General features: G+C 37.2%; 1 protein-coding gene across 1 annotated transcript; it reads left to right on the top strand.

Annotated features, from left to right (window-relative positions):
- The first annotated feature begins 170062 nt into the window (after window positions 1-170062).
- On the top strand, window positions 170063-287347 carry ATP11B (ATPase phospholipid transporting 11B (putative)). The gene is made up of 30 exons (XM_046001867.1): window positions 170063-170347; window positions 197013-197129; window positions 202070-202159; window positions 203762-203842; window positions 208717-208824; window positions 209016-209144; window positions 209785-209888; window positions 213298-213345; window positions 215402-215466; window positions 218445-218526; window positions 224984-225134; window positions 226284-226481; window positions 233338-233580; window positions 234156-234331; window positions 234758-234826; window positions 236157-236230; window positions 236309-236412; window positions 239091-239272; window positions 240415-240618; window positions 245211-245364; window positions 246542-246644; window positions 250656-250801; window positions 251978-252037; window positions 253560-253687; window positions 254746-254884; window positions 267772-267837; window positions 268382-268485; window positions 268692-268857; window positions 282051-282184; window positions 286303-287347. Exons 1-30 carry the CDS (start codon window positions 170321-170323, stop codon window positions 286382-286384), a joined length of 3534 nt encoding a protein of 1177 aa, XP_045857823.1. The 5' UTR covers window positions 170063-170320; the 3' UTR covers window positions 286385-287347.
- Window positions 287348-288358: the final 1011 nt, after the last annotated feature.

Below are 288358 nucleotides of genomic sequence, written 5' to 3'. Positions count from 1 at the left end.
TCCCCAAAGAAGACATCCAGAGGGCCAACAGATATATGAAAAGATGTTCAACATCACCCACATCAGAGAAATGCAAATCAAAACTACAAGGAACTATTACCTCACAGCTATCAAAATGGCTAAAATCAAAAACATAAGAAACAACAAATGTTGGCGAGGATGTGGAGAAAAAGAAACTCTTAGGATCTGTTGGTGGGAATGCAAACTGGTGCAACTACTATGGAAAATATGGAGGGTCCTCAAAAAGTTAAAAATAGAACTACCATATGATCCAGTAATTCCACTACTAGGTATTTATCCAAAGAAAACAAAAACAATTCAAAAAGATATTTACACCCTTATGTTTATTACAGCATTATTTACAATAGCTAAGTTATGAAAGCGGTCCAAGTGTCCATTGATAGAAGAATGGATAAAGAAGAGGTGGTACATATATACATTGGACTATTATTACTCAGCCATAAAAATGAATGAAATTTTGCCATTTGCAACAATATGGAAGGATCTAGAGTATAATGTTAACTGAAATAAGTCAGTCAGAGAAAGACAAATACTATATGACTTCACTTATATGTGGAATTTAAGAAACAAAACATGAACAAAAAAAATAGATAAACCAGAAGAGACTCTTAATTATAGAGAACAAAGTGATGGCTACCATAGGGCAGGTGGGTGGGAGGATTGTTAAAACAGGTGAAGGAGATTAAAAGTAGACCTATCATGATGAACACTGAATAATGTATAGAATTACTGAATCACTAAATCACTGAATCACCCAAAAACTAACATAGCAGTGCATGCTAACTATAGTGGAATTAAAATTTTCTTTTCAGAATAGCAGCAAGTTGAAAAGTACTTAGACCATATGTGGAAAAGATGAATGGGTTTATCTTAAAGTGGCTGCCACAGGAGCAAATGTCTGTTGGAATTCTGTCTGAGGATGGAAACACTAGCAGTTGCCAGTTCTGCACTCTCCTTTTACCTTTCTAGCCCTTGCCCCAACCCTGACCTCTCCTGCAGCCTCACCCTGCTAAAATTGGGGGGTGGACATGCTCTAGCCTGGTACTCCCCAATGACCACACACAACTGATGAATATACACAGACCTGGTACTCCCCAATGACCACACACAACTGATGAGTATACACAGACCACACAGGCAATGCCACTTAAGTACCTAGTTCTGGTGGCCAGAAGTCTTACATTTCTGGGCTGCACAACACAATATCTGAAATAACTGGAGAGACAGTTCTTGGAAGTCTACCAATTCCAGACCACTGTACAGACAGTAGACTGAAGCACACCTCCAGTCTTTCGGTGACCACTCTTTCAAGACTGGGAGAGATAGCTGTTTAGCCTAATACAGAGCAACAGACACAAACAAAATGAGGAAATAGGGGAATATGCTCTAAATGAAAGAACAAGATAAAAATTCCAAGAAAAAAAAATCATTGATGAAAGAGATAAGTAATTTACTTGATACAGAGTTCAAAGTCATGGTCATAAAGATGCTCACTGATCTGGGATGAACACAGTGAGAATTTCAATGAAGAGATAGAAAATATAAGAAAGAACAAAGCAGAAGTCACAGAGCTAAAGAACATAACTGAACTGAAAAATACACTACAAGGTTTCAACAACAGGCTAGATGAAACAGTAGAAAATATTAGTATCCTGGAAAAAAGGGCAATAGATTTGGTTTCTAAATTCAGAAAAATGGTGACCAGGGAAGAAATAAAAGATTCTGGTTTATCAAAGCTCAACTTCTAACCTTGCTTCCACAACTTCTAACCTATTAAAAGCAGAATGAAGAAACAAAGTGTGTCAGCAAAATCTAGAGATTTCTGAACTGTGCTCTTGGAGCAAAGGAGACTCAGATGAGTAAAGCTCCCTAGAATATTCCAAGGAAAAACTTCTAAAAGTAAAATCTCCTTTATCATGCCTCTGAACCTCTACTAAGCATGCATAGTTGCCTGAGCTTACAATGTTCCAGCGTTCTGTGGTATGTTGGAGACTGAGCTAAAGCTCATGGGATTATGATTATGGGATTATGATATACCTTTGGATTCTGGTACAGAATATGGAGGATTCTCTTTTGAGAATCTCTCAAAAGAGGCAGCATATCTCTGGGCAGTCAGAGATTAGGTATGCCGGGCATCAAGGGAAGTCAGCCCACTCCACCCACATTCCCTATGGCTCTAAGAAGGTACATAGTGGTGCCTGGGTGGCTCAGTCAGTTAAATATCTGACTCTTTGTTTCAGCTCAGGTCATGATCTCAGGGTCCTGAGATGAAGGCCATATCAGGTTCCATGCTCAACCCAGAGTCTGCTTGTCCCTCTGCCCCTCCCACCCCACCTGCACCTACCCCCACCACTCTCTCTCTTACACCAAAATAAATAAATAAAATCTTAAAGAAAAAAAAAAAGAAAGTACGTAGAAAGCAACTTTATGATCCCACACTGATCACAGGGAAAAAGACCGAAAAATGAGGAAAAATAGTCAAAAAAAATCAAAGTAAATGTTAGATCTAGACTGAACTTCATACATTAAGCTTCAGTAATTTGAAAAGAAATTATATGACAACTCTGTAATAATACCACAAAACAGAATTTTCAAAAGTATCATGGGAGCAAAAAAGCATCATGGGAATTTTCAAAAGTGTCATATCCTAGGGAGCAAAAACCTGATGAAGAACTCACAAAATATTATTAAACAATACAAGACACCAAGACTGCTTTATGTATAAAAGAACTTAAAAGAACATCTATTAAAAGGTAGATTAATAAAACAACATAATTAAACACAGAGAAGATCAACAGATTAAGAAGCAAAGAACAACTCTGAAGCTTTAATAAATAAATTAAAAACAGCAATTATATGGTAAAATATATCAAATCAATGGTAAAGAAAAAGGGCTTGGGATGATTACATCTAAAGGAAATATATGTGTATATTTATATATATGTGTGTGTGTTTATATATGTATATATATCTTATACTATATAAATATACATATATAATTTTTAAATATAAAAGGAAAAAGATAAGCTATTAAAGGAATTACAAAGAAACTGTTAGATGTGCAGGAGAGATAAAAATCTTTACAACATAATTATTATCAGAGAACCCAACTAAGAGAACAGAAAAAAGTTCAGCAATATATAGGGATACTAACATGAAAGAACTAAATCTGAAGATCAAAAAGAGATATTGTATACCAGGGAAAACTGACACAAAACCAACTATATAAAGACAAATCCTGATTATGTTATTGAACTTTAAGGGTAAAGAAAGAATCCTTATTATATCTAGAGAGAAAAATTAAGTCACCTCTAAGAAGAAAAATACCAACCTATCTTCTGACATCTATGCAACATCATCCAATGACTGAATTCAATTTTTTCTCCTAAAAAGTTGAAGAGAAAAAATATCTGTGATCAAGAATAATATATCCAATCATGTATCCATGATTGGATACATATTATTGGAATAATATATCCATTCAAAGAGAAAGGCAATAGACCAGATATATTCAAATTTCAAAGAACTTAGGAAATAAAATACCTGTGTGAAACCTAAATAAAGAAATCATTAAATAAGATATGATAAGGGCAGTGATGGTGACATTTTAATCTACTTAAATATAGACCAAAGATTTTCCTTGGAGAAAATTTGGCTACTGAATAAAATAATATTCTGTACATTTAACAGAACGTAGTTATTGAGAGGAAAGCTACCAAAAAAATCAGTAAGAACTTAAAAATGCTGAAAAACACTATTACCCTCTTTGACCTAATGACGTTTATAGAATAACCCAAAATTTCAGAATATATACTCTTTTTAAGTACACAGAAAACATTTACCAAAATAACCTCAATATGCTGAAACATAACATGTCTCAATAAATTTCAAAGTTTAGAACCTTACAAGATATATCCTCTAACCATAAAGGAAGTTAGAAACCAATAATAGTAAAATATTTTTTAATTCTTCAATTTACTTTTTCTAGTTTAAATTTTGTTTGTTAACATTCAGTGCAATATTAGTTCCTGGAGTAGAATTTGATAATTCATCATTTACATCATTTACATACAAAATCAATTACATCATTTACATACAAAACCTCATCACAATAAGTACTCTCTTTAATACCCATCACCCAACTAGCCCATACCCCACCCTCCTCCCTCCATCAACCTTCAGTTCGGGGTTAGTATTCAATATCTATAAAGAACTTACTGAACTCAACACCCAAAAAACAATAATCCAGTTGAGAAATGGTCAGAAGACATGAACAGACATTTTTCCAAAGAAGACAAAGATGTTCAATAGACACATGAAAAGATGTTCAACAACAACTCATCATTGGGGAAATACAAACCAAAATCATGATGAGATATCACCTTACACCTGTCAGAATGGCTAAAATTAACAACAGAAGAAGCAACAGGTGTTGGCAAGAATGTGGAGAAAAGGAAGCCCTCTTGCACTGCTGGTGGGAACGCAAACTGATGCTGTCACTCTGGAGAACAGTTTGGAAGTTCCTTAAAAAGTTAAAAAATAGAACTATCCAACAATCCAGCAACTGCACTACTAAGTAACCACCCAAAGAATACAAAAATGCTGATTCAAAGGGGTATATGTACCCCAAAGTATATAGTAGTAAGATGTTTTTAAAAATCACCAAATATTTGGAAATTTAAAAAACACATTTTTCATTGTGTTATGTTAGTCATCATACAGTACATCATTAATTTTAATGTAGTGTTCCATGATTCATTGTTTGCATGTAACACATTGTGCTCCATTCAATCCATGCCCTCTTTAATACTCATCACCAGGCTCACCCATTCCCCCACCCCCCTCCTTTCTAAAACCCTCAGTTTGTTTCCTGGAGACCATAGTCTCTCATCGTTCATCTCCCACTCTGATTTCTCTCCCTTCATTTTTCCCTTCTTCTCCTAATGTCCTCCATGCTATTCCTTATGTTCCACACATAAGTGAAACCATATGATAATTGGCCCTCTCTGTTTGACTTATTTCATAAACAACACATTTCTAAATTATATATAACTTAAAGAAAACCCAGAGAAATTATAAAATATTTTTAACTGAACAATGATTAAATTACAAGATACCAAATTTATGGGATGCAGCTAAAGCAGTGCTTAGATAGAAATTTATAGTGTCAAATAGTTATAACAGAGAAAAAGTTCACAATGATCAAATTTCAATGTTAAGTAGGTAAAAAAATAAATTAATATCAAATTAAGTACAAGGAAGGAAAAATAAAGAGCAAAAATCAATGAAATGGGAAACAAATACTTGAGAAATCTAAAAACCATAAGAAAAAAAGAAAACAACTAAAATTACCAACAGGAATAAAAAAGTTAACAACTGAAAATTGTACAGATGATGGTGAAAAAAACTGGAAAACATATGGCCTTGGGGAAGGGAATTAATTGGTAATAGACATAAGGAAACTTCCTGGAATAATGGAAAGGCTTTGTATATCGATAGAGGTATGGAGTGCATAAGTGTATTCATTTGTCTGTACACTCAATAAATTATATACTTGAGATTAGAGTATATCTCTGTATTTAAATTTTACCCCCTAGAAGTGAATAAACTATATACAAATATTGAACTCTGGTTAATAAATCTGTGTTTTCCAGTGGAATGGATTAACAATTCTAAAATTAATTTTTGTGAGTTTAGGCAAATAAATAATATATTTTAGACTTGAGTGAATGAGGAATATATTGGACATAATGAGAGTCAGACTTCTCCTTGTGGTTAAAGGGAGTTGCAAATACAAAAAAGCAAAAGGAAGCCAAGAATGTATCCTGAGGCATCAGTTGGAACCTCAAACTATCAGTATAAATTCAGAGGAACAATAGATTATGACAGATGAATGGATAGATATAGATAGATAGATGATAGATAGATAAATGATAGATAGATGATAGATGATGATAGATAGATAGATGGTAGATAGATAGATGATAGATAATAGATACAGAGTGAGACAGAGAGAAAGAAAGAGAGATACCGCCTATCTGTAGAGTTGGGAACCTAGGGCGGAGGAATTACAAGATGAGCAGGACCATCTTCTTATGCCAAAAATTAAGGAAATGTTCAAAGAATATGGGGTCATATCATGACCATGATATGAGCCAGTTTCAAGGGATTCCCTCCAGCAAACTCTGGGACAATTAATGCATCAAAATAAGTAACGATGGTAATTGAATACAACAGTTTGAATAAAATAAAAATCCACACTTCCTATTTTGGTTCCCTAGGACTGCCATAAAAAGTTACCACAAACTGGGTGACCTAAAAAAAAACATTCATTTTCTCATAGTTTTGAGATTAGATGTCCAAAATTAAGGTGATTGGCAGGGCTATGCTCCCTCTGAAACCTGTAGGGAAATCCTTCTTTGCTTCTTAGCTCCTTTGTAGGTGGTTTGCCAGCAGTATTTGGCATTCCTTTGCTAATAGAGGCATATCTCTGCTCCTCCACATTCACACAGCATTTTCCCGTGTGCCTTCATACAATCTTTTCTCTGTGTGTGTCGGTGTCCAAATTTTCCCTTTCGGTAAGGACATCAGTCATCTTGAATTCAGGCTCAACCTAATAACCTCAACATAAATTGGTTAAATCTGCAAAAACCTTATTTCCAAATAAGGTCACTTTCCAAAGTACTGGGGGTTAGGACTTGAACATGGCTTAGTGGCGAGGTGAGGGAGAAACAATTCAATCTACAAAAGGGCACACTGCAATGAAAAAATAAGTAAATCGTGGATGAAGTAAAATTCTTCTTTGTAGTAGAAAGCCAACTAATATCGAAGAAATGACAAAAATAGAAAATCATCAATGGATGCTAAAACTAATGGGCAAAATTTTGATGCCACAGGATATTAAATACTGTTAGAATAACTCTGCTTACCATACTCACTAATTAAAAAGGGAGAAATGTTACCTTTACAGAAGAGAAACCTGGTGGATACCACTTTAATCATGTGATCAACATTATTAACAATGTTGGGACTAACAGACATCTTGTGCCTCCTAAAATGATGCTTTGAGTAAGCACATCACCTCAGTGGTATGCTTGCTAAAAACGCATAACCTGAATCAAATCATGAAGAAACAGACAAATCCAAATGGAAGGACATTCTACAATATAACTGCACTAAACTCAAAACTGTCGAGATGAAGAAAAATAGGAGGCTGAAGAATTGCTTCAGATTAAGGAGATTAAAGAGACATGATAACCAAATAATGCATGATCCCAGATTAGATCCTATACTAGGAAAAAGATCTGTAAAAAGCTTACTGGACAAATGTTAATAAAATTTGAATACGAATACAGATACTTTGTGTATCTGTAACTATTAACAGAATAGTTAATAGTATTATAGCCATGTTTAATTTCCTGCTTTCAAAAATTGCACTGTGATTAAGAAAATGTTCTTGTTCTTCAGAAATACATATTTAACTATGTATGAAATGTGGTTTAGAAAAAATAATACACGTGTGTAAATTATAAAGAGAAAAAATGAAGCAAAATATAAAAATTTGGTATATGTATACAGGAATGCCTCCATTGGAATAAGTTTGAAAGTATATTAAAATTAAATAAAATCAGAACAAAAACTAAATTTGAATAGATTTGAAAGAGAGGAAGAAAAGATAAGAGCATTTAAAGGCTTCTTCCTTCATAGCAGGAAATCAGTGATCACTGTAAAAAATGAAACACTTCAGTTTTAAAGTGTAATATTGCTAATGTCTTGATGGTTTTTCAAAATCTTTAACTTTAGCATTTTAAGGGAGTAATATCTCTTGCGATGATAAATTCAAAAATTCTGCATCTCAATATCTAATAAATTAAAATAAAATAAGTGAATTTTTAATAGTTGGTATAGAATGATCTCATTCTTATACAATTACCTGCGTACCTACCTACCCATCTCCCTGCCTATCAACTTTTATGTTAATCTCTATTCATGTATAGAGGGTTAACTGAAGTAGTGTTCACCAAATGTTATACTAGGTTATTTACAAGTAATTTTTTCTTTCTTCATATTTTTTGTGCTACTTGAAATTTTGATAATAAACATGTATTATTTTTATAAAAAATAAAGCACATACTCTAACATATATAATGCCATTTACATTACATTTACATTTTGATTCTCAAAACATAATGATATTAATTTTAATTTGATAAAATATTAACATGCTAAAGTCATTTCCAGTTCTATAAACAAACTAAAAAACCAACACAAAGTATCTGCTCCACATTTCAAAAGTAATGAGTTCAATCATGTTAAGGTTATAATTTTGTTAGTCTGTTAATTTTTTTCCTCTCAATGCAACTAGAAATTAAATCTTTGTCAGTCTTAACAATTAGTGTTCTTATCTTTTTTCTGAAATAAAGATGACATTAGATCAAAATCTTTTCATTTTTCTTCTTTTAAAAAATTCACAGTAATAGCCTAGTCGTGACAAGCATATGATAATATCATCTGCAGAGAAAAATAAAATTCCATGACTTCACAACCATCCCTACCAACTACCCTATTGGGTATATGGCTAAATTAAAAGTCCTCTCACATTTATACTGATGCTTCCTTTATTTGAATTTTCTCCCACAATCCCAGCTTCTCTTAGAACATCCTCTTTATTTCCTATACCCTATTCCTTATTCTCCAAGATTCTCCTCCAAGACTTGGAGTCAGTTTTAAGGTTGAGAAATTAGAGTGCAGAGGAATGATGTCATAGATTATATTTCTTTTATCAATATTCACTGCCCCTCCCATGGGATGATTACATTACTTCGCCTGTTGAACTCATGGATGCCCATGGGACCTGTTCGGGTTGACAAAGTGTATGAAGTGATAGACGTGACTTTCAGGAAGAAAAACAAGTGCATACCTCTGCTACAAAGACCAGCAATATTCAAGATGGAAAAGATAATCACTTCAGCCCAGGTTCCTGAGTGAAGATGTGGAGCATAGCTGCAGACAACTTAAAACAGACATGTGGAATAAGCAAAACACTGTCCTGGGAAACCACTGAGATGTGGAGATTGTTTGCCACTGTATAACCAAATCAATCCTGGCTAATCCACATGGGTATACTCACCTTTAGAGTTGTGGTTTCCTTCTGCATCTATCTAGTACAGCTAATGAGCTCTCACTGGACTCTAAGTTCCTTGGAGGAAGCACCTTATCATAACCAATCTATAACCCCCCCCCCCCCAAAATTAGTGTAAGTTCCAACATAGAAAGACCTGCTGTTCTGGTCATCCAGGAGAAGTCTGCCTATTAACCCAAGAGATAAAATGGATGTGTGCAACCCCAGTGTCACCGTCTGTAAAATGAATATCTCATATCATCAGGGACTCAATCCTACTAGACAAATTGAAGATGTTTGAGCGCTTATTTATTGATTTATTGCTCATGGTCTTTCTTTCTAATGACAAACTATTGTTTCTATGTTCAACTCAAGAAACAATTGAGCATCTGCTATATACCAAGCATTGTGTAAGACACTAGGAATAGAGAGAGAACTATGAATCCTCTTCCAGAAGGACCACGAAGGCTGGTGAGTGAGACAAATAAGTAAAATATGACTTGTCCTGACCAGATCAGAGCTTGAGGAGGCTCCCTTGCTTTCCATAGAGGTTGCAGACACCCTTTAATAAATAACTATATTATAATTAATAAGTAACTGTATTCATAGTCCAAGAAATCCTGGGAACTAGGCAAATCCTGCTAAGAGTCACCTGGGGTGTTCAGTGAACAGCCTTGGCAGTTTTCTTACAGTCACTACATCCAATCAATGGTCATGGTCTTTCCTTTCCCTCTTCAATTACTCTCTCAATCATCCCCTCCTTCTGTCCCATGGTTACTGTCTTATTTCACAACTTCATAATCTTGTATCTTCATCACCTAATCCTTTCATGGCAATTTATATTCTTGGGGGGGTTTTTTAAAGATTTTACTTATTTATTTGAGAGAGAGACTGAGAAAATACAAGCGGCGTGGGTGAGGGAAAAGCAGACTCCACACTGAGCAGGGAGCCTGCTGCAGGGCTCAATCCAAAGACCCTGGGATCATGACCTGAGCCAAAGGCAGATGCTTCACCAATTGAGCCACCAAGGCACCCCTACATTCCTGTTTTGATTCAGTTCCCAAGATTCTGTTTTTAGAGAAGAGGATCCATCCCTGATTTGTCTCTGCATCTCTGACATACCCTATGCCAGATCCTTATGTCCTGTAAACATTCCATAAAGTCTTCTTAAATGAAATATGCACCCTTACAAAATACATTCACCTTTGACAATCAATATTGATTATGAAGCTGATCAAAAGGAATGATTTTCTGTAATCTGAGTCATCTGTAAACTTTACCAACGACCCCATATATGAGAACTGCCACATGTACTACTGGGCCATAAAATTCAGCAAGCAAAAATCATCCAAGCTGCCCCATGAGTCATAATTCAGTTCATCAGAAGGATTGTATATTTTTCTTCTCTAGTTTCTGAATTTCATTCCTGGATACCAAATTACCAGTTCCCTTATGAAGTGATTTCTAGTGTCTTCCCACATGACACTTATTACAACCCCCACTGATCTACCCAATATGACACTACTTTCTGAATCTTTCCCAAAGCCTGATGATGAAATTCACCATGCACCCATATTTTATTTCTGCCATTGTTCGAAGTCTGGTTTGCACTTCCTTATAATAATCACCTGGCCTTTAGTTTTAATTGTTTAATTCTGATTTGTGTCCCTTTAAAATATCCTGGAAAAACACTGCTTAATGATACAGAACATAGGATCTTCAAATCAAATTTAAAGGTGTTTGATCAGAATTGAGATAATAATTATTTCCTTTACTAATTTTTTTATTTATAAGAATAATACATGATGACATGAACATATAATTCCAGAAGTATATCAGATAATAGTAAATGTCTATTTTCACTTCCCCTTTACCCAGTCCTAGTCCTCCCCAGGGATAACCATTGATACCCGTTTAGCATATAGTCTCCCAAACACTGTTCTATGTATTTGTGTATCATAACTTAATTACCTATATATATAGTTACTTTATATAAATGTGGTAACATATGGATTATTAATTCATTCATTCAATGAGTTATATTGACATTCCACCCCAACTACCTGCCATGTACTATTAATAGACACTGAGATACAACAATGAACATAAAAGTATCCCTGGCCTCAAGGAGTAGAGGAGGTTACATTCTACTTAGTATACATAAAGCCAGATAGTGGATTTGGTGAAAAAAAATTATTCTATATAATACAAAAGGACAAACTATAAAGAAAAAAATCAAGGGATGCCTGGGTGGCATAGATGATGATGACAAGCCACAGACTGGAAGAAAATATCTGCAGAACATATTTCCTGTAGAGGACTATTACCCAGGATATATAAAGAGTTCTTACAAATTAATAAAAACACAAATGACTGAATAAAACCAGAGACAAAATGTTAGACCCATCATCAAAGAAGATATATAGATGGCAAATAAGATATATAGATGGCAAATAAGAAATATGTTCAGCATCATTAGTCACTAAAGAAATGCAAATTAAAATGGCAATGAGATATGACTGCACAATCCCTAAGATAATAAAAAGGTGACAGACTGAGTGTTGCAGAGGCTGTTGTTCAATGGGAACTCTCACTGTGGAAATATAAAATGTTACAAGCACTTTGGAAAACTTTGTAAAAGCATAGTGACCCATAATTCTAATAGCCAAGGTATCTGAAAACAAACTAAATATCCATGAACAGGTGAATGGAAAATAAAGTGTGGTATATCCATTCAATGTGATACTATTCAACGATAAATAGGCATGAAGTATTGATACACACAGCAACATAAATGAACCTCAAAATAATAATCCTGAGTAGAATAAGCCAGAGAAAAAAGAAAATTATTTGATTCCATTTAAATAAAAGTCTAGAAAATGGAATAGAAACAAAAGCAGACCAGTTGCCTGGGGACAGTGTAGGGTAGGGATGGGAGAGATAGTGAGGAATTATAGGAGGGCACAAGGAAACCTCTAGAAATAATAGCAATGTTTATTTGCTTGGTTGTGGTGATAGTTTACACACACGCACACACACACACACGTAAAAAGTCATATGTGGAAATTTATTGTATGTCGATTATACTTCAATAAACCTATTAAAAAAAAAAGAGGGTGGGAAAACTGTTCACTCATCAAATGAGCAAAAGTAGGAGCCCAGTAATGAAGACAGTATAAACTTATAAACTTCAAGCAATGTTGGTTGGAGCTTAAATCTCACAGTATCTGTTAATTAAATTGCCACAGTCTAGGGGCACCTGGCTGGCTCAGTCAGTAGAGCATACAACTCTTGATCTCTCCATGTTGGATATAGTGATTACTTAAAAATAAAATCTTTAAAAAATGCATAATCTCTCTTGTTTTAAATTTTATTTATTTATTTATTTAAGAGGGAGAGAGAGTGGTAGGGGGTGGGGTGGGAAGGGCAGAGGGAGAGGAAGAAGCGGACTCCATGCTGAGCAGGGAGCCAGAGAAGGGCTTGATCCCAGGAGCCTGAGATCATGACCTGAGCCAAAGGCAGATGCTTAACTGACTGAGCCACCCAGTCAGTTAAACAATAATTTCACTTGAAAGAACTGAACTTTATAGACATATTTTCATGTGGATAAAAATATAAACAATAATATAATAAATTAATATTAAATGTCCATTAATAGCAGAATGGTTACATAAGTGATCAATTATCAATATTGTGGAATATAATTCCTTTTTAAAACAAGTTTCATATTATTTTACTATAAAAACATATTTTTTAAACTTTATTTTATTTTTTCAGTGTTCCAAGATTCATTGTTTATGCAACACACCCAGCACTCCATACAATACTTGCCCTCCTTAATAATACCCACCACCAGGCTCACCCAAACCCCCACCTACCTCCCCTCCAAAACCCTCAGTTTGTATCTCATCTTTTTTTTAAATATTAATTTATTTATTTTAAAGAGAGAGAGAGAGCATGCACACAAGTGAGAGAAGGGGAAGAGGGAGAGAGAGAATCACAAGCAGACTCTGTGCTGAGTGGGCAGCCTAACATGGGGCCCAATCCCGTGACACTGAGATCATGACCTGGGCCGAAACCAAGAACTGAATGCTCAATTGACTGAGCCACCCTGGTGCCCCTATAAACATCCTTTCATTTTTTTTGTTTTTACAAGCATTGCATAACTGAATTTGTTTTGTCCCCAAGTCGGATTTGTTTAACAGGTGATGTGTATGTGGAATTGAATTTTATTTATTTGACAGATGTAAGTCACTCAGAGAAGCTTATTTTGATTTATCAGGTACATAATAATATGCCTTTCAAAAGAAAAACATGTTCATATACATTTGCTTGACAGGTTGAAGTGCTGCAGAACTAGCACTTTGTTCTTTCAGAGAGATATTTTTTAGATATTATTAGATTTATATATATATATATCTACATGTAGATATATATATATAATTTTTCTGAATGTGTTTCTAGCCTAATCATCCAAGTAAATCCAAAAAAGTTATTCTAGGTTCTCAAATAACTATTACTCACTTTATAAGTTTTCATTAAAGTAAAACATAAATATCACCTACACTTTACATACTTCATCTATAAACCAGTAATTGGAGTATAGATATATGCAAATTATTTACACTCATGTACTCACACCTACTCATAAAAAGCCAAACAATAGACAGGACATGAGAGTGGAATTTCCTTTTTGATTGTGAGGCTTCCATTACCCTTCTTTTCCCATATCAGTCTTTTACACTGCATCCCAAGCAGGGAATCTTGCAAATTTTGCTTTCCTTCATTTATATTACCACCAGATTTTGCATTTTAATGGGCCTTAAGATTTTGAGTTATGGGGCTGTTCTCCACCAGAAAGGGTGGAGGGACTCTTGAAATGAAATGCCTTAAGGAAGTGGTGGTGAACATCCGTGGGATATGACTGCAATGGAAAATGCCCCTTGAGATAGAGAGTCAACCTGCCTTCTTCAGGCTTTGCCAGAATTTAGCTTCAAATTGCTTACCCTGATGCCTTGCTTCCCCAGAATGTGAGAAGCAACTGGCCCTGGGGAATATGGAGCAAGACCTAGCAGTTTAGGCCAGCATCAGGGAGAAAGCAAGACCTTAACAAACCAAAATCATCCATGAAAATGGTGATTGAAGCAGACATCCAGAGCCTCAGAAGCTTAAAGCAAAGATGAAAAGCCAAGAGATTCCAATGGGAAACTGGAGGACAATGCTGTAGTAACCCAGCTTTGTGAGACATCCAAGTTCTCTAAGCCATACACAGCAAGACAGGGCAGAGTGAAAGGTGAGAACACCAGCTCCAAAGATACTGGTGGAGGAAGAGCAGAGATATGAGTGTTACCAGATGCAAGGTGGGACCCTTCTCCAGTCTAGACAAGCATGCTGGACTTTATTCACTCAACAAGCATTTATTGAGCACCTATTATGGACCAGGCATTATTCTAGGCACAAGGGATTCAGTCATCAACAAAACAAAGGCTCTGCCCTCATGGATCCTACTCCCATAAAGTAAACAATCCAAAAATAGTGTTTTTAGAAAGACAAGGAATGACTTTTTCTAGAGAGGGACTAATAAAGGATAATTTGACTGAGCATGACTTTAGATGAAGTCCAGGAAAGGTCTTTCTGAGAGGGTACTTGAGCTGCCACCTAAAGTACGAGGCAGATGCATTCATGTAAAGATATGAGGAAGTGTATTCTAGGCAGAAAGAGCAGTAAGTGCAGGCACTCTGCTGTAGGAATTTGAGGGAACAGAGGAAAGTGTGAAATGATATCAGAGAGTGACAGTGGGTGACATCATGTGGAGCTAGTGGACCATGAGAAGTTTAGGTATTATTCTAAGCACAGTAAACACCACAGGAGTTTTCAAATGGAATTGATACAATCTTGAATTTTGTTTTTGAAGAGCACTCTGCCTGCTCTATTAAGAATAGACTTTGGGGCTAGAACAGAAGCAGGGAGGATTGGTTAGAAGGGTATTACCATAGTTTAGTGGAGAGACGATGGTGGCTTGAAGCTCGAGAAAAGTTAACACGCTGGAAATATGTTTTGAATACAGGAACCTCCAGCACTCACTGACGGTATAAATGTGGAGGTAAGGAAAAAAGAATTGTCAAGGATGAGTCCTAGGTTTTTAGCTTTAGCAACTGGATGCAGCTATTTAACTTAGAGGAAGGAAAGAGAAAGACAATTTTCAGGAAAGAAATCCCAAATTCCTTTCAACCCCTGTTAGGTTAAGGATGTCTTTTATACCCCAAATTTCTGATTAGGCATGTCAATGTAAACCTAGAGCTCAGGAGAAAAGTCAAGACTAGGAGATACTACATGGGGAGACATCAGCGTATACAGGTAGGATTTGAAACCATAGAGCCAAGTGAGAGGAGCACCTACACGGAGGAGGGAAGGAAAGAAAGAAGCAGGAAAAGAAATGAGACTCAGCACTGATCTCTGGTCTCCCCAACTTTTAGGGGCCAGGAAGAGGAGGCAAAGAAACAGCTAGTGAGAGGGGAGGAAAAGGAGGTGATTTTGGTGCTAAGGAAGCTAAGAAGGGACTATAGCAAGGACAGCTAGTCAGGGATCCACAAGAGCTATCTGGGCAGAACATTACCTTGTGGCTTGGGCCCAGTGCAAGAGCTTCCCTAAAGGGAGACCACACACCTGAATATCCTGAATGCGGTTAAGGAGGCAGATGTATGAAGCCCAGGACTTGTCCTTAGAGAAGTGGTTTCTGGGTCTCTCTGGCACTGAGAAGAGTTGGTGGAAAACAAAAATCCAGAGGTTTGCAACACAACATCCAGATAATTCAGTTCTGACAGCAGAACATTAATAGAATTGCTGCATGCGCAAGTTGGGGAGGATTGCTTCCACACATTCAGCCTTTGTTGGCATCAGCTTAGGAAGTTGGCTGGGTCTGAGCCCACATTTCCCCATTAGTGGTAGAGATTGTGGGGGGCGGAGGTACCAACAACAGCTAATCTGACTGACAAAAATCAAGGCAAACAGCAACAAGAGAAATGAGATGGGGGATGACAGAGGAGAACCAGAAGGTCCACATCCTGGCCAAGAGAAACCAAGGGGTTTGTAGGATGTGATGAAGGTAGAACGGTGGGCAGGCACCAGGTGGTGATCGGCAATAAAGGACAGTCTGATATTGGTAACCACCCAGTTGTCTTTACTCAGAGTACTGGGCTGGCCCAAGAAGGGAAAGGAAGCCCTTAGGTCAAACATCAACCCATTGGTCAAATGACAGTGGGGAGGGAAGGTACTACAGTGGCAGAGGTAAAACCAATAGCACGGTGCCAGCCACGTGGCAGGGCTGCAGTTCATGACAGCACATTCATTAGCATTGTTGTTTAACTAGAGCAAGGTCCCACTCTATTTGGGGTAATCACAGATCTTCACACTGACTGGTATCCACATTCGAAGCCTACAAGACAATGGCCTGCCTGGGACTTTGATCCCCAAATCACTCTCTGTAGAGAAAAATCTTTGAAATAGCGTTGCAAAATTTTCAAATTTCCTATTTATGCTGGGTTTTTCTGTGCTAAGAATACACCTGTATAGTACATCCGTGCTCTCTTCAAAAGTCAGGATGCTCTTCTTCTGTGTACACCTTCAACTCTGAGTCCAGCACCTGACAGCGTTGCTAGGGAAGAAGATTAAGTCAAAAAGCACAGGTGAGCCCCTGGGATTATCCTGGATTGCATTCATGCAGGCTCTATTTCCTCCTGTTAATATTGGTAACTGGGAGACGCCTGCTCAATATGCTGTGTTTGTGTTATGAAAGCCCTCTAATGCGCCAAGGAAAGGAACCCAGAACTTGGTTGTGGTGGAATGTAATACAGTTCTTGGTTCCCTTGGTTCGAACCCCAGCTGCACACATTTTTTTTTTATTTGACAGACAGAGATCACAGGTAGGCAGAGAGGCAGGCAGAGAGAGAGGAAGGGAAGCAGGCTCCCCGCTGAACAGAGAGCCCGATGTGGGGCTCGATCCCAGGACCCTGAGATCATGACCTGAGCCGAAGGCAGAGGCTTAACCCACTGAGCCCCCCAGGCGCCCCTGCACACATGTATTTTAAAAGAATATGTAACCAGAGTGAGCCACTGAACTTTCTTTTGCCCAGCCTCAAAAGGCCTCCTCTTTCAAAGACTCACCTTCTCCACTTAATAAAGACAATGTCGATGTTTAATCAAAAAAAGCAGATTCCTGAGTTTCTCCAAGGACTAGCAAAATCTAGTTAATGTTGAGAATCTTTTGGGAAACAAACTTCTTTGTGGTAGATCTTTCAGCCTGATGTGCCACCCTGAATTATATTCCACCATGTGCTCAAGCCTTGAATTTGCTGCAGACCTGGTTTCTCTCCTCTCCTGGTGGCTGTCAAAACTCCAAGGTCATTTAGTTCAACACATCAACCCACTGGTCAAGCCGAGCCAAGCAAGCAATGGCCAAACCCAGGTAAGCTGCATGTTAGGAGGTAGATGCTGATGGACTCAAAGACCAAACGTCTGAACATCCATATTTGCCCAGAAAAATGTCTGTGGATGCCTCACTCACCAGAGAGAAGTGCAAAGGACACGGAAGGAACCAAAGGCTGTGTACAATGGGTAGCTATACTGCACCAACCTAGCAAACGCACATTATCTTTGTAAGGGAGCAATTTCAGAAGGTTTCAAAGCTAGCATTTAGCCTTTTTTCTAAATCCCGCCGATGGTGAGCAGGGTTGCAGGAAATCCTAAAACAGCCACTGTTTCCTTTATATTGGCATTAACAGGCAACATGAAGGGTTTAAGGAAAACTTTGTTGGAAAATTTCCACTTTGAACAGCAAGGGATTAGGTGTCTATTCCAATTTCTCTCTCACTCCCTCCCTTTCTGAGAGGGGAGTTCACTCTTCAGTTGAAAAGCAAACAGCCACAAAAGCATTTCCAGGTACAAAGCCACTGGGTATGTTCCGGCCTTTAGGTAGTCTCACAGGTTTCTGACCACAGCCGGTTTTATGTTCCGAGCATCAATCCACACTCAGGATTGTTACCGTACACCTGTATGTCATTCGGAGGTTCACCCAGCTCAAGCAAATTATATTTTAAAACTGCACTGATAAAAAAAAAAAAAAAGTTCAGGGAAAGGGATTTCCTAGCTCTCAAATAAAAATGTGCAGTGGAGCGCTTACTAAGTAAACAGAAAACATGGGCAGCTGAGAAATCAATTTAGCTGAACAAACAATGTTCCATGTAATGAACTACTAATTATCCTTTTATGCCATGTCAGTCTGAGTGATTACAGAGCTGTGCAGTTTAATTTGACGTTTGAGCATTGCCTTGCTCCATTAGCTTCATATAAAGCTACAACACATTCAAAAAAAGGAGGGGGGGTTCTGTATTTATCTGGAACTAAGTAAGCACCTGTATTAATAATAAGGAAAGCATCTCAGAATCTTTTTAAAACTACGTTCTTAGCGTGAAGATAATAAAGCATTGAGAACCTAAGGGAGAGAGATCAGATCGGATGCCTTGTGGTCAGTAGGTGAAACACCTTGCAACGGGCTCACAGTGACTCCAGCTACCAAAAACGCCACCACCCTCACGCTGCCACCTACCTTGCTCTCCAGCCCCAGGAACAGTGCAGATGCAAGACTGCATGGGGCTGCAGAGTCGGGGCGGGATGAGGGAGGCTCACTTTCAAACTAGACTCATTAAATTGTATAAATTTATATATATATATATAAATTGTATAAATCCTAAAAATCAAAAGTCAAAAAAAGACCCTGTGTTGTAGTGAGACTCTCATTGAGGAGGAACATGCGTTAGAACTTGTGACTTCATCTGCTCTGCATATTGTATCCCATAGAGAGTGAAATGGCTGAGGGAGGAATGGTGAGCGGGACACTTTTTAAAATTCCATCCAATTCAACAAATTCCTATTGAGTTTCTGCCATGCACCTGTGCTAAGTGTTGTGGTAGATGGAGACAGAAAGAACGATACAGTGCATGTCCTTCAAGGATTGGGCAGCCTTTAATACTCAAGCCATCTTCTCTTTCTCCAACTTGCTGAGCAAGAAGAACTGGCCTTTGCAGGGAATGGTTCTCAGCCATGGAATCACCTGGGAACCTAAAAACAAAACAAAACAAAACAAAACCAACAACAATAACAAAAAAAAAAAAAAAAACCCTGATATCTGGATCCCATCCCCAGAGATTTCTAATTTGATTGGTCTCTGATGTGACAGAAGAGTCATGGTTTTTAAATCTCCTCAGGTGAATCTCATGGGAAGCCACTGTTGTAATCCACTGTATTCTAGTTTTTAATCTTCAAATCATGCCATTTACTCAGTCCACAAATACTTATTGAGTATTTGGAGCCACTCACATAGTGGAGGAAAGAGATGCATGGGTGATACAATGGTCTCCAGGAAAGAGAACAATCACCCCCTTTACAGAAAACATCACAGCTAGAATTGGGCAGCACTTCGCAAAGAAGGATCTCAATTAATGCCCACATTGAACTTGAGGTGAGGCATCACTGCCCCTATTTCACAGATGGGAAAATGAGGCCTCAGACTAAGTAGTTCAATCAAGATAAAGCACTCAGGAAGTGACAAACAGATTTAAGAAAATCATGGAATTTTAGAGCCAGATGAGATCTCAGTGGTGATCTAATGCAAACACTTCATTCTTCTGGTGAGTGACCTGAACTCCAGAGAAATTAAGTGATTTGATCAGTCAGTGGTCAAATGGCTTTTAAAACCCTAAGATTAGAACCAGCTTCCTGATTCCCAGTCCAGTGTCTTATCTGTCTGATAGATTAGTACTTCCAAATAGTCAGCTCTGATCACTAGATGGCTACAAGCAGGATACTAGGTGAGGAACAGTGTTCCAAACTCACTTGTGTTAGCCTCACATTAGACTGGTGATTAAAGACACAAATCCACTGCTTGGCACACAGTTTTCAAGCTAGTTAAGAAAAGTAAGTAGAATAATACTGCCAATTAAATCTATGGTAAAGATGCTTTGCCAGAATTTTAAACCCCAAATCCTAGTGGTATAGGTGGGCCTACTCCTTTTCCATGGCCATGTCTAGGGTACTTAGGAGAATATGTTCTTTGTTAGCTAAGGAATATAATAAAAATATGTATTGCTAGCTAAGTCTGCAGTTCTCAGTCCTGGCCACACATTAGAATCACCTACTATACTGTTGAAAAATACCCATACTGAGCCACATCCCCAGAAGTCTAATTTCATTGTTCTGGGTGAATTCTGGACATTGATATTTTTAGTTTAGTTTAGTTTGGTTTAGCTTAAGAATTTATTTATTTACAAGAAAGAGAGAGAGTGAGCGGGGGGGTGGGGATTGAGAAGGAGCAGAGGTAGAGGGACAAGTAGACTCCATACGGAGCGTGGAGCCCAGTTCAGGGCTCATTCACCAACCCTAAGACCATGTCCTGAGCCAAAAGCAAGAGTTCGCCACCCAACCAAATAAGTCAGCCAGGTGTCCCTGGGCATCAGTATTTTTAAAAGCTCCCCAGTGAGTCTGATGTGTTGCAGGGTTACACAACTGACTCCAGGAATAACCCTCAAGTACACTGGACCACCCACAATCCTCAGGTGCTCTTCCTCTTCCTTAGCAGTTGAGAGTGAGGGGAGGTATGGTATCCTCCTCCATGTCTTCTCTCCCTGGGCATCCATCTCTACATTTCCATCTCTCTTGGTTTCCATCTCTCTTGCCTTCTCCATCAATCTCTGATGGTTCCTCTCTAGCCTTCCATAACAAAGCAAGAGAGTTTTGGCCTCATTTTAAAACACAGGGTGTTTGTTTTTTACATCCTGCAAAATACTCCTATTTCTACTCCTCAGAACTGTAAGGTATGAAAACAAGGAAAGACTGAGAAACTGTCCAGACCAGAGGAGATTAACAAAATGTGACAAATAAGTGGAATACAGTATCCTGTATTAGATCCTGGAACAGAAAAAAAAAAGGCATTAATAGAAAAAACTGGCAAAATCCAAACAAAGCCTAGAGTTAATAGTCATGTATCAGTATTGGTATTTATTTTTGACAAATGTGCCATGATACTATAAGATCATAACATTAGGGAAGGCTGAGACCAGTTGAGGGATTTTAAGGGAATCCTCTGTACTATTCTTGCAATTTCACTGTAAATCTAAAACTGTAATAAAATTAAAAGTTTATTAACATAAGATGGGATTGGGAGGGAGACAAACCATAAATGACTCTTAATCTCACAAAACAAACTGGGGGTTGCTGCGGGGAGGTGGGGTTGGGGGAGGGGGAGCGGGCTATGGACATTGGGGAGGGGAAGCGAACCATAAGAGACTATGGACTCTGAAAAACAACCTGAGGGTTTTGAAGGGTCAGGGGTGGGAGGTTGGGGCAACCTGAGGGTTTTGAAGGGTCAGGGGTGGGAGGTTGGGGGAACAGGTGGTGGGTAATGGGGAGGGCACGTTTTGCATGGAGCACTGGGTGTTGTGCAAAAAGAATGAATACTGTTACGCTGAAAAAATAAATAAAATGAGGAAAAAGAAAAAAAAAAATTGATCTCCTGCACAAAAAAAAAAAAAAAAAAGAATGATTTTTATCCTGAGAGTCTGAGATTCTTATCTCATCTAATTTTAATCATGATACCGTTGCCTTCCCCTCTCAAAGCTTTATGTCTTATTAGCAGGGCAAAATTGCCTGTACCTGACAATTTTGTCCTTAACTATGTTGTCTTTAAATATTTCCATAGATCTGGGAGGCAACCTTGAGTTCTCCCCAGATGTTAGAAGTTACCACTAACAACTATGTCAGCGTTGGGTATTAATCATGTGGGAAAGATAGGGAACTGTGACATTAGAACACAACTAATCTCAACTCTAAAGAATATAGCTTGGCTGCCATGTTCTGAGACATGGAGCCACATGGTTCAGCCAGCATTACAAAGTGTTCCCACTGGGTTGGCAGCACCATTTTTACTGTCATGCTCTTACCACACTCACATGCAAATTTTATGATCTTACCGAATGCAATGTGTTCTCTACATAGTACATACGTAGTCTCCAAACACATTAAAAACAGCTGCTGCCCAAATCTGTCTGTTTTCCCAGCCTAGATGCCTAATTCCCAGGCTTGTCTTCCAAGACTGTTCCACTTAAGGAAAAAAAATGAATGAACTATTAGCAAGTGGTATTTTGCTACTACATCTCCAAGATGATCTCCATGAGCACTCACTGAAGCTAAAAGAAGGCTAACTTTTACATAGAGGAAAGGAGTTACATTCACTTACTTAATTCAAAGGGAAATCAGCCCATGGTGAGTGCAGTAGTTTTGTTGCTAAAAATATAAACCCACTTGGTTTGAGACCCACTAGAATTATATTGCCTTCATCCCCCAGGCAAAGAATGTTCTAGATGTAAAATACTCCCATTTCTACTCCTCGGAACTGTTAGGTATGAGAACAAGGAAAGACTGGGAAACTGTCCACTAGACGGTGCCTCTGGGAGGTGAAACAAAAATGGGAAGTTCGGAAGAAAAATTGCTGAAGTGGGGCTTTAAAAAGAGGATCTTTTACCCACATGGGTCTGTTCTTCTCTCCCCAGACCAGTTTAGGATATCTCAGCTTTGACCACCCTGCTAGATAATGTTCTAAATCAGTCCCCTCCATCCAGACTGCTTCTGTTCCATGTGGTCATGGTAGGATTTCTGTTACACTGTGTTCCATTTGAACCTAGAGGCTGGGGGGTTCCATATTTGGCCCACGCTCAAACTTGTCCTAACACTCAGCCTCCCACATCCTTATGCTGCTTCTGTGCCTATCTATTTCTCCACTAGATTATAAACCCCTGTGGAGGAAAGAACCATGTCTTATTCATTTTTATGTCCCTTGCTATGCCTACCACAATGCCTGTCAAAGAGCAAGTGTTTAACAAATGTGGGTGAACTATGTTTTGTAGATCTTTAAGTGAGGAGGCTTCCTTTGGAGGTGGTTTATGGCAGTCAGAGTCCCTGTGGTCACACCATTGAGAGGTTCAGAGCCACTCAGTTAGAACTCAGCTGGAGGACCTACAGTCCTCTTGCCTACCCTGAACAGAGTCAGGGTTGATCCACTGGAGACTGAGGCAGAAACACCTCCAAATTATGTACCATGGTCACAAAGTTTTCCTAATCTTTAAGCCAGAGGGAAGTTGAGGTTGCAAATATACTCCATGGTACAGAATCTATTTGCTAAAAAGTAATATCACCAGTGTGTTTCATAAAGGAGATACATCATCCAAGGTCATGTCCTGAAGGCAAAGCAGAGACAAGCTCTTTGGGCATGATGATATATGGGTGACTTGCGAGTCAGAAACAGAGGTGGCACAGCCCATCCCCAAACGTCTTACTGACAGCAAAGCACAACAAACCCAGAAGGAAGTTGGAGAAACAGCTTCTAACCCAAGTCCAGAAGGGTGGATATTAAAGAAAGCCTTCTCTATTCACTTTACCCATCCCTGGCCCCAGCATGTTTCCATTCTGTACCCTCAGGCTTTTCCAAAGATCCACACCCACGCGGGCTTTCCCACAGAGCCACCCATTCACTCAATTTGTTTTGTTCCATACTTCTTTTGCCTTAAAAACATTGTTTCCTCCCACCAGGGCTCTACCTTGGCCTAAGCATTTAGGTGGCTGGTCATTCATCAGCAATATGCATTTATATTCCTGGATTCTGAAGATGAAAATGTAGAGAGAGTAGAGGACCCTTTGTAACCTCCTGGCCTCAGGTATTTATGAATGCATCATACAGTTCATATCGCCTTGAATAACCTTTTGCTAGCAGATATCCTTTATGTCACTGAGGTAAAATAGTATCAGATTCCTTCTTGACCTTAAATCCTGCAACTTTCCTATTTGCAAGAACTTCCCTTATAGTTCCTATGTGTATATCTATCTTGCTTACTCAATTGATAAGGTCCATTGAGGGAAGACCTGTGTCCCTAATGTTTACTTGATATGTGCTGGGTCCCACAAAAGAGGCAGGAGAGAGAAGAAAAAAATACCAAAGATATTCTGTACTTTTATTCCAAGTTCGTAACTTTGTAGATTTTTCATAAATCCTATATAAGATTTCTATAAAATCATCTTGGCCATTTTGTTAACCAAAATCCAGCAAAGTCTGAGTCATTTTACTCACTTTCATGGCGTAAGTTAAAATCTTCTGTGTGCAGGTATAGATGCGCATGTGTATTCTTCAGCCAAACTGGAAAATAACCTTCTCTTCTAATTTGGTCTATTCTTTCTGGCCTTGCATTAACCAGATTTTTGGTGAGATTATGCGGCACAGCAAACAACCCCCTAAAACTAAAGGATTTCTAGTAACTGATATTTATTTTGCACTAAGAGGTCGGCATGTCTGCGGAAGTTTGCATGATGTCAGCTGGGCTCACCTGGGCCCGGCTGGAGTCAGGCCAGGCCACTTTCAAGTTAGCTTTAGTGTACACTCCTTCCAGAGCCCAGGCTGAAGGAGGAGCAATCTGAGACATGCTCTTCCCAGATAGAGGCCTGGACTCACAAACAGCATATTCCACTGGCTCAAGAAAGTCACAAGGTCAAGCCCAAAATCACTGAGGGTTAGGGAGTATGTTTCATGCAAGCAGTTTGGGAAATGAAATGAGTATCTACTGCCAAGTGATCTAATCTACCACAAGCCTCTACATTTTTATTTTTACTATCCCATTTGGCTGAAATGCCTTTACCATCCACAAACCTATTTTAATCTGGCCCAAGCTTCCAGTCCCAGTTCAAATGCCAACCCATCCATCAAACTTCCCTGGCGTTACTGGACAGATGTTTTCCAAACACCAAACTCTGTGTCCTCCAATAATGTTTATTATATAGAGCAGCACATCGCAGTCATTTGTCTGTGTGTGACACGGCCAATAAAACCTTGAGCACCTTAAAAAAAGCCACTGTGAAAAATCATTTTTTCATTACCAACATCATCCCATGCCTGTGGCATGCTAGATGCTCAGTGTATGTTGCATAAAGAAATGAAAACATGCATCTGTGTGTACATGTGATTCCATGTGTGTGAGTATCTGCATAAAAAGGAAAATACAGGACGCCTGGGTGGCTCAGTGGGTTAAGCCTCTACCTTCGGCTCAGGTCATGATCCCCGGGTCTTGGGATTGAGCCCCGCATCGGGCTCTCTGCTCAGCAGGGAGCCTGCTTCCTCCTCTCTCTGCCTGCCTCTCTGCCTACTTGTGATCTCTCTCTCTCTCTCTCTCTGTCAAATAAATAAAATAAAATAAAATAAAATAAAATAAAATAAAATAAAATAAAAGGAAAATACAACACGATGATTAAGGGCTTCAAGCTCTGGCCTCAGACAGACTTCAGTTCAAATCCTGTGTGCCCTGTGGAAAGGACTTCACCTCTTCATGCCTCAGCTATAAAATGGAGGTGGCAATAATCCATACAAAGAGTTGAGTACGTGATAAGCACTCCGTAAGGGCTGGATACACAACAGTAAAACACTATTTCTCTTATTATATACAATGTGATGAAAATATTTTTAAAATAAGTACATAATGACAGGGACTAAAAGGGAACATATGTTAGAGTAGTAGGATTTTAAGTAAAGCATCCTTCTTTTTTAATTTCCTTCATGGATAATATGGTTTTGTTTATGCAATTAAAAAAAAATTAAACATTTATTTTCCTTGGTGCTTGGCCAACTCTGGGGTGGTGACACCCATATGGACCTACCGCTCCACAGAAATGACTTTTTGAGCAGATGCTACATGCCAGACTCATTAGACCTCTTTTTCAATTCTCACAACAACCCTACAGGGTAAGCAATATTATGCCCATTTTGTAGATGAGAAAGGTAAGTTCCCAAGAGGTTAAATTATTTGTTCAGAGCTCTGTAGTTAATAAAGAGGAAATATATGGGTAACAGATATAAGGCCTAACTCTGAAGCTCAGACTTCCTTTTCCTCTCCATTTTCCTGTGCAGTCACTATTTCACAGGTAATTTATAGTGTGAAGAATAAACCTGAGTCACCCAGAGAAGTCTTGGTTTCTAATACCATCCTACCATAAAAGAAACCGGGCTCCTTGGAGAAATGCTGAGGCTAGGACCAGAACAGAAAATAGGCAAGATGAGCTTTGAGCCCCTGGTAGTGTCAGAAAGTAATAAAGTACTCCAAAAAATTGCAAAAAGAAAATACGTGCACACACAATGATGTGGTATGTGTAAGGGGTACAAGTGCCAACTAAAAGAGCTTCCTATGGCCAAAGCTAGAACAATTTGAGCAGCAAAATAAAGCAACAATGGGTTATAACCCAAAGCATAAAATAAATATTCATGGGTCCATACTGATGTAAATAAACAACTGAATAAAGAAACAAATAAGGGACAATAGACAAATTTCCCATGCAGAAGACTATCAAATAATATGTATGGAAACTCCACCCTGAAGAAGGTAAAACGTAACTTCCCACTCCTTCAGTGCAGATTGCATATGGTAACTTTCTCCCAAAGAGTAGGCTATGAAAAGGGGAGAAAAGAGTAACCTTACAGTGGAGAAACCTAAAACACACCACCGCAGCCAGGTGATCAAGGGCAACATCAATAGTAGTAAGTCATCTTGGTAGTAGGTACCCTTGATACAATGTGATGACAATGATGCCTTACCTCTGTAGGCCTCCTCCCCAAAACACATAACCCTATGTAATCATAAGAAAAACATCAGACATTGCAGTAAAGGGGCATCCTACAAAATGCTTGAGCATTTTTGCTCAAAACTGTGCAGGTCATCACAAACTAAGGAAGTCTGAAAAACTGTCATAGCCAAAGAACCTGGGTAGGCATGGCCAATAAATATAATGGTATCCCAGATGAGTCTTGAGCAAAAAGAAGGTTAGGTAAAAAAAAAAAAAAAGAAAGAAAAGAAAAGAAAAGAAAAGAAATCGGAATAAGAAGTTGAACTTTAGTTAATAATAATGTATTGGGGCGCCTGGGTGGCTCAGTCAGTTGAGTGTCCAACTTAGGATTTTGGCTCAGGTCATGATCTTGGGGTACTGGGTCAGCCCCTGCATTGGACTCCCTATTCAGTGGGGAGTCTGCTTGTCTCTCTCTCCTTCTCCCTCTGCCCCTCCTCCCACCTCGAGCACCCTCTTTCTCTCTCTCTCTCTCTCTCTGAAATAAGTACGTAAATCTTTTTTTTTTTTTAATAGTAATGGGGGCGCCTTGGAGGCTCAGTGGGTTAAGCCTCTGTCTTCGGCTCAGATCATGATCTCAAGGTTCCTGGGATCGAGGCCCGAGTTGGGCAGCAGGGAGCCTACTTCCCCTTCCCTCTCTCTGCCTACTTGTGATCTCTCTCTCTGTCAAATAAATAAATAAAATCTTTAAAAAAAACAGTAATGTATCAATATTGGTTTGTTAGTTGTGGCAAATGTGCCATACTAAGGTAAAATGTTACTAACAGGGAAAACTGGGTGTGAAGTATATGGGAACTTTCTGTACTTCTTCACAACTTTTCTGACTCTAAAATTAAAAGCTTATTTTAAAAAAATACAAGGCCTGGGTATGAAAATATGTTTCAACTCTGGGGTTGCCCCTGGAAAAGCCTGGAATGCTTGCTAAAAAAGGGTTTTCTTGTTTTCTTGATGGTACTTTAAAAAGTACCACCTGACAAATGCTTGCACACCATCACACTGAAAAGGGGCTCACCGAACCAAGTTGATAGTCCTCTGGTGACCCGCAGAGACCAGTTTGCCATAAAGTCATAAAGCAATTCATTCCATGGATATCTGATGACATCCATCAAAGCTCCCACTACTATATTTTTTCATCCTCATAGTACACGTTGTGAATAATTATTTGAGCAATTATCTGTTCAGTGTCTGTCTTCCCCAGTACCTGAGGGGTTCCAAAAAGGAAAGGACTTCTTTCACCATATATTCCCAGAACATAGCAGAGTGGCACCTACTAGGTGCTCAATGATTATTTGCCAAATGCATCAATTTCAGTGCAGTTCAGAGGAACTGTCATCAACACTGCTATCTGTGGTTGACGGTGAATGCAAGCCTTGGCTTTCTGAAGACTGGGAGGCCACTGGGGCAAATGTAGCTTCTCTTTTCATGTTCCCAGTCTCTTGGGTCACTCTTCAAGTCCTCGAATACCATTATTTCTAAGCCTTTCAAACAAGATCAGAGTGAGGAAGTTTACCTGTTGTAATCAAATCTAGTCCTGGAAAACACTAAAGTTTCCTAAAATCCAAAGAAATGATAAGATCCACATATTTTCTTTTGTATGGCCCATCTATTAGCCTAAGAATTGGGCCTCTCCCAGGCATCACAAAGAAAACTTAGACTCCTTAAAGCCACAGGAAATATGTAGCCTGTAGGGGAAAACCATAAGCATAAAACTGATTTCATTAGGAGCACTTGGTATTAAGTCTCTTTGGTACATCAATCTTTATTATTGTTATTTTATTCTATCAGTGCATTCCAGGTCACAGCAAGTTAGTAATTTTGCCGTATCTTTCACTGCCTGGCTTTATGTAAGTGCTGCTAAGAATAAAATTAAGCAGTGGGAGAAAAACATCAGTTTGGTGTCTAAATTTAGAAAACTTGATGAATAAATTCTATTAAATTCATTGTGGGGAAGAGAGATGAGCACATCATCCCTTATTGGAAGGATAAAATAAATAGAAAATAAAAGGTGACTGTCTTTATAATTTAGAACAACAGATTTAAATGTAAAGCCCCCTTTCCAACCTCCTTTATTTACAAATGATCATATTGGTTGATTGTGTACTTTCATTCATATAACCCTTAACTTGAAGTTTTAAAAAGACATAATCCAAGGCAAGAAGCAATGTAGAAAATGGTTATAGGAGTTCTGGACTCAGTATTTATTGAGGAGGGGTAGGACCTTTATGAGATCCTACTGATGTGATATAAATCATCTTCTGAAGATCATGGAAAGCAGGTGCCCCAACACTCTGCACTACAGACATCTGGCAGGCTTTCATCCTCACACTCCACCCTCCCGCTCAACATCTGGCAGCCCCTTCATCCCTGCACCCCACCCCCGTCCCCAACTGCCTCCCAACATCTGCCACACACTTCTCTTAGCCTCAGAAGCAAATCCAGTCAAAAGCTCAAAAGCACAATGTTTCGAGGGTGGTGACCTGGAGTCACATGCTGGGTGGAGGTGGAGCAGGGCTTGTTTTTATTTTTTTTCCTGAACTTTAAATGAATACACAATTCACTTGGAAGTATGCTTTCATGTCTAACTGGTTCTCACTGAGAAGCTCATTTAATATGGAAATCCGTAGTTAACATTAACTTCTTCAGAAGTTTTGTATCACCCTGGGAATTAGAAGATACAATAAAAAATATATGGGGGAGAAAAACAATGTTATGCCGATGACATGCATCTTCTAAGCAAAGAGAATTCATTCTGGCAGGGGAAAAAAATGAACAAAATACCTATGTCTTGTTTGTGAAATATGAATCAAAAAATCAAAGAAAATGTCTTAAATCTAATTTAAAAATGTTTTGAAACCTACTTAAGAAATGACTGCTATTTGAATTCCACAATACCTTAGAAATTCCCTCTTAGTGCCTTCAACACTTTACAGCATTTAACTGGTTTCCAGAGACATCTTATAAGTGGTCTCCTCTGGTTCTGAACTAAGTCCATGGTTAGGACTCCATGAAATACCTCTTATCACCTGGACTAAGTCACCTGACTTAGGTTCCCTACTATCAAGCTTGTATTCTGGGCTATACCTACTCTGGCAGTTGTTTAACTATTTCATGGAATTTCTCTTAGAGCTACACCTGAATGAGCTCACACCCAAACACTGGTTTAAATGTGTATAGAGGATAGAAAATATTTTAAATTATCTTTCAAATTAAGACTATAAATCCTAACTTGATAGTTTGTCAAGAAAGGTATAATACACAGGGCAGATATTACCGTGATGACTAATGTTTTCATCTGTTTGATATTGAAAGTTTTCCAATACATAAAGGCAAAATCACCTTGATAATAGGGGTTTGCTTCTCTCTGAAATTGAAAATGAAAAATATAACATAAAATATAACCTAAGCTCACCTTTCCCAACAGAAGTCCTAGGGATGTGAGACACAATTGGAAGATATGAACGTTGATCAAAACTCATTTCAATCTCCCTTCCTCCCTGTTCCAGCTACTGGGATATCAGACTCTGTTATGTGGTAACTACAAGATCTCTATGTTGCTGGGTCACCACAGGATTTTGATATCAGCAGCTTGAAAGCCCAGTGACTGAGAAAGACCACGTGAGGTAACTCACACACCTGCAAAAGGAAGGCCGTGGGCCAAATGGTGATATGAAAAATGTTTGCCTTGATTGACCTCTTCAGATCCTTTGGCCTTCACACTGACTGGCTGTCGAGACGTTCTCTTATATGACGCTCTGGCACCTGACTCTTCATTCTTCTCCTTGCCCCCCACTCACCCCAGCGGAAGAAATGTCCCTGCCTATGTATGCCCTATTTACCCAGAGTCATCCTTCATCATAAAGCTAACTTTTTAAAAGATAGTGTGGATATATAAAAATAACTAAATCTGTGTGCTCTCCCAGAATGTGTATTTTCTTTTTGATGTGGACCTCCTAAATGCAGCAGTTGGTCATTAGTGGAGAACAGGTGTGTGAACAGTGCTGCATTTACTAAGAGCCTTCAGTTACATTGGCCAGTTTAACCTAATTGTCACGGCAGCCCCCTAAGACTTATGTCACTTACAGATAAAGAAACTGAGGTCCAAACACACTAAATAACTTTTCCATGATCTCTCGACACCAAGAGGTAGAGTTCCTTCTGATTCCAAATCTCATCTCAGCATCTGGAAACCCAAGTCCTTCTCGGGCCCCTGGTGGAGCACAAGGGCCATTCCCTGCTTAACTTGGAAGGCAGCCTCACTCACTCTCAAGTCCTGATGCTTTGCTGCCCAGTTCTCTGGCTCTCTGACTCCGGACGCTCCACAGTGGTGTGTTCTTGTTGTCGCCAACCCATCACTGCTGTTTATTTTGTTTTGCTTCCACAATCTTGGCATCTTTAAAGAATGCCTGAATCCCAAGAGGCCATCCTTGGGTGGATATTTTGGACACCGTTGGTCCCTAAGTAGCAGAGAGGCCTCCAAATGGCACCACAAAGCAAACCTCACACCCACCCAAAATCCAGCCGGCTCTTCACACCCTGGTTGTCATGTGAGAGGGCAACGTCAGCCACAGAAGAGGGGATGTGTTGGTCTCCGGTGCATGAATGGGCAACCTGGCATGGTTGCTTTGGTCACAAATAGTGGTGTGTATGCTGGGTGGAGAGGTGTACTACTGGATTAATCAATGAGCAAAAGGAAAGGTAGTCAAAACACTTTATAAATCAGACAGCGCTAACACCATCTAGGCTCAGCAAGCTGCCTTTGGCTTTCACTGCACATAGTGCTTATGTTTGGGGGAATATTGCCAGACTCGTATACATCTAAATCTGTGTGCTAAGGCACCATCTTCTGATGGGGGTCCTCTGGACTGGAGTCTAGATATTTGTGGCCTAATCCCACCTCTCACAAGCTCTGTGATCCTGGGTAAGTGACTTAACTTCTCCGGGCATCTATCCCTTCATCTTTAAAATGAGGGCACTGAGAACAGGTGTAGGCTGAATAAAAACTGCTATTTTAACACTTGTCAAGAAACACTATGTTATCTTCTGGAAGGACATAACTTTGCACAAAGAGGCAGAATGGTATATGCACCGGAATTAATCAACCTGGCTTTGATTCCTGGTTCTGCCACTTATTAGCTGTGTGTCTTTGAGCACTTACTTAACTCTTCTAAGACTGGGGTTCTTTTAATCTATAGATGGAAATCATAATTATTGGGAAGTCAGATAAACGAATGTGAACTGATGAACAGGGTGCCTGGCATACCGCAAGGGCTCAATAAGTGTTAGTGTTAGTTCACATCACATTTCAATGTGTTTCTCCCCCTTTACTGTCAACAGTCCACAGACTCATGCACATCAAGAATGGAAGTGACTCATTCTGCCTCTTAAGCTTTCCAGTTTCCATGTAAACCTGGAAAGATTGTTCTCCAGTTCATAAATTCAAAAAAGTCTGATTAAAAACTCTCTTTGCCTGATTGTGGAAGCTCATTTGCTGTGATACTACATTCAAGCAGCTATGAGCTGGTTGACTGAGCACCCACTATGTGTCAAACACATCGGAAAGAAGGTAACTGTTTGAAAAAGAGCACTGAAGCAAAACCTGCATAAAGAAATATGCTCCTAATTGCTTTATTTTTGACCCTTTATTTTCTATTATCAGCTCTTAGACACAGCTATTGAAATGAGTCCAGCAAGATAGTGTGCATGCTTTACGTCATTCATTTCCCCAGAACATCTTTATGACCACATACTCTTCACAGGGTGCCATGCAGATGACCGAGGCAGAAGCAGATTGTCTGATGCCCAATGCGCCCAATTGTGCGCACACAAATACCTACCAACTGAAGTAGGAGGAGTTAAATGCCATGAAAGAGCTATAATGTTCCAAAAAATGAAAGATTCCTTCTGCCTGGAAGCAGAGGGAATCAGGTAGAACTTCTTAAAGAGGGTGATCTTTAAAGTGGTCCTTTAGTGGTGAGCAGGTTCCCCGTGCTAAGAGATGGCTGGTAGAGAGGAGAGTCCCTGAGAGCCTCCCAGGAAGAATGACAGGGCTCCACGAAGACTGGGAAAGCCAAATCCAGCGTCCCGTCCGGTGGGCGTGTGAGAGCCAGGAGAGCATGCGCACAAAGACTGGAAGAGGCACTACAGGGCAGGGGAGGCTTCTGTCTCCACTCAGTTTCAGCATTATTTAGTAAACAATGACAACCCACTGAAGATTTGAAAACTGAGGGCACTTTAGGAAGATCCACCTGGCAACAACAACAAAAAGCTTTCTTGCGTTCTTCTAAAACCTAAAACGGATCGTCGAGGGGCCTGTAGCACTCAGATGTGACGTGGAGTGGTAAATCTTACCCCTAGAAGCAACCCTGTTGTTCTGTCACCGACGACTGATCCACAAATACCTCAGGAGGGTTTGGCAAAGATCTGCAGGCGTTCCCGATGAAAGCAACATCCTCTACGTACCATGGTCTATTCCTCTTTTTCCCCTGAGAAAAGCACTACAACCCGTGTCCCTCGAAACAACTTGTTTATTCTCAGTGTTTCTACAAAGTGCTATAGCTATCCCTAATAACGTATTAACTGTTCAAGTGAAAGCTTGTCACCTTTATGTCAAGGTAGCGTTGAAGGTGCAAGGCACATGTCATAAAACTAGATAAACCCACAAAGTCTATCCACCACCACAGCCCCCAAAGTTCTAGCTTCACATTCAACTTGCATTATAAATGAAATGTGGTTGGTGGCCTCCACCTACCTCCTGGGAGCCTTTGTTTGACTTACAAGATCAGGACACAATTTAACACACTCAGTATAAATAGCATTCACGACATAAGAGAATGTCCCAAAGTTAAAATTCAAATGTGCTGAAGCCAGCCCTGGATTTCTCTGGGTCCCCTTCTCTCTCTCTCACGACCCTCTTTTCCTTTTTCTGCTCTGTCATGTCTTCCCCAGAGGACCATGCCAGCTGGAGATGTGAGTGAGCGAATCCCAGATGTCATGGGTGCTCTACACCCAACCAAGGAACAAAATGCATGTTTCAGCCACGATCGTTCTCTGTAGCTAGCAGAGGCTGCTGTTACCTGCTCTGCTCCCCAAACCTCTTCATGCAACTGCAGATTACACAGAGTTGGTTCCACGTAGAGAATTTTCTGGAAGAGGCCCCATTTCAAAGAAGGGTGCTGAACATTTAACAGTGCTTTGCTAACGCTCATTTAAGTTATTACTGTTAATTTAAATAAAGTGGGGCGTAAATACACGGAAGATATTGTGGTAACTACTGCTCACATCATCTGAAAACGTCCTCTCTTCCCAAGCCCTAAAGAGTGACTGTTCATTTTAAATCTGCTTAATTCCTGTTTTAGAGGGCCTTGTGACAGTCTTCCAAAAGTTGGCTGCCAAAACTGTGACTATATTTAGTTGTTTATTACACACCAACTCAAGGTGGTGCGTGCTGGTAGACACGCAGAAAAGCAAAGAAAATTGGAGCTCATTAGCAAGAGAGGCCAGGAAAGCGTTAGGAAAATTCTGAACTGGGAAATATTTGTTAGAGAATTTTGGTTGGGTTATCTCCCAGGACAAAAATAATAGTAATGATAAAATAATTTAAGCTATCAACAAGCATAACACGCAGCATAAACAAGTCAATTTTAAAGTTATAATGGACAATGAGGAGGTGGTAAGTCGAAAAGACAGCCCCCAAACTCCAAGGCAAATGGATGAAATTTTTGATTTCTTGATCCTTTGGTTCGATACAGTTGACACACTTCCCTGGCTCACAGCCTGGAAATGCAAGGGTGGAAAATCATTTTGAATTTTTTTTTCCTATTCGACAGTTACTGAGCCATTTTGGAATCATCATAAATTTCAGTGGGGGTGGAGGGTATCCAAATAAGGGAGAGCTTCTCTAATTTTGTGGCAATGAAACAATGCAGAAATGGGACCAAAACAGTTCTGGATGGCAAGGAGGGCTTCTGCCAACTCTACACCCAAATGAACACACTACCTTTGGGTTCTTCTCAGCACTAACCAATTTTTATTCGATTTGAAGGCCCAACTTAAGCTTAGCCTAGAAACTGCTTCAGCTGCTTATTAGTGGTCTGTGTCCTCATTAACTATCCTGGAAGAGTGGGGAACATAGACATTTAAGGGCTTCTATGCAACTCTACATTCAAAGACACAAGATTTTATTTTATCCTTTGCTTTCATGAAGGCTTGGAAAGGGAAGCAATCCATGTTTTCCTTCATTTCTTGAAAGAGATGTGAAATTAATTGCATGTGGCCCTTAACATCAGTTTAAAAAATAGTTTGAAACTAGCCCATAAAGTCAAGTAACCATAGGTGGTGACAAGTGGCCCCTAATTGTGCTTCAAAGGTTGGTCACTGGCAGTTTATTTATATTTTCTTTCCCAATTCAGTCCCCCACCCCACCCCCTTCACCATTACCCCCAAATAAAGTGTGCTACTTTTGAATTGAGATTTGTGGAAAGGCCTAAATGGAGTAGCATAGATGAGTAAACAGTGTCACCTAGTGGACACAAAAAGAAAAAAAATTGGTGAATTAGCACAAATGAAAATTTGGGCCTGTCAGCTTTGGGCCCCTTTTCTCCTCTCATTCTGGCCCTCCGTTACCACCCAAGTACAAACAAGAAAGTTCCCTCAAGGAGACATCAAAACAACCTCAACCAAATCAAGACCCCCATAGTTTTCCCTCATTAGCTCTCCAGTTCAATCATGAAGTTTCTGCCAACATAAAAATAACAGCTGGCATTTATTGAGTGTTTTCCACGAGCCAGGATTTTGCAGAATCCTTTGCTTGAGTCATCTCACGTAGTCATGCACCTAGCCCAATTATTTGCTAAGGAGTTTGGGTGACTTGTCCAAGGACAGAGCCTGACTGTGAGGGTCCACATAATCTTGCGCTATCCCCTCCTCCCCCACCCACACACACACAACCCAAGGACAAAGAGATTTTAAAGTGATAAATATCTGTAATAACACAACAATTAGATGTATCGTAAGCATTTCCTGTGCCCCATACTATCTAGGGCATTATTCCAATAAAATTATTCACATTATTTCACAAAAATGAACTAACACAGATCCTGCCCTCCAAGAACTTAGAGTCGAAAAGATAAATTTGTAAAGTTAACATCATTTCAACCTACCTTCACAGGTTTATAAAATAAGTATGGCCCTGACTTTAGAAAGGAGGTTTTATGATTCATCCAAGGTCACACAGATGAGAAGTGGCAGCTCTTCAGATGTAAAAGCAAGTTCATCACTCCACCTCATGCTGACTCTTTCCCAAATGCAGCTGCTGGAGATTCCTGGTTTTATGACGGGGGTGGAGGACAGAGCCAGCACAGAGCTGACTCAGGGACTAGTCATCACAGGAATCAAGGATGGAATGTCCTTTCCTGCTACCACTTCCAAACCACTCTTGCCCTGGGAGGAGCGACCATATATCAAACCTCTCACTAGTTTAGATTCAAACAAACTATAACAGAACTCACATAATCTAAAAAAAGGGTATACATGAAAAACCTACAGCTAGCATCATACTTAGTGGTTAGACAGAGGACACTTCCCCCTAAGATCAGTAACACTGCAAAGATATCCTCTCTCATGGCTCCTATGTGAAGTCCTAGCTAATACAAAAAGACCAGAAAAATAAGTAAAAGATATACTGATTAGAAAGAAAAAATTAAACTGCCTTTATTTGCAGATGACATGATTGTTAATGTAGGGAACTCTGAAGAATCTACCAAAAAACTCCTAGAACTGGTAAGTGATGATAGCAAGGTTGTAGGAAATAAAGTCTGTATACAACAGGCATTGCTTTCCCACACGCCGGCAATGAAAAACTTGCACATGAAATTATGAAACAATATCATTTATAATACTACCAAAAAGAGGAAGAACAACAGCAACAATTGAGGCATAAGTCTAACAAAATCCATGTAGGATTTGCATGTGAAAAATTACCTTTTATGGGGAGAGAAAACATTCCTTGTATATAAAAATCGAGGTAGAAATCAGGAATAAAGTATATTTTCTTTTTGTTAGAACTGGGGAATTCTGCCGGAAGTGAGACTCTAGATTTCAGAATCCCAGGTTTAGTAGAGTCCATGAGAGGATGTCTGCTCCCCTCTCCCTTCTGCACTCTTCTGCAGAATAAGGAAACCATAATCATGTGTGACAACCTCAAAAGAGCCCCAACTCACTTAGGAAAGAAAGCTAAGCAAAGCCACTAAGACCGGAAAAAGTAAGGTTTTTCGTAAAAAGCTGTAATACTGCCAGAGAGCAAAAAGAAGCATTTCTGGGGCGCCTGGGTGGCTCAGTGGGTTAAGCCGCTGCCTTCGGCTCAGGTCATGATCTCAGGATCCTGGGATCGAGCCCCGCATCGGGCTCTCTGCTCAGCGGGGAGCCTGCTTCCCTCTCTCTCTCTCTGCCTGCCTATTTACTTGTGATCTCTCTCTGTCAAATAAATAAATAAAATATTTAAAAAAAAAAAAAAAGAAGCATTTCTTCAGGCTCCAAGGACAGGATGTTCTGCCTTTCTTCCAGCAGTTACAACGCCAGATCCAAAATCCTTTAAGGACCTTTTCAAATTAAAGAGATCATTTTAGCTGACTGAATGAAGTCACGAGATGCAGCTAAAGCTTCGCACTTCTATACGGTAAGTGCCACCAAGAGAATTCACCTGCATACATCATGTATCATAAGAACATGGTGGATCTTGACTTGTATGATGCTTACTCTATATTATACTATGCCAGGCACATCCCTCAATGTCTTATACACATTAGCTCAATTAATCCCCACAACAACCCTATGAGGGAAGGGCTATTATTTTCCCCATCTTAGGTAGGTGAATATAAACTAATATTTGTTTTAACATTGCAAAAATTTCTTTCAAAGTTTCCACTTTGGGCTTCTATAGATAGCCAATAACCTATGACATGCGTCAGCTATAATATCTTATAATAATATGATTCCTTCACAACATTCCAAGAAGATAGTTTTTTTGTTTGTTTGTTTGTTGTGAAAAGCAAAGTATACTGGTACTGTGGGGCCCAGTGTGGTGGTAGAGAGGCAGGAAGGATGACTCAGATAAGGGGCATCTCTGTAAACTCGGTGGTGTTCTGGTCAGTGTTTAACAACCAGCTCTCCATTTAAATAAAAGGGGCAGTGAAGGAGAAAAAGGAACAACAAAGAAAGCCCTGATTTGTAGTGTTTGCCAATTTTCGTATATAAATACTCTCACTACTACCGATTACAAGGCTCACGAAGTTCCTGAAAATTTAACAATGGGCTTTCAACCTAGTCAGCTGGAGCTGGCCTGGCACACCACTGCAAAGCCGCATGAAGACAGGGCACATGACTGTTCCGTTCCACCTAGTACCTACTACAACATCTAACAGTTAGTAGGTACTCAAGAAATATTTGTTGAATGAATGAGTTAGTGGATGAATGAAATGCAATCCAGTAAATTAAAAGTAAGTATACTGTCCTGCATTGGCTATAACACCACTGGGACCTTGCTGCTTCGATGACCTCACAGTCTCTATCGCGATTGTGACTTGTCCACAGTCCTATGGAGGCAAGGGGAGTATTTTCTCAACATTGTGCTTTGTTCATCATAATAGGTATGCTGAGAGAGATAAGACTCCTTACCGTGCATTTCCAAAAGCAGTAAAAAGAGACATTAGATTTGGTTTTGACCAATGTAATCAAGCAGAATATACGTATAATTTTTAAATGTTATTATTTAAACTGTTGTAAGAGGGCACCTGGGTGGCTCAGTAGGTTAAGCCTCTGCCTTCTGCTCCAGTCATGATCTCAGTCAGGGTCCTGGGATCGAGTCCCGCATCGGGCATCGGGCTCTCTGCTCGGCAGGGAGCCTGCTTCCTTCTCTCTCTCTGCCTGCCTCTCTGCCTACTTGTGAAGTCTCTCTGTCAAATAAATTCTTTTAAAATAATAATAATAATAAATAAACTGTTGTAAGAAAAACAATAGTCTTATCATATAAATGTGATAGTCTGGAACTCTGAACTTTTGAAAACATTATTGAGATAATTATTTTGATAACAAATTATTCTTAGGAACTCAGTTGTTTCATTAGAACGAAACAAGCAAAGAATCAGCTTTCCACGGCTACTGGATAGTTTCTTCCTGCTCCTGGAAATGATTTTCTTGCAGCACACTTTGGAATGTCAGAAGGGAGCTAAACGTTCACTTATTATTCATAGGTAAATAAACTTATTTCATTTCTTCTAATACCAATTGTGTATACAAATTTCAGAATCTACAGGAGATGGATACAGACATTCTATGATACCATTAAACTTTTTTTTTAAGATTTTCTTTTATTTATTTGAGAGAGAGAGCTCACGCAAGCAAGGAGAAGGAAGAGAAAGAGGGCAGACTCACCACTGAGCAAGGACCCCAGTGCGAGCTCTATCTCACCACCCATGAGATCATGACCTGAGCTGAAACCAAGAGTGGGACGTTTAACTGACTGAGTTACCTTGGTGCCCCGATACTATTAAACTTTTAAATGGTGAATGAAGAGGAGGAGCAGAGCCCTGACATACCCTAAATTGAAACTCACACCTATCTAAAACGTCTAAGCAGATAAGCTGGTGGCTCCCAACCTAAGGTTGTCAGGTATAACATAGGATGTTCAGTTAAATTTGAATTTCAGAAAAATAATGAATCACTATTTATTATAAGTCAGTCCTAAGCTAAAGCCCCCAGTATTGCATGGGACACACTTGTACTAAAAAAAATGATTCATTGCTTATCTGAAATTCAAATTTAGTGGGTCATTTGTATTTTTATTTCTAAAATTTAGCAACCCTGTCCTAAGGACATATTTGTTCGAAATGGTTTAAAAGGGAGCCTGAGAGTTCAAATAGATTCACTATTTAAATGTAAAATAAATAAAGAAAAAATTGACAGACTTATTTTATAATATTGAATGTTGAAAGTCTTTGTAATTCACACAAAATCCAGAAACCATGGAAAAAAAGACTGATAAGATCCATTCCATAAGAACAAAAAACTTTTCTGGGGAAAAAAAATGTAAGCCAACTGAAAAACAAATGACAACTAGGCAATAATATCTGCACCTTGAAACATAGAAAAAGGACTCATCTCTCACATATATGAATAGTACCTACAAATCCACTGAGAGTAAATGAAAGGTCATTTATCCAATTAAAAAGTTCACAAAGATAACAGAGTATTCACAGAAAAGAAAATGGATATGACTCCTTTTTTTTCCATTTTAAGTTTTTATTTAAATTCTAGTTAATTAACAGATAGTATAATATTGGTTTCGGGAGTAGAATTTAGTGATTCTTCACTTACATATAACATCCAGGGCTCATCACAAGTGCCTGCCCTCCTTAATACCCATCACCCACTTAACCCATTCCCCTACCCACTTCCCCTCCTGCAACCCTCAGTTTGTTCTCTATAATGAAGAATCTTTTATGGTTTGCCTCCCTCTCTTTTTCTTTTTTCCTCCCCTATGTTCTGTATGGTTTCTTAAATTCCCACATATGAGTGAAATTATATGGCATTTGTCTTTCTCTAACTTGTTTCTTTTAGCATAGTATACTCTAGCTCCACCCATGTTGTTGTAAATGGCAAGATTTCGTTCTTTTTGATCACTAATATTTTATTGTGTGTATATAGAACATATCTTCTTTATTGATTCCTCCATCAGTGGACATTTGGAGATATGGTTCTTAAATAAGTAGAATAGATACCCAACTTCATTCATGGTAATAAAAATGCAAATTAAAACTAGATGAAGTTGGAGTTTTTCCCTCCACCTAAAAGACTGGCAAAATTTCAGAGGTTTAATAATAATCTATGCTGGCAAGACTGCAAAAAGTTGGCACTTTTCTATGCTGTTGGTAAGAATATAAATTGGTAGAGTTCTCATGGGGGGCTGCCTGGCAATATCAAAGCTCTAAATACGTATCCCATTCTACTTTTAGGAATTTACACTATAGATACACAAATGCAAAATTAATTAAGTACAAGGATATTACCTGCAGATTGTTGTAATGAAAAAAAATTGCCAATAACCTACATGTTCATCAGTAGGGGGCTGATTAAATAAACTATGGTGTGCACACAATGGAATACTATGCAACTGTAAAAAAGGAATTAAGACATGATTGATATATTGATATGGAAAATTTCTAAGTTATACTGGATAAAATTAAAGTGTGTATAGTATTTTGTGATTTGGGGAAAATGAGTCAAAAAAGAGTATACATTTATATTGGTTTCTATTTATGTTAATAATATCTTTGATATGATATTAAGAAATCAATATTAGATAGAGATTGGATAGATAGAGATGGTTGAATGAAGGACTGGTAAGGAAATGAAGCTTTTATGTTTTAGATTTAAAATGTGAATGGAAGACCCTGGGTGGCTCAGTTGGTTAAGCGTCTGACTCTTGGTTTCAAGTCGGGTCCTTATTTCAGGGTTGTGAGATTGAGACTTGCATCAGGCTCCCCATTCAGCATAGAGTCTGCTTGGGCTTTCTCTCCTTTTCCCTTTGCCCCTCCACCTTGTGTTGGTACACATAAATAAATGGATAAATCTTTTTTAAAAAATTAAAATGTGCATGTATTATCAATTCTAAAAATAATTTTTAAGAAAATGTATTATATTATCCCAAAACTGATGTTATCTAAAAATTGGTGAGTTTGATTTCTGGGTTAAGGCTGCAATAATTTTTTAAACCAACCCCCATCCCCTTGATCCTCATCCTTATCCCTCTGAGAATAACTAATGCTCCAAGTATTATTTTTACTCTCAGAAGAAAGATATAGAGATAGCACAGTTCCATGATTTGACTCAAATGTTCTCGGAACACTTACACAATCCTTAACACACCTCATCAAACCTTAACCTAGGTTATCAACAACAATAAAAGTAAGTAATTGCTCAGCACTGGCTTTCAGCAAGACATTGTTCTCACTTCTTTCCTTTGGAAAATCTATCAGCCCTTGCACTGACAGGCTTACAAGGAAAGCATTGAGTATAAATTTAAAAGGTAAAAGTTGCCACGAACAGTATAGACAAGAGTGTTGAAATCTAGAAGAAAAGTAATCACCATACTTTACATAGAAGGAAGACTCCAATCTGTGCCTTGAAGGATACAAACTCTAAGAAAAGGAGTCCAAAGGCATTTCAAACAATAGAACATGATGAGCAAGGACACAGAAGTGAGAAAAGATATACCATATTCAGACCAATGATCAAAGTGGATGTCTTCCACAAGTATATAAAAGGGATGGATGGTAGGGGGAAAAAAATACTGGAAAAGTAGGTTAAAACCTGTAGCAGAGACTGCTGGCTGTCTGTACCAAAAATGCATTCTCCCCCTCTTTTTTTTTTTAACAGAATACGGATTTTTGCCTAGGTACAGTAACACATGGAATAAAAGGCCACATTTCCCTAGTTTCCCTGGCAACTAGATATGGCCAGGTGACCAGATCCTGGAAGCATTCTATGCGATTCTGGAGAACCCCTTAAAAGAGAAGCTCCCAAAATATAAACACACAAACAAACCCAACATCTACAAAGAAGGGTTGGGTACAGAACAAAACAAGGAAAGATGAAGAGCAGACTGGCTTTCTTTACCCAGCTCAAAATACCACCTGTGAGCCTTGCAAAAAACAGGACTTCAATCAGAACACACACACAAAAAGTTATTTTCATGTGGATTTTGTGAAATATTGGAGCATAGAGTGCTTTTTTTCTTTTTTTAAATCATAACTGAGTAACAAAAGGAAAGAGGAGCTTTCTCCTAATTACTACATGAGCCACTGTGGATCCAGGGGAGTGAAATTTAAGCATCATGCTATTTTGGCATTTTATAGATTTTCAGCCTTGGAATGTACTAGAAAAACAATCACTCTCATGAAGACTGGCAGAAAATAATGCTTATTATATATTATATATATTATATATATATTATATATTATTATATATTATTATAAATGCTTATTGTCAGAAATGAAAGCTACTATTAAGAAAGACTGTGTCATTCAAAATTTAATTGTTAATGTTTCTCCTTTCAAACTCTATTGTTATAAGATGATCACTCTAGGAAAAGGGAAATTGGAAAACAAAAGGAACATAGAAGGATAAAAAAAATAATTAATGGAAAGACTACATATTACTGCACCTGGAAATGAGGGAGAGCTTTATTACAAAGTACTCTAGACTGGGTCATATACTACTCTGCAAGTATTGACATTTTGCATACAAGTATGAATATCCTGCCAAAGTAATACTCCTGCATTCAAAACTTTCTTGTATTTTATGTGGACTTTTTTTTCAAACTTAAACTATTTTGTATTTCAAAAGGCTCTTTCTAGCATTCTGTTCAATTGAGTTAAAATACTCACCACTTCAGACTTCCTCTAAAGGAGTTCAATATGTGAAACACAGAATATTTGATTTTTCACTATTAACATTGACCTTAAACTGTACCACTACTGTAAGAGAACGAGAGGAAGCAGAATTCCTAAAGTTGATTTTTTATAAGGTCCAATTGAATTGGACCCGATTAAACATGAAATCTCCTTTAATTATTCTAACCCTAACATTTTCCACATTCAAAACTGAACCTTTGACTAACCAAAGAAACTTACATATTTTTTGTGCTTTTCTAGCATCCAGGCATATTTAGCCAATCCATCTATTAGTGATTCTTGGAAAATCTTTTAGGTCATATCTAGATAGGTAAAGAACTGGAGGTGTTTTCTTCACTTCCTATGGATAAATCCACTACACCTGGTAATTGGCTTTGCCTGGAGGTAGCACACCACATTTAATATGTGGTCTGCCCTATCAGACAGTCATTTAGACCATTTACTCCTTCATTTATTCAATAGCCATTTACTGAGCACTTACTATGCACACAGTCTTATGTTGGGTGCTTAGGTACCTATATAAATAATATAAACATGGTTCTCCCCTTCTCTGAGCTTAAAGTCTAGTAAAGAAAAGATGCTAATAGCTAATCTTTAGAGAGTACTTGCTCTATGGCAACTACTATGCTATGTATTTATGCAGTTTTTCTTATTTAATTTTCACAATGATGCCAAGAAGTAAGAACCATTCTTTGCACAGGAACTTGAGGGATAAGATTTTCAACAGTCAAAGAATAGGGAGAATCGACGTGACTAGGGGAAGAAATAGCATGAGCAAGGACAAAAACGTAACAACGCTGGCAAATTTGTGTGACCATATTATCAGGTTCAAGAGGGCTGAAAAGCTGAAAAGTTTATTTGGATCCTTAACTCCCAGGCTAAGGGGCTTTGGAAATTTATTCCAATAAAATAGGCCTAGACAGTGTGCGAAATTTTGTCTTGCTTTTATTAGGGTCCCTCAAAATTGTGGACTCGTGTAAGAATAAGACAAAAGTCCCAGAGCAGAATTCAGCTTGAGAAAAACTAAGTTGGGTCTCCCAGATATCTTGACGATGAACACACCAAGTTACAACGCCATTTGAGAAGCAATTGCTAAGAGCTAAGCATTGAGCCAAGCACTAGAAATGTGAAAATAAACAAGTGACAATTTGTGTGTACAAACTGGTATTGCAGCAGGAAACAGGACTGTTCTATGAACTATTAACAGTCTAGTGATGTCAGTATTTGGGCCTGCATGGAGCCCTGTGAGAGCCTCTGACCTGCTATATTGGAGCCCAGAATCAGACCCCCAGAGGATATGCCTCTAAGACCTGAAGCACAACTGGAATTTAGCCCAAGTAAAATAGGGGAAAGTAAAGAAGGAAGAGCATGAGCAAAGACGTGGGGGTATGATGAAGCATACCTCAGAAAAGTGAGAGAAACTAGCGTGGCTCAATTGTGAAGGAGGAACAGTTGGTTTCATTCCATTACTACACTGTGTGTTTCTTTCCCTTCCTCTGTGAAGCATGTGTCTCTCCCCTAGTGGTCTTGGGAATTGAATAGAGAAGTACAAGGTGTGAAGTGGAAGTAGGGAGGAAGAGCCAAAGGCAAGAGGAAGTGCCTGAGGAGAGAAAAATGGAGAGGAAAGAAGGGACACAGAGTCATGGTGGCAGAAGGGAAAGACGTGAGATAACTGCAGATGTTCTGAAACCACAGGGCGCCACTGAAGATGAAAATACTCCGAGAACAGCAAAGCTTGACAGCTTATTTGAGAGAATCCTTAAAATAAGAATCAGAAGGGAGAAAATAGTCATTGAGCATCTACAATGTGTACTAGGCATTTTCACACATGGTATCTGACTTCATCCTCACAACAGGCCTACTAGACATATACCACTGTGTCACTTAGGAGAAAACAAAAGCTTTGCGAGACTAAATGAGTGTCGCCTCCTCCCTTCACATGGTTGGTGACTAATGGACCTGAACTTCACACCTACTACCTTCTTGAAAATATCTGTTATTTAAGACAACAAGAGAGCATGGGCGCTGAAAGGGGAGACACCAAACAACCTGCATTTTTCTTGTCATTTTGTTCAAGACTTTCTTTGAATTTGAGAAAGGAGTCATCTGCATTCTAACATCCTAAGATAAAGCCCTGGGAAATCATACGTTACTCACATTTGTAAATATCTTTCATTTACTCCTGGTGGTAGATATTATCTATAATCAGTGATCATGGGAAGCAAGAATCAAAGAGATATAAGAACTCCGACATGAACCTCAAGTTCAGATTTACCAATAGTTTCCCAATGATTTGTTTACTCACACACACACGCACACACACACACACACACACACACACAGAGGCCTTGGAGGGGAAAAGAGGCATAGGCACAAATGCTAAAAAATATAGAACTGAGTTAACCATTATTTTATTTAATCTTCCTAGAAGGTACATGGCCCAAAATGGCAGAAGGAAAGAGAAGATATCAGAGCAGTAGATGCTCACTAAGTATATAATTATCTTATTCCATTTCTTCTCTTCATGGATACCCATTCTTAACTATTCTGTGTATGTCCTTCAAGACTTTTCTCTATGCCTCTCTCCACAAATAGGAATACATAGATACAAGTATTACACAATAAAAAATACATATAAAGTGTGTATGTGTGTATTATACACAGATATATTTGCATATATACACACATAAAACTTAAAGAATGTGATCATCCTATGCAAATTATTCAGACCCTCGCATATTAAATATAAAAATAAATCCTGATTTCCCTGATTCCTTTTACTTGATGAATAGTATTCTTTTGTGTGGACATAATTTATTTGCTGATTTCCTTGTTAGCGGATTCACAATTTGTTTTTTACAATTGCAAACAATGTGACATTAAGCATCTTTGTAATTATATTCACACACACACATATTTCTGTCAGTTAGATTTCTGGAGCTGAAATTGCTATATCAAAATGTTTATAATTTTTGAAATTTTGATTTCAAGTAGCCAAGTAGCCTCTGGAAAAAAACAGACTTTTTACTCCTTCAGCCAGGATTTATGAGACCTAAAATTTTGGTAAAACCACCACTGTACATGTGGAATCTCATATTGTGACAAAAATCATTTGTTTCATAGCTAGTCTTATAAAAGGGCTACTTTTTTCAGAATTATTTGGGGCTCCATCGTAACTAAATGGAAAGTTGAGAATTTTGGAAATAGGCTACCTGAGAATTCCATCAGAAGTCAGTACAGGAAGCAGAAATAGAGGCCAGGCTGGGGTCACTACACAGGCCCCCAAGACAGGCAAAACCCAAAGGTCCACAAATGGGAGCAAGATCAGAAGCGGCAATTCTAGGGGCAGCCATAAGGCCAGGCCACCAGTTTAAACTGGTTGCCTGATCCAGGGAGGAAATGGCAGGTGAGGTTCCTAAAAGTCCACACCAGTTTATTATCATTCCCTCAACAAGCATTTATTGAGCAACTACTACTACGTGTCTAGCACGGTACTCAGCTTTAAAAATATAAAAATAAATAGAATGTTTCTCCCTGACATTAGAGTTGGTCACAACCTTGTGAGAAGCCCTCTGCCTTGTCTTGCCAAACTTCTACATACTCCCCAGTTCCAGCTTTTGTTTGGACCCCCACCCCACCCCCAGCTTCCTTTCTTCTCCCCACAGTTTGCAACGCCTTACAGTCCTGGTGCACCAACGGATGATGGCCTGGATGGGAGGGGAGAATCATTTCAGCCCATCCCTGGTCTCCAGCCCGGACAATAGAAAGCCGTCCACCTCTGTCTCTTCCCCACCCACTCACTCACCTATATTTTCTGTTCATTTACTATGTTGAACATTGAAAATCTACCTGCTGCCGTGAGTGGCTTAGGACAGCCAATTTGGGATTGCCATTCACGCTCAGAGAACTGAAGAGAGTAGGTTCTGTTTGTATCCATGGAGATAGGGCTCAGGGGGTGGTTCACCTACCACGTGAAACAGGTAACCTAAAGCTGTCTCTGGGAGGACCTCACAAGGTGACACCTCAGGCTTGTCAGAACACCTCCTTGCACCATCATGTGGCCAATTTACCAAAGAAGGGGAAATCGTGTTTTCTTAGATCATTACACTGAACTTGCAGAATGACTAATCTATCCACTTTAAAGTCATCACTTGTATTCTAAAGCAACCTCAGTCTTTGCTCAAGATCAGAATTCAAGGCAGGCTAGGCTCTCAGTCCAGAGTTAGAGTGGTTGGTGTCCCCTGCCCCTCTCATCCCCTAAGGTGCTTCAGAAAGAGTACAGAGTCCAGAATTACAAAGTCTGGATTATCTTCCTTGCTCTGTTGCTAAACATGTGGTTTTAGAGCCTCCGCATCTTCATATCTAAAATGGTGAGGAGAGAGACACCTCCTGGACCTCAGAGAACTGCCATGAAAACCAAGTAAGACAATGCATGGGAAAGCGCTTATAATAGCAAAGTGCAGTAGTTCTATGTTGCTGCTGCTGCTGCTGCTGGTAATGATGACAGTGATAATGGGCAGCATGACTAAAATCCATCAACTGGGTAAGGCGGGTCAGCATACTCTATGATTTTTGTCAGCATAAGTGCCTTAACTCTCAACTTTAAAGCTTATTTCACTTACTGTCCTAAGCACCAACTTTAATCTTAGTAACCAAAGAGTAACCCAAGAAAGAGTGTATGATTCTCTTGGGTTCAGAGAGCGACGTTCTGAGGAGCCAGCAACTAGGAATAATGAGGTCATGGGGTTCAGTGTAGGTATCCATTGGATATGCAAAAATAAAATTATGAAATGTACAAGTGGGAGAATCCTGAGGCCACATGGCTTACCTCATCTTTGTGCTACATGATTTCCAGCCTCAGGGAGTAGCAAGAAGAGAATCAACTACACACTCTGACCAGTAATTTGTCTGTGTGGGTGCAAGAGTTTATGTGAAAGCCCCCTTTATTGGGTTTATAGGGTTGACCAAGCAAGACTCTAAAAACACGGCCCTCCTTCATGGAACTCTCTCATTAAAGACCTCCCCTGTCCTTTTTTTTTTTTTTTTTTTGTAAAAGCTAAATTCCTTCTGTTTCAATCCTGTGATTTCCACAGTGGGCCCTAAAAAACCTGCAAATAAAGTCCTGGGACCTTCTTAAGCTAAGATATTTAGAATTGGTTTGCTTTCCAAAGCCCAATGGGGGGATAGAAAGGGTGTGCAGGAGACAGGATTTTGAGGGGATAGAACACAGATACAATTCCCTTGTATAAAATTGTTGCATAATGGAACTTTATGCAAGACCAGAAATTATATAAGACATAAAAGCAATGATTCCAAATCAAAGCACTTTGTCAAAGTAATTAAAATAGTTGTTTAATACACACACGCACGGGCACATGCGCACGCACACACACACAGTGTTTTCTAAAGCGTGATATTTTCTGCCTGAGTCTTTTCTTCTCACTTGGCAGCCCTGTTGTGTACATGATCTCTACAGGAATGCAGAAAAACCACCTGAGGGAGAAAATTACTAATCACTAAAAATTACTAATCACTCTCTTACACTAAACAAATCCCACCGGGAGGTTTTGAGTTACACATCGGGATATGGGTTTTTTGTTTTTGGGGTTTTGTTTTGTTTTTTTCCTCTCAGGTTAATGATATAAAGGCATACAAAATAAAAAAAAGGAAGCATGTCACATCTTAATATGCATTAGCAGGGATATTTTTACATGATAGCATCTAGGTCTCCGTCCAAAATAAAGGCAAAGTAGACTGAAAGTCTCTAATGCCCACCACTGGGTCTCTCAGAAAGAAAAGAGGTCAGAGCGAGAATCACGCTTCCCACAGCGTTGAATGCAGGGCCTATCATCCCCCGGCAGTGGCCCCTATCACTTACGCTAAATTCAACGACCTTATTTTCACATGATATTCAATTCACAGGCTCATCGGGTGCCCGTCATATATTATTTCATTAACTAGACTAGTGTGTTATTTATGGCTGTCCCGGCCAATTTATATCGTATCTTCATACTGTTTATCTCATACTTGTTTATCTTTTACTGTTTCTTTAGTCCATTGTAAATAGCCTAGGCCCCGTGTACCTACTTAGCTGATCAGAAGTTGAGAGTATCCAATTCAATGGTCATATTACAAATGAGAGAAATTAGTAAAAGCGGTAGAACTCAGAGGTGTTTTTTTTTTCCAGTGTCCCTTGGGTTCTTTTTTCTTCTTTATTATTATTGTGTTGGCTGATTATACAACACAAATGACATTCACTATTAAAAAAAAAGTTTAGGCAAGTAAAAAGTGTATAAAGTACAAAGTGAAAGTCTTTTTCTAATAACCTCCTTTTCCAAAGACTACGATAGACAAAAATATTCTTCATGTATATAAATATAAATATAGGGATAAATATAAACATATCCATCCAAATGGAATAATATTAAACATATAGTTCTATAATTTACTTTCCAGTTAGCAATATATTCTAGACAGCTTTCCATTTCAGCAGAGTCATGTCCTCCTTTTGAACAGAGTATTTATTCTATTTGGGGTATGTTATTCATTTAATAATTTCCTATTAGTGGGCATGTATCTTATTTCCCATTTTTCAGTCTCATTAAGGAAGCTGAGATGAACAAGCCTATAAATATATCTTTATATACTTTTCTTATTTTCTCTTGAGAATAATGTTCTAGAAGAAGTGTCATTTCATCAAAATGCACGATCATTTTAAATTCTGAAATATATTGACAATATACTTGGCAGGAAAGTTGATTCAACATATCCACATTCTCACATACACTACATGCCATCAATATTTTTTGGCTTTACCGAGCTGATAGATAATGTCAAATATAACATCATTATTCTTTCAGAGGCATTTCTTTGTTAGTGAAACAGAGTATCTTCAAATGACGATTTCATTCATATTGTAAAGAAATCTAATTTTTTAAGCTTAAAATTCTTCACATGGTATTTTACAGATTGAAAGTACCCCTTTTTTACTGGCTACTATTCATTTATCACAACATTGTTCCCATTTTGTAAATGAAGAAGGTGACACCGAAAAAAATCTTGATAAATGGCCAAGAGAGAAAATAGCTCATGAGCCTCCTAATGCTAATGCTATTTCTGAAAGAAAAAAAAAATATATGGGTGGGACGTGCTCTATGCTCTGGACAGGAAGTGGAAAACAGAAATATTAAATGACTCACATTTATCTCCATTCTAACCCATCCATAAAACGTCCAACTGCATATACATACCGAAAAACCACCGAGCTCACAAGCATTTGAGCTTATGTTCTAGAACTCCAAAATCTAGATCCCTCATTTTGCCTGCTGCACCAGCACCTGAACTGCTAGTAACTGTATGCCGTATGCAGTTCTTCTTTAGTGCATGGTGTAAATCTGGGGACATATTATATTCACCGTTGAGAAAAAAGAAGTGATTCAACCCCGGTGAAAAGCCAGCTACATTTAGGGGCAATCTCCCTCTGAACTGTGGTTCTCACAGCACGTGGCATTAACTGGATGGAACCTCTCAATCTTGAATGTGCTATCATGATGTCAAGGAAGAGGAACTACCTGAGAAAGAAAGTGTAGAAAAAAATGTGCATCTGGTCCGGGCGGGGGAGGGGGTGTTGGTCCGCGTGTGCGTGCGCACGCTACAACTCTACTTCTCTGTGACACTGGCTTTCTAATTACACTTTGGTACTCAGAATAATTAAGCAACATCTGCTAAATAGCCAGGCAAAGGTATTTCCTTCCCCCAATCCCAGCCCCCACCTCGACATACACTGGCTTTGTCTTTTTCCCCTTTTTATTTGGAGGCTTGTTGAGGCCTCCCAGTCACCACCTGTGTGGCAAAACCAGCCTTCCCTCAAGAGCAGCGGCTCTGCAACAGTGCACAGGTGTGTCCTGCAGCAGTCTTGGCATTCTTGTTTTTCACTTAAGCAGAAAGAAAACAAAAAGGCAGAAGATTAAGTTATACCCCCGTAGTACAAGGATAAGAGAGAGAACATAGGAGAAGCCAGCCAGAGAAGCTCGAACCATATTTAGATAAACGGTACCAGAGGGTTCCTAGTGATGTAACTGGGATCAAAATAAACTTAATAAACAACTACAGAGACACAGAAATACGACTTTTATGTGAAAGCACCAATTTTAGTTGTTATAGAAATGGCAAGTCTATGGTAAATATGATCACATCATTGGAGAGGAAGAATAGAACTGACAAATGCTAAGTATACCTACTAAGTGCCATATAGTATTTATGCCAAGACTTTCAGTGTTTTTCTTGGAAGGTTGGCCTTTACTCTAAGACACAAAGCACATAAATCTATAAAAAGAAGGCTCTCAGTTTCTTCCCCTGCCCCTCACTGGTTCACTGGCAGTTCCTGATACATCAGATCTGCGATCTTTCGAGGCAAAAACATTTCTCTAATCAGGGCTCGCTCCCATTCTGTCTCTTTCTCTCATATACACACACATGTTGTACTAATAAATATGAAAATGTTCTGTTCTTACGAGGACACTACACAAACCCAAGAATCACTGGGTCCTGTTGAACTAACGTGTAAAGCCAAGGAGATAGTAACTACAATATTATGTTGTATTGAAAGAAGGCAAATTAAAATCCTTAAAGAGGGCAGGGTTTTTTCAGCAGAAGAAGCAGGCTGGTTTGCTTGCTTGCTTTCTAAGGAGCTGACTCCCATGTTGCAGTGAGATTTCCACAACCTTGGGCAATCGAAATACTAGCTCCTAGCTACGGAGCATTACTCATTCTGTGGGTTAAGTTTTCTCAGGCATTGGCATGCCAAGACATCAGGAAATCACAGAGAAAAGGCCAGAGCAATTAATTTTTTTTATGTCTACAAGGAGAAAAAAATATTTTAAGTAAACAGCCTCATCCAGCATGAATAATTAATAATAATATTTTAGACAGGCTTCCCACCCAAGGAAAACTCATGCTTCATTCTGTTTCTGGGTTTTTATCCCTGAATATGGAAATGATGACAGCAAAACTGACATAAAGCCATTTCTGGTAGAAATTTACTCTCGGTACCTGAATGTTTGCTGGCTGCTTCATACAGGCTAGCAGAGTGTAGGTGGCTTCAGCTGTATTGCTACTGACAAATGGCATGAACACAGTCCTCCTCAGTCCTAGAGTTCCTGCTGAATCATGATGGGCCACAGCACCGAGCAGAATTGAGGGAAAGGCAGGGGCATTGTGGTTAGGAGCACAGACTTTCACCCCACTTGTGTTCAAATCCCAGCTTAATAACACTTTGACCTTGGACAAATTATTGAATCTAAGTTACTATCTCTTCATCCGTAAAATGAGAGGAGGTATAGAACCGTTGCCATGAGTTTGCTGCAATAATCAAATGGATGATGCCCATGACCCTGTTAGTTACACAGTCCTGAAACCGGTGCTTGATAAATGGCAGCAGAGGGCCCTGCTTTCCAGAGTCATCTTCCGGGAGATAACCCATGACTACCCAGGGTTTCCCAGCTGGTTAGCCAGGGACTATGAGTCAGTTAAGTCCAAGGAGGCCTTGCCAGGTGGCGCCTCTGTCACCTACCAACTGTGCCATCACCAGGCCCAACTGATGTGGAGAAACAAGTCAGTCTCCCATGCAGCCTAGCCCCACCTAACTCTACGAGCCCCACCTTTACTTTACCGCAGCCCTGCCCTGCCCTCCCCAGCTGCCAAGTCTCAGTGGGAGGCCCTTAAACAGCGAGCCCTCGTCTAACAGGATAGTGAGGATAGTGATCCAGAACCAAAACCTTGACCCACAAACAAAGGTTGAAAACTGCTGCCATCATCAGTAAAAGGCAGAGGCTTTAAAACTAAGAGAAAGGGGCACCTGGGTGGTGCCCCGTCAGTCGGTTAAGTGTCCAGCTCTTGATTTTTGGCTCAATTCATGATCCCAGGGGCATGGGCTCGAGCTCTGCATGGGTTCCATGCTCAGTGGGGAGTCTGCTTGAGTTTCTCTCCCTCTCCCTCTGACCCCCCCCCTCAAATAAATAAAGTCTTCAAAAGTAGGAGAAAGGGAAGTGAACACAAATAAACAGTCTCCAGCCAGCTCTTGCCAAGCAGCGATGTAAGAGGTTTGCCAGGGTTTTGTCAGCAACAGCAAGCCCGACAAACAAAAACAAAATCAAGCTTCCACACAAAGGTGGAATGGAGTAAAGACAAGTCCGGGTGCCCAGGCCACTAGCTGTAGGGTTCCTGAGACACAGTGGTGGTGGCTGAGAAAATGAAAAGCTGCAAAGGGAGACTGAGTGTGCATGAGTCTAGGCACACAGAAAGACTTGAGCATGCCATATTTGTGCCTATTCTGTCCCATCGGGTGCACACAGGATTCGGGGCTCAGTGCTGGGCCCATACAAGAGAAGGGGCAGACATGGAGATGTGTCCAGAAGATGGCAAACAGGCTAGTGGTGAGTCTCAACTCCATGTGGGAAGAGGAAGAGAGAAAAGATTGTGAGGTGTTTGTCCTGGAAAAGAAATGTCTCAGATGTGATATGTCAGCTTCCTTGGAGTGTTGAAGTTTTCCTACCTAGACCAACTTTGATTATGTGGCTCCAAAGACAGAGCTAGGCCTGGCATGTGGAACTTACGAGCAGGCAAGTTTCCGCATAGCATAGGAAAGGTAGGTCCCGCTGTCAACCAGACCTGTAGTGGGAGACCAAGAGATGCTGGCAGTTTGTTAAGGGGATGCTGGCAATAGTATGGACAGGATTCCTGCTTTGGGCGAGGGGGAGAGTCTGAAAGAGATAACCTCTGACCCCTGAGGATCCTTTCCACTCTGACACAGGAAAGACGGGCAGCATAGCCAGACCCACTTAACTTCAGAATTAATTCCAATCTATGTTTCCTCCCCTCCCCCTTTTTCTAAAAAAATACATGGGACATAATTATTTCCTAACTCTCAGATTCAATAACATTAGAAACTGATTAGTAACTCACTGAAAACAGTGGATTCTCTCTCTCTCTCATGGGTTGGAAACAAGGATAATAAAGAAGTAAAATAAAAACACATTTTTAAAAGGGAAAGATTGAAAAGATTCAACTACATACATTTTTTAGTATTCATATAAGAAAACTGAAAAGCAAATACATTGGAAAATGATAATGTTTAAACATAAGACAAAAAGATAATGTCTTAAAAAAAAACATAGTGTCAACATATGTAAAGTTCATCTAAAGCAATATGGAGACAATCGTAGCAATAGGAAAGAATGCAAAGGGCATGAATAGAAAATATTAAAAATAATATGTATATTATTTCTATATGTATAAAAACCAATAAACATATGGAAAAATGTTCCGACTCACAAGAAATGACAGTTAAAACAACAAATAGTATGTTGCACCTGTAATACTGGTTTCTACTTTTTTTTTTAAATCAACTATCCATACAGATGTGGATCTCCATTTTTTTATGGGGCAGACACAATGAATTTCATACCGAGGGTATTTGCTTCAGAGGGTAGGAGCACTGCGACCCCCCTTTCCTTTCTTTCTTTAGACAGAAACATTTCTTGCCAATGGGGAAGTTCAATCATAGCATGGTTACTCATTTGACTTGAGTACAGTGGGCAGACCCTCTTCTAGTTCTTAGCTCTAGCATTAAAAAATTTTTGCACAGAGATTTCTTTCAAGGGCTTCATGAGTCTTACATGTTTTATTTGCTGAAATGTAAAACGTATCATTCTGAGAAAAAACGCAGACAGATCTTCGTGAGACCACATAAGAGTCACAGCTTACTATATCCAGCAAGAGAGAGGTAGATATTATTAAATGTGTGGTAAGAGACAGGGTCCTTTGGGCCCGTGACAGGAAATCTAGCCAATGATCTTCAGAAACACAATTCCAAGTAGCTAATTTCTCTCCTATATTGCTCACAATATAAAAGTTTTTAAAAAGGTACACACATTTGAAATTCCTTTTTGATGTTTATGAAGAGTTTTGTTTAGGAAAATTCCTAAGGACTAACTAAAAAGTTATTTCTGATTATCTTGAAACTCAACGTGATGTTTCAATTTCCTTGTCCTTTGTGAATGGAATACAAAGAAAAAACACTGATGAGGGAGGCATGGAAAGAAGAAGGGGAACAGTCTCATCTGAAGGAGGTATAACTGGAAAAGGAGGACTGAGACAATGGTCAGGAAGGCAGGTGCGATAAGCAGGAAAAAAGGAAAGAAAGAAAAATTGTTCGAAAGGGAAACATCTTGTGGATGTTCGTCTCCTTGCAGACAGGAAACAATCTACTTTTTTTTTAAATTCTTCTTCCCAAAGGCCTTGGTTATTGAATCTTGTTGAATTCTGAGAAGACTGAAGTTGTTCTTGTTTTCTTTACAAAAGTTTAATTGGTTTATTTTTACAAAGTGTGTTAGTTGTAGAAAATTTAAAGAACGCACTGGAAGCAAAAGGAGTAAAATCAAATTCACTTTCATCTCCCTCTCACAGGTAACACTATTAGGCTGAGGTATAAATTTTTCTGTCTTTTTTCTAGAGTTTCTGTTTACAAAATGAGGAGAGCTAAAACCAGTGAGCAATATCTAGATGTTGGGCAATACTTTCCAGAGAAATTTTTTAAAGAAAATAAAAGCTATTTGACATTTTCTAGATTTTTTCAATGGCATGAAAGTTTCAACTCCTGTTTCTTAAAAAAAAAAAAAAAAGAAAGAAAGAAAAAGAAAAAAGAAAAGTTAATCCTGATTTTGTCAAGATTCTCTTCTATGAGACAATAAGTAGCCGAAAAGACAAAAGGAAGAAAAATCACTTGCCCAAAGTCACAGAACTGGCAAGTGGCAGAGGCAGGCAGTATTCTCCAGCAGCCTTGCTCTTAAGGATTACTCCTGCGCACCCTCTCCATGGGCATTAAGTGTCCACAGACGACCTATACGTGGCATCAGTATGAAACAAACCTGTGTGAGGAATGTGCCTCCACCAGTATTCTGCTACAGGAGACAAAACTTCACAGCAAGTCCCTTAGCTAAAGAGTTCAGTTATTCATCAACAGGTGTGTCTCAGTGGCAATGAAGTAATAATGACTCCTTCTGGTATTTCTCTAATGTGGTGTCATTTACAAAGAATTTCCCTATGTTGTCTGACGATCATGGCTAGCACAACAACTCTGTGAAGCAGAAAGACAAGATTTTCTGAGAATCAGACTTTGAGGAGGGAAGAGACTGCCAGGGGCATTAGCAGGGAAACCCAGTTTCAAACCTTGGGGTAATTGGTCCTAAGGAGGTTCACACCACCTGCCATGGCCTTGGGTTCGAATCTCGGCTTAGTAAATGAGAAGATACTTAATTTGTTAATCATATCACCTCTCTGCTTCAGTTCCTTCACCTCAAAAATAGGAATAATGCTGTCTATAATACAGAGTAGTCATGAAGATTCAATGAGTAGCAGGAAACAAAGTTCCCTCAACAAATTCTGTCTCCCTTCTCTTGCCAACCACATGTATGTGACAATAAACATGTATATATCACATTCATTTTCTAAACTAAATCATGATCTAGATGTTGTTATATAAAGGGATAAATGTGATAGCATGAATATTCAACATCTCCCCTTCCCCTCCCCACCATCATTCCACAAATCCCAATTTTCTTTTCTTTTTTAAGATTTAATCATTTATTTCAGAGAAAGAGAGAGTGCATAAGGGCAGGGAGGGGGAGAGGGAGAGAGAGAATCTTCAAGCAAACTCCACGCTGAGTGCAGAGCCAAACATGGGGCTTGATCTCATGACCCTGAGGTCATGACTTGAGCAGGAATCAAGAATCAGATGCTCAACTATCTGATCCACCCAGGTGCCCCTGTTTGGGATTTTCTTAAAGTACATCTCTTAAAGCAAAACCTTGGGGAAATGTGCAGGTGGGAGGGTGGAGGGCATGGATTCCCCACCACATTTCTGAAGGTGACAAAGTCAGTGTGACTGGCTCAAACGCCCATGACCAGAAACAGCCAGGGAAAAAAGGACTCACTCCAGGATCCCTTCCAAGAGGCAGCACCATATCCTTGCCTTCCTCAAGCCCAGCATGAGGACCACTGGATGACACTCTTTCTCCCTAGGTCCCAGGGACTCCACTGTCCTTAGAAGCATGAAAGTCTGCACATCAGGGTAAGATGCTCCAGCAGGGCATTTCAACCTCAAAAGACAAGCATCCCAATGCTGCCACAAGCCCTTGGGCTTCGTGCTGGCAGCAGCAGCTGCTAGAAGTATGTTCTGTGTTCCCCTGCAGAAGCAACCAGCAGAGAGTGCTGCGAATTGGGAAAACTCACCGTCACCTTAAAAAACATATAAGAAAAAAAACATATGCCATCCTTTTTGTGTGAAATAAATTCAGAAGCTGAACCATCTGAAGAAGAAAATGAGTCTGCATGGAAGCCTGCAGCAGGAGGAGGATGGAGAGGAAAGGCCTAATTTCAAAAATAACCACGTTTCATTTCTTTTCTTTTAAACACCGCCTGCTCAAGCAAGAATACGCAGGCTCCAACAGCACCCCCTCCTTGGTTCTTCCTAGGGCCTCAAAGTCCAGGGAGGAAGAAGTGGTGTAGTTGGCTCCGCCTCCGTGTCTCTGCGGTGGCTGATTGCACTGACGGCGATTACCACGTGCAGCCTCATTCAGACCAGAGGGGAGGCACAGCCAATGAGAAGAACCCTACTGACTAGAAGGTGAGCAGGCAGGATGCCAAACAACAGAAGCCTTTTCAGAGGTAATCAGTAAGAAGTCGTGGTAGCCTTGGCTGCAGAGGATGTGGTGTTCGTTGGGCAATGCTTAGAGTAAGCACAAGAAACAGTCCCCCTTTGGTTACAGATAAAGTCTGCATTATCTTAGATGGTGGCCCAAGAATGGATGGGCTCCCTCATCAGGGCCCCAACTAAAGCTCAGTTTCACCCTACTTTGAAGGAAGAGGAGGAGAATGTCACTTACAAAAAGATCTGGAAGGTTTGCAGGGGGCTATCACATTCTATCATCTAGGATCCCACACCTCATAGCCTCTTCTATGGCACTGCACTTTATTATCTTTTTAAAGATTTATTTATTTATTTATTTACTTGACAGAGAGGGAGAGCACAAGCAGGGGGAGCAATAGGCAGAGAGAGAAGCAGACTCCCTCCTGAGCAGGGAGCTGATTCAGGGCTCAGTCCCAGGACCCCGGAATCATCACCTGAACCAAAGGCAGACGCTTAACCAACTGAGCCACCAAGGTGCCCCAGCATTGTGGTTAATCCCAACCTTTCCAGGAAGTTTTCGTGGATCCCCCGGGGCAGAACTAGTGTTTCTTCTAGGTCTCTCAGAGTAAGCTGTTTCACTTCACTAGTGATGCTTCACCGTGCTGTATTTTAAGTATCTTTTGATGTGCCTCTCACCCCTCCCTAGCTCTAACTTCCGTAAGGTCAAGAACTATCTTGTTCACTCTTGTATCCCTACATCACACCATGGCCATTCAATACTTACTGGTTGAAAGCTGAAATTTGAAGATGAAGGAAGATGTTACACCTACCAACCAGGTAGGTGCACTCAGTAGTTCCTATCCATAGTCCATACCCATTTATCGCTTTCCCCAGAATGCTTCACGTCATTCACATGGAAGGAAAATGTTAGTATAGGAGTTTGGTTATGAGCTATAATTAGTAAAACATGAGTTTTGGTGTCAGAACAGGTCTGATTTTGATTTCTGGTGCTACCAACACACACTATCTACATATTTGGATGATTTTTTGCAAGTTCTCTTAACTATTTTCATTTTCTTTAAAGGCAGTATAATGAAACTTACAGAACCAATAAGAATAGCAAATGAAATCATCATGTCATAGGCAATATATGAAATGTCAGCCCATGCATTGCTCACCAGTCGGCTTTCCACTCCTACAGTTTTCTACCCCACTTTTCAAATGAGGCCCCGGCCTCTACTCTACCCCAGCCTCTCCTGCAGCCTCCCATTTCCCACTGTCTAGGGCACACAAAATAAGTTAATTCTTGGTTTTATTTTCCCAAAGTCCCAGCTCCTAATAGGCAATAGATTTGGGAAGACTACAGTGTGAGTGGGTCCCTCTTCCAGTTCTTCTACTTCTGCCTCCAAGCCCTTCAGAAATAAGAGCCGTCAGCTAGCTGGGAGAAGTGAAGAGAACAGTTAGGTGCTGATTTAAAGGCCAACATCCTGCACCCTTAGGTCAAGTACCAGTAAGGAGAGGCACTGCTAGAGGGGAGACATGATGGAACATTTCTCATTGGAGGATCCCTGAAGATGGGACTTGAATCCCACTTGCTCTAAGAAAGGCTACTGGTAGCCCTATAAGGGCTCTCAAGGCTGAATGAGGAGACCCTGCAGGAAGGCTACAGCATGTACACTCCCTCAGGCGAGCTATTGAAAATACAGTTATTTCTCAGGAGATTGCCAGTGTAGAGAAGGACATGCCCAAAGACCAAATCAACCAGCTCTATCTCGTGGAAGATGGCACAATATCTCAACGGATCAGGATCAAGAAAGATATGCCAACCATACCTCCATATCTCTGGTAGCATATTTACTACTCGCTGTTGTCCTGAGAATAAATATCAGGATGAAGGAGAAGAAGAAGAGGGAAAGTCCAGATTTCTGTGGGTTTAAATATGAAATGACTAATGCAATCACTCAAGGGACTGTATTAATATAAATGTAACTGCAGTAAGATTTTTACAGCAGAAAAATAATGAAAACTCAAGATTTAAGCTCACTTATAGAAAAATAAAGAAATCTATATTCTTGGATTTTTGTGGGCCTTGAAACTCAAACTCACAGCAAATACAAAGGTCCTAAAATGGGGCCTACTACATAGGATGTTCTGAAGAAATTAGGTTCCCCAGTCTAGGTTACTTTAATCTTTATGCTAATAGTTCTCTCTCTTTAAGGTCTGTGACATTTGCAGCCCTTAAGGAACCAGTTGGTTTTACTTTGAGACTGCAAACAAATAAATGAGCAATCATTATAATACCCAACAACTATGAAAGGAGAGCACTGTCCTTCCAGGAGGTGATGCTGTAATTGATCAAACAAGATAATGTTTATCATTACCAATGGCCATTGCCCTGGTGGTGAAGGCAGAAAGGCAATATAAACCCATAGCCTGCTTATTTCAATGACTCTCAACACTTCCACAACTCTTCTTCTCGTCCCTGCTGCCATCCCTCACCTGATCCTGCCTAGTCTTCTTTCTTCTGCTCTTGCCTCCTACAGTCCACTCTGCACGGAGTGACCCTTTCAAGCAAAAATAGGGTTCTGTTACTCTGCATAAAACACTCCAAAGAAGCTTAATTCCCACCACCCTTCTTTCCCTAAGGGTGAGCTAGATTCCAAAGAATAAAGTAGGAGGTTTTTGTTTCAGGGGGGAGAGTTTTAGTCCCATTCCTCTGTGAAAAGAGGGATTTTTTTTTTTATTTTGATGAATGCGGCAACCCCAATAGTTAGCAGTTCTTGGCACATAGTGAGGGTTTCATCTGCTGCAGTGCTTCCCTCAGCCCATGTCCCTTCATGTGGCACTGGTACACTTCAACAGAAAAGTGGATATTGCTTTCTGGGCCCAAAAGATACCAATGATGGACACGTCTGATGTAAATGAAACAACATCTCCTGCCTTGGACGAATTATAAGAAGTTATTATAATTAGCTCATTGTTAAATTAATCAGCAAGCATTCGCGACCTCAGGAGTAAAGTTTTTCACAAATGATTTTGGCACCGCTGATAAGCCCATGGGCAATGGACAATATTTAACTAACAGCAAATGTTAAAGAAAATTAGTTATTTGGTTAAGAAGCTGGTAAAAATGTTTTTTTATGAATCTCTAGTTTATCTTTATGTATTTATTTATTTGAGGGGGGTGCAGGGAGAGAGTTGGGGGGAAGGGCAAAGGGAGAGAGAGAATCTTGAGCAGGCTCCATGGCCCAGTCTGGAGCCCAATGCCAGGCTCGATCTTGTAGCCCTGAGATCGTGACCTGAGTGGAAATCAAGACACAGATGCTTAACCAACTGAGCCACCCAGGCACCTCAAGAAGCTGGTAAAGTGTATTAATGGTGCTTATCTTTTAAGGTTATTGGCAAGCAGATTTCTACTGCAATTGTTTTTATAATAAAATACTGTCTACATACTTCAAACTATGGCCCATACATGATGGAACCTTCTAGAATGATGGAAATGTTCCATATCTTGACTGGGGTGGTGTTTACCTAGGTGAATATATTTATCAAATTTCATTGAGTATTATATCTGAGACCTGTAGTTAACTGTATATAAACTTTTCCTCAATTTTTTTAAAGTATGGCCCTATATTGGTTATAATCCCATTACATACAACCCCTGTTAAGAAAATGCAATCTGGGGTGCCTAGGTAGCTCAGTCGGTTAAGTGTCTGCCTTCAGCTCAGGTCATGATCCCAGGGTCCTGGGATCGAGTCCCACATCAGGCTCCCTGCTCTGCAGGGAGTCTGCCTCTCCCTCTCCATTTACCCCTCCCCCTGCTTGTGCTCTCTCACTTTCTCTCGCTCTCTTTCTCAAATAAATAAAGTATTTTTTAAAAAATTTTTTTAAAGAAAATGCTATTTGAAAGAGAAATGTTCATAGATAACTCTGTCAATGATGATATACATGTCATAAGGACAAATTTTTGAATTTTATTTTTTGTTTGGAAGTTTCTAACTGAAAAGCACTGTACCAATATTTCTCATTATGATCATCATCATCTACATCATCATGCTGTTGTTTTTTTAAATTTAAATACAAATCATCTCGAAACTACGTTTGTTCCCCTCCTGCACAAAAAGGCAAAACAACAGATAGCAAAAACTATCTCCCCAATCTAATATTATCTCAGCATCACAATCTTTTTTTTGTAATTTTTTATTTTTTATTAATATGTAAGTATTATTAGCCCCAGGGGTATAAGTCTGTGAATTGCCAGGTTGACACACTTCACAGCACTCACCATAGCACATACCCTCCCCAATATCCATAACCCAACCACCCTCTTCCTACCCCCCTTCCCCCAGAAACCCTCAGTTTGTTTTGTGAGATTGAGAGTCTCTTATGGTTTGTCTCCCTCCTGATCCCATCTGGTTTCATTTTTCCCTTCCCTATCCCCCAAACTCCCCATGTTGCCTCTCAAATTCTTCATATCAGGGAGATCATATGACAATTATCTTTCTCTGATTGACCTATTTCGCTCAGCATAATACCCTCTAGTTCCATCCATGTCATTGCAAAATTTCATTTCTTTTGATGATTGCATAGTATTCCATTGTAGATATATACTCATCTTCTTTATCCATTCATCTGTTGATGGACATTTAGGTCTTTCCATAATTTGGCTATTGTGGACATTGCTGCTCTAAACATTCGGGTGCACGTGCCCCTTCAGGTCACTACATTTGTATCTTTAGGGTAAATACCCAGTAGTGCGATTGCTATATCATAGGGTAGCTCTATTTTCAACTTTTTCAGGAACTTCCATACTGTTTTCCAGAGTGGCTGCACCAGCTTGCATTCCCACCAACAGTGTAGGAGGCTTCCCCTTTCTCTGTATCCTCGCCAGCATCTGTCGTTTCCTGACTTGTGAATTTTAGCCATTCTGACTGTTGTGAGGTGCTATCTCATTGTGGTTTTGATTTGTATTTCTCTGATGCCCAGTGATGCTGAACACTTTTTCATGTGCCTTTTGGCCATCTGGATGTCTTTGCAGAAATGTTGTTCATGTCCTCTGACCATTTCTTGGTAGGATTATTTGTTCTTTGGGTGTTGAGTTTGATAAGTTCTTTATAGATTTTGGATACTAGCCCTTTATCTGATACGTCATTTGCGAACATCTTCTCCCATTCCGTCAGCTCTCTTTTGGTTTTGTTGACTGTTTGCTTTGCTGTGCTAAACTTTTGATCTTGTGAAGTCCCAATAGTTCATTTTTGCCCTTGCTTCCCTTGCCTTTGGTGATGTTTCTAGGAAGAAGTTGCTGTGGCTGAGGTCGAAGAGGTTTCAGCAGCACCATCTTAAACTGAGGCAAAATTTATTTGAATACTTCCAGTTGCAGAGAGAATTTGCATGGAGAACAGGTAAATACCTTAATTGAAATTAAGCCAGATGAAACTACTTTTCCTTAAAAGGAGAAATAAAGACACCTGCAGGCAATTAGCACAATCATTAACACAAAAGGGAAACTCAGTAATAAGCCAGGACCACAAAGCATTCAACTCCTCTAAGACTGATACTGTGCATCTAGAATTCCAGCAGAAAATTAGCTTTTAAAATTATTCCAAGGCAATAAATTTATATGTCTATATCTAAGTTGTCAGATCATAACCTGTAAGAAACTGACATTAAACTTCCTCAAAAAGGGTACTTACATAAAAGTAGAATAAATATTTGCAAACTTCCACCTTCAAGTCCAAAAGATGAACTGATAAACTACCAAATGCAATATAAAAACATTTTTCATTACATTTTTGTCTAAGAAGTCCCCTTTGTGTAGAGACTGGGAGTATGAAGCTGACATCCCCCCTCACCAATGTTTGTTTTGGCCATCAACTTTCAAAAACCTTCCTAATGCATTTCACAACACTTACCACCATCTGAAATTGCATCATTTTTGTTTGTTGGTTGACCTGTTTGGGGGCAGTCTCCTCCATGGCCAGGTGAGCTCCGTGAGAGTGGGACTTGGATTCTCCTGTGGTCATGTGCCCCAACACTGGGAAGAGCAGCCAGGCATATCATAGGCACTGAAACCACTCAATTCAGCCACCCTAATGGTGAGTACATGCCCTGGGGGAAAATGACCATGAGTAACACTGACAGAACTCTATTACAGGCCCCAAGCAGCTGGGCCTGGGATTACTCCAAAGAGAATACATGGAACTGGTTGCAATGGCCAGATAGCAGGCAATATAGTGGCAAGAGGGCTAGAAGTGTAGGAGGGAGTGATGGGGGTCCAGACAATGAAGAGGATGTCGTAGGAAGCAGAGTCCCTTATTGGCTGAGGACTAAGGAATATGATGCTTCGCAGTTCTGGAGTGGGAGCCTGGTCAGAGCACACAAAAGCCTGGCTTGTAGGCCAATGATGTCAGCAGCACAGAGGGGTCGTGAGGCACGACCTGGAGGAGAGCAGTGGTAATGACACAAAGGCACTATGGGACACAGAGGACTGATTCACAGGCAAGGCCAGAGAACATGTAGATTATACAGAAAAGTTAGAGAAAAGAAGGAAAAAAATACCTATAATCCATCTATAATGCACAGTCACCATTACTGTAGGTATTTTATTCCCAGTCTTTGTTTTAGTTCATATACTACACAGACACACATGACATCTCAGGGAAGCAGTATCGCTCCTTCTCATGAGCCCATGCCCCACTCACACATATGTTCCCCAGACATGGTCTTCAGCATCCCACCTCAGCCTATCTTCACTCTGTTCTTTCTTTCTGAAATGTCCTATCCTTGTCCCATTTCCTCATGACCCATTCCACATACCTGTCAAAGGCCAGCTCAAATGTTGTATGGGTATAAGTTAAATTATGTCTTGTGTTCTTTTAGATGCTTATGTTCTCAAAGATGCTTCTCTTTGAGGGTGAGAATCAGCTGTATCCTCAGAAAGTGAGGTGTAACAGAGAGTACTGGGCTTTGAAGTCTGAAACATCTGGGTTCAAACCAGCAAAAATCACACTGAGAAAATATCAGGTGCACTATCCATTCAGTTTCCTTCCTGGCATTAACTTATATTTCAAAGAGATTGTCATATTTAATTGGTGGTAAGTTCAAGTTCTTCAAAGGTGGGAGGTGGGTTTCTGTGACAGCTGCTTTTGGTTACCATCTAGTAGACTATATACAGCAGCTGATTCTGGTACCATTGTAAATTCAACATCTTCTATACAACCGTCCTCATACCCTGTGCGAGGTTGCTGGGAAAAGTCACCAGGACACAGTTGGGAATCTGGTTTAGCTGATTCAAATAATGCTCCGTTCAAAGGCAATGAAAGATGAGGACAACTTCCAATGGTCATCATCTACCTGAAAGGCCCCAGGAGTTGTCCTCCAGCTTCTTGGTGTATATACACTTGGTATATATGCCAAAGGAGTCAGGCATACTTTTGTTCTCAGATGATGTTCTGAAGCTCCCAAAGCTAGAAAACATGTCTCAGGTCTTGGCTTCAGCAAGCATCCTGAAGGTCTATAAAATATATCGGTTACTGACTCACTGCAGGGCCCTGAGGACACTGCAGGAATAGTGGGAGAGACCAGAGGGAGCACAGGCAAATGCCATAATTGTTCCAAACTCAGATATTCGAAAAGTTCAGTTCTTATTTGGTGATAATTTCCTCTATGGCAAGGTGGGTCTGTAGAGATAAATCAAGGTGGGTCCTCTAAGAACTCCCCGTGGCAGTTTTATGTCATTGTCATTTATACAAGATAGAAAAAATGTGAGGATCTAGACCAGTGAAAGTCATGTCACACATTAAGACCCTGGATGATCCATGAGGAAGACTTGTCATGATGACAATGACAGCAATAGCTAATATTTTTAGGGTCTCCATGTTCCAGGCACTGCTCTATCCTCTGTAGTACCTAATGTTATTGCTGCCATTTTATAGATGTAGAAACTGAAGCATGGAAGTAAAGTGACTTGCACAAGCACACACAATGAGTAAACACTGAAGGAAGGACTTGAATCTATTCAGTCTGAATCCAGAACCTCCCTCCAAACTAGGCTAGACAAAGATGGGAGCAGGGCCTGGGAAGTATAGGGAGATGAAAGCAATCTCAGTGAGAACATCCCCTACCTCACAGGGTTCAGTCAATTTAGAAGAGTTGGTCAGAGATTAAAATAATGGAAGAAGGACTCATTCCAGGCAAGGCAAGGCAGATACAAAGAGCCAGGTCCAGGTAAGTACAGAACAGGGCAGAATCTACAGTACAAAATTAACAATAAATAACAAGTTTAATAAGGAAAAGTTTCCAAAGGCAGAGTCCAGGTAGAATCCAAGAGCTGATACAAGAACCCAAATTGTTGATAGAGTGACTTTGGCTGAGCCCATGGGCAGGGAAGCCCAGGTAAGGGCATTCAGTCTATTTGGACAAGTATTTATAAACTCCAATTCATCCTCACACTATTTCTGATAAAACTAGTATTGTCTTTTCCTATAAAAGGTAGATAAAGTAATTTATGTATGCCCATTCAATGACAGATTAAGAGTTTCCTTTTTGCTTGGGGGTTATAAATATTTTGAATATGTGTATGCATCCTACATCCTACGTGTTTTTTGTATATTAAATAGTTAACTGTATCTATGGGTAATATACACACAGTGTCTAGGAAATATATACATACACATCCATAGGTTTAAATATTTAACTGATGAAAATACAAGAAGAGAGAAAGACAAAGAGACTGACAGCCACAAGGACAGAAAAAGCATTAGAGATTGAGAAAGAGAGAGACATAGATCTAGAGTTCTATGCAGGAAGAAACCAGTCTTGTTTGTTTTTTGAGAGGGCTGGTGCACTTTGGAATCGTAACGCTATGTCACAGGAACAATGTCCACATGTCTGGATTATGTTTGGGTTATCTGTAGCCTCCGATCTTAGTGCAACAGGATTTGCCAGTGGACCATGTCCACGGGGACAAAGACGTAAAAAGGATATGCATTCCTTAACACACACCGTCACACAGTGACCTCCAGGGTCTGAGGGCCACTTCTGTCTGTGGCGTGTCCATCTCCTGTCATTAGGCCTCCATGCCTTCAACCATGAAGAGTTTACTAACAAGGAGAAGGAAAAGAAGCCTGACACCTCCAGCAATTTAGTAAAATCCCCCTTTACAGGCATGTTTTCTTTAGTATTTCTGTTTTCCATCTTTATTACCCAAGGCTACACTTGACAACAGGTGAGGTGGGGCTACCATGGTCATAGTCATTATGCTTCAGGATGTTATTGTTTGTTGATGGGTATGGAGTACTGGTTACTATCTTCCTTTGCTATATGCAATGCATTTGAGCAAAGGGTCCTAACTGCTAGCTGATATCCCCATTGAGTGTCAGAGTACAAGGGTATGCATGCTGCTCTTTAGCGTGGGTCACTTGAAATGATAAATGTTGGAGGATGTTAGAATAGATTTTCCTGAAATTTTATCTTTCATTTGTATAAGTAAATGTCATCTAATGCTTAGCAAAAGTATGCAACTGAAATGAATAAGAATCTTGGGTTTCAAACAGAAATGACCAATGCAGATAACTCATGTCAGTGGATAAAGTTGCTAGAGTTCTTCCATTTTACTTTCTTTTAGAAGTCTAAAGCATGGCAAATAGTGCCTATATTCCAATATATAAGTGACTAGTCAAAGAAAGACCCATGAATTTTCATTTTAATAATTTTAAGGAAATTAATTCATGAGGAAATTAGTTTAAAAGACAAATGTGTTGATTTCTACAAGCTATCCAAAATCACAAAAAATCTATCACTTTTTAATTCGTGAGGATATGCAAAAGTAATCTGATGAAAAGTATTTATCCTTCATCCCTGCAGATATTTCTCTCTGCCCTGATTTTCTCCTCCCATTTATCTTTTCTAACTCATCAAGGTAATAATTATTCATATAGAGAGAGGATCTGTGACCCCAAGCTGTCTTCTGAGAAATCCCACAGGAATACATAGTGGCACTGAATGCTTTTACTTATTAAAGCTATTTCTTTAATCCAGGAGCAATCTATTTATTCTTTCATTCATTCAGAAAATGTTTGACTAACTATTATGTGCCAGGCATTGTATGTACTGAGAATACAATGAGAAGTAATTTAAACAGGTTTCCTACCTTCATGAAGCATGCAATCTGCTGATAGAGGAGGCACTAATCAAAAAATCACACAAATAAATATGGAGTCACAATTATGGTAAGTGTTATGAGTAAGAATTATGCAACCCAATGAAAGCTTAGAGTCAACAGATTTGTCCTAGAGATATTAAAGAATACTTCTTTAGGGAAACGATAATTGCTATCAGTATAAATAAAGCATGAGGTACAGTCAGGTTAAAAATGAAAGGAGTGGGGGAAAGGGAACTGTACATGGAAAGACCCTGTGGCAATAGGAAATATGATGCATTTCAAAAATTAAAAGTAAACCAGGAACTGCATTAATCACAAGGGAAATGCAAATCACACCCACAATGAGATAGTACTTCATAACTATTAATACAGCTTTTTTTTAAAGATTTTATTTATTTATTTGACAGATCAGAAGTAGGCAGAGAGGCAGGCAGAGAGAGAGGGGGGAAGCAGTCTCCCCGCTGAGCAGAGAGCCCGATGCAGGGCTTGATCCCAGGACCGTGAGATCATGACCTGAGCCAAAGGCAGAGGCTTTAACCCACTGAGTCACCCAGGTGCCCCTACAGCTTTAATTTTAAAAAGATGGACAATAGCAATTTAGCAAAGATGTGAATAATCTAGGACCTCCATACATTGTTGGTGGGAATGTAAAATAGTAAAGCCACTTTGAATACAATTTGGAAGATCCTCAAAAATTAAACATCAAGTTACCCATGACCAAGCAATTCTACACTTAGATATATGCCCAAAAGAATATGTTCACACCAATTTTGTACAAATTATTCATGGGAGCATTATTCCTAATAGCCCAAAAGTGGGAACAATCCAACTGTCCACTAGCTGATGAACGGTTAAACAAAATGTGCTATACCCATGCAATTTGGCAATAAAAAGGAATAAAGTACTAATACATGCTACAACATGCATAAACCCTGAAAACAGTATGCCAAGTTAAAGAAAACCAGACACAAAAGACCACATTCCATTTACATGATTTCACTTACATAAAACGTCCAGAATTGGCAAATCCATAGAGGAAGAATATAGATTAGTAGTTGCCAGGCACTGGGGGATCAGGAAATGGACAGTGACCACTAATGGATTTCTTTTAGGGGTGATGAAAATAGTCTGGAATTAAGATAGTGGTGATTGTTGCGCAACCTTGAAAATATACTCAAATGACTAAACTGTACACTTTAAAAGAGTGAATTGTATGGTATAACATACCAAAAAGAGTGAATGATATCTCAATTTTTTTGTAAGGTAAGTCAGAACCAGAGAAGCAAAGAGGGTTACAAGAAGTATAATGCAAAATGAGGCTGAAACAAGAGACAGGAGCCTGATCTACAGTCTTTTTGACTTGAGAATTTGGTCCTTATTCTAAGAGTAATATCGGGCTGTATTGTGGATAATGGATTAGAGAGGGCAAGAGTGGATGCTACAAGCCTAGATCAGCTTTTGTAGGATCCCAAGTGTGAAAAGTTGGTAACATGGACCAAAGAGGGAGAAATGGAGATAGAGAGAAGTGGATGACTTTAGGGTTCTTGGGAAGGAACATCTATACAACTCAATCAGTGTGACATAGTGTAGTGTCAAAAATGACTCTAGTTTTCTGAGTTGCGTAACAGAATGTATTGCAATGCCATTTGCTGGAGAAAAAAAAAAGGAATAGAGCAAGAAAACAGGACAAAGGCAGGAAGACAGTAATCTTGATTTAACATGAGTTGGACATCCAAGTAGAGATGTCAAATAAACTGGTGGATATACAGGGCTGATCCCCAGAGAAGAGGTTTAAATTGGAGCTAGACTTCTGTGAGATATCTCCATGAAACTCATTAAAGCTATGAGCACAGTGAGAGAAAAGAATAAGGAATGAAGAGGCGCCTGGGTGGCTCAGTGGGTTAAAGCCTCTGCTTTCAGCTCAGGTCATGATCCCAGGGTCCTGGAATCGAGCCCCACATTGGGTTCTTTGCTCAGCAGGGAGCCTGCTGCCCTCTCTCTCTCTGCCTGCCTCTCTGCCTACTTATGGTCTCTGTCTGTCAAATAAATAAATAAAATCTAAAATTTTAAAAAAAGAGTAAGGAATGAAAAGAGGAGAAAGTCTAAGGCCAAAACTTGAGAAAATCTAATATCCATTGACCAAGCAGAAGACAATGAGCCAGCAAAGGGGTCAGAAAAACTGCTCCGTAAGATATGAGGAAAACCAAGAGTTTGAGGTCATAAAAGTAAAGGAAGAAATTGTATCAAGAAAGATGAGGTAGTGTTCTCCATATATAAATCTTGTTTTATGAAAAATATGTCCTGTGGGGGAAAAAAAATGAGTTTATAGTCAAATCCACTGGGAAATACTGGATTAAATAAAGTTAATAATTGTCTTTACTGTAGGATTCCTCAGATTTTCTTAGCCTGCTAATGTATCTTGTGGATTTCCTATGGTATACAACATATCTCAAACTTATTTGGCCATATAACAATTTCTTGGGGTGCAACAACTATCACTATGGTTTGAGACACTATTTGGGGAACACTGCAGGAGAGAATGTGTAGGTGAAACTCAAATGTCAGCCCATCCTCCTTGAAGTAAACATCATCCTCCTCCACAGAAGACCATTTGTCCTTTTGCTTTACCTTTCTTTGCCCTTCATAACACCAACAGACAAGCTATTCAGATACATCAAACTTAACTGAATGGTTGAGATAACTAGAAGTAATAAAACAGAGGGTGATGGAGTGGGCATAAGGTTGATTGATGGACATAAAATTTTATATGAGTTTTCTCACATTCAGGGGTAGACCATTCAAGAAAACACTTTATTATGAAAGGAGGACTCTCATAGTCACAAGCATCCTAGCTCCTAACCCTGTTCCCCCGTACTTACAACCTTTCCTCTCTCATAGAGCATCTCTGTAATGTGAACTTCCTCCCATCCTTAGCAAGTCCTTCCTTCCATACTTTTTACCTTCTAGAGAGGATCTCACCTCAAGTATCTTTCCTCCTTCCCCCAGCAATACCATTCCCAGAACCAGAGGTTTTCAATCTAGAGAAGAACATTCCCAGGACTCAAGGAAGGAGACTGGGTAACACTGGACACATCTGACCCTAAAAAAACATGGTGTTAAAGTTATATCTGCACTCCCACCCCAACTCCACACTGTTTTTTAGGGCCAGATGTGTTCAGTGCTACCCAGTCTGTTTCCTCCAGTGAGTTGGGATGGGGGTACAGATGTAGCTTTAAGGCCCAAAATCACAACACAGTTCAGAATGGGCCTAAGCATTCCAAGTAGTTCTCTTTTGAGATCACATATCCAATCTGTTCATTAGCTAGCTGTTGGAACACACACACTTCCCAAGGACAAACATTAATCCTCAGAAGCAGTATAAATAACCTTAAAGGTTATTTAAGGAGAAAAGCATATCTTCCTAACTTCCTCCACATCTTTGAATATCAACCACATCACAATGCAATTGGTAGTTCACATTTTTATGAAGAATACTTCTTTTTAGTTAGTTTCTTTTGCTCTTTGCATCCCAGCCTATTTTAAATTGTGTTCCCTCAGGTCTGCCAAGAACAATAAATAGTCCCATTGTTGAGCCATACATCTTTTGATAATTACCAAAAGACTCAGCTCATAAGGGACCCATCACATTTTTCTTACAATGGAACAGAGGGTTTGTTTGCTTCTGCTAAGAAAATATAGCTTGGTTCTTCACATTCTTAGAAAAGCATTTAGAACAAGTACTTGCAATAAAAACTTCAACTTAAAGTTTATCAAAGACAACTAAATTCACACATATAACTTTTATGCATCATTGAGTTTCCTCATAAAATTTCTCTGAAACTCTAGGATTTCCTAAGAAGTAGCAATGGGTTTCATGTGCCATTTTCAAGAACTTTAAATGTCTAAAGGAAACCACATACTTGGTCACCACAAGGGAGTCTAAGATAACTCTAACAAATTGGTTTAGTTTGGGGGAAAATGATAGCAATTCAGTGATGAATATCCATTGTTTCACATTCATCACAATAGTTAACTGGTAGCTACAATTGTCTTTGCTTACTAAAATAGACACACTCATAATTAATAAAAACAATTGGATAGGGAAGAAATCTTTCAAAATTTGCAGATCATGGGGAAGGTGGGTAATGGGTCTTTACTACTAACAATGTTAAGAACCACTACTTCAAAGATTTCACTTCAGTCTTATGTCCCCTGAAACAATGCATTAAATGAAACAGCTGTTTCCTGTTTAGCAGTCATATAAGGAGGCAGTCTTCTGCTGATAAATTTGTGTTTTGTTTTCTGTGTTTGTGTTTACATTTGAAAACATGTCTTCCCTTGCATCTACAAGGTTATAATTATTAGGTGTTCCAATTAAACCAAGTAAAAACTCATCTATTGTTGCATGATTTTGAAAACATGCTATCTCTTTTGATAACTATGATATTATTAATCAGCTAATTATCATCATTGGAAAAAATATGTGTCCGACTAGTTTTGAAAACACCTTCTGAAAACCAAGCACTTTAAACTCTTAGTATGTGTATGTTATCTGGAGATAAGATGCATTTGTATGTGTAATTGCTCAGCTCCAAGCAACGGGAAAAATAAGTATAGGACCCCACAGATCGTGTTGCCTCTTGACTTCTGATGTTTTTGTGACATTCCCTCCAAGCTCAGCACAAGGTATTTGTCTGTCAGCAATGGTCAACTAAATGATTCGCTGACACAGCTCTTCACTCTATGGGTCACTGGCAGAACAGACAGGTTCAAATAGACAAGATGTTGGCTCTAGCTCTTCCTGAATGCCTTTCCTACTTCATTAAGCTTTAAGCATAGGTGTTTATTTAAGTATAGGAAAATAACACACATTGGCACTCAAAGATATAAACTCACTCCTAAATGCAATAGATCTATCTATGTAGGAATAATTAACAAACTGATTCTAAAGATAGGGTTTTTTTCAACCGTTTTATTTTGAATGACATTTTACCCATACAACCATATAATTATGACACAGCAGTAAGACCCAAATGTGGTCATACTATCTGTCTTCCCTCCCTAAATCACACCCATGCGTGCAGGTGGTATCAACCACAATTCATCGAAACAAATTCTGACCAACAGAATATATTTGGCATTTTCTCAAAATATCTTACAAGACAAAATATCTTACAAGACAAATATTTCTCCAGGAATGACTGAGGAAAACCAACAAGTAAAAAAAAAGAGCAAAGGAAGCACAACTTGAAATAAGAAGGGACACTGCAAAGGCTAATATTAAGCTAAAATCCTTATTAAATGTAAGAGACAGTCTTCCTTCCATGGACGGTCTCTTAAATACAAGACCACCTCTGAGTGCTGAGGTTTTGGAGACTCCACCTCTCTGATTTATCACTTCATCCCTAGTACCTGGAACCCAGTGGGTGCTCATAAATATTTGTTGACAAGTAAGTAGAGCTTGAAAGAATCTTAGAAAATCTCTACACAAATATTTCATTTCATTCAGAGGGAAACTGAAAGCCAGAGGAGAAAAACAATTTCCCAAAGTCACAATTTTCTGGCAATCTAACCACAGTACCTCCACAACATCTTGCTGGTGTGTCTTGGGAGAAGGCCTGATTCTCCACCCTTTTTTTTTTAATTTTTTTTTATTCGTTTATTTGTTTATTTACAGCATAACAGTGTTCATTGTTTTGGCATCACACCCAGTGCTCCATGCAGTACGTGCCCTCCCTATTACCCACCACCTGGTTCCTCAACCTCCCACCCCCCCACCCCCGCCCCTTCAAAACCCTCTGGTTGTTTTTCAGAGTCCATAGTCTCTCATGGTTCATCTCCCCTTCCAGTTTCCCTCAACTCCCTCTCCTCTCCATCTCCCCATGTCCTCCATGTTATTTGTTATGCTCCACAAATAAGTGAGACCATATGATACTTGACTCTCTCTGCTTGACTTATTTCGCTCAGCATAATTTCTTCCAGTCCCGTCCATGTTGCTACAAAAGTTGGGTATTCATCCTTTCTGATGGAGGCATAATACTCCATCGTGTATATGGACCACATCTTCCTTATCCATTCAGCCGTTGAAGGGCATCTTGGTTCTTTCCACAGTTTGGCGACCGTAGCCATTGCTGCAATAAACATTGGGGTACAGATGGCCCTTCTTTTCACTACATCTGTATCTTTGGGGTAAATACCCAGCAGTGCAATTGCAGGGTCATAGGGAAGCTCTATTCTTAATTTCTTGAGGAATCTCCACACTGTTCTCCAAAGTGGCTGCACTAACTTGCATTCCCACCAACAGTGGAAGAGGGTTCCCCTTTCTCCACATCCTCTCCAACACACGTTGTTTCCTGTCTTGCTAATTTTGGCCATTCTAACTGGTGTCAGGTGGTATCTCAATGTTGTTTTAATTTGAATCTCCCTGATGGCTAGTGATGATGAACATTTTTTCATGTGTCTGATAGCCATTTGTATGTCTTCGTTGGAGAAGTGTCTGTTCATATCTTCTGCCCATTTTTTGATATGATTATCTGTTTTGTGTGTGTTGAGTTTGAGAAGTTCTTTATAGATCCTGGATATCAACCTTTTGTCTGTACTGTCATTTGCAAATATCTTCTCCCATTCCGTGGGTTGCCTTTTTGTTTTGTTGACTGTTTCCTTTGCTGTGCAGAAACTTTTGATCTTGATGAAGTCCCAAAAGTTCCTTTTTGCTTTTGTTTCCTTGGCCTTTGGAGACATATCTTGAAAGAAGTTGCTGTGGCTGATATCGAAGAGGTTACTACTTATGTTCTCCTCTAGGATTCTGATAGATTCCTGTCTCACGTTGAGGTCTTTTATCCATTTCGAGTTTATCTTTGTGTACGGTGTAAGAGAATGGTCGAGTTTCGTTCTTCTACATATCGCTGTCCAGTTTTCCCAGCACCATTTATTGAAGAGACTGTCTTTTTTCCATTGAATATTTTTTCCTGTTTTGTCGAAGATTATTTCACCATAGAGTTGAGGGTCCATACCTGGGCTATCCACTCTATTCCACTGGTCTATGTGTCTGTTTTTATGCCAGTACCATGCTGTCTTGGTGATCACAGCTTTGTAGTAAAGCTTGAAATCGGGGTAACGTGATGCCGCCAGTTTTGTTTTTGTTTTTCAACATTTCCTTAGCAATTCGGGGTCTCTTCTGATTCCATACAAATTTTAGGATTATTTGCTCCAGCTCTTTGAAAAATACTGGTGGAATTTTGATCGGAATGGCATTAAAAGTATAGATTGCTCTAGGCAGTATAGACATTTTAACAATGTTTATTCTTCCAATCCAAGAGCATGGAACAGTCTTCCATCTTTTTGTGTCTTCTTCAATTTCTTTCATGAGTGTTCTGTAGTTCCTCGAGCACAGGTCCTTTACCTCTTTGGTCAGGTTTATTCCCAGGTATCTTATGGTTCTTGGTGCTATAGTAAATGGAATCGATTCTCTAATATCCCTTTCTGTATTTTCATTGTTAGTGTATAAGAAAGCCACTGATTTCTGTACATTGACTTTGTATCCTGCCACGTTACTGAATTGCTGTATGAGTTCTAGTAGTTTGGGGGTGGAGTCTTTGGGGTTTTCCATATAAAGCTGATTCTCCACCCTTAACGGAAGGTCTTTATTCCAGGATTCTAACTCCTATGGAAGTTAAAAGAATTAACTTTTAAGAAGTTAAATGTGAGTACCCCTAATCTGAGCCACACTTTAATCTTATTCTACATTCCTGTGGCACCAGAATAGCTTCTCAGAGAGATTCCTCTGTACTCAGATTGCCCCAATTTATGCTCCTCTTGAAGTGATAATATTTGCTGATAAAAGTTGAGGGATGGGCTCAGGGTGATCCTGCCAATCCAAAGAAAGGAAAATGGTGTGAACATGAAGGAATTTTAAAAGCCATTTTGGTGAAATAGAAAGTATAATTGAAAGCCAAGGATATATTTAGACAGAAAAGATCCTATCCCAGTGCTTAGTTTCCATGGTGTTGAAATGTAAGCTAAAATCCTTACTATATAAAGAGAGGCATTTCCTTTCTTGTTTTGAATATGCTTGAGTGGTAATGGTGGCAGATTTTGTCATCAGACAGAACAGAAGAATATTACCATTTTTACAGTGTTTTATAGTGGAATGATACCATTTTACAAAACCAAAATTGAATGTTAGAGACATAAACTGATGTATAAATTCTATAGACTGTAGAAAGGGATTTGATAACCAGCTACCCTGTTGGACCAAAATAGACATGTCCACAAATCTGTGGGGCTGGACTTCACATTTTAGGACAATGCAAGTCAAACCCAAAGGCAGAATGTTCTTCCTCCCATCATTATAAAGAACCCAGCTGCATGTAGCCCTAGATGAGCAATATTCAGGCCGAGTGGAACACACATCCTGAACTCCAGGCCCTTACAGTCAAAGACAACTCTAACACAACTAAACCAAGTGAAACAATTAGATACACATAAGCCAAAAAATTTAACACACATGCCCCCTCAAATTCCATTTACACACAGAGTAAGTATATTTCATAAGGAAGTGGTGGAAAATGAAGGAAAGTCATTGTTTTATTTACACAGACAACATGAAGCCTGAAAGACCCTGTGACTTGTTGCTGGTATATTCAGTATAATACCGTGACAAGTCCTGGGCATTCCAGGAGCCCCTAACTAGGATGATTTCATGAGTAGTATAAACAGGAAACCACAACCTAGGAGACCTTTCAAGGATGAGATTGAGATGATCTGACAGGTTACTAGATAAATTTGCTGTAGAGGCCTGAGGGTATGAGGCTATGGAGAAGCAAGGGGAGAAAAAAACAGAGGACACCATACATGGAAAGGACTAGCCTCCAATGTGAAGAGATTAGTCCTGACCTACAGAGAACATCTACCAGATTCCCAGTTTGCCAGGAGATGCATTTGAGGATTTAAGGATATTTCTTACTTTGGTAGGCTTCATCCACACAAAGGTTATAGGAGTTTGGAGGTAAGAACAATAATTTCTCATTTTAGTTGCATTCACACATATTGGAGGAAAATGGAAAATAAGAAACTTTGTCATCTGACTAGACCTCCTGAGAACCTAGGAAAATTAAACCACCAGGTTCACGGAGTTATAAGTTCCAAACTGGAAGGCCACTTCAGCTCTAAGGAAGCTCTAACAATCAAATTATTTTTTCTTTTTTTTTAAGTTTTTATTTAAATTCCAGTTAAAAAACAGTAATATTAGTTTCAATTTAGTGATTCAACACTTATGTACAACACCCAACACTCATCACAGGAGTTCTTTAACCACCTGTTTAGTTACAGAGTTGTAATAAATACATCTCTAAAGAAATTTTCACTTTCTCCAATAATGTTTGCAAAATACCCACCACAAAGACACTTGCCATCCCCAAAGTGGCCAATATTCATGTTTACAGGCTCTGTAAATGCATGTTTAGTTCATGAGACTTTCCATGATTTCTCCATACTATTGCAGTGGAGAGTATCACATGTCTCCCTCCCCAACTCCCATCCCTACCCCCAGTCACTCTGTGGCTATAGAGTCCATGGTACTTTCTCCACGCAGCCTGTAATCCCACCACTAACAACCCAAGGGCCCTGATAAGGCTCATAGTCTCTAAGCTAATAATTTATTAGCTAAATTTATAAGCTAAAATAAATTTTCTATTTATCTAAGCTATTTTTCCTTAAGTATAATAATACACTATTATAAATATGAAAACTTGATTTTAATGAAAAATTTTCAATGGTTGAGTATCTTCCCTCCCCTTAGTTTACTGCTAGTGAAAGAATACATTTCCATTAAAAGCTATCTGGATATCTTAAGGGTACTCTAAGCAAAGGAAAGATGAGTTCAGAAACTAGTAAATAGGACAAAAGTGAATTTTTTAAATAAATTCAGAGATAAAACTAGTATAGGACACTTAAGGTTCTAGATGGTAAACTATTCTTTTCCAGACCCAAATTTGTTTTTTTCTAGGACCAAATTTTACAAAGAGAAGTCTCAACTATGCATCTTTTCTTCACTGGTGCCTAGTTATTTCATGGCATTCTGTGCACAGGTATATACCTAGAAAGTGCAAATTAGCATACCATAAGAATAAATAACAGTTTTGTTATTCTTGTTGTGGAAACCGCAGTCCACAGAAGTAGAAATAAAAGGGGCGCCTGGGTGGCACAGTCCATTAAGCTAATCTGCCTTCCGCTCAGGTCACGATCCCAGGGTCCTGGATGTACCCTCCATTCCCCACTCTCTGTTCAGTGAGGAGCCTGCTTCTCCCTCTCCCTCTGCCTGGGGTTCTGCCTACTTGTGTGTATCCTCATGTTCTCTTTCTCTCTTTGTCAAATAAATAAAATCTTTAAAAAAAGAAAAAAGGTGAGGGGAAGTACAAAGTATTTGACTCCATATTTATTTTTTTAAAGATTTTATTTATTTATTTGACAGAAAGAGAAACAGCGAGAGAAGGAACATAAGCAGGGGGTGTGGGAGAGGGTGAAGCAGGCCTCCCACCAAGCACAGAGCCCCATGCTGGGCTCCATGCAGGGCTCCGTGCAGGGATCTATCCCAGGGTCCTGGGATCATGACCTGAGTGGAAGGCAGTTGCTTAAGGACTGAGACATCCAGGCATCCCGACTCCATATTAAATTTTAAAAGATCATGGAAATTGTCTCTGTACAGGAACAGAATAGATGTGAATAATTTGGTACTAGTCCACATTCCACTTGAATAATTCACTCAGAGTTTTTGCCTTGACCCTCTCACTTGACTTAATACACATTGTGACTTTCAATTTCAAGAAAAACAGATTAACATGAAGATTAGCCTAAATACTGGAGTAATGTTCAATATAAATTAAAATATAAAATTATAAAATATAAGACTACCCACTGAATAGTTTACTTTCTTTTTGAGTTTGCCATTCTTGATTTCCTAGTTAATTAACTGGTTGCCAATACAAAGAAAATGTTCCTGTCCTCTTAATTAAATTGAATATTGAAAAACCTCTTGAATTAGACCTGTGGCTCTCAAACTTGACTGAGCAGCAGAATAAGCTGGCAGATTTATTAAAACATAGATTTCTGGGCCCTGCCACTTCTATTTTCTGATTGAAGAGGTCTAGGGTAGGACCAAGAATTTGTATTTCTAACAATTCTCAGTTGATGTTGATGCTACTGGTCCAGGAATGACACTTTGAAAGCCACTGGATTAGAGGACATTATTGCTCACTATTGGCTTTAACAGTTAAAAGAAATTCCACCTCTCAGACTACCAGGATCTATGTTTTACAGTGAATATTTCAATAACATTGTTATTGGCATCTTTAGCAACAGGTTGGTAGACCAGATTTAAACAAATGATAATCTGTGTGGGGACTAGTCCTTCCAGCAGAATAAATAAAGAATCTAAGAGAAACCAACAGGATCAGGTCAACACTATAACTTAAGCTCTTAGAGAATCTCACAGTCAGAGATAAGATTTGAACTATACCTAAATCTTCATACCTGGAATACCTACTGTCGAGATACAGATTGGATGAATACCAATGCCAAGCCAGATTTTTACAAAAATTTCACTAGAATGAACAAAGGTAGCTTCTCCATTCATTGTAGGTGCTTATGCTGTGATGTGAGATGAAAATAGAAAATTCTGAATTACAAAAACACCTAGACTACATTGCCTGGGGAACTTTTCAAAAATTCCACTGTCCAGGCCCCATCCAGACCTTAAATAAAATCCCTATGGATGGAGCCTGAATATTAATATTTTTTTAAATCTCCCAGGAGATTCTAATTGCCAGAGGAATGGGAAAGAATAACACTGGATAGAATAACAATATGGCATGCATAGGACAGTATAAGGAACCAAATCGGGCAAATAGAAGCACAAGAAAGATAGAAGTAAACCCAAATATATAAGTAATTAAAAAATGAAAACATCAAAGACCAAACTTACCGATTTTAAAAATAAAAAACAGACATTGACACATTGGACAAAAATACAAGATCCAGATATATGTTGTTTAAGGAGACACACTAAAAACAAAGTAGAAATCAATTGTCCCGGGGCGCCTGGGTGGCTCAGTGGGTTAAAGCCTCTGCCTTCGGCTCAGGTCATGATCCCAGGATTCTGGGATCGAGCCCCGCATCGGGCTCTCTGCTCTTCGGACAGCCTGCTTCCTCCTCTCTCTCTCTCTCTGCCTGCCTCTCTGCCTACTTGTGGTCTCTGTCTGACAAATAAATAAATAAAATCTTTAAAAAAAAAAAAAAAGAAATCAATTGTCCCTGGAAAACAGAAATCTGGATTTGCTATCATTAACGAAAACAGAATTTGACAAGCATAATTAGAGATCAGAGGTTGCTAAGTAATGATAAAATGCTCAAATATTCAGAATAATATAATAATTTAAAAATTATATGTACCCAATAAAATAACCTCAAAATATATAGAACAAACATTAATAGAACTGCAAGGAGAAATTAGCACACCCACCGAAAATGCAGAAGTACAACTGACCCTTGAACAATACAGGTTTGAACTAAACAGGTCCCTATATATGCAGATTTTTTTATAGTGCAATCCTATAAGTGTATTTTCCATATGACTTTCTTTTTTTTCTTTTTTTTTTTAAAGATTTTATTTATTTATTTGACAGACAGAGATCACAAGTAGGCAGAGGCAGGCAGAGACAGAGAGAGGAGGAAGCAGGCTCCCTGCTGAGCAGAGAGCCCGATGAGGGGCTTGATCCCACGACCCTGGGATCATGATCTAAGCCGAAGGCAGAGGCTTTAACCCACTGAGCCACCCAGGCACCCCTCCGTATGGCTTTCTTAATAACATTTTCTTTTGTCTCCTTTCTTCTCTTCTTTTCTTTCTGTATTATAAGAATACAGTATGTAATACATATATAAAATATGTGTTAATCAACTGTTTATGTCATTGGTAAGGCTTTCAGCCAGCAGCAGGCTCTTAGTAGTTATATTTGAGGTAAGTCAAGTTACACATGGATTTTTGACTGTGCAGGGTACCCTTGACTTTCACATTGTTCAAGGGTCAACTGTAACTGCCAGTTATAGAGATTCTTGTTTTAAAAACTTCCCTGTACAAAAATGGTCAATGCAATTAGTTATTCTGGAGAGGACAAACACACTGGCTCGTTAGTAAGTCAGTAAAGTGGTACACATTTTTCCAAAATGGATACAGAATGCCAAACATATCCAAAATTGGAATGAAAATTTAAAATATAAATAACCTACTCCATCTTGTATACAAAGACCTTGTATGAAAGGTAATTTTCAACAGCAGTTTAGATTACTGAGCTGGGATGCTGCCTTACCTCCCTAACTGTATTCTCCATGTCTCTCACTCTCCATCTGACTATCATTCAGAGTTTCAGATAGTGAGTACCGTTTTCCTTCATAACACTTTTTATCATTGTGCTTATAATTCGTAGTATTCATAACACTTTATAATTGTATGTTGATTTCTGTACTCCTTACTTTTTTTTTTAAAGAATTTATTTATTTATTTGCCAGAGAGAGAGAGAGCATAGGCAGGCAGAGTGGCAGCAGAGGCAGAGGGAGAAGCAGGCTCCCTGCTGAGCAAGGAGCCCAATGTGGGACTCGATCCCAGGACGCTGGGATCATGACCTGAGCTGAAGGCAGCCGCTTAACCAACTGAGCCACCCAGGCGTCCCTGTACTCCTTGCTTTATGGTCTCTCTCTCTCCCATAAACTATAAGCTCCATGAAGACCAGGACCAAGTCTGGTTGTTGTTTTTTAATGCCACATGCCTAGCACTGAACAGAGTGTCTGGTACATGGAAGGCATCCAGTAAATGTTTCTCAATGGATACATTCATAGCAGCCAGAGTAACTGAGAGACAAAGTTCAGACCCTGCTAGCTAACTAAAAGTTTACACTGCACCAGAAAACAATCAACTCAAACAAGTTTTGTATTAAAACCATGAAATAAAATGACTATACCATCAATTCAGTAATAGAAAAGGAAAAAAATTGCCTTTTTAAAAAATTCCCTGCCAGATCAAAATACACTTTTGAAACACATTAGAATGAAAACAGTGAGACATCTTCAACTGGTATAACAGGCAAAAGTTCTGCAGAGGAAAGAGACCATGTATTTTAGCAAAGCGATCATCCACTCTTTGACTCAAACTTAGTCCTTCAAAAGGAACAGGTCTCAGTGAGTAGGCAAATCTATTTATAAGCTTTGTTGTGGCAACCAATCATAGTAACACCACTGATGCAGTAAGGCGATTCTATATGCTATAACATACTACTGGAAAGATTTTAAATTTTTCTTCTTTCTTCTGGAGAAAGCGTTTATTTTTTATTTTTCTTAAAGTACAGAGGATAAAAAAGAAAGGAAAAGAAAGTCAAGACAGCCTTGCACAAGATGTGGTCAACTGTGTTACATGAAGACAAAAAGTTTGCATCCATTCAAACTTGGGAATTTTTGGAAAGAATGGAACAGTTCCATAACTATTTTCTTGGTTGGGAAAAGTCTTCCTAACTGGTTATATTATATAGAAAAAGATAGTTATGGGGCGCTTGGGTGGCTAAGTTAGTTGGGCACCTGACCCGTAATCTTGGCTTGGATCTTCATCTCGTGGTTGTGGGTTCAAGCCCCACATTAGTCTTCATGCTGGGCATGGAGCCTATTTTTTAAAAAATTAAAAATAAATAAACAAATACATACATGCATACATACAAAAGGAGAAGATCATTATTCTTCCATTCACAAACAAAAAGGGATCACATTGGTATATGTTAAGTAATGATTAAATAATGATTGCATATAAGAAAGGCTAAATAATAGGTAAGCATAAAATTATAAGGGAGAAGAAATCTCAAGTATTTTTCTTCAATTTCTCTGCTGGGAGCTATTTATAAAAATAATGTTTCAGTGTGTAATATACAAAATAACACTCTGGATATCTCTATAATGGTCTTATAATTCTGGTTCATATACTACAATAAGATACAAAATGTCAAAAATGGCAATAGCATTTATTGACTATATGAATTTCTTGAAACAACTTCTATCCTCATTTTCACTTCCATTTATATATGTTTATTTGTTCAATGTTAGGATGGCCAGTGATGTGGGGGGCAAAGAATTGATGAGAGGAGCAAAAAGCAGGACAGAATTTATTCACACTTCAAGGCAGGAGAGAGGCCAGACATCTAGAGAAATGTCAGTCACAAGTTTCTGTCACGCTGGGCCTTTTAAGGAGTTTTATAGAAAGTGAGAGTCAAAAATTAATGATCTACTATATGGTAGCTACCTGAACATAATAAAAAATAAAAAATAAATAAAAAGAAAATTCCAGGAAGAGAAAAAATAAATAAAATAAAGGATGCGAGAGGGTTGCAGCAGCACCCATGGCAGGGGGGTATGGGGAGGGGGTCAACTCTTAGCCAGGTAAAGCAGGAGCTGTCAGATTTCTCAAGGGGCTCTGCTCCAGGCTCGTGCAGGATGTGGGTTGTGGTCAGGTGAGAGAAGAATATGTTTTGTAGTTGGGGCCTACTCTCTGAGAATGGAGTGCACCATGACCTAGAAAAACAAAGAGTTGGAGCCAAATGCAGACACGTATGAGTTTTGTCTGTAAATGAAGTTGGGTGGAGGGCTGTGAATAGATTCCTTTCAAATTTGTGTTCAAAATTTGTGTTCAAACTGAATTTTGTTCAAAACTGTGTTCAAAACTGAAGTTGTCAACTACCCTCCAAAACCAGCTATGTGGAATTTCTATGTCGAGGTTCATTCTTGAAATGTAGAAACATAAGGACCATTTTCTATTTGTCCTAGTCGTGTGTGTGTGTGTGTGTGTGTGTGCAATGAATCCTGTTACTAATGCTAAATAATACTTTATCTAAAATGTACCCATACAATGTACTCAGTAATTCCTTTCTGTTAGAGGAAAATCAGAAATAAAGGCAACAACATGGACAAGGATATTTTTAGCAACATTATACATAACAGCAAAAATTCATAGAAAACCTCTGGCCCATATATATCCATCAATAGCAAGTGGGTAAAGAGATCATTATATCTGTGAAAGGAAGAGCTTTTGTTTTTGCAAACATTGTTTAATATGTGAAAATGCTTAAGTATATTGATTGAAAAGATATAAAATGTAACTTTTACATTTCCACATTTTACAAATATTCTATGATATGTATATTTTTTAATAAAAGGGGAAAGCAAGTTATTAGGAAGGAAGGGAATGAGAAAGAGAGGGAAGGTAAGAAGAGGAAATAAAGGAGGGAGAATATCTTGGACTGATTTCGTCCTCTCTGTTCTCACTAGGATCTCTGACGTTCAGTAGCTAGTCGTGGAACCTCTGCATTGATGCATGGCTCTGGCATCTCTTCCTCCCCCCCACCACCTACTGCTGCCAGATTGCTCTTCCTCTGATCAAGAACCACATGAGTCCAAATTTCTCTGCCAAGAGAAGAATGAAATTCATGCTCTCATATTCTGCCAGTGAAAATATATATTGACACAGTTTTCAGTAATTTAACAAAATATATCAATAACAATAAAATATTCATATATGTTTTGCCAAGATATGTCCCTTGTAATCATTCTTCCTACAGAGAAAAAATATCAGAGTATTTTTTATTTTTTTTAAATAGTTTTATTTGACAGACAGAGATCACAAGTAGGCAGAGAGGCAGGCAGAGAGAGAGGTGGAAGCAGGCTCCCCGCTGAGCAGAGAGCCCGATGCAGGGCTCAATTCCAGGACCCCAGGATCATGACCTGAGCTGAAGGCAGAGGCTTTAACCCACTGAGCCACCCAGGCGCCCCTTAGAGTATTTTTTAAAGATGTATTTATTTTTAGAAAGAGAGAGGAAGAGCGGGGTTGGGGGGGTGGGCAGAGGGAAAGAATCTTTCAAGCAGACTCCCTGCTAAGCGGGGAGATGCTACCTGACTTGATCCCATGACCCATGAGATCATGACCTGAGCCAAAACCAAGAGTTAGACACTCAGCTGACCGAGCCACCCAGATTCCTTAGAGTACTTTTTAAGTCATCTCATGGTACTATTATGTATTAGAAGAGAAGAGAATACCACAACCTACAAGTCTAACAATAATAGACTGATTAACTTAAAAGATCACAAAATGTGGCATTATTTGGCCATCAGAAATCATGCTTGAAAAAGAAAATATGTAATGGCATGCAAAAATGCAGATATTAAGAGAGAGTTACAAAAGTGTATATGTAGCATTATATGTTTTAATTGTAACATTTTTAAAAGACCTGCTTTATTTGACAGAAAGAGAGAGAGCAGAGGCAGAGGAAGAAGTAGGCTCCCCACCGAGCAGTGAGCCCAATATGGGACTTGATCCCAGGACTCTGGGATCATGACCTGAGCTGAAGGCAGATGCTTAACCAAGTGAGCCACCCAGGCGTCCCTATATGTTTTAATTATAAAGGAAATTTTGCATAGGGAAAAAATTAGAAGGGAGCATTGCAAGGTAGTTATCTCTGGGAGATAGAATCATAAGGGATATTGTTACTTTCTCTGTTTTGTGTATGTCATTTTTCTCTTTGAAGAAGTATATCCACCTAGACAACCTTGCCTTTTATAACCCACACCTTCAGTCAGATGTTCCCTCTGTTGCCTCTCCAAAATACCACGATTTTTCCCTCCTCCACACCTTTGCTGATGCTGATCCTCCTACTTAGAATTCTCATCTCCTTTTCCTCCAAGAATGGGTCTCAATCTCTCCATCTCTATAAAGACTTCCCCAACTGTGTTGATCTCTAGCCATCACATCTTTCTGGGGTCAGTCCTCAGTCAGTGGCATTGTATGCCGCTTATCAAGGGCGTGAATTATCTCCTTTAATCCTCAAACCTCCCCAGGAGACTTACATTATTATATCCACTTTGGTGATGAGGATACTGTGTGATCCAGAGCGATTATACAATGCGTACAAAAGCACTGTTTCATTACCCTTTAATTATTTCCTGTCTCTACATGCTTTGTCTCTTCATCAAGATTATAAGCACTCTGTGTTCAAGGATCTCATTTTATGCAATAGTACCTTACTTATCTGGTATCCAGGAATTAGTTTTTGCCATAATTGCATTTTCCAAATAATTGTTTGCTTCAATTATCAAACAGTATTTTGTGTTAACTGCGTTTAGTTATTTTAACAATTCCCTGCCTTTTAAATTGAGTATTAGGAGCATAATTAACTTTTTCTCTGATATGTATTGTTAGTCTGAATATCAGGTATAATACAGGACTGTAACATAGTCATATTCTCAGAGAATATTGGTGAATAGAAGAATATGCCCTTGAACCAAATGCCAACCAAAGAATCTTAGTGTGTCTTATACTAAGTATTACCAGTGAGACTCACGTATCTAATTTCTTTTCTCTCTTCCTCCATATTAAAATGAACAGGTGAGCTCATTTTAACAAGTATGAGTATCATATCTATGCATTTCCAGCTGTATCTGTTGATGACAGGAACTGAATACTGAAACATTACCATTGGACTAACAGTAGTCAAAACTGTAATGAAAAATGAGTATTTTAAAGAATGGGTCAGATAACAAAAATATGTCCTATTTAAAGAACCCTTATATAGGGTTTACTTTTTTTTTAAGATTTTATTGATTTATTTGACAGAGAGAGACACAGTGAGAGAGGGAACACAAGCAGGGTGAGTAAGAGAAGAAGAAACAGGCTTCCTGCTGAGCAGGGAGCCCAATGCAGGGCTTGATCCCAGGACCCTGGGATCATGACCTGACCGAAGGCAGGTGCTTAAGGACTGAGCCACCCAAGCGCCCCAAAATTTATACTGAAAACTTTATGTTAAATAGTCAGGAACGGATGAATAGACAGATTACAAATGATAGATAGATAGATAGATAATGCGTTGTATTTTATATCCACTCAGACACATACACTACAAAATTTAACTGCTCCTAAAAGTCTATTCACATTCGTTTGTTGTAAGATAAAACTCTCTGAGTTTTCCAAACTTTTTTATGATAATAGTTACATAAAACCCTTCAGAAATATTTTATTTAATAGTTTGAAATATTCAGATTCTAGATCTTTCCCCCAGGAAATCATGATTCTGTTGATCTGGTTTGGGACCTGAGAGTCTACTCTTTTTAAAAAGCATTCTGGATAATTCCAAGCTCTCTCTCAAGAATTGGTGTTTGCTGGTAATCTGGTGTCTGGGTTCTCACCTATCGACAAATGTCTTTTTTTTTCTTCATGAAGGAGAATATCTTGGCTGGGTATAGGACACTTTCCCTTCATTAGACAAATGGAGAGAGCTTATAAGAGCCTATTCTAGTGATAACAATAGTATACAAATCCTCTCTCACCATGGAGCTCATATTCTAGTGGGAGAAAAGATAGAATAAACAAACGCGTAGTAAAGCAGATAATGATGAGAGCTAGGTAGAAAATAAGCAGAGTAAGGAAGACAGAAAATGATGCAGAGGCTTCTATTTTATTAAAATACAAGAATTAGAGAAGACTTCCTCAATGAAACAATAACTGAACAAAGACCTAGAGGAAGAGGAGACATATGAGAGTCCAGTGGAGCAAATCCCAGGCCAACTGCAAGGAGGCCATTTTGACTGGGGAGGTGTAGGCAAGGGGCAAAGGTCAGCGATGAGCGAGGGAAGAAAGGAGAGGGCTTCAGAAATGGAACAGTAACGAAGTTGAGCACAGAAGTGATGCAATCTGACCAATCTTTTAAAAAGGATCCTTTTGGCCATTGGGTGGAGAACAGACTCTATGGTAAACTGTTGGCAATAATCCAGGTGAGAGACCTGGATGGCTTAATCCAGGTGTTTAGAACAAAGATTCACAGGTTTGTTTCTTTTTTTCTCTCATATGAATTAGATTACAATAATTTTATCTCTGCCTTCTGTAAATGTTATATTCCACTGTCTTTTCGAGTTCATATTTCAAAGGTAAAGAACAAGGCCAGTGGGAGTGTGTTTACTTTTTTATATAAATTGTTCTGTTTGGAAGTTCTTAGGATTTTCCTGTTTATCCCTGAACTAAGATTTCCAATGAAGCAGGCCAAAGACATATTAAGTGGTGTACCAAAGGATAAAGTTGCATTGTCAAATCAAGGTCAGAACAACACAAAATTGGAGACAAGAAAACTGTTGGAAACCCTGGGCCCTGGCATATAGGCAAATGAGTTAAGGGCAGAAAGTGGAGCTTTCAAAGAAAGCATTCCTAGAACCTTCTTTACCTGGCTGCAGGGTAATGACCCTTCCCTCACTGGCCTCAAACCAATTAGCCTTATATTCCAGTGGCCAAGCTGAGCTTACTTCCTTCCATTCCCATGCTTTTACTATTGCTTTCCTTCGCCTCCAGAAAACACATGATCAGAATTAAATTTGGAAATATTTCATTGGCCACATATGTTGCCAACATTTAATTTCTGTATGTCTACTTTCATCTCTATTCATAAGCGTCTGTTCTAGATACTTACTTAGTACTTAGATAGATCTAAGTATCTATTCACACATATCTGTGGCCTTAAAAGAACTGGGATATTTATTCAAATGTATAAGTAGAAATTCTGCTTTATTTAGATGCATTTCTTGATTTTTTTTAATTTCGTATTTGGCTAAAAGCTGAGTTCATATCTATAAAAAGCTAGTCTCATTTTGGATGTAGGCAGGGAAGAGCCTTGAAGAAAGTATTTATGCCTTGGGCTATTTGGTGGGAGGAGTGGAGCGGATAAGCAGGGAAGCCTGATTGAATACAGGGTGAGACAAGGCTCCTCCATCTACTGTGCACGGTGAGGTAGAACATTGGTTTTAGGGTGTCAAGAAATGAGCAGGCACCTAATGGGAGATCATTGCAGGAAAACAAATAATCATATTTGATAATGATTCACAGAAAAAGAAAAAGAAAATTGCAATAAAGACAAATAACTTGTGAATTTATTCTGTGTATCTTTCCCTCCTCCGTTTCCTCAGCTATTGAGATCTGTCTAGCTCCCACTCCTTCCCTGTCACCCACAATCACAGTTTCTCTCTCATTCGTTCTATGAACATCGTCATCTGCTATTTCTGTGTTTTCAGTTGAAGAAACAGTCAGTGCATGTAACATGCAGCCTAGAAGATGCGTGTGCAATTGTGGATGGAGCTAACTGACCAAGAGACACCAGGAGGGACACGAAGACCTAGAAATCTAAGTGGGCAGGATGCCCAGGCAGTGGACAGAAGACGAAGATGAACAAAATCCAAAGAGCCACCTGGAGAACAGATGGGAACCGGAGACCAGAATACTCTTCCCAAATCAAATGGAAAACAGGAAGGCTGCCCAAAGATTTGGGAGGCAGGGAGAGGAAACAGTGCAGAGGAAATCGTGACCAATGGGCTCCTTTCCTAGAGAATGTATCTAAAGCAAGTTCAGGCACTGCGGGGGGCGGGGGGGGGGGGTGCTGTTCCCAATAAATGGTTATAGCATGCTCAGCCAGTTCGTGAGAAATCTCAAAGAAGCCACGATTTTCAAACTTAAAATAACCCTTTTCCTTCAATGGGTATATTTGTTTTTAAGAAATCAAGTATAATTTTTTCTTGGTTTTTCATGGTAAAAGGGTATCCCAGGGGATATCTTCTGGTGCTGCATTGCCACTTTGTGTGGAACTTTCTTTCCCTCACTTCATTCTTCATTAGGTTGGAATTGGGATAAAAGAGCAGAATGGGTCATAAGGTCCTGTCCAACTAATTAGAGAGTTTCTTCCTTTATCTAAATGTGCCTTGTTAAAGTATATCAGTGTCAGGCAGGTTAATTGGAACTTTAATACATAATTGATGTTAATTTATGGCCCTTTTTGTTCCAGGATGCTACTGCAGACCTTAAAGTCAGGATACAGTTTTCTTGTTATTAATTATATACAGAAAGCCAATATCCCTTTTGAGAAGAGACCCATGTCATCTGTAGCTTATTAAAGATACAGCGTGTCAGCCATAGGTCACCTTTACTGCAAAGTCCTCTCTGAATTCCATATTACTCCATAATAACACCATGCACTAATCATAGGAAGTGAAAATTAAAGTTTTATGCTAAGGCTCATGCATACTATATGCTAAACAATCTAACATACAATGTTAAAATGTATTCTACTTCCAGGGAATCACTGTATTCCACAGGGCCATGGAATCCAGGTTTCATTTTGGAAATCAGTGCACCATCACCATCTTGGAAGCAGAAATGTCTCCAAAAATAAAAAGGTGCTAATATTGCCATGACTGAGGCTGCCACAAATAAAGAATGCCAAATGAGGTCTATGAAATTTTGATTTTCTTGCAGAGTTTCCATTTCAATTCTAATTCTTTTTTCAGAAAAGAGGAGGAGAAATCGTGTGTCTTAAATGTAATAAAAAGCTCTGAGTTCTACATGTCTTCCTCTGTGAAAACTAATGCTGACTTAAGAATTTGGTAGACAAAAGTACAGCATTATGCAAGAACTATCAACCACATAAGCCCACATGTTGTCCAAAGGGCCTTAACCAAAATTTCAAGGCAGAAATTGAGGGCAGGAGTACATCCAATGTATAGACGTACTTGATGAATAGAGTCCTAATTTGTTGATGGTTAAAAGATGCTGCATTTCCCAGCTTTGCCCAGTGGCTATACCATTTTCAAAGAGGAAAGACTGGATGGCTTTATATAAATGTGATGTACTGGGGTTTTTTTCTGATATGTCAACATGTTTTGTTCAACTTATTCCCACCATGTGATCAGATATGACATAATGTGATAAACAGAAGTGGAGTCTCACAATGGAACATTACACAACATGACGTGTCGAGTTTCTTTTGAACCTTTCTTGGGATCCAGTATCAGCCAAAAGGAGGTCATTTTAATTATCAGATGATTAATTAATTAGATAGTTAATTGTCAGAGGTAGATGAATCCAAAGACAAAGTGTTTCCGTACATACATGTTTGTACAGAGAGAAATGTGACATTTTAAAATGTACCTACTAAATGAAAAGAAACCAAAGTTCAAGGATTTCAATTATTTTTTATTCAAGTAACATTCACAAATACCTACTATATATTATATTGTGTGAAAAAATAGAGAATTTTTCCTGCCCTCAAAGAGTTGATATTTGAGTTACAAACACAAAGCCTTCCTGGAAATAATCTGGACATGTAGAAAGTGCTTAATTTAAAGTTAACAATGAAGGAACAAGCTCTAAGGCAATGAATAAAAAGTATGAATTTTACTGTAGTACTTTGCTACTGTCTGCTTTTTAGGGCAAGCTACCATATTTCAGAACAAGAGTAATTGGCATAGCAAAAGTTTTGTTGTTTTTTTTTTAACATGGTAATGAAACGCCCATATTAAACACAGATAGGCACAACCCAAAAACAAAAAAAAAAAATAAGATCCAGTGTAAAAACTTAATAAATCAGTGTTTTACAGTTCTTTCCTGCCTTTTCTTTTTCTGATAAAGGCCAAGAGATTCAGGACATGACAAATATTCAGTTACACATTTTTTATCCAACAAAGAATATTTTACCTTTAGGACCAGAACACCTGATTGTTTCCAGAAGACCTGGAGTATCATAACCCTAATGTAAAAGACTACCAATACTATGAGTACCCTTTTACATATTTAAAAGGATTTTTTAAGCCATTAATGGCAATTAATGCCTTATGCAGAATCATTGTCAAATACATTTCTTAAGCATTTATTTGCAGAACTTCTGTCCTAGACATTATACAAACAAAACAAGCATGTAGTTAATGATCTGCTGTCTAAGATGTAAAGTACTTCTCATTATTGTAAATTAGTAAAGAGGTTTTTGTTTGAATCCTCCCCCCAACATTTGTAATTATCTCCATTGACCTTTGTGGGCCTTGGTCACTTCATCTGCAAAATGAGGATGTACTTCCCACTCACAGAGTCCAGTGATTGCCAAAAACTTCTCTAAATCATGTGTGCCGCTTTTTAACCATACTTTGTTAAAAATCAAAGATTACCAGAATGTTAGGACCAATTTTTAGGGAGGAAAAGAGCTCTGGTATACTCTAGTATGTGAGCCAAAATAGTAAGAGCTCTTAGGCCTTCATTTCCATATAGCTGAAGCCATCATAATTTATTGCCTTTTTAGGGTGCTTTTCAAAGCTGTATTATGTTTGATCCCTCCTCCCTTTCCCTCATACCTACCCCAATCCATCAGCAAGTTCTGAATGCTCTATCTCCAAAACATATGATATTTATGCATTCTCTCCATATCTAGCACCACCTCCCTATCCAGGTGCTCAGCATCTCTTGTTAAGAATGACTGCAATGGGTCTCTTCAGGTCGACAATGCCCCATCCAGTCCATCCCCCACAGTGCCACGAGAATGATATGCATTAAATACACCACAGTGAGCCTATCCAAGACCCTTCATTCTCCGTTGATAAACCTACTTCTTATTTCACTGTGAAAATAGAAGCAAATTAAAGAGAACTTCTGCAAAGTTCTGTCACCACATCTAGCCACATACCTGTGTCCACACTTGTCCATTCTGGCTCTTTTCTTGTTAATCCAGATAAATTGTTTCTGTGCCTATCTATTTTTTTTTTATTGTGTTATGTTAGTCACCATAGTACATCATTAGTTTTTGATGTAGTGGTCCCTGATTCGTTGTTTGTGTATAACACAAAGTGCTCCATGCAATCTGTGCCATCCTTAATACCCATCACCAGGCTCACCCATCCCCCCACATCCTCCTCAACTCCCTCCCTTCTAAAACCCTCAGTTTGTTTCTGGGGGTCCATAGTTCATCTCCCACTCTGATTTCTCCCCCTTCCTTTTTCCCTTCCTTCTCCTAATGTCCTTCATGATATTCCTTATGTTCCACAAATAAGTGAAACCATATGATAATTGACTTTCTCTGTTTGACTTTTTCACTTAGCATAATCTCCTTCAGTCTCATTCGTGTTGTGCCTATCTAAAGGCAACCCTCCCACTTGTCTTCTAGATCCCATTCCTTCTTACCTATTTGATGACTTTGCTCCAATAATTCTCTCCTCTTCAGCATCACCAGTTTTTCCTCCTCTACTGGGTCATCCCCACCAACAAATACACTATAATCTATTATACAATAAAAAGAAAATTCTCTTTAAACCCTACCCACCCACTATTTCCTCCACTACTCCCTCCAGAGTGAACTTCTCCCTGAACTTCAGATTCATGTATTCAACATCCCATGCAATACCTCTTCATGAATGTCTGAAAGCGATCTCAAACTGAGCTCCTAACTTTCCCCAAAACCAGTCTTTGTGGTGTCTTCCTCATCTTAGTGAATGATAGCTCCATCCTTCCAGTTTCTCAGATCAAAAACCTTGATTCCTCCTTTTTTCTCATCAGCAAATTCTCTTATTTCACTGCACCTACTTTTGGATTTCTTTTCATCAACTGTGCTGCTGGTTTAAGCTACCACCCCACCTTTTAAATTATTGAAATAGTCTCCTAATCAGCCTCCCTACTACTTCTGCCCTTGCCGCCCTTCAATCTATTCTCAACACAGAAGCTGGAGCAATCCTTTTAAACGTGAGTTAGCTGACGCCTCTCCTCTGCTCAAAACCTTGCATGACTCCCCATCTCACACAGAATGAAAGTTGGAATTCTTACAATGGTGTAATATTCCCTGATCTGAGCCCATTTATCTCTCTGACCTCATTGCCCTCTATTCTCCTCTTTATATGTCTCACTCCAGCTATGCTGGTCTTGCTATTTCTTAAACATGCCAAGAATGCTTCTACCTCAGGGTCTTTGCACTTGTTCTTCCCTCAGCATGAAAATTTCACCACTAGATATTCTCAAAATATTCATTCCCCTTGAGAATATAAGGACTTTAAGTCCTTCAGCGAGGACCTTAAGACCTCACTTCTTTAGGTCTTTGCCCAAATTTACCTTCTCAGTGAGACCTTAACTGATGCCCTATATGAAATTGCACCTTCTCTCTACCCCACAAACCAGACATACTGTATCTTCCTGCCCCTCTGTAGCAACTGCATCATCTAACATACTCCATTTTAGCTTTATGAGCAGGGAGATTGTTCTCTGTTTTGTTCACTGTTATACCCTCATGCCTAGAATTATACCTGATCTACAGTAGGCAATCAAAAAGTTTTAGGGGAATGAGTAAAAAAAAAAGTCAAAATCTAATGTGCAATGTCACTGAGGTTAAAGGGAAAAAGTTATTCTCCTATTCTACTGATTAAAATACAAATGTTAACAACTTTCTAGTGGTTAATTGGGCAGTAAGGATCCAAGCCTCACAACCATTGCTATTATTCAACCCAGTAGCTATAATTTTATACTGAGCCAAAGAAAACATTTGTATAAGAATGTTTATTGCATCACTCACTGAAATAACAAAAATATTGGAAACAATAATAAATGTCAAACAAGAAAGACTTGGGAGGATAAACTACAGTACAGTATACCTATACAATGGAATTTTATTCATCTAGTCATGATACTATTTTAGAAGAATAGATAATGATGTACAAAGGTGTTAATAGACACTATATAATAAAATTAAATTTTACAAGATTAAAAAATAAGTGCAGAGAAAATAAATGGGAGTAGATATCTCTTTATCTCAGGATGAAGGAATTATGCATGATTTTATTTCCTTTTGTTTGACTGCATTTTCTTAGTTGGTTATAACAAATAGATATCACTACTATAGTCAGAAAGTGTTGCTAATGACAATAGTTAATATCTACTGAGCATTTACACTATGCCAAATACTTCACAGGCACAGTCTGATTCAGTTCTCAATGAAGTACTATAAGGTATTGTTTTAGTCAGTTTTGGTTGCCCCAACAAAAATGCCACAGACTGGGTGGCTTACAAATAACAGAAATTTATTTCTCACAGGTGTGGAGACTGGGAAGTCCAAGATTAAGCTGGTAGCAGATTTGGTGAGAGCCTGCTTCCTGGTTAATAGACACCATCTTCTCACTGAGTTCTCACATGACTAAAGGGGACAGGGAGCTCTCTGGGGTCCCTTTTATAAAGATATGAATGCCATTCATGACCTTCATCCTCATGACTTAATCATATCCCAATGGCCCCACCTCCAAATTCCATCACATTGGAGGTCAGATTTCAACATATATGTTTCAAGGGAACACAAATATTCAGTCCATAGTAAGTATGAACTACGATTATTCCCATATTGCTGCTCTGGAAATGAGGCTTAATGAGTTTAAGAATTTGTTCAAGGTCCTACAGTAAGTGGCTAAGTTCTGACAGGAACCCAGTTATCTCTGAGGACAAAATCTGTGCTCTTAGCTATTATAGAGGTAGGATATATTAGAAGTGAAATATTCTCCTCTCTTTTATGACCCAAAACAGACACACCCTCACAACCAACAAGAAAAGAGATCAGAAATTTCTAATTCTGAATTTCCACATGACTGGTCCCCCTTCAACTCTTCTAGCAGCTACTAAAATTCCCTAACCTCCCTCTTTCCTCACCTTTCAAAGCAGTGGCTTCTTCCATCACCCCTGGCCTTCACCTAGTGTTAGCTAGGGCCAATATCATAAGCAATTACTGTGAACATCTCAGAATCTACCCAAGCACCTCTGTGGTTAAGGCTAATGAATCAGGAGATTCCAGAATTACAGCCATATAAATAGAATATGCAAAAATGAAAGTTATTTATAGTGTACCAACTAAAGATGGAGAGCTCTGTCATCACCTGGTAGAAACTTAGTAAAAGTGGGAAATTGGTTTGAGTAAGCAAACCAACTAAAGAGTGAAGAAAAGTTCACAAGATGAAATGACTAATCTGTTTTTATATAACTACAAAAGGTCTCCAACATTTCAATTACTAAATTAAGTAGGCAACAATACTGGTTTCAAAAAGGACAAAATATTCATTGTAGTGAATTCACATTAAGAAAACACCACTTTGAGGAGGAACCAAGATAGTGACAAAGGAGGCTCCTGAACATCGCTCCTCCCATAGACACTCTGAATGTACAGGTATACACAGAACACTTCTCTCTGAGAGTATTTGAGAAACTAACTGACTCCTATACATCATGTGAATAAAAAAATAGCTAGATCAAAATAAGTAAGAAATACTGAGATATACTCTTGTCATCAATCCCTCCCCCAGCATGACACCATACCATCAGGAGGAAACCCTCAACTCCCAGCTTCTCCTTGAGGAGCACATCTAGCACCCTATCTTTTAAGGGTCCCACCTGAGGTCTGGGCAGTCAAAATGCCTATCTCTGAAAACCAACAGGGCTTGGCTTCATAAGACCTACAACACTATAGCAAACAAAGAAATAGTTCTTAAGAAGACAACAACACTCGCCACATGTACACCAGCTCCCCCCATACACAGACCCCAAGCCCAGGCTTCAGTGCAGAGGGAGCAGGCAAAAATGCTTTTTTTGAGGTTTTCCTGGATGTTTTCCTGTGGCTTAAGTACATTTTTTTCCAGCTACCTCTTGAGGTACTGGCTTCTAATCAGACTGCTTCTAGATGTTGACTTCAACCCTCTCCTTTGGGACACTAATGGATCTTGGCACACCCTCAAATGTTGAGTGCTGCAAAGGACAAATATGGCTGCTGGACAATCATAAAAGTTTGAGAAACAATCAGGAGTTCAGGCTGGACTAATTGATAAGGCTTATCTCCTACATGACACCAGTTTGTTAAGAATGGGAGAGGGAAAGAGTGCTTGGGTGGTGCTGTCTGTTAAGTGCCAGACTCTTGGTTTCAGCTCAGGTCATGATCTCAGGGTCGTGATCTCAGGGTGGTGAGATTGAGCCCTGCATCAGGCTCTACACTCAGAGTCTGCCTGAGATTCTCCCTCTCCCTCTTTCTCTGCCCTTCCCCCTGCTTGTGCACTCACTCTCTCTCTTTCTTAAATAAGTAAATAAATCTAAAAAAAAAGAGTGGGAGAGGTGACTGATTTAAATGATGTAGAGAAACCAAGACAGAGAGCCAAAGAAAATAAAGAAACATAGAAATATGTTCCAAACAAAAAAAAACTAGATAAATCTTTAAAACTGACATTAGTGAAAAGAAGGTAAGTGATTTATCCAATAGAAAGTTCAAATAATGGTCATAAAGATGTTCACCAAGATCAGGAGAGTGATGCATGAACAAGGTGAGAATTTCAACAAAGAGTTAGGAAATATTTTAAAGTACAAACAGAAATCACAAGCTGAAGAAAGTAATAACGAAACTATAAAATTTAACTGAGGGGTTCAACAGCAGACTAGATCAGCTGGAAGAAAGGATCAGTGAACTCAAAGACAGAGCAACGAAATTCATCCAATCAGAGAAACGAGAAGAAAAGGAATGAAAATGAGTGGAGATAGTACAAGGGACCTATAAGACAACATCAAGCAGAACTGTATATTCATTATAGAGGTCCCAGAAGAGAAGAGAGAGAGAGAGAGAGAGAGAGAGAGAGAAGGGGGCATAAAGTTTATTTGAAAAAATAATTGCTTAAAAAAATTTGCTAATGTGAGAAAAGAAACAGACACCCAGATTCAGGAATCAGAAAGAGCACTGAAGAAGATGAACCTTAAGAAATCCACAGATAGGGGCGCCTGGGTGGCTCAGTGGGTTAAAGCCTCTGCCTTCGGCTCAGGTCATGGTCCCAGAGTCCTGGGATCGAGCCCCGCATCGGGCTCTCTGCTCTGCAGGGAGCCTGCTTCCTCCTCGCTCTCTGCCTGCCTCTCTGCCTAGTTGTGATTTCTCTCTGTCAAATAAATAAAAAATATTTTAAAAAAAAAAGAAAGAAATCCACAGATACTAATAACAAAGGAGCCCCACATAAGTCTTTAAGCAGATTTTTAGCGAGACTTTGAAGACAAGTAGGGAGTGGGATAATATGTTTAAAGTTCTGAAATTATAAAGCTAACAACCAAGAAAATCTTACTGGGCAAAGTTGTCCTTCACTTCAGAATTGAAAAAGAGATAAAGAATTTTTCAGACAGGTAAAAGCTGAAGGAGTTCATCAACATTAAACCATCTTTATAAAAAATGTAAAAGGAAGTTCTTCAAGCTGAAATGAAAGTGTGTTAATTAGTAACATGAAAACATGCAGAAGTATAAAACTAACTGGTAAAGATAAATACATAGTTAAATCCAGAATATACCCATATTATACAATGGTGGTAAGTAAATTACCTATAATTTGAGTATAAAGGTTGAAAGACAAAAGCACGAAAAATAATTATACAATAACTGGTTGATGGATACCTAATATTAAAAGATGTAAATTATAATACCAGAAACATGGGGGTGGGTGAAAAAAATCTAGAACTTTCATATGCATTTGAATTTAAGTTGTTATTAGCTTGAAATAGACTGGTACAACTAATGTTTTGTGTAAGCCTCATGGTAACCACAAAGCAAAAACCTATAGCTGAAATATAAAATAAAAATAAGGAATAAAAAATACTACTACAGAAATACATTAGATCACAAAGGAAGAGAGCAAGAGAGGGGAAAAATGAGTAAAGAATTACAAAACAACTAGGAAACAATTCACCTAGTGACAACTATAAGTCTATACTTATCAATGGTTATGTTAAGTGTAAATGGACTAAATTCTCCAATTAAAAGACATAGAGTGGCTAAATTAATTTTAAAAGCAACAAAAAGAAGACCAAATTACATGCTGCCTACAAGAGACTCACTTCAAATTTAGGAACACAGAGACTGAAAGTGAAAGGGATAGAAAAAGATAATCTATGCAAATAGAAGTTTAAAAAAGAGAAAGGGTAGCTATACTTATATCACACAAAATAGATTTTAAGTCAAAAACTGTAACAAGAGGCAAAGAAAATCATTATATAATTACAAAGAAGTCAATTCATCAAGAGGATATAACAATTATATTTATGCACCCACATCAAAGCTCCTAAATATATAAAGCAAATACTAACAGATTTGAAGGGAGAAATAGACGGCAACACAATAATAGTTCAAAATTTCAATATACCATTTTCATCAATGGATAGATAATCTAGACAGAAAAATCAATACAGACACATTGGACTTAAACAATACACTAAACCAAATGGACCTAAAAGACATATACAAAATATTTCATTTAGAAACAACAAAATACACATTCTTCTCCCATCCAAGTACTAACCAGGCCTGACCCTGCTTAGCTTCCGAGATCAGATGAGATTGGGCATGTTCAGGGTGGTATGGCCATAGACAAAATACACATTCTTCTCAAGTATACATGGAACATTCTTCATGACAGAGTATGTGTTAAGCCACAAAAGAAGTCTTAATATACTTGAGTTTGCAATCACATTAAGTGTCTTTTTCAACCATGACAGTATAAAACCAGAATTCAGTTACTAGAAAAAAACTGGAAAATTCATGAATAGGTGGAGATTAAATAACATACTCTTGAAAAAACATGGGTCAAAGAAGAAACAAACATGGAAACCAGAAAATATCTTGAGACAAATGAAAATAGAAACATAACATACCAAAAGTTATGGGGTGCAGCAAAAAAAGTAGTTCTAATAGTGAAGTTTATAATGCTAAGTGCCAATATTAAGGAAAAAGAATAATCTCAAAAATAACCTAATTTTACACCTCGAAGTCCTAGAAAAAGAACAAAATAAGCCCAAAGTTAGTAGAAGGTAGGAAAGAAAAAAAGATCAGATTAGAAATAAATGAAAAAGAGACAAAAAAGATAAGAGGAAAGATAATAAAACTAAGAACTGGTTCTTTGAAAAAATAGACAAAATTCACAAACCCTTAGCTAGACTAAGAAAAACAGAGAAGGCTCAAACAGATAAAATAAGAAATGAGAGAGGAAACATTACAACTGACAACACAGAAATAGCAGAAATCATGAGAAACTACTATGTACAATTATATGCCAAAAAATTAGGTAACCTAGAAAATGAATTAATTCCTAGAAATATACAAGTTATAAAGACTAAATCATGAAGAAATAGAAAACTGAAACAGACCAATTACTAGGAAGGAGATTGAATAAGTAATCAAAAAGCTGCCAGAACAGAAAAGTCCAAGACCAGATGGCTTCACTGGTGAATTCTACTAAACATTTAAAGAATTAATAACAATCCTTCTCAAACTGTTCCAAAAAATAGACAATAAAGGAACATTTCCAAACACAACTTATGAGGCCAGAATTACCCTGATACTAAAGCCAGAGAAGGACATACCAAAAAAGAAAATTATAGGCCAGTAACCCTGGGGAACATAGTTGTAAAATATTAGCAAAATGAATTCAATAGTACCTTAAAAGGATCATAGACCATGATCAAGTGGGATTTATTCTACAGACACAAGCATGGCTCAACATCCACAAATCAACACATGTGATATACCACATTAACAAAATGAAGGATAAAATCCATATGATCGTCTCAATCAATGTATAAGAAGTATTTGACAAAATTAACATCTTTTTATGATTAAAAAAACTTTTAGTAAACTGTGTATAGAAGAAAAGTATATTAATAAAATAAAGACCATATATGACAAACCCATGGCTATCATCATACCCAATGATGAAAAACTGAAAGCTTTTCCTCTAAGAGCAGGAATAAGGTATGGATGCCCACTCTTGCCACTTTTATTGACTATTGTATTGGAAGTCTTAGCCAGAGCAATCAGGTAAGAAAAAGAAATAAAAAGTATCCAAATTATAAAAGAAGAAGTAAAATTTTCTCATGTTTGTAATATCATGAAGACATGATATTACATATAAAAAATTCTAAAGACTCCACCAGGAAACTTTTAGAATTAATAAACAAATTCAACAAAGTTGCAGGACACAAACTCAATACACGAAAATCAGTTACATTTCTATACACTAACAACTATCAGAAGGAGAAATTAAGAAAATAATCTCATTTTGGGCACCTGGGTGGCTCACTGGGTTAAGCCTCTGCCTTCGGCTCAGGTCATCATCTCGGGGTCCTGGGATCGAGCCCCGCATTGGGCTCTCTGCTCAGCGGGGAGCCTGCTTCCTCCTCTCTCTCTGCCTACTTGTGATCTCCCTCTCTGTCAAATAAACAAATAAAATCTTTTTAAAAAGAAAAAAAAGAAAAGAATCTCATTTATAATTGCATCAAAAGGAATAAAACACCTAAGAATACATTTAACCAAGGAGGTAAAAGACACTGAAAACTCTGACATTAATGAAAGCATTTGAAGACAGTGTAAATAAACGGGGAGATACTTATAGACTAGAAGAATTAATATTGCTAAAATGTCCATGCTGCCCAAAGCAATCTACAGATTTGATACAATCCGTATCAAAACTCCATGACATTTTTCATGGAAATAGAACAAATAATCATAACATTTGTATGGAAACACAAAAGCCCACAAATAGCCAAAGCAATCTTAAGAAGAATAAGTTGGACACATCACATTTCCTATTTTCAAATGACATTACAAAGCTATAGTAATTAAATTAGTATGGTATTGGCTTAAAAATAGGCACACAGATCACTGTAACAGAATAGAGAACCAGAAATAAATTCATGCGTATATAGCCAATTAATTTTTTATAAAAGGGACATAAATATACAATGGGGAAAAGATAGTCTCTTCAGTAAATGGTGCTGAGAAAACTGGATATCTTCATATAAAAGAATGATACTGGATCCTGTCTTATACCATGCACACAAAAAAATCAACTGAAAATATATTAAAAACTTGGACATAAGACCTAAAACCATAAAACTCCCAGAAGTAAATATAGGGAATAAGATCCTTTCTTAACATCAGTTGGAAATGATTTTTTGGATTTGACACCAAAAATAAAGGCTGTAAAAGCAAAGATAAACAAGTGGGAATACCTCAGACTAAAAAGCTTCTGCAGAGCAAAGGAAACCATCAACAAAATGAAAAAGCAACCTATAGCTTAGGAGACAGTATTTTCAAACTACATACCCTACACGACTACATATCACACAATATTTTCATTACTACTACAAATTACATATTTTGTTAATTTACAAAATACAGAAGGAACTCATACAACTCAATAGCAAAAAAAACAAGTAACTCCATTGAAAAATGGTCAAAAGCCCTGAATAGGCACTTTTCCGAAGAAGAGTCACAGATGGCCCACAGGTACAGAATAAGGTGCTCAACAGCACTCATTATCAGGGAAATGTAAATCAAAACCACAATGAGATATCACCTCACACTTGTTAGGATATCTATTATCAAAAAGACAAGATAACACATGCTGGCAAGGATGTACAGAAAAGGAAACCTTTGTACACTGTTGGGAATGTAAACTGGTACAGCCACTGTGTAAACTAATATGGAAGTCCCTCAGGAAGCTAAAAATGGAACTGCCATATGATCCAGCAATCCCATATCTGGGTATATAGCCAAAGGAAATGAAATCACTAGCTGGAAGAGATGTCTGCTTATTGCAGCATTATTGGTGACAGCCAAGATATGGAAACAAGTTTAGCGGACATTGAAAAATGAATGGATAAAGAAAATATGATACACACACACACACACGCACACACACACAAAGATATATTATTCAGCCTTAAAAAAAAGAAGGAAATTGTGCTATTTGTGACAACACAGATGCACTTGGGGGCACTATACTACGTAAAATAAGCCAGACAAAGACAAATACTGAATGATATCACTTATATGTGGAATTAGAAATAAGTTGAATTCATAGAAACAGAATAGAATGGGGTTTTCCAGGGGTTGGAAAGTGGGAAATAGAGAGAGCTTGAGAAAATGGTACAAACTTTCAGTTATAAGATGAAAAGTTCTGAGTATCTAATGTATTACATGATAACTATAGTCGATAATATTATATAGTGTAATGGAAATTTGCAAAGAGAGTAGAATTTAAGTGGTCTCACCAAAAAAAAGGTAATATGAGGTGAGATGGGAATCCTTTTACATTGTATACCCATATCAAATCATCAAGTTGTACACTTTAAAAATATTATAATTTGCAATTATACCTCAATAGAACTGAAGAAAAAAGAAAAAGAAAAGAGCACTTCTTCTTTATGTGGTAATCTTCTTCCTAGGAGCTTAAATCACTAAAAGAATTTGATTCCACACATTCCGGGCAAATGGCAAATACACTGGGCCAATTCTGTATCCAAAAATTGGCAGAGTCACCACAAGTGACTTCGAGTCACCACAAGTGTTTGAGCCAATTATAATGCTCACACTGTTAGAGCCTCTAGGGGCATAAAAGAAAAAAGAGAGGAAGGTGAGGTGAAAGTAGAGGAGAAGAGTGCACATTCCACTCCTACAGGTCCTGGTAACCAGTACTAGGGAACCCTCAGAGCCTTAGCTTGGAAATGAGCAAGTGCCAAGATTTCCATTGGTCCTTTGTTTCCTGTCCTCACTGGAGGTTTTCTGTCTGTTCTTCAGACAGCCATCTGAGTGATTACTTTTAAACACAAATCAGAGGTAAGTGCTAAGAATTTTGAAATCTTCTCATGGCTTTTTGTTTCACTTAACCAAGGCGGGTAGGGCAAAGTGTACGCCTCACCAAAGTGCCAGAAAGGCTTACATGATCTGGGCCCTACCAACTTCCAAGACCCCATCTCCTACCATACATGTCCACTCTCATCAGCATCAGACACACTGCCAAGCTCTCACCTCTGTACTGGCCAGTCCTTCCCCTGATGCTGGCTGTTCTTTTATGTAAGATCTCGGGTCCTGTGTTAACCCCTGAGAAAGGCCTACCCTCACCATCCAGCATCAGCCAGCACCTTACCCCACCTGCAACACTCTCTGGGATGCCTTTTCTCTGCAACTCTTTTCACCATCTGAAATTGTCATACTGACTGGTGTCCTTACTTACTATCCCTTTCCTCCTACTAGAAAGTCAACTCCATGAAAACACAAACTGTGCCTGTATTGTCCACCATGCATACTTGGCTTCAATACATAGTTACGGAATGAGTAAATGAATGAAAGGTAGGCAGAAGGAGCATGTGGGTGTTGACTAGAGTTATCTAAGAAGACTCCAGAAACTCAATGGGCCTCAGCAGACAAATACTGGTAATTCACTCAGAATCTGAATGGGCTAACTCTTCCTTCACTGTTTTTCTCACTGGTAACGCCAGCTCCCTTGGCATCTGCAAAAGTCAAGGAAGTCACCCAGAAAACAATGCTACGTGCTTATTGAACTGAATGACTTTATTTTTACACAATTCCATGTGAGGTATTTTACCCCTGAGCAGAAGCAATAAGGAGCAGTTAGGGTTCACAGAGGCTTTTCTAGTTTAGACCAGCAGTGTCCCAGATAGAGGCTGCTCTATGTCTACAGTAAAGACAAAATGAAGCAGGGCTGCAGGTTAACCAAACTGTGTGGAGGTAAGAGCTAAAACATTATCTACTCCACACAAGCAACTTTACCATCTCTGAGCCTCAAGCCTAACTTAATGAAAGTATGTGGAATGTGTGATCTTAGCTTTTGTGACTTAAATGCTGTAGTGTTTGCCTCAGACAAGTTTTTGGCTTCTGTATCATGCTTTTATTTCTGGGAATACGTACACAAAGAAAAGATAGTTAAGGCTTAATCTCTCTTTCCATTAGATACCCATACTCCCAAAGTTTTAAGCCATAACCGCTTCAAATAATGGCCCTCCATTTCCATCCCATGGTCCCTAACACTATGTCATTTCAACCACAACCAGGTGGGATACCAAAAGGGATTATGTGTTCAGTGGGGATGAGATCCATGCAGAAAACCCCTTAAGAAGCCAAGATCCTTTTTCTATTCATGTCTTTAATAATAATGAACAAGACAAGAAAAAGGCAAATGGAAGAACAGCAAGAAGCATTTACTGGGTAGTTGTTTGGGTACCAAGGAGTTGACAGATTTTTCTCTAGTATAACAACAGGTCTTGAGCTGGGTGTTTGTCAGGCTAAGACTGAGATTCTGATACCTTTTTAGCCAGCACATTATGTCCTTAAAAAAACTTCAAGGCCAAGGAAAAACTTGGTAAATAAGAAGGAAAATGAGCTGTCTGAAATAGTAAAACTGAGTCAAGTCTTAGACTGTACAGTGTTCGCTAGAGCAAATTAATTTGTGTGTGCTAGAGTCACCAATGCATACTTTGAAATAATTTTAACTTCTAAAAATCAAAAAGTACTCACACATAAGCACACACACCCATACTTTGCAAAGGGGAGATTTGCCACATACATGACAAAAGTTTAAATCCTTCTTATGTAAAGCAGTTTGCAAATTAATAAGAGAGTCAACTGTCACAGTAATAGAGAAATGACCAGCACGAAAAAGCAATTGACAAAACAGGATTCAAATATCTTACTAACATTTATTCATTCTTCTATTCATTCAATCAGCAAATATTTCTTGAGTGCCAAGTATGGGCCTGGCATTACACAAGATACCAGGTATATATGGTGATAAACAAACAAACAAACAACAACAACAAAAAAGGCCCTGTTCTGAAAGAGCTTTTAGTATAATATTAAACCCTGACTCATAACCAAAGAAATCCAAATTAAAATTGAATGCCTTCAATTTACATTCTATAAGTTTGGCAAAATACACTAAGAAGCTTAAAATTTTTCATTTGCTTTGTCCCGGTAATTCCATACCTGGGTATTATGCATCAGAAAGATGCAAAAATTTTTTGAACAAGGATGTTAATTGGGCTCTTTATAATAGTGGAAGCTGAAAACCACCTCAACCCTCCACAACTCAAATTTTTTTCCAAAATATTTAATATCATTGGGAAATTCTCACCAAAAAAATATGTGGTTGGAAAAAAATCATGATAGAACTGGAGATAGAGCATGATATGGATGGGCGGAGATATATATAATTTTCTACAGTTAAACTGTCTAATGGTTAAGAAAAAAGCTTTTAAATAACATGAACATTTTTGACAACCGTGCCCCATTACATAATTTAATTGCCACATAAGCCATCTCCATATGCTCCTTTGAATGCTCGCAATTTGGATACATTTTGGAGCATACTGGGCCTAAGAAAATCTTCTTAAAGTTGGAAGCAATACAAGTCAGTCCTCATTATTACTTGAGCAGTAAAATGCTACTTTATTGTTTGGACTGTTTTTAGAGGAAGGTTAAAGGAAAGTTTAGCCTGACGTGCACCTCGGCCTTTGCAAGGGAAACACAGTCAGTGAAATCACGTAGGACCCCAGGCCACAGAGTCTGACTCAGGCCTGGGATCTTCTCGCTTTTGCCAGATTCACAAAGGTCCCCCCTCGGACCCGCGGTCTGCAGATGGCAGCCTCCGGCGAGGAGCCCCGCAACTCCACTTCCTGCCTGGGGGCGGCACTTCGGGCCCTCGCCGGGATTTCAGAGACCTGTTCGAGCCGTTCCTTTCTGGCCGAACGTTCTTATTTAGTAATTATGTGTTGGGCTCTCTGAGCATTCGGAACTCATCACTGCCACTTCTCTTCCATAATAAATGGTGAACTTCAAATGCGGCCGACCCATCCGGGCTCGCCGGGAGATGCCGCACCGACCCGAAGCACCGCACATTTCCTGTGCCAGCTCGCAGTGGCCCGGAATAAACTTGAACCACGCGGGGCGACGTTGCTGCGGGAGCCCGCTTCCCTCCGCCCACGGCCGGCCCGGCGAGCCGCCGTCTCCCCCTCCGCCCCGGGGACCCTCGCGGCCCCCGGTTCTGCTCGCTCCACGATCTGGGCTGTGCTCCCGTGGGCTTCCCGGGCTTCCTTTTAAACTGGCTTTTCAGCGGCAAAACAATCAGCCTTTCCCGTGTGCGCGGGCAAGCGGCGGAGAGCGGCCGGTGGCCCGCAAGCTCCTCGCCGGCGGAAACGCGCGGGCTCCCGGCGGCGCTGCGCTCGCGGCGGCCGCGCCTCGGCTCGCGCAAGGGGACCGGCGCCCTGGGCGCCGTCTGCTCCGGCGGCCGCCGCCTTGGTCTTCAAAGTCTTCCTTTCCGCTAGGGTAGGTAAGCGTGGCCCCTTGGAAGGTTTCATTTAAACAACGTGAAAAAACAAATTATAAGGGCCACTTCCATCCACTGCTGATTGGGAAGAGCCGTCGGGCCTTTGGAAATGTTCAGGGATTTTTGTCCCGGACCCAGGGAAGGAGAGACTGACTACGTGCTGGGACTTAAGTTCCCCCTAAAATTCGGTGTGTCCAAGATGGACTTTGAATTCTGCAGTACCCGTTCTGCTGGAGGCAGGAGCGTTGGAGGTAGAGCTGCGCCCGGTTTTCGGAGAAGCCGTACTGTAGGTTTAACTGAGAATTCTATTGCCCCCAAATTATTCCATCTTTTATGTAATTATTTCATCGTTGTGTAGTGGAGACCACAACAGATCTTAAGTGAGACTTAGCACATTTCTGTTCCATTTTTAATTGTGAATTAATTTAGAATAGGTTGCTGACACCATAGGGATTGACCTTCAAACGGCTTTGCCTCACTCACAAAGCTCGGCCAGTCTACTTTTAATTCTACCCACTGAATAATCCCTAGGTATGGAGAAAAGATTGCCAGCGCTTGCTCTCCAGCAGCCCGCGGCCACAACGCAAGCGGGCGTTTTCGGCGATGAGCTTGGAGTGCCCCCTTGTGGAATAAGGTGAGCACTGCGATTGCTTTCTCAAAGGTGAGTCCGCGCTTGTGGCTGAGATCTGGGGTACTGTGCGATTCTTTACCTCCTCACACCACGAGGTCCGATGTTACTTTTACGTTAACAGACATCTGTGAGTTGAATCTCACTCCTTCTCCTCCATAGAAATAAATATTTGTTGAAAATAACGAATGACTGAGTCCTTTTGTTTCCTCACAAAGCTTTCCAGCTGATAAAACGCGGGAACATTTGTTTTCTCGCAAAAACCCATAGCTGTGATAGTCCTGTTCTGACATTTTGGAGCAGATAGAATGAAGTGACAAGCACGAATAGGTGTTATCTCGCGTGCCAGCCTTCAGCAGTTGGCAGTGTCTGCCACAGAAGGATACTGAGGCCAGGTTTGGGCTCAGAAGGAAGCGTTGATGTGTTGACTGAGCAAGGTGCAGAAAGGAATTTAATCACTCAGTGCCCAAGGAGCAGAAAGCTGTTATTGATCTATAATAGTACTAGCCATTAGCTAGTTGTCACTGAGTTTGTTTAATTTATTTCAGTCTTTGTTTTCATCTCAAAAGTCAAGAGTGTATTCGTCGTATCCTTTTCACTGGGCCTCACAATAAATCCTACTCTTATTTATATGATAAATTACTGCTGAAGCCTCTACCCTGTTTCTCCAAACACTGACCCAATTCATCCATATGCTGTCCTGCTCCTCAAACTTACTTTTGATCTGTGCACATCTATGTACTAGCGCTCCCCCAACCATGCAGGTTTGAAGCAGGAACTAACAGAGGGGGTAATTAATAATTATAGTGGCATAAACTGGGGCTCCTCTGGGCCAGCTGGGGCATGTAGTCACCATACTTGTAATCCCTAAAGTTCAAGGGCAGGGTCACTGCGCTCCTGGAATATACTGAGCGTATACCTGCTAATCCACATCTTCATGAATTCCCCTCCATAAATGTTCTTTACAAACAGTGTATGTTTCAATTCACTCTTGTTTGCTCGAGAGCAAATATGTCTAACTGCCAATTCCAGCCTCTGCAAGCTTCCCACTAACTCCTGGAGGAAATTTAGATAACAGCCATTGCTGATAATAGCCCACTATTAGACCCTCTGAAGTTGAACTCAGAGAAGACATTTAAGTACCCAGGAGCCCAGAACAGGTGTGCTTCCATTTTATACAAACGGTGTGTCCCTGAAAAAGTATACCTTTTGCCCAACTATAGGCTAGTGTAACTGCTCTGGGCATGATTAAGGTAGGCGAGGCTAAGCTAGGATGTTTGGTAGGTTAGGTGTATTAAATCCATTTTCAAGTTACGATATTTTCAGCTTTCGGGGGGTTTATCGTAAACCAAGGAAGGTCTATACAATGAAGATAAGGCATTGCCTTGGATAACTGAAGATTCCAGCTAAAGTTTCAAGCAGAGGTTGATCTAGAGGCTCCAACAGTGTCAACAAAAGTGTTAGATTCTTCCCATTTCCCATTTCTCTACTCCATCTTTCCAGGTATTGGCCTCAGCCTAAGGGTAAACGAATGAAATCACCAAGACTGTCACAGCTGTATGAAGGTGGTACCTGAATGCTCGCCAAAGACGAATAACAGATGGAAGTGACTGAGTCATTCGAATCAAGGTACTGTTTCATGAAGTAATCTGTAGATTAAACAATATTTGAAGAGGGGGAAAAACTGTCCTTGCTGTGAGCCTGTTGAGGTTCACAGTGGAGGAAGCTGTTCACTCTTTTGGTTCGTTACATTATTTAGTGTGGTGGTAAGAGGAAGCTGTGGTGAATGCCAGCACTTCCCCCAGGCCTCACAGACCACACAAGCCCAATGTGTGAGAAGAACCCTTAAAGAACAGTTAGTTGATCCTGCTTCTGTAGTGTACTGGGAAGTAACTAAGACCCAGAGATGGGAGTGAACACGGACTTCGTTTCATGAGAACAAAAAAGACACTTTAAAATGTAAATGAAGATCAAGCCTCTTCATGCCCAGACTTGTTTATTTGTCAAAAAAGTAGCGCTTGCAAATCAGTCTTTCGCAGAACTCCAACCACTCCACAGCAACCAGCGCCCCCAGTAAAGACTCTGTGGTACAATTTCAGAAAGTGAGCTCACTTTGCCTTGTTACCCACAGCTTCTTCTTGCTTGAATATGGTGTTTTCTGAACTGAGCTACACGTAGGGCAAAAGACACATGGTGTACCGTAGGGAAATGTATCTGCTATGTCAAGGTCATGATTTCACAAAGATTATTGTGTAGGATGAGATTACAGTTGATGTATTGGTGGTATTCCTCCTTACACTCTCCGTTTGCTCAGTGTAGAACTCAGAAAGACCTCTGAATCTTCTACACAGTCAGCCTTACCCTGGAAAGCAAATTTACACACTGCTGCATTCACAGAAAATCTGTGAATGCTCTGGATGTGTATGGCAGTTGAAGAGAAAATTTGTATAAATTTTTAAAGACTGTCGACCTCATTAATGTCAAACCATTGAATTGTTTAAAAAAAAAAAAGAAAAGGAAAAAGTTTTACTTAACTTTTTATGGAGATGGAGCTCATTGGCTTTCACTCAGTAATGTTCTCACTCCTCTATTTGTTTTGCAAGAAACTTCAAGTCTCTTCTGTATGTAATCTTCAATCTGCCAAATTGTATGCATGACTTGTGTTGGTGTTAAAAGATAATTGCTCATTTGAACATTCTAAATCTAGCCTTCATGGCAAGTTTACATTCCACATGCAAGATAAAGTAAATGGGAAGATCATAAAACTGGAGCTATAAGGAACACTGCTCGATCATGATGAGTAAGACAGGTTTTGTCGTCCGAATTACCTCTTTAAAACTCAGCTGAAGAACTAGTTGTAAATATTTTAAACCTTATTAAAGAGGCACTTGAACAAGAAAGGCCTCAGATTTCCGCTTCTGGCAATAAAAGAACTAAGTATTCCGAGCGGTCTTCCAGCCATAAATAAAGTAGATCCTGGATAAACCATCCTGTATTGCATTTCTGAATTTGTAAGAAAGAGGAAAAATCTTCAGGATACTCTCTCCAAAAATAAGTTTCTAAAAAATGCGGGATGATAAACTGCAATGGAAAGAGAAAGGTAGACGGTCCTGAAGGCAAAAGCCAGCATCAGCGCTGTGAAAACTGGATTAAGTCTTGGGGTAGAAGCAGCTACAAGAATTGAACTTGAGAGGCCCCGCATTAAGCTGGTATTCTCAAAGAGAACTAGAATGTTGCAGGTCCATAGCCTCCCTGTTTCCTAGCAAAAGCAAAAATAAATGTCTCCTGGGGAGTGCCATCCCCACTGCATTCCCACAGGATTCCTCACAGACTCAGAGCAAGCAAATACAAGCTTAAAAACCAAGATCAGAAAATACACACAAAAGACGCACCGCTATCGCAACTCATCAGTAATGACAAACAGATTCAAGTCCCCAGTGAAGTCACACTTCAGAATTGTCAGATACAGACTGTAAAATTGCTGTCGATAAACCGTTCAAGTAAGATACCCAAAAAATGAGTAATTATTAAGAGACTGTCAAAACTATTCTGTAGATCCGAAAAATAAAAACAAAAAATTTTTGGAAATAAAAGTTGAGAAAGAAAGCTTCACAGATGACTTAGATTGCACATAGCTGTTAACAAAGGAAGACTGGCAAATTGGACAATATATCTGAAAGAAATAAACTGGATCCAGTATAAAGAAAAAAAGATGATAAATATTAAGGTAGATATTGAAAGATGTGGAGGATAAAATAAAAGACTTTAATATACATCCACTCAGAGTCCTAGAGAAGAGAATGAAGAGAATGGAGTAGCTACAGTATCTGAGGAGAAAATGACCAAGAACTTTCCAGAATGGATGAGATACACAAATGACAAATAAAAAGAAATCCATAAAGATACTCACTGCAGTGAAATGACAAGCTACAAAAGACAAAAAAAAAAAAAAAATCTAAAAGCAATATGAGAGAAAAGGAATGATGTTTAGACTCTCAGCAGTGAAAACAGGGAGCAAAAGAAAAGGAAATATTGACTTCAAACATCGAGAGAAATTAACCATCAACTTAAAATTATATACTCATCAAAACTATCTTTTCAGAAATAATGAGACTATAAAGACAAAGACATTTTCAGTTGAGCAAAAACCTAGAGAGTTTGCCACCAACAGATCTTCACCATAGGAACTTCCTAAAGAAAGTGCTTCAGTAAAAAAGAAAATTATTGCTAAAGGAAAGTCTGAAATGCAAAAATAATATTGAATAAATTGGTTAAGATGTGGATAAATTTAAAATGATATCCTATGTATGGAAAAGAGAAGAAAAGGACAAGAAGAGGAAGAGGAGAAAGGGGGGAGAAGGGGAAGAGAACTAATTTACCATGTTTAGAAAATAGAACATATGAGGCTTCTGGGTGGCTCAGTTAGTTAAGCATCTGACTCTGTATTTTGGCCCAGGTCATGATCTCAGGTCATAGGATCAAGCCCCACTTGGGGCTCTGGACTCAGCTGAGAGTCTGCTGGAGATTCTCTCTCTCCCTCTTCCTCTGCACCTCCCCCTTCCCCCATCTCTCAAATAAATAAATAAATCTAGAAAGAAAGAAAGGAAATAGAGTATAGAACTAAAATTCTAGCCTCCAGTAACATCTAAGTTAGAAGTGAGTAGCTGGTGGAAAGTGTTCTAAGAGCCTTATATTTTTCAGGAGCACATTTAATATATTAACTTAATTGAAACGCCCTTAAATTTAATATGTATGATAAAATTTCAGTGTTAGTTACTAAAAGAAAATAATGTATTATTATAACTAGTGGAGGGGGAAAATTTGATTCAAAAAAAAACTGACTAAAAAACTGATTTAATTTTAGAAAGGCAAGGGGAGGACAGAAGCAAGAGTGAAACAGGAAAATTTACACTGGTAGAAACAAGTCTAAATATAACAATAATAACAGTAAATGTAAATGAATTAAGCACAAGTTAAAAGAAAAATATTGTTAAACTGTTTATAATAGTCATATCTAAAATATAAGGATATAGAAAGTCTAAAAATATAAAGATTAAAAATAAATTCCAGACAAATACCAAAATAATGCAGAGATCACTACATTAATATTAGTTAAGATAGAATATAAGACAAAGGGCATTACTGGGACTAGAGAAAGTCACTATATAATGATAAAACTTTTTAATTCACTATGTAGCTCTAACAATGTTAAACTTGTATACACATAATAAAATTGCCTCAAAATCATCATAGGATATTTTAGCACATCTCAAGTCATTATTGATGGTCTAGAAGAAAAAAATTAATACAGATAAAGAATATTTAAAGAATATATATCACAAAATTGCTATAATTAACACAGTTAAAATTACATGTCTGACAACTAGAGAAGATGCTTTCTTCTCAAGCTTACAAGCATTTTTTCTAAAACTCAGCCACTTAGCCATAAATCAAGTACAACACATCTCAAAGAATCCATATCATAAAGACTATATTCTTTGGTGATAATAGAGTGGAAAGTTAAGAGACAATAATTCAAACTTGATAAAGACTTCAAGCCATACATTCAAGAAGTCCTATGATTCTCAATCAGGATAACTACAAAGAAAAGCATAACAAGCACATCAGAATAAAAGAACTGGATTGGGAGGGAGACAAACCATAAATGACTCTTAATCTCACAAAACAAACTGGGGGTTGCTGGGGGGAGGTGGGATTGGGAGAGGGGGAGCAGGCTATGGACATTGGGGAGGGGAGGCGAACCATGAGAGACTATGGACTCTGAAAAACAACCTGAGGGTTTTGAAGGGTCAGGGGTGGGAGGTTGGGGCAACCTGAGGGTTTTGAAGGGTCAGGGGTGGGAGGTTGGGGGAACAGGTGGTGGGTAATGGGGAGGGCACGTTTTGCATGGAGCACTGGGTGTTGTGCAAAAAGAATGAATACTGTTATGCTGAAAAAATAAATAAAATGGAAAAAAAAAAGAATAAAAGAACTGGAAACCAAAGACAAGGAACAAATCTTAAAAGCAGTCAGAAAGAAAAGACAATACCTTCAAAGGGACAACAATAAGGTTAATAGCCATCTTCTCAATAGAAATTATGGAAGTCAAAAGATGCGATAAAAGAGAATAACAGGAACCTAGAGTTTCATATTTACCAAAAATAGCCTTCAAAGTTAAAAGTTAAAAAAAGATAGGTTCAGACACAAAAATTGGGTGAATTTATCCCTAGCAGACATCTGTTAAAGGAAATGCTGAAGGGTGTCCTTCAGGCAGAAAGGCAGATAATTCCAGTTAGAAGCTCAAAGATGCAAGAAAAAAAAATGGAAGAACAGAGAGGATAATATGTGGATAAATATAAATGAATATTTGTTATATAAACAGGAAGACTATTGCCTTATGGGGAATTAAGTATATATATATTATAGTGATAACACAAGTCAGGAGAGAAGTAAGCAGAGTCAAAGTGTCCTAAAGCCTTTGTATCTAACACAGGGGTTCTCAATGTGTAGTCCCCAGGTCAGCATCATTAGCATCACTTAATAAATTGTTAGAAATACAAATCCTCAGGCCTCACCCCAGAACTCCTACGTCAGAAACCCAGGACCTAGCAATCTGTGTTTTAACAGATTTAAACCCTAAAGGCAAGTCTGATAGGTGCTTAAGTTTGAGAGTCACTGGCCTAGGAAATAGCAATGATCCCAATTTACATAGAAATTTACTGATTCAAGCAGCACACTGCTATTTCTTTGGTAAGCACTATAAGCTTGGTAGTTATGTCCCCTTTTTCATGCCTGACATTGGTTAACTTATGTCTCCTCTCTTTTCTTCTCAGTCTAGCTGGAAGTTTATCAGTTTGACTAACCTCTTCAAATAACCAGGTTTTCATTTCATTGATTTTTCTCTGTGGTTTTCTGTTTCCTATTTCACTGATTTCTGCTGTCTTTATCTTTTCCCCTTATTCTGCTTACTTTGAGCTTGATTTTTTTTTCTTCTTTCTCTAGTTTCTTAAGGTAGAAGTCAATAAAGGGCACCTACAGAAAAGCTTACTTAATATACTTAATGATAACAGACTGAATGCTTTCCCTCTAAGATTAGGAACAAGACAAGGATATCCACCTTGGTGCTGCTATTCTACATCCTAATGGAGATCCAATGGAATAAAATAAGAAAAAAAAAATAAAAGACATACATATTGGAAATAAAGAAATAAGCCTGCCTCTATTTATAGAAGAACTGATTTTCTAGGTAGAAAATCCTAAAGAATAACTTTTTTTAAAAAGACTGTAAGTTTAGCAAAATTGTGGGATATACAGTCAATATAAAAAAAATATCAGGGGCGCCTGGGTGGCTCAGTGGGTTAAAGCCTCTGCCTTCAGCTCAGGTCATGATCCCAGAGTCCTGGGTTCAAGCTCCGCATTGGGTTCTCTGCTCAGTGGGGAGCCTGCTTCCACTTCTCTCTCTCTACCTGCCTCTCAGCCTACTTGTGATCTCTGTCTGTCAAATAAATAAATAAAATCTTAAAAATATATATATATATCAATTATACTATATGCTATTAGTGAATAATTGGAAATTGAAATTGAAAGGCGGGATATTTACGGTAGCATCAGAAAACATGAAATGCTCAGGGATAAATCTAACAAAATAGTATAAAAGCTGTACACTGAAAAGTATAAAGCAATGTTAAGAAAAATTAAAGAACTATATAAATGTACTAAATTTCACAGAATTAGTATACTCAATATGGTAAAGATAATCAGGTCTTCCCAAAGAGATCTACAGATTCAGCACATTCCCAGTCAGTATCTCAGCATACCTTTTTGTAGAAATAATCAAGCTGATTCCAACATTTATATAAAAAAGAAAAAGACCTAGAAGAGCCTTTTCCCCATTAGCCACCAACAAGTCCCTATACCCAAGTTTCACACTATCTCATGGTTTAGAGTTTTCCTCTAACTAAATCTGTTTGTCCTGTACACTCATTGCTATATTTATTGCACACTGAACAGTTGCTCATTCTTTAAACCATATACAATCACGTTTTATTAAGAGTAATGGTAACGGGGAGCCTGCTTCCTCCCCTCCCCTCTGCTCATGCTCATCCTCTCTCCCTCCCTCCCTCCCTCACTGTCTCTCCGTGTCTCTCCATCTCTCCCTCTGTGTCTTCAATAAATAAATAAAATTTTCAAAAAGAATAAAATCATGAATCTATACTTTCTCACGCATAAGCAATGGAAGTAATGAATATATTCTTTCCCATATTTTTCACAGCAGCTTCCGTCACTAACATCTGCTGTTTTTCATATGATGTTTATGTGAATATCAGTTATTGTAAACTCTGTCGAAAAGGAAGCTAGGTAGACCATGTATAAAAAAAAGCGAATAGCAAGATCTTATTTTTAAGTACACTTACGTCATTTTCCGGTAGGCACTGAACTGTGTTCCCCCAAAATTCATCTGTGGAAGCTCTAACCTCAGTGTGACTATATTTGGAGAGAGGTAATTAAGGTTAAATTTAAATGATGTCATAAAGTGGGGTCCACATTTAATATGACTGATGTCATAAGAAGGAAAGACAGCAGGGGAACTGGTGAGGAAAGTCCATGAAAGGACAAAGTGAGAAGGTGTCCATCCACCAGCTAAAGAGAGAGAGGCCTCAAGAGAAACCAAACCTGGTGACACCTTGCTCTTGGACTTGAAGCCTCCAGAACTGTGAGGAAATAGACTCTTGTTGTTTAAGTCCATCTGTCTGTGCTATTTTGTGATGTTAGCCCTGAGGACTGTGACATTGTCCATCAAGCATGTGCCTCTAGTTCCTGCTTGCCCTATATGTATGGATGTTTCTCTAAAATAATTAGCCAAAATTCATGCCGTCCGGCCTCTTTGGCCCTTAGATCCTACCACCGTTTGTTTGACACGATCATGTCTCCACCTCCTGCGTGTGGCACGTCTCCAAAGCATCCTAGAAATTCAAGGTTGGTTTCTGAGGCACCTATTTGATTAGCTCATTTTGCAAGTTTCTGGGTCGTTGCAGACTATCACAAAGCCCGCTTGGCCAAGGGACAGAAATCAATAAGGAGGGAGACAGCAGGAACAACAGGGGTTGGGTTCACAAACCTTGCCACACAGTGCGCTGGCTTTGTTGAGCTCCATGGCACAGGCCCATATGCTGTAAACTTTTCATCTGCTCACAAATTGCATTTCACAGCAATACTAGAAGGGTGGGTTACTGATGCAGCACGTGGGAGGTGTGTGCACAAATCCTGTTATCAGATAATAGGATTACCATGCCTGCCTCCCGCGCGCCTTTGAAAGTTTACTCCTAACTCTACATACACAGCCACAGGCCAGCCATTTTTTTGTACAACAAATAAAATTGCTGCCAAATCATTTCTAAAGCCGCTCTTATTTTCCTCATTATTTCTGTCATCATTTCTGAAGTCGAGCTACAGCTACAGCCATATCAAGGTGAGCGTTTTCTTCTTCACTTTTGCATCTACCCCATCCACCGCCATCTACCTGCCCAAGGAACACCAGATTGTTTCTCAAACTCGTCTTGATCTCCACAGGGGAAATTCTGGGCCTTGAGGAACTGAGGACAAAAATCAATAGGAGAAAAAAAAGGGGGGGGGCATTATTTTAGCAACACAGATGAGATGTCTTCTATAAAACATTACAACCAAAAAGTTCTTTGAAATGGTCATTTACCACACCAGGAGTCACCAGCTTCAGTTTAACCCTTTCGCTGAGTCTTAGGTTGTAAACAGCACAGGTGGAGTTCCCAGAATTTCTTGTGCCTGAGCTTCCACCCTCTTGTGGCTGGGAAGTCCTGCTGCTGTGTCCCAGCCGCATGGCTGAAGAGATGACTCTGCCCAAGGAGACCAGGGTCTTGGTCCTCAGTGCTGTCTGAGAATGCTTGATCTCAAAAAACTTCCTCTCAGGTGTGTTGATTTCTTTGGAAATCATTTAAAGGCTTTATATATCACTTAATGAATTACTTTTACTATAAATTATGTGAAGAAAAATACAAAATATGTAAAAATAAATACAGTTAAAATTTGAATAACAAGAGCATTAGGGGGTGCCGAAGCATCCCCCCAGTGCAGTCAGAAATTCCTGTATAACTTTGGACTCCCCCAAAACTTAACTACCAATAGTCTGCTCTTGACCAGAAGCCTTACAAATAACACATACAGCTGATTGTTGTGCCCCAGTTTTCGCGTCCAAGAGACCACCAAGGAGCCAAGGACTGATGCAATCACACAAGGGTTTATTTGACAAGCTTAAGCTTGGGCCCAAGTATACCCGACACAGCGGAGTAGGGACTTGGACCCCAAGCTTAGTTAAGGCAGGGGTGCTTATGGGTTTCTGTTACTAAAGCAGGGTGGGGATTCCTGGAACCAAAGCAGGGTGGGGGTCTCTGAAACTAAAGCAGGGTGGGGCTTCCTGAAACCAAAACAGGGTGGGGGTTACTAAAGCAGGGTGGGGGAAAGTTCAGCCCTTGGGCACAGGGGTCTGAGATGGCTGCCGGAGCTAAGATGGCTGTACCTATGCTAAGGCTAAACCTGAGGTGGGATGGCCTTGATTTTTCTCGGCCTCCACACTGATTAACACATTTTATATGCTGTATGTATTATATACTGTATTCTTACAATGAAGTATGCTAGAGAGAAGAAAATGCAATTAAGAAACTCTTAAAATACACCTACAGCATTGTATTGTATTTATTGGGGGGGGGAACCACGTATAAGTGGGCCCACACAGTGCGTAATTCGGTGAGCAATGTATCTGTTTCAGGTAACCTATGAACACTTGGAATCTAGAGTATGCTGAAATATATAGATTGTACAATGAACTCTATGCAAGATGATACTGAGGACAAATTGTGAAATGTATAATGTTACATTCAGTACCAACACTGTAACTACCATTCTCGTATCCATTCAAGATTCTTTGGGATTCTTTGACCGGACAGAGCCTCTTCTTCAGCAGCCCTCTGCCCTTCCAAGAGGGATCTTGCCTGTTGCAAATTATTACCATTCCTCCTTCATCCCTCACCTTTCTTGATCTTTTGCCTCAAGGTCTTTCTCCAATCTACGTAGTAAAAGAGAATTCCATACCAGACCCTTCAGAGATGTTACATTGTTTGGATTCAAATACACTTTGCCTCTCGCTACCCTCTTGACGCTGGGCAAATCCTAAGAATGCCCTGACCCAGACAATTCTCTTGAAGTTTATAGTGATTACCTCTCTGCTTTACATTATAGTTTCCTCCCCAAGTACAAATTCCTAACCAATATATAATTAGTTTTGACCACTTTTGAACCTTAACTAGAATATTTATAAAGTATGTATTTTTGTTGCATCTAGCTTCTTTTACTCAAAATTATATACATAAAATTCATCCATGCACTTGTGTATTATTTTTCCTTCATGTTTTTCTTACTGTATGGTATTTCATTTCATGATACTATAATTTATTTAACCCTTCTGGTGTTAATGGGTTTTGAGTTGTTTCCAGTTCAGGGCTGTTTTGACTAATGCTCTATAAACATTGATGTGCATGTATCCTGATGAACAGAAGCACACATTTCTTTAGGGTATGTACTTAGGAGAGGAATGTCTGGGTTATAGGCTATGCAAACTACAACTTTACAGGGTGATGTCAAACAGTTTTCTGGAAAGGTTGATTCAGTGTACCACCCTCCCCAACACCAACGGTGTCTGAAAGTTGCTATCGTTCCACATCTTTGCCAACACTTCTCAGGGTTAGAATTTTAATTTCATGCCATCTGATGGGTATGTAATGGTACTTCACTGTAGTTTTAACTTGCATGAACTTATTTATGAGTCTGAATGCCTTTACATATATTTTTTGGCCATTTGGTCATCCTTTTTTGTGAACTGTCTGTTTAAGACTTTTACATTTTCTTGTTGTGCTGTTCAGTTTTTTCCTTAAAGAAAATTGAAGGAATTATAGATGATTTTTATATATAGATGTGAGCCTCCAGTTAGATGTGTTGCAAGTATTTTCTCCTTTTAGTGACTTTCCTTTTCTTAATGTGTCTTGAATGTGTCTTCTAACACATGAAGTAAAATTTAGCAATCTTTTTCTGTGCCTTGTTTAAAAATATATTTTCCTAGCCCATAAGTGTGAAGATATTCTCCTAGATTATCTTCAAAACACTTTGTTTTGCATTTGACATTGAGATCTACTTTCCACCTAAAATTACTTTTGTCATGGTGTTAATTATGAGTCCAATTTCTTTTCTTCTTCTCCTCGTCCTTTTTGTGTTTATGGCTCATTTGTCCCAACACCTTTTATGGAAAAGATAGTCTTTTCCCTACTATTCTGTATTGCCTTCCTCAAAATAATGTAACCAATCCATAAGTATATGCATGGGTTTAAAACTATTATGTTCATTTATATTATTTGTCTTTGTCCTTGAATCAAAATGATGCTTCTTAATTACTAATGGTTTTAAGTCTTAATACCAGGTAGAGCAAGTGTTCTCACGTTGGTCTTTTTCCTCTAGATTATCCTGGCTATTTCTGACTCTATGCGTTTCCATATCAGTTTTGGAATTAGCTTGTCACATCTCGCTCACATGTGCAAACATACACGCACACAGAGGGACAGAAGGAGAAAAAGAAAGAGAGAAAACAATGTTGCTATTTTGATTGGGATTACATTGAATCTGCATTTATTTAAATGTTGAGTCATCAAATTCATAAACATGGTTTATTCACTTAAGTTGCTTTTATTTTCTTTTATTAAGTTTTATAGTTTTCTTCACAAAAGTCTTGCACTTTTTTTTTTTCAGAGTTATCCTGGGTATATGACTTCTTAAGTAATTTTGAATGGTATCTTTTATTTCCTTTCTAAATATTAATTACTGGGATATAGAAATGTAATTAATTTTTATATTGCCTTTGTACACACCAATTTGGTAATAACCTTAATCATATATAATTATTTATTAATAGCAATAATTCATAGTGTTAAAATAATTATAATTTTAATAATGTATTATAGGTCCTTTTGGATTTTATATGTCATAATCATATCACCTTTGAATAATGATGATTCATTTCTTCCTTTCCAATCCATATAATTCTTATTTCACCTTCTCATCTACGTGCTCTGACTGGGGCTGAGCTAAAATTCTAAATGGAAATAGTAATAGTGGGCACACTTGTACTTTTCCTAACTCTCTCATTTTACCTGTAGGATGTTAATTTATGGAAGGTGACCAAGTGATGACACAGAGAGGTTAATGCCATAGAAAGAAGTTAGTACTTCTATTTCCTAGAAGGAGCTACAGCACATCATACAGGACCACATGGGGACCACCACATGTGGTCAGGAGGCAGATAGAAGGAGGGAAAAGCGTAGGCCCAGAATGTTTATTGGCGTTTCCATGGAAAAGACAGGGCAGAATAAGCAGTTAGGATTGGCTAGTTTGAATAATAAGTGGAGGGCTTTGGGATACAGGGGTGGTCTCTATCTTCTTCATACTTGAAGATGATTTCAGCCAAGAGAAATATTGGCTTAGGGTGTGAGAGTTAGGTAAAGGAGGTGGTTGGTTTGCATATGAGAGGCTGGCTCCCAATTAAATCATTTACTAATTTTAAGAATTAGCTGGCCGGGGTGGCTGGGTTATAGATATTGGGGAGGGTACGTGCTATGATGAGTGCTGTGAAATGTGTAAGCCTGACGATTCACAGACCTGTACCCCTGGGCAAATAGTATATTATATGTTAATAAAAAATAATTTAAAAAAAAGAATTAGCTGGCCCTAGGAGGCCAGCCTCTCCTTGACCAGCAAGATATTTAAGATGTCAGAATGTCATAAGATACAGAAAATTTTAAACATGCACTGATCTTAAAGAGAAAGATTCCAACATTCAGTTAGTTCTATTTTTTGTTTTGTTTCTGATATTCTTTATCCTTTATACTTAAAAAGTTTTTTTTCCTAATTTGCCAACAATATTTTTTCCAAATTATGAATAGATGTTAATTTTTTAAAGATTTTATTTATTTGACAGACAGAGATCATAAGTAGGCAGAGAGAGAGGAGGAAGCAGGCTCCCTGCTGAGCAGAGAGCCCAATGTGGGGCTCCATCCCAGGACCCTGGGATCATGACCTGAGCCAAAGACAGAGGCTTTAACCCACTGAGCCACCCAGGTACCCCTAGATGTTAAATTTTATCAAACGTTTTTACTGAATCAACTAAGATGGTTATATGACTTTCCTCATATAATCTGTCAATATAAACATTTGCATTTATTGAACTTTTGATGTTAAGCTACATTTTATTTCCTAGAATAAACGCAATTTGGTCATGCTATATTCTTTTTTTTTTAATGTATTTTTGGATTTGGTTTGTTAATACTTTGCTAAAATTTTTGCAATTCTATTAATAAGTGAAATTGGTCTTTATTTTTTTCTTTTTGTGTGTGCAATCTTTACTGGATAGCAGTACAGGATTATGCTAGCTAGCTTCCTGAAATTAGCTGAAAAGTGTATCTTTTTCTTTTATACCAAGAAACCATCCATAGAATGCTGGCATTTTTTTCCCCTTGTTAGGTAGAACTACCCAGTTAAGCCAATCAGGCATAGGATCTTTTTTGCAGGATGAGCTTTAATTAGGAACTTTCTTTCCTTAGTAGTTAGACAAGTATTTAGGTTTTCTATGTTTTCTTGTGTCAGTTTTGTTAAGTTTGTGCTACTTTTCTAGGAATCTAAACATTTTATCTGAATTTTCAATTTTTTGGCATAAGATTGTTCATATCCACCTACAATATTTTTATATATTAATTATTGATTATTTATTCCTTCTCTCTTTCTTGATAAGTCCTACCAGAAGTTAAAAGATTTTATTTGACTTTTCAAATGACTGCATTTTGACCTTGTTTATGTTTTTCTATTGACTGTTTTTTATTTCATTAGTTCATGTTCTCATCTGTCTTGTTTTCTGCCTTCTAATTTCTGTGGACTTGCTTTTCTATTATTTTCTAACTTCTTGAGACTGATGTATGGCTAAGTAGTTTTCAGCTTTTTTTTCCTTAATATGTACAATTTTTTTAAAGATTCATTTATTTATTTTAGAGAGAGCATGCACAAGTGGGTGTGGGGCAGAGGAAGAGAAAGAGAGAATCTCAAACAGACTCCCTGCTGAGGGCAGACGCTAAGGGGCTTATCCCCAGACTCTGAGACCTGAGCAGAAATCAAGAGTCAGCTGCTCAACTGAGCCAGCCAGATGCCCCTTAATATGCACATTTAAAGCAATAAATTTTCTGCGGAGTACTGATCTAACCCTATCTTAGAATATTGAATTTGTAGCACTTTCACTATTATTCATATAAAAATATGCTCTAATCTCCATTGTGATTTCTCTTCAGACCTATGGGTGTTTAGATGCATGATGATGAATTTTAAGCATATGGAGATTTTTATTTCTGTTTGTTACTGATTCTAGCATAAACATACTGTGTTAGAGAACATGTTTTGTATGATTTCAGTTCTTATTTTTTTAAAGATTTTATTTATTTGGTTAGTTATTAGAGAGAGGGGGAGGGAGATATTAGAGAGAGAGAGAGCACAAGCAGGAAGAGGAGCAGAGGGAGAGGGAGAAGCAGGTTCAGAGTACCTGGAACAAGCGCAATAAAATGAGGGTAGCAGAGATGATGTCAGGGTAGCCAAAGCAAGATGGCTTAGGGCCTAGTAAGGTTTTATTCTAGATGTAATGAAAAGTTCTTGGTGTGTTTTGAGCTAGAGAGAAGCTTGAAATGACTTGTATTTGTATTAAATTGCGCTGGCCACAATTTCCCTCTGAAATCTGCTACAGTCATAAACCAAAACCAGACCTAAGTCACATACCTAGACAGGGGACTGCAGAACTATGTGAGCTATTTCATTAGGCTTAGTGAAAGACAGTGAAGACCCTTACTCAGTTCCAGGCTAGGAAACTAGCTGCCCTGGGTGTGTAGGACTCCTGCGCTGCTTACCTGGGTCGTGCTGCTTAACCAGCACAGCCACACCCACAGCAAGAGAGCTGGGAAAAGTCTTGCAGCCCCAGCCCGTGCTCTTCTAGGAACCAGCCACTCCCCTGAAACAAGCAAGGTCTTGTTTTCAGATCATCAGTCCCGATTTCTTCCTCCTTTCTCCCCAGAGGAGGCTGCCACCCACTGCTTCAGTTGAGCTCAGCTCTGTCACTCGAGGTGTTCTCAGAAGGGAAAGAGATCAGCAAAGATAAAATGGTTACAGAGGGCACAAAGCAGATAGCCCCTGAGTAGGAGCTGGACATCCGGTCACTTTTACTGCCCTGGAGACAGCAAACTAACAGGTGATGGAACACAGTTCCCAGAGCAGTTTTCTGACCACTCTTGAAAACTGAAGTAGGAGTAAAGCAATGATGGCACAAATAGGAAAGCCAATAGCAAACTGTAAAGGAAATGGTGTCCCATTCCTAGATCATGTGTGTGAACAGGCGTTAACTGTGGCATAGCCAAGATGGACCATGAAGTCAAAATAGCCATTTAAATCTCATGTAAGGTAACATCTTATCTCTTTGGAGTCCAGCTATCTGGCTACCTCAGCTTCCCAGCATGCAGAGGAAAAGGGTAGTGAAAGGATCCAAAGATGAAAAGGATCCAAAGAACTTCAATAGATTTAACATGGTTTATTCACCCAGACCCATATCTTTTCTTCATGGGCGAGCCCCAGAACCCTCTATTAGTGATTCTTCTCTCCTTGTTTGTTCACATTTTCCTTGGTTCTCTTTTCTCTTTATTCTTTTTACCCCTTAGTTATACACAGCATACTGATGTTACAGGTGAGAAATGTGCTACCATATGAAATACATAGGAAATAACCAGGAACAACAGTCTGACATCTAGAGACCAGACTAAATATTTGAAAATATGGATGTGATATCTCAAAAAATATGGCAGTTTGGTTTCATTTCTTTTATGGGCAAAAGGTGCTACAATTTTGAGTTACGGCATTACAGCATCATACAACAGCTGAAGTGCATAATGATTTCCCTTATAGATGAAGAAGAGTTAAATTGTTTTCTTGAAAAGGGCAAAAATGTGCCTTACATATAGAAAGATTCCCATTAAAACATAATCAAGATTCAGTTTGAAAACTGAAGGCATGCGGAAATGTAACTCACCTGTTCCAAACCATTGTTTTATTGTGGTTATTTTTTCACTTCATCTCTGCACATAGTGGTTAGATGGCACTCTCGGAAGCCATATGGCTATGTAGTTAGGAACTGGTGCTCTAAAATCGGATGGGTCTGGATTCATCTATGTAAGAGCTGGATGACTTTTTTTTTAAAGATTTTAATTTTTTTGATAGCGTGAGAGTGAGCACAAGCAGGGGAACGGCAGAGAGAGGGAGAAGCAGACTCCCCACTGAGCAGGGAGCCCAACGTGAGGCTCAATCCCAGGACCCTGGGATCATGACTCGAGCCGAAGACAGACACCTTGCCGGCTGAGCCACCCAGGCGCCCCAGAGCTGGATGACTTTAAACAAGTTATGTCACTACCCTAAACCTAGGTCCCAAATCTAAAAGGAGATGAGTAGCACCTCCTAGGGTTAGCACAGGATGAAATAAGATCAAGCATGTGGGGCACTTAGCCCCTCAGTAACTGTTCAGGAAATTGAAACTATTACTTTTGTCATCTTAATGCTGAAAACAGTACTGCCTAATGAACTATGGACTCTGCAGCCAAAAATGCATAGATTCAAAGTTCAAATCTTCATTTGGCTACTTACTGTGGGTGAGTTAACTTGAATCTCCCTGTGCCCCCACTTCCTGGTCTTTATGATCTTATTTATTTATTTATTTATTTGAGAGAGAGAGAGAGAGAGTGCACTTGAGCTGGGGGAAGAGCAGGAGGGAAGGGAGAGGGAGAAGGAAGAAAAGGGAGAGACTCTCAAGGGGACGCCCTACATTGAGCCCAAGGCAGGGCTCGAGCCCTCCACCCAAGATCATGACCAGAGCTGAAACCAAGAGTCAGATGCTTAACCCACTGCGCCACCCAGGCACCACCCTCCCCGCCCCCATTTCCTCATCTTAAAATGGAGACCTGAGATGGAGCCCTGTGTCAGGCTCCATGCCCAGCCTGCAGTCTGCTCAAAACTCTCTCTCCCTCTCCCGTTGCCCTCCCCCCGCCATGCTTGCACTCTCTCACTCTCTCAAATAAATAAGTAAATCTGTAAAAAATAAAAAGAAAATGGAGATAGTGATTGTACCTCCCTCATAGGGTTGTGGGAGGATTAAATGAGTTAATGCATAAAAAAATGCTTAGAGCAGGCCTGGCATGTAGTAAGCATCATAGAAGTGTCAACTGTCATTGTTATTAATGACTGGCCATATCATTGTTATAAAGTACTTTCCTCCTTCAATTTAGCCATGACTCGCTCACTCTGTTCTCTCCTGGAAATCATGTCATATACAAAGTGTTCTCATTGGGTCATCTTAAGCAAGTCTTAGAACATTCTTGTGACACAAAAAGAACCTTATACAAATGTAAATAAAGTCCACCCAAATATTGTTCCAAACAAGTGTTTAACTGAATCATGTATCCCAGTATCAAACAATACAAGTATCACATTATGTAACAGTCTAGTATAGTGAAACCACTCTAAGCAGGTGCAATCCATTCACTTAGCATAAGGTGGCGCCAAAGGATGTTTTAATTTGTGGTTCTTTGCAAGGACAAGGTGCTCAGAGGAGCGGGAAAGAGTATACAGAAAGCTTAATTTGGCCCTCCTAAGGAGCCTCAGCTAGCAACACCTTCCTGAAACCTTCTGTGCTCAAACTTCTGAAATTGCTTCATCTTGGATAAGACCAGGAAAGTTCCTCTACAAAAGTGTGCCTAAAATCAACCTTTGGTTGTACTGATAGTATTAAACTAGGGCATGCATATTTGACACTTGCTAGGAAGCTGTGTTATTTTCCCCTTGTTTGTGTGTGTGTTTGTTTCATTTCTAGTAAACAAAAATAAGATATACACAGTGTAGGAAAGCCATCACATTTTAAATACTAAAAGAAGATAATTATGCATGATATCACAACCCAGAGATAACCACTAACCGCTCTCCAATATGTCAACTTCCCAAACTTCCTCTTTCTGTCAGAAGTATTAATATTCTCCCATGGCTAAATTCACAATATTTGCAGTGTTTTACTCTTCCCTAACAAAAACAATACTATCCACCCAGAGCTTTATTTTTTCCAATGGTGTTTAACTATTAGAGATCTGTTGTACAATAGTATGAATATAATTAACACTACCAAAACTGTACATTTATAAATGGTTAAGATGGTAAATTTTATATTATGTGTATTTTTTATCACAATTCAATTTTTTTAATTTATAAAAAGGAAAAGGAAAGAAACCAAAAAAAAAAAAATTAACCATTAACATATTGGTGCATTTAGTTCAAATTAATTTAAGCAGTCTTGTCCTTGAACAAAGAGGTGGTACAAAATGGACCAATAAGCAAGCTCATGCTAAGGAAGTAAATAAAAACCTTGTGACTTGGGGACTTACTGGGCATGTGTTCCAAGGAGCACATACGGTGCCTAGCACTATCCGTAACAAGAGGGCAAGACAGATGTAGAGGTCAGAGTCGACCTTCAGCTTCAATGTCAACTTCTCCAGTGAGTTGACTACAAGGTCCAAGTGACCCTGAGCACTTCTTCAGGAAGTCAGGTGGAGAGCAAAAACTGAAAATGTCCTAGATTAGTCTTTGGCACCCACACGAATTATTGGATGCCTGAGACGTAGGCACATAATGAGAGACACACTGAGCGCGTTGCTTTTTGTGCTTGTATCTGGATGTTAGTCTACCTTGGAGGTGCTGGAGAGATGTTGTATGATGGGCTTAAACAGGTGGAATTCATTCCAAAGTGAGATTATGGAACCTGCAGAGTTCCAGGGCTAGACTGCATGGGTTCAAAGCCTGGTTCTGCCACTCACGAGGTATGTGACTTGCTTTGCAAATTACTTTATGTTCCCCTCTATCCCCCTTTGTAAAGTGGGAATGGTCATAGTAGTAGCAGTATGTATAGAATTGATACATCCATTCAATGAATTAATATGTAGGAAGCTCTGGCTATGGCACTTGACGTACAGAAAGCAGCTGCTAAATAGTAGCTACTCGTACAGGTTTTGGAGGGTTTACAAGTCAGTCCTAAAAGTTTATAGTAAGCATCAAGGAGACATAGTCTGGAAGGTAAGATAAAGACAAAAGCATGAAGGAAGATCAATGTGTGGACCGGGGTAAAGCGGGAGAAACACGCCCTCAGTGACTCGGACTTAAGATTTCAAGGGTTTGGCCCGCGGGTGCAGCAGGAAGCAATGCTTGTGGTGAGAGAGGAACAGCTGTCAGAGGGTTTAGAAGTGGAAAGAGCACCTGAAAGGGGCTGGGTGACGGGCATTGTCTGTGGCTCTCTAAAAGGAGTTTTAGTATTTTCTTTCCATATTCAAATGGGTCAGCTTGCACCATTGCTGTACGACATGAAGTCCACCTAGAAAACTGTCACGCACCGTAGCTATCAAGAGACAAACACACTGCTATCAACCAAGACTTATTCATTGACATCAAAACAACCCACAGCGATGGGTAGAAAAGCCTTAAGGTAGTAAAAGATTACTGCTTCTACAGCCAGAAATCTCGGGTGACTCTACGGCATCTTCCACGGGGCTAAACTGAACCCTCTCAAGTCTCTTCATGCCCCAGCCCCTCTCTAGTCCCGGCGCACAATTGCCTAGCTCCTCCCTAAGTGTTCTGATTTCCTTGGTTAATGTGTGCAGGAAAGATCCTGAAATTTGGAATAAACCATAGAAATTCAGACTTCTGTTTAAAGTTTGGTCATAAAGAATGTGCCCTGAAATTGGGGTGGGGAGTAGGTCAAATCTTAATTTCTGTATCGTAGAAAATTACTCAGTCGAAGAAAAGTATCCATCCTCTACCCTCATTGAGTCTAAGTTATGTTTTCCCTCAGGAATAAGCAACCCCTGGGTTTGTCTCACCTTTGGGGTGTCCAAAGCCCTCCTCCCCGAGTGAGAAGGCTGTGTGTAATCTTTTTGTAAGTTACTCCTCCATGGCTTGTCTAAGCAAAGGCTCAGAGGCTGGCCTGGCAGTGTGGCCCCACTAACAAGGGTTTCTTTCTCCTGGACCACAGATGGGTCAGACGTTGCAACAACAAACAAAATTACGAAGACTTGAAAACAAAAAGAGAAGCACCGAGTTGGCAGTGAAAACACTGTTGTGAAGTGATTTAACTGCCCACATGACTGATATTGGCATTCCTTCCAATGCAGTGATCTTCTCCTCTACTTTGTGCTAGATTTACTGAGATATTTGTTTGGCTCTATGTGTTGTGACTTCCTATATAGAAATTTATTCAAATGTATGTTATCTTGTAACTTACTTGGTGCCCATTTTTACTGATATATTTAATCTGTCTGCAAAGACTATGCAGAAATTTATTCTAATGTATTTTGTATTGTATTTCACTTTTTAGTACTAGGGCTTAATAAAATATAGTCTCATCTGCTTTTACAATATGACATGTAGGGCATGGGACTTAATTTACCAGTCAATTTCTGATGTTTTATTCGTGTCCAAATACCAATATTCGATGGTAACTAATATATTTCTTTAGAACTATCTACTTTATATTTTTGCAATGTTAGTAGACTATTATATATTGTATACTCCAGTATTTTTAAAACCTATATTTCCTCTGTATTTTATATTTATGAAAGCCACTTTTAAATCACTTTTTTAAAGTTTGAGTATACTTGACACACAGTGTTACATAAGTTTCAGGTATACAACAGAGGGATTTGGTCAGTTTATACATTATGCTGTGCTCACCACATGTCACTATCATTTGTCCCCATACAATGCTATTGCAGTATTACAATGCTATTATATCACTGACCACAGTCCTTATGCTGTGCCTTTTATTCTCATGACTTAATCATTTCATCACTGGAAATCTGTATCTCCTAATCCCCTTCACCCATTTTGTCCATCCTCCCATCTCCTTCCCCTCTCGGAACCACCCGTTTGTTCTCTGTATTTACAGGTCTGGTTCTGGTTTTGTTTACTTACTCATTTGTTTTATTAGATTCCACATATAAGTGAAATCATATATTTGTCTTTCTCAGTCTTATTTCACTTAGCATTATGTCTTCCATCCATTGTCAAATGGTGACCTCCTTTTTTATGGCTGCGTAATATTTGTGTGTGTGTGTGTGTGTGTGTGTGTCTGCATGCACACATATACACTTCCTTACCCATTCATCTATTGATGTACACTTGGGTCACCTCCAGATCTTAGTTCTTGTAAATAAAGATGCAATAAACTTAGTGGTGCCTATATTCACATCTCTTTTAATACAAATTTGGAAATTGCTCTATTTTGTTTCTTATGTTGCTGACAATTTTATATGGGTTATTTTATTTAATCCTTAAGACAACCTTAAGAGGTAGGTACTGTTATCATCCCCATGTTATGGTGGTGGAACTGAGACTCCGTGAGAGGAAGTGACTGGCTCAGGTGATGAAGCCAGTAACAGGCTGTGGGAGGGCACCAGGATGTAGCAGGCCCTGTCCCTATCTGTGCAATCCTGTCTGCCACAAGGGAACCTCCTGACTCTGTTGTGTGCTTTGGCCAAGGAAAGGAGCAAGTGGAAATCTGATATTTCCATGCCTGGTAATGTCAGCAGTGAGTAGAAAGAGACACAAACAAAGTTAGTCCATTTAGGTTCCATTTCCATTTCTAATCCCACCTCTACTGCCCAAGGGAACTTAGACAAGTCCACTTTCTCTGGTCTTGAGTTCCTCAAAGTATCGATTAAGCAGTTTGACTGAATGATCACTGAGAGCTTGTCAATTGTAAGTGGTAGGAATTAACTTCCCCTCCAAGTTTATAGGTGGAGGAAAGAGGTGTTGGAAAGTTAAATTTCTTGTAAGCCTGTGCAGTCCTATCTTCATTAACATCCTCACACCATACCCTTTATTCAGTACTTAACTACATACCAAAATTCAGACATTCTCTCCTTTAATCTCCTAAAGTATTTTAAAAGGCCAGTGGTGTTATTCCCGCTTTCCAAGAAAGATGAGCTCTCAGAAAGGATAACAGATGTGTCTAAAGACAAAGCTGCTAAGTAGTAAAATTAGGAGTGGAACTCAATTTACCTCCCTCCAAAGCCCCTGCTATGAACCACCATGCTCTCCTGCCTCCTCCAGCCATGCTATCCATGGGTTCAGTAGGGAGATGGGAGAGTTGGAACAGGCTGGCAGGGAGCCCTCCCGCTTTTCTACCTGTGACTACAAGTTTGTGAATAGGAATATACATTTGGTGTGACTGGTAATCTCTCCCACTTCCTCCCTCTCTCATTCTCTAAGATGGCTGGGATTAACTGCTCAGGAACTACCAGAAAGGATGCAGCACAGGGGACTTAGACCTGGACTCCACCCTGGCCCCACCACTGATGTCACCTTGGCAAGTACAGATACTCTGTGGAATATGCTTGTAAAATAAGATTGAGAATATCTCCTCTGCCTATCTCACAGGACTCTTATGAAAATTTATTCAGCCATTTATTCATCCATTGAACAAATATTTGTGGAGCATGTAACATGTGAATGGTACTATTCTGAATGTTAGTAATAAAAGGTAAACAACATAGGTAAGACCTTGCCCTCACAAAGCTTACATTCTGACAGAGGAAAACAAAAAATAAAATGTGAACAAATCAACAGGATAATTTCTGACTGAGGCAAGTACTGTAACTTACCTCATATGATCCAACACCATTATGTTATCAACAGTCCATGATATTGACATGGTTCCAGCTACTTATTTTGCAAGAAAAAAAATATGTTTTCCCATGCTCTTTTGCCCTACAAGCATCAGCTTGGACTTCATAGCCAACTTCCATGGGCTCACACTTCTTTGAAGTAACTGTCATTAAGTAAACAGAGTGACTAGAAAGAGGGAGGCTATTTTAGATGAGCGTGGGGGAGGAGAACCAGGAAGGAATATGGAAAAGGTGGCATTCAATCAGAGACCCAAAGTATGAGAAACAACGATTTAAACCTTCCAGGCAAAGGGAACGTAAGTGCAAAGGTCCCAAGGTAGAAATGAACTGAGCATGTCCAAGGAAGTGAAGGAAGGCCAGTGCAGCTGGAACACAGTGGACAAGTGTCGAGAAGTAGAAACAGGAAGGAGAGAGGCACATAAAGTGGTTTTCATTTTGAATGCAAAGGGGTGGGGGGATATTAGAGCATCTCAGGCCAAGGGGTGACATGATCCGAGTAATTGTTAAAAGAGATCGTATGGCTGGTTTGTGGAGAATAGATCAGGGTAGAGGAAGGAGGCAGCAGGGACCCAGGAGACTAGATTGAAGGCTATTGTTGAAGTCAACAGAGAGATGATGATGGCTTGGCCTTGGGTGAGGCTGGGCGGCAGAGGAGAGGTGGTGCGCAAGGGGAAGGAAGGAATAAAGGATGACAAATGAGACAATGTAAGTGCAAAGCATTGCTCAACTATGATGCTCTGTACCAAGCTAAGGAATTATGGCTAAGGAATTATTGCAGAGCAGATTCTTGATGGGAAAGAGGTAAAGGTTGATGCTCAGAACCCTAAATGCGAACTTCTCCTACTTGCCTACATCTCACCCTACTATATGGAACTTCTGTATCAAAGGCTTAAAATGAGGGGCCTGATCAATTTCCAAGCCATTTATATCCCCCCCCATTATTTTGTTGATGTTCTTTCTTGTGTTTAAAAAAATTTTTTTACTTTACCATCTTAATCTTTTTTAAGTGTATAGTTCAGCAGTGTTAAGTATGTTCACACTGTTCTGCCACAGATCTCTAGAGCTTTTTCATCTTGCAAAATTTAACTCTATACCCATGAAATACTAGTTCCCCACTCCTCTTTCCATGAGTATCTTATTTTGAAGATCTGAACAACTTTATTCATTCTCCACAGACTGAGGGGCCATCCCTTGGTACTCATCCTTCATATTTGAAAAATAGCATTGAAATTAATCAATGTCTGCCTGAAAGAATTCATTATGCAGTAATAAAAAAAGAAATTAATCAATGTCTGAAATGCCCATCTTAATTGGATTCTGTTTTCGAAGAATCTGATTCATTAAGTTAAGAGCCGTGAAGTCTAATGCCATGATTGAGCATTCTCTGGTGTCTGTGACTCAGTGTTTCAAAGAGGTGATATCAGCATGTTTGGTGACATCATTCTTTGTGTTGTACGGCCTTGCAGTCAGCACAAGACATTCAGCATCCCTGCCCCCCCCTCACTAAACACCAGTAGCACACCCAATCATTGTGACAACCAAAAACACCCCTTCACATGTCCAAACACCCATTTGGGAGTGTTGCCTCATCCCACCAGAGATCCACAAGTTGTACATTTACTATGTTCCCTGACTCTGGGAAATCTCGTCTATCCCAGTCATATGATCCAACCCCATTACATCATCAATAGTCCATGATACTGATGTGATTCCAGCTACTTATTTTGTGAGGAAAAATCACATTTTCTTATACTCTTTTGCCCTACAAGCATCACCTTGGACTTTGTAGCCAACTTCCTTGGGCTCACACTTCTTTGAAGTAACTCTTAATAAGAGAGTCCTGCCCTGCTTTGCTCACCTGCTTGGCCAGTCCTGCCACCATCTCTGCTTTTTATTTTCTTACATAGATGCAAGGAGGGGTGTGTCGAGGAGCATAGCAGGTGCCAGGAAGAGACAGGATTAGAGGGGCTTGCATGACAAATGACTGGTTCTAAAAAGGAGGACTTGGGGGGCGGGGGCTATCAGCACCATCACACGATTGGCACAAGCTCGTTTTCAGGGCAGAGGACAATGCCTTGAAGAGTAGCCTGATTTTGTGAGAGGGAGATGGTGGGGGGAGGGGGGTGGGAATGCAGCAACTTTTATCAGACAAGACACAATGACTGGGTCCTGCCCGGCAGGTTTCACCGGTTCTTCTGGCGTAGGACAGTTTGATCTGATAGTAAGAATCAAGGAGAGACTACCTCCTGGCTCTGCCTCTGATTCATAGCAGGTTTTTCTTCTTATTGTCAAGGATTATTACTCATCAAAGTAAGCCACAGCCACCAAACTTGAAAACTGGCTTCTCTGGGATCCTCCCAGAGAAAGGAGATATTCCACAGCACACAGTTGTGAAATGTATGTCACCTCCAATTACATCTGTACTTTTCCTTCATATAAGTGATGAAAAATGGTATGTATCATGTCATGATGAGATTGCATTATCTACCTCTTGTCATGACAAGACAGAAATTGCCCCATTTTCATTGAGAGCTACAAAGCTAAGGTATGTGGCAGACTCTGTATCTTTTTATTTTTTTTTTTTCTCTTCCTAGCTCAAACATCAGTTTACAGCAACACAATCTTTTGTGAAGTCTCATGGGGAGAGAAGCAATTTGGACATCCTCACTGTAACTTGATTCACAGCCCCTGTTGAATGCAGCAGACACCTCATGTTACTGTCTTATCGATCCTGGAAACACATGATAGATGCCTCATCTCCTCTCCATTCTGCCTGCAAACATCTCTCTTTACACCTTTTCTTTCATCCTTTCCCCCAGTCTCAGAAGGGGGTGTATTGCTTCCTTTCCCATCTGCTCTCTTTGCCACTGTCAATCTTGCCTCCCTCCTTCAATTGAACCCTCTCTCTCTCTCTCTGGCATCTTCACTCCCTTCAACTTCGCTGGCCCTTCTCTTCTATCCTCTGAAACAAGCCTCTTCTGTCCTAGTCATAAAACAAAGCAAACAAAAAACCTTGGCTAAGCTGCTCCATTAGTAAACTACCCTGCTCCTGAATTTCCTTCCCTCCCCACCCCCAGACTTCTGGTCTCCAGCCACTGCCCCCACTCGTGTATCATCCACTCATCTTAATCTAATTCCACTTCCAGAGTTCCCATGAATCTGCGTTCTCCACTGATGTTCGCTTCATCTCTGCAGGTCTCCACTGCTCACTATCCTCTTTTGCAAAGGTTCTCTTTGCATCCGAAGACAGTTTTCTAATCAGTCCTCTTGTCTATTTTCCTTGTTCTTCACCACTTTGGTCCCTTGGACCACTCCCTCAGAATTCTCACCCACACCCCTCAGGTCTTCAACTGCTCAATTCTAACCTTGCAGGGCACTTGTAAAGGTAAGCAGCTGTGCCTACCCAAGCGGCATATCATTTCACAAACTTGGCTTCCTGAATTCCCGCAGGTGGAGACTGGATGTCCGGCAGGGGAAAAAGACCTGATTCATTCCTAGCCCTGTTCCCCTTGACGTCACTGTCCATCAGCCCATTGTTCATTCTGCTGTTTTAGACTTACCTCTCCCTGCAGCTTACCACACCATTTGGGTGGCCTATATATTTCTTCGATCTTGGATCCTGAGTTTTCTCCTGAGGTTTAATTTAATTCTGCCTTTTAACTATCTCCTAAATATTTCTACTTGATTTTCCCATCATCAGATCCAATTCAAAGCCTAGGGATAAATGTATTTACCTCTGAGGGTGTTGATGGAATATGGTTTTCTTTCTGACTCACAAATTTCTGTCCATGGTACCATCATTCACTGCGTCTCAAATTTCCGGTCATTTTTGCTTTCTCTTCCTGTTCTGGCTATCAAGCCCTCCTAATTATTCCTCCATACTTCTCCTTCCTTTCCTTTCTACTTCCACTGCCAGCATCTTTGACTTGTACTAGACAAATCTTCATACCCTATTCACAAACATTTGTTGCCTTTCAGCTGTAAGTAACAAACCTAGTTCAAACTGACAAATTAAAAAAGAAATTATTGTTGTACATCTAACCAAAAAGGCCAAGGATCTCTACTTTCAAGCACAGTTGAACCTAGGTGTTCAAGCATTGTTATTAGGAATCTTTCTACCTTCATCTCTTGGCTATGGCTTGTCTGCACTCATGAGCGCACTCTCCCTAAGTGTGACAAATAGCCACCACCTCCTGCAGGCTTCTACTGAAGAAATGTAGTATCATTAGCAGAAAGGGAGTATGCTTTCTCAATTCTTCAATAGAAGGCCTAACACTGACCACAGCATTAGAGCCCAGGGAGCTGTCAAGCCACCCAACCTACATAGATTCAATGTGGGAAAAGCAAGATGTCTGTAGGAAAGAAGGCTGCTAATTGGTGCCCGAGCGACTCGGTCAGTTAAGTGTCTAACTCTTGGTTTCGTCTCAGGTCATGATCTCGGGGTCACGAGATGGACCCCCGTGTCAGGCTCTGTGCAGGTCATGAAGCCTGCTTGGGATTCTCTCTCTCCCTTCCCTCTGTCCTCTCCCATCTCTCTCTCTAAAAAAAAAAGGGGGGGGGGAGAAAGAAAAATAAGGTGCTATTGCTAAGATGAGGCGATAGATTTTCAGTGGGCAAAGGCAGCAGTTGTCCAATACACATTCATGACTATATAATGAAGTATAATTTCCTTAATCTGATATTCTAGATTCTTGTCCCTTAATGTGGCTTCAAATTTCCTTTCCTATTTTTTCACCCTTATTCAACACAAGTCTTTCCCTTGAGCCAATCTTTTTCTCAGCTTTAGTAAGATATACTTGACATAAAACACTGTGTAAATTTGAGGTGTACAACATACTGATTATATATATACACATTATATTGCATATATATTGCAAAATGATTTACATATTGCACATATATATTGCAAAATGATTACCACAATAAGGTTAGTTAACATATGCATTACCCCATGTAGTTATAATTTAAAAAAAAAAAAAGATTATTATTTATTTATTTGACAGAGAGAGAGAGAGCACAAGCAAGGAGAGCAGCAGGTAGAGGGAGAAGCAGGCTCCCGGCTGAGCAAGTGCCCATGTAGCACTCGATCCCAGGACCCTGGGGATCATGACCCGAGCTAAAGGCAGACACTTGACCAACTGAGTCACCCAGGCATCCCAATTTTTTTTGAGCCAATCTTAATAATTTGTTATCCTCTACTACCACCATAGTCTTCCTATCTCTCCATTTTTACTAACGCCACCACCGCATCATCTCTTCAAATTCTACCCAAGAGAAGTCCACCCTTTTTCTGACCCACCTAACCATCCAGATTGCCGTGGTTTATGATTTTATTCACTCAACTCACACGTATTGACTACAAGCCTGACCAGAGTATCACTCAAAAATCAGAAGTAGGAGACAGTGCCTATTGTCAGATTGTGGACACTTAACCAAAAGATTGGTAAAGATGAAAAAAGCAGCTGTGAATATAAATATTTAGAATGAGAAGATAAATTACAACTAATTACAAATTTTGAGAACTTGGCATGTCACAAAATCACAAGATCCCAAAAAAGCAAAATATGTTAATTAATTAACTGCCTGACACCTCTCTATAATACTTGTGTGGTTCATTTTTGGCTGTGTACTCTTCAATCAGCTCCTCATTTGACAATTAATCTGTACTACTTCCTATTAAAAAATAGAATGTCAATTCGGTATTTCCTCTAGGCTTGCTGAGGCTTTTTGCTTTTCATCATGGGCACATTGCACCATTTATTTCAGCTTTGCTACTCATCTTTGGTAATGTCATATAAATATTTTGGATGCTGTTAAATTTGAGGAAAGCCCTATCATCAAATATTTTTCTATTTATGACGTATAATACTTGGAAAATTTTCTTCTGCAGACCAGCTTCTCCCTCTTTATGTTTTAAAACTTCGTGTTCCTCCATAACACACTGCCTGTGGTACTGGTCTCTGTGGAGCACCCACATCTCGTGATAAGAATCTGACCCTGTGCTTCCTGGTGGGGAGTTCTAGGTGTGAATCAGCACAGCAGTTAATAGGAATATGCTTCGAAGTGTCTTCATTTCCTGCACTGGAATGGCTAGCATTAACTTTACCCATGGAGGTGACGGTGAACCATCTAAATATATCTTACTAAAATCTTCACTAAATGTATTTCCAGCTCTGCTTCTGGCTCTGACATTTTGTGAATAAGGGTAAACTTGTGTGCTTTGGAAGACAGCTTAACCCATTCTATGTCAGGCTGAAGTTAGAAGGTAGAAAAGCCAAAGAGAAAAACAGAAGTTGGGAAAGTGATCCAGTATTATTCAAGGTAAAAAAAGCTTCCCGCTCCACCTGAGATTGCGGGGGTGGGGGGTGTGAGGGGACGCAGCACCCAGGAATCAAATCCCAGGTCTCATACTCCCTAAATCCGACCAGGCAGTCTTCGTTGCAGAGCACCTCCTTTCCCAACGGGGAGAATTCCAGATCAACAGCTACAGGTGTCCCACTGCCAAGGTTTATCTAACTACCTAGACTAGTTCCATCAGCCCTTCCCAGTTCAAAGAAGTGTGAGCCCAAGGTGATTGACCAGAATATCCGAGCTGTTGTTTATAGGGGCAAAAGGATAATGTTGTGTAAAATATAGTATCCTATGCCTACAGAAACCAGTTTTCAGGCTGCAGTGGCAGCTGACATCAGCCACCCCACACCTGATCACCAAGGGCATCACCTCCCCTTCCTTTTCACTAAGTTGGAAAAAAAAAGTGAGTTTTTTTCTGAAATGAATTTTAATGTATGAAAAGCAAACTAGAGCTGCGTTTTTAGTGTTCTCCTATTAGAGCTGAAACTCACCTTTTAGGTGACATTCTCCTTATGTGGGATAGTGTTTCTTCCACAGAAGAAACAGACCTTAAAGAACTGTGCAAAGGAAGGGCTGCCTTAGAATAACCTGAAGTTTTTGAAAACTGCAGGCTTCCATCCTTGATCCTTGATCATCCTTTTGAATGACTTTAAGGATCAAAATATGTGGTTAATACAAAGCCAGGAGAAATAGTGAACTCATAAAAGGAGCCTAATGTTTCCTCTTTAGTTCTTTCAAGTTTAAAATGCAGAAGCAAAAAAAAAAAAAAAAAGGAATAAAAGAAATGTAGAATACTATAGTTGAGTCAGAAATTCTCCAGAAGCTTGCAGAAGTACAAGAAGATAAAAGGTAACATTTACTAAATGTTACTATGTGTCAACCACTATTACAAGGGCTTTACTTGGATCCACTGTATCTAGATGAGTTGATGGTAAGGGCTGTGTGAGTATTAGCTATCATTAACTTACCTGACAAGGTTGTAAGGATTAGAAACACAATGTGAAGGTGGTCTGGCTGGACATCTGTCACCTCATTGATCACCAGGGTTGATTCAGTTGATCCAGCTGGCTAGGCAGATGTTCCCTTCCTCCCTCCCATGTGCATCCCTCCCCAAGCTGTGCACTTGGTGGAAGAGGAAGACCTTCCCCCACAGAGGAGGACCACTCTTCAGTCAAGAGTGTAGGTCAGGGGTATACAAGTAGCTGTGCTCCCCTACTTAGAACCTCCAAACAAGCTCTCAAGGATTAGAGACACATCCTGGTTGGCACATAGTAGGCACTCAATAAATTTTAGCTAATACTGGTTTCTAAAGAATGCTTAAAAGGGTGGGGGGCTGGGTGGCTAAGTCGGTTAAGTGTCTGCCTTTGGCTCAGGTCATGATCCCAAGGTCCTGGGATCAAACCCCGCATCAGGCTCCCTGCTTGGTGGGGAGCCTGCTTCCCCTTCTCCCTTTGCCTGCTGCTCCCCCTACTTGTGCTCTCTCGCTCTGTGTATCGAATAAATAAATAAAATCTCTTTTAAAAAATGCTTGAAAGGATCTGTCCACTATAATATAAAGTGGTTCTTTAATCTTGGGTGGAGGGACTTGAAGAAAGGTAATAATTGCCTCTAGTTAGTTTTGAGGCTATCAGTCTGAGGAAGGGGGGGTTTGTGGGATTTGTGGGATTTGTGGCCCTGAAGGAAGGATAAAAAACAATTGGTGGATGTTATAGGAGCTGCCAAAAAAGAAAGATGGAAGAAGTGAGGGGAAAAGGGAGAAAGGGAAGAATAGAGGAAGGATTTAGGGGCTTCCTTGAGAAGTAATGAGCACCTACTTGTTTGTGGGGCTATTCTAGAAAGGACAGGACTGCAGTACAGACCTCTGACGAGGATAATTATAAAGGAAACTCAAGCATCAAATAAAGAGATGTTTTTACCATCTTTTTCTTTAATAAAGATTTTTATTTTATTTATCTGACAGACAGAGATCACAAGTAGGCAGAGAGGCAGACAGGGAGAGAGGGGGGAAGCAGGCTCCCTGCTGAGCAGAGAGCCCAATGTGGGGCTCAATCCCAGGACCCTGGGATCATGACCTGAGCCGAAGGCAGAGGCTTTAACCCACTGAGCCACCTAGATGCCCCTGTTTTTGCCATCTTAAATCTATACAGATGGCTTGAGATATCAAAGTGAGCACCATGGAGACTTTTCACCAGGTCTCAGCTTCCCAGGACAGAATTTTTCACCAAATGGAGTTCTGATTCATGAAGCAAAGCATAAGGCTAATTCCTTTATAAATCAATAAGTAACATCCACACCATTTGTTTTTAAAAGCTCCTTAAAATTAACAAGAGAGTATACTTTACTCTATCAACCCAACATTCCTGAAGCTAGTAACTCAGGGACATACTTTTTCCCCTTTCTGCTGCCAGAGGAAAGAAGATAATATTTGTAAGGCTTTAGGGAATGCATTAGTTAAATGAACGTGCTAATGTAATTCTTAGAAAATGCTGGATCTTTTTTTGTAAAGTAAAGAGTTGCTCTTCCTGTAACAGCAAATTCAACACCTATAAACATTTTAAAAATAAAACACGAGACAAATATAAGGTGCCATTTTTATTATTTTCACAGTCTCATTTAACACCTTCCTTGACAAAGTGAAATTCATTATAGAAACTTTCTTTTTTCTCACTGTAAAGAACCAACTTAGAGCTTAAAGAACAAAATCTATGTTAACTGGATAAAGTATATTGCCATATAAAATATTTTATAAAAATGTTATAAAAGTTCATCGTAACATAGTCTCAGAGTCACACTTCTGATTTTCGCTTGATTTAAAATCAACTCCATGGCAGGGGCACCTGGGAGGCTCAGTCGGTTAAGCGTCTGCCTTCGGCTCAGGTCATGATCCCAGCACCCTGGGATCCAGTCCCACATCCAGCTCTGTGCTCAGCCGGGAGTCTGCTTCTCCCTCTGCCAGCAGCTTCCCCTGCTTGTGGTCGTTCTCTCCCTCTCTGGCAAATAAATAAAATCTTAAAAAAAAAAAAAAATCAACTCCATGGCAAATGCAAATCCTATTGAGGCATTTTGTAGAATGATATATATTTAACTCACAGATACATATCTTAGTGTATAGTATGAAATAGTAGTAAAATGAGTTGGTGCTAGAGCTAACTGGTTCAAATCCTGGATCCACAACTCACTAGCTGTTAACTTTACACAGATTACTCAAACTTTTGTGCCTCACCTCTAAAACGGAAATAATGAGTACCCAGCTCACAGGGTTGTTGCCAGTTAAAACAAAAAAACCACAGGCATGTAGTAGTCAGTCAAACAGTACTTAATTAGTAGTTAGGTACCATTGTTACTAGTACAATTATTAACAAAGGAAGAAAATACATTACAAAGATTGACAGATGCTGAGTTAAAATACAGTACCTTCAGGAACCAATTGTGAAATTCTAATGCCTGCTTACCAGTGATGTTCTCCACCCACCGCCCACCCCCCAGATAAATACCTGTGGTGGCAGGAAGTTAACAATTTATTTCAGAGACAGAGATTTCTTGTTTGTTCTTGCATGCAAACATAGAGGCAAGCAATACCTTTTGCTAGATATCTGTGAGTGGGTGGGTGTTTAGGGGGTGGATGTGCGTCAGAGTTCCATGTGATTCTATAGGAAAGCTTTTCCACTCTGATGATGGAGATCACACTTACTAGCTCTTCAAGGCAATCACACTGTATAACCGATGGTGAATTTTCTGAAGTTTCAGTATTATGAGAAGCAAATATGTCAAAAATACCATATACAATACTTTGTAACAAAAGAATAAGTAATAGTTATCTATAAATAATTGGTAGGATGGTTTACATACCATAATCACTTAATGATACTTCTTTCTGTAAAAAATAGTAATAACAGCTAATGTTTACTGAGTACTGAATCTGTCAGGCAGAGTTCTAAGTACTTTACATGTATTTTTTCATTCTATCCCCACAACAACCCTATGAAGTAGACAATATTATTATCCTCATTTTATGGAAGTTCTGAGAGATTTAAATTACTTGTTCAACATCCCACAGAAGTTGTGAAGGCAGGATTTGAACACTGCAGTGGGATTTCTAAGCCCATCTTATTAACCATCTCATCATGGTGTAAAGAGAGAAATTCTTAGCCAACTCTTCATTTTCCAAAATGAGTTTCCAAGAATGGTTTTACCCACATAGCCTAATACTTTAAAATTATAATTTATAAAATTACTGTATCACACATCTGAGCATATCATTTGCATAAAATTATTTTTCAGTAGTTCACTCTGGAAAAATAGCATATTATTCTCCTTTTAAGATGATTTTTTTAACCTTCAAAATACCTTTAAATCAATCTATACACTGATATTTATTTAATATACTTAAAATATAAATCTAAAATAAAATGTAAAATACAAACCCCAAAATATAATCTTCTATTTGGATATGCATATATTGTAAACATAGTTTAAACATAGTTTCCTATGCTAGAGAGTACTGTAGGGTACAAATGTCAAAAAGACTATGATTAGTACCTTCAAAGAAATAAAATATTGAATCCTTGAAACAAAAACAAGATAGCATGTGTGTATGTGTGTGTGTAGTTTCAAATGACTCCAGGACCTGAAGTAAAAGAAAATGCCACAGAGCAACACAGAGCCGACCCAAACCTGGCCTACAATTTCTTCCCAGCTCCAGGAAGCACTGGAAATTTATACCAGAATTGTATATTTATCTTTAATGTAGTTTACAGTAAACTATATAGAACTTTCATTCCAGGGTAGATTTAATTAAGCTAAATGCCTTTATTGTCTTCATGAAATTCCCAAGGTGAAAACCTCTTTGAGGGACTGGTATAGATTTGTGTCATGATAATTCTTTTTAATTATAATTTCCCCATTGTTCCTGTTCTCCCCTCTTTCAGTTTCAAGTAAGAAGGAAAGTCCTTCGTAACTTCCTGCCTTGGGAATTTTTACCAAGCTGAAAACATATACTTAGAAAGTCAGAAGCTCTTCTGGCTTTTTGAAAAACCTAAGTCCGTAAAAGACATAACCCTGGAAGTCTTGGAGGGGAAGAAGAGAGAGAAAAGCATTTTTAAAATCAGAAAAGAGAGAACGAGCTAAGATTCTGAGATTAGACAGGGAACAGGTGTCAGTGGGTTCTGTGGAGCTCCTGATACCTGTGGTACAGCTTGATGTCAGAGTCCACAGAACAAAGCAAGACTTCCAAGGGAAAGATTTATAGTGCTCCTAAGGAGGTCAGACCCGATACACAGGGCCTGGAAGAGTCCACCAAAATTCTGCTTCCCCAGGCATGGTCCAGAAGCGCACAGACCCTCAGACCATGTTGATGAGACACAGGCATGACTGCAGGAACCACGTGGGCCATTGGTCACTGATTAGACAGTCAGTATCTCCCCGGAAACTTAGCACAGTCCTGTGACCAGAGCCAAACAAGACAGTGAGTGAATTCTCTGCCTGTTCTGTGGGATGTGGGCAAAGAGTCAGATTTCAGCAGGTTAAGGGAAAATAAAGAAATGTGTTATTTCCTGCACAGCTGTCTGTGACCTGAAATTCATTCTCATAACAGATAGGCATCTGGAATGGATGGATAGCATCATCTGACATTCACAGGCACAGAAGAAATAAATTCAGGGGTGTCTGGGTGGCTCAACCAGTTAAAGGTCTGCATTTGGCTCAGGTCATGATTTCAGGGTCCTGGAATCGAGTCCTGGGTTGGGCTCCTTGCTCAACAGGGAGTCTGCTTCTCCCTCTCCTTCTGTTCCTACCCAGCTTCTGCTCTCTCTCTCTCTCTCAAAACAAATTTAAAAAAAGTATTTTTTTTAAAAGAAAGAATTTCAGATAACCATCCCCTCTTACAGAATTATACCTTAACAAGTTTAAATAAATAAGTGGAGAGGTTTTTAAAGTTACTGGGACAGGTGCCTGGGTGGCTCAGTCATTAAATGTCTGCCTTCAGCTCAGGTCATGATCCCAGGGTCCAGGAATTGAGCCCCACATCTTGCTCCCTGTTCCTCTGCCTGTTTCTCGCCCTGCTTGTACTCCCTCTCTCCCTGTCAAATAAATAAATGAAATCGTAAAAATAAATAAATAAATAAATAAAAGTATTGGAAGCAGTTATCATCCCAGTTCTGACTGGTTGGGGAATGTTATCTAGTGAATTAAACTTCAAAGTATGGGAAAATTGGCAAATTGAATACAGTTTATTAACTTTGATAGCTCAAATATGGAATACATCTGTATTTCTAGTATGTATCATGGGCTTTTGAAGAGGCTTATTTAAGAATGTTATAAACGTAAAAGGAAAAATCCTTCTAAAAGATTAAAAATCCAGTTTGTATTCCCAACATACTTCTTATTGCTTAATAACGTTACAGAAGCATGTAAGGTATATTCTATATGGGTCAATTTTTATATTTTATTTTGACCTATATGGAGCCATTGGGGTAATTATTAAAATCCACATTTGAAAATCAAATATTTCAGTTAGTTAATGTTTTCATGCTTTTTTAAATGTCAGAAGTCATAAAGAATTTATTAACATAACAAGAAATTTAAGACATCGAGATTAGTGCGTAAGATCAGATATGAGATACTGTCTCTTGATCTAAAATAATACTGATCAGCATGGATTCCTTACTCAAATCAAGAGAAGCATTAACAATAATGCATAACCTGTTAATTGCAGATAAACTAAAACTATTAAATAACCTGAAATTAAATTTCATCTCTCATTCCAGATATATAAATACTACGGTATTTTTACCATTAAGAAGGAAGATGGAAAGATGGAATAAAGAGAGAGGGGAAGAAAAGGGTAAAGAAAAGAAAGAGAAGGAAGAAAGAAGGGACAGGTTGTCTTACCCTAACAATCTCATAATCTACTTAAGAGAAAAAAACACATCTGAAAATAAAACTCATGAACAAAATCACATTGCTGGGTTTGATGCCACAATCAGTTGATAAACAGGCTGAAAAATAAATAACCACTTCACGTTTGTGGGATATTTTATTGGTTTTTATCAGGTGCCATAATGTATGTCAATATCAAATCAAGGGTAAGGAACCTGGAAAAGAATTGAGGACAGCTGGAACAGGTCATCAAGGAAGTGGTTCTCTCCTGATTTCATCAAAACCCAAGGTTACTTTTAGGGATGCCTGGGTGGTTCAACTGGTTAAGTTTTTTGCTCAGGCCATGATCTCAGGGTCCTGGGATTGAGCCCGGAGTAGGGCTCTGCTCAATGGGGAGTCTGCTTCTCCCTCTCTCTCTACCCCTCCCTCTGCTTGTGCTCTTTCTCTCTCTCTCAAAAAAAAAAAAACAAACAACAACAACAACAAAACAAAAACAAAAACAAACCAAAAAAACCCTGAAATTTACCTTTAATGTTTTTATAAAAGTCTCTTGCTTTGTTTTCATTTTCTACTTTTCCCCCCCATTTTTGTGTTCTCCCCCAGCAATAAGAACCAGTAGTCTTATGTGATTTTGAAGTAGTGCAAAATGGGCAAAAAGACTTGATTTGAGTCTCACCGGTGCCATTTCTTGTTGCTCTTGGGCTCGGAAGTTAAATTCCCTTCATTTCTGTTTCCCCACAGGTCAAGAGAAATAACAGTGCCAACCTCACAGAGTGACAGTGAGGGAAACAGCAGTCAGAAAACCAGCACCTGACACTGGGTAGGCATGAAACCAGAGGTGCCCATTATTCTTTCCCTTTTAGAAAAAGTATAAAAAGAGGAGTCTGTTTTACAGAGTGCTTCTCAAATTTTATCACATATATTAAACATCTAAGGGTGTTGTGAAAATGCAGAGTCTGATTCAATATTGGGGTGGGGCTTAAGATTTGGCATTTCCAATATTGCTAGTCCTGGGACCACATTTTGAGAAGTAAAGTTTTAGAGGTAAAAAGAACATGGACATGGTCAAAGTAGTAATATTAATATGTAGGGAAAGAAACCAACACTTAAAAAATTCCTACTCTAGACTTAGAAATGTATATAGTACATACATAATTTTTAAAAAATAACTCTGAGACACAGGTTTTATTACCATTTGACAGAGCAGGAAATCGAGGATCGGGTACACTGGGTTCCTAAGAGATTTTGTAATTCCAAAGTTCACGTTGACTCCACACCTTGAGAGAGGACAGAAGATCAGAGAGAGCAACAGAAGGAGGTAAGGACACATGAGTCCACCCAAATGGGAGTGGGCGTCAGTGACCTATAGAGGGAAAAGTGAATCCCCTGGGATTTAGGAGTGCATTTAATGGCGAGAGCAGATAAAAAGGCAGGTACAGTAAGCCCCTCACTTTCCCTCTGTCTCCCATATTCCTTCAAAAGCCAGAAGAACTGCTGTTCAAGAGTCAACCCTTCACCTTTTCTGTCAAATCATCATTGACAGAGCAGTAGCACAACTATCGCTTTCCATGCAATGCAGGTGTGCATCTGGGCCAACTTCACCTCTGCTAGTTGTTTCTATGGTTACCAAGATAAAGAAAATGCGAAGAGGTCAAAAGGCGGACAGTGAAGTACTGCATTTCCACAGGGACTTTTTCAACCACCAAGTTTAGCAAAGAGTTCATATCTAATCTAAAGTTCACATTACCCTAGCAAACAAGAGCTGGAGCCAAAGAATGAGTCTATGATTATAATGAGGTCTAACAGGTGATAGTCACGTGACAAGGAAAACACACTGCCATAAATGTCTTATTGTAAGGCGGCAAGTATTGAAGTGTTTAGGTTCTAGAAACTGTGGACCTCACTTGGTACAGACACAAAAAAAAGAACTATTTTTTGTGAACTTTAACTCAAATAGACCCAGACTGATCAATTTCTTTAAAAGTTTTAATGAAGGGGAGCCTGGGTGGCTCAGTGGATTAAAGCCTCTGCCTTCAGCTCGGGTCATGATCCCAGGGTCCTGGGCTCAAGCCCTGCATCAGGCTCTCTGCTCAGCAGGGAGCCTGCTTCCTCCTCTCTCTCTGCCTGCCTCTCTGCCTACTTGTGATGTCTGTCAAATAAATAAATCTTTTTAAAAAATGTTTTAATGAAACATGTAACTGTTAAATGGCAAGAATTCAAATGATGTGTTTTATTTATTTTTTTTTAAGATTTTATTTATTTATTTGACAGAGATCACAAATCACAAGCAGGCAGAGAGGAAGGCAGAGAGAGAGGAAGGAAAGCAGGCTCCCTGCTGAGCAGAGAGCCCAATGCGGGGCTCGATCCCTCATGACCTGAGCTGAAGGCAGAGTCTTAACCCACTGAGCCCCCTAGGTGCCCCGTTGATGATGTGTTTTATTATAGTACCAACTCCCTTCTCTGAGGGTACAGGACCTGAGAAGAATTGCATTGGATGAGTCTGTTTCCTTGTCTTCATGGGTAAGATCTGGGTAAGATGATCCTCCCAGGGAAATCTTGATTAAGGAATCAGAATAACACCAGGAAAATGGTAAAGGAAAACGGTCAAGAGAAAAGCAGAACCAGCTTTATGACAAGGAAAACTGACATGAATTTAGTACCATCTACATAAGTTAATTTTATTTCATTTTCACAAACCTGAGAACAGGGTGGTGATATGACCATTTTATAGATAGTAGGACTGAGATTTTAAAAATTCAAGTAAAATAAAATAAAATAGAGATTTAGATAGATTCATTAACTTGCTCTTGGTCGTACTACTGGCAAGTAGCAAAGTCAAGATTTTAAAATGTTATAAACATAAAAGAAAGATCCTTCTGAAAGATTAAAAATATTTTGTAATGTGGGGATTGTGGTACAAAGTGGTGATTACTTCCCTATATCAGTTCTTTTCTTCATTAATAGAATCTCAATTTTTATCTGGGATCACTGTTACTTGGAATAAAAGACTGTTTCCCAACATTTTGGAGCTAATTTTGGGCGGGTGCCTAAGTTCTGGACAATAAGAGGTAAGTGCAGAGGTTAGGAGGGACTTTGGGAAGTACTGATCGCCATTTCTCCAGTGTGGTCATCCTGACTCATTGGCCTCCCTTGCAAGTCCCTGGTTCTTAGTTGTCAGGCCACTCCCAGTGGGATTGGACTCCAGCTGTGAACTCCCTCACAACTAGCTGAAACCTTTACCCTTCCCCAGGCCCAGCTTAATTCCTACCTGTTCTTCCCCAGGGGATATTGCTCATCTGCTCTTCTGAGCTCCCCATGATGAAAGGGAATCCTGGATGCCACTTGAGCACCAAGGACCCTCTATTCCTATCTAGCTTCACCAAACCAACCAAGGTTCACAGCTGGTCCTTGGTGCATGATCACACCTCCTTCCTGAACCTCTGCAGGACTGGAACCCAGCCCTGGGCCTCAGCAAGCTAGCTGGGGAGTTCACTATCTCCTGGCTCCTGCACCCTCTGTTTCCAGGACTGGGCCATAGTATGCCTCACCCCATCACAAACGCACCTCTTGGATTTACAGTCTTAGGTCCCAGAAAACCTAGAACTAGTGCTTCCTGCTCTTTCCCTTCAAATCAGATCCCCTTTGGCCACTGATGCCTGCATGAAACAACCTGAGCTTTGCTTCATGCCACCGCTCTACCCTCAAGGAGATATTCCTAACCGTTATGCCTTCCACAGAGCAAAACACCACAAATGCTTCCTAGTTGGTATGTTCCTGGCCAGAAAGTCATAAATCTGTCTCAACTGAAAATGTTTCCTCCTTTCTTAGTGTCATCATTCAGAATGCCATTCTGTGAGGGAAGGAGAGGGAGCAAGGGGCAGAAACCCTTCTATAATAATGACTACGCCTAACCTGACCTTTATAGACTTTATCTTTGTATAAATATATGAAATTCGGTCAGTTTTAAATCATAGAAGTATGTATAAAATCTGACCATTATTTTCTACTCTCTTGTCAAAAGATGTGAAAATGTATTCTAATGTAAAGATTCTAATTAGATCAAGAAATGTACTAGGAGACAAGTTGGCAAAGAGTCTATTTTGAGAGCATTGTCTAAGTTGCAGTATGCAATGCCATAATTACATTTGTTTTTGATCGAACAAATAGACATAAAGGGCTGCTTGTAAACTAATGTTTGTCTCATTAATGTCAATGAAGATCTAGTTCTTAAGTATGAATTCTCAGGGATGGCTCACGAGGAAAACTAATCCAGTGAAGGAAGGAAAGTAGGAGAGTTTATTGTTAATTATTTTAAACAATTTCAAAATCCTTAATTGCATTTGAGAGTAGAAAACCAATGGGGAAATGAATCATTCTTTCTGCTAGTGAAGTCCGAGAATGGTATTATTGATCTGGAGTATACAAGAGAAAAAGGGTTGCAACTCCATTTTGGACATGCATAATTTCATTTAGCATAATTCTGCTCTGAACCCAATCTTCCAGGATTCTCTAGTAAACAAAAAGAGAAAAAAAAATGAAATTCAGTAGGAAAACGTGACTTCCCTGCAGGTATTAAGTTAGATTCCTTAACTAGGTTCAGAAGGCCATGCAGCAAGAAAAAAAGTAGGATCAGGAGTCCTTTTATGTTGATATAATGTGGATCTTGCCTTAAATAAAGATCTGAAAGGAGAATCAGTCTGCAATGACCTAACAAAATACATTTTTAATTTTTAAAACTATTATTCTGTGACATTTTCTTGAGTCTCTTAAACATTTAGGCACTACTTCTTCACAGCCATTGCTATTGGGATACACCTCCATATTATCCAGCATATTATCATCATATATCATCATAGGTAATAGTTATCATCATATGTAGTTATCATCATATAATAGTTATCATCATGTATCATCATAGGGTAATAGTTTTAGCTTATCTGGCTCCTTACTAATATTATAAACTACTAGGGATCAGGGCCTATTTTATCTGCATTTTCAGTGCCTGTCATGGGAGCTGCCAATATGTATTGAATTACTAATAACATTATTCCATAAATTAGAAGTACAAAACCAATATTTCTACCAATGGAATAATTTTGGGGGAAAATGGTGATGACAAAACTAAAACTTGTTTCCTCTAGTCTTTTCTCTAAGAAAGAATCAAATATCACAAGTGGAATCATCTGTTCATGACTTTTAGAAGCACATTTTCAGGAACATCATTGGAAGAAAAGACCACTTTCCTATAAAATCATGGGATCAGTGTTAAAAATCCTGGTGGTAATTTAAAAACTGCTTCTTTCTATTTGGGTTTTTTGAAATACATTTGTATCAGTCAGGATTCTCCAGAGAGAAAGAGGCTTATAAGAAATTGGCTCATGTGATTATGAAGAATGGTGAGTCCAAATCCACAGTGTGGGCTGACAGGCAGAGACCCAGGAGAGCTGATTGTGCAGATGAAGTCCAAAGTTAGTCTGCTGAAGAATTCCCTCTTGTTGGGGAAGGGTCAGTTTTTGCTCTATTCAGGCCTTCAACAAATTGGCTGAAGCCCATTCACATTATGGAGAACAATTTTCTTTACTGATGAAAAATGTTAATCTCATCCAAAAACACCCTCCAGAAACACCCAGAATAATGTTTGACCAAATACTTGTCATCCCATGGCCCATGTCAACAGTGAGGTTGACACATAAGATTAACCATCATACCATGAGTGTGGTAGTGTTTATCCAGGCTCTGTTCACTGTATATTCCTCTGCATAGTGAAGGTTCAGAGTAAATGTCACGGAATAGACTACCGCTAGTTTTGTGTAATTGTGCATCGCATGGACTTCTGCTTCACAAAGACCTGGGTTTCAGACCCTTTTATGCTAATCTACCTGGGTAACACTAAGTATGTTATCTTGAGATTGCACACTTCAATTTCTTCACTTGTATTTTAGAAATAAAAAAAGAAATAATAATAATAATAATACCTATTTCATGAAGTCATAATGACAATTAACATTAAATGCATGCAAAGCACTTAGCTCAGTACTGGGCACAGAGTGAGAAGTCAATAAATGTTCATTATTTTTATAGTGATTTCCACATGATGTTCTCCCCCAACTGGATGATCAGTTTCTCAAGACAGAGAATTTATTTTTAATCTCTCTCAATCACACTCTATGCTTAATCCATCATATACCTTTGAGAAGTATTAATGGGTTTAATTGGTCTTCGAATCGATGATTTCCCTTTTATGATGAGAATGCCAGGTCTCCGAATCGATGATTTGCCTTTTATGATGAGAATGCCAGGGGCAGGACTACATTTTAATAACGGAATTTGTGCTCAGGTTTTTTTTTTTTTTTAAAGAAACAAATGTGGAAAATATTTCACATGTTATTGAAGTAGCAGGGGAAGATAGACAAAATCCATGAAGCAGAAATAAGCTCTCAATAAGCTCTGGTGAAAAAAGATAAGGTTCTTCAAAGGAATAAATATATTTAGAAATGGAAAGGTCTCGAGCACATGTGCACCATTCCACAGGCTTCAGGCACATAACTAAATTGATGTGAGCTCTATTTGAAGAAACTCGGGATTATTTTGAAGCAAATCCGAGATATCATATCATTTCTTCTATATATATTTCAATATGCATCTTTAAAAAAAAAAAAAAGGACTTCCCTTTTAAAATAGCCTCAGTCCTATCAGTTCCTCCCAAATCAGAAACAAATTCCTTAATGCTATTAATAGCCTGTGCTCACATTTTTCTTTTTAAAAGACTTTTTAAATTTTTTTTAATGTTTTATTTATTTATCTGAGAGAGAGAATGAAAGGGAAGAAGACCAGGGGGGAGAAAGAGGGAGAAGCAGACTCCTTGCCTAGCGGGGAGCCTGAGGCAGGGCTGGACTCAGGGCAGATTCCAGGACCTGAGATGATGACTTGAGCCAAGCCGAAGGCAGCCACTTAACTGACTGAGCCACCCAGCAGCCCCTAAAGCCTTTTTAAAAAAGTTTGTTCAAATCCAGATACAAACAAGATCCCGAGATCTCAAGATATATATATATATATATATATCTTGAGGGCTTTTTTCTTTAACCTATAAATTTCCTCCTGGATCTTTTTTTTTTTCTTGCATTTTATTGTTGAAGAAAAGTCACAGTCCCACAGATGGCCTCACTGGATTTTGCTGATTGAATATATCCATGAACTCACTGAACACATTCCTCTAGCCTGTGTATTTGCTATAAATTAAAATCTAAGATGATCATTTTTTTAGTTTTTTTTAATCTTTATTTATTGATTTATTGTCAGTGGAGGACAAAACTACCTCGTAGGTATTTGTATGGTACCGTCAGAAAGTATGTGTCCAGTTGTCTCCCTGGGAAGCAGGCAGCCATTATGGAGCAATGCCTCTATAGTGATATCCTAATTCTCCTATTTCTTCCTAATTTATTGGCTATCATATTATAAAAGAGAAACCTTCCCTCATTGCTATTGGTCTTTCTGAGGTATACAGGTCATAATAGGTTCATTTATGATCCTATTGACCATATATTTTCATAGTGAAACTACACTTTCATTAAAATTTTAATAATTAAATTTTGTAAGTTTGACATTATTGCAGAATCAATCATTTCTCATCACCACCAGCTGTTGGGTTATGTCTGGAGTCTGTGTACTACACATTTATATCATGAAATAGATGCTCATTATCAATTAAGGTTGATGAAAAAATGTGGTCCCTAGTTTTTAAAGACGATCCACCAAAATTTTAATCTACACCCCTAATATTGATTATTTACTTTGTAAAAATGTCTTGTTATGAATAAAGATATAATGAATGTACTCATCTTTTTATTTCCTTTAAATTATTTTCTTGGGATAAATCCCTCAATGGAACAAAGGGCTTAATTATAATTATGTCAATCATTTTTTATTGCCATATTCCTTTCTAAAAGGATTGTAGTAACTTAAGGGCCATCAAGAATGACAATATAATTTCACTTCAATGTTAACAATTGCTATAATAAAAAGGTATACTTTTTTGCTATTTCAGTAGATGTAAAATACTATTTTAAGTTGCTTTCACTGGTATTTTTTAAATTACTATCAAGGATGAACATTATTTCCCAGGTATTTGTTTACTAACTATAGTTCCTCCTGGGTAGAAGAGATATTTTTCTCAAACTATCAAAAGGCATGTCTGAATAATATAACTACACAACAGGAGCAGGGAATTTCAGAATCTGGTGAATTCTCACTTTTCACTTGCTTCCTAGGAGTCGATATAAATATTTATGATTTTAATTTACTTCCTTGTGAAATTGGACTGATTATACTTTAACCACAACAGAAGGTTGTTTAGAAAATTCAGTGAGTTTACATACCTTAAATCTTATGAAAAAAGGAGTATCCAATCATTATTTTTAGTGTTTTAAAAAAATATGACTTTAAAATGTGAATTTAACACAACAAAAAGAAATGTTAATCCAGGAACAATCCCGAATCTTAGTACACTCAATTATATCACTAAAGTTGGGGTCAGGAATTTCCTCTGAATAACAAGACTATTTGCCTTTATACATTCTTATTTAGGAAAAAAAAAATAGTACAGACATAAGTTAAAAGTTCTTTAAAAACCAGTTCTTCTAGAAAAAATCTATTTAGTTAGCCAAAAGTAATTAGTACCTTGGATTTCTTAGTTTGGGAGCAAGGAGTACTGTTCTGAGAAAGAAGCTTCCCTGAGGATTTGAATATATGATGACATCCCCCCTGGTTTTATTTTTGTTTTTGTTACCATCGGAAAACCCAGAGGATATAGCAACTAATCATGTGGACATTCAGAAACGAGTCTCTGTAAGGTCTGCTTTCCTGAGAAACTAACTTTCCAAGCTGAACTGTGGTTCTGACCCAGTCCAGGAAAGTAAGAAGAGGAAGAGACTCTGTAGAAAGCATTCACAGAGCAACTGGTTGGACCTGGCTGTAGGCTAGACCTTGTGTACTCATCACAGTTCCCGGTTTCAAGCAGTCGACTCGACTAGAGTTGATTTAAAACTTGCTTATCCATTTTGAATGGTGTAGCAATCTTTTGTACCAGAGACACACAGTGAGAAAATGCCCAGGTGACTGTGTTCTTACAGACTATTTTAATCTGTCCCATGCATTTTACTTCTAGGAAGTTTACATCAATTGTTTTCCCTACTTTATGACAGACTTTTCTTCTTTTAATTGGCACCTTAGTGCCCAATTAAATAACCATACTAATTAGAATAGCAATAATAACATAATTAACTTTCAAAAACTAGTGAATTTATCAAAGGGTTCAGCTTAGGAAATCCTAATTTTAAACCTCACTTGCTAATGATGCAATCTATCTCCACGCTTTTTATTTCTTCCATTTCTGAAACCAATGTGAAACTGGAAATGATGTCAAAATAAATAATAGCTAGAAGTTCTGTAACCATTCTTACAAGTAGCACATGGGTAAGGAGATACTTTCGAAGAACAGGAAGTAGGATTGCCCTCTGGGTGTTAAACCAAAAATCAATAGTGAGATGAATCTTACAGAAACAAAATATCCTGCCACCTAATTAATACAATGAAGGTGAGAAAAGTAGAGAGACACAATCTGCCACAAAATCCAGGAAAACGAGATTCACAATGTAACATTTACAGAGCCCAGTTAATTTGTGTCTTAAGGAAAGAACCAAGTCAGCTTCCACTAAGTACCTGCTCTGCCTGGTAGGTATTTCCTTAGAACAGAAATTCATGCTTGGGCTCTTTTAACGTAATGCCATAAAATATAAGTCTCTCTCTTAAGTACCTCCTCTTCTAAGCTTACACCCCCTCAAGTGTCAGCTAATAGTTTAGATTCTTCTGGGGTTTCAGTTCAGAGAATGAGTGGAAGAAAAATGGAACAGTAGGCTCCCTGATCCCTAAAGGTTTAATTTCTCATTGTAAATTAATAAAATACCTTTCTGGTTTCATATGTCAGTCCTTTGGGAGGTTTGCTAAATTGAACATCCCCAGTCTGATCAATTTCAAAATATTGATGAAACATTTTTTAATCTGTGATATTTGGAGCAGACTGCAGAACAGTTAGTTCTCCAAGTCTTCCCCAGGGAATCCCTTCCACATCGATGAATGTCAAGGAAGCCTTTCAATTCCAAAATGTCTACACCCCTACCAGTGAACATGGCTCCCTCCAGGCCACACTTCAGCTGCAGAGTGTAAACATAATGGTGGATGCACAGGGATGACATCCAGAAGTTAACTTTTGTGTTTCCTTTAAGTGAAACAGACCTCAACTGCCCCATCTCCTTTGAACTATATAGTGGCAAACATAGCTCCTAGCACATAGTAGGCCTCAATAATATGTGTTGAAATGATGGCTGCTTTTGCACGTGTTTGATTCTCTCACAAAGGATAAGAGGAAGCTTGCCACTCTTGGAGCATTTTCACAACTACGTGTGAATAGAACATTTAGTTTCAGAGTGTGGCCCTAGAGAGAGTAGAAGTGACCACATCTTGGGTGATTTTTTTTTTTTTAATAGATACTCCTCAGGTCCCAGGAAGAAAAGAAACAATTGAAAGAAATGAAGATTAACATCATCACCAGTTCATGCCACCTCCAGGATACTCACTAGAGAGTTGGCCCTCCCCTTCCAGGTCCCTTCTGTCTTCCATCAGAGTCCCAGGGAAGTCCCATGCCCTCCTTGTTCCAGTGCTCTGTGATCACAATAGCTCTTCTTTAGGCTGTTCCCCCACGAATCTCAATCCCCCTGAGTGGTGAAGAATAATTCCAGATTAAGGTGTGTTCCTACAACTCTCTGAGCTCAGATCTTGACTGCAGGCACCTTGAACCTGTGAAAAGGTGACCAAGTGGCAGGCTGCATCCCTTCCTAAATGCTATCGAAAGTTCCAGAATTAGCCATTGCCAGAGGGCTGTGTGGCCACAGCCTTAGGGCCTCAGGTGTTGCTCAGGGCCCAGGAGAGATGACAGATGGGCATCTCATTCCTGCTGCTGCTTTGGGGTAAGGTTGCTTGGTGCTGCTGCAGACTACATCTCCACTGGTCCCAGGGGTTTCAAATAGAGCCAAAAGCCCCACTGTGGACTTGAATGGGAAGGAGGGATAGGCACAGATTACTGTCTCAGAAAAAAAGGCAGACTGGGGCCTCCATTAAGAAAACTTCTCAATGAACACTGTTATGCTGTAAATAAACAAATAAAAAAAAAGAATATTAAATAAACAAGCAAAAAAATAAAATTAAATAAAAATAAAATCTTAAAAAAAAAAAAAAAGGAAAACTTCTTGGCCCTGCCCCTGATGCCACACATACCTGCCAGAAGTTTTTCCTGCTCATCCCCTCTCCAAATGCTACATATGGATTAAATATACTACTTCTCCCACCACCTTCAGAGTATTTCTGCTTTCTATGAGTCAGATTTTTGTTTTGGTGTGTGGATGTGGCATATCCAATTCTGGAAGGATTATTACATTTTGTTAAATAAAAGTAAATTTTGTAGTTGGCAGATTTGTTGATTCGTGTGCCAGTGCTGAGTAACTGCTTTTAAAAGATACACAGCAGTGTAATGATAGCATTCAAATTTCCTTTAATACTAGGAAGTCCCTAGTATTAAAATTAAAATCCTAGTATCAAAATTCCTAATACTGAGACACCTGGGTGGCTCAGTGGGTTAAGCCTCTGCCTTCGGCTTAGGTAATGGTCTCAGGGTCCTGGGGTTGAGCCCTGCATCTGAATTTCTGCTCAGCAGGGAGCCTGCTTCCCCCCTCTCTTGGCCTGTCTCTCTGCCTACTTGTAATCTCTGTCTGTCAAATAATAAATAAAATCTTTAAAACAAACAAACAAACAAATTCCTAATACTAGGGGTGGGGTTGTATGAACAATGTGGACACTTATGGATGCTAAATTGGAGGCTAATTTTTATCAGAAATGGAAAAAGCCATGATAGACGAGACAAAGATGGAGAGAAGCAAAGAATAATGCCAAGGATTTTCAGCCTTTGGTATTAGGCCTTTGGGCACTAATACAACATAAAAGTAAAGTATATAATTTAGAAGTATACAAAAATGAAACTTTTGTAACTTGTAATTCTTGGCTAGGCTGAATATCAACATTGCTATATTAGGGACCTAGTAATAAAATGAACAAAGTAATTTCTACCTACAGATAGATTATTACAAATACAACATTGACTACATCAGTGAATGTGGGCTTGTTGATGCAAAGTAATACCCATCTTTGCACTTACATGCTCATTATTATAACTAGGAATCACTTAGGAGAACAATATTCTCACAGCTTCAAGGTAAATATTAAAAATATTTTGAAATTTAAAGTTCACTATACCAGCAGTCAGACATAGGGTATAGAGTTCCAAAGCTATTCACACTAAAGTCAATATCAAAAGTCAGCTGGATTTCTCCATCTTTTAGTATACTGTAGTAATTAAGAACAGGGCTTTTAGCTTGAGGAGGACCTGGGTTTGAATCCTGACTCTGACACTCCCTAGGGGTGATCTTGGGCTAGTTGCTTAAATTTTATGGACTTATATGAATTTTCCAACTGAAAAAAATGGAAATGATAATACATACATCTTTATTAACAGTCACAATACTTAACAACTGGTATAGCTTGGGCAACAACCAGTCAGAATAGACTCTAGCCTTGGCCCTTGAGCAAAGTCCTGAAGGGCTCCTGTGCCCAGTGTTACCTCTTCAGTTTCTAGATTTGAGAAGGACAAGTTTGAGGGGCCCCAGAGGAGCTGGGCAACCAGAGAAACAGGGTTGAGAGGGCACTTGGGGAATTGAGGGCAGCAACTCTTCACTGCCCACTATGAAAGTATTTCAGTGTTCTAACAACAGTGTTTGGCCATACAGCTGTGTAATTTCATTATGCAGAGTCAATGTGAGGATAAACCATATAATATAGGTAGAGTACTCAGCACATAGTAAGTTCAATAAATGGTAGCTATAATAATAACAACAATAAAAATAAAAAATACATGTGGCATAATAGGAATAAAATAATAGCAAACTCAGGATTACAGTGAGGGTTAAATAAGAAAACGTGTTATTTAGTTTGAGGCTCGGCTCCTAGTAAGTGCTTAACACATAGTAGGCATTATTATTGTTGGTATTACTGTTATTATTATGTGATGCCCGGTGTGGGGATTAAATTGGATGCAATGGATTAAGAGATCAAATATTGCATATATAAAAGCTTTTCTAGCTAGTAAATAGATGATTGCATTCATATTGTAAGATTACAGGAAATAATAGGAAAACTGGTGAATGATTTTAAGAAGAAAAAAGTAACTCCTACAAAATATCTTATGAGAATATAATTTATCAAATAGGGCAAAGGAAAATTAAATTCATAAACATAATTGCATCTGACAAATTATGGACCATAGACCCAGAGAAGTCTGGGAAGTGACAAAATGACAAAATCAATTCTAGCATACTTCAGGCAATTTGAGTCTTGATTGTTATCAGTAACTTAAAATTCAATGGCATATTGTTTTCATTTCATTTGTAGAAGTTTATATTAGAGATAAATCGTATTTTTGGCTAAATCAGCAAGCAGGTAATGATTCTTCCTTAATGAAATACATCAGCTCAGATCTAGAGAGCCTTCTGAAAGCTTTCTCGGACTATGCAATTTAACAGTTTCTCAGAATGTGGTTATGCAAAATGAAATAGCTCCTTTAAAATCATCTGCTTATTCTTCTTAAAATAGACATTCAAAGCAGGATAATTTAGTAGATTTGGGGTTTGTGGGTTTTGAGCTTCAATTGTGTCTTGGCCCTCAATATTAAATCAATTAATTACCAAATTGCTATTTCATTTTATGATGACCTTAAAGACTCCAATAAACAGTTAGTGATCTAGCGGTTTGGAAACTATGGGTGAGAGAAAGTGAAATTCTACTGAACTTACCTACAACTAAAGTGAACAGTATTTTCTTCTTAGTGACTTTATTTCAGTATGATATAAAGGTCAACAAATTATTTTTTAACTCCATAAGGTAACGATCCTCACCACTGTTCTGAAGGAGGTTTGTCTGAGAATGTCAACCATAAAATAAACCCAGAGCCACAACTGAGGGTCATACTCTCAATTTGGATTCCAATTTATTTTTTTCACATTTTGATGGCAAGTTCAAAGCTAATTCACATTACTGATTACTCAAAATCATACCACAAGTTCTGCTCTAGACTTAAAGGGATTTTTCCACTCAAGTAATTCTGAGAAACAGAGGTTGCCATCACATAAACTTTGTTTAAACAGAAAAAAATTTTTAATTGTACTCACAGTAATCAGATTGCACACCATTATTAAACATACAATGTGTATATATAATTTTGGGGCTTCTGTTGATTTGCTAGCTTTCAAAAGGCTCACTCTATCTGAATGATGAAATAAAGACAATTGCTTGCAGAGAAGGATGCTGAAATCAATTGTGGATATAGAGGGAAAAAAAGATAAAGAGCAAGATATTGAAGATCTACTATTACCCACAGAGATGATATCATTGGAGAGAAAGGTATAGAGAAATAACACTGACTTTGAACTCCCCTGGTTATGAGGAGAAATTGTGTATTATTTACAAGAATGTATAGCATTTAATAATGTGACTATTCCATCACAGTTAAATTGCATATTTCTCTAGGTAGCCAAATGTAGTTTGATTAAATATATTTTTACTCTCAGTCTAACATTCAATCAATAGAAATTCAAGCCAGGTGAATAAAGAGGAATTAAAGAGCAGGCTACATCTGCTCACCTCTGAGAATTATTACTAATAATATTAAATAAAATATTAATATTTAAAAATCATCAAAGTTCTGTTAAACTGGTGATTAATAGCAGCAAATGCCCCACTTTGAAGAATGCAAGTACTTTCTGTCGTTCTTCCACACTGGATTCGGGGATATGTCCCCTCAGACTCTGACTCAAGGGCCAGGGAGCAGCTGGGAACTAGGATTCTGAGGAAGGGCTGAAAAGGCAAGAGGAAGAAAGTTAATCCAGAAAGAACTCCAGGTTTCTACTGGAGACAGATTCCTTCTCTATGTTTTACAAAGAGCCCCAGTGAGAATCGTTAAGACTCTGAGACACTTGTGTGTCTCTGATCTGGCCTCAAATATGAATAGGTTCTTTCTGGTATTGGGCCAGTACATTCACTCCGACGCTGAGACGCATAAGAGCATGTTCAGGGGTTAGTAATGGAGTAATCATTTTAGGGAAGTTATGGGACAATGTTAAAACTACAAACTAAGTACGGTATCAGAGTTTAAAGATTTTGTTTATTTATTTGACAGAGAGCGAGATCACAAGTAGGCAGAGAGGCAGGCAGAGAGAGAGAGGGGGGGAAGCAGGCTCCCTGCTGAGCAGAGAGTCCGATGTGGGGCTCCATCCCAGGACCCTGGGATCATGACCTGAGCTGAAGGCAGAGGCTTTAACCCATTAGCCACCCAGGCGCCCCCCACCTTTTTTTTTTAAGATTTTATTTATTTATTTGACAGATAGAGATCACAAGTAGGCAGAGAGGCAGGCAGAGAGAGGAAACTACAAACTAAGTACGGTATCAGAGTTTAAATAGTGACTTGATAAAACACAGCAGTTGGAGATAAACTGATGGATGCAACCTAAAAACTGGCATTTTTCCCAATACACTATTTAATTAAGTAACACAGAGAAAAGCTCCATTTTCTTGTCTGACATATCGAAACAATTCAATGAAGAAAAAAACAAGATGCCATTCAGAATTCTAATGCAACCTTATGGAGCTCTCACATTCACCGATGTTGTCATTAATTACTGAGTTGGACTAAGGCCTATTAATTAGAATTTGCAAGCATATTTTTCAAGGTTAAATTATATTTGCATCTTTCTATACAGGTACATAGATAAAAACAAAATATATAAAATAATACTAAGTGAAATATGTCCATATATGTGTGCTTGAAAAGTTGTTTACTTTTCCTATTGGGATTATGAGGGGTTTTTTCCTCCTTTTTTCTCCACAGGCCAGTGGAAAGTCACAGAGTGATGCATCTAACAATAATCTCCTCTTTATTTACAATGATAATATTGATCCACCTGATACGTTTGAACTGAATTTCTGGTCATGTCATGCTCATGATTCCGCTGAGTTACCTGCTCTCATCCTATTTTGGGGCTGGAGTGCAAAGTATGGTATGGGAAAAGTTTTCCTTTGGGTAAGGCCAACAACCACCTCTGAGGGTTGAGACTACAATTTTATACTCATTAATCATTCTGGATAAAAATCAAGTGAGCAAATAAAACATACACACATCACCTCTCCATGAATTCATATGCCTGCATAAATACACACACACCCACACACACAGACAAAACCATCACTCCTGCTTTGTGTAGGTGAGGTGCAATCTCCTTTTCTACACACAGGATATTTCTTCATGCAAGGTCACTGAGTGTGCATATGCTGATTGGCAAGAAATATTGCCCCATCTAGAGAAGTTACCATGTCTCAGTTGAATTATTGAGGATCTGTCTGGTTGGTGAACAAGCAGGTCTTAAGCTGGAGGTGACAGAAGTGAGAAATTTCTAAACTTTATCTTCCTATGGACCTTCTTTACTCTATGTACCTGTGATGTCCTACACAGGTACAGTATATATACTTTTACATATATTTTCTTTATATTCCAGATGATGAACATAAAATTGTGCTGCTATGAATAATTTAATTCTAAGACAGTACCTCAGGTCTTACAATATGAACTCTTTGAGGGCAAAGTCTATGGAACTGTCAGCCCAGGTACGTGGCATGATGACAAGCATTTGCCAAACACTCAACAAATATTTGTTGAATAACTGAGTGATGACAGAAGAGGTGAAGGTGGAGGAAGAGAGCCAGAATCTAGCATCTGGATCAGAAGAGGAAAGCCCTCAGCATGATTTTGTGAATGGGTCAACAACAGAATGATTGTAATGACAGCTTTATATTTGTCTAGGAATTATCTAGAGGAAATCAGTTTACTTCACTATAATAGCAACAATAGTCTGTGAGGTCTCTGATTAAATCAATATTGTCCAGGAGAATACCTCTTATTTCATTTGTCCTTCTCACCTAGTACGTCATCTTACTTTATTCCCCTTCTACTCATAAAAGTCCAATTTACGGTTCCAGAGATTTCCTGATTTCTTCACTGGTCACTTAAAAGTTGTTAACATTTTACCAACTAAGTGGTCAAACAAATTAATACCTGAATTCTTAAAGTTCACAAACTGAGTCCCTGCCCTACAGAAGAATAGTGTCATAGGGACATTAGTAGAAGGAAGGGGAAAATGAAGTGTGGTAAATCAGAGGGAGAGACGAACCAAGAGAGACTATGGACTCCGGGAAAAAAATTGAGGGTTTTAGAGAGGAGGAGGATGGGGAGATGGGTTAGCCCAGTGAAGGGTATTAAGGAGGGCACATATTGCATGGAGCACTGGGTGTTGCATGCAAACAATGAATCATGGAACACTACATCAAAAACTAATGGTGACTAACATAACATAAAAATAAATAAATAAACATGGGTTGTGAAATAATAATAAAAAAGAATAGTGTCATAGGGAAGACAGACATTAAGCAGATTGCAGCAAAAAATTACACAATTACCAGTGTGCAAAGTACTTGGAGAGGTATGGGACACTGTGAGAATACTTAATGGGGAGTGTGCAGAATTACTTGGACAGCACTCGGCACTTGTTTGAGGCACCAGCAAAGGCTCAAGAAAGAGTGAAAGAGAGGGAGATAGAAAAAGAGGGGGAGCCTGAGCACATGCAGGGCAGTATTCGTGAGAGAGAGAACGAGGGAGATAATTTGAATGAGAAGAAAATCTAGAAAGAAGTTCTGAATACGTATACATTTTGTTGTATGTCATTTACAAAAAAAAAAGTAAACATTTCACACTTTTATTTTGTGTTTGAATTCATATTTAGCTGTGTTGGGGGAGCCAACAAAATCTTCCAAGTGCTTAGGGTTTATATAAATGTTGCCAGCTCTACAAGGGAGCCTAACCTCTGAAGGGTAACTTTTACATTAAGATTTAAATGATGAAGAATTAGGTGAGTAAGAAGAAGGTAGAAGATATCAGAAGGGATTTTCAGATGGTACATGCAGCATGTGAAATGACTCAAGGTGGCTGAGAGCACAGTCTTGACCCCATTCATCTATTTCCTCTCCTCTTTAGGGAGTCATGTCTTAAGGCAGACTCAATCGGATGCTGTCATATATGCACAAGGGAAGGTCTTCTTGCCATTGGAGCCATTGGACATTAACCGCAAGTGGGCAATCACAATAACATACAGGATTCAGTTTGGTCCAGCTTTATTTAAATGACAGACAATTTCAAATACATACTATGTGCCAGGCCTTAGGTTAAGCACTGGAGATACCCAAGGATTTCTGCCCCTCTAGGTTATTGTGAATCTACTGCAGGATCTCAGCTCTCTCCAGCCCAGATCTTCCTCTTATCTGATTCCCTGAGAAATGTGGCTTCTCCTAGTTACACTTCGTTTCTGTCCCAGCATCCCATCTCCCATAATCCCAAACCAACCCAGTTCCTGTCTTCGGTCCATCCCAGCGCCTTTCTGCTTGGCCAGTCTGAACACTAAGGAAACAACAGGCTTTTTGCCTTTATGAGAATTTCTTAAACTCTTCCTTCCAATAGTCATGAGCTATTACCAAAATCAGATGTTCAAGCTAGTGCTTTCGGCAAGTAGCCACCTTCATCCTGTCTCCCATACAGAAGTTTGTTTGAACTAGCATTTTTCAGTGCTCAACTTCCAAACCATCCTACTAGTTGCAATCTTAATGAACATCGTTCTTGATTTCACTTTGACTCAGCATGTTTTCTTCTCGCTCACTTTTTTCCCCAGTTCATACACTGCCTTACCTAGCTTCAGTTTTTGCTCACTGAATGTTTACTCATTGCTTCCAGTCAATCTGCTACTCAGACAATTTAACATTCATAGTCACTGGAAGATGGTGAAAATACATATGGAATTACTATGGAGCTAAAGGAAATCACATAATCTTCAGATTAAATTATTTGGAATCCATTGTCTCATCTTAAAACTTACCTTCATGGGAAAAACAAACAAACAGGGGTGCCTGGGTGGCACAGTCAGGTGAGGTGATTCTTGGTTCTGGCTCAGGTTGTGATCTCAGGGCCTGAGATGAAGCCTGACCCATGTTGGGCTCTGTGCTCAGCACAGAATCCATTTAGGATTCTCTCTCTCTCTCTCTCTCTGCTCCTCCCCACCCCCCCAAATATAAAAATTTAAAAAACCCCAAAACTAAGATTTATGATTTATAATAATAATAGTTATGTCATATTTTCCTTTATCCCTTTTATTCAGAAAAGATTGAAGATGTCTCATGAAATACATACAGTACAATAAGATGTTAAGGAAGTGGAGTAACTAACCAAAGGGAAACTAGGAGTAGACAAGTAAGAACTCAGGGCAAAAGTAATTTCCAAAATGTACAGTGTAGAGTCTGGTACTTGCTATACGGAAGCCTCCAAATTTTTAAAGTACCAACACATGATGGAAGGAAGCACATTCTATTACATAATCCAAATACGCAGATTATAAAACAAACTAGTTGCTCAAGAGAAAAACAGTCATTTGCGGTAATGAATTTCTGCAGCCTCTTGTCAAGACAACACAATGAGCAACATTCTCACCTGCACTTCCACGGTAAAAATAGTTGTCGGATTCCTCAGGCTGCATCTCTGTGGTCCCTAGACTCCAGCTGTTCACACGGCCCTAAACTGCAGGTCAGTGAAAGTAATCACGGAGGAGCCCAAACCAGACTTCCCAGAAACAGATTTCGATCATTTTTCTTTTAAAGACAAAATTTAGATCACCCAAAGAGTGAATGGTTTTCAGGAAATCGTCCACTAACACTACCTCTGTCCACTGAGCATTTCTGATCATATCTGCAAAGAACACAGATGCTCTGGCAATTTAGGGCATATTCAATTCCCATTAGTACTCAGCAGAACTGGGGATAGGATTAACATTGTTTTATAAACGTTTAAGGACTAAGCCAAGATTTTCCTTAGAAAACAACTGTGGATCTATTCTAATACAGATAAAAGGGCAAATGCCAAGATTCTGCTGTTGAAACCACCTGTGATGGTTTAGCCTACAAAATCTATGAAGCAGCTATCACCAGAAACTTACCTCTGCAGTCAATTTTCCCCATTTTTTTTTTTTATCGTGGTAAGAGCAACACATAGTCTATCACCTTAGCCATTTTAAGTGTACAGTTTAGTAGTATTAAATATATTCATAATGTTGTACAACCATCACCAACATCCATCTTCATAACCCTTTTCATCTTCAAAAAAAATTTTTTTTTTTACTCCTTTCACTAAAACTCTGTACCCATTAAACAAGACATTCCCTCTCCCCTCTTGCCAGCCCTTGGAAACCACCATTCTACCTTCTCTGAGTCTGACCTAATGCAGTCATTTTAATCAGGAAGAAAAGCATTCATAAAATATCTAACATCAAGCTGTGAAGTTTGCCTGTGATATCCAGAAGTTAAAACACTACAAAAACCAATGCCTGTAGATGGCTAAATAATTTGGTTATGTGGCAAAAGTAATCAAAAGTTGGTTAGGTTTGGAGACTGTTAATTAACAACAGCAGCTTTGGTGTTGCTGCTGCTGATCTGAGACCATCACTCTTTTTGTCAATAATTCAATCACAGGCGCTTGTCTGAGTGTCTCCCCTATTATGACAAGGAAAACTAAGTCCAAAAGTTCATTTTTCTGCAATTTTTTTTTACAAGAGAAGTGACAGAACACTGCATCTAGTTAACACAAAAGTAGTATTGAGTTATGAAAGGGCAACTTAAAAATAAGGAAGAAAGGGGGTGCCTGGCTGGTTTAGTCGGTTAAGCAGCTGACTCTTGATTTCGACTCAGGTCATGATCTCAGGATCCTGGGATCCAGCCCCATCCTCAGAAGGGAGTCTGCTTGAGATTCTCTCTCTCTCAATCTCCGACCGCTCCACCCCTCCCCTAATTCTCTCCCTCTCTTTCTCAAAATAAATAAATAAATCTTTTTAAAAATAAGGAAGAAAAAAACAGGACACATTTGTTTTGCATGCTTGAGCTTTTCAAGAAAGGTCATTTTTATGGATCCTAACTCTCACCATGGTTTTGAGATTCGGTTCTATATAAGCATAAATAGCCAAAAATTAAAACTCTATTTATATAACTTAGTGTACAACCGATACTGGTTTTGAGAAATTTTCAAGAAAAGTGGCAAATATGTAATGTGATATTGTTCCTGATGAATTTCGTCTTAAGGCGATAAATATATAATCCTGGTCAGTACTGGAAAAGTTTGCCTGAAGTCTGTTTTCCTTCTGGCTGAAGTCTGGTTTAGAAATTCTGGAATGATAACTAACCAGATAATTATCAGAAGTGATAATCACTTTTCAAGTGGAATAGTGTGTAATGCACTAGATTTGTGATTTTGAGAAAAATGGAAAGTGCCCTTTTTAAAAATGAGGGATTCTAGGGCCCCTCTGATGGCTCCCATTGCTGAAGAAATAATTAAGGCATTAAGGCAAAAGACAGGCAAGGCTTAATGTCCTCCAGTCAGACTGACCCTTGAAGAGTTCTGAGAGGCACACAACAGAGAGTACCCTGAGTCCAAGCAACAGTGACCACTGGTCTTAACTGCAGAGCCTGGGATCTACTGAAATCATTCATTATGCTCCACTTTATATTACTTTGATATACCTGAAGTAGGTATTTTTTTCCTTAACTACTCATTTACTGATATTATTTATTTAACAGACATATATTGAGTACCTTTAAGACACCTTAAGTACCAAAATGAATGAGCCAGGAATTTTGAGCTTAGCAAGCTCATAGCCTGTGCTTTCCATTCATAGTTCAAGATGTTCTAATCAAGAAAAATATCCCCCTTTGTTTTGTCCCTGTTATACCTGTTACACCAAACCAGGAGATATATTTTTTTTCCCCTGGGATTAAACATACCTCACAAGTATAAGTAGCACAGAATTATATTAACAGGTTGACTTAAGAAAAAGAACCCTATTTACCATTAATTCAGTGACTGTTTGATGCTGGCAAGCGTACTCTCTTGAAAGGTCTGTCACTTGGAATGACTGAAGTCTCAGGTTTCCTTGTCTGTCACCAGAGCACAACTTCCTACAACATGCTTTATTTACTTCTGGCTCTTTGCCAGTCCAGCACTTTTGAACTCAATGTTTCACTCTAGCAATAATTTCATATCTCACCTTTCTTCTCTCTCCCATCTATCACATATAGTATCTATGGAATAGCATTCTGATTTCATCCCATCATTTCCTTGCTCAGAAAGTTCCGGGAATTGCCTACCTCCTGTAAGCTCTTGTGACTAATTGGAAACTCTTTCCATGCTATGCCTATCCTTACTCACCCAACTCCACCTCTTAGTTACTACCTATCACTCTTATTAGTCGCACCTCAAACACCTTGAGTTTTCTCCACTCTCTAAGTACTTGCTCCTGCAGTTATTTATCTGATTACCCTCTATAACTTCTCTTTCCAACTAGGTTGCAAACTCCATCCAGTGAGAAAGGGTCACCTTAAATTTCCATTTGTGTCTTCTCTGTTTTAGGCAGTTGTTTGCATGCATTTGGTGCTCAATACTCAAGAAACAACCGTGAAATGAATAAATTACCACTAACTCGAAACACATTTTCTTTCTTTTACAGCTGGTGCCTACCTTAAGTCTTGTTAGTCCCATGTCGATGCTTTTTTTTTTTTTTTAAAGATTTTATTTATTTATTTGACAGAGTTCACAAGTAGGCAGAGAGGCAGGCAGAGAGAGAAAGGGGGAAGCAGGCTCCCTGCTGAGCAGAGAGCCCAATGCGGCCTAGATCCCAGGACTCTGAGATCATGACCTGAGTCGAAATCAGCTCAGGACTCTGAGCTGAAGACAGAGGCTTAACCCACTGAGCCACCCAGGCGCCCCTGTCAATGCTTTTTTAAACCTTTCCAGGTACAGCCAATAGGAAGAAATTTTTTATATTATGACCTGGTATGCCTGTGTGTCTGTACAAAAGTTTCACAAAACAATACATATTACACTGTGCAATATATTCTGATGTTTTTTGTTCTATTTTAAAAATACCAATTATGACACACTAAATTGATTTCATTACTACTAATGGGTTATAATCTCTGGTATAAAAATACTCTGTGCTCCTTGGATTAATATGAAGTAACATAATATTGCTCTTGACAAGTGCTTTGAGAACAAAATAGCGCTTTGAGTGTTCTGTTCCTGACAGTCTGACCTACAATTAGGATCTTTTCAGTTATCCTGAGATCACTTTTCCCCACATCCCACAATAGCATTTAGAATCAAGTCCTCATCCCACTTCTATCTTTTGAAATTTAGGGCACAGTTAAATAATAATGCACAAAAGTATCCTCTTGATGTCTACATCTTATGTTGTCTTGATAAATGTTAGTGGCATATAAATAAAAATTTCCAGGCCTAATTTTAATCAGACCACTTGCAGATGAAAAGTAGTTTCGCTAAGCAGGTACAGGTATGATCATATTTTTTGTTTCTTTACGCAGCTTAAGATCATGAGCTTTGTTGCTAGACCATCCAGGATCTGAATCCCAGCTTTGCAAAGTTACTTAAGCTGAGCAAGTTTACTTAACCTGAGCCTCCACTTCTGTACCCATACATTGGAAATAATCATTTCCGTTTCAAAGGGTAGAGGAGGGTTTAAATTAGACCATGCAAGTAAAGAGCTTAGTACAGGGCCTGGGACGCACAAGTGCTCCATGAATGGTAGTAATATTTTATTACTATAACAATAAGTAAATATATCTCAAACTTCCTTTTAGGGTCAGAAAGCAAGGTTCAATCATAAGAACAAAAGTGAGACTACTTTTTTCTTTAAATATCTAGCTAATTTCTGTACTCGGGTTATTTATAAGATAAAATTCCACTGCTAGTTTTATAGATCATAAATATCCCTAAGGAAAGGATCTATTTGTGGCACTAGATAATCATTACAGAATATGGAATGTTTATTCAAACTAAAAGATTATGTATATATGCAATAACTTGCTTGGTCATTTACTCTCATTTCTGTCTTCTCTTATTTTAAAAAGATTTGTTTCAACCACAACAATCACCTGTATGTTGGTGAAGTGTTCTTTAATTCAGCAAAAATACTGCACATGAAACATAACACTCAAGATGTAGGTGGGGCTGCTTTTGAACAATAAGGAGATGTACAGCTTCGTGTCAGCCTTCCGAGTCAAAGCCTTGTTCTAGTTGTTTTTTTACATTCCTCCTTACATTATTGAAGCACACCGTTATCTTACATAGGTCTTGCTACTTCTACAGTGGTTTTGATTGCAGGAGTTCGACAGTTAACTTACCTTCCCATACAAAACATTGCCCCCCCCCCCCCTTCCGCCAACCTGTTCAATTTAGCGCAGCAAAACAGAGTATCTCATCCATTCTCCGCGAAATGGTGGTCTAGACTAGGTCAGGCACAGGGCAGTTGCAACCCTTCTCGAAATTACTTTGAGGCAGTAATCAAGATTCCCCTAGCTCCAGCTCAGTCATTTGCTTAAGAAGAGGGCTGGGTTATGCATTGAAAAAAAGACTTTGACAATCTAATTGAACCCACCTGGACCTCTGGGGATTAATTTTCAGTCACTACACTCGAGAATGTGCGTATGCGTGTTGGGGGACCGGGAGACCAAAGAAAGCAGACAGCGACAGACCTGCAACAGGAGGTAGAAACAGAGGAGTCGGCAAGAGGCTGCAGACTCCGGAAACAGACACGATTTAATCCCATCCCTGAATCGGGAAGAAAGGGGGACAGAAGGAAGAAGCCGCATTCGTGAGGCCGCACCTGGCCAGGCCGGCCCCGCCCACCGGGCTGACCCCAGGCTCCAGACCGCTGCTGGGCACGCCGGGCCCCTCGGGCCACACAGCCACTTTCGTCACGTCCGGGGGCGGGCCGGGGCGCCGGGGGCGGGCCCGGGTGGGGCTGGGGGGCCGGGCTGGGCGGGGGTGGGGTTGTGGTGGTGCTTCGGGTGACAACGGTCAATAATGAAGGTGGCTGCGGCGCGGCGGCAGGCTCAGCTGCGCCGGGCGGGGGCGGCGCCGGGGCCGCGCCTGTAGGACCTCGGAGCCGGCGCGGCGAGATGGGGACCCGGCGCGGGGAGTGAGGTGGCTGCGGCGGCGAGTGGAACTTCAGCCAGAGGGGCAATCCCGCTTCCCCCTCTGGCTCGTCAGCTTCCACCTGCAGCCCCTCGGCCCCCGCGTCCCGCGGGACCGGGACGGCGACAGCGGGGGCATGTGGCGCTGGGTCCGGCAGCAGCTGGTAAGTGCCTTCTCTCCTCCCGGACGTCCGTCGCCGCGCGGCCTGTCGGGCCCGGGCGGTGGGGAAGGGCCGGCTGCTCCGAGCCGCGAGGCCGGGGCGCGGGCGCCGGGCTAGGCCGCGGCGGAGGCGAGCGCGGGGCCCGAGCTGGAAAGCCCCGCACAGCGCCCGCACCAGTCTCGCCTCCGACCCCGGGACGCGGAGGCCGGCGGGAGGCGGCTGCTTCCTGCCCGCGCTTCTGAGGTTTCCTCGGTTCTCGCCGCTCCTGGGTGCCACGGCCGCAGGCGGGGGTCCCGAGCGGGCTCGGCGTCCGCCCTGAGGAAACAGGGCGAGGGAACGGAAAGGGAGTAGGTGCCGGGGAGAGACGAGAGGCTTCTGTTTCCTGCTCCTACAATTTGGGACACGTTTGAGGGAACGTGAAGGGGAGGACTTCTCTTCAGCTCCCTCTTGTCGCTGTTTTCAGTTAGGTGTCACGATTCAGTGTTGGCGTTAGTTATCAAGGAGGGGCGTACCTTCTCTAATGTAGCCCCTCGCCTCGACAGAAATTTTGCTCAAGCCGTAGGTGAGGGAAAGAGAAAATATTCCAACACCCCGTCTGCTTTCGGAAAAGAGGTGTACGGAAGTTACGAAGGACTGTTTTTCTCCTCTTACTTTGTCCTCACCCTACCTCACCCCAAGTCAAACTTTTGAATTGTGAACCTTACTTTTTCCCGTTCTCTCAAGGCAGTTTGAACGACACAGGTTTGGAACGAGTGGTTAACTTCTCAGTTTTACTGGAACATCTGGAGAAAAAAAAAATCTTAGGGTGATTTAAGGCATATAAAAAGCGCCACCTTTCTTAGAATTAATTCAGAGAGAAAACTCTTTCCTGCCTCCTGGCAACTACAGCCCAGAAAATACAGCACTAAGGCGACAGTGACAATGAGGACAGAAATTGTTCCTGGCTGAAGAAGCCTAAACCTTATCTCTGTGATGAGGTCTTTTGCTGGTTGCTGGTTAATTTCTAAATCGCATTAATTAATGCTTCTACAGTTCAGTGTTCTCATTTACTGATTCAAAAGGCAATGCAGCAAAAACGACTTTGGGGGCACTATAAAGATTTTGTGGGTTTGAAGCATTTATACCTCTTTTTCCCTGCTCTAGAACAACATTTTAATGTTAATTCTGTTTCAGAGCCAGCCTTCTGTTAATTCATTTTGGAAAGGGCATCACTCAGAAAAAAAATCTTATAAATAAAACTGGAACTGCCTGCCTCTCAAGCAGATGTTGGCTTCCTATTTTTAGCTAATTGTAAATTCAGGTATTCCATATATATATATATATATATATATATATATATATATATATATATATATATGCCTTATTAGGAAACTAAGCTAATGATGTCATTATGATACTATACTGTAATACCTTGGCCTTGTTGCAATAACCCATAGCACAACTTGACTCTGAAAGTTATTTATTACAGGTCTGATCTCATGCTTTTGATTTACCAGTCTCCATGTAAAAAAGATTTATCTAATGCTGTTTTTGTGTGGTAGGAAGATCATTCTAAAGTGGCTTTCGTAAAGCTTTTCCTAGTAGATTAAGACACTGCTTCTAAGTGTTAGGTATTTCTGTTAACCTGAATAAAATTTCTGGGTTGTGTAACCACTCTCATCTTCAAGACAGGCAATCTGGTAATGTTTTTTAAAACGGATTCAAATGAACACAACTGAAAGGAAGGGCAGGAAGTGGTATGGTTATTTTACAAGACACCTGCCTTACTGAGTGATTAACAAGTTGAACAACTTGCTGTGCATAAAAAATGCTATCTCTGACATTTAGTTGCTCACCTCACTGGTTTTACTTTTAAGTTATCAGATCTTCTAAGTATGTAATCAGATCTGAGCCAATGTTAAGACTTTGTATCTCTGATTAAGTTTGTACAGTCACTTAAATTATATATTATGGATAGTGAATACATGGAGTAATGAAAGTATATTTGCTATCTCCGGCATAAACAGCTGTTTTAGTTACTACACCAGGAATTATTCAACTCAAAGTGTAGTTTAGAGTATACTTCCATTTGCTCAATGGATTTTGTTACCATGTCTTTTAACCATAGGTTCATTCTAAAAATTCAGTTAAGTGGGACAAATCTGTGGAAATTAAATTGCAGAGACAGGTTTTTTTTTTAATTATAAATATATATATATATATAAATATATATATTCATTATATGAATCCTGATTTTCAACAACTTAGATTGTCTTGCCAAAAATAAGTTTCCTGTCATGTTACAAAAGTAGTTCCCACACCGTAGTAATTTATAACTTAAGAAAACTTTGACTCCTTATCTCCACAAAGTATTTTCTTTTTTTTTTTTTTAAGATTTTATTTATTTATTTGACAGAGACACAAAGAGGAAACACCAGCAGGGAGAGTGGGAGAGAGAAAAGCAGGCTCCTTGCTAAGCTCCTTGCTAAGCCTGATACTGGGCTCCAGTTGGGGCTCCAAGCAGGATTCTATCCCAGGACCCTGGGATCATGACCCAAGCTGAAGGCAGCTGCTTAACCAAGAGTCACCCAGGCGCCCCAAGTATTTTCATTTCTTGACACGATGAGAGAACTCAAAGAAGGTTGCTGTTTTCCAACTTGGGAAAGTTTTCCAACTTTTTCTTTTGTTCTTTCTTTGTTTTTTGGCTCAAAGTGCTAAGGTTAGTTTACACTAAGAAAATTCTAAGCAAAATTTCGTACCATGTTTCTGGTACAATTAGTATTCATAGTATACTCATTTCTGACAGCATATTATGTGTATTAATCCCTTAGAGATGACAGCACCTTGATTATAATAGTATTAATGCTATTAGCTACTCACTGTATTCTAACGTTTGGATTTGTATGGTAGCCATTAACTAAACACGTTAGCTATTTAAATTAAAATTCAATTAATTAAATTAAAAATTCATGTGCTTATTAGCTATTATATTGGACAGTTCAGAGTAGAACACTTTCATTTTCACATAAAATTCTGTTGGACAGCACTTCTTTAGACTTTTTTTTTTTTTTTTTTTTTTAAATAGGCTCCACGCTAGGCTTGGGCTCGACCTCACAACCCTGAGATCAAGAATAGGATGCTTAACCAGCTAAGCTACCTAGGTGCCCCACATTAGATTTTTAAATGAAAGCCTTTGCTAATTTTTACTTTAGTTGACGTGTGATATTTCTTTACAGGACAAAGTAATGCTGTGCTTTTAAAGCACTGTGCGCAGACATTATAATGCTAAATACTGGAGATACAAATGTAGGCCTTATTCATCTCTATATGTTCAGTGTCTCACTATACTTGACATAGAGTAGACACTGGGTACATGTATGCTGAATAAATGAGTAGGTAAGGAAAGAAAGAATGAATCCATAGTGTTGCTTCTGTGTTTAGAGATAAAATGACAACATTCGAGATTGACCCCTCCAGAAAAAAACTAGAAAAGTACTGTAATTTTACAAAAATACAACTTAATCTTGTCATTCCAGGATACTCTTTCTTTGTTCTGTAAAGTAGTGCCTTCAGATTTGTATTGGCAATAGTGAAATGGCTGGTGAGATTGTCTTGTGATTCACTGAGAAAAATGGCAAGCTCTTAAACTCTTTCAACTTTCTGTTCTCTCACACTTACCAAACTTGTTGATATCTGTATTTAACTCTTCCCTTTCCACCTGTCACAAAAAAAACAAAAACAAAACAGGTGACTATCCTCTTTTCCAAACTAACCGGTCCACTTGTGCTCTTAATCTTGTTCTTTCATTCTACTCTCCACACTCCCTATCAGTTATCTATAGTATGTTTACCCTAGTCTTGTCCTTCAATATGTGAACATGTTCAACTCTCCCTCTACTATTTTACTTTGTCCTATACTCTTAACTGTCAAATTCTTTCCAGTTTTCTAGAAAATAGATCTGTCCTATATAATTGTGCTTTCCAGTACACTTGAAATGTGGCTATTTGAATCAAGGTACTCTTTTTTTTTAAGATTTTTTATTTATTTATTTGACAGAGAGATCACAAGTAGGCAGAGAGGGAGGGGGAAGCAGGCTCCCTGCTGAGCAGAGAGCCCCATGTGGGGCTCAATCCCAGGACCCTGAGATCATGACCTGAGCTGAAGGCAGTGGCCCAACTCACTGAGCCACCCAGATGCCCCAAATCAAGATATTCTTAAACACAAAATACAGGATTTCAAAAACAGTATAAAAATAATGTAAAATATCTCCATTTTTCTGTTGGTTTCATGTTAATATTTAAGCTATATTGGGTGAAGTAAAATATTTCAATTAGTTTTTCCTGTTTTGTTTTTATTTATTTTTCTAATGTGGTTACTAAAAATTTTTAAATTGTATATGTGGCTTGCATTTGTGACACATGTTATATTTCTGTTAGTGCTTCTGGGTAATATTAAAAGCGTGTTCCGTGTTTCTATATAGCACACAGTATAAGTCTAGATATCTCACTCACTGGACTGTAAATATCTTAGGGCAGAGACATATCTTGTTCATCTTTATATCCCTTGTACTCAAGACAGCAGCGGCCCATTCATTGTGTATACCCACCCACCAAATATTGGTTGAATTAATGAATGACTATCATATTTATTTCAGCATCAGTTTAGGAGTACCTGTATTCTTTGCCTTTCTCTCAAGAGTAGGAAAAGGAGGCACAGACCTGTGGTAGTAGTATTTCGTGGAGCTAAGTAAGTTTTTCGTTTTTTTTTTTTTAAAGATTTTATTTATTTATTTGACAGAGAAAGATCACAAGTAGGTAGAGGGGCAGGCAGAGAGAGGGAGGGAAGCAGGCCCCTGCTGAGCAGAGCCCAATGCGGGACTCGATCCCAGGACCCCAAGATTGTGACCTGAGCTGAAGGCAGCAGCTTAACCCACTGAGCCACCCAGGCGCCCCAAGCTAAGTAAGTTTTAACCTCAGGAATTAATGTTTAAGAAACCAGATCTTTGAATATTTGCTTCTTTTATCTTTATCTTTAGACACATATTCTTAGATACCCACTTTTTCATTTAATAGGAAGGTCAGGCATTAGAGGAATCCCAAGTATTCCAGAAGCACTGAAGTAGGGACCTTGCTTAGATCCTCCAAAAGAACCTTATGGCTGCTATTATTGTCATTAAATATCCCTTCAATCCCTGCAGTCTGTTTTCAACAGAGCAGCCACAGTGATCTTATTAAAAACACAAGTTGGATCATGTAATTCTGCGCTTAAAACCTTCTAAGGATTTGCTTTCTTGCTCAGAGTAAAAAACAAAGTCTTTGCTTGATCTGTATCTCTGTATGCACACTCTCCCTGCTTTGACCCGCCAAACCACTTCTCATCTCCCATCACTCTTCCTTCACTTTGCTTTACCCGCAGTGGCTGCCTTGCAATTCATCAGAAGTGTCAGATGTACTTCAATCTCAGGATCTTTCCCCTGTCTGTTACCTGTGCCTGGAATGCCACCCTCCCAACTCCCCCATTCCCTTATCTGCTGGTTCCTTTACTCCCCTCAAGTCTTTATTCAATTGTTACTTATGCAGTAAGGCCTTTTCTGGACATTCAATATAAAACTGTAACCCTCCCCAGTACTTCCCTATCCCCCTCACCTGTTTTTTATTTCTCTAAGTAGTTAACACTATTTAACATACTCTACAATTTAGTTGTCTCCTTTATCTCATGAAGGCAAGGATTTTTGTCTAGTTTTAGTTCTCCATATGACAAGAACTGTTCCTCATTTATTTCCTTTTTATTTACTCATTCACTTGAACATTTTCTGAACACCTAATTTGTGATAACATGTTGCTAGGTTCTCAAACTACAAAATAAGGAAACACTGGGGCGCCTGGGTGGCTCAGTGGATTAAGCCGCTGCCTTCGGCTCAGGTCATGATCTCAGGGTCCTGGGATCGAGCCCCGCATCGGGCTCTCTGCTCCGCGGGGAGCCTGCTTCCTCCTCTCTCTCTGCCTGCCTCTCTGCCTACTTGTGACCTCTCTCTCTGTCAAATAAATAAATAAAATCTTAAAAAAAAAAATAAGGAAACACTTTCCTACTCAGTCTTCTAAGAGTCTCTTCTTCCCAAATGGGTATTTGGATTCTTGTCATTTTTTCCTATTACAAAAAATGTTGCAGTGGCTATTATTTATGTTTATGGGGTTTTTTTTAATTATTACAGAAACACTTAGAAGTGGAATTGCGGTAACAGGGTGTGTACATTATAACTATTACATGTATTGCCAAATTATTTTCCAGAATATGAGAGTTCCCCTTTCCCTACCTCTTGGTCAACACTTTGTACTGTCAGACTTGAAATTTACCAGTCTGGATGAGTGTGAATTGTATTTTATTTTGTTTTTATTTGCATTTTCCTGATTGCTAATGAGATTCAAGTGTCCTGTATTTCATTCATATGACTAGATTGCTCATTTTTCTATTGAATAGTTTGTCTTTTCCCTATTCTTTCTATAGTCTATATTCTAATTCTTTGTTGTGGTTGTAAAAATTTTCTTCCAGTTCATCCCTCGTATGTATTTAACTTTGTTGATAGTGTCTTTTTTTTGATAGAGAAGTTTCAAATTTATTTGTAGATAAATTTATTAAGAGTAGTGATTTTGTTTTTTTATTAGTTTTTTAGATATTCCTTTCCTGTGATCATAGAGCTATTTTTCTAGTGTTTTCTTCAAAGTGTCTTAAAATTTAGTTTTTCAACATTTAGGTCTCTAGTATATCTAGAATTGAATTTTATTTATGGAATTTACTTTTTCCCATATGGAAAGTTATTTGTCTCAGTACTTTTTCTTGAATGAGCTACCTTTTCCCCACTAATGGGTGTTGTTTGCTTTCTCTGTTATATATCAGCATTCTCTTTCATATATCATGTTTGCTTCCTAAATTCCCTATTTAGTTTCATTTACCTATTGATCTGGTGCACCAATAATGCACTTTTTTTTTTTCTTCAAAGATTTTATTTATTTATTTAACAGAGAGATCACAAGTAGGCAGAGAGGCAGGCAGAGAGAAAGAGAGAGAGGGAAGCAGACTCCCTGCTGAGCAGAGAGCCTGATGTGGGGATCGATCCCAGGACCCTGAGATCATGATCTGAGCTGAAGGCAGAGGTTTAACCCCCTGAGCCACCCAGGCACCCCTAATGCACTATCTTTTTAATTAAGTTTTAAATTTTAATTCCAGCATAGTTAACATACAGTGTTACATTAATTTCAAGTGTACAATATAGCAATTCGGCAGTTCTATACATTATTCATTGCTTATCATGATAAGTGTACTCTTAATCCCTTTCACATATTTTACCCATCCTCCCACCCATCATCAGTTTGTTCTCTATAGTTGAGTTTGTTTCTTAGTTAGGCTCATTCTCCTTTTTTTCCCTTTACTCATTTGTTCTGTTTCTAAAACGAGATCATACAGTATTTGTCTTCCTATCACTGGCTTATTTCGCTTAGCATTATACTTGCTAATATTATACTTGCATTATATTTGTTGCACATGGCAAGATTTCATTCTTTTTATGGCTGAGTGATATTACGTTGTATATATGTACATTTTCTTTATCCATTTATCTATTGATGGACACTTGGGCTGCTTCCATAATTTGGCTTTTGTAAATAATACTGTTACAAACATAAGGGTGCATGTATCCTTGAATTAGAGTTTTTGCATTTGGGGGGTAAATACCCAGTAGTACAATTACTGGATTGTAAGATAGTTCCATTTTTAACTTTTTGAGGAATCTTCATACTGTTTTCCATAGTGGGTTCCCCAGTTTGCACTCCTACCAACAGCGCACAAGGGTTCCTATTTCTTCATATCCTCTGCCAACACCTGTTGTTTCTTGTGTTTTTGATTTTAGCCATTCTTGATAGCTGTGAGGTGATACCACATTGAAGTTTTGATTTGCAGCTGATTTGCAGCTCTATGATGTTGACAAGTGATGTTGAGCATCTTTTCATGTATCTGTTGACCATCTGTATTCTTTGGAGAAACTATTCATGTTTTCTGCCCATTTTTTAATTTGATCATTTGTTTTATGGGTGTCGAGTTGTATAAGGTCTTTATACACTTTGGATACTAAACCTTTAACGGATATGTCATTTGCAAATATGTTCTCCCATTCAGTAGGTTGTCTTTTAGTTTTGTCAGTTGTTTCCTTTGGTATGCAGAAGCTTTTCATTTTGTTGGGGTTCCAATAGTTTATTTTTGCTTTTATTTTCCTTGCCTTTGGAGACATACCTAGGAAAAAGCTGCTACTTCCAATGTTGGAGAAATCACTGCCTTTTCTCTCTTCTAGGATGTTTATAGTTTCAGGTGTCACATATAGGTCCTTAATTCATTTTTTTTTTTTTAAGATTTATTTATTTGACAGATAGAGATCACAAGTAGCAGAGAGGCAGGCAGAGAGAAAGAGAGGAGGAAGCAGGCTCCCAGCTAAGCAGAGAGCCCGATGCGGGGCTCGATCCCAGGACCATGACCTGAGCTGAAGGCAGAGGCTTTAACCCGCTGAGCCACCCAGGCGCCCCCTTAATTCATTTTTTATTTTATCTTTGTGTGTGGTATAAGCCAGTGGTCCAGTTTCATTCTTTCGCACATAACCATCTGTTTCTCCCAACACCATTTGTTGAAGATGCTGTCTTTTCTCCATTGCATTTTCTTTCCTCCTTTGTCAAAGATTAATTGACCATATTAACAGGTCTGTTTCTGGACTTTGTATTCCATTGATCAATGGGCCTATTTTTGTGCCAGTTCAGTACTGTTTTGATAACTGCAGCTTTGTAGTATAACTTGAAATCTGGAATTGTGATACCTCTAGCTTTGTTTTTCTTTTTCAAGATTGTTTTGGAGGTTTAGTCTTCTGTGGTTCCATATAAATTTTAGGATTATTTGTTCTAGTTCTGTGAAAAATGTTGGTATTTTGATGGGAGTACATTAAATCTGTAGGTTGTTTTGGGTACTATGGACATTTTAACCATATTTGTGCTTCCAATACATGAGCATGGGCTATTTTCCCACTTGTTTTTGTTGTCTTCAATATCCTTCATCAGTGTTTTATAGTTTTCAAAGTAGGCCTTCACCTCTTTGATGAAGTTTATTCCTCGGTATCTTACTAACTTTGGTGCAGTTGTAAATGGGATTACTTTCTTAATTTCTCTTTCTGTTGCTTCATTTTCAGTGTTTAAAAATACCATGAATTTCTGTAAGTTGATTTTATATCCTGTGATCTTACTGAATTCATTTATCAGATCTAGTACTTTTTTGGTGCAGTCTTTAGGGTTTTCTGTGTATAATATAATGTCTTCTCCAAATAGTGAAAAGTTTTACTTTCTTTACTGATCAGGATGCCTTTTATTCTTTTCTCTTGTCTGATTGCTGTGGCTAGTACTTCCAGTACTATGTTAAATCCAGTACTGTGTTAAATAGCAGTAGTAAGAGTGGACATCCCTGTCTTGTTCCTGATTCTAGGAGAAATATTCTGTTTTTCCCCATTAGTATAATGTGAGCTGTGGGGTTTTATGTTGGACTTTATTATGTTGAGGTATGTTCCCTCTAATCCTACTTTGTTACAGGATGAATGGATGTCATACTTCGTCAGATGTTTTTTCTGTATCTGTTGAAATGATCATATGGTTTTTATCCCTTCTTTTATTGATGTGATGTATCACATTGATTGACTTGCGAATATTGACCCACCTTGCATCCCAGGGATAAGCCCCACTGATTGTGATGAATCATTTGTTTAATGTATTATTGGATTTGGTTTGCTAATAGTTTGTTGAGGATTTTTGCATCTATGTTGACCAGAGATTATTGACCTATTATTGACCTCTTTTTCTGTAGTGTCTTTATCTGGTTTTTGTATCAGGGTAATGCTGGCTTCCTAGACTTAATTAAGTTTTCCTTCCTCTTCTATTTTTGGACTATTTGAGAATAGGTATTATCTCTTCCTTAAATGTTTGGTAGAATTTACCTGTGAGGCCATCTGGTCCTGGACTTTTGTTTATTGGGAGTTTTTGATGATTAATTCAATTTCACTGTTTGTAATCAGTCTGTTCAAATTTTTTCTCTCTTCCTAATTCAATTTTGGGAGGTTATATGTTTCTAGGGATTTATCCATTTCTTCTGGGTTGTCCAATTTGTTGGTATATAATTTTTCATAATATTCTGTTACAATCTTTTGTATTTCTGTAATGTCAGTTGTTATTTCTCCACTTTCCTTTCTGATTTTATTTGTGTGTTCTCTTTTTTTTTTTTTAATGAGTCTGGCTAAAGGTTTATCAGTTTTTTTTATCATTTCAAAGAACTAGTTCCTGGTTCCATTGATCTGTTCTATTACTTTTTTTGGTTTCTATTTCATTTATTTCTGCTCTAATCTTTATTATTTCCTTCCTTCTACTAATTTGGGGTTTTGTTTGTTTTTCTTTTTTTGGATCCGTCAGGAGTAAGGTTAGGTTGTTTGTTTGAGATTTTTTTTTCCCTTCTTTAGATAGGCCTGTATTGCTATAAACTTCCCTCTTAGAAAGTTTTGCTTCATCTGGAAGATTTTGGACCACTGTGCTGTCATTTCCATTTGTCTGCATGTATTTTTTTTTTAAATTTTCTCTTTGATTCCTTGGTTGACCCATTCATTGTTTAGTAGCATGTTATTTAACCTCCATGTATTTGTGTGCTTTCTAGGTTTTTTCTTGTGGTTGATTTCTAGTTTCATAGCATTATGGTCAGAAAAGATGCATGATATTACTTTGATCTTTTTAAATTTGTTGAGATTTGTTTTGTGGCCTAATGTGGTCTGTTCTGGAGAATGTTCCATGCGCACTTGAAAAAAATGTGTATTCTTCTGTTTTAGGACGGAATGTTCTGAGTATATCTGTTAGATCCATCTGGCCCAATGTGGCATTCAAAGCCAACAAGTTTCTTTGTTGATTTTCTGTTTGGATCATCTATCCATTGATGTTAAGTGGAGTGTTATGCACTGTCTTAATTATAGTATTTTTTTAAGTCTTGATATCTGGCTGAGTAGAACTCCCAGGTTTTTTTTTTTCTTTCAGAATTACATTGAACTTTACTATTCTATATGCTATTTATAATCAATTTGTCAAATTCTGTGGAGAATCTTTCTAGGATTTTGATTGGCTTTGTATTGAATTTGTTAAGTTCCTTTGCATATTTTTTTCTTTGATGAGGTAGAAGCTATGGATTGTATTTCATCATTTCCTACCTATACCTTTATATTGAGTATCTCTATTCACATACAAATAATACAGGGATTTAAGTTCTTACTCTGGTATTTCTTCTCTCACCTTCCACATTACTATTATGTAATAGTTTAGTTCTACTTTTTTCCTTTTATCTGTTTTATTAAGACTTGATTCACTACCATACAGTTTACCCATTTAAAGTATTCAGTTTGTTTAATATATTTGTAGAATTGTGCAGCCATCACCACAGTCCATGCTAGAACTTTTTATACCCCCTGAAACTCCCTTCCAATTGACTTCCACTTTCCATTCCCCTAAATCTCTAGCCCCCAGCACTAAGCAGTCACTAATTTACTTTCCACCTCTCTCAATTTGCCTACTTGGACTTTTCGTAGAAATAGTATCATATAGTATTTGGTATTTTGTGACTGTTTTTTAGCATAACATTTCACCTAGCATAGTGTTTTTGAGGGTCATCCATGTCATAGCATGTATTAGTAATTCATCCCTTTTTATTGTCAAATAATCCATTGTATGGATATACCACATTTTGTTCATCATGGACATTTAGTTTTTTCCACTTTTTGACTGTTAGAAATAACACTGCTTTGACCACTGATATCCAAGTCTTTGTGTCCATGTATATTTTCATTTCTCTTGTGTGTGTATACCTAAAGAGTGGATTTACTGGGTCATATGGTAACTCTATTTTTAACTCTATGAAGAATTGCCAAACTGTTTTCCAAAGTTGCTGCACCATTTTACATTCCCACCAGTGTTGTATAAGGATTCTAATGTCTTCATATCCTTGTCAACACTTGGTTTTGTTTGTCTTTTTAATTATAGCTTTCATGGTGGGACTGAACCTTATTGTGGTTTTGATTTACATTTTGGTAATTACTAATGATTTCAAACATCTTCTCATGTCCTTATAAGCCTTTTCTGGAGAAATGCCTATTCAGATCTTTTTGTCCATTAAAAAAATTTTTTTTAATTGAGTTGTGAAAGTGTTTTTTTATATTCTGGATACAAGACCTTTAATAGCTATATGACTAGCAAATATTTTTTCCTATAATATATATTCTAGTTCTTCTCAAAACAGTTTCTAAATTTTTGTCACTTACTCATTTTTATTTTCTAATTTTTTGTCAATTACTCATTTTTATTTTCTATGAAGAATTAGTAATTTGTTTTACTCACCATTGTTTCTTGCATACCACCTCCTCTCTCTGGGTTTACTCTTTTTAATAAAATGCATCCTTTAGTAAGTTTTAAGCAAGGGTTTGAAAGAATGATCTGTTTTCGTTTTTATGTCTTTATTTTATAATTATTGTTGAACACTAATTTAAGTAGATACAGAATTCTAGATTAACATTTACTTTCACTTAACATATTGAAGATACTACTTACTCCATTGCTTTCTGAACATTTATAATTGCTGGTACAAAATATGTTTTTAATCTAATTGCTGTTACTGTTGGTAATCTGTGTTGATTTTAAGATTCTCTTTGTCCTTGGTATTTTGCAATTTTATTTTGCTGTATCTATCATATTTTTTCATGTTTTTCCTGCTCTGCACTTGCATTTGCTTTCAGTCTGAAGGCTCTTATTGCTATGGTTCAGAAAATTTTCAGCCACTTTTTTTTCTTTAAATATTGCTTCTCAGCCTTTAATTTTCTCAGTCTAGAAGTCCTGCTTGATACCCGTCTGTTTTTCATATTTTTCATCTGTTTTCTCTGTGCTGCTTTCACTATGAATTCCTTAGTTCTAGCTTCCAGTTCTCTAATTCTCTCACCTGTGTTCAGTCTAGAGTTTATCCTGTCCTCCAAATTTTTAATTTAAGTGACCTTTTTATTTCCAAAATTTACTGGATCTCTCAATTCCTCTTGTTCTTGATGCGTATCTGCTTGGTTTTCTCAGAATATTTTCTTTTTTAAAAAAAGTAGATATTAAAAAAAAAAGTAGATATTATCTCTTTGGAGGTTTTTTACATATTTAAAAGTACACAGCTTTTTTCAGCTTCCTTTCAGTTGAACCTGACTGTAGGACCCAGGTACAAAGGGGTGCTGTTAATCCTTATCATGCCATAGGAACTGAACTTCAGACTGTTTCTCTCTAGACCAATTCCCAAAGGCTCAGCCCCTGATTATAAAAAATGGTTATCTTATTTTGAGGCTAGCTAAGTCTTCTTGATTAAAGAAAAAAAGATATTTTATTCATGTTCGCTTTTTTTTTCTTTTTTTTCCCCATTTTATTTATTTTTTTCAGCATAACAGTTTTCATTGTTTTTGCACAACACCCAGTGCTCCATGCAAAACGTGCCCTCCCTATTACCCACCACCTGTTCCCCCAACCTCCCACCCCTGACCCTTCAAAACCCTCAGGTTGTTTTTCAGAGTCCATAGTCTCTTATGGTTCGCCTCCCCTCCCCAATGTCCATAGCCCCCTCCCCCTCTCAATCCCACCTCCCCCCAGGGGGTTGCTTTTGTAAAGAAAAGGGAAGAGTTCAAAGTTTGGACTTTGGAATTCCAGCGGCAAGACTTGATTGAACCCAAGAGTTTTTCCAGGGAGTTTAGCTGTGTGGAAGAGAATAAGCAACAGCAGCAGTTTCCCCTATATCTCTCATTCCCAGTCCTGCCATCTTAAATCTGCTCAAGAGTGAGGCAAGGCTAGAAAATGAGTTGGGGAAATTTCTAGGTGGCATTGGTACTGTGGAGTGACAGGTTTGTAGAGGAAAAGGAGAGAAGTGATGGAGAGTTCTTTTACTCAGCAATGGCCATTCTTAAGTTAATGTTAATATTTTAGATACCAGAAAAATTAAGACTTGCTTGTACTTTAATGTGTATCTCTTCTGTAAATGTTGTCTACCATAAACTGCAATTAAATTGGTTTTGAACAGCATGGCAAATTTTTTGAAAGTTTTTCAAGTTTTTAATTTCTTTTTGTCTTGAACCTTGGGAACTCAAAAATTTATTTTGAAGTTTGACCAGTTTGTGGAGTTGAAATAGAAATTGGAAATGCTGAAAAATATACTCCATTTTTATTAATAACTTTTATTACATCTATAATGAAATTACATCATACATTTAACTTTATTCAGAAGGATGTATTTGATAATTTTCTATGGGGAAAAAGTGAGTCGTCTAATGATTTACTACTATTTCAGTCAAAATTTTACTAATTTTACTTGATATTTTGTTGGTCTTTTTTTTGTGCTCATTAAGAGGCCTTATTTTTTCTAAATGAATCTTTACCCAGAACAGAGGCCCTGACTTCTATTTTGGTATCTCCATCATACCAAGCATAATACCTAGTATATAGTCAATGCTCATAATATTTATAAATTGAATTTTTAAAAATTAAATTATAGGATAATTTAATATATGACATACTAAGTAGCTTGATATTTCAGAATTTTCAGATATTTTTACTGAAATTTGGTACAGTCTCTCATTTGGTATCAAGCACATTTTTCCCAGTAAATACTTGTGTTACATATTGGTATTCTAAGATTTTGCTTTGAAGAGTCATTTGTGATGAGTACAATTGGTAGATAAAGCTTAAGTAGTAGTCAGTTCCGGCCTTAATTATCTGTTACCTAGGAAGTTGTTTCTTTATTCTTGACATCTCCCGAACTACAAAGGGAATATAGATATTCTTATTTATCTCAGCTCTCCACTGTACTCTTTAATGTACAAATTTGAAAAATGCTAACAAAGATGTGAAGATGGACTTGATTCTTTACATTGAAAAACAGGTAAGTGGTTCTCTAATGTGTGTTTTCCTATTGAAATCTATATGTAAAGGCACTGGCTTCTATCTAGGTATTCCGGAGACCCTCTGACTTTGTGGCTCCAACTCTTTATGCACATTTAAAGGAAATTAGTGCAGTGCCTATGTGCCAGTGTTGATCAGCCCTTTTTCCAGCACATATTTGCAGAATTTGGAAAAAACAAAAAAAAAGAAACTTAGGAATTTATTAGGAGACAGTGAAAGTCAAATTCTTAAGTAATCAGAGATGCTTTTAACAATCTTTATAATGTTTCCTAGACCATTAGTTCCCTAATGATGATGTTTCCTATACATTGAGATAAATTTGTCAGTGATCTTTGCAAAATGAGAAAAACTAGGTTAGTGTAATGCACCTATGGCCTTGTGTGTGTGTGTTGTGTGCATGTGTATTTGCTTAAATTTGTAGATGTACTTGTTTTTGAGAACAGTATTTTTTTTTTAAGATTTATTTATTTGGCAGACAGAGAGGGAGAGAGACGGAAGCAGGCTCCCAGCTAAGCAGAGAGCCCGATGTGGGGCTCGATCCCAGGACCCTGGGATCATGACCTGAGCTGAAGGCAGAGGCTTTAACCCGCTGAGCCATTCAGGCGCCCCGAGAACAGTATTTTTTTAACTTCTAAAAAATAAACCTTTTTATCTTAGAATAATTTCAGATTTACAGAAAAATTGCAAAAATAATACAGAATTCCTGTAGATATCCTTCACCTAGTTTTTCTCTCTCTCTTTTAAATAAGATTTTCTTTATTTATTTTAGAGAAAGAGAGAGCACCCACGAGAGCCTATGCACTGGGGCAGGGGCAGAGGAAGAGGGAGAGAAGCAGACTGACTCCCTGCTGAGTGCCAAGCCTGACAGATGCAGGGCTCTCAGGGCTTGATCTCAGGCTCCTGAGATCATGACCTGAGCTGAAATCAGGAGTAGGATGCTGAACTGACTGAGCCACCCAGATGCTCCATACCCAGTTTCTCTTATTATTAACATCTTACATTACTAGGCTATACTTGTTACACTAATGAACCAATATTTATACATTACTATTAGTTAAACTCCATACTTTATTCAGATGTTATTTTTTTCACTAATATTCTTTCTTCTATCTGGGACAACATACTACATTTAGTAATTCCTTGATCTTCAATAATTTTTTTTCTCATAGCTTTATTTTTCTCTCTCTTTATCATATCCTTCATTTCATATCTGAATATATGATTTATTTACACTAAAAAAAAATCTTTCATTTGATCCAGGTGTAGTTAATCACAGTCCCCACTTCCCCACTAACCCTACTTCCTCACCATCCCCATTTCCCCACTTTCCTCTTCAACCCCATTCAATCAATCCATTGTAGCCCTTTTAACTTTATTCAGACTGTTGACAAAAGCCACCAATGATTTCCTAATGATTAAATTAGATACTCTTCTCCAGTTCTCATTTCTTTTTACAGCATATGAAATAATTCCTTCTTGCAGCTTCTTCCTGTGTTCCTGCCATACCTTTTCTCTGTTTTCCTTCCTGTCTGGTGATCTTTCTCCTTTGCTTATTCCTTCTCTCCTAAATGATAGCCTTGAGAATTCCATCTCTTGCTTTTATTCTCTTCTTCCTCTGTACACTCATAATAGGCAGTCTCATACATGTTTTTTGTTTTAACTATCATCATTATGGTTGCTGGGTTCCAATCTCAAGTCCAACCTTCTTTCCTAACATCTAAACAAAAATATCCAGTTGCTTTCTGGATATCTATGCAGGGAGTCCCACATTGAAATCAGAAAATAATTCTAGTCTGACCTTAAATACATGAGTAGAAATAGGAACTTAGGTGAGATCTAAGGTAAGTAAGGCCTAAATCACTAAGGTTTTATCAGCTTCAAGTGAGCAGGGACTAAGTCATCCATTTTTATCACCCGTGGTCCTTAGCTTACTACAGAGCACATAGAAAAGTACTCAATAAGTACTCTTTGAATGCTAAAGCAAATTCTTTTCATTACATATAGAAGTCAAGAATTGCAGATCAGCAGTACAATTTTAATACTCATTATGCAAGGTAGATGAACCACTTGCTCCCTGGAAGAACTGAAAGTAAACTAAAATACTCTTTTGTGGGGTTTTTTGAGTAAATTTTTAAAATTATGTCAGTCAACTCAGTGTTGCTAAATAATTTCTCTGCTTAAAGTTTAATTTTCAGGGGCACCTGGGTGGCTTAGTGGGTTAAAGCCTCTACCTTCAGCTCAGGTCATGATCCCGGGGTCCTGGGATCGAGCCTTGCATCAGGCTTTCTGCTCAGCGGGGAGCCTGCTTCCTCCTCTCTCTCTCTCTCTCTCTCTGCCTGCCTCTGCCTACTTGTGATCTCTCTCTGTCAAATAAATAAATAAAATCTTTAACAAAAAAAAGTTTAATTTTCAAATTTTTGTAGCAATAGTTTTAAGATTTGCTAGGTCCTGTTTGTTTAACCTTGTATGGACATGTTTTATTTTCTTCTACATGTTTCTCAGCTTCCCAGCAGATAAAATGAATAAGATAATTACCATTTTTCTGCCTCGCTGTTTTCTACGCTGTTTTAATTCTTGTTTAATATAGCTAAGTAGAATTCATTTGGCATCTCTATTCTTCAACTTCAACATATTTTTATGTTGTTACTGTTTATAATTTTTTTACCAAATACATCACCCCGTTTAAATCTGTACTTGGAAATATTTGTTGTGGTTTCCTGGTATGAATACTGCCTATAGTATACAGCTCATTGTAAAAGCAGCAGCTTCTAATTTAAGGGATCCTATTATAGACCCAAAACTGAATATTTATAATGTATATTTTGATCTCCCAAGTACCTAATTGCTTTTCCAACCCTATCAGACCCTAACAAATATTTTGTAAATGCTTCATTCCTTCTTATCCTGTGATAAAATTTAAATATATAACCTAACTACTTAATAACTTCTTTAAAAAATCAACATCAGGGGCGTCTGGGTGGCTCAGTGGTTTAAAGCCTCTGCCTTCGGCTCAGGTCATGATCCTGGGGTCCTGGGATCGAGCCCCACATTGGGCTCTCTGCTCGGCGGGGGGCCTGCTTCCCTGCCTCTCTGCCTACTTGTGATCTCTGTCTGTCAAATAAATAAATAAAATCTTTAAAAAAAAATCAACATCAAAACTGGTTGTTATATGAAGGAAAAATTAAAAAATACTTATATTAAATAACATCTATTTCAGGGGCGCCTGGGTGACTCAGTGGGTTAAGTCTCTGCCTTCGCCTTGTGTCATAGTCTCAGGGTTGTGGGATGGAGTTCCGTGTTGGGCTCTCTGCTCGGCAGGGAGCCTGCTTCCGCCTCTCTCTCTGCCTGCCTCTATGCCTACTTGTGATCTCTCTCTCTGTCAAATAAATAAATAAAATCTTTAAAAATAATAATACCTATTTCATTATGTAAATGTGCAGTCATGATGTCGGTAGACATAACATTCAAATGGTGTAATCATTGTGAATCCGTGGCTACTAATGCGGACTGCTGAAAGTGTTGTGCACAGGCGTACCTTGAAGGTGTTGTGGGTTCAGTTCCAGAGCACCACACACAATGGAGTATCACAATACAGCAAGTCGAATGAATTTTTTGGTTTCCTAGTGCATATAAAATTTATGTTTATACAATACTGTATTAAGTGTGCAGTAGTATATGTCTAAATAAGCTATGTACATACCTCTGTTTAAAAATACTTTATTGCTAAAAATGCTAACCATAATCTCAGCTTTCAGCAATTCATAATCTTTTTGCTGGTGAAGGGTCTTGCCTGGATGTTGATGGCTGCTGACTGATGAGGGCGATGGTTGCTAGAAGTTGGGGTGGCTGTGCCAATTCTTTTCTAAATAACTAAATAGGATTCACCCTATGTCTCTGTTCTTTGACTTCAATATGCTTTTTCATGTTGTTTAGAATTTTGTGGTTGTGTCTTTGTGCTTGATATTTTTAAATATTAGACTTTGGATATACTGTGTAAAGGATCTGCTTTTTGATTGACAACATGTCTCTAGACTGTCTCAGTTACAACTCATTGCTTCTGATATTCTAAGGAGGACCTATAAACCATCTTCATCGCACTGCTGTGTATCATTGTGAAGGGAGAAGGAGAAGGCTTGGAAGTATTTGAGAAACCCGAGTAGAAATTTCTTTTTAGGGGTGTCTGGGTGGCTTAATTGGTTAAGTATCAGACTCTTGATCTTGGCTCAGGTCGTGATCTCATGGATTTAGATGGAGCTTCACGTCAGGCTCCATGTTAGCATGGAGCCTGCTTAAGAATCTCTCTCTCTCTGAGCCCCTCCACTTGCTGGCATGTGTGTGCGCTCACTCGCTCTCTCATGCATGTACCAAAAAAAAAAAGTTTCTTTGTACAACCATCTGTTTCTAATTTGGTTACCACAGTTAGAAGATTTACCAGCTTCACTTCTTGTCTAATCAGTGTTCAACCTGATAGGCAGAGCATAACAAAATCAAATTTAGGGCTTTTAAGTCTATTATTTTTAAAGTTTTTTTTTTTTTTAAGATTTTGTTTATTTGAGAGAGAGAGGTCACAAGTAGGCAGAGAGGCAGGCAGAGAAAGAGGGGGAAGCAGGCTCCCTGATGCATCAGCAGAGAGCCCGATGCGGGGCTCGATCCCAGGACCCTGAGATCATGACCTGAGCCGAAGGCAGAGGCTTAACCCACTGAGCCACCCAGGAACCCTAAGTCTATTATTTTTTAATTTGATTTACATTAAAACAGCCTCACACATTTATTTTTATCATAAATGTCTCCATTGCCATACATGGAAATCACAAGTCTAACAAACAGAAGACATTCATTATTATAATGGTTGAATTATAACCAAATAGGACTCTTCTATTCCATCAGAATAGATTTGAAATAGATTTCAAATGGATGAAATTGATTTTTAATTGATATTTTAATTGTGGTAATGTATGTGTATAACATAAACAATTTATCATGTTAACCAGTTTTAAGTCTGCAGTTCTGTAGCTTAATTAAGTACATTCACATTGTTGTGCAGCCATTACCACCATCCATGTCCTGAACTTTATCTTCCCAAGCTGAAATTCCATAACCTTTAAACACAAACTTCCTATTTCCCCATTCACTAAACACCTAACAACCTGAATTTGGCCATTTCTTGTATAAGAGGCCTCATACACCAGCCCCTGGGTGGCTCAGTGGGTTAAGTGTCTGACTCTTAGTTTCAGCTCAGGTCATGATCTCAGGGTTGTGGGATCGAGCCCTGCCTTAGGCACCCTACTAACCAGGGAGTCTGCAGGTGGTTCTCTCTCTCTCTCTCCCTCTGCCCCTTGCCCTGCTCATGTGCATGCATGTGCACTCTCTCTCTCTCAAATAAATAAATCTTAAAAATAAAGAGGAATCATACAATACTTTTCTTTCATAGCATAATGTCTTTCAGGTATATCCATGTTGTATCAGCTGTCAGAATTTCCTTTTTTAAGGCTGAATAATAGCTCATTGTACATATGTGCCATATGTGGTTTATCTATCTGTTGATGAATGCTTATGTTGCTTTCACCTTTTGGCTGTTATGAATAATACTGCCTTGAACATGGGTATACACATATCTGTTCAAGTCTCTGCTTTCATGTCTTTTGAGTATATACCCAGAAGTGAAATTGATGGATCCTATATGATTATTCTGTGTTTACTTTTTTTTGAAGAGTTTCCATATTTCCACAGAGGCTGTACCACTTTACATTACTGCTGGCAGTGCAGATGGATTCCAATTTCTCCACATTCTTGCCAGTACTAATTGTTTTCTGTTTTGGTTTGGTTTGGTTTTTTGTTTTTTGTTTTTTTTTTTGTTGTTTTTTTTTTTCTGAGAATGGCCATCCTGATGGGTGGTAGGTGGTATCTTATTGTGGTTGCATTTCCCTAATAGAAGTTGGTTTCTTTGACATCTAGAAATGAACCCCAAACAACTGTAAAGCTTTAACAAATGGCTTTGATGAGAATAAGATAAATCTAGGAACAACAGAATGAAAAGCTTCTTATTAGCCTCTCTTTTACTAGTATTGGTAGATTTCACTTACAGACACTCATTTAAATATCATTGAATAAAAATTCAATTTGGTAGAAAAGTCATTGTTAAAAATATTTAAAGATTTTATTTATTTATTTGACAGGCAGAGATCACAAGTAGGCAGAGAGGCAGGCAGAGAGAGGGAGGTGGAAGCAGGCTCCCTGCTGAGCAGAGAGCCCAAAGCGGAGCTCCATCCCAGGATGCTGGGATTATGACCTGAGCCGAAGGCAGAGGCTTTAACCCACTGAGCCACCCAGGAGCCCCTGTTAAAGATATTTAAAAACTAAATCTAGAACCTCGAAACTGGAGAATTTAGCCCATTTCACTAAATATTCATTAAATAATTAATTGGTACTTGCCGCCTTTAAGAATCTTTAGTCTGGAGCGGGGAGATGGATATACAGTCAAGCAATTACTATTCCATGTAATAAAATCCATAGTGAAAGTATGTAAAAGGTTTGGTGAGCATAATAAATAACAGATGCCTGCCTTTTTTTCTGGGAAAAAGGAGTGTCAGGTAAAGCTCCACTGAGAAGGACTCTTAAGCTGAAACTTAAAGGATGAAGAGGCTTTTGCTGGAGGTGTATGTTGGAATAGGAAATCAAGTTTGGGAAGTAATGCCATAAGCTATCAGAGATGACCTTCCTGTAGTAAAGTACTGACAGATGATTTAAGAATTTTAGAATCAGGGGCGCCTGGGTGGCTCAGTGGATTAAGCCGCTGCCTTCGGCTCAGGTCATGATCTCGGGGTCCTGGGATAGAGCCCTGCATCGGGCTCTCTGCTCCGCGGGGAGCCTGCTTCCTCCTCTCTCTCTGCCTGCCTCTCTGCCTACTTGTGATCTCTCTGTCAAATAAATAAATAAAATCTTTAAAAAAAAATTTTTAGAATCAAAGATCACTCTGTATTTTATATCATATAGTTAGAAAGCCAGTCCTAACCCAACCCTGCAGTAAACCAAAGTTCCTAGAAGCCCAGACTGGTTTGATAGATGGCAATCAACCTTAAGTCCTAAAATGAAAATTATGTAACTTGAAACAAAAATGCATAATTTTTGTGTTTGTTTATGTCATGGACATTTTAAGTTATTCTCTATCACCTTCCTTTGTTAACAGTGTAAAATTGTCTTGCTCTTACGGTACCTTCATATAGGTGTATTTTACTTACAAGTCTATGTATTTCAAAATTCACAATTATATGAATTAGAATTCACAAACTTAATTCACAATTAAGTTTATAGATTAAAATACACTGTTCTTCCCCAGTATCATATTTTTGCTAGGCCATTTTCATGTGCCTATGTACATTGGAGAATACAGCCAACAAAAATAACTTTCTGTCATGTAATAAAGTCTGTGACGTAAATAGAGCTTTTGTTCATTTCTTTTAATAACAGTGGATATTGCAGTTTTGACTCTGAAGCTTCTTTTTTTTGTTTTTTGAGTCTTGATGGTTTTTTTTTTGGTGTGTGGTTTGTTTTGAAGCTTTTTTCTTTATATTTTAGAGGAAATAAATCACATAAAAATAAGAAGCACAAATTTACTTTGATCACTGTGAACCTAAAGATGATGTCTTCTTAGTTATGTTAAAGAAGTGTGGGACTATGGTTTTAGTCTCTTGTTAGTGCTTTTATTTGTAATGTTTGTATTTTTCATAAAATCTTTGAGCTTTTAAGATTATGGAGAGGCTGGTATATTTGGTATAAAAATGCAAAATCTTGTGAATCATTTCCAAGTACTGCTGTGTGCCAAAGACTAACTTCTAAAAATTACAAAGCTGTTTACTTGTTTGGTTTTCCTAGGTCTCATCAGTTTATGGTTACCAAAGGAGTCTCTTTTTTCAAACCAATTCTGCGTGTTGTCAGTTCTTCCCCAAGAAACCATCCTGAGATTTTTTCCACCTTACCCACTTTTTTCTTTTAATACCTGTGACTTTCACATATGCTCACAAATCTAGACTGAAAAGAGGTTTTGAATTTCAGACTTTTATAGAATATGGGAGTTTTTTATTTTTAAATAGCTTAAATTTGTGTGCTTCCAAAGCTCTACATGCTATTAAAATAGAATCAGGATGACTAGAATAGCATTAATCCATCTCAGTTTCTTTGCCCAGGGCAAGATGAGATCAGAGGAGAACAAAGCAGGCTAGCACTTAGGAGTTAAAGGTGTGAATGGTTAGTCTGAGATGACAACAGAAAACGTAGTATGTGCCAACCCCGGCATGTAACCCTTACCTAGTAATTAGGAAGTTCAGACTATTTCTTTCCCAGTGCCATGAATTGTGGTTAATGCTTGCTAGAAAAGCGTGGAATACTTGAACTTCACCCTAGCAGTATAGTTATACAGTTAATTTTGATAATATGTTTGTTTTGACTCCTTTTAAAAAGAATAGAGTCTGGTGTTTTCAAATCTGCAATATTGAGATGGAGAACTGATTATAAAACAAGACTTTAGGTAAGTGGTTTTAAGCTTCTTTACATCAGGAAAAACCAGTGAAACCTGTGTTCACTCTCATCAGAAAAATGCACATGTTATGCAAATTTGCATACAGTTTTAGAGATTCAGAGACCAGAAGCCCATTTATGGATCCTGCTCTAAGTCACTTTCTTTATTTTTTGACAGTTTTAGTCTTTAATTTTTATTGCTTGTGACTGACTTAATATATTGCAGAGAAGGTAATGCTGATGAACCAAAGTTAGAGGTTTTTTCTATAAGGGATATCTAGCTATCCCAGATACAAAATTTATAGTCATAAATGTAAAATGTAACTATTTTGTGTGGAAAAAAAAAATACCCGGGCACCTGGGTGGTTCAGATGGTTAAGCATCTGCCTTCAGCTCAGGTCATGATCCTAGAGTCCTGGGATGGAGCCCCGCATCAGGCTCCTTGCTCAGCAGGAAGCCTGCTTCTCCCTCTCCCACTCCCCCTGCTTGTGTTCCCTCTCTCACTGTGTCTCTGTCAAATAAATAAATAAAATCTCTAAAAAAAAAAAAATACACATACAGGCTCGCCATTGATTGTAAGTGATTCAGATCATGTGAATTAATTACAACTGAAAAATGTATGAGTGGATGTTATAGAATAAAGAAGAACTTGTCATTCTCCTTTTGGAATTATGTTAAATTATGGTATTTTGGAATGTAATGATACTGCATTTAAAATTCAGTTTAATTTAAAATTGGTTTCATTTTTAAAATATTTCCATATATCCCCTTAAAATAATTATAGAAATCTAAGGAGTTTCAAAACTTTAGTATGTGATTACTGGTAAAGCCAGGAGAGATGAATGGAAAAGGATGAGTATTTGCTTCCTGGAAAGTCATGAATGAGGTGTTGCAATAGTAACATATATAAATAACATATGTAATTTGAGGGAGTCCTTCTTTTGCTTTATGTTTCATAACTTTAGATATACATAGTAATACATTCTAGTCTTGCTGGAATTTAGCAAAAAATGAAATTCTGTATCAGTAGTTCCTGTCTCAATTGTCTTGACATCTTCTTAAATATTTGTTCATTCTTGGAACACCTGGGTGGCTCAGTCAGTCATCTGACTCTTGATTTCAGCTCAGGTCATCATCTCTGGGTCATGAGATTGAGCTCTGCATCAGGTTCCACACAGAGCATGGAGCCTGCTTAAGATTCTTTCTCCCTCTCCCTCCGCACCACGCCCTCACATGCATGTGCACATGTGCACGCTCGCTCGCTCTCTATCTAAAAAAAAAAAAAGATTTGTATATTCTTTCAGAACCATAAATTTACTTTTTTTAAATTTAATTTATCCCTAAAGCTTACATACATGGTATGTAACTTGCTATTATTTTTACATAGTTACAGAGTGGATGTGGAATAAATATGCTTCATGCGGTCCAATGTTCCAGTTACCTGTGTGTCTGTCTCTTATAACTTCATGAACTTTACTGGCAAACTTCATGTGAACCTCCTTTGAGAAATACAGCAATAGATTACAGGAGTAGCATGCAAACTCTTTGTTCATTCCTTTTTATTTATTTAGTTGGAGCATACTGTGACTTGCTTGAGTAATTAATAAATCATATAATCCTACATAGATTAACATGGTACTTAAACTCAGTAAATATTTGTTGAATGGATAAATGGCATATATCTTTTAGATGATTGCAATATTCTAGATAGAGCAATGAGTTACAACTCCAGTTTTGAGACCTGCCCTTTCCCCCTGTGAGTTATTATAGGGAACAATTATGAAATGTTTAAAGGAAAATTTATGAGGAAGATAAATATGCATGCCACATTTTATCTTTGAAGAAACTGATTTTGAAATCAGACACATAATGGCACATTCACATCCACAAAATGTCATCACTATAAATAGAATAAACAAATAAAATGAAACTTCATGGTTTTTTATGGTATGTACAAATGCATTTAATTTTCACAGTCGAACTAGCTGTTTCTAAGATCACAGAATAAATTTTTTAAAACTCAGAATAACAGCAGTTGAAACTTATAACACTGTTGATATTCTGATGTACTAAACAAAATATACATGTAGGTAATATGGGAATTTCCACTTTCTGTGTATGTATGTGCTTAATGGAAATTTTACAGGGATGCTGAGTGTTGAATGGCAGCCACATCACTTAGTAGATTACTGAATTAGAGTCCTTAATATCTATAAGTGGATCCTTATAGTCAAGAATACCAACTTTAGTTAACGTTTAGTAACTTAGTAGCAGTAGTAAATAGCCTTTGACCACCATGGAAAAAATGAAAATCTGAGAAATTTCAAATCATTGCCAGATAGAACCCCGCCAAAAGGTCTTGCTTTTGGTGGTTGCTTTCAGCCTGTCAAAGGATCTCCAAGATCTGCCAAATGAGTATTGAAGATTCACTTGCCACCCAGGAAAATAGTAAAATACTCTGGGAATAAAGTATCGGTATTTTTGTTCCAGTGAAAACGTTTACACTGGAGATCATTACTAAATGTACCTTGAAAGATGGTATCCTAATTTTCAGGGCAGAATCATATCCATATTTCAGGGATTTGATTATATAACTAACACAAAGAGAAGATTATGTGAAATGAATCTGGGCAAGACCCTACCCGGTGCATTGTTGAGGCCTATGGGATCAAACCTCTTTGAAACCAGGTTGATCTGGTTGTGGAAGAAATAAAATAATAAACCTTTGTCATCAGATGTGGTAGGTTCTAGCTAGGCCATCGATACATGGGATTTCCACATCACTGAGTAGGAATCCATATTAAGAAAGGTAAGGAACCCACAGGAATGAATGGGAAGGAAAGAAGTCTTACCCTCAGATGCTTCTGTTAATCTTCTCTATGATTTTTTTCCCTTTATGGAAGCATTTCTAACAGAGTATGGATCATTTTTCATTACCAGATGTATAAACTAGTTAGTTTATACTTGAGGATAATATACTAGTTTACCTGGGAAAGAAAAAAATATATGTGTAACTCTGCTAATAATTAGATAGATTGAGCCTATATGCAATTCAGGTCTAATAATAATAGGTGCAGTCTGATTAGTTAAACCAACAGTAAAAAATCATAACAACTAACCTTGTTGATCATTATTTTTCTTTTGCTTGGTCTTAGGGTTTTGACCCACCACATCAAAGTGACACAAGAACTATTTACATAGCCAACAGGTTTCCCCAGAATGGCCTTTACACACCTCAGAAATTTATAGATAACCGGATCATTTCATCTAAGGTAAGCATTAACACAGTATTAAAACTATAGATATGTTCAGTTTTGTTCTGAAAAGTGATTTATGTGTTCTAGTATACATTTATATCCTTAAAAAAAATCAAGGAAATGGTTTTGGCAAATTTATCTTAACCAAAATTGTGAACTGTAAAGTAAAAGGAGTTGCTAGTTGTTAATACTAGGTAACTGAAATTATCCTTAGTTGCAGTTAAACTGAGGAACTAATATTTATACTGTGTGCCAGGCACTATGTTATGTACATCTCATATCATTTAATTCTTTTACAGCTCTGAGGTAGCTTTTGCAAAGCATTATGCTCATTTTATATTTGTTTCTTCAATTAAAGTGTTGGGAAATAATTTATAGGGTTGCACACAAGTAAGTGACAAGATTGGAGTTTGAACTCAGTTCTGTGTGACTTTAAAACCTGACTTCCTCCAATTTTACCTCTCTTCTGTAAACATTTTATAGTACCAAGGTACTGCTTCACTCACATATTCTTCCTCATTTCATTTTTTTCTATGACTTTTTTTTTTTTAAAGATTTTATTTGAAAGAGAGTGAAAGTGAGAGACATCACAGAGTGAGAGGGAGAAGCAGACTCGCCTCTGAGCAGAGAGCCTGATGCAGAGCTCCATCCCAGGACCCTGAGATCATGACCTGAACTGAAGGCAGACGCTTAATTGACTGAGCCACCCAGGCGCCCTTTCTATGACATTTTTAAGTTATCTTAGTTTATCTTGAAACTGAAGATTATAGCATCATGCTGTCCTAATAGACTTTTCTCTCCTGATAGAGGAAATGTTTGCTGTCTGCTATGATAGCCAGTAGCTATTTAGGACTAGTTAGGCCCTGAAATATGGCTAATGCCACTGAAGAACCCAATTTTTAAATTTTAATTTATTTTAAATTAAATGTCATTCATATGTGACTAGTGGTTACCTATTGGACAGTGTAGTTAGAGATGTGATTCAAAGAGACTAAGAGTAGAGTTCTCCTTAGATCATTTCTTTTGTTTCATAGACCACCTTAAGAAGCATCTTTTATTGCACACACTCTCTCTCTTTCAAATAAATAGTAAAAATAAGTAAAATCCTTTATTAAAAAGTCCTTGAAAAAAATTTTTTTTAATTTGGGTATAATCTAAATACACGAAAATTCACCAATTTTAAGTGTACAATTTGATGAGTTTTAGCAAATGTGTAACAACATGTGACCATCAAATATCAAGATATAGAATACATCCATCACTAAAAAATTAGCAGCTAGTTCTTTTCCTCTTCACCTCTAGTGCTAGCAACCACTGATCTACTTTCTATAACTATGGTTTTGTCTGAATTTCATATAAGTACAGTCATATAGTATGAGTCTTCTGTGTCTGGCTTCTTTTGATGTAACAATAATTCAGATTCATCTTTGTTATTGCATATATCTGCAGTTTATTCCTTTTTGGTGCAGAGTTTAGCTGTCAGCCTAAGTTTGGATGGTTTACATTCTGAATTTGGGTCATTTTCCTTGCATGGTTCTTTCACTACTGATACTTTCCCCTTAAATTTCCATCTACTTTTCCAGCCCTGAACTCAAATCTCTGTCATATTTTGTGATAAGAGCATAGTTTTCCCCTACTGTTTACTGCCATAGGTGTGAGAGTTACATAGTGTCTACAGGGTAAGAATCCATGGTTCACAATTTATAGTCCCTCCATTTACATATTTTAAAAATTAATTAAACATTTTTTAAATGTTTAATGCTCTCTTCCAGTTTCTGTCCATATTTTGGATACTACAGAATCCATTTTTAAAATCTAGTTTTTGTAATTCTTACCTGCTGGGAGTTAGAGGATCCCTTTAGTCTTCTGAGAGTATTGAAAGCTGAGTGTCCTGGAAAACTTTTGGGATTAAGTATCTTTATAGGATTGTATTCATATGCAGAAGTATTAGGTTTATTGTTTTTGACCACAGTTTCAAAAATGCAGGTATTTAAATAAACATTGCTTTTTTTTTTCAACATATGAGGACTCTCTCATTACTCCTTTATTATCCCACTACTGTTTTCTCATACTTCCTGCAAACCAGATTACCTGCTATTCCATAAAAACGTGTTGAACTTCCAACTATGCCTTTGCTATGATGTTGTGTTGATAACCACGTTTTTTTAATGTAGATTTTATGTTTCTGTAGAGATTGTAAATTTCATGTTTTTATGGAAATGTAAAATTCATGTTTTTGACCACAGATTCAGAAATGTGGGTACTTATTTAGACAGTGTCCATTTTTTTCTGACCATATTGAGGCTGACTTTTTCTAAATTCCCTTTACAAACTACCTTGCTACTCCCTTAGTATTTCCTTAAACTCTTCCACACTGTATTACTGTCTATCCCACAGAGTCATGATGAACTTTCCTCCTCTCTGCCTGTGTTCATGCTGTCTTTTTTTCCTGAAATGGTCTTCCTCTAATTGCCCCCATTTTCAGCCTATTGAATATTCCCCTCTTAAAGCCCCTGTCAAATATGACCTTCGTCATTAAATTTCTCTTTCTCACTGACTGCTTTTCATTTTAATCTTTATCCCTTCACTTACTTTATCTTTGAATATAGCTATTGATATTTTGTTCTTAATTTCCTCTAATATTAAAACCCCTTAGTTCCTCCCATAGTGCAAGTGTCTTGCACATTGTAGGTACCTGGTAATCTCTGTTTAATTTACCATAGTAACTATCTTATCTTAAATTTCAACTTCTTTGCAAAAGATTTAATTTCGTAACTATGTTTTGGTTTTCTTACTGATGTCAGAATTTGAGGAAAAAATGTCAATTGTATAGTCATATACATAGCTCTAAAGGAGTTATACTTCTAATTTATTTTTATTGACCATTATTACATAATAACTAAAATAATTTTAAAGCATAATAAATCACTATTTTTCTTAGAACATTTTTATATTGTTTAATATTTATTCTGTAGTTCCTCCTCTACATATGATAGGATAAGCACAGAATTTAGACTCATTCAGTCTATTAATATATTTGTATATTAGAAAACCTGTAAATAACAATTACTAATATTTGTAAGTTAGTTTTCATAAGAAATTTTATTTATTCTGAGTTTTTCTGTGTGTTATTGAACTAGCCAAAGAAAATACCCTGAAAAAAATTACTCTAATTCCAATTTATGTAATTGTTCTTTTTGAGATTCTGGAAGACAAAATATATTGTCATTGTCATGATTTAAATAGATTGATGTAAACTTAGGACATTGCCAACTTGATTCCTATGAAGTTTTATATATTTGATTTGGTGATTAAGGGAGTTACGTGGAATACTATGACCCCTGTAGGGACAACTGCCTTTTCACTCCAATTAAGATCAGCTGGAGATGATATGACCCAAAGTTACCATCTCATTTTTACACATTGAGCAGTGAATAGAAAGCATCTACATCTCTTCTCTCCAGAACCCTGAACATAATCCCCACTCCCAGATTCTGGAGCCACCGGTGGTACCACTACCACAGGAAAATATGTTTCAGATATTTCAGATTAGAACTGAAAATATAATTTCACCTGAGAGAAATGTTGTTAGGTATTGTACTGCTTATATATCTTTGGGTCAGAGAGGCTTTTGTGGGCTCTTTTGGGGACTTAACCCTATTTATAAAATTGTTCATATAGGAAAGGACATTTGAGGTCTCAAACAACTGATGAAGAAGTGAATTTTTTAAATAAGATAATTCAGAAATTAGAATAATCTTACATTGCACCAGAGAAAATTAGGTAAACTGCCTCTTACAAATCTTGAAATGGTCAATAACCATTAAGGGTTCATTGCCTTGAGATAGGATAGTTATCTAAAAAAAAAATACATTTCAACCTTATGTATGTATGTATCTATTATGTGTGTACTCTTCTGTTCTGCTCAAGTTTTGATCTTCAGCTATGTGCTGAGGAGTAGTGGTAAGTGCTGGAGATACAGCAGTAAATAAAACCGTGTCCCTAGCCTCAATGATCTTACATTCTGTTGAGAGAATGTATGTAGATAAAGTAGCGGTGCTATGAAGTGTTTTCCTGTTTCATGTGTGAAATTGTGTTGTGAGCAGTTAGTGACACAAGTAGAATTTGTACTGTTTTACCCTACCCCTATAATATAGCATTCTAGGCTTGTATGCTGATTAGTAATCTAACAACAGATACATAGCGGTTAATATGAGCCAGTTTCTGTCCTAAGTGCTTCATAAATATATTAGCTATATAAATTTTAACAACCCTATACACTATGTTTATTATCGTCCTCATTTTATAGAGGCACAAAGTGGGGTACAGAGAGATTAGTCCAAGGTCACTTGACTGTCTACTTAAAAATTGACATTGTGACAGATTTTCATGCCTTTATGAGATTTTCTTGATGGTTATACCAGTGATCATTTATGTAAAGTATTTTTTAATCTTTTTCACATTCTAAATTATTTTTCCGTATTCTGTACTTAACAAAGGATAATCAAATAATTATACCATTTCCTTTATTTCTGACACTGAGCTATTTAAAATAGGAAATAAATAGTATCTAGTGTGAACATTTTTATCAGCTCTTATTTATTTTTAACATTAGTTCAGTTTTGTGTAACCAGAGTCCAAAATAAATTATTAAATGTTTTAGATCTGTCATCTACAACTTCTAAAAAATCAAGAATTTAATAGCAAAATTGGTGGGTTCCAGTTTATCTCATCTGTTTAAATTACACCAAAATTACCAATAAATAGTATAAGAAAGAAAAAAGTATAGAATAAAAGTTCCGAAACTCTTAAAAGCCAGGTAGTTTTTGTAGCATTAAGATTTACATAATTTGTCTAAGGACTTAGTAAATCTGATTTCATTTTGCTTAGTATTACATGGATATAGTGTATATTATTTTAAATGTTAATTTATCCATCTCTCTCTCTTTTTTTAGTATACTGTGTGGAATTTTGTTCCAAAAAATTTATTTGAACAATTCAGAAGAGTGGCAAACTTTTATTTTCTTATTATATTTTTGGTTCAGGTAAGCTTATCTCTCAATAGATTAAGTTTATAGAATGTTTTCTAAAATTATGTCTTCAGGGGAAAGTTACATTGCTTTCTAAATCACTTGACTATGGGACTTTTTTTTTTGCCTGCAGAGTTTCCCCTTTGTAATCAGTGAATATTGTGATTTAAACCACATGCAGATTTCTAAAAAAATTGTCTATGAATTTTAAGATTAATTTTATTTTGTTTTATCATTAATATGCTGTGGTGTTGATACCCATAATCAAAACCAATTTCACATTTCAGTTGCTCTGCCTCAGAACAAAAATATTTTGGCTTTTTAATATACAGCACATGTTTTGGCATATTTCTGCCTATGGAACCATCTTTGGCCATGAAAATCTTTCTTTGGCTCTTCCTTTGTTTCAGTTTAAATTTTACTTTCAAGTTTTTTTTTAATTTAAATTTTTAAAAACCCGCACAAGTATAGATTCTTAATCCAGGGACCATTTTCTTAAATCTGTATGCATTATAAACTCTTTTACAATTTCTTAGTTTTCCCAGTGTTCCTTTTTTCCTCTAATACCAAAGTGTCAAGAGAACAGCTTATAAAACTTGAGTATAAGTCAAGATTTTAAAAGAGTGATTGCCATTTTCTTTTAAAAGGGTTATTCTTTTCTGATGATACATTAGCAATCTGTTTCAATGTAGCATTGAATTTTTGTATAAACTGAACTTTTCTTTCATAGAACCTGGAATTTCAGAAGAAAAAAAACTTGTCAAGTGATTACTTTAAAGCTTGAGTAAACATTTACTTTTTTTAAAAATTGCTTTCTTTCATGAACAGAGAAGGAACTTCTGATTTTCTGTCAATAGAACATCAACTTGGTTTTTTTTTTTTTTTTCTTTTGGAAAAGTGAGAATTTATGTTAACCATGTCCACTAACACATGCATTTGTGAAATTACTAGCTGAGATCAGGAATTCAGCTTGTCTGTGGAACAGAACAAATTTAATTGGCCTATTCAGGGTAAAGCAACATTAATAAACCATTAATCCATTTTTTTCACTAACCAAACATAATTACTGCAAAAATTACTTCTGCAGCAATTTATTGAAACCTCAGTTGTATGATTTAGATCGTAATTACAGCATCATTTTCTGAGCTCAACCCCTCTGGCTCTGTAGATATAACAAAATCACTATAGAAAAAATCCTTTTCCTAGTCCATTCCTTGTTCTCTCTTCATAAGTGGTGAATTTATTCTGAATTCCAGCATAAAAATTGCTGACAGACTTTTCAGCATTTACCAGGATGGGCAAAGAAATGTAAAATGAGATTCTGAGCAACTGTAGCTCTGCTTATAAGCAAATACTGATGAGGAAGACCTTAAGTACTCTGTGTTAAAAAGGCAGAGGTGACTGAGTCTACTCTAGCAATATTTGTGGATATGCAATAGATTCTACTAACTTCATATAATAGCCAACAAAATGAACTTGGTGAAACTGTGAAATAAACTCTTCCTATAGTGTTTTCAGAATTCCCATTAAGTATGAGGTTTTAGATGTTAATAGTGTGATGTATACAATTTAAAAATATTAATATTCTGCATTCTTTTTTTGTTGTTGTAAATCTAGCTTATGATTGATACACCTACCAGTCCAATTACCAGTGGACTTCCATTATTCTTTGTGATAACAGTAACTGCCATAAAGCAGGTATGACAATACTTTCTGTTTCCCCCCAAGTCATTTAGAAGTTGATAAATATTTCCACCTCAAACTAACATTTATTTTTGTGAAACTGATTTCCATAAGAAAGCAACAAATTTGATCTTGAATATGGTAAAATTAAACTGAGTTAATTAAAACCTGAGTTTTGCATTTCAGGTACTAGGGACTTATGGAATGATTACCATTGTTAAAATATGATGTTCCCTTGACACACCTAGGAAGCATCCAAAAACAAGCATTTTATGTACAAACCAATATATATATGAAACAGATTAATTATTATAGTCATCTTTATAGGTTTGGCAATATTTAAAGGAAGTATAATTCAGTTTCTTGGGAGTGAAGCATGTACTTTTGACATGACCATTTTGAATAAAAATTGTATAGTGTTTCCTTGCTTTTTACTACTTTCCCTGGTAATGTTAATTTTTATATAAAGTAATACCCTTGGGGAAATAGCTTCAACCAAATCGTGAATTGGTATTAAAATGTAGGTATAGAAAAGTAAGATCATTAGATACACATGCTGAATAAAAAATAAAGTCGTAGAAATGTCTTGTCTGTATAGCTATCACTTCTCAAAAGATCTTGTCAGAGGCCCAGTTAAATAGATCCTTCTACCTGAAAGAGTTAATTGAATTATAATTGTAAATATGGTGAATTTCCATTTTAAAAGATTTAGGGATAAGATTTAAATTGACATGGAAATAAAATTGACAAACATCTTATAACTCTGGGATATAGTATATTCTTTATTACTTACATAGAAGGGTAAGAGGAATCTATGGATTAACAGTTACATTATAAATCTGGTGTGTCAGAATACCATGCTACTGCTTTCACTGAGTCTGATTTCCTTTTACTGTTTTATTGGAGGCTAGAATTTGTGTAACTCAGTAAGCATCTAAATCACTTCATATAGTTACATATTTACTTAGTTTTGTAGATGTCATTTATTTCTTCAAAGTAACACATATTTGTCCCTTGGAACTCTTTTCTATTTATACTTTCCTTCTTAGGTGATTTCATTTAGTCTAGTGGGTTATAGTACCATTTATATGTTGATGGTTCTCAAATCACTATGTATCCTAAAACTGTTCCCTGAACTCCAGACACACATATACAAATATTTGTGCAACATTTCCACATGGATATCTTAGGCTTTTCCTGACCACCATGTCACTCTTTCATTTCCTGATCTGGTCTTTTTTCTTCATATCGTTAGTCACTACTTGTTGTTCTGTTGAGTAAATGTTTATTTATCTCTTACCTTCATTTGAATATTTAGCTCTAGGAGCTAAACATTTGTTTTATATACCAGATTATTTTCAGTGACCAGAACAAAGTCATGTACAAATTGGGCCTATAATAGTAAACATTTGTTTGATAGATAAATAAATGAATGAATAAACCTATTGAATATAAATTCAATGTAAAATGTTGTGAAACTTCTTGCCCTGATTTCCCAATATATTTGGCCAAATATACACTGGATTTAATTGAAAAGTGATGCCATTAACTGAATTGAGAAATAGTGGTGAGTTTATATATGCAAAATGAGAGAGTTTAATGATAATAACAATTAACAACCTGTCTTCTCTAAAAAGAGTTAAGTAAAACATGTGAAATCTAAAGATTGGAAGTAGAAAGATTATACCTCAAACCTATGTTAGTATGGTTATTGCAGTTGAATACTAAATTTACTTGAGAGCTTTTTTTTTTAAATTTTTTATTTATTTCTTATTTTTTTATAAACACAGAATGTATTTTTATCCCCAGGGGTACAGGTCTGTGAATCACCAGGTTTACACACTTCACAGCACTCTCCATAGCACATACCCTCCCCAGTGTCCATAACCCCCCTCCCCCTCTTTCCAACCCCTCCTCCCCCAGCAACCCTCAGTTTGTTTTGTGAGATTAAGAGTCACTTATGGTTTGTCTCCCTCCCAATCCCATCTTGTTTCATTTATTCTTCTCCGATTCCCCTACTTGAGAGCTTTTTGACAACTAAAGCAAAAGAAGAAATATGAAAGGTCATAATTTTCAAAGAGAAAATTTGATCTATAAGGATTTTCTCCCTTTTTCAGAAACGATTTCAGAACTCAAGAATTTTCTCTTGTGCAGTAACTGTTCCTAAGTTTCATTCATTCCATAAACATACCAGAATGTGTACTGTTCAGGTTTATATATCCATCACTATAGATTAGTGGAACAAATTTTAGAAAAATTACAAAGTGAAAGTTGCCATGTTCCAGTCTTCCCTCCTTGTCTTCTCCCCTTTTAGTCTGCCTTTGCACTTTTATCAAAATAGAAAAAGCCTTATTAGTTATTTATACTTTAATATGAAGTTGTTATTTTGTTTTTTAACTTCTTCCAGTCATACTTACATATTAAGTCTTCTCTCTGGTTGTATAATGCAAGACTATAGTGCTCTGAAGTATCAAAGTCTTTGCCTTCTGTGAACTTAAAACCTATGAAGTAGGGAAGGTAAGACCAAATACAGCAGTAATTACAGTTTAATAAGGTACTAGTAAGAGACAGTGAGCTGTAGGTATTCAGAGTAAGGATGGAACACTTCATCTGATAATCAGGAAGGCTTTATGGAATAAATAATAGAAATGAAACTTGGAGTATTGGTAAAATGACAGTTGGTGAAGAAGGTGAGATAGAAACAAACAACTTAGGCAAAGGCTAAATGCAAGAAAAGCCAAGACCTGTTTTGGGGAATGACCTATCTGACTAAATGTTTGACCCTGTAGAGGGAAGTATTAAAAAATAATACAGAAATGCAGGTTGATACTAAATTAAAGAGGTTGGAAGATTCTTTGCTATAAGCATTGAGAGTTATTGAGGGGGTTTTGAACAAGATAGTGAATTTTATTTTTTTTTAAGATTTTATTTATTTATTTGACAGATCACAAGTAGGCAGAGAGGCAGACAGAGGGTGGGGGAAGCAGGCTCCCTGCTGAGCAGAGACCGCCCCCCCCCCATGTGGGGCTCGATCCCAGGACCCTGGGATCATGACCTGAGCTGAAGGCAGAGGCTTTAACCCACTGAGCCACCCAGATGCCCCAAGATAGTGAATTTTAAAACAATGTTTTGGAAACATTAATCTGGCAGTAACATATAAGGTGGATTAGAATTTGTGGATTTGTGTTTTAAAAGATAATGTTTTTATCATTGTTCAGCTGTTAATGTTATCTGATTATAAAAGGAATTGTGCTTTTTGACAGTTTCAGAAAAAATGTTTTGACTCTCAGTTAAATTTCTCTAAAATTGACATACCAAATCTTAAATGAGGTCAGTGTAATTTAAGTATCTTAAGATACTTAAGTTCCTCCCTGGGGGTGGGGGGAAGACCTTCGAAGCAATCCTTAATATTTGCTTTATATTTTATAGTGTTGTGTTTTAGGTAATAGATTCACATATTTTTCAAAAACAAAAATAGTACAAAATAGCATACAGTAAGTTTTTTATATTCCTAACACCCGCTCCCAGTCCCCTGTTTTCCTCTCCTGATATATTTGTGCATTAGTCCTGATATCTATGCAGAATATTCATGTAGTCAGGCATTTTTTTTCATATATGATAGCATAGAGCACAATACATTCTGTACCTCATTTTTATCACTTACTGCTATCTCTTAAATATCATTCCATTATCTGTACTTCTGCTGCACCCCTGAGTTACTGAATTTCCTCTAAAATAGCACGAGAAGAGGCACCTGGGTGGCTGAGTCAATTAAGTGTCTGCCTTGGGCTCATGTTATGATCCCTTGGTCCTAGAATCAAGCCCTGCATCAGGCTCCCCACTGAGCTGAGAGCCTACTTCTCCCTTTTCCTCTGCCCCTGCCCTTGCTTGTGCTGTTTCTCTCCCTATCTGTCAAATACAAAAGTAAAATCTTTGAAAATAAATAAATAAAATAAAATAGCACAAAAAGCCTTTTCCATTTTAAAAAAATTGCCACTCTTTAAACATTTAATCAGAGTCCTTTCTGAAATGCTTATGTCTGTGCCCCTTTTTAATGATGACATGTAGCCTCTCATATTTTTTTGAAGTACATTGTATAATTAATTCTGTTGGCCTGTTGGTTACAAAAGTGAAAGAATTCAACCTCAGTTTCAAAATCTATTCTTTTTTTTTTTTTTACTGTTGTTGTAGTAATGCTCTGTGAATTTATTTTTGAGTAAAACATCATTTTTACATAGAAGCAATAGAACTTACAGATTAATTAGATGTAGGAAAAGGTAAGAATCAAGAATGACTTCCCAGATTTCTGCTAAAAGCAGTTCAGTAGATGTTGATGTCATTTGTCAAGATGGGAAACATTGGAAGTTCAATAGATCTGGAGGGATAACTTCGTCAGTTTAGTTTTGAAATGTTTAGTGACACATCAAAATGGATATGTTAAGAATGCAATTGGATATTGAAGTTTACAGTCCAAAAGAGAGATACAGGCTAGAGATAAATTTTGGGATTTTTTGAAGACATGGGGATAGCAGAAATCTTATAGTGAGAAAGTGAAGGGTGAAAAAGGGGCCCATAAAGGTGACATGCAAGGAGTCTCCTGTAAGGAAACTGAAGAGTAACTAGAAAGGTACTATGAAAACCAGGAACATGTGTAATGACACCAAGAGAAGAGTGTTCCTAGTAGGAATGAATGTCAAATACAATGAGTTATGTGCATCAAACTAGTCTAATGTAATTCTGGTAAATGAAATAAATGTTTTTGGGGTTTTTTTTTGTTTTTGTGGTTTTTGAAATGTTTTGAGAAAAGTGTTTATGTTTCTTTTTCTCATAAAAGTATCTTCTAATTACATTAAAAAGGATTTTTTTTGTTGTTCTTTTAATATTTACAGGGATATGAAGATTGGTTACGACATAACTCAGATAATGAAGTAAATGGAGCTCCTGTTTATGTTGTTCGAAGTGGTGGCCTTGTAAAAACTAGATCAAAAAACATTCGGGTATGCATTTAGTAAATAATGGAAATCAATTATATTTTGGTCGCACAAATTCTAATCTGATCATATTTTAGTTAAAAGCCTACTTTCCTATATTAAAATATTCTGATAGGCCACCTGTTTAAAACTCAATCAAAATAAGTCTCTGCTTCATAAAATCTGTATATTTACTCTTCTCCCATAATTCCTTATAGGTGGGTGATATTGTTCGAATAGCCAAAGATGAAATTTTTCCTGCAGATTTGGTGCTTCTGTCCTCAGATCGACTTGATGGTTCTTGTCATGTTACAACTGCTAGTTTGGATGGAGAAACTAACCTGAAGGTTTGTACATGTGTGTTTGTGCTTGAGTATGTATAAGTGTTGCTCTGGGTGAACAAAATGGTTTTGGGTTATAGTGATATTTTCCTTTGTTTGACTTGCTAAGGAAGAAATTTTTTAAACCACTGAAGCTTTTAAAAATTAAAAGTTTTTTAAAAGAAATAATCTTACATATTTGTTTCATGGGTAATCTCATGGAGTTTAATCAAGTTAAAGAAAAATGGAAAGTGATTTTAAGAAAAATGTAATCCTTTAATATTTTGGTGTTTTTTTAGATAAGAAACACCTTTAAATTTTCTCAGTTTTCACATGTGAAAGTGAAAAGTCTTATTTTTTCCCATTAAATTGCTTTATAATAAACTTTGAGCAAATAGTGACTGTTAATACAGACTTAATTTTTTTATATGCAAATGGCCTGTCTAGACTGGTAATCATAGTAGTTTCTTTGCTATTCATTATTTTGTAATCTTTCTCCTCTCTGCTGTCTAGCTAAGTGATCTCAACTACTGTGTACTATGATTTCATCCAAAAAGAGATTTGAAATAGATGATAAGGTCCCATTTGGATCCTGAAACTGCAGTGTAATCTTTTATTTATTTATTTTTTTACTTTTTTTATTTTTTATTTTTTTTAATTTTCCCAGACACATGTGGCAGTTCCAGAAACAGCAGTATTACAAACAGTTGCCAGTTTGGACACACTCATAGCTGTGATAGAATGTCAGCAACCAGAAGCAGACTTATACAGGTACGGTATAGTAGTAGATTATTTCCCAAGAAAAGACAGAGCTGCAGAAGTAGAATTGTTGGATTATAATTAATCTATGGCCTTTGACAGATTATACATACATTGGACTAATTTTTATCGTCATTAGCAAAGTATAAGTTTAGAAAGGGACCGCTCTTACACCACACACACAAAATAAACTCAAAATGGATTAAAGACCAAAATGTGAGACCTGAAACCATAGCACTCCTAAAAGAAAACATAAACAGTAATCTCGAGGACATCACTTCTGTCAACATATTTCAAGATATGTCTCCCCAGGCAAGGGGAACTAAAGCAAAAATAAACTGTTGGGACTACACCAAAATAAAGAACTTTTGCACAACAAAGGAAACCGGCAACAAAACTAAAAGGGAGGCTAGTGAATGGGAGAAGATATTTGCAAATGATATACCTAATAAGTGGTTAATACCCAAATATATAAAGAACTTAATTCATCTCAACACCAAAAAAAAAAATTCGATTAAAAAACAGGTAGAAGAGGGGTTCCTGGGTGACTCAATCGGTTTAGCATCTGACTCCTGATTTCAGCTCAGATCCTAATCTCATGGGTTGTGGGATTGAGCCCCATCCCTGCTTACCTCCCCCAAGCCCCCTAGGGGTGGAGGGTGGGGGGACTTAGGGGGTGGGAGGGCCTGGGAATCTCCTTCTCCTCCCTCTACCCCTCCCTCCATTTCAAGTGGACTCTGTCTCTCAAATAAATAAGTCTTTTTAAAAAAATAAATAAATAAAATGGGTAGAGGACTTGAGTAGACATTTTTCCAAAGAAGACATACAGATGGAAACAGGCCCATGAAAAAATGCTCAGCATCACTAATCATGAGTGAAATGCAGATCAAAACCGCAGTGAGGTATCACCTCTCATCAGGGAGAATGGCTGGTATCAAAAAGGCAAGATATAACAGGTGTTGGCAAGGATGTAAAGAGAAAGGGAACCCCCTCATGCACTGTTGATAGGAATATAAATTGGTGTAACCACTGTGGAAAACAGTATGGAAATTCTTCAAAAAATTAAAAACAGAAATACCGTATGATCTAGTAATTCCACTCCTGGGTATTTAAAGAAAATGAACAGGGGCGCCTGGGTGGCTCAGTGGGTTAAGCCTCTGCCTTTGGCTCAGGTCATGATCTCAGGGTCTTGGGATCAAGCCCCGCATAGGGCTCTCTGCTCAGCAGGGAGCCTGCTTCCTCCTCTCTCTCCTTCTGCCTCTCTGCCTACTTTGATCACTCTCTCTGTCAAATAAATAAATAAAATTTAAAAAAAAATGAAAACACTAACTTGAAAGATATATGCCACCCCTATGGCATTATTTATAGTAGCCAAGATCTATTGATAGAATAGATAAAGTATCATTTATAGCAACCCAAGTATCTATTGGTAGATGAATGGGTAAAGAAGATGTGGTGTATGTATATAGTAGCATATCACTCAGCCATAAAAAAAAAAAAGAGAGATCTTCCCATTTGCAACAACATGGATGGACCTATAGAGACATTATACCAAAGGAAATAAGCCATATAATTTTACTTATATGTGGAATCTAACAAAACAAATAAAACCAGACTCTTTAGGTACAGAGAACAAACTGGTGATTGTCAGAGGTGAGTGGGAGGGGGATGGACACCTTTGCTCCTTTAGTTCTTTCTGTTTTTTACAACTCTTAATTATTTAAACTTGGATTCGGCACCTGCACTTCTAGACATTTTTTCTAATGAAATAATGAAATTCTGCTCCTAGGAATGTATCCTAATGAAAATATGAAAAGATATATACACAAGGTTGTTCAGGGCTACATTGTTTAAACTATCCATAAGGGAAAAAACCTACACTAAGCAGTGAGTTATTTAAATTATGCAGTAATCCCCAAAATACAGTGCTGTATGTGGCCATTAAAAATAATGATGTAGATCTATGTTTTTGACAGGACATGTTAAGTGAGGGAAAATGTTACCAATAGTATTTATGGCATGATTCCATTTTGTTTTTAAGACATATGCATGAAAAAAAAGTCTGGAAGAAATACTCCAGAATATTAACAGTGTTTATATTTGAGTAGTGGGATTACCAGTGATTCTTATTTCCCTCTTGATGTCTTTTTAAACTAAATCATTTTATAAAATGTGTGTGTTTCAGTGTAGGTAGTCTTTGTAATCAGAAAAGAAAATAAACTATTTCCATTTTGAATCAAATTAAAGTGTGTGTTTGGATAAATGGCTAGGGAAAGTGCAAGATGAGTTAATCCAGTATGGAACCTGCATAAATAGCTAGGAGTACCTTAGAATCAAGGGACACAGGACAGGTGAAATGAAGGAAAATAGGTCTCATTGGAATTTCGCTCAGGGAAATCAAAAGAGTGATCACACATCATCTCCAAAGGACACCCAGGGAACTGGCAGCTGAATTGGTTCTTTGAATCTAAATCCAAAATTGAGGCTAGAATCAGGACTATATAAAATTCCATTAAGTGGAGATAATAAAAAAACTTCAGTGGTGCTCCCTGATACAAGGAGGTGAAGGAAGTAGAAATAAGAGATTAGCAAGAAACAATGAAGCCAAAGTCTAAGCATCTGTGACCTGGCAATGGGATAATAGGAACATTTAGAAAGGAATGCTTATTTCTTTGCTTAGTGAGATGATTAATATGAAAGTTCTGTCTAAAGTGTTCTTCAACTTAGAATTTAGTAGAAAGTGATTGTACACTTGAATTGACTCTGTGCTATGGAGCTGTTCTGGTTGTGGAAGCTGGATCTGAAAGGCCTGGCTGTGAAAATCCATTATGATAACAGGCTACTTACTCTAGATTCAGGCAACCAAAAGTTAAAGAAGGTCTGGTGTTCACCGATAGGTTTTTGCTTACTACTCTATCCCCATCACTTAACTCACACATGGTCGTCATTCAGTGAATATTTACGAATATTTATTCGTATTATTCGTAATATTTATGAATGCATGCCCAAGTCAGTGAGTGAGTAAATCCTGACTCTAGTCAGGAGTCTTTACTTAATAAACTATGGTATGTGTGAGTATTCATTGTTGGCTAAATAATATATGCATCTTTGTGTAGAAATTGTAAATTATGATGATTAAACTAGTAAGATATGACATTTTTATTGCCATTTTGAAAACTTTTTTTATTTGTTACCTCATTCATAACTGGAATGTAAATGGCAAGAATATCAGTTTTTTAAAGCTTAACGAATGATAAGTATTTACTTATGTAACTTCTAACATAAAGAATGGACCATTCCAAATACAAAAGGTTAGTTTTGTTTCGTGTATAAGAATAGTGTCAAAACTATCAAAAATTTTTCACCCACTGATGTTATAAGTATCATTGGTTTTTTTGTAACATGGTGAATTCTTTGTTAGATTCATGGGACGAATGATAATAACTCAACAAATGGAAGAAATTGTAAGGTAAGAATAATTTGCATTGTCCAATTACTATTATGTGAGAATTGTATTGGGGAGGGCCTAAAATCAAGTTAAAGGGAGATTAGGTAAGTAAGCAGCACATTGTGGAAAAGGGTTCATTTAAAAGCAGTTAGCATTTCATCTTCTAATAATTTGTAGCAGCAACGAGTAAGGACAAAAAAAAAAAAATCCCATGAAGTGATATCAAAATAGTTTAGTAAGATTATTTGTGTATTTGTATTTTTCTGGTAGTTTTAGGTAATGACATAAAACGAAACAGCCATTCTTGTTCACGTTCTTACATATTTAAACCACCACACTTAGTCTAGAATCCAAAAAGTTTTACATAATGTGTGACAAGTATAAATGTCATATGTAGTGGCCAATCTAGAACCTCTTATTTACTCTTCTAGTTGATTTTTTTGTTTAATTGGTTGTTTTGGTGTATTTGCCCTCAATATTCAGGTTAATTTCTGGCTCCTGCATGAAAAGCTTTAAGTTATTTCAGAAATGTGTTGATACGATGAGATTATATTGTTACTCATGACCGCAAAGCCAAATTGAGAATAAATCTTGGAATCAGCCTTTGGACTTCTAGTCCAATTAGCATTCCACTGCTTTTCTGGAGATGTGTTCAGTTAATACTGGCTGCGTGAAATAAGTCACTAACAAGAAGAATAGAGCATTTTTTTAAATGACGTCCTCAAAACAAGGCACCAAAAATTCATGATACTTCAGCACCAGTTCACATTTTTAATAAACATTAATACAGGAGCACATTCAGTAAACTCATTAACAAAGTCATTGTAAGTATAGGACCCCTTGCCGAATAAATGAAAATGAAAAATAAAATGAATATGACTAGGTTTTATTTTGATTTCTAGAGTGCCATAGTGGGATATATATGTGGATACATAATCCAGATTTATTAAGATATTGTGGCTGGTAAATCAAAAAATCAGTTATGTTACCCAGCACTTAAAATGGTTAAAAAGACCAGCCATGTTCTTTGCTAAAGCAACCTGAGTGAACTGATGAATTATCTTTTAATTTGGAAGCTTTCCATTATTATATCACAGTTTTATATATCCATGTGAGCTCAGTTATTTTGTTCATTGTTGGAACCAACACCAAGTGAAAAAGAGCTGTTTTATGCCTTTTGAATAATTAATTTTGGAATATCCATGGAATGTGCTCTTAATATGACTTTCTAATAAAACCAGACTTGTTAACCATGTCCCAAATACCTGATCCTTCTTGGTTCTTTAGATATTTTTCGAGTGTTTGCATTTGCAGATGTCTTCAGAATTGATTCAGATTCTATTTGATTTGGGTAACTGCGTATGTATGTTTCAGAAAAACATAAGGAATATCAACAAAATTAAGGCTTCTTTACTTATCCTTAACAGTCTTATCATTTCGCTATCACTATTAAAATACAATTTCCTTTCTAGTTATTCCTTCTCATTTTATATCTCCTTTATGGAGAAAAATTCAAACAGCAGGAAGACCCCTGCTTTAAAGAGTATGTAGTATGTAGCAAGTAGTCAAGTTGTAGTGTCAATCTTGCCTAGAGAAAGTACTAACTCACTACTACATTATGTTTTATTATCCAGTGTAATTTTGATCATGGAGAATTGATGCATTTATATACAAAGTAGACTGCAATTCATGTTTACATTGCATTTTAATTCTGTATTTTCCATTTAAAAACTTCAATTTTGCACAAAATTTTTAAATTTCATTATGTTAAACATTTTAAAATCATTGGTTAATCTTTTGTTGTGTTTTATGTTTAAAAATCTTGAAACTGATGGCTTTGTGAGTTTATTTCTAGGTGTAATCTTATTTCTTAGCCATTGAGTGCCTGAGATGCTAAAGCAGATATTTGTTGTTATGGTCACTAACATAATTGACCTAAACAGCTTTATGGTAACCAAGATTTTAGTTTTATATGGAAGCAGTGTTGTAACTATAGCTCAGGGATTTTTCTGCTGAAGATGCCATTTTAGAATTTAATTGAATTTTTAATATATTTAATGCTTTTCTTTTTCCCTAGACCTCTGGGGCCAGAGAGTCTCTTGCTTCGTGGAGCCAGGTTAAAAAACACAAAAGAAATTTTTGGTTTGTATATATTTAAAAAAAAAATTTCTTTTTAAAGATTTTATTTATTTGAGAGAGAGTGAGCACTTGTCGGGGAGGAGCAGAGGAGAGGGAGAAGCAGACTCCCCACTGGGCAAGGAAACCGCCCCCCCAAATGTGGGTCTCAGTCCCAGGACCCTGGGATCATGAGCTGTGTCAAATGCAGACGCTTAACTCACTGAGCCACCCAGGCACCCTACATTGAAAATTTTAAATTATAGATTCATGTTGATGCTTTATATAAAGCATTTCTTTTTGAAAGAGAGGGCACACAAGTGGGGGTGGTTAGGCAATGGAAGAGAGAGAGAGAATCTTAAGCAGGCTCCATGCCCAGCACAGAGCCTGACACTGGGCTCAATTTCACAACCCTGAAATCCGACCTGAGCTGAAAACAAGACTTGGACACTCAACTGACTGAGCCACCTGGGCACCCCATATAAAGTATTTTTTAAAGCATAACATTTGTGGTCTTTTGGTTGGATAATTTACTTAGTCAAATGTTGTCTGTAATAATTTTCTTGCAAAGACTGTATAATAAAATGTATTATTTTTTTCTTATTGTTAATCCCTATTTTTTAATAACAGACTGAACCTTGCTCCTTTTTTTGTGGATACTTGTGAAACACTGCTAAGAAATTCTGATTTTATGGTTGTTGAGAACCAATAGAATCTGGCAGCATGGCTTAATAACCACCTATATAATTTCCATTATGATTCTTCTTGATTGGATTAATAAAACCATTGACTCATTCTTTCATCCATTCATTGAATAAATTCTCATTGACCTATGACTGTATGGCAGGTATTATTGGAATGTATACTGACTATATCAAAAGGATGAATAAATAATGCTCTGGTGTTGGAGATCTAAGTTAATTCACATGTTCTGAGTCAACTCTAGACAAATTATGAAGTCCTGATAATCTTTGTCTGTCAGCTAGCTTCTCCCATTTTAGGAATGACCTTTCATATACTGCCCAGCCTACACAGGCTTTCATTATTCACTGAATGCTTACAGCTTTTGGGGGTCTCTTCATTCTCTTCTTTCCTATTAACTGCTATGTTTTATCTCTCAGTATGAGGCTCTCTGATAAAGATATGTATATCCTTAAAAAAAAACAAAAACAGAAAACAGCAAGTGTTGGTGAGGTTGTAGAGAACTTGGGACCCTCATACAGTTTTGGAGGGAATATAAAATATCACAGCTGCTGTGAACAATAGTGTGGCAGTTCCTCAATGAGTTAAACCTAGAATTGTTGTATGATCCAGCAATTCTACATATGATCCAACAGTTCTGCTCCTAGATATATAACCAAAAGAATTGAAAATAAGTGTTCAAACAAAGACTTGTGTGGGATAGTCATAGCAGCACTTTCAATAGCCAAAGGGTAGAAAGTACCCAATATCCATCAACTAATGAATGGATTAAAAAAATGTGGGATACCCATATAATGAAATATTATTCACCCATAAAAAATGAAGTACTGATGCATGCTATAACATGGATAAACACTGAAAACATGCTGAATAAAAGAAGCCAGACACAAAAAGCTTCATATTATATGATTCCATTTACTTGAAATACCCAGAATAGGGAAATTCATAGAGACAGAAAGTAGCTTTGTGGTTCCCAGGGGCCAGGGAATAGAGGGGAACAGGGAATGATTGCTTAATGGGTACAGGGTTTTCTTTGAGGGTGATAAAAATGTCAAGTTAGTGAGGGTTGCACAACATTGTGATTATACAAAGAACCACCAGATTGTAAACTTTGAGATGAATAAAATGGTAAACTGTATGTAATGTATATTTTATTATATTTTAAAAAAAGAAAACCATAATCATGTTCTGATGCCCAAAGCCAAAGAACATCTCCAGGGCTTTTGGACCCCCTCATGTAATGCTATATTTTAATACATCTCTGTAGCCAGAACACCTTTTATATTCTTAAAATAAAATGTATATTTGAATGCCTTTAGCTGGGTTCTGCTGTTTTCTGCCTCAGTACCACCTCTACTGCATATCATTCTGGCTGATTTCTCACATTTCTGTAATTTCAGTGCCCGTTGTCATCTGAGTTATAATCCCTGCCTCTAAAGAGTACTGGTGAAAATTCCAGGATAAATCTTTAGAAAGAGAGCATGATGAATCCTACACTGCTTCTCAGATTTCACTATTTAAGGATGGATGTGAATATTTATTGATCATGTCTCTGTTTCTAGACATTTTGCTATTTTTGTCATACAAACCTCACAACAATTCTGAGGTATTTTTTTCCTATCTAAAGATGGGGAATTTGAGACTTAGATTAAATAACTTGCCCAGGGATCCAGAACTAATAAGTGGCAGAGGTAAGGTCTAAGGTAAGGTCTAACTCCAAAGTTTCTTATAAAGCTGGTCTAACCTAACTTCATTCACTCCCCAACTTTAGGCCATTATTACTGTCATTCTTACTTATCTCAGTCATTTACATAGGCACACATTCTTAAAATAGCACTTTTGTTTATTTCATTTACTCTGACAGATTCCCATATTATCTATCCAATGGTAGAAAATTGTGTCTTGATTCTGGCATTCAAGGCCTTTCAGACTCTGACTACGTTCCATTGTTCAAAGTGCTTTTCCATTTCTGTGTTAACAGTGTATATTTATAGCAGGCCTTCCCTGCTATCTTTACCTTTCCAAATCCTTTTCCTTCATTAGTTTCAACTCTAATAATATCTCTTTCATTCAGGTATATTAATTATAACTCAGAAATACAACCCTCATGCCATTCCCATCCAACAGGTTGAGTGACTGGAGTTCCCCAGAATTGGACTTGGAAAGCCTTTTAAAAACTCCAAAAAGACTTGAAGGCAAATTATAACAATAATCAGATAATACGTTTCCTTTCATGCTAGCGAGTATATCTCTCTTTTGAAATATGCCAGCAGATTATTTTACAGAACTGTTTTGTTTTTCAGGAGTTGCTATCTACACTGGAATGGAAACTAAGATGGCATTAAATTATAAGAGCAAGTCACAGAAACGATCTGCAGTAGAAAAGTAAGAAAACTACTTTCATTTACTTACACATGAATATGTCTGTGTATTATTCATATATGTTTAAAATACTATATAAAAATATATGTCAGTCAACAAAAGATGGTATCCTTGAGGATAGGAATATATGCATGTAGGATTTTGCACGTTTAGCATATAGTAGGTGTTACATTAGGACTTTAAAATAAATGCTGTTGGGTAGTAATGTAATCACTTGATCAGACCAGCCCTCCTACAGATAGCAATTTATAAAATCTGGACAAAAACATAAATAAGTATTGGAAAATACAGGAGAGTGATGCAAAACAGACAGAAAATGGCAGAGTCTACTCCTGAAAGATGGCAGCAGCAAGGGGAAAGATTTAAGAGTGCAGATTTTGGGGAGCACCTGGTGGGTTGGGGGCTCAGTGGGTTAAAGCCTCTGCCTTCAGCTCAGGTCATGATCCCAGGATGCTGGGATTGAGCCCTGCATTGGACTCTCTACTTAGCAGGGAGCCTACTTCTCCCCCGGCCCGCCTACTTGTGATCTCTGTCAAATAAATAAAATCTTTAAAAGAAAAAAAAATGCAGATTTTTGTCTGAAGGCATTACCCAATTCGTGTGCTGCATAGGGCATCAGAGAGCCTGAGCTTTGCAAAATTTTAGTGTTAGAGGACAGGGTTTTAAGCTGGAAGAACAGCTAGACAGAGGAAAACTGGGTAAGGGAGGGAGCCACAGAAGGGAATGAACTCTAAAACCTGCACTTATATTATGCCCAAATCTTTGGTGACTGTTGAAACTATACATGTGCAGAGGAGACCCAGTGGGCTTGGCACAAGAACAGTATCAGGAAGCTTAAAGAACAGGAGAGAAAATTTTGCTATTGCCTGTTGCAGTGGAGACAGTCTTTGATATTTGAGCCTAGCCAAGTTAACTTCCTGCTAAAATGAAAATCAGCACTCTTCTGAGGAACATAAAAGAGTGCAGAATCTGTACGACCATTATTTATAAAATCCAATAATAAATAAGTAGACATCTGAAGAAAATGTAACTTGCATTTAAGAGAAAAAGCATTCAATAGAAACTGTCACCATAATGTTCTGTGTCTTATATTGGCAGGCAAGGTCTTTAAAGCAGATATTGTAAGTATTTTCAAGAACCTAAAGGAAGATGTGAATAAACATGTAAAATATCAGCAAAGAAATGGAAACTGTAGAAAACAGTATGGAATTTCCTCAAAAAGTTAGTAATAGAGCAGCCCTATCCAGCAATTGCACTACAAAGATACAAAGGATACAAAATTACCGACTTGAAGGGATACATACACCCTGATGTTTATCTCAGCATTATCAACAATAGACCAAATTATGGGAAGAGCCCAAGTGTCCACTGACTGATGGATGGATAAAGAAGTGGTTTATATACACAAGGGAATATTACTTAGCCATAAAAAGAATGAGAAATTACCACTTACGACAATGTGGTTGGAGCTAGAGAGTAATACGCTAAGTAAAATAAGAGAAAGACAAATACCATATGATTTCACTCATATGTGGAATTTAAGAAAGAAAACAAATGCACATGGCAGGTGGGCAAGAGGCAAACCAAGAAACAGACTCTTAACTATAGAGAATTAACTGATGGAAATTACTAGAGGGAAGGTGGGCAAAGGTGGGTTAAATAGGTGATGGCAGGTAAGAAGGGCACTTGTGGTGAGCAACTGGGTGTTTTATGTAGGTGATGAATCACTAAATTCTACACCTGACGCTAGTGTTGTACCATATGTTAACTGAGTAGAATTTCAATAAAAACTTGGAGGAAGAAATGGAACTATAAAAAAAGAATTCAGTGCATATTCTTGGGTTGAAACTATAATTACTGAAATGTAAGTGCCAATAGATGGGCCCAACACCAGATAAAGGAAGGCAGAAGAAATTGTTGGTGAATTTAAAAAAGCAATAGAAATTATTCAGTCTGAAGAACAGGGAGAAAAATGATTGAGGAAAAATGAACAGAGTTTCAGAGTTATGTGAGACAATAATACTAAGCTCTCTGTCTAATTGAGTCCAAAAAAAGAGAGAGCAAAAGGGGCAGAATAAAACTATTTGAAAAAACAATAATGGAAAATCTCTAAAATTTTAGAAAAAACAGTGGTAATTTAAATCCAACAAATGAAAATTTGTGGACTCAAGGCAAAACCTAAGTTGAAGAGAAATTTCTAGCTATAAGTATTTATATGAGAAAGGAAGAAAGGCTTAAAATCTGTCATCTACGTTTCTGCCTTAGGAAGCTAGAGAAAGAGGAGCAATTTGAGCCAATCAGAAAAGAGAGAAAAAATATTAAAGATGTGAGCTGAAACCAATAGAAAAGAAAACAAATCATAGACAAAATTAACAAAGTCAAGACTTGTTTCTTTAGAAATACTAACAAAATTGATAAATCTCTACCTAGATTGAGAGATTAAGGGGGAAAAGAAGTGGTAGGAGAGAAAACTATAAAATTGCCTACACTAAGGAAGAAACTCTAGAGAGTATCAGTACAGATCCTATCTACTGTGACTACTTTATCCACAGATAAAGAAATATTTTGAACAACTTTATGTAACTGTGTTTTTCAACTTAGATGAAATGGATAAATTCTTCGAAAATACAACTTACACAATTGACACAGGATGGAACAAAGTCTAGATAGCCCTATTATCTGTCAAAGAGATTTAATTTATTATTTTTTAAAAATCGGTCCACACCAAAGGATAGTCTTTTCAACACACAATGCTGGAACAACTGGATGTACATATGCCAGAAACGAAACCTTAACCCTTACCTCCCACCACATAAAAGAACAACTCAGGGGTACCTGGGTGCCTCAGTCAGTTAAGTGTTTGACTCTTGGTTTTAGCTCAGGTCATGATGTCAGAGTCATGAGATAAAGTGCCACATGCTGAGTATGGAGCCCCCTTGAGACTCTTCTCTCTTTCTTGCTCTCAAATAAATAAATCTTAAAAAAACAAACAAAAAACTGGCTTAAAATGTAAGACCCAAACATAAGAACTTAATCTATAAAACATGGGAGAAAATATTTGTGACCTTGGGTTAAGGAAAGATTTCTTAGATAGGAAATACATAAAAAAGTAATCAAAAACAAAACCACAAATTGTAAATTAAACTTCACCAAAATTAAAACTTCACACCTGAAACTAATATAACACTGTATGTCACTGCTAAATAATAATAATAATAATAATAAAACTTCTACATTTCCAAAAGACACTGTTAAAAAAAAAAATGAAAAGAGAAGCCACAGATTAGGAAAAATATTTACAAAGCACATATTGTAAGGATTCATATCGAGAACATACATGCATTTTCACCACTTCTTTTAAACATTATCCTAGAAACCTTTTTCAGTGTCACAAGACAAAGAAATAAAAGGCATAAATACTGAAAATTGTCCTTACCAGAGGGCACAGGATTTTTCATATAGACAGTGTACTCAACAATAAAACTATTAGGATTAATAGGTGAGTTTTAGCAAGGACAGAACTACAAAACGTGGTGAGAGATGTTTATTTAATGGAGAAATCAATTATTAGATTGGTAGGCTCAGTATTGTTAAGCTGTCAGCTGACGTATAGATTCTTTCAATACTAATTAAAATCCCAGCAAGCTTTTTTGTGGTAATTGACAAGATTCCAAAATGCATATTGGGGTTGCCTTGTTAGGTCGGTCAGACATCTGACTCTTGATTTTTGGCTTGGGCATGGTCTCGGGGTCATGGGATTGAGTCCTGCCTCAGGCTCCATGGTTAGCAGAGTGTGCTTGAGATTCTCCCTCTCCGGCTTGTGTTGTCTCTCTCCCTCTTTCTAAATAAATAAATAAAATCTTTAAATAAATAAAACGCATATGTAGAATGAATAAAGAAGACAGTCTCAAGAAACCTGGAGAATTTATATTATATCTGACCTTAAGAGTTAACTATAATGCTACAGTAAATGTAGTATGGTATTAGCAAAAAAGATGTTTCAGCAGAAACATGTTTCAATTGAGAAATCCATTTATATATGGTCAATTGATTTTTAGTCAAAGAGTTAGGTAAATTCAATGAAGAGAATGATAGTCTTGGGGCACCTGGGTGCTCATTGGGTTATGTGTCTGCCTTCCGCTCAGGTCCTGATCTCAGGGTCTTGGGATCAAGCCCTGTGTTGGGCTCCCTGCTCAGCGGGGAGTCTGCTTCTCCCTCTCCCTCTGCTTCTCCCCCTGCTTGTGCTTTCTCTTATTCTCTTTCTCTCTCTCAAATAAATAAAATCTTTTAAAAAAATTAAAATGATGGTCTTTTCAATAAATGATGCAACAACAGTTGGATATCCATATGGGAAAAAAATTATAAACCTCAATTCCTACCTCATATCATACACTGAAAAGTTTTTGAAGATGGGTCATATACCTAACTATAAAGGCTAAAACTATAAAACTTTTAGAAGAAAACTTAGGAAGATATCTTCACAACCTAGGGATAGGTAAATATTTCCTAGGACACAAAACCAATAACCACAAAGGAAAAAATTGGTTAACTGTACTTCCTCAATATTAAGAACTTCTCACACTACACAATTAAGGTAATGAACAAGGAAGCCACAAACTGAGAGACTTATTCATAAAACATATATCTGACTACATTATGAGCTCATACGTCTGTAAGATGTCTATAATAAAAAGAAAAACAATGCAATGAAAAAAAGTGGATATACGACTGGAGCAAAGAAATTTTCACAAAGAAAATATACAAATGGCAAATAAACATGTGAAAAAGTGTACAACACCATTAGTCATAAGAGAGATCCAAACTAAAACTACAAAGAGATACATACCAATATACACTTAGTGGAATGGCAAAAATTAAAAAGCCTAAAAATATTGGCAATGATATGGAGCAGCTGGAACTCTTAATTCTGAATAATCAATGGGTCAAAGAGGAAATCTCAAAGAACATTTTAAAAAATATCCAGAAGTTAACGAAAATACAGTATCAAATTTTATACAATGAAGCTAAAGCAATGCTGAGAAGGAAATTTATAGCACTTGTATTAGACAGGGTTTCCCAGAGAAACAGAACGAGTAGGATATATATGGGTATATATAAGAGGAGATTTATTATAATGGTTGGCTCATGGGTTGTAGAGGCCACAGTCTGCCATCTGCAAGCTGGAGAACCAGGAAAGCTGATGGTATAATGCAGTCAGCATCCAAAGGCCTGAGAACCAGGGAGCTGGGCATTGATAAAAAACCTGGAGCTATGATGTTCCAGCTCAAGAAAGGAGAAAAAAATTGTCCTTTGCCTTTTGTATTTCTGGGGGGTCATCAGTGATGATACCCACCTACATTGGTGAGGACATATCTCTCTACTAAGTCTAATGAATCAAATACTAATCTCTTTCAGACACTCACTCACAGACACACCCAAAAATATTATTTTACCAACTACCTGGGCATTGCTTAGCCCAGTCAACTTGACATATAAGATTAACTATCACAGAATTAAATACTTACATTAGGAAAGAAACACCAGGGGCATCCGGTGTCAGTTAAGCAACTGACTTGATTTTAGCTCAGGTCATGATCTCCAGGGTTCTGGGCTCTGCGCTCAGCAGGGAGTCAGGATTCTCTCCCTTTGCTCCTCCTGCTGCTTGCACTTCCTTTCTCTCTAAATAAATATTTTTTAAAAAATAAACACCAAGGACAGACACTAAGATTAGAAACAATACTATTTGCAATCATTCTCAAAAAAGGAAATACCTACTTGTACATCTAATGAAATTCATAGAGGATCTGTGTGCCGAAAAGTTACAAAATGCTGATGAAAGAATCAGAGATGTAATGTTAAGCTTGCCTAGTGAAATACTATAATATAAGCTTGCCTGGTAAAAGAACGGGAATTCTAAAGTTAGTTCCTGACTTGTGTGATTTTGGTAAAATTATAGAATGTTTTCAGGGCTTTGATCTTCATCATTAAAAAGGAAGTGATATCCTGATAGAGGTTTTAGAAAGATTAGATAAGTGAGTGGATGTAACAACGTTTTGTAAAATCTTAACACTACACAAACGTTAGTTATATTTACACTTAAAATTAGATCCTGAAAATTAAAAAAAAATTATAATAATTAGTTATGGCACGAATAACTGGCCAAAACTGTCATTTACTTAAGCATTTTGAACAGTAGTATAACTAATTCAGGTAGGCTTATAATTTATGTATTGGTTATTTTATCACTAGTAAACAGATTCTGTTGAATAGTCATCTCTTAAAATACGAAGATTGTTTCCTTTAAATAGCTACTGTGATATTTTATATATTTTTATATCTTATTTAATAAATATATTTTAATTATAAAATTAAAATTATATTTTAATTATAAAATTTCCAGGCAGATGAATATAGTAACACATAATTGACATATTTTATATTCTTCTTTTTCTCATTTCAGGTCAATGAATACATTTTTGATAATTTATCTAATAATCCTTATTTCTGAAGCCATCATCAGTACTATCTTGAAATATACATGGCAAGCTGAAGAAAAATGGGATGAACCTTGGTATAACCAAAAAACAGAACATCAAAGAAATAGTAGTAAGGTATTTTATGGTGTTCTTGACTCTGCTATAAAGGAAACTTTATTCTTTGGCACAGTTACTGATTTGGTAGTGACTTCTGATAGGAGTGACCACTGAGCTCTTCTAAAACTGTTACTACTGAAGGGTGACAAAATGACACTGTAAGTTAAGAGTGGCCAGCATGTTTATACTGGTATGCTCTTTGCATTTTAGGGCAGAGCATTTGTATTCCCCATGGCATGATTTGAGTAGTTACAAGAGATCACAAAAATTTAAATCATCTATAATGGCATTCCTCTTCAGTACTACAAACTCATTTTTTTATTCCGTTTACTGTATAAGTAAATAAAAAAGTAAGTTGATTTCCAGTTCCGTCAGAATAATTCAAGGAGTCTTACTGTCAGTCTACTGATGATGTGAAATAACCAAAATATGTCATATTAAGTTTTAAACTGAATATGGGCTAGCAGGAAAATTTAACATGTAATTTTGGTAAATAATTATTCTCCAGATTTCACATTTGATTAAAATATTTGATTAAATATTTGATTTAATTTGATTAAAATATTTGATTAAAATACAAATATTAGAAGACAGATGTGGATCTCAAGAAACCACAAAGCAGATCACAGAACATATTTTCCATATGATTCATAATTATGTATTTTACCTTTCACAGAATACATGTTAAAATGTGATACGGCTATGCTATTAAAGTAAACTGTACTATATAATCTGTGTTTTCATTTCCAGCAGTTCTGGACTAACAGTTCTTAAATAGTTGTTGTTGTTTTTTAATTGCAGTCAATTTTTCATTATCTGTGATTTTGAAGGGTGCAAATAGAATGGTAAATATACTCCAGGGATTACAATTATAATTTTGCTAAAGATTGTTTCAGTCACACCAGGCTTTTTGGTAGCTGCTGAAAAGTAACAAGTAGTTCAAATTTAACCTTTCTTCTTTTACTTTGTTCAAGATCCTAATGAACAATAAAACAAAAGAAATGTATTAAAGAAGCAGCTCAAAAAATGAATTTTAATTCATGAAACTTCTGCTTCAGAATATAGTTGATGGTCTGTTTAGACATGAAACTTTGTGATAATGCTCTTTAGTATTACTATGGAAATTCTTATATGTTTTCTCTTATCAAACAATCATTTTCTCCCTAGATTCTGAGATTCATTTCAGACTTCCTTGCTTTTTTGGTACTCTACAATTTCATCATTCCAATTTCATTATATGTGACAGTCGAAATGCAGAAATTTCTTGGATCATTTTTCATTGGCTGGGATCTTGATCTTTATCACGAAGAATCAGGTCAGAAAGCTCAAGTCAATACTTCTGATCTGAATGAAGAGCTTGGACAGGTAAAAAGATCTTTTTAATATGTTTTTCTAATTTGTTATTTTTCTTGAAACAGTACAGGTACAAAGACTAATACAAGTACAAAGAAAAATGTTATGAGGCTTATACCAAAAAATAGCCCTACTTTCCTCCACGCCTAACTCTTGTTTCCCATTTTAAAACCTGAAATCGTTTCTTCCATTAGTTAGCGCTACGTAGTATTCTTTCTTGATTTTTAAATTTTAGGCATTTATTTTTTTTTAAAGATTTTATTTATTTGACAGACAGAGATCACAAGTAGGCAGAGAGGCAGGCAGAGAGAGAGGGGGAAGCTGGCTCCCCGCTGATCAGAGAGTCTGATGCAGGGCTCAATTCCAGCACCCTGAGACCATGACCTGAGCTGAAGGCAGAGGTTTAACCCTCTGAACCACCCAGGCACCCCAATTTTAGGCATTTATTATAGAATATAAAGATAGAATTTTATGCTACTGTTTTATATATACATACCCAGATATATACCCACTTTGCCTCCCCATAGTCCCCCTAATATTTTTATATCACAATTAGGGATTTAATAAATATTTATTTATTGACCTTATTTTGACTCTTTTATTATTGCTCACTAATTTTGAGTTCTTCAAGTATGCCTTATGATACTACAATTACATTTTCGTTTTTTTTTTTTTTTAAAGATTTTATTTATTTATTTGACAGAGAGAGAAAGAGCACAAGTAGGCAGAGAGGCAGGCAGAGAGAGAGGGGGGAAGCAGGCTCCCTGCTGAGCAGAGAGCCCGATGCGGGACTCGATCCCAGGACCCCGGGATCATGACCTGAGCCGAAGGCAGAGGCTTTAACCCACTGAGCCACCCAGGCACCCTACATTTTCGTTTTTATATATTATTTTCCCTAGAATTAATTGCTCTGTTTTTTTATGCTTAATTGCTTAATTTTTGTATACCACAAACTAGTTTCTGATCAATATATGAAACATCTCTTTACATATTCAAACATATCAGGTAATCTAGGATTTCCTTTCTCTTTTCTCTTTCTCTTTTTTTGTTGGCAGCATTTTTGGAGACTTTTGTCTTCAATATGGACTTACGTCTGAGCCTGCTTCTCAGCTGTCACCCAAGGACTTCCCTTTACCATTACCCTAGAAATTCCTTTGCCTCTGTCTTGTTTTGGATCTCCTGGATCCTATGTTAGCCCACCTGTGGCTTATTCTCTCATTTTGGTGGAGCACATGTTCTAATAACTCCCTGGCAAAGGATGCATGAGAGGAAAATATTTTGAGGCGTGGCATGGCAGAAAATATCTTTATTCCCTTTTTTTTCTTTATCCCTTTTTTTGTACTTAATGCACTTGTCTAATGCATCCCAGGTTGGAAGTTAGTTTTCCCCCAAATTTTAAGAACATTTCTCCATTTTTTTTCTAGCTTCCAGTGTTGCTGTTGAGAAATTCAGTGCCATTTTGATTCCCAGTTCTTTATGTGTGATCTGTTATTTTATCTCTGGAAGTGTTTAAGATCTTTTCTTTATGTGATAATTCTGAAATTTCATGATGATATACCTTGGTGTGAGTCTTTTTATTTTTTTCTTTCGTTGGACAATGAGCTCTGTGAGCCCTTCCAGTCTAGAAATACGTGTACTTCAATTCTAGGCATTTTTCTTCCATTATTTCTTAGATAACGTTTTTTTTTTAATTTAGTATTTGGATATATCAGACCATTTATCTTGATTCTCTAATTCTTTCTTTGACTTTCAACTTGGATTTACTTATTTGTTTTTATAATCCTGGGAGAATTTGTCAACTTTATCTTTGTGCCTAACTTTTTTTAAATTTCTATTATAATATTTTTAATTTCTAATATTCCAATATATCTGAATGTCTTCTTTTAATTGCATCTTATTCCTTTTCTTGAATATCTATTTTTTAGCTCTCTCAGGATATTAATGGTGGTTTTTTAAAGTCTTCTGTTCCCTGCATTTTCTGTTTGCTCCTAATTCCTTTTTCAATACAGTCAGTTCTGCTACAATGTGACAAAGCATTCCTAAAAATTGCCATGCTATGTAAAATTACTTAGTAAAAACCACAGATCTAATGGAATTAGAGTGCAACAAAAAATTTATCAGTAATACATTTAAAATAAATTGTTAAGAAATACATAAATACTAGGTACCTGAGTGGCTCTGTCAGTTGTCTGACAGAGGGTGTCTGACTCTTGATTTCTGCTCAAGTCATGATCTCAGGGGCCCAGGACTCACTGGCGGTGAGTCTGCTTGACTAGTCTCTTTTTCCCTCTCTCTGCCCTACTTTCCCCATTTATGTGTGCACCTGTGCACGCTCACTCTCTGTCAAATAAATAAATAAATCTTTAAGAAAATACATAAATAATATATGTGGCATTTTGTCTTGAAAAAGACCACATGTGGAAGTGTTGCAACCTGTGTCATTGTGAAGTATTGAAAGGAAGGTTATCTGAAAATAGAAGTAGGTGGGGTGTGTTTTATACCACCTATGATGACCTGAGGTGGCTGGTAGCTGTTTGAGTTGTGTACATTTCATGTGTTCCTTGTGTGCAGTTTGCTGCTGTTTCTCACAGAGGAAATTATGCATAACCAAATGCAAAGTCCACATTATGCTCAAATTGTTCCCTTATATATCAGTTATATTGTTACAGATTCATGTTTTAATATGTTGTTTATGTTTAATATGTTTAACATGTTGTTATAGATTGAAGACAGTGTTACAGCAGAACTAACCAATTTGTTTTAGACTCTACCTTTCTTTTAAGGAGTGATCCTCAAATGAAAGCAAATCTTTGGGTTTTCCTTACAAGCCTAGAAGTCTTCCCTAGAAAATCCCAGCCGTCCTGCTGTTTTTTGACATATTCCCTAGTGTCAGTACTGGTCTTTCCTCAGTTTCCCCAGAGAGAATTACTACAGTTAGTATTTCTGCTGCTTGTGATTGTTAAAGTCATCCAGTAGAAGTCTCCCTGTTTTTAGCATATTGTCATACTTCTGTTTTCAGCTGTCTCACACCTGTTTTCAGCTTTTCCAGGGCCTCAGATTCTCTCTGGTTCAGTCCTTGTATTAGAGAATAAATCTTCCAACTGTTAACTCAGATAGGTGAAGGGCAGTCTCAGGTTTGCAAGTTATGAGGGGATTTCCGGTTTCATATTGTTCCTGGTACCTCCATTTTCAGCCTCATCCTGTACTTTCACATTCAGTAGTAGCTGGTACATCTACTTCCTGAGTTTTTGGAAAAGGGTTTTCCCCCGTTGCTTAGGTTTCATATTCTAAGTTTTGTTAAGTCACTTACCATTCATTCCTCTCTTGTCTTCCAAACTTGTCATATCTCCCTTCTCATGTTGTCTCATCTGCCATTATTTTTGTTTTTTTTTTTTTAATTCCTTTACTCTTATTTTAGTAAAGTCTCAAGAGGAACAAAGATAATTGTATTTGCTTAACCTACCATTTTTAACCAGAAGTTGGTCCATTTATTTTTAGCATTTAAGAGACTTAGAGTAATTTATGCTAGATATTAATTCATGTCACATTTCTTTAATTATGTATCACATATTCAAGACCTAAAAAGCCCGTTTCTACTACTTCTTTGAACACTTTTTCTCCCCCATTTTTTCTTTCCTTTGACTTTTTCCATCCCAGGTTTCCCCTCTTCCTCTTGTCCTCATGTTAGAATATTGTTTTTTGGAACCTCACACTGTTTATGCATACCCATAATTGCTTTCTCTTTAAGACATGTTAAGTGATAAACTTTTAAAATTTCTAATTCATCTAAGTCTCTCTTTTTACTTTTAAGCCTGTAAATATTTCATAATATGTTTATTGCCTTTATTCTTTTATCTGTTTTTTTTTTTAAAGATTTTATTTATTTATTTGACAGACAGAGATCACAAGTAGGCAGAGAGGCAGGGAGAGAGAGAGGGAGAAGCGGGCTCCCTGCTGAGCAGAGAGCCCGATGTGGGGCTCGATCCCAGGACCCTGGGATCATGACCTGAGCTGAAGGCAGAGGCTTTAACCCACTGAGCCACCCAGGTGCCCCTCTTTTATCTGTTATTATACCAATGAAATCTATGTGGTCATATTCTGTGTCATTTCATTTCCATACTGGTGTATGGTGCCCTCTCTATAACTAAAGTTAAAAGTTAAAACTTCTTGTTTATATATATATACATATATATATATACACACACACACATATATATATACACATATATATATATAAATACACACACACATACACACACACACACGTGTATATATACACACATATGTGTATATATATATACATATATATATTTAATAGAGAGCACAAGAAGGCAGAGCAGCAGGCAGAGGGAGAGAAAGAAGCAGGCTCCCTGCTGAACAGGAAGCCTGATGTGGGGCTCGATCCCAGAGCCCTGGGATCATGACCAGAGCCGAAGGCAGACGCTTAACCCACTGAGCCACCCAGGTGTCCCAATATATTTTTAAAAATCAAAGTTAATTTATTTATCTCTATCATCTAAATTCTGAAGAGTCCTCCATGACTGATAGGTCTGTGTCTATTCTAATCATCTTTGAAATATTATTTCTGTTTGACTGCTGATATATTTTATATCATAATTTTTTTATACCTTATTCTTATTCTTCCTGATCTAAAAGTTTCTTATTAACTTGTATAGGTAAGTGACATCGCTCTGTATCTATCTTTATAATTCAACATTTGCTGTAAGTAGTGGGCAATCTATAATATCACATCACAAAGGTAAACTGTTTCATCTTTTATTTCTAATTTCAACATTTTCTATCTCTATGACTGGTAAGTTATTTAACCTAACTCTTCCTTTGTTTCTTTTTTTCTAAAATAATAATAGTACCTACCTCATGGAGTTGTTGAGAAGATTAAATGAGTTAGAACACTTAGCAGTGCGGGCAGTCTAATGATTGCTACACAATTATTGGCTTTTATTATTACTACTTTACATAGCAGAATTCCTGCATCTCGGATGTTGTAGTTATCTTTACTGTTTGCAAGAAAATGAACTTTAAGGTATATTTTCACACTTTATTTCTTGGTCCAGGCAATTTTTTCCAGCTTTAACTCTGCCTCCCTTTTTGTATGTTGAGGCTTTTATTCTGCAATCCTGCTGAACTCACTTATTCTAGCAGTTTTTTAGTGGATTCCTTAGGATTTTCTATATACAGGGTCATGTTATCTACAAATGGTTTTACTTCTTTTCCAGTCTGAATACCTTTTATTTCTTTTTTTCTTGCCTGATTACCCAAGCTAGAACTTTTGGTACAATGTTAAATAAAAGTGGCAAGAACAGACATCTTTGCTTTATTCCTGAACTTAGTTTAGGGGAAAGCATTCAGTCTTTCTTCATTAAATAAGATACTAATTATGGGGTATTGTAGATACATTTTATCAGGTTGAATAACTAGCCTTCTATCCCTCATTTGTTGAAATGTTTTTATAATGAAAGAGTATTGGGGGGCGCCTGGGTGGCTCAGTGGGTTAAGCCTCTGCCTTCAGCTCAGGTCATGATCTCAGGGTCCTGGGATCGAGCCCCGTATCGGGCTCTCTGCTTGGCAGGGAGCCTGCTTCCTCCCCTCTCTGGCTGCTGCTCTGCCTACTTGTAATCTCTCTCTCTCTCTCAATCTGTAAAGAAAAAAAAAAAAAAATGAAAGAGTATTGGATTTTGTTAAATGCTTTTCTTGAATGTGTCAAGATGATCATTTTAATAATAGAATAAAGAATACCAATTTATTATTGTGATAGGTTTCGTTGACTGATTTATGTTGACCCAATCTTGACTTCCAGGGATAAACCCCACATATTCATGGTGTATCTTTTTTCTATGTTTCTAGATTTGGTTTGTGTTTATTTTCCTAAGGGATATTGGTCTTTAGTTGTTGCTTTTCCTTGTGATGTGTACCTCCCTTTTTAAATGACAACTTTTTCAGATCACTATTGCATTAATCAGATCCTCAGCATAATTCTAGTCGTATCAAGACTTGACTATTTCATCCTTCTCTTTTTGGACCTGCCTTCTTATAGGGTTAATTTTCCAGAATTATTTTCAAAAGAGTAGTAAAATTATTTGTCTTGCCTACTTTTAAAAATGTTTTTATTTAGGGACACGTGGGTGGTTCGTTGGTTAAGTGTCTGCTTTCTGTTCCGGTCTTGATCTCAGGGTCCTGGGATCCAGCCCTGTATCATGCTCCCTGCTCAGTGGGGAGTCTGCTTCTCTTCCCTCTCTGTCCTTCCTTCCCACTGGTGCTGTCTCTTTCTGTCTCAAATAAATAAGATCTTTAAAATATATATTTTTTTCATTTAAATACTTTCCTTTTCACTGAGCTTGTTTTCTACACTTGGTTTCAATTTCCCCCTCTAATATTTTAGAAAACTTTCCATATCTGATTTCTTGTGTTGCTATTACTTTTGTGTTCCTGTTCCCAGTTCTGTACCGTTTCTTCTGGACCACATAATCCTTTCACATTCTATCTAGGTTATTAAGCATTCCTTCCACCTTGCTCAAAAATCATTCTTCGTCCTACTACCTCAAAACATCTTATCCAGGAGATGGAAAAAAGTACTAAATCCCACATTATCAGTCAACTGTACAGATGAACATGGACCTTAAAATGCCACAAACTTCAAAGTTTATATAGATTTGAAATATTTTATGTTACCCTCTTTTGTTTCTGTGTATCTTAATTTATTTGCGCTTAGATTATTAAAAAAAAAAATCTCAGCATCAGTATAAAATTAGGTAAGCTTGACTTTAGGAGACAGAGGAAGACAAGGTTTTTTCGTTTAACATAAGACCATAAACACAAAAATTTATTTTCTTCTATCTTCCATCTCTAGGTGGAGTATGTGTTTACAGATAAAACTGGTACACTGACAGAAAATGAGATGCAGTTTCGGGAATGTTCAATTAATGGCATTAAATACCAAGAAATCAATGGTAGACTTGTATCTGAAGGACCAACACCAGACTCTTCAGAAGGAAGCTTATCTTATCTTAATAGTTTATCCCATCTTAACAACTTATCCCATCTTACAACCAATTCTTCTTTTAGAACCAGTCCGGAAAATGAAACTGAGCTAGTAAGCAACTTTTAAATTAATAAATTGGAATTCCATTTGAAGTAATTCTCTTTGGTATTTGCTGGATTGTAGGAGAAAAAATTTAAGAGTCAGTGGAGCAAGGAATATATATTTGAAATGTATATCCTTTGATTCAGCACTGAGAATTTGTAGTCACAATCCAGTTTAACTTGTAAATCAGTATGTTGCCTGCCTTCATTCTCTGAGTATTTAAATGAGACTGAGTGGAGAACCCTTACTGCCTTAAAATAAAGACTTTGCTAAGAAATAGAGCTTAAATGTATTTAATACTTTTTGTGATCTCACTTTTTCCACAAAAGAGTTTTCATCCTTACTTATAATTTGGCTCTTTCCTAAAAAGATATTCTTGTGTTGAAGGGTCATAAGCAAATGTGACATTTTACTCTGCAATGAGCTAATATTCAGGCAGTTCAGGATTATAGCACTCCTGTTGTAGATCTAAGATAACCAAATTTTTAACTGTATTTATTGACACTTTTTTTCCAATTCTGCTTACAGTTTTCTAAATGTTACTTGGGAATGGTATTTTTATTGAGAATATTATCCTTCTACAGATTAAAGAACATGATCTCTTCTTTAAAGCAGTCAGTCTCTGTCACACTGTACAGATTAGCAATGTTCAGACTGATGGCATTGGCGATGGTCCCTGGCAATCCAACTTTGCACCCTCCCAGTTGGAATACTATGCGTCTTCACCAGATGAAAAGGCTCTAGTGGAAGCTGCTGCAAGGTAGTTTGATCTAATTTCCAAATCTTCAGAAAAACACCTTTTAAATAAAAAGGTGCAAATATTAGAAAATTACTTTAAATTGTCAAACAAAATTCATGAACACATAAAGGTAGAAGTATACTTTAAATTGTAAATATGTGTTTTTAATTTTGTTGTCAAGCTTGCATTGAATCATATTTTGAAGAGATCTTTAAAAATCTGATTACTATGAAATATGAATAATATAATTTGTGAGAAATACTTGTGTATGTATTGTTTTGCACCTACACTGATTCTTCACATTCTTAAAAACATTGCCATATTCAAAGAAATATTTTAAAATCCATCTTCATTGTATACTTTTATTCATGCTAAGTTATAATGACATATTATGAAACATGAAATATCATCCTTAAATCTTCTATTTCTTTATCTTTTAATCCCTAGAATTGGCATTGTATTTATTGGCAATTCTGAAGAAACTATGGAAGTTAAAACACTTGGAAAACTGGAACGGTAATTTTTTTCTACTCTGTGGTTTTCTATGTAATTAATATAGAACAGGAATCTGTAAACTATGGCCCATAGGTCATATTTAGCCAACAGCTGGCTTATAAAGCCTGCAAAAAACTTCATTACATAGTTTAAAGGTTGGGTTTTTGTTTTTTTTTAATGCAACAGAGACCATATATGGCCTGCAAAGCCTAAAATATTTACTATTTGGATCTTTACAGAAAAAGTCTACTGACCCCTACTCTAGAATGATGTAATACTATGTTATACTTCATCACAGTAATAACAGTATCCTACTCTGAATCTTTCATTTGTATTTTAGCTTAGTGTTTCTTGAATTTACTCATAGGTTTATTTTTATGCACTCCTGGGGTAGTTTCATGAGTTCTCACTAAATAAAAAAAAAACTTGTTTATATTTCCTGTGATTTTATTTTTCAAATGTTAGGGAACACCTGCCTATTTCTAATATTTACACTGCTTGATAAATTAATCTATTCCTGTTCTATTCATACCTTTCATGGGTTTACCGATTCCAGTCATATCTCACCTCCAGCTGTCCCTTTCCAAATTCTGCTTTTCCAAACTAAAATAGAGCCCATTCTTTGGCTGTTTTCATGGAGAAGCCTGTCTAGCTCATTTCATCAACTTATGAACCATCATACCACTCTGGTTTGTTGTGCGGGCTTTTTTGAGATGTACACATCATTCTATATGTATATCACTATATAAATACATCCAGAAAACTTTAAGCCACACCTGACTTACCCACACAAATTCCTTCACTACTCCTTATAAAGGCATTTGCTCCCCGACCTGTACATATGTCCACTGTGTCAGATTCAGAATCACTGCTATAATGATCCTCCATTACTCATGTGAGTGTGTTGTATTTCTCAGCTATGTTTGGGCAGAAAAGAGGGTTGAGAATCAATTACATTTTTTAGTGAAAACAACGTGAAGCTGGGCAGATCTGGATTCCAGTCCTTTGCTGTGCCATTCACAAGCTTATTTGACTTTAGAAAATTACTTATCTTTCTGAATTGAATAGTCCTCTTCTGTAAAATGAGATAAGAACTGCCTTCTTTGGTTCTCATGGGTATTAAATGACATAAAGTATATAAAGGACTTGGCATTTGGTAAGTACTCAATATATATCAGTTCCTTCTGTTTCTATCTTGTGTTGTTATTAATGACTCATAACCCATCATCTTGAAATTGTAGTTGAGTTAATTTCTTGTTCTAAATCTTATCTTTTATAGGGTTTCTTCAAATATTCACTTAATATCTTTCAAAAAAAAGTAAACTTTTGGTCTTTTTTATTTTTTCCTTAGGTACAAACTGCTTCATATTCTCGAATTTGATTCAGATCGTAGGAGAATGAGTGTAATTGTTCAGGCACCTTCAGGTAACCTACCTAAACTTTTATGAATTTATATTTATCTAATATTAAGAGTTTGATAACTGATTTTTTTTTTTTTTTTAGGTGAGAAGTTTTTATTTGCTAAAGGAGCTGAATCATCAATTCTTCCTAAGTGTGTAGGCGGAGAAATAGAAAAAACCAGAATTCATGTAGATGAATTTGCTTTGGTGAGTGTAAATTTCTAAGATATAAAACTCTAAAAGATAATATATATATGTAAGATTTAAGGCTTCGTTTTTGCATTAGTAATTTATCAAAAGTATGGAAATTCTGCAGTTCTCTTACATTATGTGTTGCGCCTACGTTCTTTGGTTAAAAATTAACTTTTAACCTGCTAAAATACAGGTCTTCTCTTTGAACCTGTTATAGTCAGGGCTTTTTTGGCTGCAAAGACTATTAAATTAATATATTAAAAAGAGTTTACTTAAAGAATATAGGGAAATCCCAAAAATGTAGAGATCCTGGAGCCTTCATGCTTTGCTGGTGGGATTATAAATGGTACAAACACCTTAGAAAATATTTTAACAGTTCCTCATAGAACATAGAATAATATAGTTACTATATAACCCAGGAGTTCACTGCTAGTTATATACCCAAGAGAACTGAAAATGTATGTTCACATAAAAACTTAGCATTATTCCTAAATAGGCAAAAGGTGGAAACATCTGAATGTCCATCAACTGATGCAAGAATTAAACAATGTGTCATATTCATATAATGGAATGTTGTTTGGCCATTAAAAGAAATGAAGTAATCATGCGCTATAACATGGGTGAACCTTGAAAAGTTCCTATGCCTAGTGAAAGAAGCTAGTCACAAAAGGTCACATGTTCCATTTATATGAAATAGCCAGAATAATGGAATTTATAGAGACAAAAAGCACATTAGTGGTTACCAAGGGCTTAGAGGAAGGGGTAAAAGGGAAATGTCTGCTAATGGGTATGGGATTCCTTTTGGGGTTGATGAAAATGTCCTCAAATTAGATAGTAGTAATAGTACAACTCAGTGAATACACTAAAATCCACTGAATTGTACGCTTTAAAGGAGTGAGTTTTATGGTTTGTGAATGAGTTCTCTCTTACCTGAAGAGTGAAGGAGAATCTTACGAAAACGACATACTGCAATTCATTTGAAGAGGAAGATTTTTAGGCAGTTCTTAGTCTTAAGAACTCATGATCTCTCATTTCTGCATTTCTATAAATGATTGCTCTGTACTCCTCTCTGCTCACCTGCCTCCTTTACTTACCTTGGTTTATTTTCTCCCATTACTTGTTTCCTAATTGTTTCTGATCTAGTTCATCTGTCACACTGTAACATCCATGAGAACAAAGACATTGTTCTCCTTTACACCCATTTTAATCCAGAGCAATACCGGCACATGGTTGGCATTCAGTAAATATTTGTTATAAAATGAATTAGTTCCATATATTAATAACACTCATGGTCCCTTAACTGTTGTTTAAAAAAAACAGTTATTTATAGGTGTGGGTCATTTGTAAGTCAAGGAACATAAATTATTTAGGAATCTGAATAGTGTCATGTAGTATTTTAAAATGTACCCTTTCCAAGTTCTGTTGTTAGAATATTTATTTGGGGGGGCACCTGGGTGGCTCAGGCACTAAGCATTTACTTTCAGCTCAGGTCATGATCCCAGGGTCCTGGGATCCAGCCCTGCATCAGGCCCCCTGCTCAGCACAGAGTCTGCTTCTCCCTCTCCCTCGGCCTGCTGTTCCCCTTGCTTGTGCCCTTTCTCACTCTCTCTCTGCCAAACAAATAAATAAAACCTTTAAAAAATATATTTATTTTGGGTTTTTCTGAGGAGAATGCACGGCAAGAGAAGGAACTTGTATAGCTTTTAGTTATAGACACTAACTTTAATTAGAACACAGTAGGAAAAATTTTGTGCCCAGGAGAATCAGATAATCAAATATATATTCCTAAATGTTGTATAATTCCATTTCACTAGTGAAGTTATACAATGATGTGGTTTAAAATCATTTGGTGACTATAGAAAGTATTGTTTATTTGATAAGGGCCACCTCACAGACTTCATTATTGAACTGTAAATTCATTATACCAAGAACTCTCAGGAAATTATGGTCTCCTTTGCTTCAAAAAATTCTTATAAAGTACATAAAAGTGGATTTGTAAGTGTTAGAACAAGAGAGAAGAACCTGGGGCTACCTCCCTCTTGACAGTCCTGAAGTTACCCCTATAGAACTTTCTGGCTTTCCAGGTAAAACAGTTTTAAAACCATAGTAAGATAATCTTTATGATCTATGATCTATAATCTATGATATCTTTATGATCTAAGATATCCTTTATGATATTAGGCTCTAATATTCTACAATTTTAAAACTTCAGTTATTTTAAGCAACTTTTTAAGACCTCCTCAGCAATTAAAAGAGCTGTGATAATATGTGTCCCATAACTCAGGTCATGAGGGCTTTGTGACACTTCATTTATTTCTTATTACTAAATGATTGTACTTTTTAAATTATTTGTAATTGATTTTTTGGTAAGGCAGCCTCAGTTTATTTCAGTGACTTCTTGATTTCCCATTAGTTTTTTTTTTTTTTTTTTTTTGGATTTTTTTTTAAATTTAATTTCTTATTTTTTATAAACATATAATGTATTTTTATCCCCAGGGGTACAGCTCTGTGAATCGTCAGGTTTACACACTTCACAGCACTCACCATAGCACATACCCTCCCCTATGTCCATAACCCCCCTCCCCCTCTCCCATCCCCACCTCCCCCCAGCAACCCCAGTTTGTTTTGTGCGATTAAGAGTCACCCCATTAGTTATTTTTGTTCAATTTTTGTCTTTAATTTTTCTGTTTTAGAAAGGGCTAAGAACTCTGTGTATGGCCTATAAACATTTGACATCTAAAGAGTATGAAGAAATAGATAGACGTCTGTTTGAAGCCAGGACTGCCTTGCAACAACGGGAAGAGAAATTGGCACATGTCTTCCAGTTCATAGAGAAAGACCTGATATTACTTGGAGCTACAGCAGTGGAAGACAGGTAGGCATCAGACAAACAGGCTATTGCCTTTTCTCTCATAAGAATTTTCTTAGCCAAGTGTTTCTAATTTATGACATAAATTCCATTTATTAACATCTTATAATAATGTATTTTAAATCAAAATAGTCTTAATTTTTCCTAGTCAGTATATACAATTTTTATTCTAGCAGATATCTTAAATAGATGAAAGAATTTTGCTGTGTATAGTTTTGCTTATAGGCAATTTTTAAAATACTCCTCAGTGTGCCATACAGGGACTTTAAGCACCTGCTTAATTCTACAGCCTCATTTTCCACCACTGCCTGCTTCCACTTTCTGCTTCACTACTGTAGCTAAAACTATTCTGTTTTGTGCCTTTTCTCTTTGGCAAGTCTGTGCCTTCTGCCTGGATAAATTTTTCCTTTATCCATTTGTGAATGTCTTTACAAAGTATAGCTCAGATAGTACCCCCACTCCAGTAAGTCCTTTCCTTACCCCTAATAGGATTAAAAATTCTCTTTGTGAAGTATTCATGTTTTGCAGGTAGTTCTATGTTGTTTTGTGGCAGTTCAAGTATTTCTTTAAAGACTTTCTTCTCTGTTAGTTTGTGAATTCCTTAAGGTCCATTTAGTCTTTGTTCCCCACCATCTGTCTCTAAGAGTGTTTGCATTTTTTAAAATATAGGTTTTCATTTACCTTTCAGTTGCCCTAATGAGATTTCTGAGACTCACCTGAAATTACCTCATCCTTTATTTATCCATATTTTGGATACATTTTCATTATATTTATTTATTTTATCCATATTTTGGTTTTTAAACTACTGATATGAGAAATTTTCTTATGAAAAAAGAGAAAAATCTAATTTCAAATTTAAGACTTTCTAAATAAAATAGGAGTTTATGAAGACCATATATTTAGTGTGGTTCTGTAAAAATCAACTTCGAAGATAAATTCTTAAAATACAAATTTGCATATGTTATGTTAACTAGATGATCACTAATTTGATTATTCCTGTTTCTTCTCTAATGGGAAAAAATTCAGTTATATCACTATGCTATAACATTAGTCAGGGAGTCTAGAATTTACATTACATGTACTATCTGGTTTATATTTAAAATAGTCAAAGAAGTATTCTCTACTGCTACTGTTTCTTTTATTTTCAGGCTACAAGATAGAGTTCGAGAAACTATTGAAGCATTGAGAATGGCTGGTATCAAAGTATGGGTACTAACCGGTGATAAACATGAAACAGCTGTTAGTGTGAGTTTATCATGTGGACATTTTCACAGAACCATGAACATCCTTGAACTTGTAAACCAGAAATCAGATGGCGAATGTGCTGAACAATTGAGGCAGCTTGCCAGAAGGTAAGAATGTAATTATCTCATGAGTTCAGGGGTCAGCAAACTATGGCCCATGGGTCAAAGATGGCCCATTTCCTGTTTTTTATAGCCCATGAGCTCAAAATAATTTTTACATTGTCTAAAGGGAGAGAAAGAATCCAAAGAAGAGTAATATTTTGTGATGTGAAACTTATGAAATTCACATTTAAACGTCTGTAAGTAAAGTTCTGTTAAAACACAGGCACATTCATTCATTTACATATCATCAGTAAAGGATTTTGCACTACAGTAGCCTGGTTGGATAGTTGTGACAGAGACCTTATGAAACACTTTTATCATTTCTCACTGCTGCTTGATTTGCTACAGATTACTGTGACACCATTATAAATCAGCAGTGTTTTGAGTGTCACCCATATTGCCCTATGACATTTTACTGTATTTTTATTATCAGTATTTACCAATCATGTTCAAACAAAAGAAAAATGGACTTCTAATATACTTTTAATGCACAGTGAAGTAATGATTATTTTATTATCAAATTAGATGGCATTGTATTTATTAATCAGTGACACTTTAATATACTACCTGTTTGAAGAGACATATTCAAAGATGAAGTATAAAATCTCATTAAAGATAGTTCTATTGTGTTAAAATGTAAAATCTCATTATAGTTCATCATTAAAAGGTGGATATTTGTGGGGCGCCTGGGTGGCTCAGTGGGTTAAAGCCTCTCCCTTCGGCTCAGGTCATGATCCTGGGGTCCTGGGATCGAGCCCCACATCGGGCTCTTTGCTCCGCAGGGAGCCTGCTTCCTCCTCTCCCTTTGCCTGCCTCTCTGCCTACTTGTGATCTCTCTCTGTCAAGAATGTTTTCTTTAAGGCTTCTAAATTTACGCTTCTAGCGACTCTGTTAATATTATGGATATTGTTTATTTCCCTTTTTGTACAAGAGCTATATGAAAAAGTAAGGACTACAGTCTATTTTTTAGGCTGGCTATATGAAGTTTATACCATCTTTTTGGTAGAATATGTTTCCTGAAATAACCAGATAAGTCAATAGGATTTTGATTTACAGGCTTCCAGGAAATGTCAGTTCTAAAAATCTTGGGTAAGGGCACCTGGGTGGCTCAGTGGGTTAAAGCCTCTGCCTTTGGCTCAACTCATGATCCCAGGGTCCTGGGATTGAGCCCCACATCAGGGGGGTGGGGTGGGGAGGGTCTCTGCTCAGCAGGGGGCTTGCCCCCCCACCCCCGCTTGCCTCTCTGCCTACTTGTGATCTCTCTTTGTCAAATAAATAAAATCTTAAAAAAATAAATAAAAATAAATAAATAAATAAACATAAGAATCTTGGGTAAAACAAAGAATTCCATACCTTTGAAAGTTTTAGTTTATATACATTTCTTCACAAACATACATTGATGGTCTGCTATCTAGAATTTGGAATACAGAGTCATATAAGGAGTATTGTTTACTCTCAGAATACTTAGAATGTATAGGAGAAACAGAAGTGGATATGCTGTTCTAGACCTATCACAACTGGCTTATAACAGGCAAGAACGGAAAGGTCTGGATATATAGAATAGGGAAGCTTAGCCTAGACAACGGAGCTCTGTGGGAAAACTCAAGACTGTGCTGTCTCCCAAAAGAAATGCTAACTGGTCAGAGAGTAACACGAAAAAGCATAAGGGACAGCATATGCAAATTTCCAGAGCTGAGAGAGAAGTGATGGTAGTTGAGTATGGCCAGAGAATACAAGATGGAAAGAGGGTATGGGAAGTATTGAGACGTGAACACAGAGATGAACAGATGCTGCCTACTATGTGCCAAAACTGTGAGATGCTCTGCCGTATTTCCTAAATATCTCCTGGATAGTGAGATAATATGGTGACTTATAAAACCTGTCCAGAGAAAACCTAATTTAGTGTGCCTTGGAAAGTTTCCAGCGGAAAACTGATCTGATCTCTCCCACTCTTAGCTGCTTGCTACCCCCTTCTTCTGAGACATGTGCTCAGGCAAGTGCTTAGACTGAACACAATGGAGGGAGCACAGGTTGCTAAGTAAAATTTGGCCAATAGGGAGAAAAAAACAGTCAGTGTGGTGTTGCTTTCAAATACTGGGCAATTGATAAAAGAAAAATACATTTTTAAAAATTTCACATTGTAAAAGAAAATTGTTGAATGCTTATTGGTTATAGTGCAACACTAGTGATAAGGCATACTGTGAAAGACATCATTTTAACTCATAAAGATTTTTTTATAAGATGAAAATCTGTTGATATATATTCAGTTTTTATACCTTGTTGCTCATTTAATAGTGTTCTCACTTTTGATTTAAAAATGGTGGGTATCAGGGCACCTGGGTGGCTCAGTGGGTTGGGGCCTCTGCCTTCGGCTCAGGTCATGATCCCAGGGTCTTGGGATCGAGCCCCGCATCGGGCTCTCTGCTCAGCAGGGAGCCTGCTTCCTCCTCTCTTTCTCTCTGCCTGCCTGCCTACTTGTGATCTCTCTCTGTCAAATAAATAAAAATCTTTAAAAAAAAATGGTGGGTATAACCACTATGGAAAACAATATGGAGGTTTCTCAGAAAACTACAGATAGAACTGTGTGATCCAGCAGTCCCACCTCTGGATATATATCCAGGGAAGATGCAGTCACTGTCTCAGAGGGATATTTGCACTTTCCACCATGTTCATTGCAGCAGTATTCACGATAGCCAAGAATGGAAACAACCTAAGTATCTGTTGGATGAATGTATAAAGAAAATGCGTGTGTGTGTGTAAACACAGGAGTATTATTCAGCTATAAAAAGAAATTTTTTGTGTGACATGGGCAGTATGCTAAGTGAAGTAAGTTAGACCAAGAAAGAAAATACATACATGTGGAATCTAAAAAAGCTGAACTCATAGAAACAGAGTAAAATGGTGGTTTCTGAGGCCAGAGTATGGGGAAGATGGAGAGATGATGATCAAATAGTACAAACTTCTAGCTTATATATAAAGTGAGTAAGTTCTAGAATTCTAATGTAGAGCATGATAACTATAATTAACAGTACTGTATTACATATTGTTAATAGAGTAGATCCTAAGTTAATTGCGACATAAAAAAAATGGTAATTACGTGAGGGGATGAAGGTGTTAACTAACCTATTTGTGGTAATCATTTTGCAATATATATGTGTAGCAAATCATCACATTGCATGTCTTAAATGATGTTATATGTCCACTGTATCTCAACAAAGTGGGGAAAAATGAAATAAAAATGGAGGGATATATCCGTCGACAGATGAATGGTTAAAGAAGATGTGGTATATACAGTGAAATACTACTCAGTCATCAAAAAAATAAAATCTTGCCATTTGCAATGACATGGTTGGAACTAGAGGGTATTATGCTAAGTGAAATAAGTCAATCAGAGAAAGACACTATCATATCTCACACGTGGAATTTAAGAAGCAAAACACAGGGTCATAGGGAAAGAGAGAAAAAAATAAAACAAGACAAAATCAGGAGACAAACCATAAGAGACTCTTAAGCATCCGAAACAAACTGAGGATTGCTAGAGGAGAGGGAGGTAGAGGAATGGGGTAACTGGGTGGTAGACATTAAGGAGGGCATGTGATGTAATGAGAACTGGGTATTATGTAAGACTGATGAATCGCTGACCTCCACCTCAGAAACTAATAATATATTACATGTTAATTAATTGAATTTAAATAAAATTTTAAAAAGGCACTAAGTTCAAAAAAAAATGAAGGGATATTTCTCAGGCAGTCTGCTATACTGTGGTGAACTATAGTATTTTCTTTATGGATGTAACACAATGCTACTTTGAGTGCTGGCCTTCAACTACATAAAGACGTTTGCAGCAGAAATATAAATCTAGATGCTGCTTCTTTTATCATGAAAGTTTTATTATTAAGGGAGAATGGGGAGAAACAGTTGAACAAAATAGTTTGCCCAGTATTATAGTTGATTCACATACTGATGGAAGCTTTTTGTCTCTTCCTGGCAACAGTTTACCCAGCTGTCAGTAATCAGATCATACTTTGAGTGGTACTCATATAGCATATGCCTACAGAGAGGTGTTAATTCATTTTCTGCCATAGGAATATCTGGTGTTACATAGAAGTGGTTAATATCAAAAGACAATTTTGATTCCTTCATTCCTTCCTGCTCCCATAGTGAATCTAGCTTACAAATTTTCCTGAACATTGTTAATTGTGTTTAATTCTTTAAAGTTAGGATTTTCTACATGTATAACTAATAATGTTTTTATTTTTATATGATTTTTCATACTAAAGTTAGGGGGAAAAACCTCTGATTGAGTGTTATAATTCACATTTTAGAAAATATAGTAACTGTATCTGTCTCAGTTCATTGTAAAACTGAATATCATCTGTTTTACTCATCATATAAGTCACTCTCAGTTCTGCTTAATCTCAGCTTTCAGTTCTGCTTAATCTCATAACTTAGTTTGTTCCCCAGTATATCAGTTTTGTAACCATAAAGTCTATGGGTAAATGGTCCATCTTTTTGTAAGAATTTTTTGTTTACTAAACTTAAGTATAAATAATACGGCTTCAGTGTATCTAACAGAGGATATAATTATTTTCTCTTAGAATTAAAGAGGATCATGTGATTCAGCATGGGCTGGTGGTGGATGGGACCAGTCTCTCTCTTGCACTCAGGGAGCATGAAAAACTATTTATGGAAGTTTGTAGAAATTGTTCAGCTGTATTATGCTGTCGTATGGCACCACTGCAAAAAGCAAAGGTATGTTTGTGTTATAAAACATTGCAGAAAGATATTTAGATCTAAAAGTATTCTTGGGGGCTCCTGGGTGGTTCAATCAGTTGGGCATCTAACTCTTGATCTCTGCTGAGGTCTTGATCTCAGAGTCTTTAGGTCAAGCCCCGCATTGGGTTCCATGCTGGACGTGGAGCCTACTTAAAAAAAAAAGTGTAAAAGTACTCTGTAAGGTTAATGCCTTATCTAGTCCTATTTGGTAGTATGTAGTGTCTGAATGTTACTAAGTGAGTCACCTCTCACATTTTAAATGTTAACCAAGTACATTGGTCTAATGACCTTTGGAATTTTCAGAGTGATTATTAGTTTCAACTATTCATAATGACCTACAACGTCTTTGATGAATATCAGTTTGTAATTTTGCTGAGACAGAAATTAAAGTATGATAACTTAGTTTCATAAGTTATTTAGCTAGTGAGGACCTGTTAGACTTCTGCCACTTCAGGTGGTTCTATGGATCTCTGCTAATTTTTGCCTTCTCATACAGTGATAATTCTTTGTTAAAAGTGGCTATTAAGTGATGAAACTTTAAGTTAAAAAGTCAGTTCTTGTGGTTTGAAGCTATATATAAGAAATATTTAAATTTCAGCTATGATTCAAGTGAGTGTTAAAATGCCTGTATTGTTATAAATCATGTACCCCGGTCTGTGGAGACTAAAACTGAAGACCAAATAGAGCTAATGCCTAGATTTTTTAAGTATGTTCAAGAATTCCAAAGAAACCTTTCTTTTGATTTTATTGAATTTAATCTTTGTTGCTTTTTAAAATTTCTTAAATTTTATGACAAGACAAAGTAATTATCTTTCCTCTACTTAAAACGAAAAGAATAATTTCCTGAGAAAGAGAACATTTTGCCTAGGTTCAATTATGTGTAACTATTTTCTAGCACAATTATTAAGTAGTATTTAAGATTCTTGATTCCCATCATAAAATCCAAAGATAATATTCTTCTTTGCTGTGACATGTTTGAAAGACATTCCTAAATTCTCAGAAAATGAACCCCAGGACATATTATTGTCTAATACAAAATTAATTTTTTTCATTATTCAACTATTCTTACAACTGTCATTTCAGATAAATGACTATCTACTATAAGAAAATTGAAATTTTATAATAAATAACCAATTAGTTTTATATCTTTCAGGTAATAAGACTGATAAAAATCTCACCTGAGAAACCTATAACATTGGCTGTTGGTGATGGTGCTAATGATGTAAGCATGATACAAGAAGCACATGTCGGCATAGGTGATTGACTTTTTTACTTGAATTTTTAAAGTTGGTATACTTATTTGGTGACTTTGAATTTTCCTTTTGTGGACTAAAGTGCAGTGTCAAGTATATGAATGCAATGTAGTATTATATCAGTGTATCCCCTTGATTAAGCCCAATATTTAGGATTTTTTTAAAGATTATTTATTTATCAGATTGAAAATGAGAGCACAAACAGGGGGAGTAGCAGGCAAGGAGAAAAGCAGGCTCCTAGCTGAGCAAGGAGCCCGATATAGGACTTGATCCCAGGACCCTAGGATCATGACCTGAGCTGAAGGCAGACACTTAACTGACTGAGCCACCCAGGCATCCCTAGGATATTTTAATTACAAAATTTCGAGGAAATAAATACCATGTTAATAGATTTTATCTTTGCCAAGACCCCTTCATAATAAAGTAATTTAATTTTTACTTGCCATTTTGTACCTTTTGAAGTACTTTCTCACATCACTTTATCATTTTTAAACTCTAAATTTGTGATTTACATGGTTTTCCTCATGGTTTCAATTTATTGTTTTAGAATGTTATTACTTACTCTATTTTTCAACCTAAAGATTCTGTAACTCATTCTAATGACAATTTTAGAAATAAGAAATTAAACTAAAATAATAAATACAAAATTTCAAATAATTTTCTAATCCAATAAACTTTATTCTAATTTCTTTTCTATTTTTGCCTAAAATTTTTGTTGGATTTAGGATACTAATATCACTTTATTATGTTTATCAGTCATTTCATATTTAAACCATATTCTGACCTGTATTCCTAAATAACTTTATTATACAAATACAGAAGCAAAGATGAAAAGTATGAAGGTTTTTTAATGAAGTAGATAGTTTTAGTTAGAAAAGAAGCTGATACCTCTTCTGGAATCACCACTATAATGTCCTGTGAAGTAGTTCTCAGGTCTAATATCTCCAGTGTAGCTCTCAAATCAGTTCCTTTCTCTGAGCTAATTAAATCTTCATTATGATAACTTAATTTTCTTTCTAACTTGTATTATTGTTTCCCATAAATCTCCATAACAATTTGATGATAATTTCCTATACCATACATTAAAGCATAAAAAGCTACAGTATTTATTTTTTTTTTTTGACAATTAAAATTTTTAAAAGGAAAATAATTCTTTTTTTTTTTTTCCATTTTATTTATTTTTTCAGCGTAACAGTATTCATTCTTTTTGCACAACACCCAGTGCTCCATGCAAAACGTGCCCTCCCCATTACCCACCACCTGTTCCCCCAACCTCCCACCCCTGACCCTTCAAAACCCTCAGGTTGTTTTTCAGAGTCCATAGTCTCTTATGGTTCGCCTCCCCTCCCCAAAAGCTACAGTATTTATAACAGTTTGAGTCTAGATGGTAACAGACCCGTGAACAGAATAGATTCAAATATCTGGAAATTTATTTTATAACATAGATGTTTCAAATAAGTGGAGAACAAATTACTTGATTAAAAAATATTAGTATAACTGGTTTGGTTATTCAGGAAAAAAAAAGAAGTTGAATTCTTTTCCATTGCTTATAGCTAAACAAATTCTAGATGGATTAAGGATTTTTAAGAAATTTCAAAGAGGGGCACCTGGGGTGGCTCAGTCAGTCAAGCATCTGACTCTTGATGTCATCTCAGGTCATGATCTCAGGCTCTGTGAGATTGAGCCCCAAGCCCTGTGCTCATGTTTAGCAGGGAATCTACTTGGGATTCTCTTTCTCTCTCTTTGTCCCTCTGTTCATGTGCTCTCTCACTCTCTCAAATAAATAAATAAATCTTAAAAAAAAATTTTTAAAGACTACAAAAAGTAATAGAAGAAAAGATTTAATGAGTAATCTTGTAATTTGAGGTATTGAAGGATCTTTTTAGTAGAAATATCAAAGAAAGGAAGGCACTGTGAAGGAAGACATCAGTATGTGTGGCAGAAGTAAATACCCCCAAATGCAAATTTTAAACATGAAACTAATAAAGAATATTTGCAAAACAGATGATGAAATCTTAATATTTCTGGTATGTAAGGTCTTAACAAATTAAGGAGTATGAGGAAAACACTTTGGTTAAATATGCAGAAGGATGTGAGTCATTGGTTGTCACAAAAGGAGATATCTAAAATGAAGACTAAATGCATGAAAAAAGTATTCAGTCACTAATCAAAAAATGCAGGCTAAAATTGCCTATGAGGTTGGCAAAAATTACAAAAAATGATAAACCTGGAATCGGCAAAGGTATAGAATTAACAAATCCTTGTATACAATATTAGTGGGAGTGTAAATTGGTATACCCTGCATTATTATGTATAACAGAATTTTAAATGTGTGCCTATTGACCTGGCAATTATGTATCCAGGAATTTTTTTCTGAGAAAAATAAATGAATATGTTGACAAAAATATATGTTATAAACAGTGTCCATAATGTATTAAGTGATAATAGCAGATCACAAAACAAATAATCTCATTTTGTATATTTGTGTTTTTATATATATATATATATAAAACACTCACCCAAAAAATGCAGAAGGAAAAATTCTAAAAGGATATAGACCAAAACTAGTAGTCTTCTCTAGGTGTTATAAATGTAATTACCTTTACCTATACATTTTGGAAAATTTTAATCCTTTTATGATGAAAATAAATTATAATTTTGAAAAATCATTTTTCAAAGCTGTTTCCAGATTGAAAAAATAAAGTTGGTTTATAATAACTCTTTTGAAACCTAAAGAATTACTATAACCTTAAAAATGTAGTCATATTTACCAGATAAAATTATGTACTGACTTCAGGTGATACTGTACACTTTTAAAAAGCACATTTTGTCCAGCCTCAGTTAGATAAAATAACAAGTAGGGGGCAATATAGTCACATTAAACAGACATTTAATATGGTGAGTTGCTACTTCATGTGTAACTTTTTATTTAGGTACAGTTGTGGAAGGATAAAAAGTTATGAGTGTGATAGCTTTTCTCACTATTAATTATGTAAGAATTTTTAGCATACCTTATATACAATTTTTGTTAAGGCTTTTTGTTTGCTCCATATAATGTTTGTTCCAGTTATATTTATTGAAATAGTTCATGCCTATTGAATCCAATAATAAATAAAATCAGCAGTTCCTTTTTAAATAATTAAGTTATTTATTCAATAAATAAATAAAGAGCACATTTTGTTTGACTTGTGTGTGGAAGTTTTAAAACCATTAAACACGCTTGGGCGCCTGGGTGGCTCAGTGGGTTAAAGCCTCTGCTTTCAGCTCAGGTCATGATCCCAGGGTCCTGGGATCGAGTCCCGCATCGGGCTCTCTGCTCGTCAGGGAGCTTGCTTCCTCCTCTCTTTCTGCCTGCCTTTCTGCATATTTGTGATCTCCCTCTGTCAAATAAATAAATAAAATTTAAAAATAAATAAATAAATAAATAAATAAAACCATTAAACACGCTTATTTTTGCTAGGTTGGAATCATTCAATTTGGATTTTTTTATATGTTCATTGGATTAAAGCTATTTTTTTATTATATTCAGTTAGCCACTGTTAGTACATCATTAGTTTTTGATGTAATGTTCAGTGATTCATCAGTTAGGTACAACACCCAGTGCACATCACAATACATGCCCTCCTTAATACCCATCACCCTGTTACCTTTCCCTTCAGAGACCCTCAGTTCATTATATAGCATTTTCTCCATTAGAAATCTATTAACTAGTACTTTGTGTCTATTAATGTAAAACTTGATGTTCTTATTAGATCCTGAACTTTCAATATTATTTTTATATTAGTTGTATTTAATTATATGCTGAGTCTTTGAAACTTGATATTACGTGCCTTGTATTAATTACCTATTTAAGTTGAACAACCTTTTGGGAATCTACTCTCTGCTATATATTACGATATAGTGATCCTAAGTTCAGGTACAGCTGCTACTGGTAATTAAGATATTGCAGATAAATCATGAAAATCACACTTAACAGTTATCAATGAACTTGCCATTTTGTCTTCTTTATTACAGGAATCATGGGTAAAGAAGGAAGACAAGCTGCAAGAAATAGTGACTATGCAATAGCTAGATTTAAATTCCTCTCCAAATTGCTTTTAGTTCATGGTCATTTTTATTATATTAGAATAGCTACCCTTGTACAGTATTTTTTTTATAAGGTGAGTTTCATGGAGATATTTTACAATCATTTACTGACATAGTAATATAGGCTTCAATTTATATGCAATTACAATTCAAATTATTCCTTTAAAAATTGTTTTTATAAGTAAAAATAACAGTTTATGGAATATATCAAGATTTTTGTTATAAATCTAATGTTTACTGACAGAAAACAAATCAGTGGTTGCCTGAAGCCAAGGGTTCAGGCGATAGCACCAACTGGAAAGGGATATAAGAGAACTTTGGATGATAGAGTTCTCTGATTTGATTATGGGGGTGGTTACATGGGTATATACATTTGTCAGCATCAAAATTCACACTTAAAATTGATATGTTTTATCCTGTGTGAATTAGAATGTAATTAATTTTATTTCTTCCATGTTATTTTGTCCTGAACTAGTAATAAGTTTTAAGTCCAATAGAGTGATTTAAAGCAGAGGTTCTTCCCTTTTTTTGTGCCATGAGCGACTGTTTGGTACTCTAGCAAGATATATAAACTACTTATTAAAGGGGCTTTAAATGCATAAAGTAAAAACATTGGATTACAAGAAAACTAATTGTGTTGAAATACTGTTTTATCTCTAAACCCCTTTGGAGAAGGTGAACTTCAGTGGAACCCATGTTAGGAACTCCTGGGTACCAAGGCATTTAGTACACCAGAGTGTCCTGTGTTGCATATATTCTATAAATAATAGCTACAAGCCAATGAAAAAACACAGGTAGATTGCATATTGCTAATAAATGATGGTGGCAATTTTTCTCTACCTTACTAGCTTTTGCTGTGATGTAAGTATATTGAAATGGAAAGACATTTCCCTAGTCCCATTTATTGTTTTAAACATTTTTTTATTTTAAAGCTGTTACAGCCTAAAGTTTAATAAACTATACTTATTGTATTGTATATGAAAACTATTGAATAATAGCTGGAAGGTTGTAAATTCAAAATTATAGCATTGCTTAGCAATAAAAGTCAAAGGTATTTTCATTCTGACATTTTGGCACTGCTTACAATTCTTTTAGACATTTTTAAATGATGGGACAAGTTCTTATGAGCGGATCCTCTACTTACATGTCTACTGGGATTGTGTTTCTGGCTTTTTAATAGCTATTTTTAGAAATCATTTATCTTTTAGACCCAAATATTTTAATTATTTTCATTTAATCTTGTTTTTCAGAATGTGTGCTTTATCACACCCCAATTTTTATATCAGTTCTACTGTTTGTTTTCTCAACAAGTAAGTAAAGAGAAGCTTTTGATTTATCCTTTTTAGAATAAGGTATGTGTATTTGGTTTTTGATAGTTGGTGGGATTTTTTAATGTTTTTCCTATTCCTGCAAATAGACAAAACTTCCCTAATTAGTGTATTTGATCAGTATAACATTGTTAATATTTATTCTGATTTTCAAGTTGAAGTGAATGTTAATACCAAAATATATTTTAATTCTGGATGCTTTCTATAAAATAGATACTAAGTCTAAACAGCTTATGAAAGAATTTGGGTAACTTTTTTCAACTTATGTGTAATACTTCTGTAAACTCTGTATCAAGCAATGTCAGGATAACTAATAGGGAGATTACCTCATTTATTTTTTGACAGAATTTCTTTGGCTTGGGAAGAAAGCTTAGTGACTGAGTCCAGGAATGATATATAGGCTTTATCTCAGAAGCTAATTCTAAATAATTGATAGAGATGACCAGACCAAGAATGCTACATTGAAAAGGTTTCTAAAGCTATAGGCTCAGAAAGAAAACCCTGTAATTTGTTAGTAGTAAGCTATAATGAGCACATGTGGGTCTGTGGTTGTACACATGTCACATATTTGCCATTCCTGATCTACTCTTATTTTATAGAAAATGAAATGGAAATACACAGAAATTAAGTAACTTGCCCAAGATCACGTAGCTAATAACTATACCATACTAGGACCTACAGCTTTTGACTAACTGAGCATCCTTTTCACATACCACAGTATACATCCCTAATTGATCAAGACTATTGTTCTAATTAATTGAAATAATAAGAGCTTGGGGCACCTGGGTGGTACAGTCTGTTAAGCATCTACCTTCTGCTCAGGTCATGATCCCAGGGTCCTGGTATTGAGCCCTGGGTTGGGCTCCCTGCTCAGCAGGGAGTGTGCTTCTTTCTCTCCCTCTGCCCTTCCCCCTGCTCATGCTCTCACTCTCTCTCTCAAATAAATAAAAATGTTTTTAAAAAAGAAATAAGGATTTAGTTATCTTTGGTTTTTCATGGGTTGTCTCTGTCCTTAATCACTGTTTTCACTTCTGTTTACAACCTACAACCTGTAACTTCAAATTCCAAATACCTGCTTGGGCTTTAGATCATGCCTTAAAGGAAATGTAGGACTTAGATAGTAAGACAGAGCCATAAAAACAAAACTATTTGTGTAGCATATCAAAGGAATAATAGAAAGCCTGGGATGCATGTAGGAGAATTGTGTAAAATTATATCACACTGACCAAATTGTGAAGAATCTTGAAATGTAGGTGCAAGTCACTTATAAATATGGATCATTTGACATAACAGAATGTTCCAATTCCCACAAGAATATAAATCTGAATATTATATGTTTATGTCTATGTAAGAAACAAATTAGAATTATTAAAATTGATTTTTGTGTAAATTGAAAAAGCTATATAATTCTCATGCTTATTTTTAATATACTTCTTTGTGATCATATATATAACAGTAATACATAGTTTAGAGTCTCAAAATTCCTACCAATTTCTCTTTCTAGACACTATATGACAGCGTGTACCTGACTTTATACAATATTTGTTTTACTTCCCTACCTATTCTGATATATAGTCTATTGGAACAGCATATAGATCCTCATGTATTACAGAGCAAGCCCACCCTCTATCGGTAAGTATTTTCCAGTGTTATATGTCCATAACACTTTTGATTGCAAATAATTATTACATAGTTAGCAATTTTTGAAAGCACCTTAAAAATAAGCAAATATATTAGGTAGTGTCTTGGTGACTAATACTTTGCTAAGGAAAGTAGTTTATGGTTTGTAATTGTTGAACATCAAAGAAAATTTTGAATAACTTTTCCAGTGTTTTTAGGAATGAACACTTTCATACTAGGAATGTGTTGGGCAATTGTGTAATTTGCATTTACTGTTGAAAACCAGTAGTATTTCATTTTAGGAGCACAAAAGAAGTTATTCAGTAATTGGTTATCTCTAGAATTCTAAGAAATTAGTTCATGTTGTAGCATTGACAAATTAAGAGTTATAATAAGTGCAGAATGTGGGGTTGAAGACATTAATTCCAATTCCAGATCTTCTGGGTTATCCCTATTTCTTCAGAACCAAGTAAGTGATCACAGAGTTGTGGAACTATTCCTCAGGACCAGCTAGCTTATGGTTCCCTCATTAACCTGATGTCCACTCTTACAAAGCTGTTCAGTCATCTGAAATGGCAGTAACTCACCTTGATTTTCCAGGATACCTAGGACTGAGCTTGACCTAAGATTAGGATAGGCTGTTCTTCCCATAATTGCTGTTGATGGATATGAAATGGATTAGGAGCCTCAGTGCTGAACAAAACTAAAATGACTCCACTAAAAAAAAAAGAGACAGTCTTAGCAGAGTGACTGAATGTTAACAACAGAATATAATACAGATATATCAACTTTTCACAACTAAACTGAATTACTATGTCTATGTTATGTTCCTTTCTTAAATGAGAAAAGATATTTGAATACATTAGGTGAACTGTAAGCTGTTACACAGACATATTATTATAAACAGTGATTTGTAAATTCAGGTTTATTCTTTCTGCTAATATTTTCAAGCAATGTTAAATTAAAAATCCATCTTGTTTATAACTGTCAAATTGTAGTAATCATTTAGTAGGTAAATAATAAATATGAATCCTAATATGCTCCTTTTCTTTTTTTTTTTTAATATACAGAGACATTAGTAAAAACCGTCAACTAAGCATTAAAACATTTCTTTATTGGACCATCCTGGGTTTCAGTCATGCCTTTATTTTCTTTTTTGGATCCTATTTTCTAATAGGAAAAGATATATCTCTGCTTGGAAATGGCCAGGTAAAATATATCATTTTTTAAAGAATATTTGTTAATAGCCTGATTAAGTTTGATTTTTCATAACTTTCATTTAAAAAAAGTAAAATTCAATTCAAATTATAAAATTGTAGATATTAAATTAAAATGCAGTTATAAAAAGGTTTCAAATAAAAGTAAAAACAAAGATAATACAATGTATTCTTAATATGAAACTCAAGTTACTAAACAGTTTTGATATTGAAAAATTAATTCAGGGACAGCTGGGTAGCTCAGTCAGTTAAGCATCTGACTCTTGATTTCAGCTCATGTCATGATCTCAGGGTCATGAGATCCCATTGTACATCAAGCTCTGTGCTCAGTGGGGAGTCTCCTTAAAGATTCTCTCCCTCTGCCCCTCCTCCCACACACAATCTTTCTCTCTCTCTCTCTCAAATAAATCTTAAAAAAATTTTAATTCACACAAGGGGATATACCTCTGAATGCTGTTCACTTCAGGATTGTGTTTTAATAATAATTACTGTCTATTTAGTGCTTAATATTTTGGTAAGTCATTTACATGCTTCATCTCCATTAATCCTCTCGATAATCCTGTTGGAGAGAGATTATGACCCATATTTTTCATATGAGAAATGAGGACTTGGTGTTTAGTTTTTGCTTTTAATTCTGTGGAAAAAAAATTTTTTTTTTGTATGCTTAGGAAGTGCTCGTTACTCTTCAGTACAGAGGCGGGGTGGTGGTGGTTGCAGGCAAGGGTGAGAGAGAGAGAAAGACTATCAAGCAGGCACAATGCCCAGTGCAGAGCCCACTGTTGGGCTTGATCTCAAAACCCTGAGATCATGACCTGAACCAAAATCAAGAGTCAGATGCTTAACTGACCAAGCCACCCAGGTGCCCACAAAGGTAAATCTTTATGAAGGTAAATTGGCCTCTGGTACAAAAGTTTTTCTCTTTACCACTTATTAATTATCGGTTTCCTTTTTTTTTTTTTTTTAAACTCAAGTTGTAAATCATTAACTTCTTTTCCCTTTTAGCCTACCAGTTCTACCCCTCGGATACATACCACTAGAAATTAATATATACCACTAGAAATTAATGTACTACTCCCGGCCACCAATGCTAGGTACAGTGGAAAAGAAGCCTACATTGGAATCAGGTGCCTTGGAGCTACATCCTGACACCTGAAGTTATTTGAGTGATTTGAGCTGAGTTAGTTAACCAAGACTCAGTTTCCTCACCCACAAAATTATAGGAATATAATCCTTACCTCATAGGTTTCCTTTGAGGATGAAATGATATATGTAGAGCATTAGGCACAGTGACTAGCATATAGAAGTACTCAATAAGACTTGGCAGTGTTAGTTGTTATTTTTACCATCCAGTCATTTTGAAAAAGTGGCTCAAGGTCAAGATGAAGTTGATGAAAATAAGTGATCCTGAGAGAGGAGTAGGGAAGAGTTAAAATAGTTTGAAGGTTCTTCTCCCATTTTCTCTTAAAATACAGCAGTGTCATCTTATCACAAATATTTGGACAAAAGTCACAGGGTCAGGGGTGGGAGGTTGGGGGAACAGATGGTGGGTAATAGGGAGGGCACGTTTTGCATGGAGCACTGGGTGTTGTGCAAAAACAATGAATACTGTTATGCTGAAAAAATAAATAAAATGGAAAAAAATTTTAAAAAAAGTCATAGATTAGTAATTTGGTGAATATATTATGTGGGTTATCTTCTCATTTTATTTTCAAAGCTAAAAATGAGCTTAAAATAAAAGTTTGAGTTATTTCTGTAATCCAACAGGATCACCATTTTTTTAATTTAAATAATTTTGACAGAAGGTAAACCTTCTATAAAATATTTGTTAGAAATCTTGATGTTGGGCCGCCTGGGTGGCTCAGTGGGTTAAGCAGCTGTCTTTGGCTCAGGTCATGATCCCAGAGTCCTGAGCCCAGCATCAGGCTCCCTGCTCAGTGGAGAGCCTGCTTCTCCCTCTCTCTGCCTGCTGCTCTGCCTACTTGTGCTCTCTAGCTCTCTAATAAATAAGTAAAATCTTTAAAAAAAAAACCAACTTGATGTTACTTTGTTTTTGACAAAACTTTGGTTTTATTTTATTTTTTTAAGTTTTTATTTTGATTCCAGTTAGTTAACATACAGTGTTATATTACTATCTAGTATACAATATAGTGATTTAGCACTTCCGTGTTTCACCCAGGGCTCATTACCACAAGTGCACTCCTTATTCCCCATCATCTATTTAACCCATCCTCCCACCCCTCTCCTTTACAGTAACCCATCATCAGTTTGTTCTCTATATAATTAAGAGTGTTTCTTAGTTTGTCTCCCTGTCTCTTTTTTCCCCTTTGCTTGTTTGTTTTGTTTCTTAAATTGCACAAATGAGTGAAATCATAATGCTAAGTGAAATGAGTCAGTCAGATCTTGATATAACTTTAAAAATTTTTAAGTCCTCCAGGGGCTCTTGCCTGGCCCATTCAGTAGAGCATGTAACTCTCAATCTCAGGGTCATAAATTTAAGCCCCACATTGGGTGTAGGGATTACTTGGGAATATAAAAAAAAAATAATTAAAAAATGTTAAGTCCTCCAAAAATAATAGAAAAACTGACTTCCATGAAAACCTTTTTTTTAAAAACAGTTTCATGGAGGAACGCCTGAGTGGCTCAGTCAGTTAAGCATCTGCTTTTGGCTCAGGTCATGATCCCAAGGTCCCGAGACCGAGTCCCACATTGGGCTCCTTGCTCAGCAGAGAGCCTGCTTTTCCCTCTGCCTGCCCCCCACCCTCACTTGTGCTCCTACTCTCTCTCTTTCTCTGACAAATAAATATATAACATCTTTTTAAAAAATAAATTAAAAATAAAGCAGCGTGATTGAGTTGTATTTGATATATAGTAAACGCACTAAAAATATATAATTTGAAGGGCATCTGAGTGGTTCAGTTGGTTAAATGTCCAACTCTTTATTTCAGTTCAGGGTCTCAGGGTCTTGAGATTGAGTCTGGCATCCAGCTTCATGCTGGGCATGGAACCTGCTTAAGATTCTGTCCCTCTCCCCTTTCCCCTTAATTCCCCCTCCCCCACTCATGCATTCTCATGTGCATGTATGTGCTCTAATAAATATATATGTGTGTGTGTGTATATAATACACACACACACATATACACACACATATAATTTGATACTTTTTAAAACATTTTTACTTCAAGTTACTTACCATACAGTGTTATATTAGTTTCACAATATAGTGATTCAGCAATTCCATATGAAACCCAGTGCTCATCATAACAAGTGCAGTCCTTAATCCCCATCACCAATTTCACTCATCCCTCCCCCCACCCTTCTCCTCTCTGGTAACCATCTCTGGTTGTTCTGATTGTTCTCTATAATTAAGTTTCTTGTTTTGTCTTTTTCATCCCCTTCACTGGTTTGTTTTGTTTTCTTAAATTCCACATGAGTGAAATCGTATGGTATTTATCTTACTCTGACCAACTTATTTCACTTAACATTATACTCTCTAGTTCCATCCATGTTATTGCAAATGGGAAGATTTCATTCTTTTTTTTATGACTGAATATGTACCTCCTTTTTATCCATTCATCAATCAGTGGACACTTAGGCTGCTTTAAACATAGAGGTGCATGCATTTCTTTGAATTAGTTTTTTGTATTCTTTGTAAATACCCAGTAATGTAAATTGCTGGGTCATAGGGTAGCTCTATTTTTAACCTTTTGAAGAACCTCCATACTGTTTTCCACAGTGGCTGCTCCAGTTTACATTCCCACCAACAGTGCACAAGGGTTCTTTTTCTCTACGTGCTCACCAACACCTTTTGTTTCTTGTGTTACTGATTTTAGCCATTCTGACAGTTGTAAGGTGATACCTCATTATAGTTTTGATTTGTATTTCCCTGATGGTAAGTGATGATGAGCATCTTTTCATGTGTCTTCTTGGCCCTTTGGATGTCTTCTTTGGAGAAATATCTGTCCATGTCTTCCGCCCATTTTTAACTGGCTTATTTGTGTTTTAGGTGTTGAGTTTTATAAGTTCTTTATATATTTTGGGTGCTAACCTTTTATTGGCTCTGTCATTTGCAAGTATCTTTTCCCATTCTGTAGGTTGCCTTTTAGTTTTGCTGATTGTTTCCTTCACTGGGCAGGAGCTTTTTATTTCGATGCAATCCCCACAGTTTATTTTTGCTTTTGTTTCCCCTGTGTCAAGAGACATGTGTAGAAAAAAGCTGCTAAGGCTAATGTCAAAGAAGTTACTGCCTATGTTCTCTTCTAGGATTTTTATGGTTTCAGGCCTCATATTTAGGTCTTTCGCCCATTCTGAATTTATGTTTGTGTGTGGTATAAGAAAGTGGTCTAGTTTATGTTGCATGTTGCTGTCCAAGTTTTCCCAACACCATTTGTTGAAAAGACAGTCTTTTTCCATTGGATATTCTCCTGCTTTGTAGAAGAATCTGATCCTTTTTTAAAAACTATCTTAACATTTTTAAGAGGACAGTTCTATAGTGTTAAGTATATTCATATTGTGCAACAGATCTTCAGAACATTTTCATCTTGAAAAGCTGAAACTCTATAAACAACCACCCATTTCCCCCTCTTCCCAGCCCCTGGAAATCACCATTCTACTTTCTGTTTCTATGAACTTGACTACCTGTGAAGTCACTTTTTTCAAACTAATTAATTGGGAGGTAAACACCAACGGATAATGTTTATTTAAGTAGATTAAGAGGTACCTAATGACTGTGGCTTTTTTCTTTTAATTTATTTTTTCAGCGTAACAGTATTCATTGTTTTTGCACAACACCCAGTGCTCCATGCAATACGTGCCCTCCCTATTACCCACCACCTGTTCCCCCAACCTCCCACCCCCGACCCTTCAAAACCCTCAGGTTGTTTTTCAGAGTCCATAGTCTCTTATGGTTTGCCTCCCCTTCCTTTTTTTTTTTATAAACATAAAATATATTTTTATCCCCAGGGGTACAGGTCTGTGAATCGCCAGGTTTACACACTTCACAGCACTCACCATAGCACATACCCTCCCCAATGTCCATAACCCCCTCCCCCTCTCCCAACCCCACCTCCCCCCAGCAACCCCCAGTTTGTTTTGTGAGATTAAGAGTCATTTATGGTTTGTCTCCCTCCCAATCCCATCTTGTTTCATTTATTCTTCTCCTATCCCTCTAACCCCCCATGTTGCATCTCCACGTCCTCATATCAGGGAGATCATATGATAGTTGTCTTTCTCCTATTGACGTATTTCACTAAGCACGATACCCTCTAGTTCCATCCACGTCATCGCAAATGGCAAGATTGCATTTCTTTTGATGGCTGCATAATATTCCATTGTGTATATATACCACATCTTTTTTATCCACTCATCTGTGGATGGACATCTAGGTTCTTTCTGTAGTTTGGCTATTGTAGACATTGCTGCTATAAACATTCGGGTACACATGCCCCTTCGGATCACTATGTTTTTATCTTTACGGTAAATACCCAGTAGTGCAATTGCTGGGTCATAGGGTAGTTCTATTTTCAACATTTTGAGGAACCTCCATGCTGTTTTCCAGAGTGGTTGCACCAGCTTGCATTCCCACCAACAGTGGAGGAGGGTTCCCCTTTCTCCGCATCCTCGCCAGCATCTGTCATTTCCTGACTTGTTAATTTTAGCCATTCTGACTGGTGTGAGGTGATATCTCACTGTGGTTTTGATTTGTATTTCCCTGATGCTGAGTGACGTGGAGCACTTTTTCATGTGTCTGTTGGCCATCTGGATGTCTTCTTTGCAGAAATGTCTGTTCATGTCCTCTGCCCATTTCTTGATTGGATTGTTTGTTCTTTGGGTGTTGAGTTTGCTAAGTTCCTTATAGATTTTGGATGCTAGCCCTTTATCTGATATGTCGTTTGCAAATATCTTCTCCCATTCTGTCAGTTGTCTTTTGGTTTTGTGAACTGTTTCCTTTGCTGTGCAAAAGCTTTTGATCTTGATGAAATCCCAATAGTTCATTTTTGCCCTTGCTTCCCTTGCCTTTGCCGTTGTTCCTAGGAAGATGTTGCTACGGCTGAGGTTGAAGAGGTTGCTGCCTGCATTCTCCTCAAGGATTTTGATGGATTCCTTTCTCACATTGAGGTCCTTCATCCATTTGGAGTCTATTTTCGTGTGTGGTGTAAGGAAGTGGTCCAATTTCATTTTTCTGCATGTGGCTGTCCAATTTTCCCAGCACCATTTATTGAAGAGGCTGTCTTTTTTCCATTGGACATTCTTTCCTGCTTTGTCAAAGATTAGTTGACCATAGAGTTGAGGGTCTATTTCTGGGCTCTCTATTCTGTTCCACTGATTTTTGTGTCAGTACCATGCTGTCCTGATGATGACAGCTTTGTAATAGAGCTTGAAGTCCGGAATTGTGATGCCACCAACTTTGGCTTTCTTTTTCAATATTCCTTTGGCTATTCGAAGTCTTTTCTGGTTCCATATAAATTTTAGGATCATTTGTTCCATTTCTTTGAAAAAAATGGATGGTATTTTGATAGGGATTGCATTAAATGTGTAGGTTGCTTTAGGTAGCATAGACATTTTCACAATATTTATTCTTCCAATCCAGGAGCATGGAACATTTTTCCATTTCTTTGTGTCTTCCTCAATTTCTTTCATGAGTACTTTATAGTTTTCTGCGTATAGATTCTTAGCCTCTTTGGTTAGGTTTATTGGTATCTTATAGTTTTGGGTGCAATTGTAAATGGGATTGATTCCTTAATTTCTCTTTCTTCTGTCTTGTTGTTGGTGTACAGAAATGCAGCTGATTTCTGTGCATTGATTTTATATCCTGACACTTTACTGAATTCCTGTACAAGTTCTAGCAGTTTTGGAGTGGAGTCTTTTGGGTTTTCCACATATAGTATCATATCATCTGCGAAGAGTGATAGTTTGACTTCTTCTTTGCCAATTTGGATGCCTTGAAACAGTCATCAAAAATCTCCAAACAAACAAAAGCCCAGGGCCTGACGGCTTCCCAGGGGAATTCTACCAAACATTTAAAGAAGAACTAATTCCTATTCTCCTGAAACTGTTCCAAAAAATGGAAATGGAAAGAAAACTTCCAAACTCATTTTATGAGGCCAGCATCACCTTGATCCCAAACCAGACAAGGATCCCACCAAAAAAGAGAACTACAGACCAATATCCTTGATGAACACAGATGCAAAAATTCTCGCCAAAATACTAGCCAATAGGATTCAACAGTACATTAAAAGGATTATTCACCACGATCAAGTGGGATTTATTCCAGGGCTGCAGGGTTGGTTCAACATCCGCAAATCAATCAGTGTGATAGAACACAGTAATAAAAGAAAGAACAAGAACCATATGATACTCTCAATAGATGCCGAAAAAGCATTTGACAAAGTACAGCATCCCTTCCTGATCAAAACTCTTCAAAGTATAGGGATAGAGGGCACATACCTCAATATTATCAAAGCCATCTATGAAAAACCCACCGCAAATATCATTCTCAATGGAGAAAAACTGAAAGCTTTTCCGCTAAGGTCAGGAACATGGCAGAAATGTCCATTATCACCACTGCTATTCAACATAGTACTAGAAGTCCTAGCCTCAGCAATCAGACAACAAAAAGATTTTTTTTACTTTTTTATTTTTTTTTAAAGAAGAATTAATGTCTTCCTCTGTTGATCTCTGCAGAGTAAGTCATCTCATCTTGGGACACACTTGCTCTGATAATGTTGCTGTTTAGAGTATTTTTGGAAATACCTTATATTGTCTTTCTGGGATCCAGCAAGGTAACTTTATCAGGGAAAAAGCTATTTAAAATTTTTACAGATGGAGAAGATGCTACTTAAGATTGTAGGTAGGAAAGAAGGTGGAGGAACAATTCAGAGTCAAAGAGATCACCTCCAGTTAAAGCAGACTTCTGTAGGATGCAAAGGCAAGGCATGCTGGCTTGCATAAAAGCATATCAGAAGACTAAACACTACAATGAAGGAAACAGAAAGGAGGGAATTGTAGGTATGGTGAAAGAATGTGATGTGAGGAGGAAAATATCAGAAGAGTTTCAGAGGTAGCTGAGTTCCCACCCTCACCCTACATGACATTCTACTTCTCTGGTAGTTTCAGCCAAAGGCTTCACAGGAGAAAGACTAAAGAAAAATAGTTCCTGTTACCTCAGGAACTCAAATTCTTATATATACTCTACTCATCTCAGTAGTCTGATGTGAAAATTACAAATTAGGTAACTACTATTTAAAATTATATTTGGCCCAGATAAGGGTTTTTTTTTTTTTTTTTTTTTACATGTTTATTTTGGTTTTGTTCTACTGAAGTCTACAGGAACTCAAAGGAAAATGTCTACCATAAATGATTTTTGCTCTTTATGGAGTTATAACCAATTATACCCCAAAGCTAAAATAATTGAAATTCCAAAAATATAGGATTAGGAGAAAAGGGGAAAAGCTATTAGGGTATTCTAATGCCAGTTAGACTTCTCCAGTGAAAATGTTGGAATTATCAGAGCCTTAGTACCCTTCTAAAATATATATTTTATAGTATTCCACCACATTAATTATTTAATGAGAGAGAAAGGGTTAAGGAAGAAAAAGTAATTCACCCCTTCATCAAACCTTTGTAGGTCTGGACCATTTGCCAGATTAATTAGCAAAACAAGGTAGAATGAGCAGATAAAATTTCAGGTTGTAATTTTGAGAGAAAGAGAAGGATAACGTTTTTTATCCTGGTTTGTTTTTTTTTTAATTATAATGAGTTTCCCCTTATTTCCTGTCCCTAATTAATTTCTTTTTCATGCTATACATGTCATCAGCTGTTGAACCTAACCATCAAATGATAAGAACTCTGTTTTAAAACTAGAAATCTACCATTTTATATCTGTATTCTCCAGAGAATACAGTATCTTTTATTTAGTGTAAATGATTTAACCACTGTTATTACCAGTCAGGTCATTTAAAGAACACATATGCAATGCAATTCCTATAAGTTAGTACAGATTTCTTTGAGTGGAAGGTTATATGATTAATATGACTTTGATTATCTGGTTCATTATGGAATTTCCCTGAATGTTAATTTATTCATGAGACAGATTTTTAAAGAACTAGTAATATTCCAGACAACTGATAGAAAATGAAATGTAGTATGCATTAGAGGAGAACAGAAAAATAAACATTGCTTCTAATGGTATCATCCAGCAATTGCTCAAATGTTTAAAATCTATACTAAGGAGAGTTTGTACTGGTGGAGAACTGAACAACTGATTAACTATAAAGAAGGTAATCACTTATAGGTCACTGTATAGTTAAGTTGAACCTAATACAGAAAAGTTTTCATCTTTTGTTTATTCTTAAACTCCTTCTTGCCTAACCTAGGACTTTACTTCTGCAGTTATCGTTTCTCTTTCCTTCATCATTAATCTCTTGTCCTCTATTAGAGCCAACCAGTCACATACAGACATGCTTCAGTATCTCCCATCTTCTAATAAAAACGCCAGTTCCTTGACCTAACTTTGCTTTGCTGCTGCTTTGGCTGTATGTGCGTGTTTGTGTCTGTGTCTGTGTCTGTGTCTCTGTCTCTGTGTGTGTGTCTTTAAAGCAAAATTTGAAGAAGTTATCATTTTTTGCTATTTCTACTTCCTGCCTTCTCTTCTCCCTTGAACATAATCCTTTAGGGCTTTCACTCTCAGTACTCCATCAAAACCATGTTCTTTATGGTCACCAGCCACCCCCACATTGTTAAATCCAAGAGTATGTCTCAACCCTTATGAACTCAACCACTGGGCTCAATTTACAAAGCCTTCCTACTTGCCACATTATCTTCTCTCAGCTTCTATTGGCTACTTCAGCTTTCTTACTGACTATTCCTTTTCAGTCTTCTCTTCCTACCCCCAGAATCAGAATTTCCCACCCTCTGTACTAATGATATTTTGAGCCAAATGATTTTTTATTGTTGGGATTCATCCTATGAATTGTAGGATGTTAAGCAGCATGCTTAACCTCTACCACTAGATACCAGTAGTGTACATACACACCTGCTCTCCCCAGTTATGACAATCAAAAATGTCTCCAGACCCAGCCAAGTGTTCCTTGGGAGGAGAAATCACACCCCACTGGAGAACCACTGTCCTAAATGGAACAGCGGTCCAGAGCTCAGTGCTAAGACATTTTTTCTTCTTTATTCATACCTAGGGTGGACTGTTTTTCCCATCATTTAAATACTGCTTTTATGCTGAGAACTCCTAAATTTATATCTCTGCCAGTCTCTCAGATTCAAATAAACTACCTTCTCCAATTAACAGATCACATAGGAATTTCAGATTTTACACAGCTAAACAGAATTTTATATCTTCTGCAAACTCGTTTCCCTTCCACTTTTCCCTGTTTTAACAAAAACAACCACTTTTTACCCAGCTGCTCAGGCAAGTCCAGGAATCATTTTTTATTTCCCATTTCTCACAAGTGATACGCAATCATATTGGTTCTAGTAGTCACATATATCTTGAATGTTTCCACTTCTCTCCACACAGTCCAGATCTCACCATCTCTTTCCTGGGCTGTAGTAACTGCCTCTACCTGCTCCTGCTTTTATTATTCCCTTTTCTACTACTTTTCTCTACATAGCAGCCCAGGTGCTCTATTAGAAATGAAAATTGGATTGCATATGTAATGCCCAGCACAAAATCATTCAGTGACTAATTACAGTATAAAAATCTCATCCATCCTGACTCCATCTGCCTATTGGGCTGTGTTTTCTACCACTGTTCCTTTTATTCACTCTACTCTAGCTGTACTAGTTACATTGCTCCTTGATTAGATCAATTTGTTCCTGACTTAGGACCTCTGAACTTGCTGTTCTTCTACCTGGGTGTTTTTCTCTCATGTGGGCAAGTGAACGACTCCCTTACTCATTTAGGACTGCTGAAGTATTACTGGGTTGAGTAGACCTTTCTGCCCACTCCAGTAAAATCTTACCTCCCTCGCCTTCCATCACTTCTTGACTCCCACCTCTCCTACATTTATTTTTCTTCAGAGCACTAATCTCTACCTAAAAGTATATTTCTAGGTGTGTTTATTATATGTCTCCTTTACAGTGTGTAAGCTTCATGAGGTCAGGCACTTTTTCTTAGCACTGCTTTATTCCCAAGGCCTGGAATGGTACTTGGTATGTAAAAGATGTGCAGTTACTATTTGTGAAGTATACAAATAAATAATGAATGATCCTTTTTAATTTGGAATACAGATTTGGCTTTATTAAATAATTAGGTAACAAATTCAGCTGGAAGAAGTAATCTAGAAAACAAGCAGATTGTGATAGAAAGGGTTTTGAGCATCTTTCTTTTCTGAACAGGGGTAGATCCAGGTTTAGGAAAGTCTAAACATTACACATTTTGGCACGCCCTCTTTAAGAGAAAAAAATAGAACTTATAAATACAAACGTAAGTATACATGAATATGACTGAGTGACGTAGATAGTTCCATCACACTTAATCAAAGCTGTTGTAATGAGCCCTACTCAACTTCTCTGTACCCTGATCTCAAAATGCCCTCTGGCATTCACTTTATCACCAGCTGGCTCAAGTGGAAATCAGTATGGAAAGAGATAGGAGTCTTAACTGTTTGGTTTGAGATATATTACTTCTGCTTATTTTATAAAACAACAAAAAAGACCATGTGAATGTGTTTCTACAGCCCTCTCTGAGGCCTTGAATTCAAGAGGGAGCCCTAAATCCCCTCTTTCTAAGGAAGATACCAGTAGCCCTAAATCTGGGCCCAGTAAAACCAGAAAACTGAGGGATGGGCACGTGTGGATGTTAGCACTTCCAGGCACAGGTTCCTTGGCTGCATCAAATATCTATTTCTAGAGATGATAAAAGCAGAAAAATGAGGGGTTCAATATGACTTTTCCATTCCTTTACTCTTAAAAATCAACTCCTAATATACCCTCAAATGAAGGCTTATTAATTGATGTTTCATTCTTGATAATAACTATTATTTATTGATTGCTTATTACATATACTAGGTACCCTGTCATGTTTACATATCCTAATTCTTATAGAAACCTGTAAAGTTCTTCCCCCATTTTACAAGTGAGAAAGTCAGATACAGAGAGGTTAAGTAATTTTTCAAGTAAATGCTAATTGTTAGACATCAGTAATAAAAAGAAACAGAGCCTTTTAAATATTTTCTAAAACAGTAGTAAAAACCAACTACTTTGTACATTTAATTAAAATAAACTTCTGGTTCTGTTCTTATTTGTGGAAATTAAATCCTGACTATTTGGGGATTCAGCATTTGTGATTAACCTTAGTAAGTTTTGGCTATAAATCCCAGAAGACTACTTTGCCTGGCATTAACTGCATTTTTACATAGACTCTTCTGAGAAATAATTCCATCGGCCGTTATCTTTCCTTTCAGGTGTTGGTTTTGTGTGTAAATTTCTTTTCTCCTGCTTTGCCTACACTGTGTCCATAAATACAGTGTCAAGTGATCTGTCATAACATCTGATTGGAATGGTTTTAGAAAATAATTATGATTGAAGAGTTATCATTTTTTATTGTGTGACAGAATAAAGCAGTCACTAACAACTATATCATTCTAACTAAAAGCATTCTGTGTCATATAGGCTTAAAGCCATCTTTGGGTTTCCAATCTGATAATGTTATCCAAAGGATCATTTTACATGGTAATAATAAACGTAATAATGCTGTATGGTGTTTTTTCATATTGCTTCAACTTTACTAATGTCACAGATTTCAAATGTAACTGGCTTAAATAATGCAAGTGATTTTTAGTACTTTTTGCCTTATATCTGATTTAGCATCATGTTAGCATAATGCAGTAATGGGTTTGGTTTGTTTGTTTGGTTTTTTTTTCTGTTTAGATGTTTGGAAACTGGACATTTGGCACCTTGGTTTTCACAGTCATGGTTATTACTGTCACAGTAAAGGTATGGTGCAGAAATTAGAAACATGAATACATTTTGCATCTGTATAACACAGTTTGTTTCTTTAACTGTAGGTAGATAGTTTTCCCTTTTTACTTTTCCTTTTTCAGTCATGAATAATTTCACTGATTGCTATTTTAATAATTAACTTTAATTTTTGTGTAAAAAAAAAACCTTCAAGTTCATTATTTTGGAAAGCCTTAGCTGATTTTTATGGTCAAGTAAAGGTTAACCCCACAATATTCATCTCTGAAATTTTACTTCTTTGTATATAGACAACATGGGTTGTTTTAGGCCATGGAGTAGAGCATAAAGTACTCATGAAAATTTCAGTGCTGCTTCCTAATAGAAGAAAAACATTATAAACTTGAAATTGTTCAATTCCATAATGGACCCTTTCATTAATATTTACCTGCTGAGGGACTTTGCCATAGAAAGCTTGGGCACTTAAAATCACTACATTTTATTCTTGAATTTTACCTGAGAGATTTAATTTAAGTAAATATTTATTATCTTGTATTAAGGATATAAAAAAAATTTTTTTTAGATGGCTTTGGAAACTCATTTTTGGACCTGGATCAACCATCTTGTTACCTGGGGATCTATTATATTCTATTTTATATTCTCTTTGTTTTATGGAGGGATTCTCTGGTGAGTGACTATGTTATAGTTTAATTGTATTGATTCAGTTATGTTTATTGTGATAGATTATATTATGAACAAATTCTGCTCAATAATTCTGATGAGATGGGTCTCATTGATAATAAATTTAATTTCTTCAGTTGATCTTACTGATAGGGAGAAGAAAAATTAACAAATACTGAATATTGACTATATTCTACCTCTTTTCTTTGCAGGCCATTTTTGGGCTCCCAGAATATGTACTTTGTATTTATTCAACTCCTATCAAGTGGTTCTGCTTGGTTTGCCATAATACTCATGGTTGTTACGTGTCTATTTCTTGATATTATGAAGAAAGTATTTGACCAACAGCTCCATCCTACAAATACTGAAAAGGCACAGGTAACCATTCTTTATATATGGTACCTTTTTAAATTAGAATTATTCTGTAACAACTGTTCTGTAACAATGAAAAGCTGTCATTAAAATCTGCTTATATCACAGAATAGGAAATTATCCATTCTTCTATCAAGTATTTTGCAAAACAAATATTGTTAAATATGATATTTTTAAGTTGTTTCTTCTATTAATTTTAAGTCCTGACAAATTAATTGTTATTAATGGAACTCCAGATTTTTAAATATAAGGCTATCAAGTAAAAAAAAAAAAAAAAAGACTACCAAGTTATATCCAGATAATAATAGTAAATATGTTTTAAGTAACATTATCACAGTGTTCTATCAGAGGTATATAATTGGGATATAGCCATGTCTTTAGAAACATTTGAATTCTAGTAATACTTTTTCAGGGTACATTGTTTTTAACAAGAGTATGAAATAAGTTCTTTAACCTAAACAATTTTTACAGAATAGATTTTTGTAAAATACATTTTCTTACTAAACATTTATCAATAAATATTAAGCTACAGCAAATATTAACAGTATATTACATAGTATGTAAGACATAGACTTTGGGGCCTAATAATTCTCAGTTCAAAACCCAGCTCTACCGCTTGGTAGCTCTGTAACTTTAGGTCTCAGTTTCCTCATGAGTAGTAAAATTATGATAGAAATATCTATTTTATTACCTTTGTAATGAGGATTAAATGAAATAATGTTCAGTAACGAAGTAGATGCTCAAGAAATAGTAACTATTAGTTGAATGTGCCATTTCATGTATTTGACTTGTACATGGTTGAGATTTTTTGACTTATACAACGTTGAGATTTTTCTTCTGCATGTTTAATATATGCCAAGCAAATTTTATTTAAATTTTGAAAATTTAGTTGCATATTCAAAAATGGAATAACTGTTCCCTAAGTATTTAGTGATCCGAGTTAGGTTTCCTAACGAGGTATTAGCTTTGATTTCACTTAATCATGTCAGCATTGCTGTAGCATTTATTTGCCTTGGTAACTCAGTTCTAGCCAATATACATTTTAACACCATTGAAGCAGCATAGGCCTCTTGAATCTGAAAAACTTGACAGTTTTACCATTTGTAAAATATATGTCCCTTATCAAGTCGCATCCCTCAGCCTCAGTTTCTCTTCTGCAAAATCAGAATAGTAATTCCTACCTTATATAATCGCTGAGATAAGCACCCAACCCTGGGCCTGTATGAAGTGAGTCCTCAGTAGAAGCATCATTAACTGTAAGGACAATAAGGATGTTGCTCTATGATAATGATCTCCCAATGGGGCTGGAGAAATTTGCATAACTGATTACTCTGTCTATGCATATATTTATATAAATATGCTACTAACTTTTCTACTTGCCATATATTGCTTAAATATATATCAGATAGTTTGCCTATATTTTTTCTAATCTTCAGACAAATATTTAGAGTAAGAGAGTACTATTTTTAATATATTGTCTCTTATACTTTTTCTAGATCTTTAGGAATAACACATTTGTCTCCCCCTCTTGGACTATACAAAGTTATATTTCACCAAAATATATTAACAATATCACTTTTAAAACTTAATTCTTTATAAAAGTAAATAATCAAGTTTATTTACATTTATCTTTAGAAATCTACATTAGAGCACTTGCAAACTTAGGTGTATTTATTGAGCTTTCTTAATGATAAAGTGATATTAGTTCTTGCTACCTTTTCTATAGCTTCTTTTTAAAGGATTACATAGGAAATATTTGTTACCTTAAAGTGGACCCTTAGACAAGAAAAAGTTAAAGATACTTTATATATATTTTGGTTCTTTTACCAGAGATCAAAAGTGATTGAAAATGAAATGTGTGGTGACCTAATAATTTTTTCTGGGTGTGAAAGCTAATCTCCCTTTTGTCCCACTAAACTCACTTTTAAAATAACTTGATCCAGATAGATGTTCTATTGTGGTCTAATCCAAGGAGGAAATCTCTTCTTCCACTCAGAGATCTTCTAGACTGCTAAAAGGGTTTTTTGAGTTTTTTTTCTTTTTTGCTGAAACAGTATATGGTCCATTCACATCCTATGTGTGACATCATTCCTTTGCTACATGCAGTAATATTTATTATTTCAGACTTATAGTATTACCACTGATTTTAAATGATCAGCTACTTCATTGTTTACCAAAAGTAGCAAGAAATAAACATCAAAAAAAGAGTTGTCTGCATTTATTTTGAGTTGTTTTTCTCCAGAATAATCATGTGGTATTAAGAGTGAAGAATAAATTATTTTGATAAGAAAGCCAACAGCCCTACAAATGTCAGTCATGTATGTGTACCGTGTATGATATTTCCTATTCTTGGAGGAACAGATGTCTATACAAAGTTTGTCCTGTGTCTGTCTCTTAGGTGATGAATACAGCTCACTGACTTGTTGTATGTACCATCCCTTTTCTGTCCACTTATAGATGTACTCCAACACAGTTGCTTTAAGTGACGAATTCATCGCACTGCAGCCATTGTCGAGGGCAAGGAATCAGCTGAGCAAACTTAGGTAGAGTAGGAGAAGTAGAACCTCGTTAATTCTTCTGCATGCTAAAGGTCAATGAAACAATATTTAAAAGATGGGCAGAGGCATGAATTAAGAGTGGGGCATTTTTGTTAGCACAGCTCTGTCTTTAATTTGACCTTTATTAATATGTATATTAAAATTTAAAATATATATCCATTTCTTCTTTGAAAAGAAAATTCAGATGAAAATTCAGCATAACAGGACAGAGATCTGTATCTTATATGTTTTACACCTTAACTATCTTTTATAGTACAATTCTAATGCTTCTGCTTGTCATATTATTTTCATAACTAAGGATGCTCCTGCATGTTGAGTAACTTAAGCTACAGAAATTCATCATAAAGTTTAAAGTTTTAAGTTTCAGTTACTCGGAAGTGAAAGTTGCCCATTTTTTATCTTGCCTTATCTTTGCTGTAACTACATGTGTGTATTTGTCTTTGTACACTGTAATGGCTGCTGAAGCATTTCATATCCTTGCTACTGTTTAGTGCATCTATAAATTGCACAATATATTTTGTATCTCTTAAACATATATCTTTATCTCCACAGACAGATCCATTCTGTCTGTTTCCACAAAACTAATAGTATAGAGATGTCTTTTGATAGAAGAGAATGAAAGCTTATTAAACACTTGATATTAAGATACCAGAACTATTTATTAACTTTAACTCCAGTCTGTTTTGAAGAGGAAAAATAATATAACTAAAAAATAATTTTTTTTAACTTTTGGCACTCTTCATTTTCTTGCCCTGTCAATATCTTGTGTATTCTTAATTATATTTTTTAATTTTTTTTATTCTAAAGGTTTCTATCTGTGTTCATTTGATCAAGCAAATGACTTTGATGGAACATTGCTTAAATAATGTCTTACAGAACTCTATGAGTTCATAATTTTGAGCTGTTCCAAAGTTCTATCACACTTTTTGATTTTATTCTTATTATCTTCTACAATTTTGAAATATTCTACTTTGAATTACAAAGGTGTAATAGATGAATATAAAAATGGGTGTTTAAGTGGTAGTCAACTAATTTTATGTTTAAAACAAGAACTAAAATCAAAACAAACTTGAGGATTTGTCTTCACCTTTGGTTGAATCAAATACATGTAACACATTTTATCCATATGTGCCTTTGAACATCTAATTATTTAACTCTAAGACAATAGGAGAGCTTGTTATTTAAAAAAAAAACCTGGCAAATTCTTTGATCAAGTGAAGATAATTTTTGCATTGTGAATAATCTCACTGTTTTTATGAAATCATATTTTCATATATCATATTGGCTTAAATCAAGCTATGTAGGTTGTTTTTTTGTTTTGGGTTTTGTTTTTGGGTTTGTTTGGTTTTTTTTTTTGAGCAATAATAGACTAAAAAAAATGAGGTAAATATACCATAAATTAGAGAGATCCCAGTTTCTATAACAATGTGATAAGGTAGTAAGTTTAACATTCATCTGTGAAAAAGCACAATGAGAACAAGATATACTGGTTAGGTTGCCTTTCCTGCAAGCCACTCTCGAATCAGGTAGTATAGCAGGAAGAGAAGAGCCCTGGTGGGGAGACAGCAGGCCTTGGTGTTAGTGATACCCTTGGTCCTACAGCTTCTGTGTCCTAACCAAATCATTTCACCTCTCTGAGCCTCCAGGTTCTTCACCTATCAGGTAATCATTTTACATACCGTGGTCTCTTTATTTATTGTCAGCATCAGAGAACAAAAGGAAAAAATACTATGCTCAACCAAAGGCCAAGCAGAAATGCCGGTTGTTTAAATAAGCAGTGAGTGACCACTGGGTGGGCATTTGCTCATAGCTGCATGCAGGACAAGTGCTCACATACATCTATCTACTGATGCATCCTGTGAATTTTAAATACATCTTTTTTTTTTAATTGCCAGTATTAAACAGTATTCCTGGCTGTGATCCATGGTAGTTTGTTTATTGTAACAAAGAGGAAAATTATGCAGATATAAAATATCCTTCAATCAGCTTAGTACTTCTTAAGATCCATTAACACAAAACGATTAACTCATTTTGAGTATTTTTCCATCCCCTGTGTTATAGGCAAAGCTATAATAATAGTAATAATAATAGTAATAATAATAATAAGCTATCTTCACATAAGCTTATTGTACTCTTGAAACCAAGGACTTTTACTACTTGATTTTTTATACATGTAAGACAGTCACAGTAGCATTTTCTTGATAGAAATAATTGTTGGTCAGTCCTAAGACTGAGAAAACACATAATGAGGAAAAAATTTGGATTTTGTTCACTGAAGACATTTTCTTACAATTTAAAAAAGCCTCAGATTAGCATGGCTATGGGAACATACTCCCTAGAAGAAGAAAAAAAAAGTGAAGAATAAAAATTTGTGTAAATTAGCACTCACTGAAAAGATACATTTCAAATTAAGGATTAAATTAATTTTGTTGAATAAGTCAACCCACCCCCCCCCCCCTTTACCCACATGTCTAGCATTTGAAAGGCCATGCAAGTGACCCTTCTACTCTGCTAAAGTTCACTTAGAGTAGAGACCTCTTTTGAGAAGGGAGTGTAAGAGTTGTGAAAAAGGGCAGACATACCTTTGCAATAAGAACCTTAAATCTCGATGGCAAGGAATTTAGTAGAAGAAATTGAATTTTATTGAAGGAAATCTGGTTTTAATCTATCTTTGTGCACTGGAAAATCATGGCTTAATTTTGTGTGCTTTGTTGTATTCCCCTTAAGAAGCTGCTGTTAGCTCTCTTTTGTGACAGTAAATGAATGTGGTATTGTATGAACATTCATTTGTGCCTCACAGATTGTGGATCCCAACTTGCTGTTTTGATTCTAAACCTATGTTGCAGTGAAGAGTATTGTTCTGTAATATAAGACTTGTTGCTTTTCTGTCCTTCCAGATGGAAGAAGATAAGGGTTCAGTCAGCTCAGCATATGAATTTGCTGAAGGCAAGCACAGAGGGGAGGACAGTAGGCACCTGCTAGCTGAGACTTACAGCCAGCAGGACAGTTCTTGCGTGCACTAGGTAGTACTGCGCTGGACCTTCCTGGGGACCTATCTGCTAAGTTCTCATACTTGGGGCATGCTATGGGAGAACTGGCCTGACTTTCAGTTTTTACTTTCCTAATCCTTCATTGTTCTTCATATGTTTACTGTTTTTGTTCACTTGTCTTCCTTTTTTGTGATCTTTACATTTTTTATATGTCCATCCCTGAATATTTTATTAGTCTTCCTTTGGAGTTAAACAGTGTGAAATCATACTTCACCTCAAATTCTAGCCTAGTAAGGTATTCTCACAACCTGTTGTTTATATTCAAGAAATTCCTTTTCACTTCTTTTGAAAATATGTCATGCTATTTCTATTATTTCTGAAGTCCATTTTCCCATTTGAAGTGGCAATTGTGTATCATTTTATACATCTTAATGTAGTTAGACACCAAATTACTTATCTAAATCTGGCTCTTGAGTTAAATGATCCAATGAATGAGTGCTTAGACATGGTACTGAATAGTTTTCTGTTGACTAATATTCATCAGACTCTTACTTCTTATTTTACATAAACTTTGATAGTTTATATCTTTGTAATAAAAAAAGTATGAATTGATGAGGACTTGATTCACTCACATCTTGAGGAGTCAATCCTAATAACCACTTCTAGACCTTACTGGAACATGTAAAATATTTTGATTGGTAGTAATTATGGATTATTTGCCATTTGTATATTATAATTACTGATCAGTAAGGTGCTGTTGTCTCATTTGAGATAAAACATCATAAATGGTAAAACTTTCAAACAAAACTGCTTGAAAATTAAAAATCTTAACTCTACCATGGAATCAGAGCATAGAACAGATACAGTAATTTGAAAACCCTGGATTATTCTGGAAGACGTATTTTTTAAAATTAGATTCCTTCAGTGAACTGCCCTAAATGAAAAACATTGAAGATTAACTATGTGGAAAATGTTGAAGATCAACTCTATTATTATTAATTGAAAAGAATTCAAAAGAATTCAGAACTTTTGGGATGCTCCATATGATTATTTTTACTCTAAATTTATCTTGTATTTTGCTTTGATAAATTGGAAAATTTTTTAGTTTTTAAAATATGCCCTGGTTGAACTGGGCAAAGGGGGAGCTGGCCTGGATTTATATTATTCCCTGGATAATCCACAAAGCAGATAATTCACTTGGGACCTGACTATACTAACCTTAAAAAACTATGACCTCTGTGTTAAAAGTTTACCAAAGGGTCAAGTTCAAGTGAATATTTCATAAGACATGGATCTGGTACTGCTTTGCTTTAATATGTCCATTAAAATGTATAATACAGTTGAGAGATGGATTCTTAGAAAGCTCCTAATAACAGGGGCCTTGTTATGGTTACTTTTACAAAAGGTTGATGAGTGAAAATATCTCATCATCCTGTGATAGTTGGTCTTTCTTCCTATAAACAAGAAGCTAGAAGAACCCTGAAACCATGAATATGACTTTAGTAAAATTGTATTACCCTGACCTGCAGTTTTTCCTGCTTTTCACTGAATTTTCATTCATTGAGTGAAGTATACTTTGAATATTTTTCTTATATATTTCTGCCTTTGGCATAGATTTTGAAATAAAAATCACTTCAGAGTGTTATGTAATGTCCCTCTTCTGTTTTTTTCTGTCTTGACATGGCAGTTGTTTCCTCTAATGGAAATGTGGTCAACCTTGCCAAATCAGGCAGAGGTTGATGCTGAGCCCTAAATGTTGTCCTGGGCTAGGACCTTCTAGTCATCTCCCTCCACTGTGACCTGCCTCTTTGGCCTCCATTGTTTTGTCGTTTCTCTGTCCCTAGATTCCTGGCCTGCTCTGGATGCTCTCTTTTCAACTATACCTAGCAACTGTAGGGATATCAACAGACTGTTAAGGCTGTTGATCTTTCTCATTGTGGACCTGGATGCTAAGCCCCAGACCTGAAACTTGCCATCACCTATGACAAAAGAAAAAAAAAAAAATTGAATAGTTTCAACCAACTACAAGTCACCTTCCTCTTCTGTGACAAAGATACTTATTACATCTACTGTCTCATTTAACAAAGTAAACTACAAAAGGAACAGAAAACTTTAATGGCCTGGATTCAGTTTGCCAGTAAAAGCTATACTTTCCTGAATAAAATTCAGGAAATAGAATATTGAACAAATAGAATTGAACATTTAAAAAAAACTACTAATAAGGCTTCCATGAGTAGCAAGACCTGCATCTGTACCTGATAAATACACCACTTTACAAAACTAATGTTTTCAATATTTCAAATGTTATTTTCAAATGTTATTTCAAATGCTGACTTATTTGAGCAAAATCTGGAGGTTGAAATGAAGAAAAATACTATGATTCATACTTAGAAAACTGAATTCTTTTTTTCCCTTTTCTCTTTTTCCCTTTTCTTTTTTTTAGAAAACTGAATTCTTAACATTGGCTATACCATGGTTTAGTTCATTAATTAGTGCTATTCTGATTTACCCTATCCATTAAAATTGGTGATGATACCATTTTTTGCAGATACTGATACTCTTCTTAAACTTCAGATTTTGTTATTTATGTAACCACATCATTAAAAGGGGGCCTCGGTTCTTTCTGAAATTCAAATAAACCAAATTATTAAAATAACCATACCTGATAAATGTAATTCTTATTCATGCTTATTTTCATAGTTAAATTTAGGCAACATGTACAGAAATCTCCTCTCTGGAGATCCCTAAAAGACAGTATGGAGGTATTATAACTATCTTCTGAAGTTGTTTATTTTCCTTGAGGAAAAGGAAAGAGGGAAGAGAATATAGAGGAGTGAATGTGAGCTTTTGAGGCATGTTTTGAAGAAATGGGCCTTGAGTGAGAGATAGCAGTCTTGTAAATGTCATTGCTAATCAGCTACCTCTTGCAGTTCTGAATAATGAGTTGAAGCTATTACTTGTTTTAAGGGTTTTATTATTCTTAACCAAGTTTGGAAATCAGTACTTTTCGACGGCTTTTGATTTCACATTAAAAAAAAAAATTTCCTTGAACACCTGTTTTTTTCCCCATAATTACAGTTTCCAAATATCTCCTTTAAGGCTATACAAGATTCTCACTTTGATTATATATTTATTATAAAACTTTTAAAGACAAAAGAACAAATATGGTTAATAGTTCAATAATTCTTACCTAAACTTAAAAAGACTTGATTTGATAGGTAAGAGGTCATAGGAAAGACTAAATAATTTAGAGATGTATGATAATTTTCTAACATCTAGAAGATTCTAGAAAGATAGGAAATAGAAGCTGAAGCACTGGAAGAAATTTTTTAAATGTTTCCTAGCACTGGTATGAAAATAATGGAAATAAGAGCACTGAGTCAGAATTTATTTCAAAAAGTGAGTTTTAGAAAGATGAAAGTTTTTATTAGCCATACATAATTATGTTGAATCTCCATAGTTGTTTTGCTTGGCCGCCCTTTCAACTCTAAGATATGTGGTCATTCCTGGGAAGAAAATGTGGTAGAGAGTCTTACCAATGAATCAAAATTTCTGGTAAATTAAAGTGCGGCCAGATAGGTCTCATTCCCATTGCTTTGCTTTTATTCTTGTCTAGTATTTATAAGCAGTCAAAAAATAAATAAATAAAAAGGAAGGAAGAAAGAAGAAACAAACACACACAAAAGGAATAATTCCTTCTCTTTACTTTGAATGAAATGAGATTTAAATGTTCCACCCTTTTCCTACTCCCACTTAATTGGCAGCCGTGGCTACATGTATCTGGCTGGTCTCCCAGTTCCTGAATATGAGATCAAAGATATGTATTGAGAAAGTGGTAGAGCTTGGAAGTTTGCTGGAGAACAGTGTAGTTTGTTTTTTTTTTTTTTTTACGTAAATAGCAGCTTTATAGAAGCACAGTTAACCAGCATTCAGTCTAGAGAAAAAAAGAAAATATAGTTTTGCTTAGTTCAAAAGGTCATCTTAAGGAAGTCATTTCTTTATAATATTTTTGATATTTCGAGATGTTTACTCTCTCTGGGATTGTCCACGTATTAATACCTGTCCTGAGATTTTAAAGTGAGAGATAATGAGTGCAAAGCAACATAATTACCTAAAGTCAAATCCAGACCTAAGCTGTGTTCTGGGCATATGTGGTCACTCAAATGCTGCTGACCTTATGGATTTCATCTTCAGTGAATCCTTGAAAGTTGAGCTCCAGCTATACAAGCAAAACACAAGTTGTTAAATTAAGAAGTACCAGGCAAACTCCTTGCTGTCTATAGTTTCTGGTCTGGTTTAGTGTTTCCCAGCCAAATGTGAAAGACCAGTTTGTTGTTTTCTTGTTTTGTTGTTTTTAATTTCCAGTCCATCATAGACCATTTCTTCGGTAAAATACAATAAAAATGAGTTACAGTTACCCTTGAACAATGTGGGGGCTAGGGGTGCTGACTCTTCGTGCAGTAAAAAATTCAGGTATGACTTTTGACTCCCCAAAAACCTAGCTAATAGCCTACTGTTTACCAGGACTCTTATCGATAATATTAAAGTAGCAATTAACATGTATTTTGTATCTTATAGGAATTTTATGCTCTGTTCTCACAATAAAGTAAGCTAGAGAAAAAATCAAAAGGAAGAAAATATATTTATAGTACTGTATGTGTATTTATTGAAAAAAATTTATGTGTAAGTGGACCTGTGCAGTCCAAACCCATCTTGTTTAAAGGTCAAACTGGGCTAGGAAATTAAATTTAAAAGATATTTAAAGTAAGCTCTGATTTAAAATTGTTATTAGATTCAACAGTTATAAAAGTATTGTGAAATTGCCGTAGAATCTTTTAACCTCTTATTCATACAGATCAGAAACATTGATAAATGTCCTCATAGGCCAGTAACAAATGTTTTCGGACCAGCACTGATCCATGGATCACACTTTGAGTCACACTAGTCTTTTTGGAAAGGGGCAGGTGTAACAACTACTTTCTTACACTTAGGCTAAACATGTGCTGAATACACATCATACTTTTCTACCCACACATAATTACTCATTCTCTTTGCTTAGCCTAGAATGCCCTTTCTCTCCCATCTCCAGCTACTGAAATCCCACCTGTCTTTAAAATGTGTTTCAGATGCTATCTTTTTCATCAACTCTTTCATGCCCTTCCACCAATACCAACAACAACAGCTGGGTTTGAGCCTTCCCTCCTCTTTTTTAATATTTTATTCAGTCTCATTACCATAATTATAAGAAGGCAGTATAATGGCATGATAGAGAGATTTGAGCTCTGGAATTAAAGAAACCGAGATGCAAGCCTCAGCAGGGTGATCTTGAACAAATTCTCAACTTCTCTAGTTCCTCATCTGTAAAATGCTTCTGAATATGGTGCTTATCCCAAAACTTTCTTGTAAGTTTTCAGGGAGAATAATCCTTGAGGAGCATCTTACATAGGCACTGGCACATACATAGTAAACATTCCATTAATGTAACTGCCATTATTTGTTCCTGACTTACCTCCCATCCTATTAACTCACTAGATTGCCATCCCCTCTAGGAACCAGCACAGTGCCTTGCTTAATAAATACAAGTTGAATTTAAGGGCTCATACCATTAAGTTATGCAAACAAGCAGGGTAGTAGAATCCAGAGAGAGATTACTGATAGTTGGAGAGGTGAGGGAGGTTTCATGGAGACGATGGTATTTACACTGAAGTAGGTGTAGGGGGCAGCATTCTGACCATAATTGGTGACAGGCCCTGACATATGCCTGAAGGCAAGGAACATTGCACTGGTTGGCTGTGTGAAGAATGTAGAGAAGCACTGGGAAGTTGAGCAAGAAAGGCAGCCTGTGGTCAGGTTATAAAGGGCCGTAAGGCCCCCTTGCAGTATTGTACTTCCACCTTGAGCATGTGGGATCTTTCAAGTCCTGCTTCTGTAGAGGGTGATTTTTGAGATGGAGGAAACTAGAGCCCAAGGACCCAAGGAGAAAACTGGGAGACATATAAAATTTCCTTAACTATTCTTCTGGATATTAATATTCTTCCTAGTATTGATTGATTCCCAGGGGCAAGATTTTATTGGGGAAAAAAAAATACAGTTTGAGAATTGCACTATGTCTAGCTCTCCTCCTGGAGACTGACCATGTGTCCTGACTTATTGACAGTCTGTTACTCAATAAGTCTGTTTAGACCATCATTGAAATAGTGTTTCTGAAACTTAATTGGCCACAGAACTTTTTTTCATGAGACATCTGTAAACATCTCTCAAAAAACAGTTTAAGAAACTAACATAAATAGTCCTAAACCAAGGGTATTGTAATGAAAGAACAAGTAAAATTTGGCTGTTTCTCAGTGCTCAGCAGACCTTAGGACATTGGGACAGTTAGGTCATTGCCAGACGGGAATCATGTTGTCTCACACTGCTTACTTTTGGCAGGATTACTGTTAGCAGGTGTTTTGCAGGACCTCACCCGTTCCTTATATTCTGAGTGCCAGGTTATTTATGTTTCATCATATCCGTCTTCTGTCCATTGTGCACATCTCCACAAATGTCCCCTGTTGTCATGCCTACACTCAACACTTGGTGATTCCCAACCTTTGTGAATTGCAGAACTATAACAAATCTATTTTTGTTCTCCTCCCACTATACTTTCCAAAGATTTGTTATACAGTATGTTATATGTGTAAAGGAAGATGAATGAAAAACAGTTTGTTTAAAATGATACCCCAGAGAAATTAAGGAGTACATCTGACCATGTCAAAACCAAGGTTGGGATTCACTGGGCTATGTGATCGTACCATTCCTTCCCCTCATTTTAACGGGATTAAGATTATTAGTAGTATTGGCTTTAAGTTATTTTGCTGGGTTATTTATGCCTGAATCAGTATGACTCTTGCATACCTTCAGAAATTAGTGAAAATAGTAGTAAGTCATTTGTTTAGTGGATTTCAATACAGTAAATTAAATTAATCAGTAAATTTTTTAAAAGCAAGGTAAGCTGATTATGGGCATAATTGGCACTTAGTAATTGCTTAGCAAGTTTAAGATAAATGATGCTTTTTTCAAGGATAATTACAAAATTATAATAAATTTTTAAGGATTATTTCAGTGTATATATGTAGAGTGCTTAGAACCCAGCACATAGAAAACATTACATAAGTATTTGCTATGGTTGTTGTTGGTGTTGTTGAAGATTGGGGTTAGGTCCTGCCTGTTATGATTTCCCGGTCTTCAGAATGGTTCACACTCCATTTTTCTCAATTGATAGACATTTTCCATTGAAATTACAGGAGCATTTCACCTAAACAAAAACTCAAGAATTAGAATTCATTGAGTTTGAGTGGTTGATGTAAATCATTTTGGCTGTAATAAATTATTAAAATGAGACATTAAAATCCAAAATCTTTATAGATTTAAATAAAAGCCAGCTACTTATTTTTATATAATTATTTTATTCATCTTTTAATTTAGGACACAGTGCCTTTTAAATATTTTTGTATGTTAGTCTTAAAGCCTTCCATATATTTTCATATTATAGAAAACATATTTATATACATTACTTTTGGTTTTAAAGTGCTGTTGTCTTTTTTTTTTTTTAATGATTTTTGGAAATCCAAATCTATAAATAACTAATTTTTTTCTGCTTTAACTCCTCCAGCTTACTGAAACAAATTCAGGTGTCAAGTGCTTGGACTCCATGTGCTGTTTCTCAGAGGGAGAAACAGCGTGCGCATCTGTTGGAAGAATGCTGGAACGAGTAGTAGGAAGATGTAGTCCAACCCATGTCAGCAGGTGTGAAATTTCTCTAAGTAGCCTTTGCTGCAGATGAGTGTCCTGTAAACTGGAACAGGATGAACCTGCGTCTCTAGATACCTAATAAATCAGCAGCTGGTTTTACCAACTGAAGCGGGAGGTGTGCTATTTATTAGCACTCTTTGATGGTAGATTTCACTTTGCGGTTTGGGGGTAGGGGGCTCTTTTCACTAACAAAGGAAGAGAAAGCACCTTTGAAGAGACTTCATCTAATGAACAAAAATTTTTGCTTTGCAGTTTTTTTATAATGTGGTGAATAGGAGTGTGTATATGATACTTAGCTTTTATAACTTTTTTTGATTATACCTTATATTACTGTTTTATTTTCTGTATTTTTTATTTGTTTGCTTTTTGTATTTACCATATAGTTTACACATAATAGTAAAATCAAAGGATTTTGCTTCTCTTACTCTTCATGTATATTTTCTGGTCATCCATTTGAGACTTTAAGGTATTTATAAACACAGAAGGCTGTATTTCTGCTCTCTTATACCATTTTATCTCTGTAATGAGTTTTTTAAAATGAGTTGTGATTTTTTTTTTTTTAACTTGGTGTTCATGGTCTAATTAGAAGTTTATAAGTTAGAACAGGCACATTAAATTATGGTTTAGAAGAATCTTAGCATTTCTGTCCCCTCCCAAATCTATTTCTTGAATTAAGTTTATCAGTGCTTGCTTTTGTGGATCATAACAGAAAATGCCATGTTTTGGTAAATGCCACTTAAATTTATTTAAAAATGAAATGGATTCATTTCTTCATATAGTTTCCCAAACATAATTTATTATTCAGGGGACATTAAGAAGTAGAAATAACTTTTTTCATGCTTTGATGTTCTTAAGGTGAATTCTATCATATTCCTAAAATGAGAGCAGCAGTGCACCAGTGTGTGTGAAGAGTTATAGATGGGCAAGGATAGATAGATGTACATTGTCCACCATGTACCACATGAATAATCACTTTCTATGTGTTCCGTGGCATGGAAAAGGTTGGAAAATACCCCGGGGTTAGGGAATAGAGGATGGAGGATGAACTATTATTACCTTCTGATAAAATAACTTAATATTTGCTTAGATTTTGTTTTTAAAATGAGTAATTATCATTCATGTATCATAAAATTCAGGTAACACTTATTGGCAAACTTATTATTTCCCACTTATCCTTTAGTTATGGCCGAGTCTTTAAGGTACAGTTGCATTTATAAATAGCATTCTTTAACATCTGTGTTTTCAGTCTCCATTTATTGATTATAACATGTGATCAAAAATATTTCCAGAATGCTGTGGTATCATTTTGTAGTAATTTTATTCTACATAAAAAATTACTATGAGCAGTTAAATTTATTGGGACTCATGTAGTTTGACTTACACAATTGTATTATAAAATGCATTATTAGAAAGCAGCTCTGTCATGTACCCAGGCCACCAAGTTTTCCAAAAAAGTTTCAGAAGGACCTACTTTATAGTATTATTTTACTTATTAAGAGAGCTTTACTATTTAGGATTAAAGTGGGAGTTAGACTAAGGGACTGCTATAGAACTTCCACAGAATTTTTTAAATTTCTGCTTCAACAGGAAGTTCTCTTTAATGAAAGTATACATCTTCACTAACTATTAAAAAACTGTAATTAATTTTAAATAAGCCAAAAATGTTTTTTTTTTTTGCTTTATATATATTCTCATTGTTTGATATCCATTATTCAGGTAATATGCCCCCATTTTTATACTGCATTATCCCTTTGAACCTGCCCCTGGAAATAGGAGATTTATTTCAGCACATTCTCCTGAAGGTGGCTGTTATCATCTCTACTTTTTTTCACTTAAAATTGTATCATAATTTCTTTTGTAAGATTTTATTTTTTATTTTTCTAATAAAATGTTTAACAGTATTATCTTATTTGACAGACTATAAACATCTTACCAGTTTTGTCCAACATCTCAGGTCATATTATTGGTTAATACTGTTGTTATCCTCCTTTTTTCCTCAAGTGAATAATTTAAAAAGTCTTTTAAGATTTGTTCAGTTTTTTTTCTAGTGGATAAAAGTCATACAATATGAAAAACCACTTGGTGCTTTTCCAAGGACTATATGGAAATTGCCATATATCCATTAACATTATCTTTAAAATTTGAAAGTCATTTTGATATGTAGAGTTTTGTTTTTTTACATATATTTGTATTAGTGAAAGACTTTTGGCATTTCTGTTTTGATTTTGGAACAGCCTTTATTCTACATTTCTATTTCATGTCTAACTTAAAAGGTGAAGCAAGACTAATACTTCTGTTACAAGACGTAGAAGCCTTTGGATATTTGTTCTATTAACCTATTAAACATAAGAGGTAACAAGCGTCACTTGAGAAATACAACTAGGGCTTTCATATGCACATTATTCCACTGATTAAAAACTTTTACCATCCAGGCACAAAAATTGTTACATTTTATTAATTGATGTTTTCAAAGGAATATGCCATATTGCAGGCTTTGTTTCAAGCGTAGCATCATGATGCCATATGAAGGATATGCCATGTCGTACACTAAAGGCTGTACTTCAGCAATAAATTATTTTCTTTATGCGTTTTACCAACAATTACTTTATCCTAATCAAACCTATTTTCTAAATAGAAAGGACTTAATAGTTAATATGTAGGTCCATATTTAATGTTCTGTCAAATATGACATTTAACATATGAATGCACATGCATGGTTTGAAAGATAAAAAGAAACTTTAATAAAATTCTCCTGTGTAAGCAATTGTTGGAAAAGAGGAAAAACTAATATAAAATATTGGCAATTTGGGAATGGAAACTTGACTCCTGATAATTAGGGTGTTGGGAGTTACATTTTGTCATATCTATCTAAGCATACTTTTTCTTGGATAAATACTTTTAAGAAATGTTCATAGACTCATTTCATTCATTTATTTTATAAATACTGCCTGCTATGTACCAGTTGCAGTTCTAGGTACTAAAGAGAGACAGTAGTGAACAGGCCCTTCCTTAAACTACAGCATTTAAGGTTTTCTGCAAACTAATAAAATTGGAGAATTTGTGAACTACCAGTATGGTTGTAGCTTATTTGTGTTCCTCTTTGCCAACTTTGTAAAATTTCTAGGTTCCAAACTTCATTATCACTGTGCTTGCTTAATTGATTTAAACTTAAACTATATACAGAATCTCAAGGAAACAGTGGATATTTGATGAGTGAATTTAAGTCATTTTAAATGTTAGTCTCTTTCTCTAATGTCTTTGTTTAGGAAAATGGAAACCCGGGAAAAAGTTACATAAAATGTATTTATTGTTTAGTACTTTTAGTCCTTTAAGAAAAGCCACCTTTGACTTGGAAATCCTGATACTGTCCTTGAAATGGGTTAGGCTCTTGTAAGCATGGAAGGCTATTTCTGGTCTTGAGTTATTTTAGCTTAAGTTACTACAGCTGCAAATAAAGCATTATGTAATTAATTGCTTATAGGCCTTACTATTCAGACAGTAGTTAAATTTTCCAGACCATTGGAGGTTTATTTGTTCTCAGTTAAGTGAAAACCCTACTGAGTCTCAGCTGTCTTTGATACCTATTGAATAAACCATTTACTGCATTCAAGCTAATTATGCTAAAATCTTTAGAATTTATAGCTGAAAAGAAATAGTATAATATGAACATATTACTATTTCATTCTAAAGCTTTTGGTAAGTGGAATGTATGTTGGCTTCTGTAATGTCAAAATATATCCTAGTTGCTTTTCAGTAAAACTGGTTGTGCATAACTCTTAGTAACATACTTATTTTTTATTGTATTGTTAAGATTTTAAGAGCATCTCCTGCTTTACTACTTACAGAAATTGTTTTAATGCTAATGAATGTCTGAATTTTGCTAACATTTTATATAATGACTAGAGCATTATTTTTTCCAAGTTTTTGTATTATATAAATAGACTGGTCATTCAAGGCTAGTATGAGAACTTCTCCTAGCTCTTAAAAATGAATCAATACGTGATTATTTTAATATTCAAATTGCATTTTGATCCTTAGTTTTAGAGTAAATTTTTGTCTCACTTAAAACATAGGTACTGGTGAGCCAAACTTTTCTCTTATTGTTACTTTAGATCTTGGAGTGCATCGGACCCTTTCTATACCAACGACAGGAGCATCTTGACTCTCTCCACAATGGACTCATCTACTTGTTAAAGGGGCAGTAGTACTTTGTGGGAACCATTTCAACTCCTTTCCTAAAATTCAGTGTGATCATCCTGGTAATGGCCACACTAGTTCTGCAGAATTACTTTCTAAAATTTCTCAAGTATTTCATACCCACTCAGAGTTATAATGGAAAACAAATAAAAAGCATTAACATAACCCCTTTTCAATCCCTTTCATTTAAATCTGAACATGTTAGAATTTGTGAAAGAGACATTTTCTATCTCTCTGGGTTGTCCCTCATGCTTATGGGACTCCTAATGGCATTTCAGCCTCTTGCTAAGGCCACTATATTTTAATATCAAGGTAGAAAAGGGAGGTAATTCCTAGTTAATTGTATTTTTTAGTATTAGTTTGGTTATCGAGTCTTCTATTCAAATCTGCTTCTGTAAATTATGCTGAAAGGTTTGCCTTGAAAACTCTATTTTTTTATTAGAGTTATATTTGAAACTTTTCATGCGAAAAGTTAATGTGAATAGAAAGGAATTTTGGTCCCTCGGTGACCCATGTTGTTAATTCTTTAGTGCTTTCTAAGTTCACAGAGCAAATTAGGAGAATGCATTTCCCATTATTATTTACTGCATTGTGGGTAGTAAATATATACCAAAACCAAACTTCTCTAAATACTGTAACACAACCAGTAAGGTTAAGTGTATACATGCAAAGGGTATATTATATATATAAATCAGGAATCAAGTCCATTCACCAAATTTCAAGTTGATGTTTACTAATATTTTTGTGACGGAATACAAAGAACCTATAGTGGGTAAATTATATACCATTAGCATATTATTATTTAATGTGTTTATCATTGGATCTTTTGCATGCTTTAATCTGGTTAATATATTTAAATTTGCCTTTTTTTTCCTCTCTATCTGAAAATTCTGTTTATAGTATTTTATGACACTGTTGTAAAGTTCGACTATATCAATAAAAAACAAGTTTGGACAGTATTTAAATATTGCAAATATTTTTGATCATATAAATCAAAATATTAGGGTAATTTAAAAGATAGCCTCTTCTTTCTGTGGCTAATTTAGAATTGCTCTTGCCTTTCAGTAAGCTAGCATTTAGAAGAAAGGATTTCATGTAAGAATCCTGTTATTTTTAGGTTAGTATATGTTATCTAAGTTACAGTAGACTACCACAGTAAAGTGAAATCTGTCCAGTGTCCCATTACAAGGTATATTTTCAGGCATGCCTACAGGATGTAAATGAAACAAAGTTTAAAATTCTAAATCTTAAGGGGTAATGGCAGCATAAATTAAAATGCTAAAAGATTAATCAGGTACATATTGTTGTATTTCAGTACTTAATTGCCATCCTGAGTTTATCATATGATCAATGTTGTCATTTGTTTTGGTAAAAAGTAATGTCATTTTAAAATTTGGAAATGATTATTGGCTAAAGAGCTTACCAAGCTCTAAGTATATGATTATGTACATATACATATAAATTGTATGGAAATGGTTAAATGAGGTTTTCCAAAATTTTCTCTTGAGAATATAATAATTCCTTTCTGTAGATTTATTCTTCAACCTTCCACCTCTTTCCCATCTCATGAATATAAGACTTCTGGAATTCGGCTGGTAGGGAAAGAATGGTAGAGTCAAGAATTAAGACTTTACCTTGTTTGCTGATAAACTTTTTTTTTTAAGTTTTATTTTCTTGCTAACATAACGTTTGTTTTCATAATGCAAGGATATTAGATCATGATTTCAGCTTAAATATTAATATTCATTAATAGCCCTTCTTTAATTTAGATATTCCAAAATTGAATTTAGGAATATACTATGATTCTGGCAATACATTAAAGGGATTATACAGTGTACAGTGTATATACATTTACCAATTCATGTTCCAGAAGAAGAAATACTGCAGAAAATATTCAGTTAGGGTAGTTTAGTGGAAGATAGCTCAGAATTTGTTTTTTCTTAGAATGTCTTATAAAATATTTATATATTA

Source organism: Meles meles, chromosome 4, assembly GCF_922984935.1.
Source record: "Meles meles chromosome 4, mMelMel3.1 paternal haplotype, whole genome shotgun sequence".
NCBI lineage: Eukaryota > Metazoa > Chordata > Mammalia > Carnivora > Mustelidae > Meles > Meles meles.
The sequence above is the reverse complement of the archived record's forward strand: the minus strand, read 5'-3'. Positions and strand labels throughout refer to the sequence as shown.

Coding starts and splice junctions, on each gene's coding strand:
- ATP11B (XM_046001867.1), top strand. CDS start 170,321: ATGTGGCGCTGGGTCCGGCAGCAGCTG. Junction 218,527..224,983: donor AAACGATCTGCAGTAGAAAA/GTAAGAAAACTA, acceptor TTCTCATTTCAG/GTCAATGAATACATTTTTGA. Junction 234,332..234,757: donor CTAGTGGAAGCTGCTGCAAG/GTAGTTTGATCT, acceptor TTTAATCCCTAG/AATTGGCATTGTATTTATTG.